Source organism: Haemorhous mexicanus, chromosome 13 (assembly GCF_027477595.1).
Source record: "Haemorhous mexicanus isolate bHaeMex1 chromosome 13, bHaeMex1.pri, whole genome shotgun sequence".
In the NCBI taxonomy this organism is placed as follows: domain Eukaryota; kingdom Metazoa; phylum Chordata; class Aves; order Passeriformes; family Fringillidae; genus Haemorhous; species Haemorhous mexicanus.
The window spans coordinates 5,910,691-6,152,740 of record NC_082353.1 but is presented as its reverse complement, the minus strand read 5'-3'; the positions used below and the strand labels follow the sequence as shown (position 1 = coordinate 6,152,740).

General features: G+C 40.8%; 2 protein-coding genes and 1 long non-coding RNA gene across 9 annotated transcripts; 2 read left to right on the top strand and 1 right to left on the bottom strand.

Annotated features, from left to right (window-relative positions):
• Nucleotides 1-26,206: 26,206 nt before the first annotated feature.
• LOC132333235 (C2 calcium-dependent domain-containing protein 4C-like) lies at nucleotides 26,207-28,048 on the bottom strand. Its single transcript, XM_059858126.1, has 2 exons — nucleotides 27,894-28,048; nucleotides 26,207-27,623 (listed from the first exon to the last, which is right to left on the bottom strand). Exon 2 carries the CDS (start codon nucleotides 27,566-27,568, stop codon nucleotides 26,270-26,272), a length of 1,299 nt encoding a protein of 432 aa, XP_059714109.1. The 5' UTR covers nucleotides 27,569-27,623; nucleotides 27,894-28,048; the 3' UTR covers nucleotides 26,207-26,269.
• Nucleotides 28,049-53,676: 25,628 nt separating this feature from the next.
• On the top strand, nucleotides 53,677-196,195 carry TLN2 (talin 2). 6 transcript variants are annotated; one of them, XM_059858121.1, is made up of 59 exons: nucleotides 53,677-53,811; nucleotides 58,095-58,223; nucleotides 96,657-96,739; nucleotides 107,914-108,084; nucleotides 111,735-111,832; nucleotides 112,483-112,612; nucleotides 113,729-113,881; nucleotides 114,836-114,978; nucleotides 116,580-116,707; nucleotides 121,735-121,798; nucleotides 123,957-124,061; nucleotides 124,797-124,952; nucleotides 125,851-125,952; nucleotides 128,558-128,634; nucleotides 130,235-130,415; nucleotides 132,021-132,134; nucleotides 132,808-132,916; nucleotides 133,578-133,786; nucleotides 133,917-134,015; nucleotides 135,070-135,237; nucleotides 135,370-135,664; nucleotides 136,581-136,747; nucleotides 137,817-137,945; nucleotides 139,332-139,445; nucleotides 141,252-141,365; nucleotides 142,668-142,802; nucleotides 143,734-143,862; nucleotides 144,477-144,579; nucleotides 146,134-146,342; nucleotides 147,115-147,234; nucleotides 148,066-148,263; nucleotides 150,294-150,433; nucleotides 153,082-153,175; nucleotides 154,715-154,804; nucleotides 155,930-156,052; nucleotides 157,297-157,440; nucleotides 157,679-157,840; nucleotides 158,906-159,046; nucleotides 160,152-160,333; nucleotides 160,735-160,867; nucleotides 162,297-162,398; nucleotides 163,167-163,337; nucleotides 163,942-164,088; nucleotides 164,935-165,036; nucleotides 166,366-166,485; nucleotides 168,022-168,168; nucleotides 168,906-169,072; nucleotides 169,762-169,945; nucleotides 170,566-170,691; nucleotides 170,985-171,101; nucleotides 173,097-173,282; nucleotides 177,046-177,153; nucleotides 179,162-179,267; nucleotides 180,902-181,026; nucleotides 187,637-187,762; nucleotides 189,505-189,567; nucleotides 189,667-189,849; nucleotides 192,001-192,126; nucleotides 193,090-196,195. In XM_059858121.1, the coding sequence occupies exons 4-59, from the start codon at nucleotides 107,949-107,951 to the stop codon at nucleotides 193,216-193,218; spliced, it is 7,629 nt and encodes a 2,542-aa protein (XP_059714104.1). In that variant the 5' UTR covers nucleotides 53,677-53,811; nucleotides 58,095-58,223; nucleotides 96,657-96,739; nucleotides 107,914-107,948; the 3' UTR covers nucleotides 193,219-196,195. The 6 variants fall into 6 exon arrangements, with proteins under 6 accessions (XP_059714104.1, XP_059714103.1, XP_059714105.1 ...); XM_059858120.1 differs by lacking the exon at nucleotides 53,677-53,811 and adding an exon at nucleotides 53,983-54,121; XM_059858122.1 differs by lacking the exons at nucleotides 53,677-53,811; nucleotides 96,657-96,739 and adding an exon at nucleotides 53,983-54,121.
• Nucleotides 196,196-201,075: 4,880 nt separating this feature from the next.
• Nucleotides 201,076-207,270, top strand: LOC132333273 (uncharacterized). Of its 2 annotated transcripts, XR_009488113.1 has the most exons (4): nucleotides 201,076-201,461; nucleotides 201,578-201,747; nucleotides 202,435-202,605; nucleotides 204,680-207,270. It is a non-coding gene; the product is annotated as an uncharacterized LOC132333273 (long non-coding RNA). The 2 variants fall into 2 exon arrangements; XR_009488112.1 differs by lacking the exon at nucleotides 201,578-201,747 and having other exon boundaries at nucleotides 201,249-201,461.
• The last annotated feature ends 34,780 nt before the right edge of the window (nucleotides 207,271-242,050 follow it).

Genomic DNA, 242,050 nt, shown 5'->3' with positions numbered 1-242,050 from the left:
CGGGTTGGGCTGGAGGCTGGCGGGGGTGCGGAGAAGGCGGCTGGCCCGGCGGCCCTCAGGCGGGTCCCGCCGAGAGCCGCTCCGGTACCGCCGTTCGCCTGCGTGAGGCCGCGTTTGGAGCCCTGGCGATGCTGGTGCCATCCCAGGGCGAATTGCTCACGGCAGTTCACCCGGGATTGACGGAACCTGGGTGTGCTTACAGTGCCTTTAGAAACTATTTCTGCTTTAAAAACTGCTAATTAAACTGTTTAAACGGTTAATCTGCCACTTAGGAAGGTCACAGAGGAAGTAAACACAAATGAGAAAAAAATCTTAAAGCCCAGATGTTTTAGAGGTAATAGCACTGCGGAGGAAGTAGGGAAGAATATGCTGCTCCATGTGGAGAGCCTGCAGGTAGCAGTATCAAGTCTGGAACAAATTTTTAAATCTCTGGAATGCTAATCTCAAACTGGTTCTGTAAAGTCATTCTGAATTCATAGGAGCTCAATTATTCATGGAAACACAGCACTTCATAGCTCAAAATGGCACATTCAGTCTAAAAATATATTCCAAAGAGCAGAAAACAGTCTTAGCAATAGGATTCACCCTCAAAAGTATGTGAAATACATCAACACCACATAAATATGACTCGGTGAGACAAATGTTGCTTTAAATAGCATTCAGATGTATTGTGGAGCTTAGTGCAAGCAAAATTTATAAAACCACAAAGCTGAAGGAAAGTATTTAAGTTTGACAAAGGAAAGGTCCATCAGCAACTCTTACCACTCTGGTTCTGTTACAGCCTGTGTTTCAGGCTTGCAAGTTCCCTCTTGCTGCAGTGAATGCAGTGAAGGTAAATCCAGAGAGCTTTGCTAGGAGCACTTATATATATATATATATATATATATATATGTATGTATGTATGTATGTATGTATGTATGTATGTATGTATGTATGTATATGTATATACATGCCTACCTGTATGTTCAATTTATTTGTTTAATTGTTTTGTACAGTTTTGGCTTTTCCCGTCACAGGGAAGAGACAGTGGAAGAAAGCATGTCCGGAAATTGTGAATAAACCTTCTGCTGCCATTCTATTAGGTAATGAATTTTCATTTGTGATTTTAAAAAATGAAGTTTTGAAAGATTTTAGCTTCTGTGTACACAAACCACAGCTGAATAACTAAAGCTTAAGCAAAAGTACTGGCTAATCGAGGGCAGTTGTACATCAATTGAAGAACAATTGTGCAAATCTATGGTAGTAAATTTTCTCTGTAACAATTATACAATAGCAGGGATGATTTATCTGTCTTCTGCTTCATTTTTCATAATGGTCATCGTTTCTGCACAGAAAAAAAAAAAAACAAAAGTTAATCACAATTCTAAAGAGTGTTGAAAACCACAAAAAGTAGTTTTTATATGGTTAAAAGATATCCTGATTGATAAAGTGTTGTTCTAAAGAACTTAAAGAACCCCATGAATTTATACTCCTGAAGGAGTGTGATTTTTATCACAAATGTGATACACATTTGTGTCAGATATCCCATTTTAGTAAATCCTACATAGATTTTTAAAAATAAAAGGAAAATTAAATGGAATTAGGAATGGAAAACCTGTGAGCAGTTTTACTAGATATTTTATCAACCATATGTGTGGTTTAAGTACTGCAACATTACTTGAAAATAAAGACACATATTATTGCACCTCTATTACCAACAATCTTTTGTTCATCTGCCTGAGCCTCCCTTGCAGGTAGGGCACCACTCAGAAATGACATTAATGCTGCTCTGTCTGGAGGTAGGTGCCATTCCTGGTGTGTTCTCAGTGAGAAAGGTAAACAGTCCAAAGGGGGTGGGGGAGAGGGAAACAACCCCAAAACCCCCTCATCCACAGTCATATGACATAAGGATTCTGTATCTAGGAGAACAGATCCAGGACAAACAGAAGTATTGGTATTAACCCACCATTCATTGAATACACAAATAATGTTAATTCTTCCTGGGGAAAACCCAGGCACTCTACCTGCCTTTTCCTAGTGATTGGTTTGATAAAGATGAATTAATTAATTAGCTTTACTCAGGTGAAAGTCATCAAAAACATGTTTTAGTTGCTGTAAAAAGGCTTCATTTATATTATTGCAGCACTCTGTTAAATAAGAGGATCTGATGATTCTATCACTGCACTAATTTACTAAAAAAAATATAAATACAAGATCGTGACACTTAACTTCGTCGTGTGCTATTTTATGTGGCAAGGTTTGATCAAACATCTTAGGGAAACCTTTACCAAAAATATGAAGCCTAAAAAAAGACAAGAAATCTGCATTGAAAATAGCATTTAGAGCTTCAGTTTTATGAATAGCTGCAACAACAAGTATCTGTTTAGAGTTGCCTGTTACACAATCTTGCATACATAAATAAATATTAGTCACAGCAGTTCTAATCTGAGGTGGGTACATAGGCTGAAAGCTCAATAGCCAAGCTTTCTTCTCCTGTTTTACTGCATTAATATAAAGTCTCAGGTCCTACCCTCTGACTATTGGCAAGTGAACAGATGGCAAATTTTATCCACTGTACCTCTCTAAACAGAATGTATGCCTATTAGCAGCTGGGAAATCAGCCAGATAATGTTGCATCAACTCTCATCACAAAGTCTGCAGAGGTAAGAGGACTTTGTGGCCAGTTAGATCAGGTTGCCAAAGCCAAAAGTGTTAGGACAACTTTAGAAAATCTCCAAAAACCAATTATGTCACAGCCTCTCTGAGCAGCCAGTCCCTTGTAGACTCTGATTATGAGGGATGTTTCATTCCTTCCAGCTACTGAGGATTTCCCTTGTCACAATTTTGGATTGTTACAGTCTCAGAAGTAACTATATACTTAAAGTGCATAATTCTGGACCTAACAAATGAAAGAGACCAGTATTCATGTTCTTGCCAATTTGTCTTTTCTAAAGAAAAGTTTAGTATGCTGTAAAATAGTAGTATTTGATACTGGGGTTAGTCTTTTATCTTTATCTCTTTATCTTTTTATTTTAAATGTTTATAATAACTTCATTTTGCACTGGTTTTAATCTTTCTTCTAACTAATACACAGGAGATTTCATTAGTGCTGAATGCATTTGTAGACAATAAATGAAAACAAAATGTGCATAAAGAGTTATGTCACCCAAATTACAAGGACTAGAGTAGCAAAATAGTTAAAACAACTGATACCACTTAGAACACTGCTAACAATCAGGACATTTCTTAGGAATTTTTGCAACATTTAATCTTATTAGCAGTAAGTTAACCAAACAGATTAAGTAAAATATATTAAGTTGTCTGATGCACTAAGAAGATGCCAACACACAGCAATCTGCTTTCCCTTTTCCCTTGTAACAGCTGGAGAGTCTCAGTTCTCAGTGGAGAAAAAATGACATCTGCAAAAAGCTGTTATACTGTTTCACTGTATGTCTTTTCTCTCTGTGATCCAACAATAAAATATAATAGACTTGCTGTGCACAAATATGTAAGAACTTGATGATATGCAAATAGAAGTCTGTCTTATTCATAAAAATAACTTCAGTCATCTGCAGAAAGCCCAGTTCTGTTTCTCAGAATAATTTTAAACCAGACATGTCATCTAAATCTGAACACAATCATTATATTTTTTCCTCCTATGAAAAGGCCACATCTGTTTCTAAATAAATAAATAAATAAATAAATGTGTACCCATTATCCTCCAAGACAAACCCTGCATAAAATTATCCTCACTGGCTTCTATAAATACATTTTCAGAGAAATCTAGATTTTAAAAACTGGAATTCCCACTGGCCTTAGTTAAAGGACTAGACCCAAAGATCTTTACAGCTTTTATGTGATTAGAAAAAACAAGGACTGCAAAGTGTAAACAACACATGGTATGAAATAATGCTGTATCCACAGATGATGACAGCTCCATGGCCAGTCTGACTGTGACAGGTGGTTTTCAATAGAGTTTGAAGAATCATTTCCTTTATGTACTACACCTTATCAGCATCTGAAAGATTTATTATAGAATCTGCATTTCTGCATGAAATTTCTAGGCCAAGAGGCTTTGTTTATCTTATCAGTATTGATCACATGCAAGTCATATCAGCTGAAGTTTGGAATCTAAATTACATTGCTGTATTTTATCCTGAGCTAGGGTGTTGTGGTGTGAAGCTCTGCTTTCTCCTTGTTTCCCCCCTGCCCTCTTCCTAATGGCTGTCTGTCCAGTTCCACATTCCAGCTAGGGCATCGTGTGATTGGCAGAAGTTCAAAAGATGCTTTTCAGACCTGGAGTCATTGGCCTGTCCAGGTGTCATTGTCCCCTGAGACCCTCCCCCTCCCACCTGGTTGGTGGCTCACCTATCCTCTCCATCCCACCTCCCGGTGAGCTTAAAAGGTGCTGGAACCATGCAGTCGGGGTCTGTTGGAGCTGTACTGAGATTCAGAACTGTGTCACCTTGGAATAAACTCTGGATTTAACCCTCCAGCAGAACCCGCTCTTTTTCTCTTCACCATGGCCTGAACTTTTTCCACTCGAGGTAAACCGAGTTCCTACTTCGTGTGGGTCTGTTCCGAGTGCCTGCCTGCAGCTGCCTGCGAGCTAAAGGTGTCTCTGAGGAGAAGTATCCCCAGCAGTCATCTCTAGCACAGTGCAATCAATACCAGGAAATCTTCAAAAAACAGCTAAGTTCTACCATAAGAAGAATCTAACTTTATTTTTCATGAGGGCTTTGTCTGACAGAATTTTGAGAGTCATAGCTGTGAAGATGAAAATGCCACTAGTTAGGTAGAAAATTGTTTGAAATAAAAATGTGCTTATTTTAATGAATATGCTGCCTTTAAGTAGGGAACAAAGCAATAGTAGTTTAGTCTGGACAGAACATACTTATTTTAAATTATAAGTGTAAATTCATTCATGGACAAGGACTTGAGTTTATTCATTGTGGAAGCACACATAAACATCTATTTATCCAAAGCCAAGCCATTGCCCTTCCTAGAAATTTCAGGTTTTTGCACATTCACTTGGACATTGGAAGAGTCCTCCAGCAAAACCCAGTAAGTCATAATGAGAGAATTACAGTCTTCTGAGCAGCTTTTTAATGCAACTATGTTCTTTTTCTTCTTTACTCTGTACACTGGCTGGGTGCTTCAAGGGGTGCAAAATCTGTTCAAAGCTGAACTTGTGGAGGCTACTCCCCGGTGGGTCACGCATTCTGCAGACCCTGCAAGGCCACACTCAAGAGAGGGTAAGTTGCTGGGTTTGAGTGTACATCTTTCCACACACCTCAGCAAGATTGCAAAGACTGAAGGCTACTGTCATTTCTCATTACAGAAAAATGTGGTCTTTATATTGCCATTTAATTGTTAAAACTAAATTTCATATGAGGAACTAACTTTAAAATGGCATTTTTAAAGCTTATCTAAATTCAGGGTTTATTGTATTTCAATTGAAGATAAGTACACTTACCATTCCAACTTTATTGTTTTATATGCATAATCTGGGTATTTATTAGACCAGGATTCTCACATAAGAAGTAGGTATGTAGTCAAACATAAGTAGCTAGTTATCAGTTATTCCAGAAATGAGGCACTTGAAGGTCGCAACATACAACATATTTGAATACTGTACTTGAACTCAAACACATAATATCTGCCCTTAAATTCTTTAGTTCTTCTCAACAGATAAGAGAAACTAAGCAGCTCAAGCCTGATTTTAAGACCAAAAGTCTGCCTCAAATGTCACTCTTATATTTGGCTTTCCAATCTTCTCTGGAACTTCAGTATTTTTTGGCTTTTTCTAACTTTTAGGTACTTAAAGCTGTAGCCAAGAGTTGCAACTTTTTTTCCCCACAGGCAATATGACAGTGCAACACTGCCACCACTCAAACAGGAGATTCATGTAAGTACTGATACTGTTCTAGTGAAATCCTGACTTCACTTCCATTGGAAACTTTAATAGTGACATTTCATAACATGGTTGTACGTGTCACTCAGATTGTGCTGAACCCACGTTTTTCAAAGCTGTAATAAAACTGCCAAATCAGAAAGTGGCACTGGAGTGTCATGGTCACCTCAGCAGAAAGGCTCCTTGTTAGGTACAGCTCTCCTACAAATTAGTGCCACTTCCTTTTCCTTGTTCTTCACTTCATATTTTATGAATAAAAGGCTTTCCATAAAAACAGAGAGGAAGAAATGACAAAGAATCTAGTTCTTTGGCAACATCCTACTCAGGTTGATTTTTTTTGACAGTTCTAGCTGTATCCCAGTCTTTGTGACCTCTTAGGTACAAAGTGGATTGTCCCCACAGCCTCTTGTATGCTGCTTAGGAAAGAATAAAGGCAACCTGGCCCAGACTGTATGTTAACTCTTTGTAGAAAATACTGGAAAACACAAACCCTTAATTTTCAAAATATCACACAGCCCTGAATGCCAACATTCAGTAATGAAGCTATTTATAGATTAACCTGATTTCTGAAGTTTGCCTTTCTCATGAAACATTAACCCTCCAAGTCACATTCGGCATACGTGACTTGGAAAGGCTGAAGCCTATGGATACAAATGGTACTTTAAGTTACTGTACATATTGTATGCTGTCACTTATCAGGAGGAAGCTAGTTAATAATACCTAATAAAATAATAGCTTAACAACTACCTTTAACAGGTGAGTGGGTTTTTTAGGTGGAAGGTTGTATTGGCAGATGAGAAAGAAATTAGGAGCCTCTGCTTACTACGTTTCTACATCTTTATTTTTGAAAGCAGGAACCATATGTACTTTTTACCTGCTGTTACTATAACAAAGAAGTACTGTGTTAAATGAACATGTACCTGAACTAGGCACTCAGGTGTTGTGCTGCAGTAGTCTGTGCAAATCAGATTATTGGAATGACAAATCTCTTGGTTTATGTATTAAAGAATGCAAAGTAGTAATCCTGAGCTACAGACGCACATCAAGTTGCCTTACACATTATACCAAATCCTAGTCACATAAAGGGGTTAGCTGCATGGACACAGGGATCTATCTGAATTCCACTGCTAGATCAGAAACCACTCATCTTCAAACCTTTCTTTATTTTTAATCTCAGTTTAAAAATCCTTTAAATACCAAACTAAATATTTTTGATCCAGCTGACACCTCTAAATAGTAGTCTCCAGCACACCTTGTAGCCTGCCTGTCCAAGCTGCACTTACTCAACTTGTTCACCTATATAATACCAGATTCTGTCCTGGGTAGATACCCAAGTATTTTGTCCCAACATGAAGCATTTCTCCTGCAGACAGTCTGTGCCATTTCAATTTTTATTTTCTCTACTCTAAAATGCACAGGATAAGATCTACACAGTTAAAATCAGTAAGAATAGAACAGTCAGTCCTCACTTTAAAAACCAGGGACTGCCAAACATGTAAGATATCTCCTGATCCTCTGGAAGAAGTTGAAGTCAGCATGGGGATGCACAGCCTCCAAGCAAAATTCAGCTTGAAAGCTGGCAAACTCCCTGGTGAGACAGTGTTTTCCTATGAGGATCTGTGCAGCTGAGCACACCTAAGGGTTCAATTGCCACAAAACACACAATCCATGTAGTTTGTGTTCACTTCATGAGAACAGTGAGCACACTTGCCATTACAGCAACCAGCAGACCAGATTCTGTATTCAGCATTTTAGTACAGCAGCACAATAACATGGGAACTATGGCTGTGCTGTTGAAATTGTCTGGTCTGCAATGACAGTTCTTCCCTGTAGAGGCTCTGGGACCTGTGAAACTGATAGCTGCTCTTGGAAAATTCCATGGAATAAAACTGGGAACATGAGATTTTTGTGTACAAAGCACAGAGACAGTCAGTAGAAGTGCCTTTGGTGAGCTGAATTTTGCTGGCATCCTATTTCTGCAACTTGTCACCAGCATGAAAGGGGCCCAGCTCGAGTCTATCAGAGTTTGAAATGATCCTTCCACTGCTCTAAACTCCATAGGAACACTCTGTGTGTACTTCTGCCATTAAAATGGTGAAATCTGAAGATGACACTACTTCTCTTGAGACCAAGAAAAATATTTGGAGTGAGTGGAATAATAATGACTTCCATGACACAACAGTTTGGCCAATAATCACATCAAATTTTATTGACTTTGAGAATGCACAATTTTGAGAAAAGCAACTTTAAATTATAAGAGTCTCCAAGAAGTAAATAAAAATGTTCTTGGACACATAAGCATTTAAGGTGAAGTCACTGAAGTGTCCTGTCACCCACCCCTTGAACTCTAGCTGACATTTGTCAACATAGGGATCGTCTGAGAGAATCACCATTGCCTGACTTCCCATTTCATTTTGACAAGGTGATCTGCAGGAACAGATGTATTTCTTGCCTAATGCTCTCAGTCAGCTGAGGTAAAAGTTATGCAGGAAGGAAAACACTGAGCAGATGGATGTGTTTAACAAGGGAGTTAAACTGTGTGCAGAAGCACCACTGTTTCTAGGAATCAGTGTAGACAAGAAAGGATAAAAGCATCTCACAATTAATTAAGGCATCAGTCAGTTCATTCATGTAGGAGTTTTTCAGGCTGTTATTGGAAAAAATTGTTTTTTCCAATTTTTTCACAGTTCATGCTAATAAACTGTATAGAAATATATTTTTTCACTTAAAAATATTTTGTATAACACTAGCTTTTACTGAATATGTAAGAAGTACTAAGAATATGTAACCATAGAATTTACACTGGGATTTTAATAGAGCTTACTCCAAATTACAACCCATTTACATGCTGTAAAGACTGGACATGGCAACTTAGCTACATTTCCAGCAGTTTAGATTTGTACTTTTTATGAAAGAAAATGTGTGCAGATCACACAGAAACTCCAAAACTTCAATGGACACAGAAGAATAATCTTAAAAAACACAACTGGCACATAAATTATTACATGTTCTCAGATGAACTGAAAATTAAAAAAAAAAAATCCAATTACCTAACCTAAAATAGATAACTGGATTCCTTGTGAGATTTTCATTTGTAGCATAGAGGGATGAGCCCCAGCTCTGAAGAAGACATAAGTTTAAAGATTTCCCACTTGGAGAGGACTGGATTGCACAGATTGTGTCCAAAGTGCACAGTTAACTTGCCCGTCAGCCAGTGCAGAAAATCAGATAGTACTGGTTTGTAGAGACAGTCCATAATTAGCTGAAAAGCAAACCTCAGCTCATAATCCTATTGATTAAATTGAGATTAAAACAGTGATCTGCAAGTTGGCCATATTGATCTACCATTGCTAGTCCTGAGGCTGGTCCAGAGATGAACCTTTATGCAAAACCAATGGCAAGCTTTGTGCTCATGTAGGTAAAGGCAACAAATAATAAAAGGGTAAACAATAGCTCTGCAAGTGCAATGAGATTTTCAGGAGAAAGTGTTGGAGCAGAAAATAGCAAAGGGCCTGCTTAGATCTCTGTAGTTCCTTAACCCTGGCTAAAGAAGCTTTCTCCTCTTTTGCAGTCAATACCCACCATGCAGCAAACCCTGGCCCTGGCAATCCCAGGTTGCTCAAGTCCTCTGTTACAGACAGGCCTTTATCAAAGGGAAACAACTCCTGTTTCAAACACCTGATGCAAAATTAACAAATAGCCATTCTGCTCTTTGGTAGGCACATACTTTGATTACATACTGTACCAGATTTATGACTTCATAAAGTTGTGAACACATGATCTAATCTGAGCTGTCATTTTGGTTGGACTATAATATTGCTCATTTTAGTTTATAGTAGTTGAGCCTCTGTGATGTGCTTCTGTGATGCTCATATTTACCCCTATTTTAAAATAATAAAATACAAGAAAGCACACAGAACTAGATTATGTCTTCATATTTAACAGCCTTTTGCAAATTTTTCAAGAAAAACAAGTTAGGACTTGTAAAAACAAAGGCCTTCATTAGAGTTGTGTGTCAGCTGGGGCTGGACAAAATGAGAAAGAACTTTACAGAGGCAAGATTGTTGAGATGGAGAATGTCACTTCCTGGAAAGGCATAAAGACCTAAATCAAAACCAGGGATTCAAGGATGGCAACTCAGCAGCTCTGAGGGTGAACTGGTACAGGGGAACAAGACAACACTGTTTTCCCCTGTTGCTGTCAGGTCCCTGCCAGCTCTCCTTAGCCTGGGAACTTGTCAGTCTCGACTATGTGCATAAGGCAACAAATAATTGCTTTGTAGCTTAAAGGTGTATGCATCCTGCTTGCACCACCTCTTTCTACACACTCAGTTGCCAAAGGCAAATGACAGAGAAGAATGAGGCCACCTCCACTGTGCCACAGCTGCCAGCATGGCCAGGATGCCTCACAAGATGTCTCCCTGAATGATGGTTCACACTCTGCATACAAGCAAGGGAAGAACCTGTTGTGCTTCGATACATGCAGACAGACAGTCACTAGATGGGAAAAGCAAAATCTGTTCATTGTAGCAAAGGCTGGGGGTGGGGGGGGGACCAACCAAACCACAAAATAAACATCTGATCATTATTCACACCTACTTCTATCTGAGTATCAAGCTTTATGGCCTAGCAGTTTATCAGGGTCGCTGCCATAAAGACCTCCATTCCTCATAGTTGGCAGCACAGAACATGGAAGGACAGACCAGGAACCCTAGTGATGCTCAGCAGACACAAGGTTACAATGAGAGCTGCTGTTTTCAAGTGTATACAACTTTTCAAAAAGGACTACATTAATTTTTCTGCTTTACTTGTAAAGATCCTTATTTACCCATGTGACTGTGGAAAGTTTGTTGCATTTATCCACAAGCCAAAGGGAAGCAGAGATTAGTCTTTAATGTCAGACAGAATCTGAGTGTCTGCCTAAACCAACACAAACACTAACTGCTCTGTAATCTCTCAATAAATTAGTTTTTCTGGGACTGGAGGAAATGCCAATAAGCTTAAAAACAGGAAGCTGAAAATAACACACCAGCAAAATGATATCATTTGTTTAACACAGTAGGGAGGAAAATTCAATGGCCATGAGGTGGCCATTTTTCCTTCAATTTGTTCCATAATTTGGATTTGAGAAATTCTTACGGATGTAACCTGCAGGCATTCGTTGCTAACCAGCAGCATTCATCAGATTCCCTCTCACTCAAAGTGACTACCTTGGCTGCCTTCCCCCATCATCTCCTGCCCTTTGACCAACAATTTCCCACTCCCAGTATCCTTCAGAAATAACGTGGGAAGCTTCTGCTCCAGCAAAGATCTGGCTGCTTCCTATGATGGTAGCAATCATGTTAATGTTATACTTTTGAAATAGGTTGTTTTAAAACACTTTTCAGAAAACACACACTTAAAGATAAATTCTATTAAGCTGGGATATTTTATCCTCAAACCCAAAAAACTGGTTCTGCTGCTTCAGAAACTGCCTCTATTGTTGATTTTCTTACCTTGACCAGTGCAGCTACAGTCCCTCCAAAATCTCCATTGCTTTACCTCTTCTCCTAGTTTGACTCTCTTCCCTCTTTTGTCTTCTCAGAGCCCCAGTTCTCTGAGCTGTTTTCCTGCTGAGTCCTTGGCCAGCTGGGCTGGTCCCCCCCCAGCCACCACTGTCTTCCCAGAGTCATTACCCACTCCTGCAGAGGGCTGCCACGTCCTGCCAGCTCCCTGAGGTAACCCCTCCCTCCTCTTGGTCTTCACTCCTCCTTCTTATCATACATCCATTAGGTTCCATTAGCACAGGATCAATGTAGGCACAAAAAAATACCAGCTCTGTGCTGGGCCCAGAGCAGCTTTGATGGGCAAAGTCTGACTCTGTTTGCATGCATGGGCAAAACAGGCTTAATTACTCTTTGGAGTTCATGTACACTCAGCTTGATCAGAAACAAGAAAAATGAATCATTTTCTCACTAAAATACAGTCTGAGGTTAACATCCAGAGTAGAAAACATGAGACCAAAAACTTGTGATTTGACAAAGTTAGCAATGGCTGAAATCCAGCTCCAATGACAAGAAATATCAAGCAACCTAGATAACCAGCTTTTTGAGCTACAATTTTAATCAGCTTCCTAATGTTTCTGGTACCTCTTCATCACCTGTACTTCTCTGGAGCCATTTTTCAAGAAAAGTTATAAAAAGAATCTGTTTTCACAGGTTATTTTTGCACAGCTGTTCAGAGCATGATAGGTTCACCTGGAAAAAGGATGTTAAGTCAGCTTCACAAATATTTAATCAAGCTCCAGCACAACTTTGCTCCCTTGTATAAAGGCAAATAGCTGTGCCTTGTGATTGCTGTAGTTACATCTTACTGGAGAAGCATCCAGGCTGTTCTCCCTTTGGGTTCAAGACTTCCTTCCTAGAACTGTGGTCAGCTAAAATGCTAACTATAGCTTTCTAGAGAGAAAATCTACTCTTGCCAGGATATTTCACTGGCTTTGTGAGAGAGTGTATATAGGTTTTCAGGAGTTTAAGATGAAGTGTTGTTTGGTGAAGTTAGATTTTTTTATGATCTGAGAGTGCTGAAATAATAACGCTGTACAGTTCATTACTATTATAATATATTTACTGAAATGAAAGGTCAGAACTTATGTAATGAGATATACAGCTGTTGCTCTTCTTCATGAGGTGTAGATTTTGTTAAAGCTAATAAAAAACAAATCAGAAGAGATTTAAGCACTGCATGTTGTTTTTCAGAGCTTTCATATTTTTCCTCAGAAAGTCTTCTTTCCCAGAAACACAGTGGGATTTTTAATTCCAACAGTGAATTCCACTCAAAGAATGGTAATTATTTGTGGTTTTGCTTGCATGTATCAATGTTCAGACTTAATTAGATGGTTGACTATGGCTGCCTGGGTATTTGCAAGAGTGTGACTGCAAATGAGCTCTCTGCTCCAACAGAGGTGGAGTTCCAGCATGGAGGCTGTTTCACTGCTACACTGAACATGTGCCAGACTTGGAAATAGAAGGGACCTTGTTCTGCTTCAACCTCAGCCTTGTCCAGCATCATGCAGTGACACTTGGCAGTCTTTCAAGAATGTGTGTCACAGGCCCTGCTAGAGCAGATAGGAAAAATAGCCTAACTACTGTACAGCTCTGTGCTGTATGAAAGCTGCTCCATGCACATTTACAAAGTTGCTACTGGATAATGAAAGAACTTTGGAAAACATCTCTTTCTAAAGACATGTATGAAATGTATGTTTTCCCACTACTAAATGAAAGTGAACAATATGAAAGTGAACAAAAAGTAGTAAAGGTGGAATTTGCTTTAGGAGAGAACCAAGGAGGGAGGGAAAGGTAAGCAGTAGGTAAGCAGTATCTAATAGACCTGACATGCTTGTTAAACTATTCCTGTCACTCTAATTCACTAAATCTAGCTACACCCATTCCTCTGTGTCACTTCAGAAGTCACAGTCATCAGCTCCTAAATGGATCACTAGGGGCTGGATACCCTCTTTCCTGAGTTGCAGCTATACAAACCCAGCTTCAGGGCCAACACATTACCTGCTGCAGGCAGGTGTTTGGAAATGACTGAGATAGGTAAGTAAATTACTGATGAGTTAATACAGGAAAAAGTGATAAAAATGGCATAGAATCCCTCAGGCTGCAAAACACACAAGTTGATAGAAAGACTTATAAAATCATTGGTGACAAAAGACAGTGAGTAGGGAACAATTGTTCAGTGTTTCTTCCCATGAAAGACCTGCATATTGTCAAATGAAGATAATAGCTAACTCAAAAGACAGGGAGACATTTTTTCAAATAGTGCACAGCTCAAGTATGAAGAACTTTGCTGCAGGAATGAATGCTTATATAAATTCCAAAGACTGTGCAAAAAATTCTTAGAGAAACCTGTCTGGCATTTTTAAACACAGTGAAATGGGCTGCATGTCAGAAAGCCCCAAAGCAACCTCAGCTTTGTAGTCTGGGCAGTGTCACCAGAGCTGCTCTCACACTCCTCTGCCAGTCACTATTGCAATATTCTGCCTCAACACAATGGTGCACTTCAAGAGTTTTGGGTTTCACCAAGTATGTGGCCATTCCTATCTTCTGTCATTTGCCTGCAGGACCACAAGCCTGACAGCAGCCTTTGTGGGCAGTACTGTGGGCAGAGCATGGCACCACCGTGGACTTGGGCTCCTTGTATGGGGAGTTCACTTGCCTGTGGTTTGAGCTCACCACATCTGTCGAGAGATAGACAAGTTTCTTCCTACTGCTGTGTTTATTTCTAACAATTTGCTCAAACATGGACTTTCACCATTGAAATGTAGCAGCATGAAATATGTAAATAATAAATCCCTGTCAAAAAGTAATTTAGGAAGATGCCAGGTACCTTATCTCTGCTCTTCAGTTGCATCGTGACTTATCACAGTTGACATTTCAGTAAGGCTGGAGGAGCAGGTCCAAATTTGAACATTCGTAGGGAGAAGATGCAGTACAGAACCTTTGATGTCAATAGAATGTCAGTCCCTGTCGACTTCGTTCAGATTGAACTTAATTGCAGGAACTGCTTTAATAGTCAACACAAGCCATCTGTTTAAACGTGTGTTTTGAAAAGAACTGCCATGTACAATAAACATCCTCAACTGTTATGACTCACATATCTGTTCATGTGAAATGAGGATTCGGCAATTTCCCTGACAAAAACATTCAATTACAGGTTAAAAGTATTTTTATATCAAGTTAATTTGTTTTCATGGCAGGTCCAGTGATCTGACAGTTTTGAGGCAGTCTGGGAGGTAATGTTCACTGCTGAGCTGATGAACCAAACTGTTTGGCCAACCTTGCCTCAAGAACCTGTTTGGTAAGTCAAAGCTGCACCAAGAAACATTAGCAGCTGGTGGCACGAAGTGGCTGACAGGCACATAGTTACAGTTGCAAAGTGTTCTTCAAAACATTTGTCCAGGTGCACTTGGAGGCTGGGTACTGTGTCCCAGGTGTGAAGCAAGTGTTAATTCCAAAACAAACCAAGTAAGCCTGGTGGCCCTGGCAGACTGGCTGAGTGCTATCTGTACCTCCCTTGGGCTCATGAAAGGGATAAGCATTCACCTTGATTATACATTATACTGAGCCCTGATCATGCATAGGGGGAAACCTACCCTCTTCTTTGCAGGCCAAAGCTGCTTCAAGCACCTGGGCAATTATGTGGGGTCACCTGAGCAATCAGAAATATACAGCTTCCCATTTTATCTGTCAGACTGTCTAGGAAGAACAGACTTTCAGCCCTTTGTTCTTTCTTAAAAGTAACAGCTAATATGCACTTACAGGAGTGAAACAACCTGCCATTAGCTGTTACTTGTGGTGTCATTTCTAAGTGAGCTTTGTTGAATTAATCATTGCAATGCACTGGTACCTGGACTTTTTCAGCAGCAGCATATATTGTGACTCTGCTTTCATACACACTGAGCAGGGACATAGAGTCTGGCTGGGTGCTTCCCCCTCACGTGTACAGAGTAGAATCCTTTTACATTATTGGCACACTTATGGGTGCCTATATACAGAAACTCAGAAACTGGAAGGGGTGGGGGGATAGGAGGGAGGAAAAACTCTATATAGTCAAGGCACATCATGAATTAGCAAATCCAAAATCTTTCCTCACCTGGATAGTGAGCTTGACATCACCATGGCCTTGCTTTTTTGTTTTGTTTTCACCTCTAGAACCATTTTAAACTACTGGGAGGTATAAATAGGTCTCTTATTTCCTCAACTATTCTATTGCACAAATTGCTTATTCCAATGAGGTGCAATGCTTCATTAAATTAGGAGGTCAATAATTGTGTTTTATGATGTACTTTAATATCACCAGTTTCCTCATTCAATGTTTTCATATACCTGAGCAAGTCCTGCTCTGCCAATGGATTTTGTTAATTTTTATATTTCAGTGCATTTAAGTGGACATTGTGTAGAAGAAACCTGTAGAACTAAAGTTCTGTGTGGTGTGCTGTATTTCTTCTTTCCCCTTGCATGCAATTATGTCTCCTTTTGCCATTTCCAGGAAATCTGGCAGCACATCCTGTGTTAATCATGTGAATATGGCTAACAGGTCTCCTCTCACCTACCACTACTCAATGTGTAAAAGCACCACGAGGAAGCCAAGCTGTGGTGTGCTGCCAGCTCTTTCCAAATCAGAGAACTGTTACCCACATTTTCAAAATCAGCCACCAGGGCAGTGTGAGACATGTGTGTGACAATTCAGTAGCTTTGCAGAACCCAAAATGCTCTTGTCATTGAATATGAATTAAAGTGGGGGTGATCCCCAGCTTTTCTTATGATGTATCCACTAGAAAGTTATCTTTTTCTGATTAGCTGATTTATAAAATTGTCAGCACTGTTTTACATGGGCATATTTCATGTTTTGTTTCAGGGTCCAGGCCTCCCTTCAATCCACCCACTTTTCTGTTGTTGCTGTTATTATACCTATGAGACCTATGGCACATAAGTGCTACTTTCACTTTTTCTTATTCCTCATAATCTGTACAACATAATAGGTGAAGACAGCATAATTTTCATGTTACTTACTTAGCTGGATTTATCCTCTGATGTCTAGATGTACACATGCCAGCTTGAGGCTACTCTGGTTTTCTCCAGATAGACACATCTGAGCTGTCCACCCAGCCAGATAATCCTCACACAACAAAATAAACAGGAGGACACAGGGAGGCAGATGGAGAAGGCTGCACAGTGTCAGAGGGACCAATGGAAAGCAGAAAGAGGTAAAGTTCCCCTCCTATCACACACAGAAATATAGTTCTTACTGCCACTGCTGCTACCACCAACTCAGTCCTGCTTTCTTTTTTCCTTGTTTTTTTAATGTTGCATAGGTGGTAGCTATAGGCCTAGTATATTCAAGACTATGGTAAAAAGAATTGATTCTTCTGATGAATTCTGGCAAAAACTTCTCTTCAGACATTGCTGTGTCTCACGTATGATAATACAGTTTATCTAACATATTATTTTGCAATGAGGGTACAGGGTCACTCTTCAGAAAAAATTTTAAACAGCTCCCATCTTCACTTTAAAACTGCAGTCAGTCTGGTCGATGCATTTGGAATTACATACTGCAAATCTTTTCACCCTTTCACTTGACACACTTTGGTCCTGCAGCCTGTGCAGTCAAAAATCTTGTTAATTTAAGGACAATGAGCAGAGAAATGAATCATGGCTGAATCCCAGTGTTGTGCACTGGTAATCTATTGAAGAAGCAAGACTTCAGCCTTGCCAAATTATTTTTGTCAATATACTTTTCAGGTTTTAAGTCTTGCATAATTTTGTAATACATTTTATACTGATGACAGTGCATCTCACATAGGTATTAACAGTCTTTAACTTGGCACTTATGACATTCTGAGATTCCCTTTGCATGTAATGTAAGCAGGGTTAGACCACAGATATTTGTAGTACTTTAAAATAAAGCCAAGATGGGTGAGACATCTTATATTATTACACTCCTGGTATTAGCAAAACATATAAGAAATGCACAGAAAAGTCATCTCCTGTGTTTGGAAAGTGAAACTGAGTAAAAGGAACAATGGCAGTGTGATTTGAGGAAGCAAAGATGGAGCCAAATTCTTCTCAGTGCAAGCAGAACGAACAAAAGGAAATGGGTGCAGATGACACATGGGAAATTCCATTTACACAAAAGATGACACAGGAGAAGGAAGAGGAGAAAAATGGCACTTTTTTACTCTGGGGGTGGGGAAGCACTGGGACAGGTTTCCCAGAGAGGTGTAGTCTCCATTTTTTGCAGATATTCAAAGTCCAACTGAAGGTGGTCCTGGGCAGACTGCTGTAGCTGACCTCACTGGCAGCAGGGGGCTGGACTCAGGGGTCTCTGGCTCCCTGCCAGCATCAACTATGCCAGGATTCTGGAACTGACAAAAAGTCATCGGCCAAAGCCATAACAAGGACTATTTTTCTTTAGGAAAAAAAAAATTCTTATCAAGCAAAAGTGAAATGTGAGTGGTACTCAGTCCTCAAATAATATTTCTTTACAACACAAGCACTGAGTGGAAATATAAATAAATGGAGCAGATTAGTTCCATACTGGCAGACCTGCCCTGCATTTTGGCTTTTGACTTTATCAGGTTTTTTTCCAGTAACTTCCCTGAGTTCTTGCTGCATTTTGACCTTTTAAAAAGTCCCATGGATTAAATCTCCCTTTGTTTTTGTTCATATTTGTGCAATTCTTAAGTATTCTGCTCATCCCCTGTGCCCATGTAGTAACTTCCAAGGGTTGTCAGCTGAACATGTCTGTTGTCCCATAACTTCCACCCTGTCCAGTTCCTGAAGCAACCTTAACTCATTCATTCCTAGCAAGATAGCTTCAAAACAGATGGTGAAAAAAAGTCACGTGCTTTTTTAGAACAATACAGAAATATTCCAGCTGGTTCCCATACCTCTTTGTCTACATTTACTAGCTGTGTCTGCTCCTTTCCAATAGATCTAGTTAAGACAAGTCTTAGGAAGCACACTATTGAATTAGATTTGTGCTTAGGATTTATGGAGACTTGGAAAATGTTCCATGTTCCCAGTGGGTTAAGAGTAGTTCTCAGTTTCACCAGCTTTTTCATACTAATGGTCTTGTTTCAGACTCCTCTGGATTATACCAGAGGAAATAGCCCAGCAAAATATCCTGCTAACAAAAACAGCTGGGTTAATAAGCAACAAAGCTGTGGGATAGGTTTTGTAACTTTTCCAAACTTTCTAGAAATCAGAAGTTTTATCTTAAAAATGCAAAATTATTTCTCTGGTGCACTGCAAACTATAGGGGCACAGGATTAATCACCCATCTGAGGAGAAGGGTGGATATTTTCCTTTGCAGAATTCCACTTGACAATGCCTTCACTCCCAACCCAGCCATCCTCCATCACTGGTGGAGCACACGTGGCAGACAAACACTTAGGGCTCTACACAACTTGTCCTATGCATTAGAAATCATCTGTGGAGGTTTGACTTTCCTTCTTCCTCCACAGACCAGCCCCCAGATTCAACACTGCACTGCTGAATTACTGTCTTGAATCAGCTTTGACAGCAGCTAATTAGGGGTGTGAAAGTCAGCATTTACCACCACAGTCACTTTTTCACCATTTGTGACATTGCTGTTGCCAACATTCAGTGTGAGCTATTTGCCTTTAACAAGCTCTACTGGGTGATCCTTCTTCTCCTCCACTTCAACTCCATCTTTATTGTCAGCCTCAGCACAGCACTCCCTGCAGGCTGGGCTGCAGGTCATGCTGAGCCTGTCTAACACCAAACCTCTGTCATGCTGCTCAAGTGCATGCAGGAGCAGAGCTGGGCCCCCAGCTCAGCTGAGGTTCTGGCATGCAGCACTGCAAAAGCCAGCTGTGCCCTGTGCCCAATGCCTTCTGCAGAGTGTAAGAGCTGGGATTTCAACAGAAAGCAATTCTCTGCTGTGGGCACTGGGCTGTCACAAAGCATCAAGCAACACATGCTTACAGCTAGGGTATCTTCTAGAATCAAAATTACATAAACAAAATAATCTAGTGAAATCACAGAAACCTCAGAGGCAAGCTGAAGTTGGCTCTGGGATTCCAAGGCAATATCTGTTCCTCCTTTTATATTTACTGGTATGGTAAATTCAGGTTTATTGCTCATGGGAAACAGGCAGTGGTTAGCACAGGAAGATCTGACAAAAAAAAGAAAAAAAACAAAACCAAACCACCCCACCAAAACCAGAACAAAGATTTGAGTTAAAGGGTTTCACCTTCTAGAAATGTGCACTTTCATAAGGAGCTTATAGAAATGATCCTGAATATTCATGCAATGCCATTCTGAGCTACTTCATCTCATCCTTCACCTCTGTGCATGAGCAAATGAGCACCTCTGGGATAAGCCTCTTACCTGAGTGACATTTCTCAATGTCTTTCTCACCTCTTAAGGGAGGGAAGAGCTCTCCCTTACAGGCAGCTGAGGAACATGGTGACCCAGCCATGGGGAACCCACAGCACACAGGGATGCAAGCATCAGGAAACAACTTGCATGATCTCCTCTAATTCACAGCAACAGTTTAAACAGGGGGGGACTTGCTTCCCTGTAAGTGCTTCTTCATCATAGCAATGTCATGAAGACCCAAAACTGTCTGGTCCTCCCACTAAAAAGAAGCAACTTAAAGGTTTTTCAGAATATCTTCCTTTACCTTGTGCTCCTTCGGATGTTTCCTGCACAACAACCAGAAGAGGCTGAGAAAGGTAAGTAGAAAAATAATTTTGATTTAACAGAACAGAGGCAAAGCGGAAAATCTCGTTCAGTTCTTTCCTGTCCAGAACATGCAATGCTTGACAAGGTCAGGTTCTCACTGTACCACACAGGATAGCTGATTTTGCAGCATTGGAATATTTATAGTCAGAAAGAGAAAAGTAGCAGGAATGGGAATAACAAAACCAGAAGATATGTCTGGTCACCTGTGGTGGTTATCTAAGCAAAAAGGGCTGTGAATTCTATTCACTCCTGTTTGTTGGAACCTGCCTCTCATCCAATTGACTGTGCTCAGTTCCCAGTAGCTCTCCTCAGTTGCCACCTATTACCAGGAACCTGGGCTGTAGGTATTTCTGTTCCTGACAGGAACAAAGAACTACTGGAAGCTCTTTTCCTTGCAGAAGGATACCCTAAATGCAAAGATGCAGCAGGACAAAACATGACTTGCTTATCAATTCTAGTGGAGGCACCAAATAGCCAAAGAAGGTAGAGCCTTTCCCCACTCTGCAGGCAGCACTGTGCACAGCCAGGCTGAGATGGGCTTTGGGGCATCACTCCTATGTTTTACATCAATCACCTCAATGCAAAGTAGGTTAGTTTGCAGACCCTCCACTACATTAAACTTCATTTTACCTCTGCTACAAGGACAGATTGTTCAGCATATGCCTTTGCTTCTAAGGCACTATTAATAATTTTAGAGTACATCTCAGTGACAGTCACCAGCATTAAGTCTGTACTGAAATGCCATTCATTTAAATATGCAGATAAATCTTACACACATATTTTGTTCAGGGCACACAGAACTCAAAAACAAATAGCCTCTAACTATGCTATTCATTCTGTGAGTGTAAGGCTACTGTTTGTTTTAATCCTGCTGCAAAAAGCTATCAATAGATATTGATCCCTTTCCTACCCTGGCCAGATATCTTGGCCAAGCATTCACACACCCATTCGTTGCACCAGGCCAATTCAGGCACCCATGCAAGCTGGAGCTCCAACCTAGACACAGGACAACAACCAGCAGCAAGCAGCTGGGACAGGCCTGGTGAGCATGGGATGGCCCCATGAGCACACAGCTTATGGCATGACCTCCCTAGAGGTCCTCACACTGAGCAATCCCATTGACAGATTTCTCCAGGACAACTTCCCCAGCTTGGCAACCCACAGATGGGCTTTTCACAGATTTCTACATTTATCCAATTGTTCTTTCATTGCTTCTCTAAGGAAACTAAGAGTTTACCCACAGCAATTACTACCTAGACCAAAAAAAATAGAAGAATTTTTGCCCATTAGGCCCCATCATATGCTCAGTCTTTCACCACAGTCGCTGTGGCTGACCGAAGAGCCAAGCCCCAGGAGCAGAAGTACCACCCTCCCCAAAAAGCCCTCTCAGATGAAGCACTTAGGAGCAGCACAGGTGCTGTATTCAGCAGTGCCTCTCCAAAGGCAGCCTGAGAAATGGGAGCAGCTTAGAAAAGATGATGCAATAAGCAGAATTTGATACTACAAACACTATGCTGCCTAATCCGTGATCTACAGATCTGTCCTGTTAGGCTTTTTAGGTCACATGTAGTTGCTTCCCTTGGTGTTATTTCTGAATTTTACCTGAAAAGGAGCTCAGTTACAGGAATTGCATTTTACTGTACCATATGTCAGTATATTTCAATTCAAATTGTATTTGAGATAACCTGAGTGGATTTCTGGAAAGAAAAACATAAGCCTTGCTTTGCAGTAACATTTCTCCAGAACTGAAGAGGCAGGCTTGAAATAACTGCATTTGAAAAGGCCTGCAAAAGTATTACTTCCAGTGCAGCTGAAACAAATAATATTTGCTTAGTAGAACATGAGTCCAGGATCTTGGTACAATGACCTTCTTTTCCTCAAACAATTGTCTGGGTTTTTTTTTTTTTTTTTTCATTTCAATTGAGATGTGATCTTCCAACCAGTGAGCACTACTGAACACAGCTGAGCAGACTACCCAAAAAAAGGATTTTTGCTTGAAAGAGTCATTTATGCTCCTATATTTTCACGTTGTTTCAGAATATCCAAAAACTCCTGAAGATAATATTTCTTAACTCTGAGTAGCTGTTTGCTAATGCCAGGAGGTTGATTTTCTTCTTGCTGCTGACTCTAACAGAAGCACTGAGGCATCATGAGTTTTTCCAGGCTGAAGTATCCAGTTGCCTCTTTGTTTGCTTATGCAGGTGTTTTACGTAATTGCCCCAATAAGGCTGACGCTGACAGAAAGCAGCTGCAGCACAGGCAGCGTTGGAGGTGTTCACCACTCACAGCTTAGCTGGCCTCTAAGAGCACAGGAAAACAAGTCCTGTGTTTCCTGGGCAGGCTAATTTGTTGTGTTAGGTTGTTCTGTTCCCCTCTCAGTTTGTATGTTGGATTGCCCTGTTTCCCCCCCTTAGTTGCAATGCTTCAAGCCTGGTTCACTCTGCCCTCCTCCCCACTGCCTGTCATCCCTGCTCCCCCCCCCAGCCTTATGAATCTTTCCTTTGATCCCTCCCTGGTGCCCTGTCTGTCACTTGGCACTCCCTCCCTTCCCTCTAGAAACTTCTAGCTGGAGCGTCGAGTGATTGGATCAGGAACCAGGACCCCTCCCTCGATCTATTCCCGTTGGTCTGTCCCTAATGTCAATCCCTGCATCCCGCTCCCCTCTGGTTTCCCATTTGTCCAGAGGTAGTTTCCTCCCCTGTTTCCCCTGCCCCCTTAAAAGCTGCTGCATTTTTGGGGTCGGGGCTCCAACCGGGAAAATTTTTTAGAGCCGTGAAAGCCTGGTTATACCCTCGGCTGGAGTCAGCTCTGTTTCTTTTTGTCGGCTGTTGCTGCGAGCCCCGTGCGATGCAGGGAGCTGCCTTCACCGTAGCGTGGGGCTGTATCCCTGGGCGCTGTCTCGGGTGAGACCCGAGAGTGTCTCTGCTGCAAGCAGTGTGCTGGTTGCTTGCCGGGTGAAAGGGGGAGGACAAACTTCCCCCCGACAGCTTGCTGCTTCACTAATTGAAGTGTTCAAATTATATTATGGCTTTGCATTGTTAATAACACCTGATAAGCAACACCCCAAAACTCAAAATGAATCAAATACTCTAAAATATAGAGAGACACACTAAAATGGAGGGAGCCCACCAAAGCTATTTTCCATCTAGTGTTACAGTCATGTCTAGTCTAGTCTAATGTACCTGAATAAGTACTTAATGCAAAGTTCTTATATTAAAGAAGAAAATTATCAAGAAAAGCCTGAATCTAAATTATTTACCAGAGAAAAGTAGGCAAAGCCCCTCTATTCTTCCCAGGCTTAAACTCTGCCTTTGACTTGGGTCTGCAAGTCTTCTACTGCTTTGTTTTGTCCCCCTCTAAGTTGCAGGCCTATCTTTAAACTTCCATGAGGAGGCTTTCTCAGAAATATATCATTTTTTAAAGAGTCTTAAAAAACAGCTGGGTTTCCTTTCAACCAACCAAAGAGGTGAACTTCACCTGTTTAAATACTTGAACAGATAAGCCCAGCTGGAAACCTATCTTCCTGTGACAGGAAGGGAGAACTTTTTAAAGGACTTAACTCCTTCTCTGCCTAATAAAAGACTTCAGAAGCATATTTCTTTTATGGCAGTAACTGCAGTGTGCCCACTGAGCTGCAGAAGAGAAGGCTCAGGGAAGATCTCATTGATATCTATGAATTTCTGCTGGGAGGGAATGGAGAGGATGGAGCCAGGCTTTACTCAGCAGTACCCAGTGACAGAACAAGAGGCCAAGAGGATAAATTGAAATACAGGAAATTTCATTTACACAAGAAAATAAACCCTTTTCAGCTGGTAAGGTGGTAAAACACTGGACTATGTTTCCCAAGCAGATTTGGGAGTCTCCATCCTTGGAGACACTTTAAGCCCAATATAGGACATGGTCCTGGGCAACCTGCTGGAGGTGACTGTGCTTCCAGCAGGAATCAGGTGATAAATCCCCAAAGGGCCCTGCCCCACCTCAAACCTCCCCATCACTCTGTGTCCCCACAGGACAGCACTGGCATGGCACAGGTCACAGGGCAGAGAGATACACAGCACAGTGTGACTGTGCATGCTCCTCTGAGGCCTGAAACTGCTCTGTATTATCTCAGACAATATCCATGTGAATATACCTGTGAAGAGACCCTAAATCCCAGGAACTAAAAATATGATTGTGGATGAGTCACAAGCCTGAGAGGGAGTCTCTGCCCTCCTTCAGGAGACCCCATGCAATAACTAATTAATTAGGTTTTTTTGGTTTTTTTGTTGTTTTTTTTTTTTTTTTTTTGCAACATTATTGGTTCTTCCTTGAAGTCACATTTTTTAAATTTCACTTCTCCCCACTTCCTTTAAGTTTTTTTTTTATGGTCAATTTGCCCAGATTCAAGGATAAAAGTGACAGTGCATCACCTCCATCTGAGCAGTGTGTCAGTACGTTTAATTCCTTCCCTTAGCACAAAGGGATTATTATGCCATTCTATTTCATTTTATTTGGCTTCTGGGAATACACCCAGCCATTCACCTGTGTGAGCTGTCCTTTGTACAAGGATTTTGTTTTTAGAAGCATCTCACGTGAGTTGGATTGAGGATTAGCAGTAGGCATTTCTGAGCACTTGTGGTCACAGTTAACATCCTTTGGACTATTTCTGCTATCAGAAGGAATTTTCTGCTATTGTTCCTGGAGTATTTCTGTCTGAAACTGAATCAAATTATTCATTGGCTAGGGAATATTACAGTCTCCCTCTGAGCAGTCCCATGATTTGCAACTAGACTCTTGCCAGAATAAGCTAGAGGGAGATCCTGCTAAAATCTTTGTGAAATAGCTTTTAAGGTGTGTATTTGAGCACAAGCAAGGCCCTATTCCTACAGCCTCAAAGGGAACACAAAAGTAAACCTTTGTTTTCTCTGCCCCTTGCTTGCGTGGATTGATCCTCCATTACGGCTTATCTACCTTCATGTAATGAAGCCTGCAACTTAATCAAGGGAGCCAGGAACACACCTGGGCTTTCAGAACACCTTTGCCTCCTCTCACTAATTTATTCATTTTACCCAGCCCCAAGGAATCCTCATAAAAAAAAATAATAAAAGAAAAGAAAAGAAAATTTTTTAAAAAATTAAAAAATAAGGGAAGATGGTCTCAGGCATGCAGGAGTTCTGCACCTTTGTGTTTCCTGTTTCCCCTGGCATTGAAGCAAGTGCTTCAGCCACTCACCACGTGGTGACAGGACAGATTGATTACACTAACTGTATGACAATGACTTGAGCGAGGTATGCATGAAGTCATTAGCTGAAGCAGGAATTCAATGCCGAGATCCCAAACTGTCCTTTGTCCTTGCTGCACTGATATCTTATCTGCCTCACCTCCAGAAAGGATTCAATAGCTGAATTGCTGAGGGCTGTAGCTCTCAGGAACATTCCTGATCAAAACAAAATTACCTGGCAACTTGATTCTGTGGGCTGTGGAACCGACTATGGAAAGGGAAGGTGAAAGACGATGCTGACCGTGCTGCAAGCTCACCAGGCTGTTCAAGTGTTGATACTACAGGTCTGTGTAAAGAGAGACCTGCCCCTCCAGTGGCTTTTAGCTGCTGCTCAGAAGCTGATCTCGTTATCCTCAACAGAAACTTACACCAGCTTTGGGAATCCAAATCCACCTGCTGTAAAAGACCTCATTCTCCCTCTGAACACAGGGCTCAGTAAAACATTTGTTTGTGCAAATCTGAGTGCTGTCAAAATGGTCCATTGAACTAATGTTGTACCAAGGAGCTGCAATAGAGCTCAGGGTGTACTGTGTGCACAGACTGTTACCCACCCAGGGACCAGGTAGAGGAAAAAACACTTCCACCTGAAGTTTATGGCCTGAAAGCCATAAACAACAGCCGTGACTAGGTAATAGCCTAGTCCTTTATCCTAAAGGCAAACTAGCCTTTCTTCCCCTTCCTGTCAATATCTCAGTTTGAAGTGTTAAGCAGCAAAACAAGGCACAAGAAAGAGCATGACACCAAACAAGGCAGTGCTTTTAAGTATTTCTAAACAAAAAACCCAACAACACGAAAGTCAACCTAAAACTTTATTTAGTGGAAAACTTTCAGAAGACAATTTGTTTGACTATTTGAAGCACTACACTGCCAACATACTCATTAAAGACAATTCCTGTTGTCCTAAGGTATAATCCCGTTTCATACTGCATCCTTTATTTGTTGCTTTCATCCTGACAGAGAGGCTGTACAGCTCTTCTTCTGCAATGCCATCAAAAAAGAAGTCCTCATTGAAGATGGGATTTCTGCTTCTCTTTATAACTGTGCTTCTCTGCTTCTGTGTTTTCCCTGGCACCAGGGAGAAGGAGATACAGCAGTTGATGGTTTTGGGCTCTACAGAATCATCATATAAACCCTCTGCACTGATCAGGCGGATCCGCAGCCTCTCGTTCTCTGAGCAGTACTCAGCTGACAGCCTCAACACGCCTCCCTTGTCCATTACCACAGCACTCTCCCCCACCAGTCTCTCCCGACTGCAGCTCAGGTCCACTGGAAACATGGGAGAACAGGAGGTGCTAAAGCTCCGTATGCCAAGCAGCCCCTCGGAGGCCCTCCTGATGGCACTGGGGCTGTTATCAGTGGAGCTGCTCTCCTCTGTAGAGAGAGAATTGTTCCTGGGCATACTGTGTTTGCTCTTGTCTTTCAGTGCTTTGCAGAGCAATCCCTCCTGACTTTGTGCTTTGATCAGGGAGCAGGGTCTGGGAGGTGACCTGGTGAGAAGTGGAGAACTGAAAGGAGAGGAATCACTGGAAGAGGCAGTGTCGCTGTCACAGGCACCTTGCCTGTGCAGAGAGAGATGCTTGGGTGGAAGTCTCACAGAAGCAAAGCTGATAGCAATGGGGTTAGACATGCTCCCTTTGCCACTGAAGGTGTTAGCTCTGGATCGAGACAGCTTCAGGCTGGGCAGAGCCCCGCGTGGATCACCGTGGAAGATGGACTCCTTCCTCCTAGTGTGGGGACTCTCCAGCAAAGTGCAGAAGCCATAGGAAGTGGAGGCTCTGGGAAAGTGGGGCAGGGAGAGCGCTGCTTGAGACTGTGGGTCTGCATTGGTGCTTTCTTCCTCCAGGGCAGAGATCTCCTCTTCAACACTTTCTACCTGAATGAGATGTGGGCAGGAGCTGGGGCTATAATCAGAAGGAAGAGCTGCATCCACTGAACTGTGATCCTGGTGGAAGCCACTGCCTTTAACGGGTCCAGAGCTGGTCAGCCTGGGGGGAATGCAGAATTCAGGGATTCTGTCAGGAGTGATCACATTTGGAAAAGCAGGAGCCCTCAGTTGGGCTTTTTCTGGCAGATTTTGGCCTTGCGGCAGTCCCAGGAAGGAAGAGCTGGGGAGGTTCCCATTTTCATGTGATGCTCTGATCTTTTCCAACAACCACATCTCTGTAGCTGGGCAGGAGGTCCTCAAAGGGGAAAAGCTTGAAGGAGAAATCCACCTGCAGACACACAGAGAGGAAAAGGTACGTGAAGATCCTTTTTGGACACACTACGGCCAAGCAAGACACAAAGGGTGCCGTTCAAGGCAGGACTAGTACAAGCCCGTGTTCAAAACAGCCCCTGCCCAGCACACTACCTTTAACAAAGTCAAATGGTGCAAGAACAGAACCAAACCACGAAAGAGAGAGAAACAGCACCGAGTCACTACCAGAGGAAAACGTCCCTCTCACATAATCCCTACCGTGTTTTTCCCTTAGCAAAGGACGTACCTTGACAAGCGCAAGCCTTGTTTCCAGCAGCCTGAGCTCGGTGTCAGCAGCTCCGAGCGGGACGGCGCAGCCCGCCCCGATCCAGCCCTTTAGTAGCCGCGCCGGGCGCCTCCCAGCCGCGGGAAGGGGCGGGGGCTGCACCCGCACCTCCCATTCTCATGCGGAGGGCAGAGGTGCTGGAGCGGCGCCGCAGCTGCCCTGCAGGGCACTCTGCTGGGCACCGGGGCCATGCCCGGAGCAACGGGGAGGGACTTGCCAAAGGGGCCTCTCACGGGAAAGCGCTTTTTGAGTGTCTCCTGTCGCCCCCGCAGAGCAGAGGATGTTCCCGGCGCTTGGCACTCGGCTGTGAGCGCGGGGGGAAAGGGCTGCCCGCGCCCGGCCCCAGCCCCTACCCCTGCGTTCAGGTTCTTTTTGATTAATATCTACTTACAGAGGCGTACCGAGATAACTAACAAACCCAGGACAAAGGCAACAGTGTCTTGGGGATTCTTTTCTTCTGGAGATCCTGGCAGCTTTCCAGCGTTAGAGCTGTACGAAGTGGGGATTGCGGTTTTCGAGCTCGTTTGTAAAGAACTTTGCTGCCCTTCTACATCTGAATGTTTGTCCACCCCCTCGTTACTCACAAAGAACACGAGACTACGGAACCCTGACACAGCGTTCTTATCGCTGATACTGAGCAGCAACAGAAACGGGAGTGCAGGTGCAGCGAGGAGAACAACAAGGCACGAAATGCTTTGGCAAGTCACCTTGAAAAGCAGCACATCAAAAACCCAGGTCCGCGTGACGCTTTACAAACCCTGTACAAAGCCGGGTGGGATCCACGAATTTCCTCACCAAGGCAGCAGAGCTTGAACGGACCTCTGCAAACTCTGTAATTATTCTGCAAGCAGGAATCTTTAACGCGAAGCCAGGAAGGCCTGCCAAACTTGTTGGCTAAACACTCATCTGAAGCCTATAGCACAGTGATATCAGACGAATATATAAATATTCTTCTTCCCTCTTCGCTGAAGAGCATGTTTACTGAGGGCTTGAAATAGACGAGATGCGCTCAGAGAAAACAAATCCCGTGGGCAACAGGGGCAGGGAACATTTTGAACCTGCTGAAGGATTTAGCTGGGTACACACGTGTTGTGGGTGTAAACCCTGCTTGTCTCCTGTTTTTTTTTTTTTTTAATACCATTTAGGCTCCATTAGCATAACAATCTCCTGGTGATTAAAATCTGAGAAAAGTCTTTCTGCCGTGCTTTTTACAAAGGTTCAGGACACCCCAAACATCCCAGTGATGTGTTCTTTACTTAGATGAACTGACTTGATACGGGTGTTCCTCAAATAATCTCCAATCTAATTTAGAGGCTTCTGGGGAGGGTTAGTGCTTTCTCCAGCCAATGAAACTTTACAGCAGAGTAGTAAGAGGAGTTCCTGGAGACGCTGGGATCCTCTCTTTTAGGAAGCAGTGTGTGCACCTTATAGCTGTTATCCATTCAGACCAGGCAATACCATTCCATGTCTCATGCATTACATACCATGTAGTTTCCAAAAAGTAAGTGGGCTTGTTCTATATGCTATGCACCTCTACCTTTAATACCAAATTAAAAATTAACTCTAAACATGGAGAAAAATTAAGGAAACTGCACTTTTTAGTGGAAACCTTCTTGCCTTCAGTAACAGATCACAGAAGTTGCTCATATACAGTAATCATGGCAATCAGCCTCAGGTGCACTAAGTTCACAGCTGGCATCAGGCAGCGATGAAATAAAACAGCTACACTTAGAGGTACGTGATTTCTCCTGAGTCGCGACCGTCAGGGAAAAGTGTTAGGGCTTCTCCAGAGGTGATCAGAGTCTCATGATCACAGTTGCCTGTCTCCCTCCAGTGACTGTAAAGAGGAAGCAGGTGCTTTACACGGGGTGGTGGATCCTCCCCTCCTATGAAAGCCTGCACTTCATAGACATTTCACAGATTGCCCATGTGGTGGGAGTTCAGCGACACTTAAGCACTTGTACCTGCCCCGTGGAAATAGGCACTCAAATGAGTATATATAGCTTCCTGTGTTCAGAACAGATTCTTTCCTCGATTAGCTTCAGAGCATAATTAAAATATGCTGCCAACAGGACTTCCTGTTGTTATAAAAAATGTGCCTACAATAATCCACTTTTGAACCGGATATAATTAGTGGCAAGTCTTTATTACAACCCCTGCAGCAACAACAGGTGAAACCCTGGGATCTGGGCAGGGGCTGTAAAGAAATGGAATTTCCTACCAACACAGGAGGAAGTCGGTAGTTTTCCTTCGTGTGTTACTGATATGATTTATCTCCTGCCGTTCGGAATTCCCTGGGCAGAGCGGCTCAGGAAAGGTCCGTCCGCGCCTCGCCCACCTCCGGCTGCGGGTCCCGGGCAGCCCCTGCCGGCCGGGAGGCCGGGGAGGCGCGGGCTTGGACTTCAGAGTCCAACGCCTGGTTAAAGCTGACTGCTTCAAGGGCCTGGAGCTGCAAGGAGAGCCCTCTCCGTGGTTTTACACGGGAGAGAGAGGAAGGAGAGCTGCAGCAGCTGACGGCCCTTGGAGAATGTGCATCAGGGGAGGGGAAAAACCACTGGAAAGACAAAAACCAAAAACCCTCTGACTCTGCTGTGAAAGGGGGAGACATGAATGCCAGTCCCGGATGAAACAGCACATAACTCACCATTCTTAAAACAACAGCAATAGCATGCATTATATTACCTAAAATATTCCAAATTTCCACAAGCTTTTGTGAGAATTGAGAACCCAGTTCAGCTTTATTTTCCTAAAGAATGCAGCAGTAACTCAGCTATAGCTTCTTGAAAGAAGACTTCAATCAACTAGAGGCACTTAGATACATTTTTTTGTTAGAGATTGGTATGATGAACAAATACAGCACACAGCATAGTGCATTAATTCCTTCCTGTCACTTTGATTAATGTCAAAGATACCTATTAGCAGACTGCTCATCATTCCTGGCCTAAATCAATGGCCAAATCATTCTGTATTACTTTTGCAGTAATACAAAGTAGTAACTGAGGTTCAGCAAACCTAATCTGACAACTTGACCTTTCTTTTTTTTGTATCACAGAGTAGCTTACATTTTATCTCATCAGCAAATAAAAGTTTCTGCATAGCTTTACAAGAAATGTCCATGCTCCTTTAAATGAACAACTGAATGAACAGGTGCCCAAGTGCTGGCAGCAAGAGCTCAGGAGCTGCAGGGCCCTTCAGGCACTTGGGGACTTTATGCCAAGTATCTCAAGTACCTTGTGTCACAGCAGTGGGAACTGTAAAAATCTAAAAGTATGAACTCAAGAATTCATTCTTGATAGCATATTACATAGCCCTGTTGTGAGAAGCTGAGAACTGCCATGCAAAAATCCAAGAAAGGTATGCTGTTCCTAATTCCACTCAGCCAGTTTCTCAAAAAGGCAAGTTTCTACAGATGGAGAACCAAGATAAAGATTCAACAGCAAAGTAGAGCAGATTTCCCAGCACCAGAGGGTTTACTAGACAGCCTGGGCAGTTTAGGTATGCTGATGGAAAGGATCCTAAAGAAGACTGGAACTAGTTTGAGGGAGGAAGATAAAGTGGGATTATTTAATCTTTTTTTTTTTTAATACAATAGGCAGAAAGACTGCTTGCTTCTGGGAAAAAAAAAAAAAGAGCAGGGATTTCTGAGTTGTGTTACACAGCTCCAGCTTTGAAGGCACATGTGACTCTCAGCCAAGGCCTGGCCAACTGCTGCCTTTCAGTGCAGTGCCTTGCAGTGATTAATCTTAAACTTCAAAGGGGAAAAGGGCTCAGGTACTCAAAGGAGGCTGCTGGTACCCCTGTGTATGGCCACCATTGTGAAGCATCAAAGTGTCTGATCTTCCTCCAGGGAATCAGTTTAACCAATACAGCTAAAGAATGTCCAGTCAGGAAGATAACTTTGTTGTTGGACGTATGCTCACTGAGAGGCCAGCCATAAGGTCACAGCCAAGTCATGCAGATGCAGACACAAAGAATGGAAATTGCATTTCCTCTAAAACATTTACATGCCATAGAATACTCTGCAAGTGCCTTTAATTCAGATTCTTGAAGCCATGGCAGTGGCAGACGTGCACAGTTTGGGCATGATCCAACATTGCAGCAAGACAGAAGGAACACATACCCAAGGCACTGCTGTAAAAACTGCATTGTCAGTGGATGTTTCATTTAAATCTTATAGGGCTAAACATGATGAAAACCTAAAAATTCCCATGACATGTCCCACAGTTGTAGCTCTGGATTACACACTGTGTTTCTTTCAAGAATTCTGCAATCTGGTGAAAGCAGAACTGCCCCTAGACTGTCTTGTTCAAGTCACACTTCTGTTGTGGAAGATGAACTTATTCCAGTGTCAAACAGCTCAGTTTCAGGGCAGGCCTCTCCCACTAGGCCAAGTAAGTGCCTTTTAGGATTCTCAGGAAAAAAAAGGCCACTAAACAGATTAGGTCTTCTGACAGACATGTACTGTGTTAGAGCAGTAATGAGCTCCACTGCTGCCATGGCTTTGTAGAGTTACTGTGCTGTGGCTTACAGCAGGATACATCCCCAGTTATGAAGTGTGAGAATTACCACTAATATTTTCCTCAGAGTAAAAATAAAAATTAAAACAGGCAGTACAACTTTATCATTTCTAGACCTGACCATTTCAGTTGAAAGGTACCTACAACAATCATGTAAGTCAAACTACCAGACCAATCCAGGGCTCCTCAAAAGTTAAAATAGTGTTATTAAGGGCCTTGTCCCAGTGCCTCTTAACTCGTTGACAGGCTTGGAGCATTGATCAGCATTGGAGCCTGATCCAGTGTCTGACCACCCTCTTGGTAAGGAAATGCTTCCTAACATCCAGTCTGAATCCATCCTGACCCAGCTTTGAATCACTGCTACACATCCAGTCACTGGATCCTAGGAGAAGAGTTCTGCACCTCCCTCTGTGCCTCCCCTCATCAGGAAGCTGTAGAGAGCAATCAGGTCACCCCTCAGCCTCCTTTTCTTCAAGCCAGGCAAACACAGTGTCCTCAGCTGCTCCTCAGCCACATTCATTTCAGATTCACTGCTTAGACACAAACACATAAATACACACTTCATGCAACCATCTCTATTCTGGTAGCCTCAATAGAAGGATATTTTCTGCAGTTTGGTCCCATGCCTAATGTAGTCTAATTTGATGGTCATTCTCATGTAACCTAAATTAATTCATTCCATATAAAGTTACATTGACACCTGCAAGGTGAATCACACGTACTGAGAGAAAAACTATTCTCTTCATCTTCTTTGTGCTCAAAGTAAATTTAAATATGAAAGATAAAAACTACAAATAATTTTTGTTTTCAAATAAAAATGAGCATTTGTAAAAAGAAACAAAATAAAAAAGTATCCATAAATCTTAAAACCACTAAGGATCACCTTGTATCAAGGTTAAAGAGAAAAAGAAGAAAACAGTGCCAGGACTAAATCTATGTTAGGAAACTTAAATTTAGTTAGGAAACTAAATCTATGTTCGTTCATACAAAGAATTTATTTTTTACATCCATTTCAAAAAGTCAAATTAGAGAAAAGCAATGGATCTAGGTGTTGATTTTTTTATCATTTTAAACATCATTTTATGCCTCAAAGGAAGACTATATGAGTCAGCAAATGGATAATTATCTCCTGCTAGCACCTTAACCAGGTATTACAATGTCAGTAGTTATTCCTTGGAAGAGTAACTCCTAGGATATCCCTGATTGCCATCTTTGTTCAAGACACAAGGCTCAAGTTGTCAAGTTAGATACCACATGGTGTGCCCCATGATTTGCACAAATAATATTGAGTGTTTTCTCAACAAGTGTGCCATATAATACTCCTGTAGGCATGCAGGAACTTGTAAAAGGTGATAGAGATTTCCAAAAGTATGGCAAGATTCATCTGTGCACTGCAAAACACTTACTGGCAGGTTTTATTAAACAAGCACTTCTTAATAACCTTCCTCCCTGTCCAGTCAGACCCACAGGAGTCCTTCTCCAAAGAGCACAGATCCAAAGCAACCTTAAACTGAAAAACAGAGGAAGGATCTCTCTGTGATGCTCCTGAAATCCATGGCTGGCTGCAGTGTGTCCTGCATGTATAATATGGATGAAGATAAAGGCACCAGATGATGTGCCTGTGTTGGAGCAGCAACCTGCTGGTGCACACAGGGCTCATGAGAAGGAACAAGGCAGCAAGCCAAGGACATTTCAAAAAGGATAATTCACCTCATCAAAACATGCTGGGTCTTGACTGGGAGTGTTTAACACTTGAAAAACAGGTGTGTTGGCAAACATCACTTCCCATCATTTTCCATGCCATGAGCTACAAAGAGTGAGGTGTCACACAGGAGGAGAGTTTCTAAGCTCTGCCCAACAAGTGCAGCTGCCTGCAGGCCATGCAGTCATCCTGTGATGGAGCTGGGTGTGGGGACTCTGTTGTTCCTCCCTTGGCTCCAACCCATCCCCAGTGGGAGGCAGATCAAGAACTAGGTTGGGGAAGTCTGCCTGCTACTCCAGGCAGCCTGACCTAGTCATTGCAAATTAAATAGTAAAAAAGAAAACTCACCAGTAACTGAAGAGTAATTTTTCCCTCTGAAGAGTCAAATTTAGTTGAACATTTCTTCTCCTGAAGGTGGCATAGCACACTGGTGGAATTGACCACCATATCTTGATGGGTAGGACATGCAGTGATGAGAATCATACCTTTAAGTGGAATACATTTCAGAGTAGTCTCACTAACCAGCAGCATCTCATTAAGAAAGAGATGTTGCTTTCAGTACACTGAAGTTCAACCTTCAAAGCAAAGCTCAAAGCTAGACTCTTCAACCTTAGGCTGTCCTCAGCATTTCTGTTTGCTAAAGGACAGTGCTTTCTCTAGAATTTCCACATTTCTAGATTACAGCTTACTGTCCCCTAGGTTGTGTATGTGCAGAAATATTTTCAGAAATGAGATAGCTCCTCTTGTACTATTCCAAAACAGGGCCTGCTATGGCCCTGACCCTGCAAAGCTTCACACAAATGATTTAGGATTACCTCCCTTATCACAGAGCTCCTAATGCCCAAAAAATATTTGGAGAACAACAATCCCTTGGACTATCAGTGGTGGGGGGCAGAAAAACCATTAATTAGCCTGATACTAGTATAGGAGGAATGTGATTCCAGGAATCAATGTGAAGAGCCCTGTAGACTTCAGACAGCTTTGGGAAAATACACAGGATTTTCTGGAGATGCTGGTTTTGGTCTTTGGGAGCAGAAGGGGTGAAAACAGACAGTGACAGTTTTGTTACCATGAGGAAATGGATTGTCTGAAATTTGATTTCAAGGAAAATTAAAAGAAAAGTCACAGGATGCTATAATTATATCCTGGGATAAAGCAGCAGCTCTGGGGCATGTTGTGGACCACACCCCAGAATTTCCATGTTAAAAATCTGCTATTAATGGTTTACAACCAGAGATGTATAGCAAATTAAGTTAAAAGTGCTTGGAGAACAACACTGGCTCACAGCAGCAAGCAAGAAGAGTGGCAGAAATGCAAAGGATTTTCCTTGAAAAAATTCCAACTCAGGAGTCACTAGGCATGAGAAAAACTGTTTAATTACTGCTACTAAACACAGAGTTTAAACATATGGCCAGATATTACTGTACAAAGAAAAATAATTTGCAGTTATTGCTGTCACACACATTCCCATTGGAAAAGCAGAAATCAGCTCATGTGGCTCTAACAGATTCTCTGGCACTTGGTAAAAATTGTTTCATGGTGAGCAGCTTTGCTTAAGTGGGGAGGACAGAATGAAACCCTTTATTGTTTGGCTTCCTCATCCTTTCATTGCGTGAGGTTTGAATCTTGCCCCAACCTCCCTTTCTCATCCCCCAGGGCCAGCAGGCTCCTGCTGGAGCAGGCAATGTGGAACACATGGCACTTGTGTCATTGGGGAACCTCCTCCACCCCAAATGCTTCCAACAGGCTGCAATTTACTTGTAGTGCATGTTTCACTGGAGGCTTCACACACCCAAAACAGAACCCAACACTTCAGTTGCTAAGACTCTTAGGGGGTTTTATGCTACCCAAGCATATAAAGTAGAAGATACTTTCCTGTTTCCTGGCACTTACAAGTACCTTTCAGCACTATTTTGTCTCAATTAAAACAACAAATACAATGAAAGCTCTGGAAAATGCTCCTTCTAGCACCAGTCTTACAAGAGGCTGCATAGGCAGGTCACTGAGAAGAAAGGAGGGGCATGAGGGCAGGACACCTTTTCCAGGCTGTACTTGTGGGAGGCACAGCTCTTCCTTCATGATGGGCAGCACCATCCTCAGAGCTGAGTGTGAAACCATCCAGGTGATCCAGCAGGTTCTCTATTTTCCTCCTACATTAATAAATGACAAACTTCCTGGGCAGCAGTCTTTTTCAGTCCCTGGCATTAATTCATTATGCAGCAGATCAGCTGAGGGCTGGGACCAGCCCCTCTCATGTGTCTCTGGGGCAAAACACACCTGGAAGCTGCTGCTTCACAGAGAAAATCCCATCTCTGGCCCCCAGACTCTGATTGCTCTTCTACCCTGTGCCACAGCAGTGCCTGCCCCATCAGCACTCTCAGACTGTAGGGCCAGGATCACAAAGCCATCAACTTGTCTCTGCTGCTTTTAATGAAGCAGAACTCCTCAGCAAACTGCAGGCCAGCCAGTGGCCCAGGCACTAATAAACCCAGTACTCTGGCTTCCATTATTCCTAATACTGAGCTCCATGGCAGCAGCACTCTCATTCTGTGCTGATTGCTCTTAATTGCTATTTACTGTGATCAGCAGAAATTGGGAAGAACAACTGATCTTAGCTAATTAAACTATTATACTTGCAATTTACTGCTCAGCAACTTCCCTGAAGCAATGAAGATTGTGATTCATTCAGCCCCCCAAATATTTAGCCCACATTGTCCATTCAAAGATCAGCTCTCTTAGGCAGACAAAAGTCATCAACAGCAGCCTAACTTCACCTGTCAACAATTTGCTCTCCTCTAAGAATATAATTCAGATCTCTTCAGCTTGTGCTTAGATCTAAGTCAAAGCCCCTCAGAAGTTGTGAGGAACCTGAGTGTCCCTGGGCTTAAGTTTCTGAAGGAAACTTGAAAATAAGCTATAGGTTTTTAGATTTGTCTTCTCATTTTTCAAGTATTGCCCTGGCAACAGGGAGCTGCTATGACATTTACTTTGATAGAAGCCCTTCAAGGATTGTTTCAGAGGTATGATCTTATTGGTACCATGCAGGAGTACATTTCACCCACTGAAAGGAGTGCCAGACAAGGGAAAAAAGCACTCTTGGGCTTGTGCTATTATACTGAATGCTTTAATTTTAAATATTTTTTTTCAAAATGCTTTCAGTATGCTGCCCAGTGAAATTCTGGAAAAGCATTTCCTAAATCAGTTGAACTTAGTAGCACATGTCCTCAAGGCAAAGAAATCCTTTATGGTTTATCTGTACAATAAGATAGCATGAAAAGAAAGAACTGAGGATTACTATCAGTGACTGGCTGACAATAAGATGGAAGATTGATCTAATCACAGAAAATGCAAACAAATTATGTCTTGTGGGGGGCATCAATGAAAAACAGCATTAAAATAAATCACCATCAGATCTCTGGAGAGAAAGTAGCTGGGAACAGGCTCATGCTTCCTCCACCTCTGTGTGATCCTGCTGACTACAGACTTTCACTGCCCAACTGAGAAGAGAATCACCTGCCAAATACACACCACAGTCCCTCTGACCCAGCCTAGCAATTGTGACTCCAGAGTTACCCACATTAGTCCTTCTATCCATTCTGAGCATTACTTCACTGGAGCACTGGAGACCCACAGCACAAAAGGCAGTGCTTTAAGAAAGCTCCTTTATGAGAAGGGCTGTGCACAATCTGATCCTCCACAGCACAGGTGGGAGCAGACACAGAGTATGTGAGAGGAGGCCCAGGAGCAGACCCACAAGTGCTCTGTGTGATCCTCAGAGCCATGAGCTGCATCTCACCTGACAAAACCATCCGGGTTGCATGTACTGAGCCATGAACCAGACATGCCATCACTTCCCCACTATTTCTGGCATCTATAGCCAGTTTCTCTAGACAGTGATGAGTCAAGAGGACAACATTTCAAAAACAAAAGGATATCACAACTCACTGCTCTTAGTTACACTCCTTTCTCTCCTCTATAAAGATACCAATTTCCTGAGCCAAAACTATTTCTCTTGCTTTCCTATTGTCCTTGCTCCCCTTCTCTGCCCAAATTATGATCTCACCCCTCACTATTTGGTAGCTGGCTTGTAGACTGTTAGATTGCAATTAGATGTACATGCATGGTACCACCTGCTACATGCTTTTATTTTTGGCTCTGAAACAGCTGTTGGTTTCCATTTTTTGCAATTTCAGAGTAAAGGAGAAGAGATTTTTTTTTTTTCCAGATGCTTTCATTTTCTGCAGGATATCAGAGCATGTAATAAACTCAAAAGAAAATTTAAGATCATAGCCAGTCAATGTTTTACATAAGTTCTATCAGTGAAAGAGTGAACATGTAATGAGTTTACCTGGAACTCCCAAAATAATTCAGGCCCATGACCATATCTGTTTGTCTCTATGTGTTTTACTGAACCTCCTGATTTGAACAATATTCACAAAGCAAACCGGAAATTCTATAAACCAATAAATAGAATAAGAAAATAGAAAGCAATCAATGCATCAAAAATCTGCCAAAAGGGGAGACGCTAAGATCTCACTGCTCTGTCTTGAATACCTCTTTTAAAAGTGAGGGAAATAAAGATATACACTACATGATTTTTCAACTCACTGACTCAAAGTCAACCCTTGACTTTATCAATAACAGGGCATAACTTTCTCAAAAGCTCTGATGTCTGTGAGCTTAGTTGTACCACCTTTTGACAAGTCAGCTGTAGAAATGCAGATAAAAATGCCAGCTTTCTACTACTTGATGATGTGAAAAACTCAGTTCTGAGTTATCACAGGGGAAGTAAACCTGCTATTTCAGAAGCACAGAACTGGCCATGCTCCCTGAAATAATGGCTCCTTCCTCTTGGGGAAACACTCCCCAGCACACACCTTTGCTTTAGGTGTTGAACAGGGCTCTAGTAGCACAATATACTTTATATTCCAGCATCAAAGTCCCCACAAATACTTGAGAGCCGTTCACTGTTAACATGATTCCAAACAGGGAGTACAGATAAAGTGCACCTTACCTCATGGATTTTGTTTGGGATTATTTTCCCTCAAACATTCTACATGAAAAACCCCAGAACTGGTGATTAGCACAGCTCCCCTCTTTGCAAGGGCTGTATGTCAATATTGGGCAGGAGGATACTATTCCCTCATTGAATTGCTCAGCAGAAGCAGTGTCTTAGCACCCAAGAAACATCTGCAAAACCTGTCCAAGAGCCAAAAAGGGATTTTAAATTGGGAGATTGGTAGATCCTATTGTCCTGTGGCCAAGTTTTCTGAAGCAGCACAAATTTCCTTGCAAAACTATAAAGTTGTAACTGACTCCTTACACAGTCAAAAATGCATAGAAAATCCAATGTTATGCTCTCCCTTTTCTTCCCCCACTCCCAGTCTCATACATTTGCTGTTTCCAACTGTAACCAATTCCTAGCTGTTTTCCCAGCACTCACTGCCCTTGCACACCACCAGTCTCATGCAACTGGCAAACATCATGTGATGGCTGGACTGTACCTGTGCTAAAACACTGGAGCTCTCCCTTGCAGTGGGACAAGCAGGCTGGCACAGGGGGGGAGGTTTGCACACCTGCTGGGCTCTAAGCTGCTTGGGATTTCTGCTGTCCTTCAATAAGACCTAAGCAAAGCAGCTCAATGAAAAGTGCTTACAGTTGTTGGGAAAGCACAGCAGACCTCTGTGTGCAGTGACAGAGTTGAAAATGTACTTCCACACTCAGTGATGGGAATAAACACTCAGCAGGGTCTCTTGAAATGAGATTTTAAATAGCAGCTGAATTATGTGACTTGCACTTACAATTCAGGTGCTTTTACAGTTCTGCACTCCTTCAGTCTATCTACACAGGCAATTCCATGCCTTCCTGAATTCAGCCCCTTGGCTGTTCAGGTCTCACTAAAATATACAGCAAAACATGGAGTGATTTCAGGCACACACCATTTCTCCAGCTGTATCTAGTCAAACAGCCAGCTCTCTCCAATCCCTTCCCCAACTTTTAGTCACCCAAGCTCCTCCATCTGAGTATTGCAATGTGAACATCAGTACTTAATGAAAAGACACCAAAACATCCCTCACAAGCTACTGTCAATTCCAAGCACTGATCAGGGTGTGCAGAAAGCCACCAAATCTTCAGGCCCTAGGCCTTGCCCTCTTTGCTATCTGAGCAGCACAGCCTTTGAGACTTAAGGGGTCACAGCTCTATGTCTGCATGGATGGGGCTCTGGTAACTGGAGATTCCAGTCCTGCCAAAGCCTTTTCTTTACCCCTAAAATGACAAGTATTACAGGCTTAGTCTTTTCCTTAAATTCAAGTAAGAAAGCCAGTTACTAATGTGGAACATCACAGACCTGAGCTGAAATTAAATTTTGGGGTTTAATTAAGAATTATTTTGTTGACCATAACTAAACTATTTATGTTCATCACCTCAGTTTCCTTTAATTCTGGTGTAACACAACTGGATGCTATCTTGAAATTCAATTTTCCCACTAACATGAGTCCTTCATGTACACAGAAGTACCCTCATTTTTCTTCAAGCACTTCGTCACTATGGCATTTCCATTTCACCCTCATTTTCCCATTTTCACTGGAAGAAGGATTTTTTCCCCATCTGGGTTTAGCTTGAAGTCTGACTTATGGCTTTCTCAGATAAGTGAAAAGTGAGTCCCAGAGGAGGCCTGATAGATCCTGGGTGTGTAGGATGAAGCAATAAGCATTGAAGATGCCTGCATTGAGGACACACTGCCTATCTCACAAACAGGAAAGCAATAGTGAGCCCAGCCACCAGCAGGCTGCATCCTGGACTGACCCCTTGTTGCATGTCATTGTTAATTTTCTGACACCCCTTGAAACACTCACTTAAGAGCTGTGCATATGCCCCCCTGTCTGAGGGTGGCATTACCTCAGCACCTGGTAATCATCTTCCCTGTACCCTGCAGTGCCTCAACACAAAAGCACCATGGTAATGCAAGACCTTGGTTGCTCTTTTTAGCTCACAACACATTGCAAGCCCAGCTTTGGAGACTTCTCAGCTGAGCAAATGGAAATCTGCCTTACCAAAGTGCAAAGCATAAAAAGAGAAGAAAACAAGGGTGAACATCAAGTGTAAGATGATTCTGTATTTTAAATCTTAACACAAAAAGGCTGCTCCTACTTACAGCTTACTTGAAGAGACTGAGTTCTCAAGGAAAGCCCTATCAGCTTGCTTCTGTAGTTACTCTCAAAGTGATAAAGCAGGGACCAACCTCTGTCTTCTGGGGAGTTTCCTTGGCCAATTCTAAATGAGGCCAGTATCTGCCTCACAGGAGGGAGATATAACCACTGCAAGCATGTTCAAGAGATGCAGCCCAAACATGTCCAACTCCCAGGGTGTGAGGGACGTCCCTGTTACTCTCTCCTAGGCAAAGGAGCAGCTGTCCCTTCTGCTGTGTGTTTGGGGCACACACATCTCCTTACCACTGTGGCACAGACGACTCCACACTGCAGCTGCAGCACAGCCTTCCCCTCCTCCTGCCTGGGTTTGAGTAACAGAAGTGCACTAAACTGCATTAACTTAGCAAGATAATGCAAGATAAGAGTATCATAGCATTTACAAAATGGATTCCAGGTTGCTAAACCTGTACATGAAGTGCAGTTACAAACCCTTTTCTCATCTGTTACTCCTGGGTAGTAGTCAACAAGAAAAAAGTTCTGTTTAGGCAGGCAAAAAGCAGAAAAAAAATCTCTCACATTTTTCCTAACTCATTACTCAAGTCTCTTGTCAAACAAGAGACTTAGGAAAAGTGGGTTTTTTTTTCCTTTCAACTTCCTTCCTACCCCCAAACATGCATGATACTCAAGAAGTTCCAGTCCAGTTTGCTAAGGTAAGCTTCAGATATCTGCAAAGTTTGCATGCCAGCTTCTGAGGGCAAAGGCTGGCACAGCTACAGAGCCTGCTCTGTTGCTGCAGGAAAAATACTTCATCCTCCCTAGGTGGTTAAGAAATACTTAAAGCATTCCAATTCTATGAACATAAAGTAATACTACATAAAATTCAACTAGAACTGCTAGAGTAAATTTGTATTAGGATACAATTTAATTAAACACTTAAGGGATACAAAACATTTCTGTGCAAGATGTGTTTCTAATTTGTGTGCTATCTCTAATTGCCACTGTTACATATTGTTGAAGAAATGCCAAAATCATTCCTAAGGCAGGATACTTACACTTAGTAGTAGTGTCTAGTACTGCAACTACCTAACTGTAAGGTTATCCTGGCAACCTCAGGAGCACTGAAAGGAAACAGCCCAGCTCACTGTGTCACAAAGGTTACAGCCCTCAGTTCTCTAAAAAACACCTGATAAAACAGGACAGCCCATCCTGCATGTAGCTGTTGCCTCAGCACCATGCCAGCCATGTTTAAGATTCCCCAAATGCTTGCACAGAGAGAGAACTGATGTCTGGCAGGCCAGGGTTCAGATACTACCTCATCTTATGGCCTTAACTCAGCAACACCCCAAGTGCCTATTGGCTATAGAACAGGGCTCTGCCTCATCACTTCACTGTGTACTTTCTCCCTGTCAGTACAAGAGTGCCAGTGCTCACCAGCAAGCTGTGGGAATGCCTCATCCTGCCCCACAGATCCCAGCAGGATTTGTGCCATCAGCTTCAAGAGGTGCAGGACCAATCAGTTAAAAAATAGCTTTTTCACAGATAGGACACAGACTGGTTTTGAGCTAATTCAAAATTGCAGCAGGGTTCTACTGGCATTTTAATGAGAGGGGCTCCTTCAGAAAACTGATCCCTGCCCACTGGACTATTTTTCCTCCAAGAAAATGGATTCCACCATAGATCTAACCAGTTTTTCATTTTCACTGTTGCCACAGCCACAACTCTGAATATGCTGCTATTGCTGAGACATTCAATCCTGATGCTGGCTGCTGAATCAGGGCCTAGAAAAACAATCTGACACACAGAGCTTTGTCAGAGGGGTAGGAAGAGGCAATGCAAAGAAATCCTGGCAAATACTAAAGGGATCTAAAGGTGCTAATGGTTACTGAAGCTCTGTGAAAAATACATTTAACAAAGCAGGTGGTTTCTGAATATTGTAACATGTAGACCAATTGACATTGAAGGGCATGAATGAGTTATCCCCAGATACTGAATGCTGTTGATCATGGCACTTAAGTATCATTCTTCAAAGAGCAATAGTGAGGGGAAACTAATTTTTGCCCCTGGTGTGGCAGCATTTCTGCTAAATCCATCAGTATTTGTCTCACAGAGGTGGCTGCACCTAATATGGTGTAAGTAAGCCTCTATTGCATTTATTTAGATATGTGGGAGAATCTACAGTCTAGACTCCCACATGGAAATCCAGTTTAGTGGCCACAAAAGAGATGACACTTCTGGGCAAGGCAGAGTATTGCATCTCAAAAAGCTCAGAAGAAAAGAATGGTTGGAAGTATGCCACTGGAGAAAGTTACTCATTGGACTCAGCAACAATTGGAGACATTATTACAATTTCTTCTGGATAGAATTGTGGAAAAGTAAAAGTAACACTTATTAAAGACTGATTATTCATAGACCAATTCTCTATCCCATACTTACACTCTAGCCCTCACTTCCTCCACCAGTTCAGAGCAGGCTGCTTCTACGTCCCTTCACAAAGGCCCACAAAAGGCCAAGAGCATTCTCCACAACTCTGACATCTGGAGCACTCTCCTGCACTTCTCCATCTTGCCACTTGTGTCTGCACACCATCTAAGAGCCCACAACTTGCTGCTCTGCTGGAACAGATGAGTTTCTCCTCACTTGTTCTGCTCATTTTTCCCATTTAATTTCATGTGGGTCTAAGTTTTGTCTGTCTGTAAATATCCATGAGTGTCTGTCACTACTCATCAATAGTTTTCCCTGGCAGTTGTTTTTAAAGCAGTACCTGATTTGATTTGTCAAGTGGCTAATGAGTAATTGAATGGATTCTATTTGAAGACCACCACCAGAGCTGGCCCAAGGCTTCTTATCAGCATGAGCAAACCACCCTGTGCTGCCCTGAGAATGAAGTGCACACATTACACACAAAGCTGGCCCTTTCTGCCACAGAAAAGTGAATACAATCCAGCAAAGGCTCACAGGACCCATTTGCCCTGAAGTAGTTGCTCTTTCATACATTCTCATCCCCTTGGCTGGCAGCAGCCAGGCTGGTTTTCAGGGCTTTGCCAGAGCCCATTCTGCCATCCCTATTGCTGCCACCTTTGCCTGTGCCTGGATCTGGCCCTGCCAAGCACTGAGATTAGCCTCATTCAAAAGTAAAGAAAAATCCCCAAATCAATTCTGTCTAGGAGTTCAATCTCTGCATACACTTTCACCTCACTACAAATTATTTATCTATCAATAACCCTGCCTGCAAAGTTGAAACAAAATTATGAGCAGTATGTGTCAGTTCCCACCTTGAGTTTAACTCTTACTCAAATCTGCTGCATTATGTTAAAAGAAGAAAAAAAACAAACAAAAAACTCCCACCTCTGCCCAAATTGCCAAGGTCACTACTAAATTGCTTCTCTTTGGTAAATGAGGTAGGCAAGTACATGCACACACATGTTCAGAGACACCTACTGCATTCAAAAGGCAAAAAACTTGTTTTGTGCTTTATTGGAATGATCAAATTTCTGCAAGGGTACTTGAAAAAAAACACCAACTTTAAAGCCAGCTATGCACAATGCAGGGTGCAGAATGGCATGTAAAACCTAAGAAAGACACCCAGTTCCCATCAGGATACACACCCCAGTGAAGTCTCAGTTCATGCTTCATAATTAAAAAAGATCTACTACACTTAAGAAATCCCCCAACACTCTTCATGAGCACAAGGCTAGAGTGACATAAGAGAACTTGCACTGCTCCCTTGCTTTGGGATACATATTTTCCTTAGCAATTGACCACAAAATGTGTAATAGTGCATGTTCATATGCAATACATTCCAGCAAGTAAAGCATCAGGGATTTATCCACACAAAAGCTCCAGATCTCTCATTCCCCCTTCCTGCAGCATAAGGAGGAGGAGCATATAGCACAATGATGACTAACCCATTCTGGAAGGAATGCAGGTCTGCACTTAAACAGTGCATTTTGCTCTTGAGTTCATAAACACAATCCAAAAAGAGCAAATAATTTTGTAGAATTCATTATATCTGTAGGAAGAAATCCTTGGGTCCATTTTCCAGAGTTGGGACAAGCTGTCTCAGGCTCAGCCTTGCAAAGCATTCAGCTGTGGGAAGGAAGGGGTGGCTTGGCAGAAACAGTAAAGCTGGTCAGGGAGTAAGGGAAAACTGCCAAATACACAAGCCCTGATTACAATTAGTAGATTTAAAGACTCTTCTGTTATGAGATCTCTAAAATGAAAAAGAAAAGGCTGGGGAATGTCTAGCCCTGTTCTAGTGGTATAGCTGGGTACATCAGCTGCTCCAGGGCACCCCACCTCATTTGCATTACAAGCAGCACAAAAGCAATGGACACGGCCCCTTCCAGGGAATAATGTCCCTAGAAGGGGGTTATGGCATCACAGGGCTGGCAGTGGGGCTTCCCAGAGCTGTGCTTGAAGTAGAGTGTGGGACAAGGAGCAGTACCAGCCATCCTTAACTCCCCACCACCCAGCAGGAGCTGGGACAACTGAACATAAACAGGCCAACCCTGAGAGCTAAAATGTCCCCCAAAACTGGAAAGTTCAAAGGTGTCACAGAGCTGAGCAAAAAAATCTAGAGTCATGGCTGTTGCATTCATGTTCCTCCCAGAGCTCAGGCAGGCCAGAAGTAGTACAGGTCTCATTAGTAACTGCTGTTATCATTTTAAAAAAGCTGTTCAATCATTATTGACTTAATACATCAACAAAAGACATTTATCAATGAAGTCACAGAAAAGGCAGCTTACTTCCAAAACAGTCTAAGATAAGGATTCATAGGACACAAAAGGATGCACTGATCTATTTTTATAGAAATACAAATTACATGGAATATTATATTAATTATGTGCTGTCCGTGCTCTCATACAAAAAGTACAAATTTTTCATTTTAGTGAGGGAAAATTAATTTGCTATTCCCATGGCTAAAAAGACAATTATATACGAACTTGAAAATCATAATCAGAAATTATTAATTACTTGGTTGGGACTGTTATTCTCATAAACCTGGTTTCATATGCATGAACAAAATTATCTGTTCTGATTAGAGCAGGGAGCAGAAATTACAGCACCAGCAAAAATGTCTAGAAAATGCCTCTGCAAACAAGAATGCCACAAGATCTAGACATCACTTCAGTTAAATAAAGGCCATCCTGATGTGCACAAAGAACATGCACACAGGTACAGGTTGCTTGCTCAGCACTGCCAGACAAGGACTCCACTTGCACACTTACTCTTAAGGCACATTAAGCAGAATTATCAATTATGTATAATTATAGCCTCCCACTTAATGGCAGAAGTGGCTCTTCTATTCCCACACAGACCTTGTAAAAGCTGATCTACTTCATCAGGTTTTTATAATGTTGCATTTTTCACCCATTTAGATAGCATTGGATAAACTGACCTAAGACTTTAGTTTAGAAGACAAATTCTCAGAAGTCTACTGCCTTCTTTATGGTAAGTCCTTTTATCCTCCAAGTTACTGACTGTCTGGTTCAATGCAACCACTTTGTTTATGGAGCAAAACTCTACCCACATACTGCAATCCCTTTCAGAGCTCAAGGTTATTCAAAGCATTGCCACCAGCTACAAGGAAGAAGCTTTCTTATCTTTTGCCCTCCCTTTATTTTTTCCCCTCAGATTTTACTATTTGTCAGCAATACAGTAAAATACCATTGAGCAAAAGCACTGGCATATTTCTACCACATGAAACTTAAGCTTTTATGTACATATACTGCTTAACAAAAAGGAAAAAATATTTTTGCTGCTGTTTAAGCAGGTTTGAGGATTTGGTTCACTTAAAAAACAAACAAACCAAAAAGGAATACAAATATCTAGAAAGACACCTAACCTCAGGTGTATACAAAGTTAGTTTAAACTAAGTGTTATAGCAGAGGCCCTTGGGAGGGCTTTGCCCTTGCTGTGGAAATGGCCAGAACCACAAGCCTGTGCAGTACACATGAGCTCACCTGCCCCTAGCTCAGGGCTCACCTTACACCCGAGAGCAGCACCCACCCCAGCTGTTAAGCATCTAGGCACAAGGACAAGGGAAAGCACCAGGAACAGCCAGGAAAAAACAGACTGAGAAATCAATGTAAGCAGCTTCCTGACAGCCCAGATGACAAACGCCTTCCTGTGCTCTGGCCTACCACATGCCTTATCTTAGAAGTAACCATCCCAAAACACAGCTCCATTTTCCTGTGATTTCATTCCTTGGCTCTCCAGAGGAGACCAATAGACACAGCAGTGCTGGCTGCCTACACAAGCCTGGGGCCATGCCATGGAAATCCCAGTGTGGCCATAAAGAGAACAGCAACTGAATGGGAAGCAGATAAAGGAACAAAGCTTATCTAATGCTTCAGCTCCTCAAACCCCACGTGTTACTGACAAGTAAAACTTCACAAAAGCAAGGCCTTGTAAAATCACTCAGGCCTGTTACTTTGGTTAAATAGAAAAGGACTGTGGGAAAGAGACTCAGCTGAATTAGGGGTAGAAAAACAAGTCACATAACCACCATGTGTTCACATCGTGGTGGTTGGCTGAATTATGTTTGTTATGCTTTAAAGCTATGTAACTGATAATGGGCTCACTGCTTAAAAAGACCTGGTTTTTGCAATAAAGCAGCTCTCCTTTGCATCTGCCTGGGGACTCTGCCTCACCATGGACCCTCATCCAAGCAGTGCTAAAGTAGCACTATAGTAGCACACAGCCCCAAAGCAGATACTTCAGGATGGCTTTGCTTGAGTGAAAAGTTTGCAAATAAAAATTGATTTGGAAGAGTTACACTGCTGGTACACATGGAGCCTACCCTATGGGCCCAGATGTTTGTTTCATTAAATACACACAGTAGAGGAGACTTGCAATAAAGAATAGTGAGAATTACACCAATTTTTCTTTGGCAAAACTCCAGCAGGAAATAATCCTGTGTCAGTTACAGTTATGTCCTCTGGTACCACACAGATTCAATACACATGTTGGATTCATTTAAATACTTCCAAGTCTGTGTTTCATTGTTTTTAAAGACTTATTTGCTAAAAATCATAAATAACTAATAATTCCAAACAATAGAACAACTTGATAAAAATGAGACACAGTTCTCACCATGCATTGAAGGAGATTACACAAGGAAAAGGAAACGGAGTTACACATCTGCAAACAGATAATTTAGATAAAATGTAGTATTAGGTAAGGTGCTAACAACATCTCTCATTTTAAAGGTAAAGATTTTTATCTAACACTGAATCACCCTAGTTAAAGAAACACAATAAAAATTACTCTTCATTCCGGAAATGGAGTTAATGTCTTGTAACATCTGGTGAGCCAGGGAAACAGCAATGCATTCCCTAAAATACCTGGCATTGTTCCAGGGCTTTATCAGCATCCTGGAAATACAGGCAATTGAAAAAATACCCATTATTACTGCATGATATGCATTTCAGACAAAGCAAAAAGTTCAGCATCATTCTATACAAGTCGCATCCAATTTGGATCACGCCATGTAATAGCCAAACAACTTAGAAGGCTGAATTCTGTTTTTAAAACTGCAATAAAGTATTTTCATGTAATTTGTACAGCAACCTAATGTTCTGGATATGGTCAAGAAAAGAAGAGAGGGTCAGACTTCTAAAAATCAATACTAATTCAGTAGGTGTTTTTGAAAACAAACCTGGCAAAGCATGTACAGTACTACTCAGGAATCCCTGTATTAAAGACTCTATTACTTACTGTTCATATTGAGAATTATCACCTAGATGGATGTGGGTTTGTGAACAACAGCCCTCATGTTCATTTTCTGATCCTTCTCACAGCACTCTTGAAAACCTGGAAGTGCTCATCAGAGCAGAATGTAGCTCAGCTGCAAACAGAAGTGTTAATGTGTTTATCAGAAGCCACAGACATGTATAACTAAAAGGCAACTTGGGTTGCATTCTGAGGGACAGAAAACACTGCTGGTAAGGAGTCAGAATTTTTCTGATGATTCAAATAACCAGAAAATCTGGCTGCTCAAGGGCAGCCAGACACATTGACTACAGGACCAATTTGTGATCCTGCCATGGCAGGTCATGTGTCAGACACAACTGTGAGGGATCCCACTCTGGTTCTTAGTGTCCTGACCTCCCACACCACCAAACCTGTGTCCCTTTAACTTTGCTAGGACTGATATTTTCTGTGTAACTAGATCTGAATTAAAATCCTAGCCTTAATTCTCTTGTAGCTGTTCCCTTGAAGTTTAGGTACCAAAACACCCTCTTTGTTTTCTGCAGTCTTGGAAGTATAAGAGTGTTCCTTACCAATAGTGTCAGCCCTATACATTTGTTTTCTCATTTAGAAATAACTGGTACATTTTTTGCAGATATAACCCCCACAAAAGAGAAATATAATTTCTTTTCCAATCCAGAATGATGGGAATAATCTGAAGATATGCTCCATTGTCAATAAATTCAGCTAGTAAAGAGGGGCTCAATGAGAAAACAAAAAGCTTAAATACAAATACCAATTAGAAATTAATCAGCTCAGTATCAGAATAGCAGAGATCAGCTAAAGAGCTAAGTGGATTCACAAAGTAAAGCTAAAAAGACATTGGAGAGGACTCCAATGGACTTTGAAAAGCATAAAGTAATAATGATCCAAAGAAAAGTACAAAAACCCTAAAGAAATTAATAGCCTTTCTATGAACACCTAAATAGGTATCAAGAAGAGCAAAGAAAACATTTCAAACTATAAAGTCACAACTTCAAAAATATAAAGTCTAGATTACAATCCACTTGTTTATCGTAAGTAGAAGGGGACAGAACAAAAAGAACCCATCTGAATTAGCACCACAAACCTGGACTGGGTCCCCACAGAAACTTCCCAGTAAGACTGGTAGAATACCAGAACTAGTTATACCAAGAAACTGCAATATTCCCTAGACTAGTCCAAGGATTTTAAGAAAGGAAAAAAAACAACAACCCAGCCAAAACTACTCCCAGTAAAACAAAAAACCCCAGAAGCCACCCTACAGTACAAAAACAAGAGCTACAAGACAGCAACCAGGACAGAAAAAAAATGCAACAAAAACCCCAAATTTCTACAAAAACTCACACCAACAAAGCACAGCCAAAAAGCTCCAGGCCCAGGACTGATTTTATATTGAGCACCAGGGCCACGTGGGCAGGGGTGTGGGTGGAGGCCCCAGGTGAAGTTGGTCAGGGCCATTGAGGGCTGCGAGACCACCCAGAACCATCCCCACCTGCAATGCTAAAGCAATACTGGCAGTGCTGAGCTTTGCTTAGTATTGCTTACCAAGGATAAATCTGACTTATTATAAAGGTCACTTTTATAAATGTCTTCAATACAGCTTTCTAAGCTATCCAGTGTAATTATTAAAATTGTCACACACAGAGAATCTAGTTTACAGGCTTGGGTATGATTTAGGCTTCATTTTAATGGACTTGTTCTGAGACAGTGATTTAAAATGTATTTGACATGACAGATGAGAAAATTGTTTATTATATACTTGACTGCACACAGACTGGTTCACCCAAAACATCAGTACATATGCCAGTGCTGCTCTCATCCACAGGATATTTTGAGGGCCAGAATGCTAAAGTAGTTGCAGTGCCAGGATTACCAGAGGGCTGTGAGCAAGTATGACAAGTATGACAGCATTTAGGGATAGTTTGGGAGGGTGCTTCATGACTCTTTTGGGAGATCATTTAATGTCTGTCTCCTGACCTGTGGGAGAGGAAAACCACTGGAGACATCCCTGATGTGGGTTCACACACCACACCCACTTTGAAGAAGGACATTAGATTGTTGTATTCTTTCTCTGATAAAACACACCTACCCTAAAGTTCTGGAGTTTGGTAATAAGATAGAAAGATAAAATGTTAGAATAGCTGGGATGGCAGGAAAAAAACAACTTTAGAAGTGAAGTCAGGTGTCCAATAGAATGCCTTAATTTCAAAGTATTCTCTGAACACAAATAAGCCTAGAATTGTTACTGAAATGACAAAAGCTGAATCTTCACATGACAGATTGACAGACTACCTCCTTTTTTATTGCATTAGTTTTATCAAGGATTCTTACTGTAGAATGCAGGTATGGGCTCAGACCACCTTGTATTTGACATGATGCACACATAGGGGGGAAAAAAACAGCTGGTTTGCCCCAAAGCAAGTCACGAGCTGGGCACAAAGGGAAACAGTAAATGTGTCCAGACACACAGATGTATTGGGAGGAGCAAGACACAGAAATGACAGAGGGGAGCCTGGTTTTGACATTGCACTCCACATTGTAGTGAAATTTTGTTCTTTGGGACTGGGGGGCACTTTTACTGACATTTTGCTGAAATCTCTTTGCAGACATTTCAAAGAAGTTATTTGGAGGTCAATGCAGCACAGAGATTTAAACAGCCTTCCTGTGAGCTGAGAGGAAACAGAAAAACACAGAAATGACAAGGGCAACTGAGACTGGAATTGTGGCCTTGCATGTTACTATGTAAGAGAACACCTGGGTTAGGAAAAGGTTTAAAAGTGAAGGCAGAAAAAGATAATGCCATCAAGAATACTCATGGTGTACAAGAAGTTTCTCTTGATGCACTATTGCAGCCAGGAGATAGAATAATACTGCATGAAGAGAAGAATGAAATACATCATTATGCATTTTTTTAAAGGGAAGTTAAAGTTGTAGCTTAACCAGGGAAAACCACATTGTTGGAAGCTTATCATCATGGTAGTAAAAGGCCAGGAAAACACCCAAACCAAACAAAAAAGCCAACAAACCAAAACACCCCAAACTGCTCTTTATGTAAATATTATGGCTGCTCACAGGTAACTTACATGTGCAAAAGTGCCTCCAAACCACAAAGAAATACTTTAGCTATCACTTCTTTTAATAACTGGTTGGATAGTAACTCTTTAGTAACAGATGATAACAATAACTCATTTGTAAAACTCATAATATTGTCAAGTATTGGCAAGTTATAAGACAAATCCTGTGTGGCCTCTATTTTAGTTAATAGAGCAGACACCTCTAGTCTGATAAAGCTGGCACAGCTCAGGGTAACTGGGTGGCAGGAAAAGACAACCTGTTGAAATTGTGATGCTTTTAATTCTGTAGGGTGGGTGTATAAAATAATCTGGTTGGGTTTTATACCTCTGGACTGCCCACCAAGTGCATTGATACAAGCTGTTTAACTGCTGGACTGTCACCATGCATTGTGAGTTTCATGTCTTAAAGTTAATTTGTTGGAGCAAGATTACTCTGAAAGGCAAAACCAGCCGTATGTTGATGCAGCTCTTTTAAGCTGGTTACAAGTAAAAAGTATTTACTACTGACTGTACTTCAGCTAAATCAGGTGAAATTATTTTAAGTGCATGATTTTCGACTTTTGCAGTTTTACAGAGGCCCAAGTATACATGGCACTAATTCATGTAAGGGACCTAAGCTGGAGCAGGTATTTATTTTCTCCTATTTGTATCTACATATTGGTGTGAAAAGCATTTACACGACTCTAACAGTGTTAGAACTGTTCAAATGATACAAGCTGTGTGAGTGAAGCCCTGAGTCTCCTTTGCTGCTACAGCAGTTTTTTTGTTGCTGGTGTTGGACCCTGGCTTGTGTCAGAAATGGTGTGGCCAGCAGGAGAAGGGGTGTGATTCTTCCCCTGTGCTGTGCACTGCTGGGGGCACACCTCGAGATGTGTCCTGTTCTGGGCCCCTCCATTCCGAGAGGATGTTGAGGTGCTCGAGTGGGTATAGAGAAGGGGAATACTGCAGGGGAGAGGTCTGGAGCACAGGTGCTGGGAGGAGACTCAGGTGTGACTTTATCACTTCACAATTCCCTAAAAGGAGGCTGCAGCAAGGGCCGTCGGGTTATTTTCCCAGATAACCAGAAGGAGAAGAGGACATAGTCTTAAACTATGTCAGTGGAGGTTTTTGTGGGACTTTAGGAGGAATTTCTCCACATAGAGGGTGATTAGTGATGGGAATGGGCTGCCCAGAGAGATGGTGGAGTCACCATCTCTAGAGATGTTCAAGAAACGTCTGGCACCACTCAGTGCCACGCTCTGTTTGACAAGGTGGTGTTCGGTCTTAAGCTGGAACTCGGTTACCTCAGTGGTCTTTTCCACCCTAATGGATTCCGTGGTTTGTAAGCGCTTGGCAGACACGCTCGGCGGGCGGCGGGGGCTGCTCTCCGCACCTGCGGCCGCGCCCTCGCCTTTCGGCCGCTCCGCTCCCGTCCCTGCCGCGGCTCCGCTCGCACGCGCGGCCCCGCGCGCCGCCTGAGGGGCGCCTCGTGCCCCCACAGCGGCCCCGCAGGCGGTGGGTCCTGCCCTGCCCTTCCTCGCCCTGCGGGGTCTTTCCCTTCTCCGAGGGGCTGCTCCGGGTTTTCTCCTCCTCCTTCTTCTTCCCCCGAGGAGCTGCCGTGCCCTGGCCGCCGTGGTGCCGGGCGGGCAGAGCAAGAACCACGCTACCTCACCGCCTGGGTGAGGGCTGCGGCCGGCGGAGGTGCGTCTCTCTCAGGCCCAGGTAAGGGGGAGCTCCGAGCCCTCAGGTGAGGCGGGCTCTGCTCCCGCCGGTCTCCGGGCGCGGGGCGGGAGCCGCGGGTCCCTCGCGGCGGGCCGGGCCGGGCGGAGGGCGGTGGAGCGGCCCGGAGTGATGACGCGCTTCCTGCCCTCCCCGCCGGGGGTCTGCGCCTGGAGTCCGCAGCGGCGGCGGCTGCGGGCGGCGGCGGCGGTGGAGCCGGCGGGAGCGGGCAAGAGGCGAGCGGGGGGAAAGAAGGAAGCGAGAGAGCGGCGGGGCTTAGGCGCTCCGCAATGCTACAGTAACAGCGTTCCCGGTAGGAGCCCGCGAGGACCCTCGTCCTGCCCCGCCGTTGCACATTGCATAGAGCGTGTGGTCTGTGCGGAGCTGCCGAGAGGGGGAAGACTCGGCGCGGGGCTGAGCGGCGGGAGCGCGGAGCCGCTCGGCTGCCGCGGGGCTCTCGATGCGGGCTGCCTCCGAGCGGCAGCAGCCGCCGCTCGCCGCTCCCTGCTTCGCCCGTGCAGGCTCGCCCGCGGGCAGCGCTGCCTGCCCAACAAGTTGCTAGTTCCAGGGAGGACAGCAACAGCCCGGCCCAGTGCCGTGCGGGCTGAGCCCCGGGAAGGGGAGAGCGGCCTCGGCTCACCTATCGTTCGTCAGGAGCCGGGCCGGGATGAGAGGGGAACAGCGGTCTTTCGGGGTTTCCCTGTGCCGTGGAGGGCTGGAATAGGAGGCAGGTGCTGGGTCGGCCGGCCCCTCGCATCATGCTTGGGGGAGCTGTGTTTGGCCGGGTCGGAGCTGTGTTTGCCCGCGGAACGGAGCTGTTCGCTGTTGGGCGCTATTGCCGACCGTGATGTAGAAAAAACCTTTTCGCAATACGTGGTGAAGTGACGACCTCCCAAGGACGATCCTGCCGCGTCTGCATATGCGTGGATCTGTATCTATCTCTCTGTGTCTCCGTCCGCATCTTCCCCCGGGAGCGGTGGAACGGCTCGCGTTGGAAGCGGGGCGCAGGGCGGTCCCGTAGGGCCATCCCGGAGGGGAGGGAAGGACGCGGCCGCCCCTGCGCAGCGCAGACGGGGATGGGTGGGCGGCTGCTCCGCAGCCTCGCTGTTCTCCGGGCCGGCCTGGGCCGCGCAAGGGTCCAGCGCTCCGGGCTATACCTGTCCCGGTGAGGCTTCGTGTCTAGGGATAAGCCAAGCGCAAAACCTCCCTGAGTGCGAGGCTGTCCGCGCGCGTCCCGGCTGGGCTTCTCCTGTGTGCCCCGGTGCCGCTGTTTCTCCCATGCCTTCCTAGCAGATATCTGTCTCTGCGTGCAGCCTTGCATTCGTATGTCTGGAGAGCCCGGCGCAGTGTCACTGCGTGGGAACACCTTACTGAGAGCTGGGGCCTCTGCTGGCTTTATGCTCACCTTCTATAGTGCTTTTGTTCTGCTGACCAGCCATTTCGTTTTAGGTTTTTTTTCTTTTAGGCTTCACTTTTTGCGTGTTAAAATGCTGCTATGACGTCTAGTTAGGAAGATTATGGGAATGTTCATTGATTGAAAATGCCTCTCGTCAGATTAAACAATTGTCCACTTCCCTCCAAATATTTTTAAAGTTTATCTTGTAGACCTATATTTTGGAGCAAAGTTTGAGCCTTTGAAATATTAAATTTCAAGGCAGTTCTGGTTTTGGAAGTATGTTACTTAGAGGCATTGAGGAGTTCTGTGTTCTCAGAAGAGCCCAATGGCCATGAAACAATGTCCCTATGATTTAAAAACAAAGAAGTAACATATTTGAGATTACTCTTGCTTGAGTAAAACATGACTTATTTGTATGTTTATGGCAGTGTGTTTTAAGTAGGAATGCAAGCTGCCAGTGTTCATTAAAAATACCTTGCGAAATGTAGCAAATGAAAAGCTTTCATATCTCTATGGCATAATGGTCAGCCATGCTTCCAACAGAACAGCTGTTAGACAAGTTAACTGTGAGTTAAGTTGGCTGAACTACCATCCTGCTTTAATTTTCATAATGTGACATTTTCAAGGGAGATTCAAGGTTATCACACAGCTGGGGAGAGAAGGGAAGTGCCTCTTGATTTTGGAAGCATTTCATTTGAGTTTCCTAATGCCTCATTTAACTCACTGGTCACTGCAGAACTAAAGGGTTAAGTGGAATTCTAGCTTCTATATTAGTGACAAAATTATTGAGCTTATGTAAGATAAGAATATTTCTTGTTTCTGGTTGCCATTCTAAGTGGATTAACTATGGCAAACTTAAATAATATTCAAGTTCTGAATCTCAGTATAAAGTTAGATAAAGTCTATAGCCATTTCATATGGGATACCCATTCATTTTACCATTCAGATTACAGGAGTTTATCCTGAATAATTGTCCTTTGTGTTTTTGGAGTAACATCTGTTGCATGATATCATGTAATGGAATGTGGTACAGCCTAATTTAAGTTGGTTTGAAACATTGCCATTGCACTGTAGTAGTGCCTGAGAGGGTGAGAGGTTTTATGGTGTGATGGAGAGATTGGTTACAAGTAGGCAATATTGAGGAAGATGAACTTGCATTTGAACTGCAGAGGATTTAGTAATTTTACTCTGAGCTTGGTTTGTTTTTACAGTTTTGCTTAGACTTCTTTCATCATTTGACAGCTAATGCAATGACTAGATTTTACTTTTATTAGGAAATCCATCTACAGTTGTAAATATAACTATCAGTACAAAGCACCACTACATTAGAATCCCAGTCTTATTTTGGAGTGGGAGAAGTGGGCTTGAAAGAACTGTCTAGCTGTGACATAACTTCCAAGTCTCATGCAGTTTAAGCTTTGCTGTGAAAACTTTCATTTGGTATTGTTTCTACAAAGGTTTGGTTGCACATAGCAGGGATGTTCTGATGCATTAATATTTGGATTGTCACTTTATATGCTTGTATACATGATATGTATCTAGTAAACCTGTGCAAATGCAGTCTAGATGGTTTGCAAAAGTGGCAGTATGTAATTAGTTACCACATCTAGACAGGAGTTCAAACCTCTCACCTCCATTCCTTTTTGTGGCATTGTAGTGTCAGATAACTGTTGGGTTATCAATATTGTATGTTCATGAAATATGAGCAATACCATTTGTTGAAGTATCCCTACAATCCATAATTTTAGCATTAGGGTACTGAAAACACCATTTGAGTTGATTCTCAGCTGCCAGTCCTATCTGACCTTTGGAGATTTTGGTAAGCTGCCAAATATGTAGGCATCTTGATATTATTATTTTTTTTTTAATATGAGAAGTTTCTTGCTAAGCAGTGTTTTCCAGATGCTGCCTTTGCACCAGGCCCTAATTAGGGAAGAAGTGTGAATGTCTTTACAGACCACTGTACCAGCTTTCAGAAATTCTTTTCTCCTCCCTGCTTTTGAATCTTTAAAATTTTTTGGCAAGTCTGCTTATGCATGCTTCTACAGACAATAGATTGCTGATGCAAATTGAGAACAGCAAGCAAAATGTTGGGTGTTGTTGCACATGGAAGGAGGCTGTCTTAATAATGCTGTGTTATGTTTCATTTGTTTACTTTTGGATTTCAGCACTTCAGTTGGGACAATTGGAGGTGGAAGTTGCAGTGTTAGGTAGTCCTGAAGGAGAATGCAGGTTTTTGCTTCTGGGGTTCTGCTTTTGACTACATATGATTAGATAAATAAACAGTAAATTGAACTGGAAAAAAATTGGGGCAAAGAAGATGCAAATGATAAAGCAGAGGGTTTTTTTCAGAGTAGTTTATCTTACAACTTCCAGGGGCTATGTTAAGCAAAATAATCTCGGGTTTTGCAACTCAGTGGATGAGATTATGATTATGGACATCATGCTGCGTCTTAAGCTCCTTTATACTTGATTTTTATTGTTGTGATTAAACAGTCTATTCCTTTTACACAAAGAATGCCTTGAAGGTAGCCTGAGCTCCTTAGATGTGTAAGTGCTGATTCACAGCATGTGGTGCAATCCTGGGTGTGATTGGTGTTCAGTGTTGTGCCTTTTGTCTCTTCCACCTTTGGAGTGAGGCTGAAATGCTTGAGTTTGAGAAGGTGGTGAGGAGCCCTGTGCTTAGTTTTAACACCAGACTTTTAACTGTGTACAATGAGTTTTGTGGCTTTCTGTCCCTGCTAATGCTGCTGAAAACCCATTTCACAGTAGGCAGAGAACCATTTGCCTGGGTGTGCTATGCACACACATGCTTATCTTGGAATTGGGTTTGAATTAGCCTGCATACTTCAAGCAATTGTGATAACATTTTGATGTTTTCCACTTCCAGTTGCAAGCTGGAATTTCATCCCCAGAGATCCACCCCCTCGATTCTCAAAGCTCCAGCACCTTTTTACTCAAGCGTCTTCATAAAGCTAGAAAATGCACTGACTGACTTCACAAGGGTGACTATACAACAGTAAGTCTTGTCTTAAAATATCTTTACAGTATTACTGTGCTGACTTACTTGTAGTGCCTTTACTTGGCAGCAACCAGTTGATTTCCTGCCAAGATGGGCCAGGCTGGCACTTGAAACTGCCTTCCTTTCATTCTCAGTAGGTAGCTCATCTTTCTGTGTTCAGGCAGCAGGAAGAAAGTATGGTCTGAAGCGATTTGTAAGTGGACCTTGTATCTTTGTCTGTGACAACTTTTGTAAGGTTGAGATTTCTTATTTTTGTGGAAAAGTGACATATAACCCAGAACAATCAGCGGACCCTCAGGCTTTTAAATCACAGCAAATAACAATTGAGATGATAAAGACTCAGTGGTACTACATGGACTGATTACTTTTGCGAGTTGAATAACAATTTACATTTGCCAGCTGTGGTAGGTTTGTTGCTCTAATCTGTAGAAGAGTTTAGTTTTTGCTGAAGTATTTGGTGTAGTGGTGTGAGAGCCTCCTAAACAATGGCATTGTCTTCAGTTGTGTAATCCTTTTCTTATTGCATATTGTTTATTTTCATATAATGATCTCTCTTTACATTTCTTGAGAGTTGATATCTGTACTGTGGTAAGTAACTCTGTCTCAGCAGCCTCAAGTCCAGCCTATCCCATGGCTTGGTTTCAGTCATGTTCTGTATTGTCAGGAAAGTTCTGATTTTTCTGGAATATAAGGTTTAAGCTTTGTGTATAGATGACGTAAGTATAAGCATAAAACAGTTCCAAAAATTGCTGGCTTGAATTTGTTCAGCTGGAAACATAAATTAGGCTTAAAGTAATTTACAGGGAGTACCTTTTACCTTAGTTCAATTTATATGTGCCAAGTGCTGTGTAGCAGGAAATGGTGAATTGGTGCTTTGCAGACAGAACAGCAGCAGGAAAGACAGATTGTCAATGTCTGATAGAAGTGATGGTGCCTGTTTAAGAGAAGACCTCTGATAGTAGGGGGGATGGTCTCAGGAATGTGATGGTGGTGTAGGACTGATGGGCATCATCCTTAGACCCAATGAATATGTTTAGATAACATGACAATCAAAATTTAGCAATGGGTCTATGAATGAATATATGAATAAGTGAAATCAGGAGGTCTGACTTGAATATTTCAGTTTACTGTTGCTTGCAATTTCAGTAATTCTTGTAATTCTTTGTCATTTGTGACTGCAAGATTTCCTTCGATGGTTTTTTGTTGTGGTATAAGGACATACCTGTTGGCAAGGGCATGTCTGAACTCCCTGGGGAAAGGGTTGAGTGGGAGTCATTGCTGCACAGCCAGCATGCAGGGTCAAACAGAAGGAACCAGTGGTGTCTCCTGGGTCAGGGTATCACTAAAGGCACTGGTACGGGGGGGAAGAGATCAGTATCCGGCTTCAGTTGAAAAAAGCAAAGGCTGTGGGAAATGAGATCACTCTGTGATGTTTAAAGTACTCTTTGGACATTTATTTGCAATAGTTAAGGATGTACAGACCTCAGGCAAGAACTCAAGATGTAGTATGTACCAACTCTGAGGAGTATTTGGGGTTTTTTAGTTAAAAAACAATTGGTGGCTGTGTTTGCAGTTTTGAGTAAGGTCCAGATAAGCCTGGTTGTTTGCTGAGTTGTCTGTTCAGCTGCCCTGTGATACTAACGAGACTTAAAAGCAGCTGATCAGTGTAGGTGTGTGTACAGAAGAGCAGAAGCTGTGAAGAAAGTAGTTAACTTTGCCTTGTGAGCTTGGGCAGACCAGACTATGGATTAAGTACAGAACAAATCCAGACATGGGGGGGGGGGGGGGAATATAATAAGTTTTGAATGAGGGCTTTGTATGTAGTGGACCTGGACATCTAAGGGGGCAGTTCCAATGGATCACAGGTGGTGTATAAATGAGTGAAAATATATTCTTTCTGTCCTAGGCAGAGAATGTATTTTTGGAGTTTTCATGTCAGAGCTTTAGCTGACTCTGTAATACCTCTCCCAAGGGAATGGCAGGGCTATGGTGATGAAGAGGTGAGGCAGAAAAACACTTTGATTGTGGTACAAATGTGAGGTTAAGGTGAGCTGCTTATGCAGCAGTTATGCACCTGGGGGTTGTTCAACACAGATCAAGGAAGCCTGCAAGCAGGAGGAAGGGTGGATGTGGCCTGAGAAATCAAGCACACCAGTACAGGAGCCACTGTAAGGCCAGGCTATGAAAGTGGCTCAGTAATGAGTGTGAATATCTGTGTGGGAACAATGTCTTCTTGCATCAACGCTATTATAATTCCTTTTCTGGGGTAAATTGCAGTTTGAAGTGTTACAAATGCCATCTGTGTGTGAGGGTAGAAATCCTCTAGCATTTTAGGTTGAAAACTAAACACAAAGCTCTGTTTTTCTATGTGGATCTTAGTATCATCAGCCATTGCCTTAACTTCTCTGGGGTAATATTGCCAGCCTACCAGGTCATTTAAGGCAATGGTTTAGAAAGATTTGGTTTTTTTTTTGATCTCACACCCTTATCAGTAAAAGGTTTGTGAGCACACACACTAACTAGAAATATATACATTTTTCATAATTTGCACACAAATGACTCAACTATTATTATACACATTACAGAACATACACAAAAATTAGAAATTAATAAAAGAGAACACAAATAGAATGTTTTATTTTTTAACAAAACCCATTTGTTACTTTCATTAAAGCATCACTTAGTGAAAGCTATGTGATTGAATGTGCCTCTCAAAACTTTTTTAAAATGTTGGTTCATCACTTGTATACAGCCATTTTAAGGGCTGGTTCTTGGTTCAGTTGATTTCAGTACTTGGTTTTAATGACTTTCCAAGCCAAATAAGATGCCTCACAAAGGCAGATCCAAGTGGAGGAAGTGCATTGTTGGTGCTTACTAAATAATGATACTAATTTTCCATTCCCATACACTAACTATGCAGAGATTCTTTGTGGGATTCATCTATTAAATTTCCACCTTCCCTGATGTCAATCAGTTTTTCTTCCAGGCTAATAGGAAGATGTTGCATTCTTCTCTTTTCCTCAAGCACTTCTTTTGGAAGATTTTTAAATAGTGTTGGGGTTTTTAAAAAGGTTTTCAAGTTTGGGAAATTATGTACAGTTTCAGAGGTTTTTATAGAAGTTCTTTCAGTGGAAACATTTGCAAACATCTGTTTTCAAAACAATTTCTGTGAAGTGAGTTTCTTTAGGAAAGCAGTTACCCTCTTGCTCCCTATTAAAACAGGCTGTCAGCTTCACCTTCAAGGGACACCTTAGGGGTGTGTATTTATTTGAAAATATCTAGCAGGTAGGATAGTGCAGACAGCCCCTTGTCAGCACAGAAAAGAACAGGCAGTTTTGAACAGTTGCCTTTGAAGGAAAGAACACATGGTGTGTCATTAAGTGTGACAGCTCTTTTAGGCCCTTTGCCACAAGATAACTAGCAAAACTTACTGTGGGAGTTAGAATTTTGTGGTCACTTCCCATCTTGTTACAAGGTATTCTACTGCTTGAAGCTCTTATTTTTATAAAATTATGTAATCAATTACAGCCTGAGCACTTGGTGCACTCCTTGGTACACTCCAGCATTGCTGTGTTAATCTGTGAATGATGCAGTGAAAGAATTGTGTGTGGTTATGGAGTGACTGCTTTAACTGAAATAAAAAAGAAAAGGATTCCAGTGTAAAGGTTACAGATAACATCACATAAGTGTACACTTGCACAGTTTTCTCATAAAATATTGCTTCTATTAAAGAAATAATTTGCTGTTGAGTTTACTCCAATAAATCATTCCTGGAGAGCCTCACAAAAGAGAAGTTCCCAGTGTTTTTCACTGGTGGAACAATCCAGCATATGCCCTAACATGAGGCATGTAAGAAACATCTGTAAGGTCAGCCAACAGTGTTGCACACCTCCTACACTGCATAATTTGTTCTAATTCTTGTTTCCTCCAGTCTTCCAGCAGTATTTGCTGACAAAGGAATGCCATATTGTCTTCCATGCATTATTTCAGCCATTTTTTACTGAAGTAGGAAGACCAAATGGTCTCCCATGCTACATGCCTTTGTCTCTTCTGCTATAAAGTGAGAAACCTTAAAAAAGGCTTTTGAAGATTTGCCATTGAGTTCAGGGTTTTTTTAAGTGAAGTACTATATTAAGTATCACATGACTTGAAGAAATTGTAAGGATTTGTCCTCACCTCACTGGGTACTTAATTTTTAAATGTCTTGCTAATCATGATGGCTTCATATTATCATTATCTAATATCTCAAAGCAAAATGTTTAGCGTGAGTTTCATAATTGATGATGAAAATCCGTATTTCAAATAGTTATAATAATAATTCCAATTTTTTTTGGCCAACTTTTTGTCAGATCTGATTAGATTGTTGATTTTACCTCATAATTTGTGTGACAAGTAGCTTTTACTGGGAATAGGAAGTCAGCTGTTGCTGACTATGGATTTTGAAACAAAAAGGAGATCAGTCTTGGCATCTGTGTATTTGACATAGTAGCACTTCAGAGTCTTCAGGATCAGAGGTGATTTTAGCAAGATGTCCAGCTGTAGAGGGCCCTAAAGGCCCAAAACCATTTGTGTATTTCCCTGGTTAGAGTTCCTTGCCTTCACTTGTCTCATGTTACCATACCTGAGAAGAGGCTATTTAGTTACCTAGTCCACATGTGTTGTGACAGCATGCAAATTTCTATTAGCATGCCTTTATTAATTGTGGTCTTAGGTTGCGCCAGTTAAACTTTTAGAAATAAGCATTCCTAAATAATGGAAGGGTTTTTTTTGATGAGTTTTGTTCCTTCTGGTTCTCTTTGCTCCTGGGACTTGTAAGGAGGGGGCAGCAATTCTTCTGGCAACCAACATAGTGTAGTTCCCATCCTGCCTGAGGCTACAGCAGATAAATTCCAAGTACCTGCAAAACATCTGCTATCAAGCACCAGTACTGTCTTGGTACCCACCCAAAAAGTGTATCTTTTCTTGTACAGCTCATCTTTCTGTAGCTGCCAAGGAGTGAAATACAATTTTTGCCCTGAGGAAGATGCAAAAGCAAGGTGGGATTGCAGATAATTGTGTTTTGGGTAGAAAGAGAAGATAAAGCAGGGAGTTGCTTTTAGAAGTTGTTTACAAGACACTGAAAAGCAAGGGAAGAAAGGTAGAACGAGGACAGAAAATTATAGAATAGAGAGAAAAATGAGAAAAAGTATTTTAAAATGCTTTTCTGCAAGCTGCAGTTACAGCTTTGTAAAGACTGAAGGTTTCTAGTGGTGTGTATTGACTAATTGGTTTTGTCTTTTTTTTTCTGGACTAATTTGACTCATGCCAAATTTCTTGCTTCATGTTTACCTCTCATTATTTTAACCAGAACTATATTACTGCTTGTCAAATACTCTTTATGTTATTATGACCAGATACAGAAAGCAACCATGTCATCACAGAAACAGACCTTACAGAATAGCTGTGTTTTGTATCAACACTTGTTCTGATATCTTCAGTAGTTTTGCTGTTTCCTTCTGAATTTGAGTTGTTCTGTAAGATCTCATTAATTTAACTTTCTTTTATTTGGCATGTTTTTCTTTCCATGTATTCTGTGAGATCTAACTCTTTCATGATATGTGATGAGTGAATCAGGGTGCTGGAGACTTTTACAAGTGGAATTTGTCTTCCTTCTGGGTCTCTAGTGTTTAGTAGAGGTTTTGCTTCTTCCTGGTCAGTCTACAGATGCTTCAGATACTTGTGCTTGTTAGGAGTTGCCATTTGCATCTATGCAGTTCATACTTTAGATATCTCCAAGTAGCTTAGAATTAGAAAAGCTTTCTTCTGGCAACGTTCACGGGACATTCAACAAAGCAATAGGAAAATGCTTCTTTATAAGTAATAGGCTAATGAAAGACTAGTATTTGTATAATCAGGCTTGCTTGAGGAGTGTGGCTGTCTTGTCAGTAGCTGTTGGAATGCTGCCTTTTGACTGGGCCAGAGACAATCTTGTGTTTAGGTTGGTGTGAGTGACCATTGGGTGATGAAACAGCTGCACGTGGGGTGGAGGAGTTGGGGCAAGTAAGGCCAGCCAGTCTAGGCATCTCTTCTAGGTTCTTGTTGTTAGAGCTGCTTTCATGGCAGCACCCCCTTTCTTTACCATGCATCTGTTGGAAAATGGGGTTAAACTGAGCTATGTGCATGAAAAAAACATTATCATGCTTGGTGAAGAATGTAAACAGGTGGATCTGGGTCATTGTTAGGCATACTCTAGTTTATAGTGTATGTCTTGGAAACAGCAGACATGAAAGTGGGATGCAGATCTTGGTGCAAGTCCCACAGTTTAGGGGTGCACGGGGTTGTTAACATAGAACCTGTGTTCAGCGAAAAAGCTCTAGTGATGTGTGGAAGGCAGAAATCCTGACTAAGAGTTCTCTAAATCCCCTCTTTAGTTAAGACCTCTTGCAGTTCCAGCATCCTTTTGTTACCTGCTTTGTCAAAGTACTGTAAAGCTTTGCATGATAGAGAAGTACTATCATGCATTCTCTATCATGGGAAGCTTTAAATGACCTGTTCAGCACGAAGTGGCCAGTGGCTGATAGCTCACTGAAGGGGAATGAAGACTGAGTGTGCTTAAGGCTCTCTAACATAGGTGTTATAGTGCAAATAATGGATCTGCCTAGCAGAATGAATAAGGAACTAAAGCCCTCAGAGCAAGTATTTATTGTAGAAGAGTTTGGTTCCTTGAGCTGGAAGAAATAACTTGATATGTTTAACTGTTCTGAGATTCTGTGGCAAAGTCTGCAGGGTGCTGCAACTTAATTTGTTTATACTGCTGGTTTCTAAATGTCTGTTCTTGGCTTGTTTGATAAGTCTTGCAGTAGTTGTTTCCTGCAACTGAACAAAGGAACAGTGTTGAGTATTTGAGAGAGTGCTTAGCAGGTAGTCGAGAAAAGGTACTTCCCAGTACTCAGCTTTGAAATCCTTGAATTGAAAAAAAGTTGTTTTCTCACACATGTTCTGCTTTTCCCATGCATGCTCCGATGTCTTGCTTTAACGTCTGCCGTTTAATGATTCCAAATACATAGGAACTTAAGCTTAGTCCTACATAAAGCAATGTGTAGGCTGGAGAAGGTTTGCCCGCTTCCAGATCTCTGAGGTATGTGTTAATGTGGAAGAAGTTCTCACATTGAACCAGCTGGTTGCATTTTCTGAGCCGTTGTTTCAAATTTTGTCCTGCTGAGATACCGATGTGACTGCTTTGTTTTTTAAGGTGTCCTTAACAGACATACAAGATGGAAATGCAAAATTGAGCTTAGGTCTCCATGGTGACCATGGGATCTTGAAAACTAAGGAAATGATATTTGGCTTCCTAGGGCTCTAGGTTACTCCTAGGCCCTATGGATTCAGGCTTACAGTGGCAAAAAGTGTTTCTTCAGGCAGAATAGAAAACTATATACAATAGAGAACATAAACCCCAGGTTTGTAATCACAAGAGAGACACTGTGGTAGTGTTCAAGTGAAAAAACAATAGGAAGCCTTTGAGGAGGTCTACAGAGATGAATTACACTTTGCAAACTACTTGAAAAGAATCTTATAAATAGTACTCTGGGCTGCCTCCATAAAGTGTCACAAGAATGAGCTTGCTGTATGACAGTTACTATACTTGAAGGCAATGTAAGTTATTCATGAGATAGGGACACTGTGCTTTCTGGTGCATGTACTTGATATTTTCTAATTTACTGAGATCAGATTTTCAGTTATTCACGGAGGCAAAGTCATTGAAGCACTATTGAAATCTGAGGATGAGGAGGAAAAGCTCTGAGGGCCTGTGTCTGCAAAATAAGCACATATGATGTGTCACATCTGTCTAAATGAGTACCAATACAGCCTGTGGCTTTGGCAGTTGATTACTTACTATAATTCAACCCTCACATCAAAATAAATTCACTTATTTAGTGCTGATGGTCAGAAAGAATAAATATACATTCATTTTGAAAGGTGCAAATCATTTAACTTCGAGATGGTTTGTTTGACTTTGCAAGGATAAATAGACCCAGGAGTATGTGCTGTTGATTTTGAGTGCTTTAGCATACTTATTGTGAGTCAGAAACAAGGACCAGTCTTTATGCTTCAGTGACAAAGTGTCTGGACATTGAATTGAAATCTGAGCTATTTCTGTAGCGTTCTCTTAGGGAAGAATGAAGTGACATACCCAGCATCAATAAATTACTGGCATCCTTTTTTTTTTTTTTTCTGCATTTTCTTTTGGAGAAAAAAGGGTTTGATAGTTGAAAGCCAAGTTCTCCTGTCATTTCATGCTTTCCCTCAGCATGGAGCCCCTCTGTGGGCTCTGTGGCTTTTGGCTGTCAGAGCTGGGTAGTCATATGGGCTGTGGGTATGCAGTTACATACTGAAGGCCTCAGCAGCCACAAACAGTGCAATTTACAGAGAGCCTGGGGGAATGGTTTTTTCCTTGCATTGCATATGCAGACATGGCTAAGCAATCAGGATTTGACCCTTCTCAGAAGCATTATAGGCACGTTAATTGCTCTGACAAAGGGCAAGGCAGAAACCTGGATGGGCAAGGGGAAAGTAACTTTGTCTCAGCAAATTCAGTTCCTGAAATGTCAAGTTTGGTTTGAAAATGTAATTTGAAATACTGACTTGGAAGGCATATTCTGACCTACAGCTTGAGTCTGTAGCTTTATTAAACTTGCATCCTTCTACCCTTTCTTTCTCATGCCATTCTCCAATAATGTTTCATATACTCACTAAGCATGATAGAAATAACAAATCTGAATTGGTGTATTCCGATGATACTTGAGGAACTGAGGGAATGGATGTTGCACACCAGTATTAGTAGCAGTGTGAAAAGTCGTTTCCTCATTTGCAAAAGTATATATTTTTTCGGAGAAAAAGGACTAATATATTCCAATTGTTGCATTATTAAAAATAAAAGCCAAAAAGTTGGCAGCAATTCAAGAAAAATTGGAAATGTTCCAGTTCCCCAGGGATATATTTATCTTTTTGTACTCAGTGTTGTAACTGACCCCAACTTGCAGTGACATGTAACTTAAGTTTATTCCAGCTTCCTAAGCATTAGTGACACTTGGGCTTGAAGAAGTAAATAGGTTGTAAATAGGTTTTTAGATTGTGGCTTGCTCTCTGCTTGTACCTTGTTTAGGGTTTGACAATTTAGAAGTTTGGTTAAAATTAAAACAAAGATGAACTGTTAAGTGCATGGTTTTAAGTTACTTGTTTGTTTCTAATGGCTAAATAGAGAAAGTGGAAAGATCTTGCTCAGCAGCTTGCACCTGCAATGTGAGCAGTCCATTTGGGTGTGCTGCATTATGCATTCTTGAAGTTAAAATAGATCCAATATCGGTTATGTTCTGTTACTCTTTATCCTAAAACTCAAAACTGAGCTCCTTCAGTCTTGGTTATTGGATTTGGTTCTTCAGTTTGTGCTGCCTCACTCCTCCCCATACCCCAGATTTTTGGGTATTTTTTTCCCCCCAAACTGCTGCTGTGAAGCATTACTGAAACACTTGCCAGCTGCCTGTACAGCCTGGGGGAGTAAAGAGGTCATTGCTTGGAAGGTGTCTGCCTGCATAGCAAACCCTCATTGTTCTAAACATTGCTAGAGTTTGAATTCCATCTTTCTATTCTGAGAAGAGATAATCCTATTTTATTAAAATTAAGACTTTGAGGGGAAAAGAGTGTCCCTCTAGCAAGGTCTGGGTTTCAGCACTTGGGATGAATACCATAAAAATAATTTCCTGTGTCCAGCTACCACTTGCCCTCTGTAAGAAGCAGTTCTTTGTTTTAAGACTGTCAGGTTACAGGACAGACACTAGCTGTTCTTTGGTTCCTCCTCAGCTGCTTGTAATAGGGAACATCTTTTCCAGTTGCCTGCTGCTAACACTAAAGAGAACCCTTGTTTTTAAGTGTGGGATATGTTTGGCAACAAATATCTAATTCCAAATCTTGCAAGAAATGTTTGTTACCAAGTAACAAACTTTATTCCAGCCTCAAAAAGCACATCATCCATATTGAGCAATTGTCATTAAAGCTGTTTTCTTCTCAGATTGTCTATTCTCTGTGAAAATAGGGGTCTTATTCATGTACTGATGTTTATTGAATCTTGCATAAATGCTGCCATCACAGCCCATGAAGGGCTGGGATTTAGACGTGCAGCAGTTGTTTGCACAGCAGTGAGGAATCTGCCCTTGCTGTGGGTGTGACAGGCAGTGTGTGGTGGTGCACACAGAAAATACTGGGAGGCTGGAGGTGCTGATCTTGGTGACTTGTCTTTTTTTTTTTCTTAAACGCAGTTTTTAAAAGACTTGGGGCGTGTTAACTCTACACAGGAGGATGCTGATTCAACTAGTGTCAAACTTCTGGTCCCTAATCTGGATTCTACTTTTGAGCCATGTTTGAAAGAGAATCTCATCAACAGTTAGTATCATTTCATGTGCTGGAAACCCTTTTGTTTCATTTCATGTTACAGTGGTATGCTGTTAGTTTATGACAGCCTTTCATCAGGAGTGAGACTTTTAATGCCAACTTTCAAGAACAGAATTCTCATCAGTTTTCTGTATCAGGTACTCTGGTAAATGTGGTTCCAAAGAGTGTTTTCTGCTTCAAGTGATCAAAGAGAATGCAGAGCTCCCCACTGATTGTTGTGGCTGTGATGAATCCCTGGCTCATCCAACAGTGCAAAAAACTCTTTTACAGTCTCTTATGTGCAGAAACATCTACAACAAGCTTCTTGATGGGGTTAACAAGCTTCTTGATGGGGTTCACTGCTTTGCTGACCACCCTTCAGTTTTTCCTGAAATCAGTAGCTGAAGTGGACTCTAGTACAATATCTATCTGCTTGATGGAGATGGGGCTGAAAACTCTTTGGACAGTGTATTAACAGAACATTTGGTTGACTTCCAGTGTTCTTCTCCTGAACTTTCAAAGTTTGAAAGCATTCTTATGTTCATTATTTTAAGTTTAAATGACAGTGTTAGGAGAGATTCTGCCTAACAGTGAAACAGAAGTTTTAATCAACTGTGTGTTTTGATACTTTAGTTGTGTGAAAGCAAATAATGTTGTATATCAGTTTGAGCATGTTTTTTTGGTTGTGCTAGAAACTGGAAATTGCTTTTGAAAGAAATTCTTTCTGAGGAGTGAAGTCTGCTTGATGGAGCAGACTTGCAGCCAAACCAAATTGTCAAATGAGCCCAACCAATGCAAAATGTAGTCTTTCTTTCAGCTGAAAAGCTGTGGGAAAGCTAGTATTAGTTTTCCTTGTTTACTCCTTGTTTCAGTGCCAGGTGCTTCCAAGTTCACTGCATTTGGCATTCAAATAAATGTTCTCCACAGAACACTAAATGTTGACTGTTACTAATTTGTGTTGTAGAAATGGTCAGTGTGTTGCTGGCAGATGAAGCCTAAGGATGTTGTGTTTGGAATACTTGTACCTTTCATTTTTTTTTCCCCTTCCCTGCAGAAGAAGTTGCTTTAAGAACTGTCTGTTAAATTGGAAATGACCTTACTTGCCTTCAGTTATAAATAGCAGTGAAAAGGAAGGGGATTCCCCTGCTGTCAAGCCCCATTCATGGCTTTCTATTTTGGTTAAAGCCATGTCTTAAAATGCGTGCACTGTGACTTCCAGCCCTCTGCAACAAATGTAGTTGCATCCAAAAACTGTGTGCTTGAGGTCACAAGCAGGTAACATTGCTCTGGTACAAGTCCTTTTGGTTTCTTTTTTAGTTAGTGGAGTTAGAGATGCCGCAATATGTATTGAAACAGAGCCCATGTGCTAATTTGTGTGTCACATGTTTTCCTTAGGGCTCTATTGAATCAGGAGAAGCTGTTAATGGTAAAACACTACTGTGCCTGAAACTTGAAGAAAGAAAATCTTGTGGATTTGATAGCTTGAAGGGCATCCCCTTTTCTTTGGCTTTCTTTTAGAGGGCTGTGGTTCTTGTACTGTTGTGAAAGGAAAGCCCTTGAAGTAACCAGCAAAATATCTTAGTCATGTTTTGATGTGTGTTCTTTCTTTAAGACCAGATTTAAAAATAGTTTTAAAAATCAGTTCTATAGAGTGTTAGTGAAGATATACCCTAATTTGATACTACAGTTGCCACCTGTTCTCAACCATTTAATTATATATGTTGTGTATCTCACCAGCTGATCAGTTAGCTTATTAAAATACATTTTTGGCCAAATGCAGGTTAGTATTGGTGTCCAGTTTACACCCCACCTTCAAGTCACACTATTTATATCTTCAACTCTGCAATTATGTGAATGTCTTGGCAGGAAGCATTTGATCATTTAAAATAGGATTAAATGGTTTATACTTGATCTTGCAAGTAGTGCCACTGGACAAGAGGATTCCTATTCAAAGGTTTCTGGTGGATTGTGTGGAAGAACAGCTCCTGTAAAGCAGTGTAAAAAGCTCTGTATCTGTTAAGTGCATGGCAGGCCATAATTAGTGATATTCCATTATTTTGTACATCACTATAACCTAGTGTTGAAGGGAGAATGAAAGCAGGCTTGGCCTCTGACTTCAAGTGCTAGTTAAATTGATTTGACATAAGTAGTAGTTTTATGTCATTTCTCAAAACAAGACAACAAAACTGTGGGTGAAGGTAGAATTGGTTTGAAAAACATCATCTGTTATGGGCTCATGTCAATCCTTTTCCATCCTTTTGCTCATGTCAGACAAACTAAAACCAGATTTGTCTGGTTCAGCTTCTCTATGATTGACACAAGTAGGTTATGAGTGGTGATTGTACTTTCAGTTGTTGAGATTAAGAAACAGCTACAGTTGTGGGGTTTTCTGTGCTCTTCAATACATGAAGAAAGGTGCTCAGCTTCATCTGCTTCTCTTTGCAAAGCTATTCTGTTGCAACCAAGGCCATTGTTTACATGTTCCATGCATAAATTGAGTATTTTGTCCTGTGTGAAAGTGAAGAAGATTGTGGGATGTGTGCCTGTTAGTAAGGTATAGCTGTCTTGACAGGACTTTAACAATCTTCTGAGACAAGGATAGTTTTGGGCTAATTTAGATCATCAGATTTAGAAGTATTAACTGCCATCAGCTTTTTCTTACATTTTTGTTTTTGAAGGACCAGAATATTTGTGTAGGTATCAGTCTGGGAGGATGTGTGAAATGTAATTAACAGGCTGAAGTGCATGGAAATGGAATCAGTTTTGTGTGCTCCATCTGAGAGGGCTCTGATGGTTTTTTTGAGTGACAGCTTACTTCTATCCAGTGCCTTGGCAATGTATTCTTTCCCTGACTATGTAACCATTTGAAAGCTGGGTCTGAGCAGTAGTTTTTACTCACAACTGCAGGGACTTGGACATGCACAGACAGAAGCATCTTTTCATTCAACCCAGATGTCATAGAAAAAGAGTGAATTCTGCTCTGCTTACAGTGTGCTGCTGGTATTGAAGTGCAGATTGACTACAAGTCGTTGCTGATTCCTGATCTGCAACAGGCACTACATACACAGGAGAAGGCATCTCTGAGTATTCATTGTGGAATTTTGTAGCATAATAGTACATTCTGTATCTCAAACATACAGGGATTGTAATTTCCTAGTTTGGGAACAGCTAGTCTTGTAAAAACTCCCCAAGAGTGCAGCAAGTTCACCCAGTGCTACAGCAGTGCTGGCTGTGTTGTGTTCTCCCAAGTTCCCATCCAGTGGATTGCTGAAGTCTTACAGTTGCAGTGCTGAGACATCAGAATTCACCCTGGCATTTGATGTTTGAGGTGCTTTCTCACTAATATCCCTGACAGCTCAGCAATTCTTAAATAAAGTGAAGTTGCTGGTGGCAACAGGCAGAGGATCATTCCAGTAAGGACTTGGGTAAGATAGATACCTAACTATAGATTATAGTGTAGGTTTGTTTTGAATCCCTAGTTATTTCTGGCATGGCTTCAGTTTTCTTAAGTAAGATTAGCATTGCCCTTATCTGTAAACTCTTTAGATGAAATGATTTAAAATAAATTGTACATGTTTATGAAGTACTTTCTACTGAGCCTTAAAACTGGAGGAAAGCTATTGATGCACTTGATTTTCTTTTAATCAAAGGGCCACATGCTAGTATTTTCTATTAAGTTTTGGACATTGCCCTCAGTAGGTGTAGAGTAGTGAATTGAAGGGCAGGAGGGCAGGTGCTCATGCTGGGAGTATCTGATGTCTTTTGGAACGTCTGGCTGTACTGCCTGGATGAGCAACAGCACTGCAGTGAGTGGCAGTGACAGCTGCTGGAGTTTCAAGACCAACAAATGACTTCATTTCCTAGATAATTTTTTTTTTTTTGGTGAGAAGTTAAGCACTTTTAAATGAATGCTTGCAGCCTCTAACAACATATTGTGATGGCATGTTCATTACTGAGGTTGGGAGTAGTGAAACCAGTCAGGACTAAAGGGTAGGCAGTGTATCTGCATGCCTGTGTAGGGTTGCTTTTGTGTTTGCATCACTGGATAACACCACCAGCAGCTTCTAAGTCCTGTTTAAAACATTGCAATTCTTTTAACTTTGTGAACATGTTGAAAGTCTCAAGGGCAAGTATTAAAGTAAGAAGCATTTGTTAGACTTTCGTAATGTGAATTTTAGTGATTTGAAAGGGAGATGAGGTGCATGTAAAAGCACTTTAGTTGTATAAGATAGATTTATTCTCAAATTAACATTTTAGAATCAATGTTTTAACACTCAGAAAGACTAAAAAACCCTTTTTGAATTGCAATATTTACTCTACTGGCTCTAGTGTAATTTCTTTGCTTAGTTTGCTGTGTGAGGTTTAGCCTAAATATGTCAATGCTGAATTGATGAGTTGCATGAGAATGAAATATGGGATTTTTAGAAATATGTAAAACTTGGCATTTCATAAAGGTACTCTGTTATGATTTGGCAAAAATATTGTAGTTTTTGACAGCCTCAGACTTTGGCCTTCAGGTTCATGCGTGTCAGTGAGGACAAATGACATTTAAAGAGAAGCTGGGTTCAGAAACTGTCACTGCTTGAAGCGTTGCTGATTTGCTGTAGAATTTTATCACAGATATCTTGAAAATTAAGATAGCTTGTCTACAAGTAAGTGTTGGGTGATAATTTAAATATTTGCAGTGCCATGATTTCTATCAAGAGGTTCTTTCTTCTCCACACATCTCTAATATGGACTTTCTTGGAAGCATTGATCAAACGCTGTAGGTTTGCTATAGCTCATGTGTGTTTGGACAGCAGTTGCTGCTGTCAGGTCATTCCAGCTCAGTTCTGCAATTTGAGCTGCCCCAGTTTGTTATTAACTTTACTCTGAAGGACTGAAACGTGGTTGCTTTGCTGCCACAAGTCAAGTTATTCAAGTTTTTCTGTTATTTGGCTTGGTGTGTCTGTCATTTTGAAAAGCAGTGTCATAACGTGCTGTTTCTTTCACGAACCTCTTAGCTTGGGTAAAGTATTTGAAATGTTTTTCTCCCCACAACAGTGCTCTGATGTGAGTTAACATCTGTTGCTTGCTGTTAGACTGTCCTGTAGAGCTGTTCCATTATTCAGAGATCCCAGATTGGCAGGAAGGAACCAATAAGTACAATGGTGTGGGGGAATATTTTACTGGCATTTAGTGCTTTACATACCTCAAAGCCAGATAGCACTAGTCAGAGTGATGCTGTGTGTGCTTTAAGAAACCTGGCAAAACAAGTGGATAGTGCCAGCATTTATTTTATTCTTAGCTTTTATTCTTAGCCTTAGCTGATCAGTAATCAAAGTTTAGGCACTGCTATCTTAGAACTGTATCTTACATCTGCATCCCTTCAAATATTAAATGAAAAAAAGAGTGGAAGTAGTATCTGAATGTATCTATCTTCTCTACAGTCTTACCATCTTAGGGAAAGTATTTGACTGCATAACCTATAAAATTGTATCAAGAGGAGGAGGAACACTATAAAGTATTCAAAATAGCAGTGTGATCAGATTCAATTTGACAGTCTGGAGTTTGCCATGAGGAACTTTTGTCTTTGACAGGACACCATGTCTATGTGTTGTTCCACCTCATCTCAATGTTCTTGGCATGTGAGTTATTCACAGGAGTTATTTGTACACTGGTACATGGTAAATACATAGGAAGATTTGTGTTGTAGTACATTTTGTTACAGTTGCTTAGTTTGGAAACAAGTCGTGTCATCCGAGCAGCATTCCTTCTAAATGCCCAGGGAGTGTCTTGATAGGTGGCATTTCTGGCAGAGTCTGGTATTTCTGCCTGGATGTCTGAGCTGGCTTCAGGAACTGAAGCACTGTAGCTGTAGCAGCTGACTTCATTTCCCCACTGTTCTCATGGTTAGTGAGTTCTTTTGCCTTGTCCTTTTCTGGTTCCCCTCTTGGCCACCTCTGTAGCTGGAGCTTTAGCAGGTATGCTGAAAGGCCTTTCTGGTTTAGGCACATGCAAACTGTGTCATCATCAGTGTGTGTTTTCTCTGATGAACAGCTGAATGTATCACTCCATCTCTTACTTCAGACCCCTGAGGCTGGGTCCCTCATCAGCAGCTTCAGGGGACTACTTGGGTGCCTTTGCTGATTTGTGCTTTTTGTTGTTGTAAAGTTGTGGATAAAACTAGGAATATTGTATTTTGAACAACTACTCTGGAAGAGGTGGTGTTATCTGTAGAGGAATGGAAAATTAAGAGAATGGTTACTGAAATAATTGTTCTAGCAAAAACAATGAAAACATTTGGGGCTTTCTGAGCAATTCATTAGGTTCTCCTTGCTGGGAGTGCCATAATAAACACTGCATAGTATTCCAAACATCTGTCATGCTGCAATAATTGGGTTCTGGAGAAATACCTGAACTGAAAAACCCTGGTTTTTGTTGCTGGGATTTTATACTGTCATTGTTCAGGTAAGGGAAATGCTGGATTATTTTTTATCATTGCCTCAATTTACTATGAGAAGAGGCAGAAACATAAAAATCCTTCAGTCAAAATGTGATGAGAAGCTGCACTTCTCCCTTTGAAGACATCAATAGATTCTCTCATCAGTTATCTTGCTCTGGAAATGAAGGTTTCTTCATCATCTGACATGTATTTCAACTTTTTAATTTCTGTTCTTCTTTTTCTCTCTTAATGTAGATTGGCATGGTGATTTACCTTCCCCAGTACTTTGAGGCCATTTTTAGGCACAAGAACATCCAAGTGTAAATAAAATTAATTTTGTTCTCCCACTGCCATTCCTGTCTCCACTTGCATGGCTTTCTTATGTCAGTACAGTTGATTCTCAATATTAGTTATATTTAATTGTCTGAATACTGACTTGATTTTGAAGTGCAAACACTTGGACTTACTGGAGCTTTCACCCCTGAAGGTGGTTTCAGCTGCTTACTGCCCTGCTGATATTCCTTTCTGGTACTCGGGGCTGCTACTATGTATTCATCAATGGTCACAACTATTGCCAGGAGGTTTTGCCTCTGCTGTTCCAGATTTGAAAACAACTAAGGGAAAAAAAGTATCATATACTTTCTTTCCTTATCTGACTATGTATTTATGTAGAGTAACTCTTAAAAGCTTCAAGATTAATTTTTTTAAAGGCTTAATTATATGCTAGCTTTTAAGGAGGACGACAGAGTATAATAAAATGGCCTGTCCTACAGAGGGGGAAACCCAAATGAAGCCAATCTCCACTGCATTGTCAATCCAACAATAAAGTTACTGTTCATGCAGAGCTTCCCAACTTGGTTTTTTGGCTTGTGAGGGCTGATCTTAGGGCAGCACTGAAGTTGCAGCCCAAGCATTCTTTGTTGTAGTCAGGGCTCGTGCTGTGTCACCAACCCCGCAGTGTTGCCCAAGTGTCCTTGACTTCTGTTCAGATTGAGTTCCAGGAAATTTGTCAGTATGTTGTTGTTCAGCTTCTTCAAAAACCTACTACAGCCTCAGGTTATGTATTTGTGTCCTGCTGCCAAGCATGGTTTGTTGCAGATAGGGTTGGTGGCTGGATGTTAACAACTACAAAATGTGCAACTTTTGGTTTAATGGTTTTGTGCTGACAGGACCCCTAGTTCAAAGGTTATTCTAAAGATTCTTTCTGTAAGAAAGAACTGCTCACAAAATAATCTAATCAAAGATGCAGAGCCAGTTTAAGCAGCCTAATAAAGAAAACTCCAATATCATGAGTTTTAGAACGTTGTGTCAGTTCATATTTGAACAATTGTAAAGCTTGTAAGAAATTAGTGCTGACTGTAAAGCTAAAGGAGTGTTCCAGGGGTATTTCCCTACTGCCTTTTCTAGCAGTAGAGAAACACCCCTTGGAAAAAGCCTTGAAATATCTTAAAACTAAGGCATTATTCTTGTTTTAGTATTTAAAAAGTCAGAATTAAATCAGGTATAGAGTGGTGTGCATTTTAACTAAACCCTGTGCACACTGCTTCACTTTCTCTGAACCTTCTAGATAGTAGGAGGGCCTTTTGTACCTGTCCACATTTTAGCAGAATTCTTCTTCCTGTTCCTCTGTTATTCCAGAGTTGTCTACCTCTCTGCTTCTTTCCCCTTAGATTATTTATGAGTTGTTCTCAAAGAAAAACAGTCCCATTTATATGACTTTAAAGATGATACTGAACTTAAGTGATACTTGGTAATCAGGCATATCTTATCAGTTAACTCTTATACCTGGAGAGTTTTCTCATGTTTTCTGAGATCTGGCTTCTAGAGAAAGCCTGTTTCCTGAGAGGTAGGAAAGAGTAAAGAAGAATTCCAGTTTAAATATTCTGTTCTACCAAATATTTTTTCTTTGTATATGCTTTCCATACTTCAAAAGAATAGATAAGCAGTTCTAGCCAAGTAATTTCAGGATGTGTCAGAAGCTGTAAATGATGAGAAGTTAAATATTTTTTGAAAATGTGTAAAGAAATATTGAGCTTAAAATATCTGCTTTGACCAAGTTAACTAAATGGGTGAGATAGATTTAATAAGTGAGGGGAGACAGAAGGAAAGGTTAAATATTTTAGGAGCAGTAACGTAATAAAACTCAAAAGTCTGAGGGGCTACCAAGTGTGCTGGGACTGTACCAAATAATGATACATAGAGTAAAGTGAAAAATCTGGTTTTGTATTGTCAGTAGTTTTATTATTATTACAACATAGTTTTTTTCCTGGAATTTGAGGAATATAGGAATTAGAAATGCAGCTAAGAGAAGGAAGCTTTGAACAGCTTCCAGTATTTGGGTGGTCATTGACTGATATTTGAAATAGTTGAAGAGAATTACTTTCACAGATCTGTGATTTGTAGTGTCCTTTCATCAAGGGTCCTTTAAAGAAAGATCTTGTTTAGATAAGAGGTGGGAACAGAGTTAAAGTTGTACTTTCTTGAGTTGAAGTGCTCAGCATTACAGAAAAAAAGCTTCTGCCTGAAATTATGTAAGAGAACATATTAGTAGAGTTTAGTACTTGAGATTTCAAAGATTTTCAAGAAATGGGAGTGCCTTATGCATATTCCCTTTTAGCTTACAGAACAAACTTTGCCATGTGTAAAAGAGCTCTGGAGCAGGAGCTGTTTTGTCCCCTTTGTCAGCAGCTTTGATTGCTGTCCCAGAACTGGGTTCTCAGCCTTCTGCAAGGTCAGTGTTGCTTTGTGTGTGAGGCAGCAGCTCAAGAGGGCAAAAGCTGTGAGAACTTGCTCTGCAGCTTAGGATTTTTTCATGTTTCTGCAACTCTTCTTTGATGGGTGGGAACTTTATAAACAGCTGCCATGATCGGATCCATAAAAAGTCTTGGGAAACTTTTAGAAAACTCTAAACTTAGAACAGACTCTGCAGCATAACCATGGATATGTTTGGTCACGAAAAAATACTTTCCCTGCCTAGGTAAACAAGTTAATATATACTTTTATAAGGTTCTTGCAAGAAAGCTCAGTATAAATTGAAGAATAGGTTGCTTTTGTTTACTTGTAAACTTAATTTAATTTTGTAGTTGGGATTTACAAATGCTACTATCTCAAAAATCCAGTGTGCAGTTTATTAAAGTATTATGCAAAACAAAGCAAGCTTTCTGTTTAGCAATTATGTGTGCAGATGTTGTGTGATGAGTTTTTATTTGAATTCTTTTGCTTTCACTAAATGATTAGCTATTTCTCATTTTGAAGTGGATTTTAATTGCGAATCTAGACTGAATTTTAATTGCATATCAAGACCTGAGAGGGGCTAGTTCCAGAAGGTGCTTTCATCACTGGGATGTACACTGGCATCCTGTTTGTCTTTCTTCTGTAAGACTCTTGCCAGAAGAGCTGAAACTAAATTCCTTCCACCCTGCTGTTGCTTGGACTCTGAGGAGATCTATTCTAGGTGACAAGAACAGTAAAAGAGAAGAGTTTGTTTACTAGGGAAGATTAAATAGGTGACACAGTGATGGTGCTTGGAGTGTGGGACCAAAAAATCTGTGCAGGAATAGGCCACAAAGCCTGTGGAATTACAGGGTGGAGAGAAGTGAACTGAGTTCCTCTGGAAAATATCCTTCAATCCACAGTACAGTGAAGAGCTTGCTTTGACTTCCTTATGGGCACATTTCCTTGCTCCATGTGCCAGATCCCTGCTTTCAGTGTTTCTGTTGCATGGCTGTTAGCACACATATCCTTTATGCATGGATAAAGGCATCTTTGGACTTGAGCAAGAGACCAGAGTGAGTGAAATTGTATAAGGATTCCAAGGGAAATGGCAGTACAGGCTGGGGTACTCCTTGGGCATTTGGGTGTTTTTACTGTGAAGTAAAGTACTTCAAATTATGCTGCTGTCTTCAAGTGGGTCAAGTGATTTGGAGTTTGTGTGAGTGGTGTCAGGAGGGTAACGTGCTCATTTAGAAGGTGGTCAGGGTAGTAAATAGAAAAAAAATCAAATATACATTAGTACTGTGGAAAACCAATATATTCCACTTCTTACTAATGAATTTTGCATTTGTTGCTGACTGTAGCACTTCTCCTAGTGTTTCTATGACTTGAGCTTTGATACACTTGGGTTACTTTCAGGATAGCTCATGTGGTGATGTACAGTCTGTGAAGTTAAAACTGTAAAGATCTGTTGATCTAAAGGTCCAACACTGGTGCTTGGCTGTCAGTGGTTGAGCTGAATGAGGAGAGTAGGAAGAATAAGTGTCTGCAGCTTTTCTTCCTTACTAAAAGCACTGAGGGATCAAATTCAGTCTTCACCAGGTAGAAAACTCAGTAGGATTTACCTTCACTCTGTTTACATTCAGTGAGAGGCAGCCCCTTGGTTTTTAACTGTTCACTTTGACTCTTTCAAACCATCTGGGGATTTTACTCAGCCTCTCTCTTCCTCCAGGGAATGTGGTTAAAAGAAAGGTGTCTGCAAACTTGTCAGTACAGATTTGTCACTGTCAAGTTATATCTGAATCTTGATCTCATTATTGTGAGCTTCTGTTTAGTTTAACAGCAGTTCAGCCATCCTTCCGTTTATGCAGGAGAAAAAGAATGAAAACAAACCCTGTGGTTTCATTGCAGTTGTTGCTCTAATGTAAAATTTTTAAACTGCTGAAGTACATACTTGGATCATCTTTAAACAACAGTTTTGTCTGAGATAAGTTGAGGAGAGATGCAAGGGTGTATCAGCCTTAATTTGATGCTTTGATTCTCCTAATGCTGCAGCTGCCTCTGCATCCTCTTTTTCTACAAACCACTGCAACTGTTGTGGTCCTGGCTGTTGTCTTCAGTGTGCACTAATGCTTCCATTTAGCACACTTGTTCATCACCTGCATGCTGTCAGCTTTCTCTTTTTTACAGCCTGAATTTCCTGACTTGGCTTTTTGCCTGCTGCTATAGAAGGCTCCTAAGGGAGCACGTCAGAAAGGTCAAGCTTCTTTAATATGACAACACTGTCATTTTTTGTTACTTTAAGGAATTTTTTTTCTTTCTCATTTTCAAATATTGTAAATTATTTTCTAAAATTACCTAGTATAGTTTTTCGGTTGTTACTTAGAGTTGGTAGTAATTAAAGGTGCCATGCATGTGGTTGAGGTCAGTTTTTTAATTAGGAATTAAATACAGTTAGGATCTGCTTAACACTCCTAACGTTCATTTAGATACAAGTGAGGGGCTGTATTTCTTCCCATTGCATCCAAGGGAAGTTGCTTCAGCTGAAAATCTGAGCTCTGAGCATGGGTCAGCAAATGAGTGACTTCTCCCTAATACTAAAGGACAGGGACTCTGGTGATAGGGCAGCAAAAGCTGTAGTTCTGCAGTGGATTGACTTGCATAAGGCTGTTGTTTTGGAGAGCCACAAAAGGTTTAAAAGGTGCTTTCCCAGGTGCTCAGCCTCCTGCACTTGTATGTCTCAAGCTTCTTATCAGCAAATGTGAATGCCACAGACAGTTTTTTTTATAAGCACTACAAGGAAGGCTTGTTTCTGCCAAGTCCTTCTCTTTATCTGCCCCTTCAGCCTGCTGTTTTCTACCCTCTGGTCTTCAGGTTGCACAGTCATTACTGGTCCTTTTAAAGGCTGTATATTTGCTTTGGAAAGAGCACTGTTACTCATCTCCATAGCCAGAGAACCAGGGCAGCTGAAGCAATCTCAAGCTATCAAGCACCTGTGCAAGGCTGTGAAAGATTTCATAGCTTCATATACAAAAGAAATAGTCAGTTCTGGTCCTCTTCCTTTTGTGGTTGGTGTGTTTGGTTGCCCTTTCAAGGGTAAAGGGCTTGGAAACCACAGGACTTAGCTTTTATCTGGGCCTTATTGAGGATGTGGTGGCCCTTTTTATGTCTCAGCCTGGTGGAGAAAGGGTCTTCTCCACTAAGGGAGAGAATTAATCTCTTCCCATCCTTAATTGAGGAATTAGTACAGGGACCTTTGAAGGCTAAAAAGTGTGACAAACAAGGTGTCCAAGTTCTCCTTTGGAATGCCTGATTTTATATCTCTAGAAGGCTTAACTTAGTCCACAGGAACTTTTCATCAGGACTTTGATGTTTACTCTGACAGTTCTCTTGAGCACGTGCATTGCCTTTTAGATTTAAATAGTGTAATCTGAGAGGAGAGCAGTATATCAGCACTAAATATATCCTTACAGCAGAGCCCAGAAGTCCAGCATTTGGAATCCAGTTTTTGAAAATAAGGACTTTGATATTTTTTATAACAATACTATGTAAACAGTTATTTTTCATGTGGTGGTATAATTTAATTTTGATTTATTATGTACGTTTTCCTGCGGCACTGTTAGGGGTTTAGGAGCTGGTATGATGAAACTAATGTGAAGCAAATCAATTTAGGCTAAATAGTAGTGTTTAGTTTGTGGGGACTATGCATTTGCTGAAGTAACAAGGTGTCACACTGCAAGTTGTGGGCTGTCATGATTGTCATGTAATGCCATAATCTATTCCACTTGATGGCAGAAATGGTTGAAATGGTACTGAAGTGTCCATAATGGAATATGTTAATTGAATGTTAATGGGAAAACACATGGTTGGTGAAAATTTCTGTGTAATTATTACATGAAATTTTGCTGAGTTAAATTTTGTCTTGTCCTACGAAATGTGGCATAAAGTAGAAATAATGACCTAAGAAAGCCTGACTGGCTGCAATTGAATTTCATTGCATTTTATAGTGTGTAAGTGCTGAAATGAAAGACACTGGTGTTTGGCCTCTATTCTTTGTTCAAGTTTTAACTATTAACTTTCTCTAGCAGAACTGCTGTTGTATTCCAGAGGTAAGAAAATTACCTAACCTGGCTGGATTTTGCTTGGTTTTTAAACCATGGCAGTTTTCATGTAGGATTCTCTTGACTGAGCACGTCACACGAAGTGAGGAGAGACACAGCCAGAAAGGCCAGAAAGAGGCAGCTTTGCAAACTGCATTTTACAGATGAAACCTGTGGGAGCACATCAGGAGCATAAATGACCTTCAGTGGTGGGACAGCAAGCTCTGCCCTTGATTGGATTTTTCTGCATTGCAGATGCTCTCAGATATGTTGGTTGCAAGCTAATGTTCCAAAAATGGACTCGGCTGTCAGGTGTTTCTCTACATAACTCTAGTCAAGATAGGGACGTTTATAAGAAATTGTGGGCAGACATGAGAAATGATGTCAGCTCTGGGAGGCACCAAACAGCAAGGGAATAGGATGCCAGCTTCCTCTTATGATGCGTGTAAGTTAGTTTTGGGCTTCCACTCAATAGAGAAATAATTTTGAATGAAGCTATTTGTAGTCAAGGTTGTTTATCAGGTAAGCCAGAAATTATGAAGATAAACAGTTAAATGTTGCTAAGAAAATTTTAAAACTTAGATTTCCCTGACTGAGGATAATTACAAGTAGTCAGCAGGTTTCAGATTTGAAAATCTCCCCATCTGGAGAGCCTGATGTAAATTGCTTGCTTCTTTTGCTTACTGGTCGTTCATATTGTTTGGAAAGATTGTGTTTTTTCTTTGAGAATGCTAGGAAAGAATCAATGAGCTTTCGTTCATTGACTGTAAGCTCCTCCACTTTTGTCTTTCCAGAAACTCTGCATGTAAATGAGGTGGTATTTCATGGCCTAGATTTTAGTGTTTGCCTGCCTCTTCATCATGCTCACAACTCTTTGTGGAACTCCAGGATTAGAATCTGTTTTAACTTTCCTTCCTGTTGTCTAGGCTGTCATTTAGCATGCCTAAAGTGCTCTCTTGGATAATATATCTAAAAAATGTACATATTCACCTTTCTCTGGTTCATTTTGTAAATTCTTTTCCTGTAGGCTCATCTTAGACTGGATCAAGCAAGACAGTGGAAAGCCTTGTATGATAGAAACCATGTCAGAGTCAGAAGTGATTAAACTATGGCTTTAAACAGCATAGCTGTCAAATTACCTGAAATTATCTAAAAACACTCTAACAAAGCATGCATGGCATATTAAAAAGTACAAAAGGTATTGATCTTGGCTAGAGCATGCCAGTGGCTTTTTTTCCCCATCTCTAGATGAAAACATTAGCAGTCAAGTAGAAAAGGCAGCAGCAGTGCAGGGCTGTGTTGTAGAGTTGGGCTGGAGTTCTGATGCCCTTTCCTTGCACAGTGTGGGCCAAGCTAAATCAGCTGGTTTACCAGTTAACTCTCTGAGCAGGCACATGGTCTGCCACACCTGGCATTGAGCATCCAGAATTAGCTGCTAAGTGAAGAACACTGTGCATACTGGTCAAAAATACCCAATTTTTTCAGAACTCTTTTTATAAGAAAGAATTAACTTTCATCACAGTTTTATTTAAGAAAAAGAAATGCCCCCCCAAGCTTGTACTAACAGCAAAACAACCTTTGCTAGCAGTTTTCCAACTGCTCAACTCAGTTGAACTCCTCAAGTCAGTCTTTATTCTAACACTAGATATTCCTTAGAAATAAATTTAAGAGCAGTACCAGGATGTCTGGTTGTCTAGAAAAAGAACTCAGATTTCCAGTTATCTTTAGCAAGTATCAAATAGCACAGTAACTAATTGTCTTGGAATCACTATTTCTGGTTTTTAAATTTAGTTTTGTTTGGAAAGTTGGCTGCTTGTTGATGGACATTCTGACAGTAGTGTCCACAAATCTTAGTTACAGAAAAGATAGAAAAACAACTCTTCTGGGTATCATTCAGATTTACAGCCTGTGTAGGAAGGCGAAGAAACACACACAATAGGCAGAGGAGCAAAGTTTTAGCAATGTAAAATACTCAATTCTACAATATCCAGTTCTTCTGAAATATTTCTGAATTGCTGGAGGGGGAGCTGAATCAACTAGTCCCCTGAACTTTTCTGGAAACTGTCTGATTATTGGAACTTTCTTTTTGTGTGAATATTTAATTTTGAGCAGGGCCCTTTGAAAATTTAGCTTTTATAGCACATAACCACAGAAACATGGATTATTTTTCCTCTGGGCTAAATTCAAGTATTGTTAAATCCTATCAGCCCACTGCAGTGTATTGGAATAAGGTCACAACTGGAATTTGACCATGTGGCTGAAACGTGCTCTGCTTGTTGACAGTGTCTTCTCATTCTCCAGCTCATACTGCTGTGCACAATGCCTTCTGTGCAATAAAGCCCTGGAATTACAGTGGAAGTTTGTTCTGGATGACTGGATTAAAGCAGGGCCTTTGCAGCCACAAAGGAAGAAATGGAGGTACAGTGTAACTTCAGGAAGTTTTTACTGGCCTCACTTTGAGCATTCAGCTGATTGTGCAGTAGGGTTGCACATATGGTGTCTTCTTCTAAGGGTAGTTTAGGGCCTTGGAATCTCTGCTGGAATTGTCCATTTAGAGGCTGACTGCTTACTCCAGTCCTCAGAGGAGTGACTGCATTCATTAAAATAGTGAAAATGGCCCACATGACAGAAACAACTGCTTGTGTTTTGGACCAGTGGGAAAGCTGGGGGTGCTTCTAAATCCTCTGTGGAGAATGAGAGATGCCTTGGAACATGTCCTAAAACTTGGTTGTTTCAAAGGAGTGCCTGGTAGGGGGAACTGGAAAGCTTTTGTGGAGCATTTGCTGCCAGAAATTCAAGTTAAAGGGAAAGAAAACCTCTGTTGCAACTTGAAGATGAAAACTTCAGAAAAACTGGGCTTCAAGTAGAGAGCACAGAAGTTTCTGGGAGAATTATCAACCACCCCATGACCTTGAAGAAAGGTACTGTGTTTTTTTGAGGGTATCTTTGGCTCCCTTGTGGTGGAAATCCCCCAAGTTGCCAAGGGCCTGGTTCTTTTTGCACTGGTCCTCTTTGCAGCTACATCCATCTCTGAAATTCTTAAGAATATCTTTGATTGCCTTAGTGTTGCAACCATGGGGCAGGTGAGTGTGGCCAGGTGTCCCTTTTTTCCCCAAAGCCTGATTTCTCTGAAGGTTTTGTGCAGCAATGACCTGTCAGTTCAACTGAAGCACAGATGTCAAAGAAGAAGCCTCTGCAGATACAGCTGTTAATTTATGCTTTTACTGTTATCTTGATTTTTCTTGTAAATTGTGATTTTGTTGTTTTAATAGTCTACTCTGTGATAGTTGTACAGCACCCTTATACACACTTCCTTTGTACAAAGGCATTTCCTCTCAACTTCTATTTCATGTGTTGGTATTACTTTTCAGATTACTTTTTTTGTCTTACCATTTTGTGAATCTTCTCTCTGCTGCCTGTGTTACAAACAGGTTAGGATTGTTAACATTATACATACCCTAATGTCTAGGGAAAATCATGGAGAAAAGAAATGATAAAACTTTCCCTTCTGTCTTTTGCCCATTTTTTTTTTCACCTGCTTTCCTTGTGACTAGAATTTCAGTATTATAATTTAATTGAAGTAATTTTGTCACCTCAGGCATATATGTCCTTGGGACAAGAAGGCATAAAAGCTCAGAGACACAGACTGTCCATCATGAGGCTTTTTTACTTCCCCAACCATCTGGTGGTTGTGAAAAAGTCTTTTCTGTCACCTGAATTTTTTTAAGCCTTCATTTCTGGTTCTGTGCAATCAGAGGCTGATACTCTCCACCTTCACAGGTTTCTGTACAGCTGCAAAGATACAAGGAGGTAGAAACAGTGCCAGAATAGATGAGCTTTTCTCAAATGCCCTGGCTAAGTTCAAGGCAATTATGGGGATTTCTTCAGATTTAAGATACTGATCCTTGGTCTCTTCCCTGAGGGGGAACCTCTCCCCTCCAGCAATTCAGAAATATTTCAGAAGAATTGGGTGTTGTAGAATTGAGTATTTTACGTTGCTAAAACTTTGCTTCTCTGCCTATGGTGTGTGTTTCTTGAAGCTACACTAATGTGGTGCAGGACTTAGTCTTTGTTTGATCCTACAGTGGTGCTTCTAAACACAAGACTCGATCTGTCATTTTCCATGCTCTGACTGATGTGTCCCCTGTCACTTTCTAACCATGAGAAAAGTTTTCTCTGTAAATATTTGCCAGTTGCCAGTTCAGGGCAGCATTCCAAGTGGCAAACATGTCAACCAGAAGTGTGTTTTTTCCCCACATTCTTCTCCCCATGCCAGTCCAAAAAGAGCATTTGGCTTGGACATTCTTGGCAGAATTGCTTCCAAAAGCTTGTTGTCCATCTGCTCCTACAGCTAAGTGCTGTCCAAGGAGCCAGTAACACATAGTTGTAGAAGACTTGAGTGTTAATCATTCATGAGAACAGCTGGAGTGAAAGTAAATCCAGAACACAGCTCTGAGTTGGGCTGCTCTGAATTTTCAGACAAGTCAGAAGCTTTACTTCCAGAGTGCATTATGACAGAAGAGGAATCTATCACTTAAAGAATAGTGAGGAGTACTTGAAAGTTGGTGTGATTAAGGCCATTTAATATTTAAATCACCGATTTACAATCAGGGCAATAAAAATGCAAGTTGAATTCAGATATTGCCACTTGGCCTGTTGACCTGTTAAATGTTACCTATCAAGGTACAGTTGCATTATTTCTCCAGTTTTCATGAACATGCTCACTTGCTCTGTTCATCCCAAATGGCTTATGTATAATGTTGTGCTAATCATTTATGTGGTTCATACATTTCTGTGATCTGTGACCAAAGTGAGTGTTACTGAGCAGGTATTTTAGTTGTTGCATTCAACAGTCCCTTGCATTCTTGATAGACTCTTTTATTTTAATTTTAAAATCTGTGCCTTTTCCCAGCAAAAGCTCTCTGGGCAGGAGTTTCAGACCTTTTTTACATCTCTGATTAGTGCTTGTTCTCTAGTTGCTGGGTTCAGTCTGTAGCTGAGCTGTTGCATTACTGGACCTCCCGATCTGAGTGTTACACATCAGCTTCATTTGTCATTGACTGCAGACTGCCTGGTTTGGCTTCTGCTCTTCTCATGTGCCATAGCTGGCGTGTCTGCAGCACTGAGGTCAGTTGTCACCTATGTGCTAACTCCATCCAATAAAACCATTAAATGCAGAATTGGACACAGGTCATGATTATCAAATTTTGCTTTTAGTGTGAATTCTGAATGTAGTGTTTTGGCTTTTTGGCAGAGAATGGGAGAAAGGTTAGGGAGTGCTATATGCAGTAACTCAAGGTCCCAAAAGTTTGCTATGTGTTTCAAGTAGCCTGCACTCTAAGTTTTGGGTTGCATTCATCTTCCTTGTTAAATCTATTTTTTTTGCCAAAACATTGAATATGGGCTCTATATGCTTGGAGAATGAATACACAGGAAGCATGTCTTCACTGAAGTGAGACTTGGGGATGAAAACCAGAGATTTTAGCAGAGCTGTTAAGATGACTCAGCTGAGTTATAACAGTAATTTCTCCTTTCAAAATCTGGAAGCAATAAACACTTCAGATGTGCTTTTCTAATGCAGTGGGATCAGTCCCTTGGGCAGACGTTGCAGGAAAAAACTTTTGGAATTAACTTTGGATATCAACTGTATGTTATTGTGAAAATACTGAAATGCAGTGTGCTGAATGGAGCTCAGAATGCAGTGTGTTACCTCTCCCTTTGTAAAGCCTTCATTCTGTGCACACCTATGTTAGTGTTTCAAAAAGACCAGATAGGAAAATTCCTTGATTTAGTTGTCTTTTTGCTTTCAACTCCAGGACAGTGAATGGAAAAATCAGTGAAAATACATCTTTCTGGGATCTCTGTTATTCCAAGTATTACAAGTCAGTCCTTCCATACAAACAGTTTGGTATGTTGCTGACATGTTGAAAATGCTGAGTGGTTCTGTTCTATTTTTTTGTGTTTGGTGGCTTAGTTTTAGGGGGAGAGTTTTGGTTGAGATTTTTTTGGGTTTTTTTAGCATGAAATCCTGCAGCTGTACAGGGAAACCATGGTAGCCTCACTTCTCAGTGGCAGGTAAAGGGCATTGTGTCCTTCTGCTGCTGCAGTGTTGCAGGTCTGCAGTCACCTTAAACAACTGAAGGCAGCTCTGAGTGACTGAGATTGTTGAGTGCTTGAATTTTTTTTGCAGTATTTAAGTAGCTTAGCTGACCTGAAGGCAAACAATGCTTTCTCTTTAGCAAATTGCCTCGGGGTGACCTGATTTAAATTTCTTCACAGCAAGGTTATGAGAGTCTGGGCTGGTGTGTGGAGGAAGCTTACAGGAGGTGACTTCAAGGTGAGCCACAGTGAGGCAGGAGGTTAGAAATGGAAGCAGCTCCCACGTGGGGGTGATTGTAAAGGACATTACTTGGGATTTGAGAGTCTGTGTATGCATCTGGGGGTCTGGCTTGGTTCAAGACCATGTCAGTACACAAGTGTGATGGAGATTTGCTTGCTTTTTACCCTATGGAATAAATATAAAGTATTTCTAAAAAAAACCCTTGATCTAAGACCACCACATACCTAGAAGTAGAGGAAGCAACTTGAAAAGGATTATTTTGTGTTCTCCAATGTAACTCAGGTGCTGTTTCATTCCAGAAACATGTGCTTGGAAAGCTCAGTGTCAAGAGAAGGGATCTCTCCTCCATTTACTGGAAGGGGGGAGTGAGAAGGAGGTTGAGCTTCTCATACTTTCAATTTCAATTGAGTATTAACTGTATGCATTTCTTAGGTATTTGTTTTCCAGCATTGCCTCTCCTCCTTCCCCCACTTAAATAGCCCTTCCTGACAGTGTTCTCCCCTAGGACACAGTAAGTGCTGTTCATCCTGTCTGTGAACACTGCAGAGCATAATTTTTGTTCTTTAGGGGACTTGAAGGGAAGTAATTAAAATGACAGGAAGTGCTTGGGACTGAAAGATTTATGTCTGTGGAAAGATCTTATGAAATTCAAAGCATATTTGAATCAGAATTGATTTGGCAGCTGCATAGTTAAAGAACTGCTGTTTCTTTCTGAAGTGTGAACTTAATGTCCTCCAAGGCAAATCAGGCAGAAAGGGAACTGCTCTATGCATTTTTGGTATAGTGAACAGCAGTAATGGGTGCAGTCTGTACACATACTAAATTCTCCCTTGCTGAGGAACACAAATAAGTAGTAGTGATGAAAGCTGCCTTTTAAATTCCCCTTCCCACAGCCACATCAAAAGACATGTAACCCCTTCCAGAAGTAAATGCAGGAGGTAGACACTGAGCTTCATCTGTTTGTGTCTTCACTCACTTGTATAAATGGCTGTTATTTGGAGAGGGAAGTGTACTGAAGGTAGTTTAGAAATCATGGCTAATGTGGAAATTTTGTATAGGAGGCTTGATACCAAGTCGTGGTGCTGGGAGAACATGAGCTGCAAGCATACAAGAAAATCAACAAGTTGTGCTTTGGTCTTTACTTCCCCCCAGAAATGGTTTCTAGGATGTTCTCACGTTTCCTAGTGTTTTAAAGTTGTGTCTGTTCCCGAGTGCTGATGGGGTGTTCACCTTGGGCTGTATGTATACAATAGACTTCCTCCTGTTGGGAGCTTCTCACCTTGACTGTGTTGAAAATGCAGTGTGCTGATGAGATGGAGTGTGGAGGGCACCTAACTAAGGTCATGATGAGCTCTGGAAGAAGGCCCTGTGTGCTTGCATGTCTGAGGTAACACCATATATGTACATGTGTGTATGTATTTAGAGTTGGGCCAGGATCACTTCCCCCTACACCTCAGTGAAGTTGCATTTTGTTTGGTAACCAGGTTTCATTCTCAGGAGGTGTCGGACTGGTGCTGTCTGTTTGTTTGGAAATTCTCTGTAGTGCAGACTGGCCTGGCCTATCAAAGGTTTCTTGGTATGCTAACAGAAAGGAATTTAAATTTGTTTTGTATCATTCAAAATACGTTCTCACTCCATACATCATAAATTTATATGCTGACATGAACTTTGAATTTTTAGTATAGTTGTGATTCAGGGTGTTTCCTTGCGGGATAGTTAATGTGTTGCCTAAATTAAGTGTTTAACAACTTGGTGTGAAGATATGGACATTTTACAAACCACTGCTCTTTAAAAGGAAGCTCTCCAGTCTACTGAAGTAATGAGGATAGCATAAAAATGGAAGATCCAAATTTGCTATCTGTTGAAGCTGGGTTTCCAACACTTTGCATCTGGGCTCTCTGAGCTATTACTATACTGACCCTATGGATGCAAACAGAGCAGCCCAGCTTTCTAGGAGTGTGTTTGGAAATTGGCAAACTTGCTGTTAGTCATGCCAAAGAGGTAAACTGTATGTTTTGTCTGCTACAGTGTGAGTGACTCCTAGTTCTGTTGTGAACAGATTTAGCTGGCAAACTTGAACTGCAGTCAGCTTGAGCATTACACCATCAGAATGGCAGGTGCCCTGTCTTGGTAACATGCACTGAAGAAATTGTACCAGCAGCAAAAACCTGGTGCTGTTCTGTTGTGGGATTGGTTATTTTTTCTCTCTCACCTGCCCACTGAAAGATTACTTTTGTTATTTTATTGCATCTTCAGCTCATGCACCAGCCCTGGACATGAAATCTCAGCTTCTAACAGCCTTATTGCCAATGACTTCATTTGCAGATATTTAGGCAGAAGTGGATGATGAGTTGCATGTCATCATTCAAGGTGGAAGTGTTCACATTACAGACAATCTCAGTGGGGTTTGGGCACATATCCTGGAATGATATGCCTTTTGGGATAAGCAGTTTAAAGGGAAATGTGAACCCACTGTAGAATATTGAGGAGAAAGGTTTGAGACCTGAGTGATTAATGACTTAAAAATAAAGGAAAAGTGCAGGTTCCCATATTGTTGTTTTTATGGTAGTTGTTTATGACAGCTGAATTCACACCTTTTCATAAAGGTCATGCAAAATGTACTATTTTTTTTTGTATTGCCATAGGAGGGCAGGAACTCAGCAGGTGCCACCGAACCAGTGGATCTTTGCCTTAGACTGGTGAATTACTGATTCTGTCATGTTTAGCACCATAAATGGATGAAAAACCTGTTTAATTTTGACCTGAGAGCAAGTACATCTGTGGATATTCAGAGTGTACAGCACCACAGCATGAGAAGAAAATAATCCCTTTGCTGAGGGATTTCTGATATTTGGGGTTGTGTTCACTGCTCAGCTCCTGGTATCCAGCAGGGCACTTGTAACTGTTCTAAGGCAAGCTGCACTTGCTGTTCTTATGAAAGCTAGGCTTAGCATCTTGTTTAGACTTGTTAAACTGCTTGCAGACTGTCCTTTTTGAAACAAAGGATAACATTTACAATTTGGAATCTACGTTAAAGGAACTACAGGTAGTGTGAATGGTACCTTGGTGAGGAAAGTGCCATGCACTCATTTTGAGGACTTGTTGTTTGTCATCTTTACCTGTCATTTTAAATGACTATACATTGTATTTTACATTTGTAAATTATGTGTCTAGCTTTGCTTTTAAAAGACTATATTCTAAGCTCAAATCTACATGTGCTATTTTCTGGGGTCCCCATGGCAGGAAGGAAATGATGAATCTGACTCCAAGTTCTTAGAAGGCTAATTTATTGTTTTATGATATTAAAGAATGCTATACTAAAACTCTACTAAAGAATAGAGGAAGAATGCAGACAGAAGGCTTAACAAGATACTAATGAAAATCTCATTACTCTCTCTAGAGCCTTGACACAGCTGGACTGCGATTGGTCATTAATTAAAACAATTCATGTGTTGGATGAACAACCTCCAACCACATTCCAAAGCAGCAAAACACAGGAGAAGCAAATGAGATAATACTGTTTTCATTTTTCTTTGAAGTCTTTCAGCTTCCCTGGAGACAATCCTGGGCAAAGAGGATTTTTCAGAAAATGTGAGTGACATCTACAGCCAGAGATTTTAGAATAAAGGAAGAGCCATTGAGGCTGGCTGTAGTAGTGAACTCTTTGCAGATATTCCATAATAGTGGTTGATAGTTGTCATTGTGTAGCCACTCCTGTGGTGGTGCTGGGATGTGAGGGTCACTCACTCATGTCACGACAGGAGAGTGGCTGGGTTTGACATGTGGCACCTCCCAGTGCCATGAGGAGGACAGGAAGGCCTGGCTGCCTTATACTTCACACCATCCCTGTGCAGTCAGGTCAAACTTACTGCCTCTCATCAGAGGAGAGGCTTTGCCATTTAATGCCAACAAGACAACTGTTCTGGGTAAACATGTTTCAAAGAACTTACCAAGGGTGACTGAATGTGAATATTTGCTGCAGCTTTTTCTGTAGTAGTAGCCACAATAAGAATCACAGTAATAAAAAGATTGAAAGTTATCATTTAACTTTAACCATAATTAGGAGCACAACTTACTTTTAACAAGGTTTAAAGTCTTTCTCCTAAACAACAAAATTGGAAACTTTAAAAAAAAATTTACCTAGAGGGGAAGCTGGAGTTCAGAATAAAGTTTGGATAATAACTGCTCCTTTATGAAAAACTGCTCCTTTATGATTGCTCTTGAAGAGCCCTGAACAGGAGGCAAATAATATTTGCTTGACAAAAAGTTGATGATCATGAAAACAGAACATTAATCACAGAAAGTTGGGTCAGCAGCATAATGTAAGAGATGAAATTTACGTAATTGTGAAAATTAATCAGAGTATAGCTGACTTTAATGATCACAGCAGATACTTTTTCTCTGCTATATAGAAACATGAAGCCTTGAGAAGAAATTCGTGCCATACTTTGCTCTTGTGTTGCAGAATTTACTTGTTCTACCTTGTCAGACTTCCTCAAAACTATTATCCCAGATACGCAGGTGGTTGTAAGGATTGATAGCTGAAATACAGTAGTTAAGATTTGATAAGAGTGAAGCAATAATAGGTCCTGAGGGGCTGAAAGCTGAGTTTTGGCAGACCAGTGCAGGGATCAGCTACCACCATCTGTCAGGTTCCCAGATAGTCTGGCTTGAACCAGCACTTTAAAAAAACTTCACCATTTTTAAGGAATAACATTTTGTTCCAAGTAGGGAAGAATTGCATTGAAGAGTATAGTTTCATATGGGGCATAGTCAAATTTGCCTAGATACTGAAAAAACACCTAGTAGGTGAATTGTCATCATTTCTGAAGTAGTCTTGAAGCAGGTAACAGAGACAGGTAAGAAGGAACTAGAATTGAAAGAAGTCACACACTACAGGACATCTGAATTAGTACCAGCCTGAAAGAGCCATTCAAAATGTTTATTATGTGCAAGGAACATAGTTTGGAACTTTATCATAGAATTAAGCTCCCCAATGTTGCAGATGTCCTAAACTAAACTTGCCCATGTCCCAAAGTAACTATTCCCTGACTATAGCTTTAAAATATTAAGGTATTAGCAGATTCAATTAGCAGAGGTCATACAGTGAAGGGGTGGTGAATGCCAAGAGGATTAAAACATACCCTGTGTAATGGAGCATAGATTTGGATTTAGTGATGGTGAAAAAAACCCCAAACCCACACAATCAAAGAAGCATAAACAAAAAGAACAGCCCACAAAACACAGCATAGGAAAAACACACATCTTAAACCCAGAGGAAGTACGTGGGCAGAAAGATCTTCCACATTCAGAAAATGTAGTATGAGATGATGCTCGAATTGATGTTTGAGCTCAGTGAGCCTGAAATCCAAATGCTACTGAGTGAAGCTGTTACCACCAAGAATTTATACAATACCTAGGAAATATCTATAAAGACAAAACTGTAATTTACTTCTAATTCACAGTGTAGGAATCTGCAGTAGAATTGAGAAAGTACATTCTGTTTCAGTGCTTTTCTTTATTCAGTTTTCTTGTTCCATAAATAACATAACTAGCATTTGAACCAAAAGCATTTCCTAGAAATGTAGCTATAGCTAAGGAAAGAGAAGAGGAGGGGGGGAGCCAAGGGGCTACTGCTAAGAAATACCCCAAATATTCAGAAAGCCCTGTGTAGACTTCTGCAATTAGGTGCTTCATGCATTCATTGCTCCCACCCTCCAATAATTGTAAACAAATCCTGGGTTCAGGGCAGCTGCTTTGCTGACTGGGCTTCTAGGCAGTCTAGTTCCATCTCTGACTACATTCCAGGAAGTGAGGACAATAGAATAAAAAAACTGTGATTAATAGGTTTTTTTAGGGACTCTCTATCTCCCTGTTGATAAGTAAAAAAATATATGGCTGCTTCAGCAGTAAATTAACCCACTTGAAAAGTGAATGTTGTTTCCATGGTCATATTTGTTCCAGCTGGTCTTACAATTTATCATAGTACAAGCAAACTTTTGTTTTCCTCAGACTCCACAAGATATATTCCTATTTCTACTCTTAAGTATTCTGATGACTTAAAATCTGTGATTTAAAATAAAGTTGTCATATTGAAACATGGTATTCTATTCATTGAGTTACTCTGGTAGTACATGCAAATGAATTGTGTTGTCTCATCCCTTGATGTAAAATGTGAAGACAGCAGTTGCCTTACCTCCTTCCTTCCCAGTCTCATTAACACTTGAGTAAGTAGATAGAGCCTCATGATAAACCACAGAAAAATAACTTTCTAGTTACCCATGTTTGGTGTACAGCTTGAACAAAACAAACCATTGAGGTTTTTTTTCTGTGTTGGCTTGATTTTTTTTTTTTTCTTTTGATTTTAAGTGATGATTCTGTTTTGGAACTGCCTTTGAAAAGGGCAATTTCAAAGCAATTTCACAACTTTCTAATCATCGTGATGGTAACAACATATAGTGAATTGGGAAATTTATCTGGGGGCCTTTGTGCAGTGCTGCTAGAAAGAAGCAATATTGAGATGGTCACTTCCTTCTCTGCTATGACTGGTTTTGCTCTTTGCTAGATGTGCTATTTTCTACAGGCATTCAGTTTTTGTTACAAGTCCAGAAAGTGTCAGCCTTCATTGGTGGTGGCTCTGAGTAGAGGTGAAGATGCTTCAGCTGGTGTTTTGTGCTTACAGAGCATGGGGACTCGAAAGGTGGTGGTGTCTTTGTTAACAGGCTGAGAGCAAAGACAGGTGGCAGTTGCAAGTGACTGAACTACTTCACACCTGCACTTGATATAAATTTTAGAACTTTCCAATATATGCAAGTATGGAGAAGGACATAGTGATGTCCAGGATGTGAGTGAGGTGAGTTTATGGGCTGTACTGAACAGGAATTTGGTGTGTTACTGTAATGCAGATCAATCCTTATGCACTGATACAGCCACCTCAGGGAATGCTCAGATGTGCTGTGAGTTGAGCTTGCTTTTATGCTCGCCTTATGTTTGAGTGGGAAGCCCATGAGGTGCAGGCTGCTGGCAGACCTTTAATTAGATGTAATTGTACATTACTTGCTCATTACTGGGAACTTGGCAGGCATTGAGAAGTTGGATGAGTGTGATCAAGGATCTGAATTTCCAAGTAGAAAACGACTGCGTTGCCTATTTTAATACAGGTGCAGGTGATCAGTTGGGTGCTGAAATAATTGAGGTATGTATCCTGCATTTATTCTGGCCTGCATTAAATCTGTTCACCTGTAGTTAATAGTTGAGTTGGTATAGAGCTGATGTTACTTAAAAGTGCACTGAAAGCAAAAAATCACTTTTCTAACCAACCAAGACCAGATAAACATTAAGCGATGAATTTGTTTTATCAGAAATGTTTTTGCCAGCTTTGGTTGGTTAAAATTTGCAAGAACTCTTTTGTTGCTGTGGGCTTTGCTCAGGTAAGAGGCATTCACTGCTATGAAGCTATATGAAAGTGTAACTTTATTCTTTGTTCTTTAATATCCTGGTATTTCTAAATTGATGCATAAACTGGTTTCAAATTTGGGTAGTTGCTGTGGATCAGAACTTCATTTGAATTGTTAGGTTGTCCAGGAGATATAAAAATGGGATGAGAGCCTTCCATAATTGCACAATTGGAACACAAGCCTTTGCCAGCAGCCAGACCTAGGCCTGGATAATACTGTGCCTGGAGGTGTTTGGAGACACTGGGTGAGGTGCTGGTGTTTATTTCAGAGCACTCTGGGGATCCAGAAGTACTCAATGGCTTGTGTGCAAACTGATTTGCCCATCCTCATGGTTCTTAAACCACTGTGATGTATTAGCTTTTGTTTAGAGTGAAAACTGACCAAGCATCCTAAGAAACCTGGGGGGGAAAAAAGAAAACAAACTCTAATAAACAAAGCCTGAAAATACCCAAAGGAGAAAACCCACCTCCTCAAAACAGTCAAAGCCTTTGAAACAGAGTTTGTCATCTTTTAAAAACAAAACTCTGTTTTTACCTTTTTTTTGCAATCATACTTTCAGAAAGGAGATTGCCCAGAGAGGCCTGAGTTGTGGTGCTTTAGACTGTTATTCCACACAGGGACAGTAAACCATGGAAAAGTACAGTTAATGCAAAATAAATGGTTTTGAGAGGTAAGTGTGATAGTTTAATTTATGTTAATACCCAGACCTGTGCTACAAGTGTTTTCGTAATTGACACTTTTTAGCAATTTCCAAGTGTTTACCTGTAAAAACTAATGAATTCATTTATTATGAGCTCTTCTGGGTGAGAAATTTATTTTCTTGAGCACAAAGGCATTTTGGCAATGCAGATTCTGACTCCTGAAGGGAAAAGGAAACTTGCAACTTCCTGAGCTGTTTTCTTTCCAGTGTGTTGACAGAGGAGGTACTTGAAAAATAGAAATTATTGAACTGGGGATAAGAAAGTAAATTCTTTGTGTTTTGTGTTACAGACTTGGTTGCTGGAAGCCTCCCATGTGATCAAACAGTACTTTCAGACAAACTAATTTTCTATTAAATGAATTTTAATTTTGAGGTAAGGTCCTGTTTAATTTTCTTTGTTATGCATATAATGACACAAAATTTACAGTAAATTAAAAGCTTGTACATATTAGTACAGAATTTTCTTTAGAGAGTATGTGAAATATATACTTCTGTGACTGTGTTTATGAAGAGAGAATCTGAGCTGAAAAATAAATGTGATGTATGAATATTGAAGTGCCAAATAAATATTGTAATTAACAGCCTGGAGATTAACATGACTATGACAGACATTGACTGTTTTGAAACAGTTGCCAGGGAGACTGGAGAATATGATCATATAATAAATGATTTCTCTAAGCATTAAGAAAAAGGGCCATGCCTTTCATTGGTATGAAACAAATAGCTGAGAAGATGACTTAACTCTTTTATCTGAATACATGTCAGAGGTGGCAAAAAGAACAAGGAAAAATCATTACTAGAATAACTTCACACTGTAATGCTCTTAGAAGAGAATGTCACTAAATGGTAAAATTGGCTTTGGGCAAGATGTTGATAAATCTCACCCCATGTTCTTCATCTGTTGGAGTTACTTTGACCTTGTCCACATTACTGTTCTAAATGTGGCTCTGGCTTTGACTGCTCATCTGGAAATGGAGCTTGAAATACTGAAAGGTCGCTAATGGAATTTTGTCCTGCAATTCTCCAGGTTTGAAAAATGTCTTCAGTGAACTTTCAAAGCAGCCTGTAATTAAAGCGACATGTCAGTTTGTATCAAATATGTCCAAGGACAAGGTTAAATGGAGGTGGTTTAGGTACATTTTGAAGTAGGCTTTGCTAAGAAAAATAACAAAATATGTGAATTTAGCTTCAACCATTTTAAGTCTGCCGAGCTGACTTTGAGCTGATTGGTGAGATGTGCTCTTGGTGAGCACATTTGGTGTAGGAGGAGGTTTGACTTCACATTAGCACACAGTTGGCAGTGTACTAGACTCAGTATAATCTAATTGACATGTAGTGTTTGCACACACAGTTACCCCCTGTTAGAAGTTCAGCTGTGTTTCATGATTTCTTTGTTCCTCTGTCTCTGCTGTAGAAGCAGTGGATGTTTTGGGGTTCAATCTTGTTCCCTTCTGAAATCTAGGTTTTTCCCAAACCCTGCCCATAAATCTTTATAAGGACTACTCCACCTTCTGATTTCTGTCCCTCCCTATCCAGTGGTTGTGAGCTTTTTTTTACCTTGGGGGTATGGAGTGCTCTTAAAGCTGGAGCTCAGTCTGTGTTCCTCCTGTGTTGTCTGTGTTTCGTGGCTGTGACAGACATGTTAATTGGATGGGTGCAAGCACACTGTTCTTGCTGAGCTTTTCTGTTTTCATTAGTGTTGCTGATTCTGGTAGTAACTGAGCTTTCTGCAGGCTCTAGCAATAGGTCTTTTTTCTTTCCTCAGCTACTCTTTTTTTTTCCTTTTTATCCCTTTATTAGTTGTTCACAGCTCTTTTGACTGGCCATTCCCTGTTTGTTTCTGCTTTCGGAAGAAGTGTTCTTTTCTAATAAAAAATAATTTAGTAATCAAAAAGCAGAGTCTGACATCTCTGCCCAAACCTGAGGTTCAGAAAAAATGTTTAGAGCTGGCACTCAGCCTTTGAGATGGTGAGAAATGGTGAAGTTTTGGAACATCTTGTTGTTCCTTCCCTTCTCTCTCTGTTCAGGGGCTGGCATCAGACAATGAAGGGAGCATGCACTAAGGTCATTCAACCTTGCTGCAGTAGCATCAGCCAAAGCATTAGTGTTCTAACAATTGTGAACTGTGGCTGGTAATGTGTTTGTGGTAAATCTCGAGGGGTGATGGAGGTTGGAAGAGCAAGAAAAGTTTTTTTTCAGTAGCTATTTAAACCCATTGGAAAGAGATTACATGATCTCCTGTTTTTCTCTTTGGCATGGCACCATCTGAGTTGTAGACTGTGTGTAAACTGTTGCCTGTAGTTTCCCAGCACTACCAGGATATGACAGCTCCATGTGACCACCTTTCTCATGAGGGATATGTGTTGGATTACAATTGCTGTCTTCACTGACATGAAGATTTTTTATTTTTAATATTTTTTGTAAACTGTTTTCTATCCCCATGACATGAAAATTGATAAAGAATGGTAATTTATTTGAAAATTTGTGTTAATCTCATGTTGATATCAAATTGTGATGGCTTCTGAGAAAAAATTGTCTAGGTAGTACAACAGTAGATGGAATAGAGACCTGAGTGTTTAAAGGGTAGAAACATAACTGAATTAATTATAATTTAGATCCAAGTAGTGCTTGGCTTTGTTTTGAGTTCTCCAATAGGTATTATCTGGCAAAAAATGTGCTAAAGTAGTGAACTTACGTGATGCTGAACTATCTGATTTTAAAGTGCACTTCATTGTTCTGTGTATGGCTGTTTGAACATAGAAGGGAATTTAGTGCATTCTGTGTTCTTGAACAGAGAAAAAATGGATTCTCTTGCTTAAAGAGTACCTGTAGCTCTGCCTGGGACCCACTTTGCCATGCTTTCCCTCATATAAATGACAGTCAGTCTCTAAGCTGTCTACCTGAATTTTCACTAAACGAGTGAGCTCTTTACCAAGCCTCCTGCTTTTGAAATGGGCCTGCAAGAAATAACAGTTTTCAAAGTCAGAAATCTCTTTGCCTTCATCTTGAATTTGTGAAGATGATAGGTGAAGAGTTGAGGCTTATTGTGGAGATCATAGTTTGGTTGCCAGCATGACTACCAGTTGTGTGAGTCCTCCACATTTTCTGGGCTTACTTAAATAAGTGGAATGCTGACTTGCTAAGAGTACTCTTACATTCATTCAAATAACATTTTATAAATGTTTAATTTTTCCTGCCTCACTTCCTGTTTAAGTGATCTATTTTAAATAATTGAATTAATTGATTTTTGGGACAAATGGATCAAAACCTACTGAGAGCAATTTCAGTGCCCATTGAGGCTACCATTTCAGATGGAATCAATGAGAGCAGAGAACCATTCCATAGAAACCCCATTACAGGACTGGCATAAAATTACTGTATTTGAGCCTCACTGATTTTCTTTTGTGTAGCAAAGCTGTTTTTGAAGACTTCTCATCCCCATCTAATTCTGAATGGTGATGCTGAGCAGAATTATCCATGTGGATTTACTTCAGTGATTGCAGTAGCTGAGTGGATTTCATATTCTCAAATAGTTCAGATTCTGGAACAAATAAGGAAGCTTGGTTATAAAGCCTGTAAGAAACTTGAGCAGCCAATTAGTTGCCTTCATGTTCCTTAAGGTAGATAATGAAGTAGATGTGTGTGAGGTAACTGTTGACTGCTGTTCTCCTTAAAGAAAATGACAAAGTTCCTGGGCAGCATCAGATGATGTTCAGGAGGGTGAAAGGAAAGCAAAAGAAGAATCCATATATGATTTACCATGACAGTTTATCTGGGACTTGGCAATACTGTTTCTCTGCCAAAACATGTCACTTAAAGAAATAAAGTAGAAAATGCAGAGTAATAATTAGACCACAGCAGGTGAACCCAAGAAGTTTTATCCTAGCTGTGTCATTAAGTGACTCAGGTAAGAACTCTAAGTGGTTTATTACATCTGACTTTGTGGTGCCTCCCAAGAATGGCAGGTGGAGCTCAGAAGTTTGAGTGATGGCTTCAATTAATTCAATGGGGGGGGAAAAAGCATTGAATTGAGTGTGCTTAGAGATTGTAGACCTAGGCATAAAAGCTTTAAAATTGTCCTTCAAATTATTACTGTTTAAGCAGTTGAAAATAGTGTGAACATGCAGAACTGTTCTAGCCTGGATTTAACAGCCTATTTCTTAGTTCAACCTATTTTTAGTGTGATTTAGAATCTAGGTGAAATGTTTCAAGTAGTCACATCTGCTGCTTTGGAAAATCAGTTTTCTATCAGCCAAACTATTCCACAGAATAGGAACTATTATTAATCATAATTTATTTTTCTTGTCCTATAATTTACATAGGTACTAGACATCAGAAAATATATTTGAAGCTGTATAAACATATAAGAGTATATCCCACTGTAAGCAAGTTGCAGTGTTTGAAATGGACCTAGATTTACCTTATAAGAGTTGAGTTGAAAGAAATAAAGCACTCCTCTAAAACCCAACAATAAGCCCTTTAGAAAGAGGGAAAACCAAACCCACACCAAATGAAAATGTCTTCTATGCATCAGATACCATTAAGTAATAGTCTGTGCATATATTTACTCCTGTCCTCCCAAGGACTCGGGGGGGGAACCTGGCCAAGGGATGTGATTCTCTTCTGGTTTCTACAGAAACTCATGGTTTTGCTTTTCTCTTGCAGTCTTCTTGCAAAATAGGAAAAAAGTCTGCAAGGCCGCTTCAAAGACATGTCATTGACTGCCATAGTGAAGGCTCTTGCTGCTGAGGCTTGTGATTTCTCTGTTACTACTAGCTCCAGTCAAGCTCTTTGCTTATCTTATCTAAAAGCTGTTTCAGCTCTGTCTGGGACAGTGACATTCCTTCTGTAGTTCTTGTAATTCATACTTCCTTTTGAAGATGTATACAAGCAAGTTAATTTGCAAATATGCCTTTTGACTTAAAAAGCAAGCTGAAGTTCAATTGCTAATAAGCTGACTGTCCTGTAAACAACTCTTAATTAGACCCAAATATTTTGGTCTCTTAGATAATTCTGCTTAAGGGAACTTCCTTGCTGGGCTCTTAGCAAAAGAGATGCTGTTGCTGTATGACTATAAAGCATGAACTGAGAATGGTGTCTGTCAATGCTTACTAATAATTACAGCCTGCTCTCATAGTATCCTTTCAAAACTTGTCCTGGTTCATCTTTGTTTTGTTGTGGGGATTTTTTTTCCAAGTAGTTTGTTTGTAAAATTTAGTACTGCATGCTACAGTTAAATGCAGTGAATTTTTCCTGAGATTCTTGAAGTTTTTTAAGGTAAAAAACTTACCAGCACATGTGGTATGTATGTACAGCCATAGTGGTTGAGCAGGGATTTTCTTGAGGCGGGAGTGGGGGGATGTGAGATTTTTTGCATTTTAATTGTCTGTGCATACTTGCAAACAGAACAAACCATGTTTAGTGCTGCACAGTGTTAAGTTCCTTGTAGTCTAACCAGTGGAAAGAAGGGTTATGCTTTTTTGGTTGCTTGTTCAAACTTCAAGAGTTCTGATCAGCCACCCCAGACAGTGTGTGGTGTCTGAGGTTGTCAGGCTGCTTCTGGACCCTCCAAGTTGATCCGTTTGTACTTGCTGCCCATTTAGAACATCAACTTTTCCTCTCTTGGTTTACTGCTCTTACCTCCACTTTAAGCTGATTAGAGGGGAACTAAGAGATATTGTTTTGTTTCCTTTCTGACCAGAAGAGATTCTAACTCTAATGACAAGACAGGTTCCAGTCCAGTGCTTACAAATGTGATATTTGTGCATGAGTGATAGTTGCCCCTGAAAGCACCTCACTACACAGTTCCCAGTGGAATGGCAACAACCACCGATGAAACTTCTCAGTGTCTTGTCCAGCAATGAGTTGATGATGGCCTTGCTGTGACATGTGGGCATACATTTCAGGCATACAACCCTGATAGTTTGGTTCCTGTACTGTGCTCTGATGGAGAATCAGCTTAGTCTCAGAAAGTCTGTCAGTGGCAGCCCTTAAGAGATTGTGGTATAAATGAGTTACAAATTGACAGCAATGGAGCACTGAAGAGAGGGCTCCTTGAAATGTGCAGTGCCACCTCTTTTATGATAGGATGCCAACACAGGTGCCATTGCGAGTTTAGAGTAAAATGGATGATGTTACTCTCTATGCCTGTCTGGCTGCCTTATGGTTCCATTATGGTTAATTTGTGAAGGATGATGCTTTCATTTGCATTCATCATTTTGGAAGTACACAAAGCTATCAGTTCAGCTGGGTTTATACTTCTGAGTGCATTTTGCTCACAGAGGTCTTAGCAGGGACCAGTCCACTAAACAGGTATTTTATATGTACAATACAATTAGATGTTCAACCTCTGTGAACAACAGAAAATGTCATCTGTCCTGTATTGCTGATGCCCAGTGCCAGCAGGTAGTTGGTGGGAGTACTGAAAAGAGTAGAGGACTTGTGTTCCACTGGATTTTGTTACAAAGTTACTCTAGTATAAAAATACATAGCTTTGCCTCTACTAGCGTGTACACATACAGGCTTTTCGGCTGTGACAGTCTCATGACCTAGATTTGTGTTTGCTCAAGCTTGAATGAACCAGTTAAGAAATATCTCCAGGGAGACAGACCTTTACTAAATCATGGCAGAGCTTTGCTTTTAACCATAGCACTGGCAGTGACAGCTTTGCTTTAACTGGATGGGCGAGGTCCGTGTCTGGCAGTGTCAGTGGTGGCTGTTCCACCTTTGCTTGGTTGTGAAATGCAGGTGGTTTTGGGCTATGTGTTACCTCAGCTCACTTGGCAAGGATGTGAAATGCACATGCCCTCATAGCATTGAGCTGACATTTTGCATTCTCTGTTTGTTTGGCATTGCAGTTCAGAATATACAGATAAAATCATGGCGTCATCAGCTCAGACACTGTAGATATGTGGTAGGAATGGTAGAAATTAAACCAGGTGAGTAGGTTGATGATCAGGGAGGTCAGTGTGCACTATCTGGTCTCCCCTCTAAACCCCCCTTCTCCCTGCATCTTTATTTTTCTATTTTATTTTATTTTATGCTTTTGGCTTGAGGGTAGTTGATTCCTGTTGAAATTTTGTGATGCCAACTTCTGTCCTTGTCAATATTAGGAGAAACAGCTGTTTACCTTGTGTTACATGTCTCTTGAGAGGCCTTGTAAAATGCTTGTTGAGATAACTTTGCTGCCCCTTGCCTTGGTCTGTCTCTGTGTACAGCTGTGAATGAGGTCAGTGCCACCTTCCCAGTCTTGCAGAGCTGGACTCTAAGGTACAATTTAGTTTCTTGGGAAATCTTTTCTGGAATTTCTGTAATTTTGATTTTATCATGTTAATTATCTCAACAAGGTCTTGTGGAATGGAGATCTGTTCTGTGCGTTACCTGAGGCTTACATTCAGAGCATTGATTTGACTTGTGAAATTTGCACTAGTGTAGAGTTGGATCCTATACTGATTTAGTACTCTCTTAATGAGCCTGACAAAAAATCATGGAATCTCTCTAATTAGGGCAAGTCTGAACCATTTTAACATAGGTGCATTCACAAACAGCAGACAAAACTCATTTTTGCATATTGCTACAGAAGACTTTTTAAAGAGCTGCTTGGGAAAGCCATTTGTTGGTGAAGCAGGAGTGGAGCAAGGAAGTTTGAGAGTAAATCCATGCAAAAACTGTTCATTTATTGTGGTAGCACAGACAGTGTGTAGAAATTACTGTTTAGTTAGAAAATACCTTTCTAGAAATTACTGTTGGAGCTGAGGGAGGAGGAGGTGCAGTAGGATACGAATAAATTCATTTGTTACTGAGCTTTGGCAGTCTTACTAGATGTTGCTTAGTTCTGTTTTGCTCCTCTTGAATGACACCAGGAGTACAAGTAATTTTAAATTAATTTCCAGTGGAAATTAAGGGTGGGGATGTTTTGGCATCAACTTTCTTCCTGTTAATTTGGGAACATTTCTCAAGCAAATATGTTGGAGCTTTTGTTCAAATTATTTGCTTGTGACTTGCAATAGGCAATTTACAGATTTGATTCATTTCAGGTGAAATAGACTTAATATCTTTTTATATATATAGGTATTTCATCAAATAACTTTTTTTTGTATTTAATGTTCAGTTTGTTTCACTGAAAACACCTACTTAACAAGATATGAAGAGATGTTTAGTTTTGTAAATATTGGTCCTTAAAGTTTCAGAATTTTCAGATTTTTCTCTTCATTTTTTTAATGAAGAGAATGTATTAAAGAGAAATATTTTTACTGCTCATGGAGTATCTATCTGCTTCTAAGCCCACACCTTTGTCATTTATATAACAGCATCCCAGCTCTAGTGAGAATCTAGGCAGGCAGAGAGCTTTGAGGAAGGATACAGTAACTCGGGTGAGACTTGCAAGAGGGCTGTGCAAATAGATGGAAGCGTCCTTTGTCCTTCCAAGGGACAGGGACCAGAGCCCAGGGGGACCCAGCTGGGGCAGTGTTTGTCTTCTGCTGCCATGCTGGAGGGTGCTCCTGCCGTGGGTGTTCTGGCTAATGGTGTATAATCACTCCTTAAGTCAGAGGCACACATTCCTCCAGCTTTAAGTTACTTTTAAAAACCTTATTGCGGCCTCTTTGTTGCTTTACTTTTCAGTCCTTGATAACACCTTGGGATAATATCTTATTACTTTACCTTATATCTTCTTATCTTGGATAATATGTGATTGAAATACTTGTGCTTGTTTGCTTTGTTGGTGAGGTATCTGTGAGGAGAGAGGCCTGCTCATCTTAATTCAAGCACTGCTTAGAATTCTGTTTTGTTCAGATTTTCCAGAACATGAGCCCTGTGATGGTTCAGCTCAAGGCTTTGACATACACATTCTGATATATATCTGCAGGCTCTGGGTTTTCTGAGTTGTGCTCTGTGGCTTTTTTAAGAGCTCAAAGCTGCTGCTATTCCTCCCAAAGCTGTCAGATTCATAATTTATTATTCCAGTCTCCCACCTTGCAAGCACAGATTAGTCACAGTCTGATTTAGAAATTTCCTACTTTATTATTCACAGAGAATTAGTACCAAGCAAACTGTTCCATGTAAAATTTTCTGAATTTCCAGGATCCTTTTAAGTTTTGGTCAGGCATTCCATAGACTGAGTGATTGTGGGGGCACAGAGGGTCCATTACTTGCCCAGAGAAATATTTAAATGTGGTGTGGATCAATGTATAGAAGATAAAGGGAATGTGGAAGATATTTTCCCCTTGTTTTTCTCTGTGATCTCAGCCCTTTTTCTTGACCAAGTTCTTAGATCTTTTGAGAAAAAACAGCTGTTCTGTTCTGGCTGTTACCCAGGAGATGGAAACTGCCTATCCCATTTATTACTGAAAGCCAAATGGAGAGATTTAGAGCCTGAGGATAATCTGGAAGAGGCAAATCAAAACCTTTCTCTTGAGTTTGAGAACATACTATTGGAGGAAGCTGATAAGTCATGAGCTCTTTTTCAGATGAAGCATCCTTTGGTGTCTCTGAAACCAGGAACACTGAACTGAAGGAAACCAGACCACTGATATATTTAGGTCCTTCCTTCTTTGAGTTGAATTTGAGCCTGGAAAAAAAAATAGGAGTGGTGGTAGGAGGACACAGTAACAGGTTCCCAACTTGTAAAAGTGCATTAAAGATATCAGGGATAGATTTGCATATTTGTTTATACAGGAAAGGGAAAAAACATTCTTTTGCAGAGTGGAGAACCTTAGTTGAAAACTTGTATGAGGGAGAAGTGTCCAAAATGTAGAAATAGTAAAAAAAAAAAAAAAAAAAAGCAGCTTAGCTGTGGATGTTGTGGACTCCCATTTTGATGGAGCTTTGTCAGGATGGATTAAATGAGCATCTGGCAGGGACAGCATAGGGATGCATCATTTTGCAATGCAAGGCACTATGCTAGGCTGCCTTTTGATGTTCTTTCTGACATGCGTGTTTATGGTTTGTGTTGCACGATCACAAAGTGAAAATACCAAAAAGCTGAAAACCTAAACAATGTACTTTTAAAAGAACATTCTCTAAGACACAAGACCCCTGCTTGTTTTTAAATTAGCCAGAAGAGCATTGTGTCACACTTTACAAGACTACAGCTTGCTGCTGGAAAGCCATGGCCCTGTTGCTTTACTGAAACCTGGTGAGATCAATGCCATGGCTGGGGTGTCACTCTCAATGGCTTCTGGCACTTCAGAAGGGACAGGAGTGAAGGGAGGGGGGAGGTGTTACCCCCTACATCAGGAGAGGGAGAGGGTGCCACGAGTTGTATCTGAGGAATAGCTGTGAGCAGGTTGAAAGCCTTTGGATAAGAATCAGAGTGTGAGGAAACAAAGGAAAACCTCGTGGTGGGTGCCTGCTGCAGGCTCCAGGGGAGCTACGGACCAAGTGCTGGTCCTGGGGGGGGACTCCAGCCACTCCTGCAACTGCTGGAGAAGAAGCAGCACTGTGAGCCTGGGCAGTGCAGGAGCCTCAGGGAGTGCAGAGAGGGTAGCTTGTACAGCAGGTGATAAACATCCCTTCAGGGTGGATGCAGTCCTGATGACCAGCAGGGCTCATCAGGGATGCTGAGTTTGGAGGCACTCTGGACTGCCAGGCACTCTGGAATTGGCAATGGTGAGAGATATGGCTTAGATGAAGAGTGAAGTCAGGCTCCTGACCTTGAGGAAAACAAGCTTCCAGCTCTTCAGGTTAGTCACTAGGATCCCCTGGGAAACTCCTATTTAAAAACACACACATCAATTTATGCAGAAATTTTTTGGGGATTCTAGTGCATTCTGTATTTATGGAGAATGGATTTAAGTTCTGATGAGTTCTTGGAGATCGTTGTGGAAAGTCTAGTGATGGAAGAGTGGTTTGGACGGGTAAAACAGCAAGGGAAGACACTGGAGACAAAACCCAGACTATCTACAAAATGAAACAATGCAAAAAGCATCTGTAGCTTCCTGTTTCTGTAAAAAATGCTGTCAGATTTGGTGTAGATTTTAAATATAGCTGAAATGAAAAATAACTCATTCTTGAAGCTCTCTGTAGCTGTGCAACAGACTAAAAACATCTAGCAGGTCTATGTGGAGACTTGAGAAAAACCATAACACTGTATTGCACCCTTCAGAATCTTCAGGAAGGAGCAGTTATATGCTAAGAAAATCCTGCTTTTGATGAAGTAGTTATTTTAAGCTGTTGGTTACAAGCTAGTCTAGATGATCTAATAAAAATGTGTGGTGAGAGAAAAAGAATTTTCTGACAGCAGTAAATATGTTGCCAATATATCCAATAAGTGCATTGCCTTTTAATGCACCATTTTAACCTACCTCAGAGAAACTGTGAACATTTAGTATGTGTACACAAGTTTGTGAGAAATCAATTTCCATTACACCAAGAAAAAATACATGTTTTGGCTAGTTTCTATCTTAATGATACTAGTTGGACTTTATACAGAAGTACATTTGAATAAATGTAATTTTACTGAACTAGTTGCATTTGTTTAATGAAAAGCTCACTACGTCAAAGCATTAAATGAACAATTTAGCAACAATGCCACTACTGCTTTTTCAGGTACTTTAGCAGGAACTTCCAAGTGACTTGGCACCATGGTGGCTCTTTCCTTGAAGATCTGTGTCCGTCAGTGCAATGTGGTGAAGACGATGCAGTTTGAGCCATCCACGGCCGTGTACGATGCCTGCCGAGTTATCCGTGAGCGGGTGCCGGAGGCTCAGACAGGGCAAGGTGAGTTCCTCAACTTGTCCTGCCTCATTCCATTGGCTGAATTGAAAATGGACGTGAACCTAGAGGGGTTTTTGACATTATCCTGTTTCTTCATTTATTTTTTTATGTTGGAGAGTGTTCAGTTTGCAGGCAACCATGACATGGGAAGAGATGAGAATCTTGACTCCATGTTTCAGAAGACTGATTTATTATTTTATGATATATATTATATTAAAAGATAAATGCTATGGTAAAACAGTACTAAAAGAACAGAAGAAAGGATTTCATCAGAAGGCTAGAAAGAAATAGAAAAGAATAGAATGATCATAAAATCTTGTGACTGACCAGAGAGTCCAAGACAGCTGGGCTGTGATTGGCCATTAATTAAAAAGAACCACATGAGACCAATCCAAGATGCACCTGTTGCATTCCACAGCAGCAGATAATTATTGTTTACATTTAGTTTCTGAGGCCTCTCAGCTTCTCAGGAGAAAAAGATCCTAGCAAAACGATTTTTCATAAAATTTGTCCGTGACAGCAGAGTTTGGTTTGTGGTTTGTTTTTTTTTTTTTTTTTTTTTTTTAATTTAAATTATAGGGCTCTGGAGTGAAAGGAAACAAGTGCAAACAGATTTTTAAGGGACAGATGTAGCTGAGGTGTTGTCAAAACTGAAAACATTCCCCTGACTGCCCTAGAAGGCTCAAAACTCTAGCAAAGAGCTCAAAGACCTTAGCACGAAGTCAAAGACGCCTGTACCTTTGATTTTAACCCATAGAAACAATTACCAACTTTGTGTGAAGATTTACAAGCCATGAAAGTTTAAGTAAAATGATAGCTAACTTGTCACAAAGTGAAAAAGTAAAAATTAAGTTTTTAAAATAGAAGTTCAAAAAGCAAAATAAAAAAATCTAAATGTATCTTTTCTTCTTCTTGTCCTCCATCTTCTGCTGTAATAGTGGCACTTCTAAATTAGTTTAAAGTAAAGACAAACTGTCTGACATAAATAGGTATTAAAAATTATTATAAGTAAAGTACACATAGTTTCTAGTATAAGAAACTAACACCACCCCAAAAGCAGTCAGTGTGCCTCAACCCAACCTGCTAAACAAACCTCAACTAGTCAAAAAATTAATGTATTAAATTAAAAAAAAAAAAAATCCTTAAAAACCAAAGTTAAAAAATCTCAACTTCTGTAGTTGCAAAACTAAAAAAAAACAGCTCTTTAATACCTCAAAAGCCTTTTCAGCAATGCAAAACCCAAGCTTGGCATCCCTGGGTGGGCATGACTCTTTGAGCTCTTTGCTAGGGTTTTGAGTCTTCTAGGGCAGTCAGAGGAATGGTTTGGGTTTTGACAGTCGTTTTTCTTCCTTTTGTCCTGATAAAGGTTTTCCTACAATGGATGTTTTTAGGCTTTTTAAATATCGTGTTTGCCTAAAAGATGAGAAATTGCTCTCCTGCTTGGAGAGCATTTATTTTTTTTTTTGGTATTGCCTACTTAAAGCAGTGTTCTGGCAATGTGTTCTAAGAAAATCTGCTCAGACTTATTTTGTGCCACAGCATAGTGACAACACAATTTGCAAAAATGTAACTCTCTGTACCTATTGAGCAAATTAGGTGAATACAGACTGGGAAACACCACGGTTGAAAGATCTTTTTAACACAGACAGAGTTGTCAGAAAATTCAGATACTTCAAAGCCCTTTGGTGCTGCATTTTATATAGTGCTATGAGAATGTAATTCTTAAAGCAGGTTGTTTATTGAGGTTTAAGCTCTCAAACTTTACAGCCATTTCAAAAATCCTGTTAGAAAAACTTACAAGTAATGGACTTCATTACTGTTACTGAGAATTGCTTCTTCTTTGCAGGAGTCCTTTGGAAATCTAGTCAGAGCTTCAATTTTCTGATAAAAGTTGTGCATTTATACCATGCTGGTCTCTCAAGGCAGTGATTGTGGACAGTGATTGAATTTGGAGAAGTTGAGTGATAAATATCCCTGAACATCATGAACCTCAAAGAAAAGCCAAGGAGATCTCAGATTTTATAGTGAGGCTTTTCCTTTGCTTATGACTGCAGTGCACTTGGAGTCTTCAAAAAAATGAGATTGAGTGATGAACAGAAATGTTTCCAACACATCCTTTCCCTTTCTTGGTGGCTGTTAAAATGTGTGTGTTTGCCTGTTCAGAAGACTCACAGTGGTGCAATACAATTGATAAAATAGTTCTGCACAACAGAAAATGTACTTATGGCTGTCAGCTGTGCACATTTCACTGCTCCCACAAGCCTGGTCCTAGCACAAAGGTGGCCATGATTTTCATGTGCAGCTGCACAGCTCCTGCTGTTCCATTACCAGCTGCATGCACCACAAATGAGTATCAGAGCACTCTGTGCTTCCTTGGTACTTCTGTGCTCTGGGCAAGGCACTTTGTCTGCTTCTAAGGGTCACAACCTATTTATAGGCACAAATTCTAAAATCCTACAGAAGTGATTCTATATTGAATCTGTATCATCAATATCCCTATATGTACAGATCACTTGACCTTTCAGGGGAGTTTTTAATTAAGGTCAGCAGGGAAAGTTTTTCATCTTAGTTGTTTTTGGAAAGGTTCTTCCTTTTAAATTGGGTATCTGTAAGTCAGTTGCACATTTATCAGTTATGTTTAAGGTCTTTTGTATAATTGCATAAGTAATAACGTGTTTAAGGTAAATTATTGCTGTGCATGGCATTTAAGGATGAAATATTATCAAAAATTTATAGGTATTTTTACCTGGCTTTCTGGCCAAAGGGTCCACACATGACTGACAGTAACAAGGTTCGGGCCCGGAGCTGCTGTAGCAAACTCTGCACTGCTGGCCATGAGAAGGGGCATTAGCTTAACCTGCAGAACTGCAAATGGAGCAGGCTCAGCTGCTGAATGGTTGTTTGTTTTTTGTGAAGTATAATCTGTATTGATTCTTCATGCATATGGATAGACCTTAAATTAACAGTCATGATGCTTCATTTTGTGTCTGGAATTTAGTCTTTGAAACCTAAGCCTGGGTTTGGTTTCATGTGGCAATAAAAATTTTACCATTTACTTCTGAAAGAATCAATTGACATTGTTTAGCCTTCAAAAGATACAAGTTTTTGCTGGTTTTGCCATGGGTATAATTCTAGAAGCCTTGTATATTTTTAAATACCTAAACCTGAATCACCTACCCAAAAGATTCCCAAGTTTATTATAAACTTATGTTGTGGAGGGTTGAAAGCAAACTGTGTTTTGAAAATAGAACTGCTGCTTGAAATAGTACACTGTGGTTAAGGCCAAACTTGCTTGTATTTTTGGTTAGTCAATTCCAAAGCAGGACCTGTGAGCATTTAAAAAAGGTTGTCTCAAAAAAAAAGGAGTTATATTTATAATACACAGTAAATGTGACATGTGAAGATGTGATGGCATAGTGAAGCTTTTTTCCAAGTCTTCTGTAAAGCCTAATGTACCCTGCTGTCTGCTGCTAAACTAAATTTTTCATAAGGCACAGAAAAATATTCTATCCAAGTTCATTAAGAATGGAAGGTAAGTGTAATGTAGGCTTAACCCTGAATCTGAATAGATTAATAAAACCATGAATAAAACCATGTTGGCTTTATTGGGTTTGGTGTTTTTCAATGTGTCTCTGTCTGTTCTGCCCCCACAGCCTCTGACTATGGATTGTTCTTGTCAGATGATGACCCTCGAAAAGGTATTTGGCTGGAGGCTGGGAGGACACTGGATTACTACATGCTGAGAAATGGGGTATGGTGCAAGTCTCTTGCTTCCTTCATCACCATGTTCTTAGAAAACTTGCTTCCTAAATAGCAAGAAGAATGTTCAGCATTTGGAGGGCTGGGAGGGTCTTGAGTCTGTTCCTGAACTTGACCTAGTCCTGTTCCTTGCTGTGCCTCAGAGATGAGTTTTTTCCTGCACTCAGGTTGTGACCGTGAGCTACTGTGGTCAGTAGTGTCTTCAGAGAATGATTGATTAACAAAGTTGAAAAATAACTTTGGTTATATACTTTATATTTGATGTGACCTTGTGTTAGGGGTGGTTTCTTGTATGCTGGAGGTGGTGAGGTCACACTGGCTCGTGTTCTGGCCAGCTTGCTGCAGCCACAGCGTTGCAGTCCTTTTGAAATGCTGGACTAGATTTCACAGCACAAAGATGTTTTGGTCTATCCTGCCCTGACTAGGTCCTGCCACTTAGAACAATCCTTGAAAAATGGCATTGGCAGATCTAAAAGCAGTCACTGCTCAAGTTGATTAAATGAGTACCTTTGCCTATGCTGTGACAAAGGAAAAATCCAGCTTGGAGGGTGGGGAGGGAATCCTGTTTTAGGCATCTGAGGTAGTGCTTTGGCTTGTGGTGGCTTCCAGAAGCATTTAGAAACAGTTGTGTTTATTTCCTAGGATATATTGGAGTACAAAAAGAAACAGAGACCTCAGAAAATACGCATGTTGGATGGTTCAGTGAAAACAGTCATGGTGGATGATTCTAAAACAGTGGGTGAATTACTGGTTACCATTTGCAGCAGGATAGGTAAGGTTTTGGGACCCACATGCTTAAGAATTTCTTCTGTTATATTTAAATTTTGATCATTAGGATGTTTGTGGCTAGAAATTGGCATACATGTGACAAATTTAAATTTGTTTTAAGTTACTGTACATTACATTTATGTACTCTTTTCTGCTGTGAGATAAAGGTTTAGAACTGAATTTATACTCACTCTTAATGGGATAAAAGAGGAACATTGCTGACCTTGAAATGTACCCAAGCTTAGGACTTTGTGTTGTTATGATTAAGAGTTGATCACAGAATTGTATCATTTGTAAAAATACATACAGAAGCCATCTAGAGCAGCTGGTCAAAAATGTGTGATATTGCTTACAGTCTGTCTCAATACTTAGCTAAATAGACACTTTTTAAAGCAAATTTGTATTTAATACATGCACTACAAGTATGCATCCAACATGGACTGATTTAAGTCTTAAAACTGCTTAAATCTCCTTTAGAGTGGAAGCGGCCCTAATTTGATTTATACTACTTTAATTGGAAAGGGAATAATCTATTTCAGTTTTGAGGTTTTGTATGTTGGATTCTAATGTGCTGTAACTAATTTACCTCAAAAATTAATTTGATTTATTTTCATGAATGTGGTGAGCATTTAATTTGCTGTCTGGTGTAACATAAACATACTTTCCCAAACAGTACAGAAAAACCAAACAGAACAAAGAAATGGGAACAACTTAGCATAAATGCTAAATATTTTGAACTGATTTTTGATTCAGTTTCATGTAAAATTCACAGGAAGAGTTGAATCATAATACTTTAAGCAAAAAAATCATGAATTTCACATGGTTTCTGTTCCTCAGTTGGATCTGCCATATTTCTTTTACATCATGGGCAAGCTGAAATTGCTCAGTCCTCAGGAAGCAATTGTAGGCATCCATGAATGGGAATTTACCATAGCCTGTCTCCATTTTGAATTAACACTTATTTTACATTCCATCATGTTTTTAAACTGGCAGCTTCTCTTGGGTAGGCAGCAGAAAAAAATATCTTAATACCTTTCTGCAAGTGGCAAATGCACCATATGACAAAGAAATAATGTACTGAAAAAATGAGGTCAGATGTTGGATTTATTTATAATTCCAGGAATAACAAATTATGAGGAGTATTCATTAATCCAGGAGAGCATTGAAGAGAAGAAAGAGGAGAGTACAGGAACCCTTAAGAAAGACAGGACCCTGTTACGTGATGAAAGAAAAATGGAAAAACTGAAGGCAAAGCTTCATACAGATGATGATTGTGAGTAAAGTATTCCAGGGTAATTCTTAGATTAATATCTTTCCACAGTCTAATGCAAAGAAACCATGCAGAGGCCATTCAGTGTGTTTCACTTGGTTCCTGGCTGTATTTTGCATCCCTTTTATATGTAGTGCTGTCTGCAATTGAGTATTTTTTAAATTAAGTGAATGGGTAGGTTTGAGAGTTAGCATGTGTTCTGAAGTACATTTGCTATGTGTTTGGTAGGGGTATTCCAACTTCAGTTGGAATTCAGAAGGGTTGTTTTTGTCCCTTCATTAAAGCTGGATATTTAATAATTGATGCCTACTGAAAGCCATCAGAAGGTAGTTTTGTGTTTGAGAGTTTAAGTTTTAACTGTAGGTGAAGTTTGCCAAAGAACTAAGACAGTATTTGATTTGGTTTGTGTGCTAAGTCATTGTAATTGGTTTTTCTGTTTTACTGTAAGACACTAAGGTTAACTGTAAGTGGCAGGAAGATGTTTTAAAGTTGTGTTCTGGGATAAGAAAGGTAAACAGAATCATTAGTTTTAGAGGTAAAATGTGATACATGTGTTTTGTTGTGAAGCTTTAAAGATACAAATTTACTAGTAAAACATCACTGTAGTTGTGTCTTCAATATTAACAATGTTTTTGCTGCAGTATATCCTTGTTTCTCAGCAGTGCTGTTTTACAGTTCTCATTTGTAGCAAACCTTCAGCACTGATGACTAGCACCAGAAATGAAAGTAACATTTCCTGTGGAGTTTCCCCCCACAATGGAAATGCCACTTATCCCCGAGTGTGACAAGGGCTGTGAGCGCTGCAGCAGTGTGGGTTTAACTGGGGGCATGGCTGTGCCTCTGTTGCAGTGAACTGGCTGGATCACAGTTCTCCCACAGTGGAAATGCCCATTATCCCATGGGTTTGACACGGGCTGTGAGGATTTTACAGTGGGCATGGCTGTGCCTCTGTTGCAGTGAACTGGCTGGATCACAGCCGCACCTTCCGGGAGCAAGGAGTGGATGAGAATGAAACGCTGCTCTTGAGACGAAAGTTCTTCTATTCAGACCAGAATGTGGATTCAAGAGATCCTGTTCAGCTTAATTTGCTCTATGTTCAGGTACAGTACTTTCTGCCTTGTCTGAGGAAACCCATGAGGTTAATTAGAAAAAAATACACTGCTCAGATACTCCATCCTCTAGAATTGCAGTTCTGGATGTGATTTAGTTTTGCTCTTCTGTCTAGCTCTCCAAAAACACCTGAATGATAGTAGAGAGGCTTTGCTGATTTTTTTTTTTAATCCAATGCTTTGAACCCAGTCATGGACACTGAGCCAAAAATCCACTGGCTTTCACATCCTGCTTCCTTAAAATTGGCACATGTCTTTAGTCCCAGGTTGCTCTTTTTAATTCCCCTCTCCTCCCTCTCCTCCCTCTCCTCCCTCTCCTCCCTCTCCTCCCTCTCCTCCCTCTCCTCCCTCTCCTCCCTCTCCTCCCTCTCCTCCCTCTCCTCCCTCTCCTCCCTCTCCTCCCTCTCCTCCCTCTCCTCCCTCTCCTCCCTCTCCTCCCTCTCCTCCCTCTCCTCCCTCTCCTCCCTCTCCTCCCTCTCCTCCCTCTCCTCCCTCTCCTCCCTCTCCTCCCTCTCCTCCCTCTCCTCCCTCTCCTCCCTCTCCTCCCTGCTTCTCATGTCTTTTTCTCTTCTGCCTGATCAGTGAGACTCCTTTCTAATCTTCAACCCAGACAGCACACAAGGCAGGCAGGCTTTCCAGCAGAAGGGACCATGTCATGTAACACAGTAGGAGTCCATCTAGACAGGTTTCCTAAGCTGTCAGAGGGACTGTGCATACCTTAGCAAAGCCAGGAGCTTTATGCAGGAGATAGTATTTAACTGAAGATGCCATTGCAGTTGCCTGCAATTCAGTCTGAAAAAAAAAAAAAAAAAGTAGGCTTTAAATTCTTTAAGTTTTGGGTTTTTTTTTTCAAAGAAAAAAAAAAAAGTTTGATGAAATGTGCTGTTATACTTGATTTGCTATAAATTACGTTTTAAAAATCTGAGGCAAAAGGTAAGGCTGTTCTATTGCTTGTAGAACAGCTGTAGCTCTTTGAAGTATTTTAGAGGACTGAGCTGTTCTCCTGCCACTGAAATATTTCATCCAGGCTGCTATGACAGTATGTGTTGCTAATGCTTTGTCTATGGGTAGGTGAGCCTTCTACTGCCAGAGCTATAAAATCTGTCATCTTCAATGACCACCAAATTTACACAGAAAGAAGAAAAATGCTGTGGGCCTGTCCCTGTTGTCATATCTGTAACAGTAATTTTGTTTTTACCCTCTAATTACGGAGATCTTTTTCCCTCCTACATGAGGCAGTGGGATGAAAGCTTTTCAATGTGTGTATTTGCACACACGTGCATCTGTACATATGTGTGTACATACACAAGTCCATGTGCAGGTTGTTTTATTTACTCATGCATCAGGAAATGGCTGTCAAATTCTCTTTTTGATCAAAGCTGATGCAACCATAGCTTCAGTAAGTCTCCATAGATACTCACCATGAACTAATCTAGCCCTTTGTTTTATTAGTCACATACACATCCAGAATGGAATAATAAAGGCATTCAGAAGGAAAAGGGTGTGTTGCTGGCTGTATTCAAGCTTTTAGGGAATTGGAGATGGGTTAGCTGTTTGGGTGTCTCTGACACATCTTTGTTTGTCTCCTCTAGGCTCGTGATGACATTCTGAATGGCTCCCATCCTGTCTCCTTTGAGAAGGCTTGTGAATTCGGAGGCTTTCAAGCACAGATCCAGTTTGGACCTCATGTAGAACACAAACATAAACCTGGATTTTTAGAGTAAACACTTCTAACTTCTAAATTTGGGTGACCTCAAGTGTAACTAATGTTGAGTTGTCACAGATTAAGCACATTTTATTACTCCAAGCAGAGGTAATCAGATTCAGTGTATTTTCAATAGCAAATCTCCCAGTGAAAGGAGCTTTATTGCACAAATCAGCAACCTCAGCTGCTGAGGGGACCTTTGGCAGTGGCTTATTAGGCAGCACTAATAAGGACACTGGCTCCTCCCAGAGTGTCAGTTAAGTACCCACTTAGTACCAGGAAAGTACAAGAGTGGAAAGAAGTTTTGTCATTTGAATAAAGTGAATACTCCTGTGTGTAGAAATTAAATTTTCAAAACTTTTTAGTGGCATGAATCACTTGGTCAGATTCAGCCTCTCATGGCATTGTATGAATGGAATTCTAGACCTGTGCTCTTTGTTTCAGGCATGGACAGAAGTCCTGCTCCCAAGTGGCTCATCCTTTCATCTTTGTTGTGACACTTAACTTACTGCTATCAGGAGGCCAAGTTGAGTTTGACTGAAATTTAGATGTCCCGTTTTTCTACTGATTTCAGTTTTCTGATTGGCTTACCTGCAGTAGAATTAACCAAGGGCTGAAGTCTGAGGAAGGCAATGTAGGAAGGTAAAACAGAGCTATTTACTGCCCAGTCCATCAAGCCTTGCCTGCATAGGGGGCTCATTAATCCTTAATTGGAGGCACACAACAATGGCTGCGTGTTTGGTTTCTGTCCTGTTCCACTGGCAGAGTGCTCAGTGCTGCTTCAGGCTTCCTTTGTGAGCCACTTTGGGGTTTATGGTATCTCAGGGAACCCCTCTGAGGTGGTGTCTGGCTGTACAATGGGCAGTGCTGCAGCTCTGCTTGTCTCAAACACTTCACTTCTGAAGCCTGTTCCTGAAGCAGCAGTTCAGTTATGCAAATAAACATCTTTCAGTTCCAATTAATATTCAGCTTTTCTTTTTACTGTCTGTCTGCTCCTGACTGGCCCATGAATGTTTCCTATTGGAATTACTGATGTCTAAGAATTACAGGGGCCCAGTGTAACAGCTTCAGTGTACTCCTGCTTTTTATTTCCTAGAACTGTGACCACTTAGACAACAGTCTTTCTCTGGGATTTGCCCATTGTCTGCTTATTCTTCCCATCTCACTCCACTCACTGAAGAGTATTCCTGCAGCAAACCTTTGGGCATTATGTCATGATAAGCTCATGTTGTGTCATGGTCATGATTTCAAGAGTTAGGTGTTCCCAGAAATAGTTGCTTTTCATTTTTAAAGCAGTGATTTCCCACAAACTTAACCAGTGGCTTTTGCAAACTGCTGAACAGCGTTCAGTTGCTTAAAGTTTTTAGGATTTTCTAATGCACTGCTTGTTTTTTTTCAGTGGAAAGTTTCTTTCTCTTTTCTTTAAGCTCCCATATAGTGAGTGTGTTTTATGGTGCACTGAAGCTGCTTTGTATGCATGTACTACTTGTACTTTGTATGCAGTGCTGGACAGTTTGGAGCCCATCATGAAACAGTCATCACTCATATAATGTGCATTATGCTTTTCTAATCCTAATAGAGATGGAAGGTATTAATAACTGAACAATCTGTTAGAAAAGTAATGTTACTCCAGTGGAAATCATTTTGAACCAGAATTCCAAAATTCAGAACCTTCTTATATACAGTAGGGCATTTTTCTCTGCTCTTGTTTTATTTTCATTTAGGGCTTTGATTGTATTTGAACCAAACTTGGCAGGTAACCAAGTGTAATTGCTCTGTCCTGGTGTTTAATCAGTTTCATAAAATTAAGCATTTCTTATTTGGAGGTAATTGAGTTTTTTCCTCTGTAGATGAACCTGCTCCAGAACTGTAAGTCCCTGGTCATTGTCTCTTAATTTGAAGTGTACATGTTTATTTAGTGGTGATATCTTTATTTTGCATAGCCATCATGGCAGCCTTGTTGTGAAACTTTATGCTTTTGTTTTGCGAGTCTAAGTGAGCCAAATGTTCCTGGCTCACTATGAACAGTAGAGAGAGGTGTAGGTAAATGCTCATTGTTTTTTTCTGAAGATTCATGTCTTAGCCTTTCAGAAAAAAAGGTCATTTTTTTTATTCCCTTGAAAAAGAACAGGCTTTTTAAAAATTTTCATTCAACTATTTTCTACTGTTTGATGCATAAACAGTGATAATTTTCAAGTAAGAAAGTAGTTTTGTTTTATTTAAACTGTATGCTGTAGCTCAATATGTGAAATACATTTGAGAGGTATCCAGTCACTCACTACTGAAACCTTAAGATGCTACAGGTTCCTTTAAGGAGAATCTGTCAGCTCATAAAAAAACCAGCACAGAACAGCACTAGAATTTAATGCTATTGTTTGGAAACAGCTTAGTTTAGTTGCCTGTCTACAATATGTTTGTGTAGAGACACCTTTTGTATCCTTTTCTGTCATTGCTAAAATATTCTTGGCACAAATCAAGATTTTTGCCTGCATCTTGCTAAGACATTGGTATTGGTTGTTGGAATTCAACATGAAGCTCATGCCAAAGTAAATTGTGAAAGCATTAAACTGTCAGTTTAAAAGTAGTCCTTCTTTGTGGTACAGCTCTAGTTTTGCATGGCACCTGCAGAGGCTACCCCGAGGCTGAATTTGCTGAGAATATCTAATCAAGAGCTCAAAGTGTTCCTCTGCAGATGGGAAAGGAGCTCCTCAAACTGCAGACCTGCACGTCCGTGCAAGCACACTGGCAAACAGGCTGCAAGGGATGAGTGAGCTGGATGCTGAGCTCAGTTCTTGACTCTAACCTGGTTTGCTGAATTAAGCTGTGTTTTTTAAGAACGTATTTATGCTAATGAGAAACAATCCAAGTGTTGGCACTCAAGTAACTTTTGAAGGAACTGCAAGATGAAATTCAGTGTAAGCCAAGTGAAATCAACACTGCTTGCTATTAGCTGGGGTTTTTTTGACTGAGTTCAATGTACACATTCTAATATGTGTAATTTAAGGGATTAAAGAAGGCTAAATTATATTTCCATTGTTTTTGCTAGCTCCATTAAAAAGCTGCAAAATAAAGTGAAGCTGTCTATAAAGAAGATATCTGGATTATAGGTAGAATTAATATGATTTCAGTTGACAACTGGCATTTCACCCTTGTCTCTTGATTTAATAGTGGAAGGTGCTAGAAGGAAAAAACTTCCAAGCCAATTGGCACCCACATGTGCAGGGGTATTACAGTTGCTGCTTAGTGGACAAAGCACAAAGTTGTTTTCTTAGCCCTTGCTGCTCCAAGTAATGCTTGCTTAGAAATGTTTTTAAAGTGTTATATTAATTAAAAATTAATTAGGCAAGCTTAAGAAGGTAATGGTTTTGATAGTTTATCTGTATACAGGTAGCTGAGAAAAATTAGCTAATAAAAGATGATTATTTCAAGTGTCTTGATAGCTATAATCTATTTGTTTATATAAATCGATTTCCAGAATGAAACTTTGTTTAATTCAGGTTTGGTTTTGTTGTTTTCTTAGTTTGCCTTGGAATTGAATTTAACTAAACTGGTTTGAACCTGTGAAATTCTGTATAAAACCACCAGTTGTTTCACAGTAGATACACCAGCTTTTTAAGATAATAAGCTGTATTCAGTCCTTATCTACAGTTTGAATTTGGCTCTTTAGCCTTCCCTACCCTATGATGTGTCTTTGTAAATAAGTCCCCAAGAAGAGATTTCTTTATCATGGATAAGTGAGATGTAGCTCTGAGAACATCAGAAGAAAGATTAGCAAGGAAAGTTGTTCTTGCTTTGTTTTATGATATGGAAAAGACCAAATGTGTGATCTCAGTACTGAGTAATATTTTTGAAGCACAAAATCCTAATTTAGTATTTTGATCTATTTTTTGATTGTCTGCAATGGCAGTCTTTTGTGTTTAAAAACACAAACAAAAAAATGCACAGTAATATAAAGAAAAAATCCAACAAAACCACCCTCAGGATATAAAACCAAAGCAACTCCCACAGAACAGTTGAGCAATATTTTTGCCACTCTTGTTTAAAACAATCCATCCTTCTCAAAATGTCTAACTTTGTATCCCAGTAGGTCGTCTAGCCTTCAGTGTTAAGTGTTGCTTGTTTACTGAATAAATCAGAATAAGGAGGACTTTCTCCAGTCATACTTTTTCTATGTTTCTTAATAGTCCAAAGTAGGGGGAATCCTTAGAGACTAATTATTTAAACTGTGCAAGTTTCAGGTGGAAAATGACCTGCTGAATATATGACATGGTTTTATCAGAGTAGAATATTCCAGGTGGGAAGGTACAATCCAGAACAGTTATTTGTTAAGCATGATGCTGATATGCCCTCAGGTTAGGGTGAAATCTGGCTGAGATCAAGGGCTGTAATAGAGCAAGGAGGGGCAGATGAGGTGTTGAAGGATTCCTTCTGACTGAATTTGTTTAATTTAATCCCTGTTCTGAGAGCCTTAGAACCTGAGTGCTGCAGAAATTAAAACTGCTTCTTTTTTACTTTGAGACAACACAGTGGTATTAAGTGTCCACTTAAATGAGTGTCTACTTTTTCAGTACAGTATTTGTGTTCTAACACTTCTTGGATGGCACAGAGAAGGAACTTGGTCCCACACATCAGTAAATCCAAGTGCTGCTGTAAAGTAACAGCAGTGTCTGAACCCAGAGCTGGCTCAAGCCTCCATGTCCCCTTCTCCCAGATCTCACTAAGTGTACTTACAGTTACATTTAGATATGAAACCCTCTGAGCTGCTGAGAGACATCCTATAATTCAAAATTGGAAAGTGTCCCAGCTGTTGTTTATTTTTGATGAATTTTCAAAACATGAAAAGGTCCTACATGGGGCAGCAACTCAAGTGGTGAGACAACCACTTGCTGTTGCTCTGTTTAGTTTTGTTTTGTTGTGCAAGTGTTTGGCACCCACATCAGGAAGCCTGGGGGACCTAGTGCCAGTAAAGATGGATGGAAAGCATCTCTCCTCAAGGAGGAACCATTAACTTGGGAATGTCTTTTTTTTTTTTTTTTCCCTAGCCTGAAAGAATTCCTGCCTAAAGAATATACCAAACAAAGAGGGGCTGAAAAGAGAATATTTCAGGTAATTGTGAGGCTAAAAAACTACTGTAGTTTCACTACCTTTGTAAGAAAAATATGGGATTCCCAGGTGTATACTTTGTATGTATACGAAGAACTTTGAACTATATAGCTATCAGAAAATGAAGTATCAAGTATTTGACAGCTTTTAGTTTATTTCTTCAGCAGATTTATTGTCTTGATAATTTTTTCTTTACTGATGGTTATCCAATGTGCTTCATTAACTGGCGAGAGTGAAAATTAAGTATTTTTAAGATCTTTTTGTCAGTTGCATTAAAATATAAAAATGCATATTTATATTAAAAGAGACAAATGTTTAGGAAAGCCAGTTTTAATTTTATGCCTCATACAAACATGAGCCTCAGTTCTGCTTGTTAATGCTTGAGTTCAGTGCTGTGTGTGGCAATCACCCCATTGTGAAAGACTGGAGCAGTTAAATATAAATGGCAAAATGTACTGGCATTGTTAGAAGTGGTCTCAGAGTCTGAGTTTTGTGGATGCACCAGGTGACTCTGCCCACTGAAATACAAGTTTGGCAATGCCATGGAAGCTGGAAAATTCTGAGGTCAACAGGTGAGATAAAGTCTCATGGCTTCTGGAAGGACACACCAGAGATCTGTGATCCCAGCTAGGGAGGCAAGTTCAAGAGCAGGAACAGGTCACATTCTTTCTTTTGTCTGCTACACTCCCAGCTGAAGAATCCTTTAACTTAGTGAGTCTGTTCTAGCTTGAGTCTTCAGTACTTCCTGTAGATGTGTGTCTCACACTTTCCTGTGCACCCTTAGGTGGTGCAGTGACATTGCAATTGAAGCAAAAACCAGATTCATTCACTTCTGAGTATTGCAGCCATGCTTTATAGCTTGGGATTTTTGCCCATGTCAGGTATGACCTATGAGTAGTTCCTATCATCATGTGCTATAGTGCATGGACCAGAGGCTCATAAGTGAGGGCACTCATCTGGGCAAAGAATCAACAAGGTAGAGTATGTGAGCTGTCTTTTTGAAAAAAACTCAGCTTTCCCAAGCCATGGAGTTCTGGAGCTTGGCAGGTGCTACATTTGTGCTCCTCTCTTTTTTTGGGATCCTGGCTGTGTTCTCTGTTGAAGTTGACAGATGGGAGCAGCCTGTGTTCTTGGGATGCAAGAGGTTTTTGGAGTTGCAGTTCCCCTCCCAGTGCTCTCCCTTGGAAGCTCCCACGCTGCTGAGGTGGGCGCGAGTGGAGTAAGAAGGCGTTTCCCGTGTTCCTGGTGCTCCCCCTGCTGCCATCAGTCAGCACCAAAGCGGTGGCAACCGGCACTTGAGAAGCACGTGAGGGGAAGATGGGGTGGGACAGGGAATCCCACAAACAGGATTTAAGCAGGAAGACATTAGGATGTGGTTTTCAGCACGGTAGTCTGGATAGGAGAACAGATGTTATTTATCTTTAATAAATTTAAATTTAATAAATTTAAATACATTACATGGGTATCTGTCATTACTTACACATAATGATCAATCTGCTGATGATCAAATTGTTTAAATAGTAAATAAAGACTGAGTTACAAGACACACTTAGTTCAGTATTTCAGGATGCACTATTCAGAAAAATCATTGTTTGTTCCTCAGCTGTAGAGATTTTCTTGTGATGGAAAAAAAGTTTGGATAATGCTGCACCTGGCAAAAAGGCCCATTGGAAGTACCTACAAGACATGAGAAATGATCTCAAGTACAAGGTGTGAGGCTGTCATGAGTCAGAAGTTTTGGGTACAAAGCAGGAATAAATAATCTGTTTCTGGGAGGAAAAAAAAGGGTGTAGGTACACTTAAATTACATTTAAAAACTAAGTGAAGAGGCATTAATTGTATGAAACCTAAAGGGGTCAAATAGCAGGAATACCTAGGATTTTAAACTGTGTCACAAGGGGTTTAATGTGCATGGTCTGAGGCACAGATGGAATGGTTGATGGTCAAAGAGGAGTGTTCTGTTTGCCCAGGTTAGTTATTTTCTCTGGTGTGAGGCATTATGTGATAGTTTTGCTAACATTTCTACCCAGTATTTTTCCAAATATTCTAATTGTAATGATTATGAACAAAGCATCCTGAAATAGATACAAAACTGTGCCTTTTTTTCTGTTCGTTTCTCGAAAGCTTTAGTTCTGCCAGTTGATACTGAACTCTCTTACAGGAGCACAAAAACTGTGGTGAGATGACAGAAATAGAGGCCAAAGTCAAGTATGTGAAGCTGGCGCGTTCCCTGCGCACCTACGGGGTGTCCTTTTTTCTTGTGAAGGTAACAAAGCTCTTGCTGGGACAATCCTGTGTCCTTGGTTATGGATTATCTCAGGTGCCTCTCTAAGCTAAGGTTTGCTACCTCTACCACTAAGATATTTCAGTTTCCTGGAGGAGTGAGAAGAGAGGCTGTATGGGATTCACATTCTCTGAACCTGAGAGAAGCAGAGAAAAGAATGATCAAAACAATTCTTATCTCATTTGCTGCTCTTGTGTTTGTGCACAAGTGGAATGCATTATGGAGGATTGTTTGCCTGAAGGGATTTGGTAATTGGATTCTGGTGTGAGTGTTGTGTGTGTGTTTTGTTTTCTTGACCAATCTCTGCGAACTGTGTCGCCATGGTTGGTGAGGAGACAGTCACAAGATTTTGTTCAGTTGAGTTCTTGTTCAGGTTCAGTTTAGTAATATAGTATAGAATAATATAGTATAATAAAGTAATTAATTAGCTTTCTGATAACATGGAGTCCTGCTCATCATTCTTCCTGCCCATCAGGCAAAATTTCACTGATAGGGCTGTCTTTTGAACTGAGTAGTAAAGATGCACTAAAGACCAGAGCCTCTTAATGCATTGCTTCAAAATCATTGTCTGTAAACAGACAAACTAAGCCTGGAGTTTTCAGTTGTCACTGTCTGCATGCCAGTTGCTTCCCTTTGCAGTATATTCCATCTTGCTTTTCCTTTGTCCCGTGGAAAGCTGCGTTTGTATAGAAAACAATCTTCCACACGTTGTTATAGGAAAAAATGAAAGGCAAAAACAAGCTGGTTCCTCGTTTGCTGGGGGTCACCAAGGACTCCGTGATGCGTGTGGATGAGAAGACCAAGGAGGTGTTGCAGGAATGGCCACTGACAACTGTCAAACGCTGGGCTGCCTCACCTAAAAGCTTCACTCTGGTAATCCTTCTGTGTGTATTCAGAGGACAAGGGATTTGTGTGGCAGGGAGGCTTAGAACAGTCTCTGTATTGTAACTTGTTCCATCTCTCATTTTCTAGCCTGACAGAGTCACTGAGTCCTCAAGTAATAAACTGGCACATGCTGTAGTCCAGGTTCAGTCTGTAGTTTGGTGTTTCTGGACAGGCCAGTTCCTCAGAAGTACTGTTTAAATCTTTCAGCAAACCACTGTTTAAATCTGGTTTGTGCCTAACTGATGAACCACTTAAGAAAGTATTAATATTCACCCTTGTGTAAATAGTTATGCTTGTCATTCATAATGTCATAATGTACTCTGTGACTTGCAAGATATGAACATAAACAAAGTCAGCTGGCTCATTCATGTTTTTGATAATTACAAATTTAGAGAAGCTTTATGAATGTGATATTTTGCTAATTATTTGGTCAATAGGAGACCATTGCAACATACATTTTGTATATGAAAAGGTTCTTAGAAGTGATGGAGCAAGAGGCAGGAGCTAGAAAATTGCATTCACTTGATTCATTTGCATCTAATTTCCAGTTGCATGGATGATTATGCTCTAGGATAAAATTCTAAAAAAACTTTTCTTCATCCTCAAGTGACTGAATCTGATAAAGTTAGATGAAGTATCTCTTGGGTATTTCAATTTAGGAAACATCTGTGAGTAAACTGAAATAAAAAGCTTTCTTCTCTCTTCCTTCAGTCTCGCATATAAGACTGGTTTAGAATCTTGGGGAAGTTTAACTTTCTGTTGGATGTAATAAAATGTCTATACAATTTCAGCATTTGAATTTTCTCCCTCATATTTGATACTGTTTCTTCATTTAGTTACTTCACACTTTCAAATGAGTTTTGGGATTTTTCCCCTTTTTCTTCAGGATTTTGGTGAATATCAGGAAAGCTATTACTCAGTACAGACCACTGAAGGAGAACAGATCTCTCAATTAATTGCAGGTTACATTGATATCATCCTAAAGAAGGTACAGTATTCATTTCTTGGCATGAAGCGAAAAAAACCAATACAAAAATCCAGATATGTGCAAACTGCAGTATTTCTCTTGTGGAGTCAGTGTTGTATCTTGTGTTTTGATGTTATATATTTTCACCTGCAAGTAAGGCACTGCTTCAGGAAAAATCAAGGCTATTTATTACATCTCTAGCATGTGTCAGGCTCAGTACAGCACTCCTGGGCTTTGTTTTTCTGTCTGGAAGGTGACCTGGTGGCCGTGGCTGTATATCCAGGGAAGAGTCCAAAGCTTCAGCCCTGGATTTTTAAGCTATAGTGATGAATCAGGTGGGAAGAAATTACCATAGAAGCACTATTTAAAACTACAGCCAGGACCACACAATAGATCTCCAGGTGCTCTTGTATATAATGTACCAAAGCTGAGAAGGTTTTTTAGCCAGAAAACCAAACCAAAATGCCCCAACAGTACATTGCTTTAAAAACACTGTGATTAGTCAGGCAAAGAATTAGAGCTCAGTTGTGCAGAGGGGGCTAAAATCAGTGTTTGTGAAGAGGTCAGACTGCCTTGAAACTTGTGTTTATAGAATCTGCTTGGCAGCAGAGAGGAAGGGCTGATACAAATTTCCAGTATTCAAAATATTCCCAAGCCAGCAAGTGCAACAGCAAAAAATGGCAAGTTTGCCAACAAACATGGAGCTGAATGGTCCCATTCTAAGCATGTTATATGGAAAAGTGAGGTGTTCCAAACAGCACTGAGTCATTCTTGTCAAAATTTCACTTCATTGACATTCAAACTACATCATTCTTTACTGTAATAGGTTTTAGTAGTAAGAAATCACAAAGTTAAGTAGCCCAGAAGAATTTATTGCCTTTGTTAGTGTGAGCAGTGTAGGATGTGACATTAAGGGTTCTGTAATGAGGGGTTGAGGAGGATTGCCAGAATTCATCACACAGAATTCATCACATGCCTTTTTCTCTGAGGCTGTCAGGCTCAGGTTTAATAAACATCAAATAAATTGCAGGTTTCTGTATATGTTTTAAAACTTGATTCAAAAGTAGCATTGTTGTCTAGTGCCAAATGAAAACAGCCTTCTGTCTTGATAGAATACAAATGTGCAAATTTCCACTCCCCGCTCTTTGATTTTTTTTTTCTCTACCATCTGCTGACACAGCCAGTTCAAAATTAATGAATTAGAAACAGGTTAAATCATAAACACCCCTGATTCATATGAGAAGCTGCAGTTTGTAGTTGTTGAGCCCATGTAATCTCTGGGATGGATGCATTAAAGTGGGGTTTGTTGCTTTCAGTTGCATATTGTTAATTCTTGCTGTGGTTTGGGCTGGTCCAACTCCTTTTCTCCTGTGTGCATTGATAGGTACATCTTTTTCTGCTCGAGTGTTATTAGTACAGTATTCTCCCCCCCTCCACCCAACCCCTCATGTCCTGTAATTTTAGTGATAGGGCATTAATCAGCTGACAAAGAACCCAGAACTTGAGTAGCATATATCTAAAGTAAAAACAGCAGATTTTTTTTTTTAATTTCACATTATAACAGAAGTAAAGCACAATCATGACTAGAAATAGGGAGTTTCAGTTCCTGCATAAAATCAAACTCTAATAGTAAGAACTTCTTTCTCCTAAGTTGTGTGTTCATATGCATGTGCATGAGGAGTTCCTCTTGGATGGAAGGTCATAGTGGATACTTCTCTATTTCTGTTCATCCATATGGACTTAGACTACAAATCATGTGGCAAGAGGGAGAGCAGTTTCTCTGTACTCAGCAACAAGTAGAAATGCACTCTTTATAAGGCACTATTTCTATGATTTGTAGTTTCCTGTTGTTTCTAGTAGTTTAGACTTACTACCCTTAAGTATAGTTACAAATCTCTCTTAGCACTAAAAACCCCTGCCTTAGTCTGCAGCCTGAAGTCAGACTGTCCTGAACTTTCCAGTACCTATATGACAAAATGACTTGGAGACATGGGTATGTATTTTCTACTGGCAATGATGCCTTTTTTGGGCTTACCTAGAAACAGAGGCCAGACAAAGTTAAGAAAATGAAAGTGGATATATTTAATGAAGGGTCTTCAGGTGTATTAAGGGCAGACAAAGCCTCCCCAAGGGGCTGCACCCAAAGTGGACAAAGGCCATGAGTTTTTCAGACAGATTTAAGTTTGGTCCATTTACATATCAGGGGTTCATCCTCCAATTACAGCTTCAGGTGATGAAGTCACATTCCCCCAGTTTTCTCCCCCCCAATTCACTTTAGTTTATACTTTCTGGGGCCTGAGGCTGTAGGGTGTCCTTGGATCACAGGCATCAAGGGATAGCACCACACAGGAACACTTCAGCACTTTCCTTATGCCATTGTTCAAAAAGGCATCAGCAGGTTTTTTTTCCTTTACCTACTTCATCTGCCTGGGTTTAGAGCCTGGGCTGTTAAATGCTGGAGTATTTCTTCTCTGGGGGAGCTTGTATTGTCACTCACTGCCCAACAGTGTGGTGTTCACACCAGACAAGGCTCTGCAGGTCATTTGTTTAGGTTTGTGGTAAATGGTGGAGAAAAAGCAAGAAACAACACACATTGTTTAACTTCTTTTTTTTTTTCCCCCTTCAGAAACAAAGTAAAGATAGATTTGGGCTTGAAGGTGATGAGGAATCAACCATGTTGGAAGAATCTGTTTCACCTAAGAAGTGAGTGCATGCAAAGGAGGAAATGGTCTGGTTTTAAGAGTGCCACATTTACCTGTGGCAGCTTCTTCAAGTGAAGTACTGTTCTTACTGTGAAAGGAAAGTTTTCTACGGAGTATTTCAACAGAAGGAAGTATTGTCCCCAGGCAGTTCAGCAGGCTCCTAAATTCATGGAAGGATTGAAGAGCAGATATTTGTCACAAAATTGTTGGTTAGAGCAACCAGCAGTGGCACCATCAACTTGACTCTTGAACAAAGGCACTCAACTCAGGCTGTAATTCAGTAAAATGCTGAGGCAGAGAGGGGGATAATGAAGCAGAGCTGAAAAGTTGTAGTATTTTTTTTTTTCATCTTCATATGTGATTTACAAGGTTTTGATTGCTTGTGTCTGCTAGTTCCGTGGTTTCCAGTAGATCTGACACCTGTCAGCTTAGCTGTACACAGTGTTGTGAGCAGAGCTGGCTTATTCCAGCAGCCAAACCCATCAGATGTGTGCTGTGGGTAGGGAAAGGGTTTGGTACAAGTAGGTCAGGTTATGCTTTTGATGGGAGAGTAACTGAATATGGGGAAACACAGAACTGTAGAGCTGGCCACACTCTTGAAAAAGAATGTCAAATCTTTCTGTGCAGTGAAACCATAAAAACAGATTTGTGACATTATAAGCTGTAATGAGCCACTCAAGTCTTTTCTTGGAGCTCTTGAGGGTGGCAGTGTCAGTAGTGTGTATGTGAAAAGTCCATTTGATTTATGGTTAAGCCTACAGTTTATATGAGATAGATTTGTTAGGTATTTCATGTGGCCTTATGGGAAATTTCATCTTTTGATGGATCACACATGTTCAGATGTGCTTTATTTTGACACGGCCCTTTCCAAATCACTTCCAGAATATACTGTTAGTTAAGTGCTGTGTAGAGAAGCCCAAAACTTGTAGTAGATGAATACAAGATTTTTTCATAGCTGAAATCACTTTTTTTTTTCCTCAGCAGTGTGTTGTTGTTACAGCCTGAATTTCTGTCAACACTTCTAGCTATTAAAGGTTGAATCATATTTAAATATGAGCAGTATATCTGGTGAGGCAGTTCAGGACTGTGGATGGCAGTAACTTTATTTATTATTCTCCAGTCCAGTATCTGGGGGGCTGCCAGATAATTTGCAAGTACTGTGTGTGCTTGTTTGTATAAAGGGGGAAGGATTAAGTTTTTATCCCAGTTCTAGGGAGTACTTGCAAAAGATCTCCACAAGATTCATGCTTCTATTTTGTATTGATCAGCCTGTGATACAACTGAAACAAAGCAATTGTTATGCCTTGTTCTGGTTCTGTCTGCCCTGTGTCTACAAGGGCTAAAGCTATTGTACCATGTTTAACAAAACTGCACATTGCCATCTTTCCTGGGTGCCTGCTCATTAGTGCTATTAATAATTGGTCTTCCAGAAGCCCCAGATTATCTTTTTTTCCAATGCATTAGAAAATGGTTAGAAAGAAAAACCATCAAGTTCTCCAGCTTCTCCAAACGTTGTGAAATGCAGCTGATCCCTAGAGGAAGCAGAGCTGACAGAGCTCAGTTTGCAGGAGCTGACTGATTGTGTGCTGGCTGTTTTCCAGACCCACCATCCTGCAGCAGCAGTTCAACCGGACCGGGAAGGTGGAGCACGGCTCCGTGGCGCTGCCGGCCGTGATGCGCTCCGGCTCCAGCGGCCCCGAGACCTTCAACGTGGGCATCATGCCCTCTCCTCAGCAGCAAGTCACAACTGGCCAGATGCACAGAGGACACATGCCCCCTCTTGTGAGAAAGTTCTTACTGTCAAAGAATGGTTTGCTACAGAGCATTTCAGTAGAAGGAAGTATTGTCCCCAGGCAGTTCAGCAGGCTCCTAAATTCATAGAAGGATTGAAGAGCAGATATTTGTCACAAAATTGTTGGTTAGAGCAACCAGCAATGGCACCATCACCTTGACTCTTGAACAAAGGCACTCAACTCCGGCTGTAATTCAGTAAAATGCTGAGGCAGAGAGGGGGATAATGAAGCAGAGCTGAAAAGTTGTAGTATTTTTTTTTTTCATCTTCATATGTGATTTACAAGGTTTTGATTGCTTGTGTCTGCTAGTTCCGTGGTTTCCAGTAGATCTGACACCTGTCAGCTTAGCTGTACACAGTGTTGTGAGCAGAGCTGGCTTATTCCAGCAGCCAAACCCATCAGATGTGTGCTGTGGGTAGGGGAAGGGTTTGGTACAAGTAGGTCAGGTTATGCTTTTGATGGGAGAGTAACTGAATATGGGGAAACACAGAACTGTAGAGCTGGCCACACTCTTGAAAAGGAATGTCAAATCTTTCTGTGCAGTGAAACCATAAAAACAGATGTTTTGTGTGTGAAACCTGTCTGTGCAGCAAGTAGTCAGAAACAGAATGTTATATAAGTTTTTAAGACCGGGGGTCCTGGCTGTAATGTCCTGACTGTTCTACCAAACATAATTATGAGTGTCTCTTAAATGTTTAGGGTGTCACTTTTTGATTTATTTCCTCATTTTCTTTAAAGCAGGCTCTTCCAGCCTTTTCTTTACTTCTAAGTAGTTAAAGCTAATATTCAAAGGGGAAAAAAAAAAGGTTTAAATACCTGCTGCACTTGGCTCTCTCCCACAGGCTAAGGAAACTCAGCTCTGCTGTCTTGAGCATGCCCTCCACATCCCTGCCAGGCACTGGCATTTGCAAGGCTGTTTCTGGAACTCCTTGTTCTCCTCACTGCCCTTTCTTATCAATGTTGTCCCAGAGGTGCCATCAGTTTGGCTGCTGCACTCAGCTGTGTCCTGTGCTGGGTTTGTTGGAGCTGTCTAGGATCAGCTGTGTGTGCCCAGTATGGGGCAGCCTGTGGCTAATTCTCCCAGAGGGCACCCCTGCAGCTAGAACTTCTGCTACAGACCCCCAGTATAGACAGCATCCTGCTCTGCCTAAGCCCCTTCAGTTTTCTGTTAGCTTGTGCATATTGATGACAATTTAGTTTTAGAATCATCCTTGATTGCATTGGGAGGCTGTCCCAGGAAATCAGTAATGATCTCCTAGAAGCATATTGGTTTTTCCTGTTGCTCCAATGCAGGTCAGTAAGACAGCTCAGTGGGTTTGTGAGTGTCTGTTGGCCACTGTTTGAGCTGAGAAAGCTGAGCACTTTTTATGTGTGTGAAATTAGCGCCGAGTGTAAAATGGCATGAGCAGGATCAGGACTGGGAGAAGAGTTGGAGGGCTTTGCTTTCTCCACTGTGCCAGGAAAAGGCAGCTCTCTGCAATGGCCTGGTGTGCTTGCTGGACTGCTGTCACTCAGGGTCTCTTCATGCACGTGTGGCTTGTGCCTGAAGTGCCCTGTGGAGCACAGCCCAGCCATTGCCTTCTCTGCCTTGCAGACCTCAGCCCAGCAGGCCCTGATGGGGACCATCAACACCAGCATGCACGCGGTCCAGCAGGCACAGGCTGACCTCAGTGAGGTGGACAACCTGCCACCCCTGGGACAGGACATGGTGAGTTCTGATCCACACAGGAACGAGCCTTGGGCCTTTGGGTTGTTTACAGAGCAGTTCAGTCATTGTACCCAGATCTAAAGTGGTACTGCTAAAGCTTTTAAGATGGAGTAAAAATGTTGTGCTCTCTTTAAGGAATTCATGAACAGTCCACCACAGTGGTCCACCTCACTGTTCCACCAGGAGACTGATTAGAGACTCAGTCTCCTGAGACCAGATGTGGCAGACTTCCTTGCATAATCCTGCCTGGAATGCTCTTGTTTTGTGGGCGTATGTACAGTTAAACACAAACTATGGGCAGTATTAGTGGTGGGACTTAGTGCCTAGCAGAGACATGGAAAATGACAGCAAAATATGATTCTGTTGTTCATGATCCACGTTAGGGCAGGAGGACAGAGCCAGAGGGTCTTTGCTTATGGGGACTGTCAGTCAAGAGTGTTTAGCCTTTCTTATGGTATTTACCTTAAAAGGGCAGCTGTTGAAATGTGAGAGCAAATCTGTAATGAATGAATCAGCAGAAGAAAATGCTTGCATTCATATTTCACTTGAAGGGCCTGCTGCTTGTCTTGTTTCACTTTTAGAAATTCACAAAGGAATGGGGTATGTATCTGCTATCTTGCCTTACAGAACCTCAGTGCAGTCCTTAATTCTTCTTTTCATTATTGCCCTTCAGGCATCAAGAGTATGGGTTCAGAACAAGGTTGATGAATCGAAACATGAAATACACTCTCAGGTTGATGCAATCACTGCAGGAACTGCATCTGTTGTTAACCTTACAGCAGGTAAATTTCAATGGGAAGGATTTCCTTGCAGTCTCCTCACTATTTGTCAATCTAAGTCAAGAAACATGAACTGAGTATGGGGCAGCTGCAGAAAATTTTCTTTAAAATACACCAATAGCTAAGTGTATTGATGTATGGAACAATCTTGGTGTCCCTCCCAGCACAATTTTTTCTATATCTTCAGTTTCTCTAAAGGTGTAACAGTCAGTGAAGATAAAATGTAGCTGAGTTATCCAACAGAGTAGAGAGTGTTTGCAAGGTTACTGCAAGAAAGCATCATTGATCTGGCAGTTGTTAAGGAGAGATTCTGTCTTTATTGACAGTGTGTTTTTCTTCAGCAAATTACGAGTTACTTAAAGGAGACAAGACTGTATTGCCTTAGGTCCTTCTGGTGTTGAAGGAGGCTGAAACTGTGGACTTCTCAGCAAATTGCATTGAATGGAGAAACATTCTATTAGAGGATAGATTATTGAAGAAGAAAAGTAGAGATCAGAAAGTTTATAGCAATCTAATATTTTAAGTGACACATTACTTAGTAGGCATTGCTTGGCTGTCTTGAAATGTCTCTTATCTCTCACCAGAGTGTAGCTTGTTGTAGCTGCTGCTGTTTCCCTTTTAGCCCCTGAAGCATTCTGATCATTGAAAAACATTTGCTCTGCAGGGGACCCAGTTGACACTGATTACACTGCTGTGGGATGTGCAATTACAACCATCTCCTCCAACCTCACTGAGATGTCCAAAGGTGTGAAACTGCTTGCTGCTCTCATGGATGATGAAGTTGGAAGTGGAGAAGACCTCCTGAAAGCTGCCCGAACCTTGGCCAGTGCTGTCTCAGACCTGCTGAAAGCTGTGCAACCTACATCAGGAGAGGTGAGCAAAGAAAAACTTCTCAGGTTCCCTCTTTTTGGCCATATCGTTGCACACTAATGCACAAGTTCCTTGAGGAAATATAAAATGCAGTTTCTGTGCATTAATGCATTTCACTGTTGCCTCTTCCCAGCCTCGCCAGACAGTTCTGACTGCAGCTGGAAGCATTGGACAGGCCAGTGGGGAGCTACTGAGGCAAATTGGGGAGAATGAAACAGATGAAAGGTTCCAGGTAATGAGGGGGTTGCTTGTCACTGTCAGAACTGTGCAGTTTTGTGCTGAGGAGGTCCCTGCACAAAACCAGGCTGCTCAGTGTGGTTAGAAAATGCTGACGTTTCTCTATGCTAATTTAATCCATTTTGAAGTTGATTTTAATTACACAATCACAGAATGCTGATTTCATAGGAACCCCTACTTCATTCTGTGCATCATACAGATGCTTCATGGAGAGCTTTTTGCACTGTATTTCTTCTAATTTAATCTAATGGGGTTTATGGAAGTGTTTGCTGTGTCTGTGTGTATACATGTAAACATATAGAAGTTAATAAAATCTTTTGGCAAACTAAGTAGGACAAAAAGCTGTATTGCAAACAAAATTTCTTTAAGATGAAAAGTAGCTTCAATTATAAAATCATAATGCTTTATGATTTAGCAGTGTTTGCTGTTACCAGTGCTCTTAAATCCTCTGTAAAAAATGTGTGTGGATTTTTTGACTGAATGCCAAGGATGTGTTTGCACCAGAAGCAAGGGAAAGCACTTTTCAGCAGCCTAGAGACCTCTGGAGTGTACTGTGTGCAAGGTGTCTGCTAATACAACTTACAGACCATTTTCACCCTTCATCCAGCAGTGAATCTCTGAAGTTCATCAGAGTTCTCATTAGTATTCCTAGCTGAATATATGTATTACAACTCTTGGCTAAGAGAAAGAATTTAAGCATTCTTATCAGTGTTATGGCGTGTTGGAGGAAGTGGGTAAGGAAAGGGATGGTTTATCCTATCTAAAAGCAAAAGAAAAAGTAGCAGGTCTGATTTTTAAAATGCACGGTTTTCTTCCTACTGTGAAGTTGAAATTATAAATAAGTGTATTGGAAGTATTTTCTTTACTGGAAAACCAGCTCATTTTAACAGTAGAGGTAATAGGAAGACTCCATCCTACTAAAAAACTGAAGTATATGGGTAGGATTTAAAGTAGGGAAATGGGAAGAAATTATTTTCACTAGTGACTGCGGGAATTGAACACCTGAGTGTGTTTTCATGTCAGACTGACTTTTCCTTTTACTCTACCAGGATGTTCTGATGAGTTTGGCCAAAGCTGTTGCCAATGCTGCTGCCATGTTGGTGCTGAAGGCCAAGAATGTAGCGCAGGTGGCTGAGGACACAGTCCTGCAGAACAGGGTCATTGCTGCTGCCACCCAGTGTGCACTCTCCACTTCCCAGCTTGTGGCTTGTGCCAAGGTGAGGCAGGGGTGTTTGTCCAGGGGCAGAGCCTGGTGTCCAGTGAGTGCTGCTGTGTGTCCCCAGTGCCTTGAGAATGGACTGTTTAATAATAAACCTTTTATGAGTGCTCTGGGTGCTCTCCCCATGCAGGTGGTGAGTCCCACCATCAGCTCCCCGGTGTGCCAGGAGCAGCTGATCGAGGCAGGGAAGCTGGTGGACCGCTCTGTGGAGAACTGTGTGCGGGCCTGCCAGGCTGCCACGGATGACAGCGAGCTGCTGAAGCAGGTCAGCGCTGCCGCCAGCATCGTCAGCCAGGCCCTGCACGACCTCCTGCAGCATGTGCGGCAGTTCGCCAGCAGGGGGGAGCCCATCGGCCGCTACGACCAGGCCACCGACACCATCATGTGTGTCACCGAGAGCATCTTCAGCTCCATGGGGGACGCTGGTGAGTTCCTCCGAGGAGCAGTAGCTTGCCACGGTTCACGTGTCAAGAAAATAAAAATCCTTCTTCTCTGTTTTCTGCTTCTAAGCTAGTGCTGTTGTCATGGGGAGTGATCCAGCCCATAGTAGGAATCAGCAGTGTGCACATAGCTGTGTGCTAGATGGAGTAAATATTCAGTGAAAACAATCAATATCATGCTAAAGGAACACGCATTATCTTGTGTTTTCTGCCACTGCTTCACTTCATAGTATTGTATAGCAGTTTCTCATCTCCAAATAAGACAGGCACCTGGGCAAATACTTCACAGTGATTGGTGTTACTATGCATAGATTTTGTTGTAGGTTTTTAAACTTACATCTGCTTGTTTTTCTGAGATGTTTCTAAAAAGTGCAGCTTCTTAAAAAAGAAACAAGATGGTTTTGGCTAAAACCATCTTAATGGTGCTAAGTATTTTCTGACAAAGTTCTCCGTTTATATTAGACAAAAGATAATTCCCCAGAAACACAGGAAGAAGATGGGTGATTTTTATTGAAGGAGTGAAGTCTTGGCTGTGGTTTGAAAGCAAAGTTGTTAGTCTTTGCTGGGACAGGAGTTTGCTTGAACTGTACATTCAAAATTACCTAAAACTACTGATTGTGTGTTTTTGTTTTATGATCTAGATTGCAAATACTACACTTTTTTCTTCATCTCCACTGTAGTCATTTCTGTCATTTATATTGGGATCCAAGATTTGTTTATAAAACTTTCAAGTTATATGTGTATATACATGTGTATCATTTTCAAGTGAAAAAATACTTTAGCAAATGTAACGTCATGTTTACCTTGTGAAACGATGCTGAGTTCTGAAAGCAAGCTTGCAATGCAGAGAGGAGAGGGTGAAGATGGGGCTGTGCATTTCTCAGTTCCCTGTGCTCCGCAGGTGAGATGGTGCGGCAGGCCAGAGTGCTGGCTCAGGCCACCTCGGATCTCGTCAATGCCATGAGGTCTGATGCAGAGGCTGAGATTGACATGGAGAACTCCAAGAAGCTTCTGGCTGCTGCAAAGCTCCTGGCAGACTCCACAGCCCGCATGGTTGAAGCTGCAAAGGTACCAGGGAAATGAACTGTCAGCTTAAAATTGTAATGCTGTCCACAAGGAAGAGAGGGTGTGTGGGATTTCCAAACTGCATCTGGCTGGTAGTAAAGATGGTTTCTCTTGTCTTGTAAAAGTTCAGCATTTAATGACTTCCTACATTCCAAAAACCAATTCATTAGCTGCCTGGATTTTTCTGGTTTAAAAGATCATCTTGCACTGCTTTTGCTTTCCTGTGTGCATAATGGTCATGGCTCAATCCATGTAGGGCAGTTACCACCAGCCCTGGGCCCTGCTATGGTGCAGGGTCTTGTAGCAGTGCAAATGAACAAGAGAACCATAGCAATCTCTTACTGGAGTCATGACAAAGCAGTTCCTCTCTGTGTAAGAAAGTTTCCTTCACCTGGGGAATCTTGCCTGTGTTGTTCCCTTCCACATCCTTCCCTCCTTGTTTTCACAAGAGACACAAATACCACAATTTTTTTTTCCCTTTCTGTGCTGGAAACCTGTTTCAGTCTGCTAGGGAGAAATTGAATTTTTGAATTCCTTTGAATTGTTTCCCAGATCCTGCACTGAAATGATTTTTACAGCAGCAGGGCCAGCCATTCTTGCTGGAACTCCAGAAGGCCTCTGTGCCTGGCTGCCTATCCTTGACTTTCTGGTATTTTCTGACTTCAAGTGGAGAAGAATCTACTGTGTTAAACTTCAAGTTTTGGACATATTGAATTGGGAATTTTAAAAACTGGCATTTTTTCAAAATCCTATACTCATACAAGTACATTATTTCAGATCAAAGGAGAAGCAGTTAAAAAAAGCCTTTTTCCCAAGCACCTGAAGGGGTATATGAAGCAAATGTTCACCTTTCTTCCCCTAAGTACCAGACACAGACAGTAACAGCCTTCCCCTAGAAACAGACTTTCTGAAGTTTTGGAATACTTCAGTGTTCTTCTAACTTCCTTATGAAAACTTAAGGAAAACGAATGCTGATGTAGCAGATGCTGTCTGAACTTAAGTCTTGATGCTCATCCACATTTTCTCCAGTCATTTTCACTCAGACTCAGTTTTGCTTGGAAATTTTGTGCAGGGAGCTGCAGCCAATCCTGAAAATGAAGATCAGCAGCAGCGTCTGAGAGAAGCAGCAGAGGGACTGCGAGTTGCCACAAATGCTGCTGCACAGAATGCCATCAAGAAGAAAATTGTCAACAGATTGGAGGTTGGAAACCATGTAATGAAAGTGCTAAGCAGAGAATGACAGTGCTGTAAGCTCAGTTCCAGAGTACAAAACTTAGAATTAGACATGCCAGTATGTCATAACATTGTCCTCAGAAAATTGAGTAACTTCTATCACAGATCTGGTAAAGTGGTGTGAGGATTTGACTCAGAAGGCATGAATGGTGGCTTAGTCCTAAAATTAAACAACTGAGCTGAAATGGCTTCATTGCTGTGATAATCCATCTCTATGGTGTGCCATTTACACACAGTACCTCTTGGTGCCTTTACTAGGATGAATTTCTGTACCAAGTTAGTTGGGTCACAGCATGTCCAATTAAACTGGGAAATTACTCAGAGTCAAGAAACAGAAATGGAAGTAAAAAGATAGATCCTATCTAGTGGCCCAGCCAAGAAGGAGAAAAGCAGTTTAGTAAGGATAAAATACCATGGAAATTTGTTTTGTGGGCAAAGTTTGATCTTCACATTCTCAACTAAAATGAAGACAGATTGAAAAAAGAAACTTTCCATCATTCCTAGTTTGCAACTGTGATTTCTGCGTTAGTCTGATTCAAATGCAGTAAGGTGACCATGTTCCAGAAATACATTAAGTTCCTATGTCTGTCTAGAAGTAAAAATCAGGAGTACTTTAGGAAATAGAGGCTGATGTCTGTAATTTTTTAATTCCATTCAAGAAAGTTTTATAAAAAGAGTATTTGATATGTTTTGCTGTTATATACTGCCTTACAGAGGAGTACAATGTGTAATTAACTTCATGCTTGCTTCTATTTAGTGGGCCAGTTAGTGTTGTACAACATGTTGAAGTACCTTGCATAAGTTGATGAATTTTTATTTTTGTAATCGGGAGGTGTTGATAATAACATTTGAAGGAGGTCTTCAGAATGCTTTTAGACTCAGAAATAGCAGTATTTTGTACCTCCTGTGTCCTTTTAGGGTCTTTGCTTTTGCCATAGAGCAGTCTGAGCAGAAATTGGCTCCCTTGAGCCCTGATTCAGAGGTAGCAGTGTGCAGCACTGTGTGGGCTTTGCTGCTTCCTCTGGCCTTCATAGGAGCTCATTGTTTAGACCATTTCTGCTGTTTGTAATTCACTTACCTTCCTCCTGATGAAACCTAAGCTGAAAGAGTCAAGGCATAGAATGCTTCTAAGTCTGCCTTTTTCTTTATTGGCAAATTAGAGATGGATAACAGTATTCAAATCATTTTCACCTTGAGAAAAGAGCAATAGTGGTCACCTTAAGGCAAATCAAATTAAGGGATAAAATTATTAATTTGTCAATGTTGTTACTATCAAATTTACCTATAGTAATGTGTGTTCCATCCTCTGAATTACTCACTTGTAGCACTGATTTAACTTTCTTTTTCTCCAAAGATTGCAGCTAAACAAGCTGCAGCTGCTGCTACTCAGACTATTGCAGCCTCTCAGAATGCAGCTGTTTCCAATAAGAACACAGCAGCCCACCAGCAACTTGTGCAGAGCTGCAAGGTAAACACAGCACAGCCCATGACAACTCTTGAACTCTGCTTTTTGGGGAACTGATGAGGATCACCTCCTATAGTAATGTTGCAATAAAGTTTCAAAAGAAACCTTAAAAAAAGGAAAACAGAACAACACTACATGTGTTCATGTCTGTGGATTCTGGAGAACTCTCATTTACTGCATTACCTGTGCATTGCTGAGCTACTGTTAGTGCCAGGTAGCACTTGGATCTTACACACAGCTTAGAAAAGGCTGCACAGGTGTGTAACTGCTCACTAACAACCAATTCACCTGCAGTAACTACTTTTACTACAAGCTTTGGTACAGATCAGCCAGTGATGGAAGATATGTGGAACTGTGCTGGAAGCACTGTACAGGGAGGCCCAGTTGCCCAGGAATTTGTGATTCCCTGACTGTGATTCTAAGTCTTGGCCCTGCATTCAGTGAATGAGTGTGACCTTCAGCAGGGGAGTAGCATCATGATCATCAGAACAGGCTGTTGAATCATACATGCAGAGAAATGGGACTGAGGTCTGGTGTGGGATAAAGGTGACCTTTGGATTTTCTGCAATGAAGGATGGAGTAGCAATAATGGTTTATACTATAATGGAGTGAAATTCTTATTTAACATATCAGTTATGGAATTGGTCATGTAACTGACAACTGCTCCTGCTATTCTGATGTTCCACCTCGAAGCAACTGGGACCTTAAATGTCACCATAAAAACATAAGTGACAGACCTTACAGTGGGGTTTCCATGATTCCTAGCTCAAAGTTTAAGCTGTAGGATCACAGATTTCAAGGTATGCCCGAGGTCAAGCACATTCTTATACTTCCAAGCTAGAATTCAGAGAAGCTGTTATCCTCTTGTGTTTAAGCCATATTCGCCAAAGACAGTAGAATGCAGAAGGATTTTCTTCTGCATCCAAGGGCATTTATGAGGGGAACAAGAACAAAGCCATTAAAGATGGTATTGTTAAAAACCACATCAACATTTTGCAATTACTTCTTGTTATGGTGCAATCCTCAGAAAAGTTTTAATTAAATAAGATAGTTCAAGTGTACTTCAGAATTGTGTTGTAGAGAGCTGCTATTTCGATATGAATTTTTAAAAGAGCAACCTGATAACTGTTGTTTACTGTTCATTCTAATTTTGTCTTGATGCTCATTTATCAGATGACAGAGAAGATTCAGTATCTACTTTTTTATATTTTTGTGGTGGTGGTAATTTAGTATTGCACTGCTCAAGTGTTATTGTGAAATGGGAGGACAAGGCCCATGAATGTGGACAGTCCAGGAATCAAATTTTAGCAATATATGCTTGCAAATGCTCCAGCCCTGTGTGAAGCTTGTGTTGCTGAAAGCCAAGAAAAGTAGGCTGAGGTGCTTGTGTGTAAAAGAGAAAGATTTTTTTCTTTTTTTTTTTTTTCCCAAGAGTACGTCCTGCTTTCAGAAAAACAATCACCTTCACTACTGACATTTGAACATGCAAAGGAAATAATTAATATTTAATAAAGGAAATAATTAAATGTACACAATTCTGCATAAAAATCTTGGATTGTCTTCTAGGAGCCTTTAACTAATAAGTAGATTGAATAATGATTTCTTAAGTGGAACATCTCTAAAAAAGTCCTATTGTGTATTAATTTGCTTCCATGCATCCTAAATTAATTCTAGGACAGCACAGAAGTGATTTACTCAGGGATACCTCAGTTGTCTTTAAGGGAAGTGGGAAGGCTGCTTGTTTTATTTTCAGAGGATTTTGAGTTTTTATTTTTTTTACTGAAAATCTTTTCCCTTTGTCCATTTTAGAATGTTGCAGACCACATTCCTCAGCTGGTGCAGGGTGTAAGAGGAAGCCAAGCTCAGGCAGAAGACCTCAGTGCCCAGCTTGCTTTAATCAATTCCAGCCAGAATTTCCTTCAGGTGAAGTGAACCAATCCTTGCAGTAGATGTAAAAAGCATTTTTTTAGTGCTGTATATTTTCATTTGTGATAAATAACCAGTAAACTGTTAAGAAACATCTAAGAAGTTCACTGCTGTGAGCCATAGACAAGCAGAATTTTGTTCCTCAGGTTAGGTTGCCAAAATCCACTGTAGCTATAGAGAGTGAGAACTGCTGACATTGAGGTTAAAAGTAACAAGAAAAAAGTATGTTTATGGAGAGGAACCACTCATTGCTCTACACTTGTCTTCTGGGTTAGAGTTAAGAGAACAAAATGGAGATAATTTAGCATCTTTCCAGGTAGAGGTCTGAGTCTGAGTATGTGACAGGCTGTTGTAACCTTTTAGGCAAGGTAAACTTCGTGTTGGAGCAAGAAATTTCAGAATTCCTCAGAAATAAAAGGGAATACTAGCATGGTTTTTTCGATATTAGCCTGCATAGTAGATCTAGATTGCTGGTTTGGGGAAAACACAGAATTTGACTGTGTGCTTTTCTATAACATCTTAAAATAGAAAGATAGAATACTCAGTTTTGATAACAAAATTATTGGCTTATTGAACATTACAAGAAACAACACCAGAAACCAATTGTCTGTGTAATGGCATGATCATTACTTGGCATCAGCTAGTCTTACCTTAAATGTGAGGGTTGTATGCAGGTTTTTATGGTCCTGTGTAGGCAGAGGGATCACAAACCATCTTCTCACTCTCTTTAAGTATTTGCTTTATGATTCCCTCTGGAGTCATTCACATGATTGATCCACCTCCCCTGTGGCTGTATGTGTGTACAGTGGTGATGATGAGAATCAGCAAAGATTTTTAGTTGTATCAGCAGTAATCCCTGTGTAGAGGCATTGCTTGAATTACAATTTTAATTTCATAGAATTTTGGCAGAGGTTAATATTTAGAAACTTAGAGAAATTTGCCATCTCTGCCACCTTGAGCTAATTGTACCACATGAATGCTGAGTGGCAAAATTTCACATTTCAGTGTTTTTAAGTAGTCTACATGAGTATTCAAAGGCCCCAGGCAGACACTGGAACCAATGGAATAGTCATTGTCCCAGTACAGCACAGATGAGTCCTGCTGCAGAGGGCTTGGAAATGTGACAGAATTCTGACAGGATGTCCCAGCTTAAGGAGCAGGAATGTGCTGGTCATTAAAGAAAAATCTAGAAACCTCATGAGTGTGTGAATGGAGGAAGCAGTTTTATTGAATCCCAAACCTTCTTTAAAGAAAATGAGCTGGTAAAACCATTTGTGTTCACTCTTGTTCTTTGAACAGCCTGGAAGTAAAATGGTGGCATCTGCTAAAGCTGCTGTCCCCACAGTGACTGATCAAGCAGCAGCAATGCAGCTCAGTCAGTGTGCAAAGAATCTTGCTACCAGCTTAGCTGAGCTGAGAACTGCCTCCCAGAAGGTAGGTAAATACTGCTTTTAATCTGCTAAAACAAGAGGACTTCTTGTCCCCCTGAGGGAATGCCTCATGCTCAGGCAGTGCTCACCTCACACTGCTGTATTTTGTGCACAATTTGCTCAGACTCCCAGGTGGCCTCTGTGTCATGAGAGAAAGGAGAGGGAGAAGTGACAAGAAAACTGAAAAAGCTTCTGCTGCCCTTTCCATACCAGCCAAATGGGAGCAGAGTAGACAGAGCAGCACATCAAGACTCTGAGCTGCTGTTACATTCAAGGGAGAGCAGGGAAGATGGAACACATCTCATGCCCCACCAAGCCAGTGAGAACCCAGCTACAGCTCTGTTGTGCTGTAATTGTGAACTGGAATCATCATCTGTAACGTTCAGGGAAGCAGAGGCTCTGAGTTTAGAAATCTGTGTGAAACAATGTGGGGCTTAAAAAAATGCAGGTGGAAAGTCTGATCTTTTTTGTGTGTGTGTGTACACTGAGGCCTGAGACCAGGACTGTAGCATTGAGGGGGCTACAGCTGAGCTAATGCTAGAATTTCCATCTCATACTGGTGAGTGTGGGCTGCCACATCAGGGAGTCACTGGGATTTTGGTCATGATGCACAGAGAGGCCACTGGTCCAAGGGGAGGTCCAGAGTGCCACAGTTACGTTCTCAGTCCTGGGGCTGCCTGCTGTGAAGGAGCATGCACATAAGGCAAGTGCACCTCATTCCCCTGGTGCCTCTTAGCAGGGTGTTATTCTCTTCACAGACTGAAAATATTGTTCAGAAGTTTGGAATCTATGATGTAAAACACTTAGAGGGCTCACAATGGCCTCTAAAGTAGGAAGAGAAATAATATGGGAGGGAAGATTAGATCTGAAGCATTTACTGTTTCTGAAAGTTGTGTACAGCTGCTAACAGTGGTGCTGATCTGATTTCTGAACAGGCTCATGAAGCTTGTGGCCCAATGGAAATTGATTCTGCTTTGAATACAGTCCAGACACTCAAAAATGAACTGCAGGATGCGAAGATGGCAGCTGTGGATGGACAGTTAAAACCTCTCCCAGGAGAAACTGTAATTGAGGAAGGATGTTCTTCATTTAAAAACAAACCAAGTTAGCTGTTAAAAACTTAAATATTAGAGGCAAAACAAGTCATGAAGCTTTGGAAAATGATCATGCTGACAGGATTTTGCACTGATTCTCTTAAAAATTGTTTATGTTACTACTACAGCAACAGTATGTTCTGTAGTAGAGTTATAGGACTGTAGGGCTTCCTCCTCTGTTGTACAAATTACAATTTGTTAGCAGTAATATTTTGGTCCTATCAAAAAGGACTTCTTTTCACTAGTGACAATGATGAGAACTCAGGTCAGCCAGTTCTACTAGGCTTAGAAACTGAAATAGTTTATTTGGGAGAAAAGAAAAAGCCCTTCCTGGATGAAGGTATTTACTTCCATTGGTAATTGTAAAATAGTTTTATTGTTCACACTACCTAATATGTTAATTTAGTTCATCCTGAACAGGGAAAGCATGTTAGTCAGATTTCAGAGAACCTGTGTGTGTATTCAGTAGTTGAGGTGAAAGTTTAGGTTTTTGTGGAGTGAGTAATTTTTCAGTACTACTTAAAACAAAGTGTATTTTTGTTGAGCTTAAACTAAGTAATTTGTCCTTTGCAATTTTTTTACAGCTTGAGAAATGCACTCAGGACCTGGGGAGCACATCCAAAGCAGTGGGTTCTTCCATGGCCCAGTTGTTAACTTGTGCTGCTCAGGGCAACGAGCACTACACAGGTACTGCTTTATTCATAATGGCTCTGTGAAACCTCTTTCCATCACCTTGAGGAAAGGTTTCTTGTCACAGACTACTTAAATCAAGAAATTACTTCATTTTGTTGTAGTGCTGACAGTGAATTGTGGTAAGTTTTGAAGAATTGAGTGTGACTCACACTTCATAAAAGAACAGTGATGCAATCTGCTCTGTCTTTAATCAGAATAGATGGGGACATCTGTTGTTTTTGTAAATATGTGCCACTGAAACTCTCTGAAAGGCTGAAATAAAATGTATTGCATTTTAAAGGTCAGTGCCACTGGAAATGTTGCCATGTCCTTGCAGAAGGTTTAAAGGGTGCCTCAGATATGTTTTGAAGCTACAGAGTACAAACATAGTGGGGACAGCTTGGTGACATTCAGAACTGCATCTCTTCCTAGGTGTTACCAGTTCAGATGTTCAATGCAGCTGCTCTGGCTGATTCATTGAGCACATTTGCATAGTTTGAGGTAAAGCCAACAGGAAACCTGGGCACACAGATTCTACAGTTTATTTTTGTACCTGTACTTTTAGTTTAGAAACAAAAATGCCTTAAGAAAAATGCTGTACAGGAGGGACAAAAATATACTCATAGATGTTAAAATGTTCTATGTCCTTATTTCTGTTAGAAATGAAAACTGTTGTTGCAGATGCTCCCATAAGATTTTTTGTCTGGTATTACTGATAAAATGTGTTATGGCAATTACCACTTCATTGGTTATAATAGCATCTGGGCTCTAGAACTTACAGTAGCTTTCATTTGAAGCAAATGGAATTTCATCAAGATAGCTCATGTTTCTGTCACATAGTTGTGCAGAAGTAGGCACCAGGTATCAGGCAAGGGAGTACAGATTCTTGCAGCTGTTAATGAATAGCTAAATCTAGTAGCTCTCTTACATCAGATTGTAGGAAACCCTACAAAACAATGAGTTCCTTTCCAATAATTTCATAAATAGGAGAAGGAGACCATTATTCACATAGTCCTATGCCTTAGCACTGGAGTTGATAGATGTCCTTTAACAGAAGGTAATTTTATTACATCCTTTCTGTGACTTCATTCAGTTATTTTTACATGTTTTTACTCACAGTGATGTTAGATGATATTAAGTTGTATCATTAGTAATGTCTTTTTTGATTGCTTGAAGTTAAACTGTTGTTGTGCTGTGGCTCTGAACTCCTGTACATCATTCTTGCAGACAATCACTTGCTCCATAGCTTGGAGTATGAGTTTTTCCTCATCTACAGGTTTTAGCTTTTCTTCTTTTTCAGTGCTTCACTAGGATGTTGTCACTGGTATAGAGAGCTGTGCCCAGAATGTGGTCTTTGGGCTAGAACATTTACTTTATGGCTTCACTACAAGCATTTCAATAAGCAAATGATACTGTGTATTTCAAATGTGTTCCTGTGTGAAGATTTTCTTTTAAGTTGCATTTGCAGTGTTATTTTGCAATAGGATCATTACCTGCAAGATCCTGTCATGAAATACAAAGATTGTCTTTAAAGGTACTAATAAAATTCTTGGTGCAATGTGACCACAGGAGTTGCTGCCAGAGAAACTGCTCAGGCCTTGAAGACTTTGGCTCAGGCAGCACGAGGGGTTGCAGCATCTACCAGTGACCCTGTGGCAGCCCATGCCATGCTGGATTCAGCCAGGGATGTCATGGAAGGCTCTGCTATGCTGATCCAGGAGGCCAAGCAGGCCCTGGCTGCCCCAGGGGATGCAGACAGTCAGCAGAGGTTAGCCCAGGTAAGCTGGGACGTGAGCAGCTGCATGAGTTGTCAAACACCCAGTGAATTTACTCCAAATCAGCATTGAATGAGGAGAGAGAATGACAGAAAGTAAGGCTGATAGATATTTCAGACAATAACATCATGCCTAGGTTAAACAATGCAGATGGTATCAAGTATGGTATTTTAGTAATCTCTTAGAAAGATATACAAGGATGCAGCTCTGTGCTTTTACCACAATATATGGGAGGAGACTGCTTGACTGCAAAAGTGAGACAGCCATTAAACTGATAATTTTCAAATAAAAGATCTATATCCATGTTGCATTCAAAAAGTGAATGTGTTTTCTTCATGTGTGGCACCACTGTTTGAATTCTTTAGGAGTGACAGGTTCTTTTTTTACTGATTTGAAAAGTTCTAGAATTGGCCTGCATCGTAAATAATTTCTTATAAAGATATCTTTGTTTTAATCAGATATTTGTAAAAAGTGGCATGCAACAAATTTCTGTGATTAGTATATAGATAACTTCAGGGGATTCCCTTATCTGCAGTGCTGCAGCCTTTATCCCAGGTGCCAGGAGCAGTTGTGGGGCTGCCCTGCCAGCACCATCCTATCCCATGGATGAGCCTAAATCGAGACTGCAGGGCAGCAAATGGAAAAAGTGGCAGCCCTCAAAAACATTTCTGCAAGGGTCAGAATGTAGGAACTGCTGGCTATGGAGCAGAGGCTGTGCCTCCTATTAATGAGCACTTAAACCTCTCAGTGTAATGTGTTCACCTGTGTGTTGCAGGTGGCAAAAGCAGTGTCTCACTCCTTGAATAACTGTGTGAATTGTCTGCCTGGACAAAAGGATGTGGATGTGGCCTTAAAGAGTATTGGGGAATCCAGCAAGAAACTCCTGGTTGATTCGGTAAGATGGCTTTTCATGTGCAAATATATGTTAGAAAACTGAACAGCAAATCTGAGTTCCTCATGTGTCAAATCATTCTTTAAATGAGCACTAAGTATACTTCATGTAAGCTGTGTTTAAGTTTATGCATCTTTAGGCAGCTGCTATTTAGACTGAAATATTTTTACAGTTTTATGGGCAAGGTGAAATGTGTCTGTGACTTCGGAAGGCAGTGTTAAAATGGTATAGATTGGTATTAACTTTTCAGTTTTGAAAATGGCAACTTAGACTTAACATTCTGAAGAATATGAAAATTAGAAAATTGTAGTTCATCTCCCACCTAGAAGTGATCAGTTTACTTGAAGGAGCATTGTGATCTGTCAAAAAATGCTTGCTCAATTTGTGTAAAGAGTAGAATTGTTACTTTGTTCAACAAACCTTTTTGCATTGGTAATTTGCCAGAAGATGATAATATTTGAACAGCTTTTTTTTCCTGCATTTATCACTGACCTTGTTATCCTGTGAATGAAGGAGGAATTGTATTTTGATATGTTTGTGCAATGCCTTTTGATAAAACCAGGGGGGTTTTTACCAAACTGGTTTACTAGAGAGAGTTTAGAGTAATTTTGAAGAGCTGCCAAGAGTTGTGTCCCTTGAAAAGCTTACAGGCTTGTCTGTCCCTTGAAAGAAACAGCAGGACACAAGTTGCTGGACAGATTTCTGGTTGACAGCTGTCCCATAGCTCCAGCTCACTGCTTGGTTGCATTTGGGGTTCTCAGCACATGTTGAACTCTCCGTGAAAGGCTGGTGTGATGTGAAAGACAGTAAAATAGTGAACTTTGTCTCTTACAGCTGCCTCCAAGTTCTAAGTCATTTCAAGAAGCTCAGAGTGAACTGAACCAGGCAGCAGCAGACCTGAATCAGTCAGCTGGAGAAGTTGTCCATGCTACACGGGGCCAAAGTGGGGAGCTGGCTGCAGCCTCTGGAAAATTCAGTGATGACTTTGATGAATTTCTTGATGCTGGTATTGAAATGGCTGGCCAAGCACAAGTAAGTCCTTGATCGTGTCAGTTGAGGGATAATCTTGCCATAATCTCTGGCAGTGCAGCACATTGTTTATGTAGCACTTCAGTGCAGCACAGCATGCTGCTGTGTGAGATGTTTGTTGGGTGGGAGTCATCTGGAGCTGTTATCTGGAAAGAAGAGAACTCAGCATTTGCATCTTCCACAGGATGTTGGTATTTGTTTCTGTGTCCAGTCAGAAATACAGCTTCATACCCTCTGTAGTTTGAGCTGCAAAGGTACAAAGGTGTGCTGAACCTCTGAGCTTGTGGAAAGGGTTGCTTCTTTTTTGGAGTATAATTTAGGTGAATGCTGTTGAAAATGTAGCACCTTTCTTTGCTGCTTTAGAAATGCTTTAAGTAGATGAAGGAAATGATGCTGTGGTATTGCTCCATGGTGCTGTGGACCTGCTACAGAGTGGAGCAAGCCCTTGAAGAGGGCTGCCTAAAATACCATCCTTGGATCTGACAGCAAGCACTTGGGCTTGTGTTCAGTGATTTAAAATCTGGCAGAGTTCTACTCTGATGAGCTCTAACAATCAGAAATGTCACACATTACTGAGCTCATTCCTGGTAGTTGGAGATACCACCTTTAGTTTATCTTACTGGATAGAGTTGTGCTGAGTTACAGTAATTGGTCATTTGGCAATGATTAAGCATAACACATGTCAGCATATAAAAAGGAATTGTGCATCAGAAGAGATGGGAGGACTTGCAGAAAAAAGAATCTGCAAATGGTTTTACCTTGGTTAGTAGGAGGACCTTGCAAATCTAAGAAATGATTGCCACTGGAAAATGGTCAGAAGGTCCTGAGTGTATCAGTCCTTACAAGTCATTTATGAAAGGTCTCTCTAGAGCAGCTACTTTGTAGATAGAACTGAGTAGAGACATCTGACAGGGGTTGGTGGTTCTTCTCCATCAGGACTCCCTCATAGATGTTCCAGATGTGTGAAGTGAGTTAGGCTCCATATACAGCTGACTCTGAAAGTGAGCAGTAGTGAGGTACCTGAGTGTCTCTTTAGCTGTGGACCACACTGACTTTTAGAATGTTTTGTTTGAGGCAGTTCAGTGAAGGCAGAGGTAGAAATGATGCTGCAAATGGCTGCTTGAAATGAGAATCCAGCTGCTAATGACCTTGTTGCCCTTGTGAATTTGCTGATCCTGCTGACACAGGGGGTGGTTATTATTCTTAGTTATTAATGGCTGATCTTTCAAATGAGAAGGCCTTCTGTGTGTAGTTATTTGGCCTGAACAGAAGCAATACCAGATATAATGGGTGACTAGCAAAATGTAGGGGTAGGGAGGAAGTAGAATGTAGTAAATACAGAGTAAAAGCTATTCTATCAGCTGAATATTATACAACCCCTTTACCTAAAACTGTGAACTGACTGTTAAAAAAATGGGCTCACTTCTACTGATCACTGGCAGGAGAATCTAGTCACATATGTTTACTGTGAAGATGCAGTACTTTTCTGTAACTGCATTTAAATACAGGTGTCCCTTTTCAAGCAATGTCTTAAAATAAGTAATAGAACATCCAAATCAGAATGTTGACCAAAGTAAGCTTATAGAAAGTTATTTTATGGGGAAGATGACTTCCTGGAGGATATTTTTGTGTGAGCAATCCCAGTTAGATGCTAGAGAAGCCTGTGGGCTGCACAAAGGGTGCCAGAGAGCCTACACTGACTGAATAATGTAAAGCAGTTGTGCCAGGCAGAGACACATAAGAGTCTTGTCAACAAAAGCATTGTTCAACAAGTAGCGAAGTTTCTTCATTGCTCATTTGTGAATACTACCACTGTTAGAAGCCAAGCTATTTGTTGTAAGGGTCTTTTTCTGTTATGTAAGTGAAGCTAGAGGCACCTGTGTGGGCGAAGGATGGTTTAAGCCATCCTTCTCTGAGCTCACCTATGTCAGTGGTTTCAGGTGGATAAATAAACTGGGTTTCCATGTGTGGTTTTAGCACACTCTCTTGATTGCTCATTTTGTACTTAATGTTATGCTGCTCTGGCTTTCCAGACTAAAGAGGACCAGATTCAAGTCATAGGTAACCTCAAGAGCATCTCTATGGCTTCCAGCAAGCTGTTACTGGCTGCCAAGTCTCTGTCTGTTGATCCTGGAGCTCCTAATGCCAAGAACCTCTTAGCAGCAGCAGCAAGGTAAGGATGTGTTGCTTGCTTTGTTTTCCTGGGCTATTTGCTTTTCTCTGAGGTATTTATATTGTGCTTATATATTCTTCTGCTATTGACAGTTAAGTGAGTGGCTGGAACCTGTAGTTATGTTTAAATGGAAGTAGGCCAGAGGAGAGTCGCTGATGTTGGAGTAGTTCATCAACTGGTGTAACTTGTTACCCTTGGTGGAAATAGGAACAGCGTTTGAGGACTTGGCCTGGTTTTTTAAAGGAACCAGTGTATTTTACTTACTGTTTTCTCACCATCTGTGTTCTGACAAGGCAATAGCTAACATTTAGCTTCCCAATCCCTGAAAGAAAAGAAATGGAATAATATTCTTAGATAAAATGTGCTTAAAAATAGTAGTTACCTATCACTAACAGTGTGCATGTGTGTATGATCAGGAATGCTTGAAAGGGTTAGATACTACATTTCTGCAGTGGAGCATACAGTTTAAGGATCATAAATCCACTCCCTGAGTAAAGGGCTCCTTAAGAACTCACACTGCTTGACTTTGTTGATTTTGTTTAAAAAAAAATACATCTGTCTTGCCTCCCTGGAAATAAATAACATCTGTGAAAATTACAGATAACCAAAGGCAGGCTGCTTAAAAGCGAAGGACTCGCATGAGGTTTTGTTACTGCTGCAGCATCAAACTGCTCCAGATTTCTGCTTTAGGCTTGGAGCGTTCCTGATTGGAATGTAGAGGAATTTGACCCTAGTGAAATCCAGGTAGTTGCAAGTTCCTGCCAGGTTGGTATTCCCTCTGTGGAAGCATGTAATAGACAAAGGGAGGTGAGCCAGATCAAGCCTTTAGCTGTTCTGAGTGTGTGCGTGTGTGAGACCTTACACAGACACCCCGTAGCTGTGGGAAGTTAACACAGCACCAGTTCTGTTTGTGTTTAAGGTGCTAAGGTGACACTCTTCTTCTCAGACCCTCTGTTCTGGCTTGTGACAATCTTGCCAGGGCTCTCTTCTCTTTCCCTGCTATGACATGGTAGGGGTCAAATATCTGTACTTTGTTTTTCATGAAAATGAAAGAAGAGGCACAGCTTCTTTATTTTAAGGTAGTTTTTCTTCTAATTTTTCTCTCATCATCTATGGTACTGTGATTAGTCTGGGGGTTTTGCTGGGTTTGTTTTGCTTTCTTCCCCATTTGTACCAGCTGTAAGACACACCAGCTTTTTCAGTAGTCTTGTCTTCCTTGTGGGGGCATTTTTCTTGACCACCTGTGACAGGGCAGCAGCACTGGCTGAGTTCCCTGCAGGGTCCAAGTATTTGTGTGTTCTATTTGATGAAAACAGATGTGGCCCCTTTAGAGTCCTAGCAGTCCTCTGCCACTCTGGGATTGGTGTTTGATGGGTCACCTTCCTGCTTCTATTGTGTCCAAATGGTTTTCAGAGTAATGTTTGTACACTGGATGGATTCCTGGGAGAGGTACTTGGTGTGTAGTAATCATATTTGTGAGACTATGTGACCTCTTCTACAAAGCTGATAATTCTCTCTCTTCAATTGCTGATATTCTCTGAGTCAATATGAATTGTGTCTCAAATTAAAATCAACAGCAGACAAGATACTTTTGTGTGAAACTTCTCTGGGAGTGAACAGAACTTTCAATTTTTGTCATATATTCATTCCTATGTCTGTATGCAATGATTATTTTCTGATGCATAGAAATCACTGATGTTCAGCAGGTGAACACCAGGTCCTCCACAAGGACACCAAAGCTGCTGAAAAGGGTAGGAGTCTCAGTTAAACGTGTCTATTAGTTTCCATTTTTTTTTGCCTTGGAATTTAACATAAACATGATAAATGTAATAAGCATATCCTGTTTTCTATTGTAACAGTAGGATCCCATCCAGCCAGGTAATCGTGTTATTGATCAGTTATCAAGTGCCTGTTTTCCGAAAGGGAAAATAAAGCAAATGCCATTCAGTTTCCAAGGCCAGAGAAAAGCATATTCTCAATGCACTTCAATTTCACTGATTTTTCTCTTCTTTTAGATGCCACTTTCCTGGGTTGTTAGTCATGAGTCTGAAATGAATGTAGTTATAACGAATTTTGCCTGGTATCAGAGCATTCATCAGAAAGATTGTTGTATGTCAGGTTCAGCCTATGTGCAGGAGCTGTGAACTCCCACAGGAACAAAATGCCTTTGCATAACTTGTTCTCTGGGGATATAAACCTATGGGAGAATAGCAGTTATTAGTTAAAGAGAAAAAAGACTGATTCACTAAGATACTACAGAGATACATAGCAGGATTGTGTGTATTACAGTATGTCAGACAAGACACAAGACTTTGCTAGAGAAAGGTAAATAACATTTACTTTACCTTCTACCATTGTTTTCATACCAGACACTTGTTTCTGGATCCTTTAGGGCTTCTGGGGTGGAAGTTGAGAAATTATTCGGTTAATGTCAGACCTGGAAAAGTGATGAAATACCTTTTAGCAGCTACACTATGTCACTGTGCCAGTCTAAGAAGCTGGCCTTGGCCTGCTGCCAGGTGGTGTTCTGTCCTTTAGTAGATGATCCAAGTTTTAGATCTTTATGCAGTATACATGTAATGACAAAAGTTTTACTAAGAGGAATAGTTCAATTTTTAAATCCACCTTTTTTCCTCCTACTCCCCCAGAGCTGTGACTGAGAGTATAAACCAGCTCATCACCCTGTGCACCCAACAAGCTCCCGGGCAGAAGGAATGTGATAATGCACTCAGAGAACTGGAGGTATTTTACTATATTTCGAAAGTTCTTATAAATAAAAGTGGGCCCCACATGTTTGTTTCCCTTGTATTCTGTGTCTGAATAGCTCCTGTCCTCCCACTTTATCTATGGCAGGGGTTTTAACTGTGTACAAGGTGAGCATGGAACCCATAAAAACATCTGGTAGGTTTGGCCAGAATGAAATTTGCTAGCCTGTCCCCATCTCCTGTGTCCTGCCCTCCAAAGATACACTTTAGTCCGTACTATTCATACTGACTGTTACTTAAGGAAGAATCATGACAAGACAGACCTTTCTACTACCACCAGTGCACTGGAGGGAGCTGCAATATCTTGGTTTTTCCACTTGCAAGAAGTTGTTACTGACAACCCACTTTAGGATGATGTTTGCTATCTTCTACCTTGACCTTTCTCAGTGTAGATTTTTAATGCCTTGTTTCTGCCTTCCCTGTCAAACTGATGCCATGTGTGTGTCAGTACAGGCTCTTGCAAGATGTGTTCTTGAACCTGAGTGAAAGGTTTGGCTGGCTAAATAATGGGTCAGTTGAAAGACCTCCACTGATCACAGACAGGGCCACTTCAGTAGGAGGAAATAATCTTTTAATTTAAACTAGATATTTTTTGTTTACTCTTAAGGTCAAAACATCAAGGAGTGACTGGCCTGTGTGGAGAGCATAAAATGCCATTAAGCTTTTTCTTTCTAGCCCTTAGTATCACAAGGATACAAAAGTCATTCCAGGATATTGTGATTTTTCTTAGTATGCAAGTCCATATTGATTTCACTTTCATCAGAAGGAGTAAAAGTCTTTTCTGCATATTTGGCAGTAAAATAGTGTTCCTTAACACTTGAAAAAAGGTGTGCTACAGATATTTTTATGTATAAAAGAATTAGCCTCCTGCATTTTGCAGCTTTTACAGGTTTTTTTATCTAACTGCATTCATTCTTCTCAATGAATACGTGACTGATTGTTACATTGTTGTATTCAGGACTCAGAATCACCTCAAAAAAAGAAATTAAACCCAAGTCTATGTAGTTTCCTGACAGAAAATTTTCCTGTGTTGGGGGAATCTGTTGGCACTGTAAGAGACAGGCAGGTGTTGGATGTGTATTCAGTTCCGTGCCCCTTTGTGTTTCCAGAAAATGCTCAACAAATGGCAGCTGTTTTTCTTATCACTTATTTAAATCTGTTTATGAAATTTAAAGTAGTACTGAAAACATGTGTTACACTGTTGACACCTGACAGAAAACCAGATTGCCTCATGTCAAGCTGAGCACTTCTGACCATATATTACTCATCACAAACAGGAGGTAACCTGAACTTCCAAGAGATTGGAGGTACACAAACATGGAGTTCCCACAGCTCAGCTCCCGTGGGTGTGGTTTCCTGCATGGCACACCCTCGGGGAGTGTGTAGCTTTGGTTGCTTGCTGGAGACAAACATATAAGATTAGCTTAGGGATAAGCAGAATAGGCATGATGGTCTGTGTTCTTCCCAGCTCAGTATTTCAGACTTTGTCAATAATCAGTTGCTTTCATTATTTCAGACTGTTAAGGGAATGCTGGATAACCCAAATGAGCCTGTGAGCGATCTCTCATATTTTGATTGTATTGAGGGAGTCATGGAAAACTCCAAGGTAATTTCTTTTTCCCATCTCTGTGTCAGTTATAAAGTGTGTTTAGATTTTCAAAAGTTTCCACATGCATATTGAATGTTAAAGGTGCAGTCAGTGTTTATAGCTAAAATATCTGCTACACTCCTTGAAAAACTCTGCCTGAGATAGATCTCTTACAGGTAATTTCAGGTTTTGGTCACTCAGAAGGTGTATTGCCTCAGTAAGAAATTTTAAATTAAGTGACTGGTACACAGTGCTCTGAAAGCTTCTCCTCTGTCCCTTCCTCTCCTGTGCACTAGACAGCATTTCATACTTTGGGTGCTGTATTTTGACTGCAGCTATGTTAGAACAGCCCAAGGCACAAATGGGAGGGCTTGCCAATGAAATCCCATTGTGTTGTGCTGTGCAGAACAGCTTTGCCAAATGTCTGAGCAGTCCAGACACCCCACTACATCAGAAAACCTGTGGGGAAACCTCTCAGTTACTTTTAATCAAACTCTGCTGTACATCTTCCTTTGAAGCTGGCTTTTGTGTCTGTATTATTTGATTTGTTGGAATTGTCTCATATTCCTTCTTCTGTAAAAGAAAAAGGAAGTACCTAATGGATGTGTGTCATCTTGCATCTAATGCTCTACTGCAGTCAGAGCTCATTTTGAATTTTAAATCCAAGAGAACTGGGACATAATGTGGGAATTCATGTGCATTCTGACACTGAGATGGTTCCAGAAGTCTAGGTGCAGTTTCATTCCCACTGAGCTTCCGTGACTTTGGTTACAAAGATGATCCTGTAGGTGTCAACAGCATATGCAGGCTGTCATGCACTGTTCTGCAGTCTGTGAAATGCACCTAGTGCCAGGTTAGCTGTTATGACTAATGGATGGCAGCAAAATTAATGAGGGGTTATTCTGTACCCTCTTGGTCATCTGAGCTGCAGCAGTGCTTCTGCTCCCTGCCAGTCCAGTGTTGGTGTCCATGCCTGATCCCTCACACCATACAGAGCAATGTGCCCAGTTCTGTGGAGTCTAAAAATTCTGAAGCGAAGTCCACGGGGTTTGTGGGCCAAAATTGGTTTCAGGCCAGCAATTGCTTGCCTCTAAGTGGTAGGGATGCATATTTGGAAGATAACTTTGTTTTTTAATTTCTGAGGTTCTTGGAGAATCAATGGCAGGCATTTCCCAGAATGCAAAAACTGGGGATCTTCTAGTCTTTGGAGAATGTGTTGGAGTTGCTTCCAAGGCTCTTTGTGGCCTCACAGAGGCAGCAGCTCAGGTAAGAGACTAAAAGCTGTAAAGCAATTAAGTTTTTTATTTTTTAGCAAGCTCATGTTCTGGATTTGTAATCTTAAATTCACTTCCTTGTGGGCAAGCAAGTGATGACTTTGTATTACACAGCGCCTTCTGTGTAGATCCCAGAAATTTCACAAACTGCAGGAGGAGCAGAGTTCAATAAAATGAGTATTTTCCAAGGAAGGGAAATGCCATCTAGAAGGAAGCTTTGCTGAGGATAAAGCAAAGCTGCAACATATGGAATTCATGTTTGCAGCTCAAGCTCAGAACTATTATATCATAGAGAAATGCACAAAAAAGCCACAGTTAAAAGTAATGAATCAAGTTCTGGTTTGTAGAAGTTCTTAAGGAGCATTACAAATTTCAGACATTGGAACTGAGAAGAAACTTGTTTCAACTGTTCAGATACTTTTGGAATAACCAAAATTCTGAATTAGGGTCTGATCTCTGTGGTTTCACTGATCTGATAACTGAGTGAACTATAAAGAGCTGATAGTCACCTTGGTGAAGGATTTGGCTGTGGGGGATCGTGCTCTGCATCTGAAAACCTCTTCTTGATTTCCCCAAATGTGTAATGTCTTGGTATGGACTAAATCTCCTCCATATCTAACTCTGAGTTGCCTTACTGGCATATTAAGGTGACAGATGATTCTATCTGTATTAGATATGAGGAATTTTCATGTCTGATTGTGACAGTTCAGATCAGTTGTGGTTGTTGAGAGGCATGAAACTTATAACTGAGAGAGGAGGTAAGGTTGGCCATCAGACACCTTGAGCTGCAGTGAGACCAGCAGCTGCAGGCCTGAGAGGACCTGCACTCAGCAGAAGTGTCTTTGCTGGATTGCTTCTGTAGTCTTGACAAAAACCTCCACTGCCTCCAACCGTGGCTAACACAGTAAATCATTTGCCAGTACCTGCAATCTTTAAAGCTCTCTCCATTGGCTGTGCAAGCGACAGGCAATATTTTTAGGGACAGCAGTTGTCTAAACAGTGGACTATTAGTTTTGTTTCAACTGATTAAATTTCTCAAGTGTAAGGGTTTGTTTTCTTGGTTTCAGTGGGTTCTGGAGATGTACTGCTAAAAACAAATGGTAATTGTATTTCACAGTATGATTTCTGAATAATCTCTGACCACCATGTGCTATGACATATGGCCAGCTTACCAGAGATCCTAGGCACAATTACCATGATTTATTAGGATTGTTTTCTTCTTTTTGCCATTTGTAGGCTGCTTACCTGGTCGGTATCTCAGATCCAAACAGCCAGGCTGGTCAGCAGGGCCTCGTTGACCCAATTCAGTTTGCCCGTGCCAACCAAGCGATCCAGATGGCTTGCCAGAACCTGGTGGATCCAGCGAGCAGCCCATCCCAGGTGACTTCAGGGGACTGCAGGGAGACACCCCTGTTGGGACATGGGACTTTGCTTTGGTTCCTGTCCAATCCAAGGAGTTTTGGTTTGATTGTTGCCTGGCTTTGGACACTGACATTGCAGAGCTGCAGTGTGGTTACTGTCCCACAGTAACCTCATTGTGCCTGCTCCGTGCTGGTTTTTACAGGTCCTAAACACTGTGGTTTAAGACATTGTGCCTGTTCTGTGCTGGTTTTTACAGGTCTTATCAGCTGCCACCATCGTGGCCAAACACACGTCTGCTCTGTGCAACGCCTGTCGCATTGCTTCATCAAAAACAGCAAATCCCGTTGCCAAGAGACACTTTGTGCAATCTGCCAAGGAAGTTGCAAACAGCACTGCTAACCTGGTTAAAACTATCAAGGTACAAATGCTGCTCAGTCGTGCTGTCTTCTTCCTTTGTCATTTAGAGGGTTTTCTCGTTTAGTTTTTTCCCCCCGTTGAGAAAAAATCAGAACAGTTATAAATATCTTCTTATATTCTTGGGTATGCATGCTTTAAAAAATTACTAATTAAATTTTTGAAGATCTGAATTGGAAAACATGTTCAATGGTGTAACTGCTGAATTCAAGTTGAAAAAAACTGGGCAGTTTTAGTATTAGGGGAGGCAGCTGGCCCATCCAGTGTGATGGGATTGATGTATTTGATGAGCTTGCACCATAAGAATAATCTGCAAACAACTGAATGGGAAGGTTTTTAATGGTGTTAAGTTCTCCAGTATATGGAGGGTTTTGGAGCTGTTTCTAGCAACTTTAACTTATCAGTAGAGGAAAAAAAAGGAAGTAAATAATAGTGAGAACCAAACAGAAGCCATTTATGTTGCTGGTAGTCTCCTGTTAATAGTAAACTTTTATTTTCCGGATTCCTTCCAGCAGTTTGGTAGGGGGTGGGTTTTTTTCATGCAAGCAGAAGTAATACTTGTGAAGCTGTGGAGAATTCACAATTCTGAACCTTTCTGGAAGCCATTAACCAATCTAATCTGATTTCATTAGCTGAAATGCTTATTCTGAGATTGTGAGAGAGATCAGTTGACTTGGGTGAAAATGAGAGCAATATATTACTCATTTGCTTAAAATAGAAATAACAAAAAATTTTCAAAATCAGCCCATAGGAAACAGCCACCTTCACAAACCACAAGGTGGGCATTACCCCCTTCCACCTTTGGAGTGTGAGATCCTGGGACACTTGGGAGACTCATCAGAGTGCAATGACAGAAAACCTGCAGCAGTTTAAAGTTTAGGGTCAGTAACCAGCTGAGGCAGGAAACACTCCTAGAAGATCACATTCTTTGCATCAATCTTGTTTGTGAAGAGGCTTTCAAATACCCTCAACATGCAGTGGTTTAAAACTAGGAAGACTTGAGCCATCTTCCTTCCATTTTGCTAAAGAAACCTGTTCAGACAGAGCTCAATCCTGATTTCATTTCCAGGCACTGGATGGAGATTTCTCGGAGGAGAACCGCAACAAGTGCAGAATTGCCACTGCACCTTTAATAGAGGCTGTGGAAAATTTGACAGCATTTGCTTCAAACCCAGAATTTGTCAGCATCCCAGCACAGATCAGCACTGAGGTAAGGCAGGGTACTGCATTTCCATCCTCCAAAAGCTGAAAATGCTGAATTAATCACATGTTGGGAGACAGTGAGTGTAAAGACCCCAAAATATTTCCTTGGGTTTCTGGGTTGTTCACAGGGCATTCTGCTGTCTTGTGTTTAACCTCTGACCTCGACTTTTCTACCAGTAGGATACACAGTTTGGCTACAGTAAGTGCTGCAAGTCTGCTGTTAGCAAAGCCATACAGCACAGGGAATTTGCATGTTTTAGTATCTGGGTCCTTCCATGCAATACAATAGTAAATATCCCTTTCATTTTCCCTCAAGAGCAATTTTAAGAAATGGAACCTAGTTAGTTCTGGCAAGAATCAAAGGGGTATTGCTGGGTTTATTCCTTTTTGCCCACAAGTTCTCCATCCTCAAACTGTGTAACTATAGCAGAGTAGAATGTGAAGAGACTAATAAAGGATTTGCTGGGTTTGGGGTTTTTTCACAGGGAAAAGAAAAAAGCAAACCCCTCAAGCTCTGCAAAAGCTTTGGAGTAGAGGTCATGTGTTGTTACTGGCCCTCCTGCTTTTTGTCAGGCTCTGATCCAGATGGCAGTATCAGATGATGCAGCAGCTGTTGCAGTCTTACAGCTGTGGGGCTGTAACTGAAATCTAAATGTGTCTTCCAGGTCTGTGGTACCTGGGTTTATCAGATTATAAAATAAAACAGATACACAGATGATAACCCAGTCAAGAGTCATCAGTCATCACTTGGAGTTAGTAATCTGACTGGGGAAAGGACACATCTGTTGATGACAACAATTTTTGTGACAAAGCTTATTTTCAGTGATATTTCTGTAGTCTGCAACTAGACAAGTGTCATTGTTTCTCTTGTTTCTCAGCTGGAAAATGCATTTCTCAACTTGAGATATGCTTCTTAAGTATGTCTCAGAGAAAGCTGTTGGACTGATTATTTTTGTTCTATTTCTGTGTTGACTATCTGTCAATATAATAGGAGGAGATTATGATTCCATTTTAATGCTGTTAATTAAATGGACTTTTAGGAGCAGAAAGTGTGGATGAATTCGAATAATAATTCAAATGTTCTTCCTGTTGTTATACCTTCCTGACCACAGGGATCACAAGCTCAGGAGCCAATTCTGGTTTCTGCTAGGACAATGTTGGAGAGTTCATCTTTATTGATCAAAACTGCCCGTTCTCTGGCTATCAATCCCAAAGACCCTCCTACCTGGTCTGTACTAGCAGGACATTCCCATACAGTCTCAGATTCTATCAAGAGTCTTATTACCTCTATCAGGTATGTCTTTTGTAGCAATTGAGCAACTGTTCATAAAGAAAAAATGCCATATGGCCATTAGCACTGTGTTATTTTTCACTGATGGAAATTACTCTGTGATGCACACTATCTCCCTAGTTACACTGGGTGTTTGATGACTGCAGCACCCTGCAGCACAGGGCTGCTGTGTGTTTGTGTTCTGTTCTCCTTCTCTGGTTCCACCCACAATTCACTCTAAGGTAAATGTAATAAAGAATGCTGTGAAACATGAACACCAGCTAATACTACCTCTGTGTAGATCGTGTGTCAACATGCAATATGTGAGAAATAGCTTTTTTCTTTTTTTTTAAGTGGTTCTGTGTGCATTCAGCAAAGGCCCTGCTCCTTGCCATTGTGCTCAGTTGAGTGTCTGTGTCTTGCAGGGACAAGGCTCCAGGACAGCGTGAATGTGATTTCTCCATTGATGGCATCAACAGGTGCATCAGGGACATTGAGCAGGCCTCGCTGGCTGCTGTGAGCCAGAGCCTGGCCACCAGGGATGACATCTCTGTGGAGGTGAGGCAGAGAGCAGGCACAAACACTGGAGTGCTGGACACCCTGCTGCTCAATCTCAGCACAATCCACTGCCAGTGACGGGAGAAGTGTCCTTACTGGGGTCTTTCTAGGCAAAGTCATACACAGACAAAAGTGTATCACTTCTTCAAAGATCCTAAAATCACCAGGGAATAGTAGGGGTGAAAGCAGTTATTTTTTACTGCCACCCACGTATTACTCTTACTTCCTATGCTGCTATGACAGACTGATAGAGTTTTTGTGGTGCCTTGCCATGTGGAAGCCAGGATTAGTTTCTGAAGATTCTTAATAAATTTGTTTCTGAAGCTGCTCTATTACTAGAAGTCCATTGACATAAATGTCAATGTTCTTTTTTCTTAATGCCCACTTTGTCCTTTAGTAAGTGAAATTTGAAGTTGATATTGATATGTTCCCTTTAAGAAAGCTTCCTTCTCTGCTCTCTTCAGTGTCTCAACTCATGTTGAGATTCTCATCTTGCTATTTATGTCTTTTCACACTGTTGCTTCTTGAAATGACATGTTTATTAGAGTGGTTCCTTTGGGCTGTAACACTGCATACTAGAAACATGTCAGACCAAATGAAGCTGTGCAAAAGAAGTCATTGCAGGAAATATGTTATCATTCATTTTAATTGAAATGAAGTTATTGTGTTCACCATGTCAAACTGAAGTTAATGTTACCAAAAATGGCATTTATAAAGCGGAAAAGGAATGTAACAAAGGGCAAAAATTTTTTTTTTTCTCTTGCCTCTCATGAGAGTGACCTTAATCCTGATGGCTGCCAAGATGTCAAGTGCCTCTGAATTAAAAGCCATTATTTGTCTTGACCAGGCCACTAATATGCTTTTAATATGTTTACTCCTGTCTTGCAGATTGTATTCAGGAGGTCACTCCTCACCTCTGTCCTTCAGAGATGTGACATTTTTCCTTTGCCTTTGTCCCACTTGCTTCAAAATCTGTGGCAGAATTTTTGTTCTTGCATTGTATTTTTTGCTTTGAAAAATGTTTCTTCACACTTAAATCAGTGCTCCTGACAGTTTTCTGATTGGTGCAGTGATACTAAATCTTTGTCAGTGCAAAAATAGCTTGGGAGGTGTCAGGGGAGCCCTTAATCACAGTGAGAAGGAACACCTAGCCCTGAGTTTGCTGGTGTCAGCACTCTCTCCCCAGATCTGTCATATAAACCTAAGAGGAGCAGGCTCATCTCAGGGTTGCTGTTGTTGAAAGAGGATAAGGGAGAAGAAATGAGCCAGTGTGTGAGGAAAACTAGCAGTGTGGATTCCTGCATTCTGCCATAGCAGGTCACTTGAACAGCTTTGAGCTTGTTGACTGGTCCAAGGATGATTGTCTAGTGTGGTACAACTGGATGAGAGAACAGCTGTGATAGCAACTGACAATTTCCCTTTCTTTTAGGCTCTACAGGAGCAGCTGACATCAGTTGTACAGGAAATTGGCCACCTCATCGATCCCATAGCCACTGCAGCTCGGGGAGAGGCAGCTCAGCTGGGGCACAAGGTACTGTCCTGCCATGACAAAGGCTTTTGAAATCTTGGACAGCTGAATGTTAGGGAAGACCCCAATTTGATGGCAGTTTCCCTTCCTATGGGAGAGCAGAAGAACACATTTGTAATAAGAAAAAAAAAAAAAAAAGGAGTTTTTAAATACTCAGAGCCAAGACCAAAAAAACCTTTTTACAATTTTGGCCAGAGGGAAGAAATTCTTATTGAGGTTTTTGGTTAGGGGCTTTGTGTAAATGTCTCTCTCTCTCCTCTGTTATATGGAGTATAAGTAGAGTCAAACTCATGCTTGTAGGATGTCTGTCCAAAAACACAAATGTTAGAACACACATACCAAAACTATATTTACCATGGTTATTGCAAGATTCAGAAGTTTCTCACATAGCAAGTTCTCATCCTGTATATTCTTCAGAGTAAAAACTGCAGAAGCAACAAAGATTGAGAGGCTCCTCCCTTGCCCAGAGGAGATGCTTTTCAGGGGTGCTCTTGAATAGCATGTGGCTCCTGTGGCAGTCTTGAACAGTTTCATGTAACCTCAAGGGACCATGTGCTTCTGGAGGAGGAGACCTGTGGCTTTGCCAAGGAGTTGGGCAGTGAGGGGAGACCCAATCCCTGGGCATGTGATCCAAGCCTAGTGCTGTACAGTGCAGAAGCATTGTGCTCCTTGAGCTAACCCACATCCCAGTGGTAAGCAGGGAATGTGTTTTCTCTGTTTCACCTGAGCAGTGTGGTTAATGGCTTTCTGGGGCTGTTCTGGCTTTCTTAGGTAACACAGCTGGCAAGTTACTTCGAACCCCTTGTTTCAGCTGCAGTTGGTTTGGCATCCAAGACACTGAATCATCAACAACAGATGACCGTGTTGGACCAGAGCAAGACTCTAGCAGAATCTGCCTTACAGATACTGTATGCTGCCAAAGAAGGGGGAGGAAACCCCAAGGTAAGGTGGTTGTGTGGCATTAAGGGTGAGAGAAGAAAACAAGTATGGCAGAACACCCAGCACATACCTGTTGTACAGTCAAGGGATTTGTTCGCAGCCAGTGACAGCTCTCATGGTGTCTCCTGAGAGTGGAAACATTTCTCCAAGACAGGACTGCAGTCTTCTCACAGCATCGTCTCAGGGGACACAAAGTCAGGGTATGACAGCAGCAATCTAGGCTCTCATAGAGAAAGCAAGTGGTTAAAAAGCAGGGCTTGTCTGGTGCATGGCCCAATGGTTTGGGGACCCTTGGCAGCAAAGAGCAGCATTACACAGCATTACGTAACTCAGGTGTAATTTGTGCCTTATAGAGAGCTGCCATTTTTAGAGGACATTTAAAAGACTGTGGCACCTGAGGCTGAAAGTGTTGTGTGCCACAGCTCCTTGTAGGAGTTACCAAGTTTTGTTCTGTCTGCTTTGCTGCAGTGTTTTACTTGTCATCTTTGCCCAGAAGTGTTAATTTCAGTGCCTTTACTGTTTTAATTTCTTACGCTTCTGATTCACACGTTGTTTTGCAGAGAAAACATCTCTGACTATCTCAGTTCTCTCGTTCTGTGTCCTCCAGGCATCTCACACTCACGATGCCATCACTGAGGCTGCACAGCTGATGAAGGAGGCTGTGGATGACATCATGGTCACTTTAAATGAAGCTGCAAGTGAGGTTGGCATGGTTGGAGGTATGGTAGACTCAATTGCAGAGGCAATGACCAAGGTGAGCATAGAAATAAACCCATTTCTCACTTTGTGTTTGAAAGCTGATCCACAGTGCAGAGCTTTGGACAAACTGGTGCTGATTTAATGGTCAGTCGTGAACTGTTGTCACAGGAAACCTGAAAATTATTTGATTTTGCATACTGTAAAATAAAACTGATGTGGGCCATGGTGCTCACGTTTCCAATGTACATGGTACCTGTCAGTAGAATTACTACAAAAGTTTGTTCAGTAATATTCTGGCATTTAACTATCGTCTTAGATCAAGTGACCTCTTACTTTTGCTTCCTTTTTTTCCCCTTATCTTTCATGTTAGTCTCTTAAATGAACAGCAGGCCAACCTTGAAGCAAGTTACTTTCAGAGAAGATGATGTCAAAGCCTGAAATGCTCTGCTGTGCTTTGTAATGCATTCTACTGAAGATGTATAGTTGCAAAGTGTACATAAGTTCAATCCAAATATTTTGCTCTTCCTATCCTGACATAAAGATTGAAGACTATAGCACTTAAAGAAATCTTACATTATCTTCTGTCATGAACATTTTGGTTTGTAACTGTTGCACCTTCCTTTCTCGATTAGCTGAGGAGATTGTTTGACCTTTGATGAGAAGTAAACCTCATGCTCAAAAACTGTACTTTGCACTGTACATTCTCTGCATCTTCCATGCTCAGAACCTGGGCTCAAGTATTTGCTGAGCTTCTTTGGTGCATCCTGGTGCACTATTTTCACTTGTGTGTCTTGAGAGAGGAGATGACAGAATTGAATATATAATACAATGTTACCGTTGCCAGTAAAGTATGCTGTTTATTGTGACTTTTTAATGCTGTGGTTTTCCCTCTGTCTTGCAGCTGGATGAAGGTACACCTCCAGATCCAAAAGGAACTTTTGTTGATTATCAGACCACGGTGGTGAAATATTCTAAAGCCATTGCTGTTACAGCACAGGAAATGGTAAGAAGCTACCTTAGCAGGGTCCAAACTCGGTGTACATAAGGAACATGGAATTACCTGTGCAGTGTTGAGACACTCTTGATCATCAAATTTTCAATAATCTCTTCTGGGGTAATGGAGCAAAAGGAGTGATGGTCTTGTTGACTTGACTCTTGCATCTTAGAGGTATTATCATACCACTCTACAGGAGGAGCCCTGGATTATATTGTGGCCTTTCTGCACAAAAGTTCTTTATTTGGCTCATTTTTGAGGAGATGTAAAAGGAAAACCACATGTTTTTTCATCAGCCCATTTAACTGGGCTGGAATGCCACCTTTTGTTTATCAATGACTTTGGGATACTTTTTCACACTTACTGTTTCATGTAGCCAGTCAAATAACATCAGTGTTTTCAGAGCTCTATATAATGCTTCATGAATGAATACAGATCAACATCCCACACTGTCCTTTTCTTTCATTTCTATGACTCACCTGGGTTTAAAAAAAGAAAAAAGTGAAACCTGTTGAATTGAGATTTTTCTTGACTTGTTTCACAGTAATGCAATAATGTGTCTTCCCTTGGAACAGTACAGTGGTTTCTAGCTTGTTGTTGAGAGAGTGGAGGTGACTGTTCATGCGTGCTACACACAGGATTTTTCACAAAGTTGATTGCTCTTGCAGTCAAGACAGGTCCATGATTCTGCTATCTATGACAGTAGAAATTCGTCTAAAGACTAGTTTTATCCCAGGAATGGACCTCCATTGCTTTTACTTATATTATTTTAGACAGAAGAATTATCTCTTAAAAGATAGGCATTTTCTAAAGAGACATTCAGTTACTTGTACTGACATTTTACTGAGACACATTCTGTGTCATCCTGCCTATATCTTCTCCATCCTGTTCCCTCATCTGAGATGTGTTTTGCATTGGTCCTCAGATTTTTTCCATTTCTGTGCTTCCACGTCTCAGCTGAGGCTGATGGGGATTAGCTCACCTCTGACAAAGTAAGGTGGCTGTGACACACAAACCCTGCTTTCCTTCCCAGTCTGAATAACTGTGCCTGGCCAATGGCCCTTCTGTGTCAAAGAGTGAAGTATTGGCTCTAACTGCTGCTCTTGGATTCCTCAGTATCTGCAGCAACTGCCCAGTTGCCATGACTCTAATAAAGCATGTTTGCTTGAGTTTCCTCTGGAGTTCTTGCTGGAGGACACGTCCCTTCCATGGCAAGCAGATTACCCCATTTTATCAGCGTGGCCAAACAGATGAGTGTGCTTCTAATCTGGGGTGTATTAACAAATTATTCTCATGCCTGTCAATTTTCTGTTTCTCTTGCCTGTGTTCTTTTTTCAGATGACTAAGTCGGTTACTAACCCGGAGGAGCTGGGAGGACTTGCGTCGCAAATGACCAATGACTATGGGCATTTGGCTCTCCAGGGCCGAATGGCTGCAGCTACGGCAGAACCAGAGGAGGTCTGCAGCTTTTAGACCTCTTTATTCTCTGTACACGGTGGTGCTAACAAGGCTCTGCTTTTACTGTGAAGAGCACAGTAAAGGTGACAAGCCTTGTTATAAGAATTGCCCAGTCAAAGAACAGAAACCCTTTGTCAAAACTTCTGTCTGGCTTTAGAAAGAAAAACCTTGGGGTAAAAGTGGATAATTCCATAGACCACAACAGAATCTCCTAAATTACTTGGGGCTTTCACTTACAGGCAACTTGCAAATACAATGAAAACTCTTAAAACTCTTACCTTGTTACTATGTGGCTTTCCTTCAATCTTGCATGTTTTGACAAGTTAGAAATATTTATATGCTTTTTTTATCTTGCCTGTAAGTGGTTTTAAGTATAACTTGCTATTTTGAAAGTGAGATTCATGCAAGCAGTTGGGGCACAAGTGTCTTTTGCTGAAGGACATCCTCCATAGCTCAGAGTTGGAATGTCATGGGAGAAGTATCTTACTTGCCTCGTGCTAAGTGAGGAGGACAGGCTGCTCACCTCAGTTGCATTAACCTGTTGTGGGAGTTGCTGCACCTTCTCTGAGCACAACTGCATAGCCCTTTCACCCCTCTCTTCTTACTGGAGCACAGACAAATGTTGTCAAGATGGGGTAGAGGGTATCTCGCCTTCTCCAGATCTATCAGATTATCTGCTTAAAAGTCCTTTAAAGAGTTTTTGACTCTGTGCTTACACATCCTGCTGATAGACTTAAGTGTTTTGTGCTCAGCAGCTACATGAAAAGCTATGCCTTGCACTTGGCTCAATATTGTTAAATTGAATTACAATTTCTGCATGTTACTTTGTGCCTGAGGTTAAAATAATTCCGTTTGTGATACTAATGGCTGTGATTCCTGTTCATGTATTAATCCCAAATACACTGGAATGAGGGCATACATGCAAGGACTACAGCTACCATGTTTCAAAACAGGGACCACACATCTTAGGATGTGGGATTACTAATAAATTGAAAGCAGTAATAGCAGGATTTTCCCCATTTCAGTGCTCCACACCGATATGATTGATTCTGGAGAGCGAAGACTGTGCAAGGTTCAAAACCAAGCAAAGAGAATCACATACTTATGTATTTTTTGACCCAGTTTTCAGCAGTGAACAGTACCATATGCTTTTACCTGCTGAACACACCTTGAGTACAGCTCATGCTGACAGGGCAGTTCTGGACAATGGAGTAGCATTGTTTAAATGTGAACTTGCAAATGCTTGAATTACGTCCTTTTGACTCGGTTACCTGCCTTACCCCTTCTCTTTCCCGGGCTCTGGGTCATTCCTGCCCTGTTTCATCAGGGAGCCTCTTATAGGGTTGTGCTCATGTGTAGATGGAATTACATCTGTGCTTTTTCCTGATCTTTGGAGAAGTTATAGTGGTGGGCAGAATATTGATATTCACCAGAGAGACAGCATTTCCATTTCTGTCGACACAATATACCAGCATGACATTTATTTATTTGCTTTCTTCTTTCTTCCTTTTTCCCTGTGCCTTCTTTGCCATCTAGATTGGGTTCCAGATCAGGACTCGGGTGCAGGAACTTGGCCATGGGTGTATCTTTCTTGTACAAAAAGCTGGAGCTCTCCAGATTTGCCCTACAGACAGCTACACCAAAAGGGAGTTGATAGAATGTGCTCGTGCTGTCACAGAAAAGGTAAGATGGCTTTCCTTGTTGCCCCACGGTGTTTGTCTATCCAGATTCCACTGGAAGTAAACCAGTCAAACTGGATTCAGGAAACTTTCTTTTAACTTTGCATTGTAGTACAACAGTGTCTGAATTACCCAAAGGTCTTGCTTCTTTTTCATGCATTCAGTGTTCCTGGGCTGGATTAGCCCATGGTTAGTCCTTCCTCAGGCCTTGCAATAAAACTTCAACCTCCTATCAGAGGGAGATTGGTCCAAAACAATATCCTAAGATGTGAGATGGCTCCTGTGCCTCATGAGACACTCCCTGGCCACAGTTACTGTGAGGTTGGTCAGTGACTTGTGGTTTCATGCAGCAATGTCCTCCCCTTTTAGGACAGAAGTAACTGCCTAGAACTGCATCTTCAAACTGTGGGGCTTCTTGTTCCTTGGAAACATCCCCTTCAAATAAATGGCCTGGGTAGTTTTGTTGAACCTTTTTGATGGTATATCTCTCCTTTTATTAGACATGACCATTGAGAGTTGGTGCCAGCAGTTTTCAGATCTCACCAAATGCCATTGGTTCAGCCTGTGTTAATGTGCTCTCAGCTGTACAGTTTCATTATGTATCCCAGAAGTAGTTACAATTCCAAATTTAGACAGGGATAGACAGTACCTTGTAAAGTTAAAGCTGATAAAGAGAGTAGTAAAGATTCACAGGACCAACTTTCTTTCAATGACCACCTTGTTGCTTTTTGCTGTTTCTAGGTCTCCTTGGTTTTATCTGCCCTCCAGGCAGGGAACAAAGGCACACAAGCCTGTATTACTGCAGCCAGTGCTGTCTCTGGGATAATTGCGGATCTGGACACCACTATCATGTTTGCTACTGCTGGAACCCTTAATGCTGAGAACAATGAATCATTTGCAGATCACAGGTCAGTGTTGCTGAAAAAATGGAAGAGTGCATGCTCAGGGAAACAGTGGAACTGGGACACGGAGATAAACTTTTATCTTTTTGGATTCTTGTGAATGAAACTGAACGAGGCAGGGGAGTGAGAAGAGGTATAGGAAACGTGGGATTTAACTTGTTTGTGAACTGCATACTCATCTCTTCTTTTACCCCTTTGGATTTGTTGTTCTGACATGTCAAAACACGGATACAGAGGCGACGGGGCGGGGAACCCTGACCAGGACACACTCTCTGTTCCTGTTGCCATTCTTCCTTCTACCTTCCTTGCCTGTGATTCCTTTAGTTTTTCTTACAATATGCTAATTAATATGAATGTTCAGCAGCTGGTACTTCTCCCGCAGCATGGCCAGATTTTCTTTTAGTATTCAAATACAATGCTCTCAGATGCTACTGCCCAATCTCTTTCTTTTCAAGATGGGCTCATTTTATTACACTGCTCTGCATTTGCCCCAAATGCTCTGCTGCTGTTTTAATAGTTGCTTTTTTGGTTTTGTGTTTTTTTTAAACTTACACCCTTGACCTGTGTCAAGTTATGAAGGGACATTGGTGTGTTAGCTCTTTCATATAGCTGTTAGTCACCATAATTCTGGAAAACACATTTTTCCCCTCTTCTCATTTTCTACTCCTTCCCTGCTTCCTCTTCTTTTGCTACAGGGAAAATATCCTGAAAACAGCAAAAGCTTTAGTTGAAGACACAAAATTGTTGGTTTCTGGAGCTGCCTCAAGTCAGGACAAACTGGCCCAAGCAGCTCAGTCATCAGCTAACACCATCACTCAGCTTGCTGAGGTAGTAAAATTGGGAGCAGCTAGCTTGGGATCTGATGATCCTGAAACACAGGTGAGATGTTTTAAGATTTTCTGATACTCTTACAGAGAACAGTTTTCATTTGGTAGAACTTTGTGTGATTTAATGTTTTTAAGAAACACAATATGGTTCATCCCCTCTGGGAGTTTTCTGGGTTTACTCAGATATCACTTGTTTAGAATACAGTCAAAAGGCTCAAGCACTGATTGGAACTAGTCAGGCCTTTGTGTAATCCTTCTGCTTTTACTTCACTTTGTGTTCCAGCTGGGATGCTTCTGGCTAAGTATATGGCTCATTTTTACTAACTTGTGATTGGAACTCTGGCTCATCTCATTTTTGTTCTGAAGAGCTTGCAGGTCTTTAAAGTTGCTTATCCAGCTTATGTCTGGACTGTGCTCTCTCTTATTTGTGTAGGCTGACAAACTCTTGCCATTCTCCAGCTACATGTGTCTTGTTTTCCAATTAACTCTACAACTTTTTCATGTAGATTATCCCTAATATTTCTTCAGTTTCTTCTTTGGATCTCAGTAAAATGGAGGCAGGCAAGCATATTGCAGATGTCTGAAAAAGACATAGATTTTCTTAGCCATGCTCTAAAAATCACACCCTCACACTTTATTGCCTGAGCCTTATGGCTGTTTCTCATTCCACAGGTTGTTCTGATCAATGCTATCAAGGATGTTGCCAAGGCCCTTTCAGATCTCATTGGTGCTACCAAAGGAGCTGCCAGCAAACCAGCAGATGATCCATCCATGTACCAGCTGAAAGGTGCTGCCAAGGTAAAACCTTATCTTAAATTTTATTTGCGAGTGTCTGTGCAATCACATTTGATAAACGTGGAACTTTGACTTCAGCAATTTCTAATTGCCTGAAAACTCCTTTATTTGTTTAACTGTCATGGTACCATGGCCAACACAAGAGTTGGTATTTAGTCCTGTAACAAGCAGAATTCATGAAGTCTCTTAGGTCCTGTTAGAAGTAACCATGCTTCCCAGCTTACCCTGCTTCATACCCTGAAACAGGAGGAAGGATTCACACGTTATTTTTTTTGCTTTGCTTCTCTCTTCTTCAGGTGATGGTAACAAATGTCACATCCCTCTTGAAGACTGTTAAAGCAGTAGAAGATGAAGCTACGCGAGGGACAAGAGCCCTTGAGGCCACAATTGAGTACATCAAACAGGAGCTCATGGTACAGAACTAAATTGTTGTAGTGGCTTCTGCAAGTGTGTCCTTACATGAAGCTGGGAGCAACTGTTTCCTTTTTCATTAGAATTCAGCTTTCAGTAGAGATGTTGTTTTCTGATCTGATGCTGTTCACTTTTTTTTCATCCTGGCTTTGGTAGTGTCTCCTCAACATCACTCTCATACTGTGTCTGCAGTTCAAACTTGTTTGTATTTTTCCCTTCTTATGGAATGATCATACCTGTGATACATGGCCTGCTATGGATATCATTTGTAAGCAGGAATCAATGGTAGTGTGGAATTCTCTCTCACATTAGGTGTTATAAAATGACAATTGTTTTCCTTCCTCTTTAAGACATATAAGTATAGTTAGGGTTTTTTCTTTTATTAGCATAGTGGTGAATGACATAAACTAATACCTGCATGATTGTGAAGAAGCCTGATTTTTTTCCTTCCTTTACTTTTGGTTAAAAAAACCCTGCAGACACAGGCTTCAGCAGGAAATGCTTTGTTATATAGGCTGTGGATTAGCAGTTCTTACACCATAACTGCACTGTGGCACCGTTTTGTCTCGTCAAATGCTCTCCATCATACATCCAGTTTTCACTGTGTGAGCAAAGCTGTTGTAATGAGGAAATTTATTTTAAAATATTTTCTTTTAAATATCTGTTTATAGTCATTGGGAGTTCATATGGCATTCGTAAAACCTCCTGATCTGGTGGTACCTGATCAGGCATGTTCTGTACAATATCTCACAAATTACTGCAGTGTATCCTCATGAAGGCCTGCCTGTTATATCCCATCCTGTAACTCTGAGCTAAAGCCCGTTCAGATCTGTCATTGGATTATCATGTCTTTCTCAGTGTGGTTGGTATCTGTTTGAGGTGTTCCTCTTGCTTTTGTCAGCATTGCTGAGGGATGGGCCTCTGGTTGTGGTGGTATCATCTCATTCATGGGGAGAACAGAGGGTGGCACATAGGTACTCAAGAAAATGTGTCAGGCTTCATCTGGAATTCCAGGGGCTGGCTCTGAGCAACATCAAGGGATGTCTTCACATGTATGACTAAAATTCATTTTTTAACATTGCTTCTGCTTCTGGAGAGAGAGGAAGTGAAAAACTGATTAACCAGGAGCACAGGATAGACCAGGCTCATTTTTGTCCAGACATTTGCATTCTGAAACCACTGGCCTGCTTAGGTTGCACTGTGTGTGGTCAAGAAACCTCCTGATTGATTGTGCACTCCATATTGTACCTGCACAGTAAAAGAATGGCAAGCAAATACAAGGGTGTACATTAAAAGAATGGCAAGCAAATACAGACTAAAGCTTGAGAAAAGAAAATGTGATCAAAGTAAGGTTGTGCAGCTCTTGTTACCTGCATCTTCCCACAGTTCCTGTATTCCAGAATTTATGTATTGTCAGGTAATTTGAACTATTTTCACATTATTCACCCTGCAAAATTCTATCTTCAGGTTTCTAAGGGAGACTAAATATAGCCCCAGAGACAACGCTCCACCTCTGCTTTTTTAAGACACATTTGAATATTTTAGTGGTGATGTTCTCAGTCTCTGCTGCTCTGCTATCAACAAGCACTGGGTAGGGTCCAGCCTTTGCAGGGGAAGGATCTCCTCATATGAGCAGACCAGCCTAAACAGCAGTCAGGAGGAGAAAAGAATATAATGAAAGGAACAGTAATTCTTTTCATCTGGTAAGGCTCTGAACAGTTGCCTGTAACTATCTTGTGGGTAGTTAAATGCAGATGAGATGAATGGGTTAACCTTTTTTATTGTCTCCTTCCCTCAGCTTATTGTTCCTCTCTGGTGTCTGTAGGCGAGCAGGCTTATCAGATCCAGGCCCATGACAAGCAGGAATGATATCCAAGTACTCCAAATATGTTTCTAGTTTCCTGCTGTTCAAAGGCTGCTTCCTTCTGCTGTCTCTCTCATGGTTGTCCTGCTTTGACTTGGCTGCTATCAGACTTTCCTTCTGATTTCACTTTTAGGTGTTTCAGTCGAGCGAGGTTCCAGAGAAGACATCATCACCTGAGGAATCAATCCGGATGACGAAAGGGATCACCATGGCAACTGCCAAAGCTGTTGCAGCTGGGAACTCGTGCAGGCAGGAGGATGTGATTGCCACAGCAAATCTGAGCCGCAAAGCAGTAGCTGACATGCTAACAGCTTGTAAGGTAAACATTCCCTTCCCCTAACATTGATCTTCTTGTGTTTGTGTGCTTCCCAATCCACAGAACGTCATACATTTTCAGTTTTCTGCTTTTCATATGAGAAAGTCAAGATAACTTTGTGCCATGCACAAAAAAAAAAAAAAAAAAACCACCAAACAGCACTAATATTTGCTGTTTTCTTTTTGTGAAATTGAGGAATTTTATTTGAGCTGAAATTTCCTGGTTTCCAGTCAGAAGACAAACAATTTGTGCAAGTAGTAGAATATACAGATATTCCTGTGGTCACAAATATAATTTCAATATTCCTAGAACAGTGAAAGAATTGGTGAAAGAAATCACTCTCATCTATCTTTACTAATTCTTTTCCTCCTGACTAAATCTGTTGGTTTGCTCAATTTCTTTTGTGCTTTTCAAAAATGTGTGCAATTTTTATTGCAAATTTTTAATAAAAATAGCTGTAGCCCTATAAAGATAGTGTAGCTCTATTTTCTTCACTGTATGCTACATAAATGACTGTTAAACCATTTGGCCTTGTTCTGATGATAAAAAAAATCTAGGCACAAATGACTAAAAAATGGGATTATGAAGATCTCATTCCATTTGATTTTCAGTAGTGACTGTAGTAGTAAACTGCCTTTGCTTGTAAATCACAGTTATTTACTTTTGCCTTTCCATGTATGGAAGGTGACAGTAAAATAATGGTGCTCTCTGTGTGGTGCCTGATTTTCAGTATCTGGTCAAATCCTAATTGCCTACATCAGTCCCAGAGTGATTTTTAGCCTGATACTGCTCAAACAGAAGGGTTATGTTTGTTTTAAAAATGATTCTCAAGTGCAAGTTCTAATTTAGAACTGCCTTTATGCAAAACCATCGAATGAAACTTTTTATATTGACTTAGTTTTGTAGCAGGTTTTTAGTATCTAACAATTCTTGACCACTTTGCAGGCTTCAGATTTGGTTTTCTCTTTCCAAACAGGCAGAAAATTATCAGAAACATAATCCTCTGGTTTTAGTAATGTTATAAAACACTTCCATGCATGCACTGCCCAGTACATACTTTTGAACATCTATTTACCAACATTCCTTTTTTTAATGTTTTTATGTTTACATTTGCTCCCAGTTAATTTTATGGCTTTGAGTGGTTTGTGCATTTTAAGTGGCTGGCAGGATGAAGCTTCCTGCAGATGGAACAGTGGAGGTCTGGGATGCTTGAAAAGCCTTTGTGATCTCCCAGGGAATTGCTTTCCACAAAGAAAGGAGCCTACAGAAGGAAAAGGGCTGAGAAACGTTTTACTTTCTGTAATGACACAGTGCCAAGGCCTGAGATCTAGTCCACTTTCTTAAGACCAAGAACAATTATTGGACAAACAAGAATTAAAGTCTCCAAGAATACTAATTTTATGCATTATCTAAAATGTATGAGAAAATAGCTGTATCATTTAACAAAGATTTTTAAATGCACAGTTTTAACCAGACTTGATTTAGAAAATCTTGTTTCTACAAATTTTGCTCAGAGTCTTAGAAATCTTATGCCATTAATTCTACAAATTGATTACTGGCTGTGGCATTTCCATGATAAGCCACATTCCTTGAATTTTTGGGATAGGAACCAGCAGTTTTAACCCTACTATGTAAAAGCTGTGTGATGCAATGGGACTTGGGTTTTGTGATATTTGACAAACACTGGAGGGGTTTTACAGTGATTTTAAGGTACTCTGTAGAAATAGCACTGATAGATTATCAGATTTTTATGTTCTTTGGTCCAAGACTAAAGTGCATATATATAATGTGTGGTAGAATTGCACAGAACATAGCTCTGACTTCCCCAGGGTCAGGAATTTGAATGCAAGTTCTATTTAATTGCCTCTTGCCTAAGGCAAGTAGTATAAGGAGTCTGAATTAACAGTTATGTAGATGCCTGTGCTTGGTCTGCTGTAGATGAATTTACAGTGCTCATTACTAATTCAGTTGTTACAAGCAGATGCTATTTCAGAAGACAATGAGGATGCTTATTGTGGGATGTACTGAGACAACTCATTAAAGTCAGTGGAAATGCTGTAATTACATTTATTGAATGTTAGAGCAGGCCCTAAGCTAACAATTTCTTTTTTTTATTATTACATGTTTGTGTAAAATAATGCCATAATTCACCTGTGCACTGTATCACTATTTGGAGTGATTGCTGTTGGAAAGGAAGCAGATCTGAAAGGCCTGTCAAACCCACAGGAAGCAATGGAAGTGAGCAATCACTTAGATCATTCCATAGGCAGTAGATTGAGGGAAACAACTTCTCACCTTTCCTCAGCACTGGTGGCGCTGGAGGCAGCTGAGCAAAGGCCCTGGGAGGAGACACAGCCCAGCTGTGGTTCAGCCAGGGAAGAGAAGCTCAGGGGGAGCTCCCAGCAGCCCCTCACACACATCTTCTTCCCCAAGGCACCAGTGGTGCTGATGGGGTGGGAGCTGGACCAGAGGCAGGTAGTGCTGGCATGTGGAGAGAAAAGGAGGGCTGATAGTGAAGGAAGCCTCAGCATGAGGAAACAAATGTGTGTTCTGGTTCTTCAGACACGTCTCAGTTTGAGATGTTTGGGCAGACCTTCTGCCCAGGGCTGGAGAAGACATTTCTGTTGTGACTCCCCACTGGTGTAGTGAGATGTGTGTTTGGATGGTTCTGGGTTAGGAAAATGATTTCCTAAAACAACTTCTGTCACCTCTTTAGCCTGCTGTGAAGTACACAGAATTTATACTGAACCTTAAAAATGCTCCCAAAATATTCTGATACCAGCCTTCACTATGTATGCAAAACACAGAAGGAACTTTTTATTTCCCTCCTACAGAAGCTTGCTCTAATTCCCTGTGTTACAGTAATATTTAAGCGCAGAAGAGACATTTTAGGATGCTTTACCATGTATGCACAAGAAACCCTCAGGGGCCCTTTGCCCTGTTTGAAAATTAAAAAAAAAAAAAAACAAAACTGTTCTGAACTTTCTTGGCTTCAGCAGCTCGTTTGAAGTCTGCTGAAGATGAGGAAATTCAGTGCTCTTCCTCCCATCTCCATCCCCTCAGCAGGGGCGTTGGCAGGATGAGAAGGGGGAGGTGGCTCCTGGGGGCCGTTTCCGTGCTCTGCTCATCCCGAGCTTCCCTGCAGAGGGAGCCCAGAGACCAGCGCCCGCCCTGGCTCGGGATGTTGCGGGTTGCAGGAAGGGCCGAAAATAAGTGAGCTGTGAGATAATCCCCATCTCAACGGAGATAAGAGGCGCAGGAATGGAAGGAACTGGTCTGTGAGAGGACATGCTGTGCGTTTTGGGAACTTCCATTTGGCAACAAGTGGTACTTCTGCTCAATAAAAAAGTTCCCTAGAAGTTTATTATAAAAAGTACATGGCTTAAAGAGGCTGCAGGTTTCACTTTTTATTAAAGATAAAATGGTTGAATTAGTCGGGTTTATGTCAGATGCCAGCCATTACACTTAGTGGAAATCCTTACAAAGACCTGACGCTGCTGCAGCTTCTCTCTGTATTTAAACAGATGGTTCCAGCACTGCTACTGCTGTGTTAAATCTCTGTCAAGCTACCAGCATTAATGAGCCTTTACAGAACTGGAGCTCTGCTGCTCTTCCAGCACCATTTGCTTACAACAGAAATGGCCGGCCCTTGAGCTCCATTTGCACACTCTAAAAAAATCTCCTCCCTTCTCTTTCCCCCATATCTCTGTGCTGATCTTCTCTTGTGGGAGCCATTCTGGATACTGATGTTGTTTTGCCTCCTCAGCAAGCATCATACCACCCAGATGTGAGTGAAGAAGTTCGGGAGAGAGCCCTGCGCTTCGGAACAGAATGTACCCTGGGATACCTGGAACTCCTGGAGCATGTTCTCCTGGTAAGGAGTCATCTGCATGCATACACTAGGCTGCTTCCAAGGAGAGTAATCTCCCTGCCCTCTTTCTGTAGTGACTGCTAGTGCCACGTTTTTATCAGTTTGTCACAAGGTTATGAAGTTTTGTTGTCAGAGAAAGCTAAAGGAAACTCAGTACTTCAGCTCCAACTGTGAGACAGAAGGAATACTGGAGTACTTAAATGGAGCTGCATTCTGGATCACACTGGAGGCAATATGGATCTGAACCTAAAAAGGTCCCTGACAAAGGAACTAAAATAAGACATTTCAGCATTCTTTTAAGCCCACAATAAACACTAGACATATTAGGCACAGGCCTGTCCCCCAGACTGAAGAGGTTACACAATCTTTATGAAGGCACTGTTGCATGCCTCTCACAGCCACACCTACTCCAAGCCATCCCGAAATCCCCAGCCAGCACTGCCTCACAAAGAGCTCTCCAACACATCAGACATGGCATCCCCAAAGCTCTGCATAAAACTTCTACACTCATATCCAAACTCATGAATCCTGCTGTCAGTGGGCTTTGCTTGACCATACATAATTATCCCATAATATATTAGTTATCCCATAATACTTCTTCTTCTGTTACTATTACTTTGTAGGAAGCAATAAAATATGTTTGAACTAATATTTATGAGATATTGAAGTTTATGGAGAAGACTTAAATCAGCAATCAGCTTCATGGATGACCAGAAGTTTCTTTCAAGAGGCTTTCAGCTGGCATATTGAAGTCTCTGAAACTGAAATTTGCAGCCATAACTGCAGATTGGCAAACCCAAATCAGTTTTTCTGCGGAGAACCGAGCATGTGTAATTATTTGCATCACCTCGCTGAAATTTATTTATAAAGTGAAAGTCCAGTCACAGTTGTGCTTGCCACTAGCAGGTAAAATAGTTCCAAAAAATTGGTACTTGCTAGTGGAATTCTTAGAGCTGTATTGCAGTAAGTGATTTAGCATTAGATGTCTGATCCATTTTTAGTTTAGAGGACTGTGGGGAATTTTTCAGATTTGACCCTTAGAAGGCTAGCACTATGTGTTTCAAACTAAGTGCCAGAAGAGACCAAACACTTGAATCAAGTTTTTGCTCATTTTATTTCTGTGTCTCTGCAAAGTCAAGAAGCTTAAGGTAAGAAAGGCACGTTCCATTTTATTGAAATAACAGGCCTTTTCCACCTTAAACCTTTTAACATTCAGTGCTCTGAAGCCACGAGCAAGTTTTGCCCCCTCGCACCACCTCTGCCCCTACCCCAGTGTTGGCTGCCTCTGGTGGTTTAGAACCCCTAGATCTGCAATCTCATTAATTTATAACCTCCAGAAATGCAGATCACGTGGGATTAGGAATTTCATTGGTGCATCTGGCACCCTGTGATACAGTTGTCAGTAAGTTCAGTTATACCCTCAGTGGTCAGGCTAGGCATGCTTGCATGGGTGCCTCAACACAGGGGTGCCAAGGGGGATTCAGCAGCATTATTTCTTTGAAAATTATACATGTTAGGTGCAAGAGTTGTCAGATGAAGCATCTAAAATTTCTCAAACCAGTGTATTAACTTGTGTAAAGATTGCATTGGGCAAGTGGCACAAAGTGACTTGTTTGCTCAAAGGACTATTCCACTAATCACCTAGCTAGGGTGTAGGGCCAGGAACACACTAATTCCATCTGTATGGCCTGCACATCTTAGTAAAACTCCTTGTAAGCTCTACTAGTGAGAATCAAGACTGACCTGACCTCCTGCAGATCCATATGCTCCATCCTGGTCAGTGTTGATCCATGCTGAGTTGAGAAGTCTGGAGCTGTGCAAGGCAGTGCCACTTTCCTGGGGTGCATCCAACACTGCAGTGTAAGCCTCTGCTCCTAGTGCCTCACTGGCAGTTACAGTTCTCTCACTGGGCTCTCAGACAATTGCTATACAAGATAAATCTTTCACTAGAGTGCCTTGGGAATTGTCCAGCATCCTGGAATCCTTAATAATGTGCAATCTCTTTCTCTAGATTCTTCAAAAAGCAACTCCAGAGCTAAAGCATCAGCTGGCCTCTTTCTCCAAGCGGGTTGCAGGTGCTGTCACAGAGCTTATCCAATCAGCAGAAGCAATGAAGGGTGAGTTGGGAACCTGGGCTACCAGTGTGGTGAGCTCATTACTCCAGAAATAGTGATCTGATATTCTGTGTCATAAACACTGCTGGGTCTCCTCAGTTATTTCCTGCTGTTATCACTCATCCTTGGAAATGAATCTCAACTATAAGCAATTTTCATCTATGGGAATACATTTTTTCTTTCCTCCTTCCCTCCTTATCTCTTAATAGAGTTACTCTTTTTCACAGAACAGTGATCTACATAATGCTATTTCCCTGTTCAAGTAGCTTTATTGAATTCTTCAGCTTTTCCTACGTTCTCTTATATTTCAAAATTTATGTTTTCATTTGCCAGCAAGGCAACCCAATATCAGACTTCTTCTATTCCCTAAGTGCTTTTTAAAAATCTTTATATCATTCTCATCTTTGGACACATTTATTAATTTCTGGCAATTTTTCCATTTTAATTTATATTCACTAAAAAAAAAAAAAAACTTTTCTTATTTCTTTTTTCACTTGTTGCCTGTAGAGGATTTCTTTATTCACTTTAGAAGCTATTTTTGGGCAAAGTAAAATGTGTTTTAGCCATTCACAATTTTCTTTCCTCATTTTCATTTATAGGCACACAATAAAGTTGTCTCCTAACAAATACAACATGTAAATGTTTTAACCTTTGTGAAATGCCTTTTTTTTAAGAAGAACTACTGCATTTTACAAATTTGGGGTTGACTGCATTTATACTTGCTGCCTTCTTTTTTTTTTTTTTTTTTTTTTACCCTGTTTATCTACCAGTATTAGGGTTAATATAGAACATCTTCATCCTGTACAGCATTTGAGCTGAGAAATGGTTTTTAGACTATGCCCTTAGAGGTTATGAACTTCTGGCTGTTTCATTGTTTCCCTCAATCCAGAATATGGATGCTTTCTGAATCTTGTAATTCAGAGAATGGTGTTAGGAAATCAAAAATAGTAATGCACTGACAACTTCCAAAAATTTGAAACCACTTCCAGCCAAGTATTCATTTTGTGGATCTACAAAAATTCTTTGAGAAAAGAGAAATGCCAAAAAGTCAACAGCAAAAAAGAAGTTACCCTTCAGATGTGGTACAGAAACTGCTTTGGCCTTTTCTACATCACTGTTAGACACACACTGCCAGAAGTGTGCTTCCTTCAGCCAGTGCTAACTTCATCCCCAGCCAGTGCCAGGTCAGTGCAGGGGTGACTGCAAAGTGTGCTAGGGGTGACTGTGCTGGCTGTAGCCTGTTCTCTCTACCACTGTGTCAGACTTCTCAGTGTACCCTATGGCTTGGTCAAATTAGGAGCCCTCAGAGTAAGACCTCTGATAAACACAAGCTGAGTGACAGCTGGTTTTGTTCCAGTATGGACAGTATCCCTTTTTGAAGCTTATTTGCTTACACAATTATTAAGTAAGTTGCTTTCATGAAAGAATAATCCTACTAAATATTTCTTACCCCTCTGCTTTATAGTTTTCTCTGTGACATAAACCACTGGTTTCATGCCATTATGGCACTAAAATCAGCTATCTGCAGTGTACATTCTGTACTGGACACTTGAGGTGTGATTGCAATTCCCCCTGTTTGAGTGGCAGCTCACTCACAGTGACACTGAAGTTATTGTCTCCATCTCCATTAATTTCAGGGACAGAGTGGGTGGATCCAGAAGACCCAACAGTCATTGCAGAGACAGAGCTATTAGGGGCTGCAGCATCAATTGAGGCTGCAGCAAAGAAGTTAGAGCAGCTGAAACCAAGAGCCAAGCCCAAGGTGAGTGTCCATCCCCATTGTTTGTTTGAGGTTAACAAGGCAGAGGATGCACACTGCCCGTAGTTTGGTGTGTACTTTGCTACTGGCCACAATAATGGTGTAAACAATCAAACCCTGCATGAGTCTCAGTGCCACAAAACCCTGCTCTGGATGGCACTTACCCCTGAGGGTAGAGGGTAAGAAGGTGCTTTTCAGGGAGTGAGTCAAGCACCAGCCATAAGCAAGCAAAGGAAGAGGAGCCAAATATTAGAAATGCTTGTAAGAGTTATGGTATCATTACTGTTGAATATTTACCTTTCCATTTCCAAACATATTTTACTGCTGTGTAGCCATTCTTACTTGCTTTCTTTTGAACACCCTTTGTTCACATCTGAATTTGTGTGGTATAGCAGGAGAAAGCAGCAGTAACACAGCTGGGATAAAGAGAGAATGCAAAGGACCTGCAGGATTTTCTAAGACTAAAACCAGCATTTTATGCCATGCTTAGAGAGGGGCTGTTTCAGTACAGAATCAGATATGTTGTATGATTATTTCTATGTCATTTTCCTGAAGGAAATTAAATTACAGTTCATTATGATATCAAGTAGTGTTGCATGTTGCCAGGTCATTTCAAACATGTCTCTGAAGATATTATAAAATTAAGCCAACTATTTTCACATGCAGTACAGAGGGAATATATGAAACTGGTGGATCCCAGAGAATTGCTACCTTTTGCCTGGTGTTAACAGGCAGGTTTTAGTAAAAATGACTGTGTTGCATCTCTTTAAAATGAAAACCATGTTTGGGCTGTGTAATTGATGTCAGGAAAGGACTATGTATCTATTTTCCTCTTTATGCTGCTTTGTAGGTGCAAATCAGTTTTCAAAGTTAAGCTAATGAGAAGTCTTTCTAAAAAGCAGAGCCTCAAGACCATTGATTCAGTGTGGATGATTGTATTGGTCCAGGGTAGTATTTTGTTATTTAGGGGCATCAGATGAAATAGTTCTTGGAAGCTTCAGCCTTTGAGGACCTCCCACCCCCCAGTCCCTGTTTAGTGATAGGAATAAATTAGCTCATGAAAAAAAAATGCTTTTTGTCTGCATTTTTTAACAAGTACATCCATTTTGTTTATAAAGAAAAATGGTCCTTTGTAATGAGATTCCACAGGCTGAGTCTGAGGAGTGGAAAAGTCCTCCATCACCTTTTCTATACAGTCACTGCACAATGGCACATGTGTGTTGCCTGGTAACCATGGAGCAGTTTCCTTCCAACCTCTCGAGGGTCATTGTAATCTCCCAGTGAATACAGTTCTCACACCTGCTCATCATTTAACATGTTAATTTGGGTATCCAGTCTGCTTCTGACTTACTGGTTTGTTTGTCATTTTCTGAAACTAAAATTCATCTCCAGCTGTTTGATTTGGGATTTCAGCAGCCTTTGCATCCTTTTCAGATGTTTAATCTCTTCCACAATAGGGATTATAATCCACATCAAAAGCTACTAGGAAGATCACAGAGTGTCTCAAATAGCATTTTTTCTCCTGCAGACTTGTAGCCTGTATCCTCCCAGAGTAGGATTTCCTGTGGTGAACAGGCTCTGTCTTCCTAATGCCCATCTTTGACAACACACAGAGGGTTGCAGTAGGAATACTTAGACTAGGTAAGGGTTGCTTTGTCTTGTGCTCAGTCTGTGAAATGCAGGAATAGGAGTTATTTTCTGTAATGGAACAGACTATCTAGACAATATCCTGCTTTGGTTAACAGCAATCATCCTCAAGTGAACTTGCAGATGAGTCCTCAGTTGGTAATTTTACAATGTCTACCTGAAGGAAATCCATCCTCTTCATCACTACTGCTTGGTGGCTGAGTCTCGGTTTTTTGGTTAAGTATTTTTATTAGTGCAGGGAATGGGAGTAATTTGATTTCACGTTGAAATTTTGATCTTTGTGTTCCAGTTTGTCTTTTACCTCTAAAAAACCCCCAAATAGCTGAAGGTAGGGTTTCTTCTCATTTGTTCTACCATTTTATTTTTTTTAACTTTTGGATTTTTTTTTTTTTAATTTCTTCTTTTCCTTGTTTCCTCTTCATATTTTTGCACCTATCATACCCCCCCTTGATGTCTTAAACTGACACAAATAGCATGAGACATCTTAATTTTCTGCTACTGGGAATCATTTTATCCCAGAGGACAATTTCTAATGAGACACAGTCCTGCTAAGTGCTGCCCATGCTTTATTGTACAATGCTTATTTTGTTTGCTTTAAATCCTGGTTGTTTGGCTGCAGGTGAATGTGCTCCCAAAATGCTTAGTCCACTAGTCCACAGCCCCACTGACACCCTGTAAATGTCTGTAAGTCTTCTGAACTCATATCTTGGAAGAACTTTGAGGACTTTCCTGAGCAGCCGGTGTTACTACTGTCTGTAACACAAAACCTGTTCAGTATTCTCCTCGCAGTGTTCAAGGTGGGAAATGATCTGAGAAGCAATGAGATCTTTATGGTTTATTAAGCAGGAGTTGGCTGTCACATTTTCTTTAAGTACAATTATTTTTCCTGAATGTGGACTCTTATTTTTTCCATTTGGAGAGTCACTTGTATTGCAGTGCAGACACACGTTCCTTCTGTTATGCACATATGCTACTTCCTGTAAAATAACAGCCCCCAAAACTAGTAATTTTCTGAAGAAGAAAACTATTTTGTCTAGTAAAATCTTCATGCTAATTCTGGGCAAAACTCACTTTTAAGTAAAAAGTTATGATAGATGAGATACAACAGGAGAGAGCATTGTTGTCCCTACCCTGTTTTGTCTGCTCTTCATGCTTCTGTGCAGGCCTCTGCCTCCAGACACGGGTGTCTTGTAGTCAGGAAGCATTCCCTGCTGGTAGCTTTCAGCAGTTGGTCCTTTGTTTTTTTAACCCAAGATGAATCAAACCTGGATGCCCTTTTCTGCAGGACTCTGTGTGATATGTTTGATATATTAGGTTGTTATTTAATCCAACTATATATCAAACATATTCCTACAGTGTCCTGCCCTGTCTCCGGGGGTCTAACATAGTAGAAGGCTATGAAGGAGTAGAGTCACTCCCAAGCAGGTTTAGAAGACTTCGTGTAGACTCCTAATCTAATCTGGTATGAAATACATACATGGAGTGCTTCTTTATCAGTAGATTTGCTCTTGGAGAGACTTCTAAGTTGTGTAGGGCTCTTTGTGACACTGAGCAGCAGCTGTGCCAAGAACTGACTTTCACTGAAATGCTTATTGTGCTTTCCATGGCTCTGTGCAGTAACTTACTCATATTGGTTTGCTCATTGTAAAGTAGAAGATTAGAAGTGCTTGAAAATAATATGGTTTTTCTTCTGTAGTTTTTGCAATGAGATTGGGGGCTCATTTGTTTTCCTAGTAACCCTGACTTTATTTATGCTACCCCTAATAATGAAGATGCTATAGAAAAATGGTTAAAATATACTACAAAACCATATCTTTTCTTTTCAATGGCATAATCAACGTTTTAAGGTTATTCCACTCTAAAGACTTTGTAGTGAGCCTAATGTTTCTGTTCTGGTGACTTAATTTTCCAATCCATTTATAGCTGTACATGGTTAATAACAGCATATTAGTTCAGGCTTGAGGAAATGAGATGCTGATGTTCATGGGGGCTGCTTGAGGAAGGAGAAGCTAATCACTTTTGTCAATAGATCTGGTTTTCTAAAGAAACTTGCTCTAAAATCTCACAATGTGATTTTTTTCTGCCATCACTGCTCTCAGCTTTATTCATGAAGGCTGTGAACTGACATGTTGTGAGGGTACTGTTTAGGAGTGTGAACCTAAGACATTCCAGCAGACACACTCTTTAAGCAATGGGAATGGTGAAATATTTACTTTCCTTGTAGGGCATTTTGCTGTGCTCAGTCTTGTGCTGCTTCCTGTCCTTATTGCTAAGGAATGCTCTTGGTAGAGCTCTGGCAGTAACACACCCAGAGTGCTGGCTGAGCATTGTGCCTCCCACACTGAGTATCCAGCCCTGAGATGTGTGGCACACCTGAAAATAGTGAAGGGAAAACCACACAGAAGGGCTAGAAAAGGAGGATTTGTTAGAAAAGATGAAAAGCCAACAAGTATTCAGCAGTTTGAGTGCTGTGTAAGGCTGCTACAAAAATAAATTGTTCACAGAAGGGATCAACTGTCAAGAGTTTTTTTTCCAGAAGTAAAAGAAGTTGTGAGATGTCAGAGAATGCAAGATTTGGAAGTCTGAGAAACTTGATGTATGGCTTGATCTCCCAAGCCCTGGATTCCAGTATAGTTGGAAAGTGATTTGGTAAACAGGGGAGGAAAAATCTGTTACCAGATGAGATATTAAGGTTTAGCTGTCTGTTCTCCTGTTGAGCTTCACCTGCTGCTCCACAGTGGGAGTTAATCCAGCCATTGTACAATGGCACTCTTGATAGTGCAAGCTTTGATTTCTTGGCATTCTCTTTGAAAATAAATAATTTCTGCTTAGGAATTGTGTGCAATATTTAGTCCACTCACTACCCTGAACTGAGTTTAAGCAACTCTTTGTTCAGTATCTTTTTGGTGGCTGTTTTTTCACAGATTGAATTCCATGTGAGCACATTCATAGCTGTCCAGTAGATCACACTATGGCCATGAGCATTTTATTAAACGTCGACAAAGACTGACACTTCCTTTCTAATAAATAAAGAGATATTGAAGTTCTCACTCATTTAAGTCTGAATGCCTGACACTGCTGGCATATAAAGAGTAATGCACATAATATATTTTATGTTGGAAATAAGAATTTAAAATCTTGATAGTAAGAAGTCTTGGACAAAAGCAGAAGTGTGCAATAACAGTCTTTTAAAAGTGCACGAACAGTCTCCTCAATTTACTGTTCAGTCAGTGGCATTTTTGTTGATATTTCTGTTTGTGTTTAGTCAAATCCAAGTCAACAATGCCTCTGTTTTAATAAGGACAGTAATTCTGACAGACTCTACTGGATTCTGTTTAATCATTTTGGCAATGTCATGATTGAAATAAGAGTTGCACAGATAAGACTTGAGGCCTGCAGAGGGCCAGTGTGATTGTGCTTTGCTATAACAATGGTCATGACATGGCATTGCAAGCACTGCCAAACTTGTATGTAGAACATCACCTGCTCACTTTCCAAAGCAATCTCCTTTAGACATATACTTTAGTTAATGGGAATAGCCCAATAGCAAGGCAAGATAAATATTTTTCTGTGGATTAGGTGGCTTTTCTTATAAAAAAATAAAAACTTTCAAGTGCCAAACTTCTTTATCTACACATCAGTTTTGATTTTCAGATGATTCAGTTTTTCTGGTGTCTGTGGATGCTCTTGTTTCATCTCCTGGACTTTGTCATGTGACAGTAATGTGAAGTGCTGTAGGACTGAGTGCTGCTTGATGGGTCATTTTGTAATTACTTATCATTAGCCTTTATTATTTTATTAATTTCCTATTTCATCAAATTGCAGTAACAGGAGAACAAAACCTGACTTAAATTTAGATGGGTGTGCTTAGACTTACAAATGAGTGCCCAATTTTTTAACTCATGGCCCACCTGGCTCCTGTTTCTAAAGTTAGTTGTGTGACACAAGAACATTGTGGTTGTATTTCAAAAGCCTTTTCTCTCACAAAATAGGATTCCTGATACTGTAGCCACTAGCCCTACTTGTCCTACAGCCTTGGATTCCAGTAGGCTTGTGATTGGATCACAAACAAAATGCATTCTGTTGGAATGTTTTATATAAAAAATGCCCAGAATACAAGGCCCAGGCCTGGTTCTGTTTAAACTAACAATAACTGTTCATATCTATCTATTTTGTTAACTGTTTAAAAGCTAGTAAGCATGCTTAGATGGACAAATGTTTTCAATATTTCTTTAAAATATCTGAAAATCAGGAAAGTTTTTCTAGAACAATAAATTTGCATTTTAAATAGTAAGAAACCTCATTAGGAGGTTTTTGCACATACTTGTTCAAAGACATACTTGGATGACTGAAATGTTCCAGATAGACCTTTGGAACTCCCTGTCTCCAAGATCACTGAACTGGACTGCTGCACAGAGCTGCTTTCTGTGCAATAACAGCTCTTACCAAAACCTGTGAAATCTATGCTCTTACTTGGGATCTACTTTACATTCCTTACTACAGGTGAACGAGACAATACATATTTATCATTGTTCTTTTTCAATGCCTTAAGTCTATAAGTATTTAGAAAATGCTTTCCCTAGTTTAGCAATCTTGGAAGCCACTATTGTGGCACTAGAGAGATAATGTTGATAGGAAAAACCAGAATTTCTTTTCAGACCTGCACTTTTCTGAGTGTAGTTTAGAGCAGCTCTAGTGGAGGTAGTGCATTATAAAGTTGATGGTGTTGTTTAAGTATCTTGTGTGATGCTGTTTCAGTGTGAGCAGGCACAAGGGCAAACTCTTAATACTTTATGTTGACTCCCAGCTTTAGTCCACACAAAACTCCTTCGCAGAAAATGATGTTATAGATCTTACTGGCTTTACTGATGTGTTCCAGAATCTTCTTGTCTTTGTATATGTCCTCAGTCTGGAAAGTATAATTGCTTTCAGGTGAATGTGTAACATTGTTTTTTCTTGGTTATAGCAAGCAGATGAGACTCTGGATTTTGAAGAACAGATCCTGGAAGCAGCTAAATCCATTGCAGCTGCTACCAGTGCCCTTGTGAAGTCAGCTTCAGCAGCCCAGAGGGAACTGGTGGCTCAGGGAAAGGTGGGTAAACAGGACATGTAGCAACAGTAGTGGGGGAAAGCATCAGAAATGAATATAGTCTCCAAAAGGTTCTGTTAAAAACAGTAGGAAAGGAGCTTTGGAATGACTAATGAAAATGTAAATTGTTCACTGCTCAGCACAATACATGGCCCAGACCTGTTTAAAAATCCCACAGTTAGATTTATTTAAACCTCCCAAATGCAATCAAGTGCTTGGCTCTTCAAGTTATTCAGTTGTGGGGAGTTTTGCTGTGGGAGTTTTTCACTTCATGAAGATCTGTGATTCAAGCTGGCAATGTATAGTCCCACATAATAGTCTGGGGATACAAACCCAAATGTCACCATGTCCAATACTGCTCTGGACCAGAACAGCAGGTCTCAGTAACTGTGCCCTCAGTGTCTTGCCCTCAATGGGAACACAGGCCTACATGTCAGCTCAGGACATTTGGGTGGCTGTGCTTGTAGTTATTGTTGCAATCAATGGAAGGAGTCTTTACAACACATGGCTTCCTTTTGGTGTGATCAGAACTGAGATTTTGTAAATCACTTCACATCCATCACTATTTTTCACAGTTGGTATACTCTCAAAGATCTAAACATCAACCAGGTGTGTTGCCTGTGAGAACAATTTATTATAGGACCATTGTTGTTGTATAGCTGTGGTTTCCATTTTCACCTGATTGTTAACTCAGAGCAGGCTCTACCATGGATCCCACAATCAGGCTATGCTGTCTGCTTCAGCCTGGGTTCTGGAAAGCTTGTGCTTTTGTTTCTAACAGAATCAACAAGCACTTCATCTATGGTCTGCTTAAAAATATCTGTTCAGGGATGATGAGGCAAGAAAAACTTAAAACCTAAATACTTCATGGACCTAGTGGGGTTTTTTTTGGTTTTTTTTTTTTTTTTTTTAATTACATAAGTGTCACCACAGCTATGAGAACATATCTTCTGTTTATGTTGATGCTGCACTTAATGATTTGATTTAATTCCCTGGAATTCTCATTATGCTCAAATGCCTGTTTCCATTTCTTTTAAAACACAAGTTTCTGGACCATGTTTACATTTCACATTTTTCAGCTTCTCTCCAAAAACCACCCAGACCCATGCAGCTGGGGATGTGGGTCTGGCAACCAACTACAGAGTTTGGCTTCATTGCTTTCATCCAATATGGGAAGAAAACTGTCTCCAAATTGTTGCTGGTACTGCTGATGCCATGAACACTTCAGTGGAAAAGCCATGCAGAAAAGTGGGCTGCTCTCCTCAAATGCCATTATTAGGCATGAAGGCACTTTGGGGGCTTCCCTGTGAAGCTTTCTGATCTGTACCTTCCCACAGTGCTCAAATCAGAAGAGATGAAAGAATAATGTAAATTCAAATGTGTTATGGAGAGAGAAGTAAGTTATTTTAAAGCCTGAGACTTAAGGAACTGCTGCTTCAGCTGTTGCTTCAGCTGTGGTTTCAACCACCAGTAGTCAGCTAAGTACTGGTTATTCTGGTAATTACTTCTGTGTGTTCCAAGAATGGGTCAGCTGAAGCAGTATAGTAAGCTTCCTGAGCAGGCAAATGTGTGCTGGAAGCACAGTTACTCTGACAACTGACTTCCACTTGAATTTTCTGCTCTTGAATGTGCTGGGCAGAGTCACAGGTACAGGTGTTTCCTTTTTTCATGGATTACTGCTTGTCTGAGACAGAGCAATTGTGTTTTCTGTTTTCTTGTAAGCCATCTCTGAACTGTTTTTTCAGGTTGGAGCAATCCCTGCAAATGCAGCTGATGATGGACAGTGGTCTCAGGGACTTATTTCTGCTGTGAGTAACTACTTCTCTTGAGAAAACTGGCACATTTTCTGAAGAAATAATATCCTGTGAGAATACACAGTGCCTTTTTTTTTTTTAACTGCCTTCTAGGCCCGAATGGTGGCAGCTGCAACCAGCAATCTCTGTGAAGCAGCAAATGCCTCAGTCCAAGGCCATGCCAGTGAAGAGAAACTCATCTCATCTGCCAAACAAGTTGCAGCTTCTACAGCACAGTTGCTTGTGGCTTGCAAAGTGAAGGCTGATCATGACTCTGAAGCCATGAGGAGGCTACAGGTACTTGTGTTTGTTAATTACTGAAACCCCATGGTAGTGCTGTGTAAAGGCTGTTTCAGCACTCCAGGATTATGCATGTGTTCAACAAAGGATTTCTCTGAGTGCTTGCCTGGATTGTGGTCAGACTTCCTTTGTTTCTAGGAGTCAAGAGACAGCAGTTGTAGATACAGCATTTCTAAAATGGACAATCATTGTTAGAAAAAAATAAGAAGAGAATCTAATGCAACATCTCAATGGAAGTCTGAGTGAGCTTCTTTACATAAAACTGGTTCCCTTTTATGTTCCACATCTATTTAATATTGAGCTTCTCTGAACTGCTGCTGAATTAACATTGTGTTTTGATGGGTAAAATCTAAAGTCTCTAGAAGTTTTAATTTTTAAAATGACTACAGCCTTCTCTGACATCATGCCCTGCAGGCTCAGCCAGGAACATACAACTATTTCAGCTGCTTTTTTTTATATCACCTTTGGTGAACAGTGAAAATTCCCCTTTCTCTTGTACTTGCACATCTGCTACTAATGGACACTCAGAGCAACAGTTCATGCATTGCTAGGAAGAATCCAATTCAACAGAAATACAAATGACTGAGTATCTGTCTGAGCATGAGGAACTGATGTCATCATTTTTTTCAAACTAGAAAAATGGTTAAAGTATTTAGAAGGAAAAAAAAATATGAATGTGTGGAAAATCTATTTCTGCAGAAAACACTGCTATGTCATAGGGCAGGTATAGGGCTGAGATGGTTTTAGTGCTTGATAGTGAATCCATGTAGATTGACATTGCCAAAGGGGTGTGGGGCAGGTGGCAGTAACTGGAATACAGCAATTTGCTCTGTAATATCTAGGTGCCAAGATGGGTCCATAGGAATTTTAAATGCAGAACTAACAATGGAAATTGGAAAAAATCAACTACTAGAGGCTTTTCTCAGCTCTGACAGGAAATTTGGGCTTCTCGGTCATTGTGGGCAAATCTTACTAAACAGACATCAAATATGAGAAACTGGAAGGGAATGTGAAAAGGAAACAAGCCCGAGCATGGACTGAAATTGAACTTTGCCATTTTACCAAGTTTCATTTTAGTCCCAGAATGAATAATGAAAGGAAGAGCAGTTTGCACTTGGAAATCATGTCCTTTATCATAGCAAAAACAATGAGTTGATGTCTACTAAATATTTTTACTGGTGGACATGCCAAAACTACTACTACTGAGGCTTTTCAGCTGGCTTTGCCCCCAGCAGAAATGTTTTACATAGCTTTAATCAATAGGCTGGATTCAGGACTTTGAGTGTCTTGGTTTTTTCCTTCATACCCCAATTTGAACTGCATTTCCCATGAATGTAAATTTGGACTGCACTGTTACAGAATCTTCCAAAACTTAATTAAGCAATTGGAAATGTTTCCATTCTTTCTGGATGAGCTCCAGACTTAGAGCAAATTTCAAATAATTTATCTTTGGGACATCTCAGTGAGGAAGACTTGAAAGTGAGATGCAGCTGAAAAAATGGAGTAGGACTGGGGAAAGGCAGGGGGACAGGCTCAGACCTGGTCCTTCCTAGGAAGGATGGAAGGTTGGAAGCTGTGGCTTCCCTTCCCAGTGCCAGTGTGTCTCTACCATGTGGGAGCAGGCTGTTTTGGGCTGCTGGCAGTATCCAGCTCAGACAACAAAAGATGTATTACACATGTTTGACTGTTTCTCTTTAGAAATCCGAGAATTTTTAGGAAATAAAAGTTGAAATGTGAGATAACTCTGGCTGTGTAAGTTGCTAACTTACCCTGAATAAAGTCCATTAATTTAAAAACTTAATTGTTTTATAATATATTTATGCACTAGCTTTTGGTTTCTGTTCTTCTCCCAAAAAAAAGTCTGATCAGCATAATATAACCTGTAATTTCATCCACTGCTTTATTTCCAATTGTAAGGAAAAAAAAATCATCTCATTTGTGACTTCTCCAACTTTCAGCTTCTTCAAGAAAGGAATTTTGTTCCCTCTGTACCACTGATTTTCAAAGATTAATTTGCTTTCCCTGGGGGGAAAAAAACCCCATACCTTTCCTGTGCAGTCAAGCAAAGATGTTTGTGTTTTGATGTTCAGACAAATCCATGTCAGTTATGTGTTTTCCTTATTACTAAATTTCTTCTCTTTCTCAAAGGCTGCAGGAAATGCTGTCAAGCGTGCATCAGACAATCTTGTCAGGGCAGCCCAAAAAGCAGCATTTGGAAAAGCAGAGGATGACGACGTTGTGGTCAAAACCAAGTTTGTGGGTGGCATTGCTCAGGTTGGTACAATCACTCCAGAAATAAAGCAGGGAAAAAAACAGCACAGAAATGAGGGGTGTTACAATGTCCACCTGCTGCATTGCAGGCTGGACAAATCTATTGAGAAATTCATGATCAATTACTTGATGCCTCATTATCTTGGAGCCCCTGATACAAGAGCACACTGATGTCCTATGTGGTAGCTGCACCTCTCCACTGAGCATTTGCTGTAGTAGCAAGTTACCATTGTGAAACAGCTTTTAATTTTGTTCTGATTAAATGAATGGATCTTTTCAGAATCCTCTCATGTACTTTAAATGTTCCCAAATCTTAATGAAACAATGAATTTGCATGTATTTAAGATAAGAAATAGAGAATGAGAGATAAAAACCAACAGTTTTGTTACTGTGACCGTAATAATTACTGGGAAATAATAGCAATATTTAAAAGTAAATTTCAAGGCTCTGAGGTACCAACTTTTAGATTCCTTATAATGGATGTGGTACATGATATACTGTACTTGCTACTTAAAAGATACTGGACTTTATTATTTTTGCATGTGTCTACTGCTGTCATTTTTTCTTTGGCATTCTGAGATGCAGGAAAAACTGTGGATACCTGCAGTGAGGAATGTTCAATTTTACTGTCACTCAGACATTATGTTAAGACATGGTGCTTATTCTACACGTTCTAAAACCTCACCCAGCTGAATGTTGGGAGAATGCAGAACTGTAAAATTCATCATGGATGCATGGTAAAACTATGGTGTTAGATTCTTTTTTTTCTTTTTTTCAAGAGGAAATACAATACTTTTCTTGATGGCCTAGTCCTGGTATCTGGAAAAATTTGAGCAATTCCTGATGAAGTCACTGAAATTAGGTGCTTCTCTGGAGAATGCTCACATGGGCCAGCTGTGACTGTGGTGTCATAGGGAAAGAAATATTATTTTACAGACAGTATTCCTTGCTGCTTCTGTTTTCTAGATTATTGCAGCCCAAGAAGAAATGCTGAAGAAGGAGAGAGAGCTGGAAGAGGCAAGGAAAAAACTGGCTCAGATCCGCCAACAGCAATACAAATTTCTACCCACAGAGCTGAGAGAAGATGAGGGTTAACTGTTAACCTGCTGAGATTTTTCTTCCTTTTTATTCTTTTGTTTTCTTTTTTTTTCTCTTTTTTTCTTTTAAAGAAATAAGCTAAAGGGGGACAGCACATTGAGAACTGCTCTGACAGCATACTGATATGCCAAGCACTTAGCTAAATAAACTGCCTGTCATAGCTTTGGATGAGCAGAGGGCAAGAAACACTTGTTCTTTCCCACCTGCTCAGCTGAGGTGCATGATGATCAAATAATGGTCAAGTGTTAGGTTCATCATTCCTGTTCCTCCCTTGATTTATATCTCAGGAGAGAATGTTTCACTTTTTACTAAAGATACTAAGTCAGTATTATTGTCATTTTCCTGATGCTTGAGGTATTTATCATTCCTTGACTTGTTCTAAAACATTGATAATATTAAGTAGGAAAAGAGTCAAGAAGTCTTTCATATGATAAATATCACATTAGCTGGTGGTTGTCCCCCAAGTCCCCTTGTAAAAAGAAGACCAAGATGGAGAAGGATGTATAGCAGAGTGGAGAAACACACATGAGTGTGGGTTTGAAGAAGAAGCCTATCCTCTTTCAGTGTTATATAGCTGGTTCACCCCAAAACTGGAGGAATTGTCTCTGCAGCTGTTTGCACTACTAGTATTATTCCTTACCTGATACCAACAAACTTCTGCTTGTACAGTATTTAGGTTTACATAATGTGGCAATAGCCATTCTTTAAAGAGCTCAAAAAACAAAGAAATGGAAACCTTGTCACTGCCTCAATAATAGCAGGTTCATGAAAGAAAATGCTGTTTCGATTATATACCTCTAATGTGTGACTACTTTTACAGTATTATACACACATACACATGCTCTAACATTGGACTGAATAGTTTGCATTTTGTTTTTTAATTGAAATTATCTGGTTCGTACTGTGGTATTTCTGTTAGAATGTATCTCAGTTAAAAAAGGGAAATGCCCAGTACAACAAAAGACTATCACAACTCTTGTAATTATTTTAATAATTACATTTATAATTATTATGTTTTGAAACCTGTGGGAATTGTAGGAGAAAAGAATAAGTAATTTACAAGTAGATTTACAACTTTTCCTGTAATATATTTTTTAAAAATTTGGATTCTAGAGAGTTTGTTTTCATAGTTGCTATTGATGAAAAAGTATTCACCAAGGAATTGCAGAGAAGGAATAGCAGCAGTCTATCAGCAATCTTTGTGCAGAAAGGTACAGTATGCTCTCAGTATCTCTGTTGTGACCTAAAGAATAGCAATTTGGGTAGAGCAACATATTTTACTATGTCAAAAAGAGAACACAAATCACAGCAACTTTAAGTAGCAAAAGCTAAAATATTTGAGTAACTACAGAAACACCATCTTTTCTAACAGTAGTTTCCAACATGTCTCCAACTCCACTCAAGCCCTCCTAACAATAATGGCAAGTCTGTTTAGGTCAAAGGATGTTGCCCCCCCGGTCCTTCTGAAGGCTGTGCTGTCCTTAGATCCAGCCAGGTACGTTCAGCTGAGCCTGACTCGTGTTCTGTGCATATCCACCTTGTTGTCATTGCTGCAGAAAATACCTGTCTTGTAGACTCCCCAGTAACCCCCTAATGGTAGGTTCATCAGTTTAGGTAGTGCTAACTCCTCATTTAAGTTACCTGCATGAGACAGAATTATCAGGAATTTTGTTACACTAGTACTAAATATATAGCAAAAATCTGCTAAAGAATTAATAAATATTGAAGTGTAAAAAGGTTTTTGTCTTTTCTCTGATACTGACATATTTCAGATTCAGTAGAGTTGCTGGAAAATCCACAGTCATGAGGAAAAAAACCTGGTGTATCCCAAATGGAATCACTGGCATTGACAGATGTGCTGTGATGTGTAAGCTTGTGTGCAAATGCAAACCCTGTCCTATCAGAGATGTGCAATTCTGAGTTCTTTCATTTGCCACTTCAACACAATTTGGGTTTTTGTTCAGCTCACTGTGAACAGTGTCACAGTCTGGAATCCACATCAAGAAAAGAGCTTTCTGTAAATCTTTGGGCAGAAGGCTAAACTGGTATTTACTGCTGTAAGACCTAAATAAAGACTGCTCTAGTGATGGGGATTTTCTGCTGCTGTTGGTAAATTCAACTCCTTTGCAGCTTATGCCTTTTCCTTTTCTTACCTGGATAGCTTCACTTTCTGATCTCTTTCAGAAAGATCTGCAAGACAGATTTGCCACTACTTCCCTTTCAACCTACCTTTAACTGTTATTTGATCTCCTTAAAGCATGAAGAAAGATGATGCTGTCTTTAACACCATGCCACTGTTTTATTGTAGGGATAATACTGATGTAATATACTTCAGTCAGGATGTTGTTTGCCAGTTTGATATAAGCCAAAAAAACCTTGTCAAATGCAGCTATGTATGGAAATTATATAGCTAGAGAACTTTATCAGTATGTAGAAGGTAAGAGCATGTTCAAATTGTGCTCCAGAGAAAAGTGTTTGGGAAGTCCATTCTAGCACAGCTATTTTGAGACTTCTCTGTTTCTGATTTAGTGCCCCCTCTTACATGACAGAAAGTATTTTTTCCTTAGCTGGGTGCTCCATAGAGGAACCACAGTCAGGTGAATAGCTGAGCTGGACAACCGAAGTATTTTTTTACTCAGAATTTTGGGTTTTCATTTGTGAACCATTAAGAGAATAGAAGGTCATCCAAAGTCTTTCAACTTTTTTCTTGCTGTTATAATTTGCAGTATTGCTGAAGTTCACATGTGAACATCTGTGAAGTTTGGAATTTGTCCATCCATTTCTTTGGCATGGGAACTTGCAGCAGGAAGTGACAAGTTGGAGTAAGGGGTAGATGCTAATTAATAAGGAGGACAGATGTTTACTTTGTTCTGTTAACTTGTGAAATGATGAATGAGCTCTGTTGTATCTCACCCTTCTTCATGTGGAATTCACTCTGAGAATTGTATGCAAATTAAAAACAAAATGCCTCAAAGTTCTTTGTGTACAAATAGTGTAATGTCATTTCCCCAACTGTTCAAAAAATTGAGTATTTCATTATTTGTCTAAACTTTTATACTTCAGAAGCCTCAAAAGTTAGAAAAGTTCTGAAACAGAAATTTAATTCCAGGCTTTTTTTGTACGTCCTTTTCCCTTTGATTTTCTGCATGCTCATTACTGAATTGCTAATGAAGGGAGGAGTACATCAATCTACAAACCTCCTCAACCTAAATATGCTGAGATCATGAATGCATTTCTGTTTTTCATCAGTTCTTATCAAACCAGTAAGATATTCAGCCCAGGAGTACAGCATTTATCATCCCTACATATTTTGTAACCTCTTGGGTTTTGCTTTTTTTCCTCCTTTAGGAGTGGGCTTGGTTTAGGGGCAGGTAATTTCACTGAAAGTTTTCTCCTTATGTAATTGCATCATGGTTAACAGAGACAATTATCTGCCCATAATTGTCATGATTTCTGAAACCTGCTTTTCCATATTCATGTTCCTTACATTAAACACATTGTGCTTGGCCATGTTAATGGAAGAACACGTTTCTGTGGCACAGTTAATGATGCCAAATGCAAAAGCTGTTTAGTCACACGAGTCTCAACTCTATTACAAATTGCCCTCATTTACTGAGCTATAAATAAGTGCCATTTAGTCACTTTTTAAAAAAACATTTTAAAAAATGAAAAAGCAGTACAAACCCCTGTTCTTTCTCAAATTAGCACTTGGTTGCAGTGGAAGAACCTTCTTGAAGGTAGTTTTGAAATTTTATGCTGAAGTTTCTAGGGGTTTGAGCTCCCACTTTAATGTCTTGTCTTGCTGCCACACCATTATGTATAGTATTTATCTGGCCATAAAAATAAATAAGTAATATATTTTAGTTTGGTCTTCACCAACAATAAGCGCCTTGAAAGATTTTTTCCCTCTTTTTTTTCTTTCATTTTTTTCGGTTTTTTTCCCCCCTTTCAGGCATTTGTGACTTGCAAAGGGTTATTTTGCTCCTTAAGCAAAATAAGGCTGAAGTTGCCTGTAAGAGGTTAAAATTCCCAGGTGACAGAGAAGAATGTTCCATTTCAAGTTCTGCTGCACAGACAGAACTAGGAGTGCTTACTTTATGATATGTCAGTATCCTTGTATCAGGTATTCTTTGTGACTATTCAATATCCTTCAAGTAAAGTACATGTTAACCACACAAATATATGGAAAAATCAAACACCAGTTATTCAAGGGTGCTGGATACTTGGTATTGTTCAGGTTTTTTGGGGGGAAGGCATGTTTTGCTTTTATATTTTTATGATTTACATTTCATCCAATGTTTTTTCCAACTCTGTGTGTGTAGGTACTCCAGTTCTTACCACTGCTCAGCTGCATTACAAGTACTTTGATGTTGTTACCAGAGGAGGTTGTTTCTGGCATGATTACACTGATGTCCACGTAGGATCTTTTGGGCATTCTGTGTGCTCATCAAGTGGTTCACCAGATGTGGATGTTACATCTCTGATGATGTGATAGCTTTTTCCACTCATTCTTCATGACAGAAACAAGACTGGAAAAGCTCCTTTTTTACTGATGGCTAGCTGAATAATGAATTGAGGAGCTATAGAGGCCCTAGGCATATTTTAGGCTAAAATACTTTCAAATATTTGTAAAAATAGATGCTTTAAACTACTAAAAAAAAAAAAAAAAGAAATTTAGCAGGTTTGTTGCCTGTTTGTATTTTTGGTGTAGCAAAATTTTAATTTGTGTTCAGAACACTCTAGGCACTACTTTAGTGGCTCTAGGAAAATTAATCCTTTTTGCTTGCACAGTATTGCCTAACCACAATGTCTGACATGATTGGATCCCTTTTGACCTTACCTTTCTTTATAAGTCTGCTTGCCTTTGCCTTTCTCTTATGAAAGTTGGATTCTTTCCTCCTGGAACATCTTTCATCAGTATATACACTTCAGTTTTTTACATGTGCAAGTCAGTTGTGTTTCGTGTGGCAGGGAAAATACTACTGTGTGGGGTTTACCCACCTACTGCCTCATTTGGATGATGTAAAGCTTATCTAACAAACATGATTTTATTTCCATCCTGGTTATTTTATTGAAGTGTATATATATATTTTTTTTTTTAATGGCTAACAAGCCCCAAGCAAAGGCTGCTGATTTTGTACCATTCTAAAATGTTAACTGTGAGGGTTTATCCAGGTGAAGGAGGTTTCTTTTGGCATGGTTATATGTCACAAGTTTTGCAATGAAATTAAATATTTTTTAAATAAAAAATTACATGGAGCATTAAGTTTTGAAGGCCAGGACTTATGATGGTGAAAACTCACTCATGGTACTGAATCAAATGTTCATTTAACAGTCAGAGGCATTTTCAAGTTGTGGAAAAGAGGCTGCATTAGGACAGTGAGAAAATGTCACTGGCTGTTTTCTAAATATGTTTCTTGCTCTTAAAGTGCTGAATTTAATAAAACTAATTGGAATTTTCAATGCCAGACAGATCACTATTCAGCACTGCCCAGGCTGTTAGTATAGCCCTTTTGTTATATAATAATTGCTTGTACTGTGCTCCATCTTCTCTGAATGTGGCTCAAAATCAGGTCCTTGTGGCTGTTTGTATTTTGTAAGTGGCAACTGACCAAGTAAAAAGGTTGACAGGGAGGCTTCTTCCAGCATTATAGTTGATGATCTTTGCATTCAAATTGCATTGCATATTCTAAGTTATTGATTAAAATATTAATTTGAATATAAGTCACCAAACTGCTGACCTGATTAAGTCTTGGAAATAATGGTCAGCTCCTGGGGCAGTGGGTATGTTATAAATGTGTTTGCACAGTATTGTACATTTTCCAGTTCACCCATAAGTACATTATGTGTGTTAAGGATGTACTGCCAGAGAGTAGTTCATCAGCCTTGGTTCCAAACCAGAAAAAGTGTTCATGTCTCAGTTCACCAGATGCAGTAGCATATATTTACATTATTAAAAAATAAATCCTTCATATTCTGTCTGCAATACAGTTGCCTCAATTTGGGATTAAGACCATGCTTAAGAGATTTCCAAATGAGAGTGTTTCAGACCTCAGAGAGACAATGCTTGGCCTATGGGCTTTACTGCTCTGCTGCTAGAAGCACCTTCTCCTCATACCCATTCCAAGATCACCAGAGCAGATTTCAGGCATTACTAAAAATTTCTACTCTTAGAAACCATTTCTTACTTGTCCTTTGTAGGGCACTACAAATGGACACTCCTATATGGGCACTCATACAAATGAGTCACTCCTGTTGTACACATGGCAAAATTATTTTGCAGGAAGGGAGATAATTTGTTCAGATCCATAGAGCAGCTTGCCCTGAGTGCAGTAACCAGTCCAGTTTGTGTGATTTACATAGAACTAGACAGACCAGTAGAAGCAAAGAATTAATACTTATATTCCCATCTAGTTCCTATATACATTATTTTGTGCATTCATGTTTCTGCACTCTGTCACTTCCAGAGAAATCAAATGCATTCTTTATTGGTAACTGTATAGCAGAGGGACTTAAACAGTGATTGTGATTAGAGCCAAGAATAACCATCTTTCACTGCCAAGATTTTAGACAAACATCCTTTCTTCCTGAGTTGAATTTAATCTGCAAGAATCTTTGCTCAGTTCCTTGGCTTTGCCTTATGTTGTAACCACTTCTGTTAAGGCACCAGCCTCAGTTTGCTTCCATTTAGGACTTACTGCACTCTTTTTTTTGAAGTTTTCTACAAAAGAAGTGACAGCTTTAATAATTTGGACAAGAGCTATGCAGCTTATTCAAATCAACCTCCTGCTTCCCCAAAGCTTCCTGGAAAATGCAGTGAAAATCCTGAGGCACTGAAGCCTTCAGTGTGACACTTTTAGCCACAGAACCTGTTTTGAAGTTTACTCAGAGATGCCTTTAGTCAGCTGCAGTGATTCTGGTCTGTCTGCAATTACTTACTTTTTGCCTTCAGCTATATAAGCATGAGTATTTTCTCTCCTCTAAATATTCATCTTTTGTTTGCATTTTTTAATGGTAAATGAGTTGAAATGACACTATGTTTCTAAAAGGCTAGCACAGTTTCTCAAGATTCAGTCTGATAATTGTTTAGAGACATAATTTTTCTTAAGACTGAACTTTTGCTTTATGAAGTCAGCAGTGATTTTAGCTAAATGTTTGTGTGTGAGTGTAACTTCAAGAATGTTTCTTTTTGCCTTAGAAAAATGAAAGTGAGTGAGAACTTTAATGACCTGTTGCTGATCTTATATATATTGCTGATCTTTTCTGATCTGGGACTTGTGTTACTGAGATTTCACATGTGAAAACTGTGGGGAAAATGTAAGAGTTCAACAAGATGACCTCAGAAAAAGAGCTTCATCGGTCATTCCACTGTGTTTGGCTTGCATTCCAGTTGCCATACTCTATCATTTAGTGGTGATAATAAGGCTATTTAGGGTAATTCTCAAACTAAACCACTGCTGTGACATGCCTATGGTGCCTCCAGATGCTGTAGCTCAGCAATTCAGGCCACAGAGAAAATTTTCTGGTTTTTTTCTTGACTGTTCAGGAGTCATCTCAGATCTCTTCCAAATCACAGGAGTGGCTTCTTACTACATGACCAGATCCCTCCTATTTTGGTTTGTTCAAGTTTTTTTTATTTAAAAATAGGCTAGATGCAAAAATTTATCTTCAAAGGATATCCTACTTCTCTCCTGGAACTGGAAAAACTGAATATGCTGAGTATTTTGTAGACTAAATGTTTTGTAAAATAAAACAGGCTGCCATTGAATCCATCTCAGAAGAGGTCAAAGCCTATTCAGATTTTCTTCCCTATCTGAATAACACCCATAGATTCATAATGAGTAGATTCATGATGTCAGTTGCTGAAGACAGCAGGTACTCCCCTTTATTCTGTTGTTTCATACCCTTTCTCCTCCTGCCAAACATGCTGTGGGGTTCCTGGTATCCTGGTTACCTCTGAGTGGAGGGAGAGCTGCTGGATAGAATAGAAAGTTGCCTGTAGTTTCCTTCTGGGACTGTAAGGCAGGCACAGGTTAGGGAGTGGCTTTGTGATTTGCAGAGGTCTCTCTCTGCTGGGTCACATTATTGTAGTGGAGCTGAGAAGCCAGCACAGCTTTGGATATGTGGCAATGTGTCCTAGAAATTGGGCTGGCCAAACACTGCAGCACAGGCAAGTCCAAATCCTGTGCTGGAGACTAAAAATTATCCCTGTGACCAAAGGCAGAGGGTCAAAACATGAGGTAAGAGCTTTCCATCCTTTAATAGACATAATGAAAGACATTGCTGCATCTTTACTGTATTGAAAAAGGGAAACAAACTAAGGACTGGGGGAACTTAACTTGGATTTTCCTAGCAGGTAAATGCTGTGTTACTTTCAAGTTCATAGAATGGTTTAGCAAAACTGCAAAAATACATCAACTGAGACAGCAAGCAGACCATTTGAGGCTTGTTTCAGATATTTGCTTCCAGACAAGGATTATACCATCTCCAGTTCTCCCTGCCAGTAAAAATGGCAGTGTCCAAAGGGTAAGTCAAACTTGCAGTGACCCTACTTATGGTGAATCACAGAATTATATTTAAAATCAGGTGAACTCAAATGTTGGTTTAGTCCCTTTTGATCTTGCAGAAAAGCAAATAGTGGCTTTTGGGACATCTGTGCATTTCTGAGAGTCCAAGCCACCTTAGAGTTCAAACAAAAATATATGCAATAACTGGGGCATGTTAAAAGCCATGACTTCATTTCTTAGAACTTTAACAGCTGTATAGCTCAAAGACAAATAATTCATCCCTGGCTGTTCCCTGTAATAACACAGACATCCAGAAAATGCCTGGCATTTTTTTGTTCACTACTTGGGATCAAATTCATCTGATTTTGTTTCCTTCTGGACTAAGAACAGACTATTCTTTATGCTGCACCCCAAGGAGAAATTTTGCATCTCACTGCAGCTTTGTTCCTACACATTATATGGTCCCTGGAAAATTCTCTTGTGTTAGCAGTACTTGTCCAATCTCATGTCCAGCCCCTTCCATCAGCAGTGAGTTCCTGTTGCTTTGTTTGGATTTTCAAAGAAAAATGCGTCTCTTTGCTCAAAAACCACTTGGCAGCTCTTCTGCTTCCCCAGAGCCCCTCGAGCTCTGTTAAGAGCTGCTCCTGCAGGACTCATTCTAGGGACCAGTTTTGAATGCTCTGACAACTTTTTTTCCCCCCTACAGAAACTTCCATGGTCAGAAATCCTGAGCTGCTAAGCACAGCATTTCAAAGGGCAGAACTTCTGAAATCAAAAGGAAATGAGAGTCTGTTCTGAGAGCCAAAGGGAGAAATGTTTTGTTTAAGCATAAGAGACTGAGCCAGATATGACTCCTCTGCATATAAACAGCAAGAAGGTGAGTGCAGATTTGGGAGACAGGCTGCTATTTAAATTCACAGTAGTGTTGGTATAAGAGGAATTGATATGCATTGGTCCTAAATTAGATTAGGCAGGAAGAAAATTCTGGACTAGTCTTTAAGAGGTCAAATTGCTTTGACTTCAAGAATGAGAAACAGGCTTTAACAGTCACAGTAAGGGCTTGGCCTCAGGGCCTTTGTGTCTCTGCCCTTTACAGAGTGTTTACTTTGTGATGGGAACCCAATGTTAGGGTTCCAGGGTAATCATCCTGAATGACTGAATCTAAACAGCTGCCTAGATTACTTGCAGTTCCTGCAGTCAAGCCAATGCATCCACAATTGTGTTGGTGCATCCAGTTTACTTCTCTGCTATTGCAAGTAGTACTGTAGAGAATGTTTTCTGGTGATTGCACCCAATCTACCAGTCTTAATATACTTTTTAATGCTTTTCTGGAGATTCCTGCTCTTAAAATTTTATCTTGCCAAGAATCCTGGGTGTTTATAACCTACCCTTCACTAGTCAGGTTTATGTTGAAATCCTTATACTTCTCTCTCAGCCTGGCCACCTCTTCAGAGCTTTGTTCTTCATTCATGGTTTTCACTGCCCCAAATCAAATATAGTCTTGAAGCTGAGACTGAGTATAAATGAGAAATTTGAGTAACAGAGTCTGCTGCTGCTAAATGGCTTTGATGCTTCTGCAGCCCACTGCTTCTTGCAGGGGCCACTTTCCAACAGAGCCTGAACTGCTGTTGAAAACTGCGTTTCCTGCTACACAGAGCTCTCAAGCAAAGCAGAAATCAAAATAAGAGCAAACCCAGTGCAGACTCTGGCAAAAATCACCCTCTCTTCATATATAAAAGGGAAGCATTTAGCCTGACCTCATAAAAGACAGAACTTGAAGGACCATTCTACACTTTGAAATTCTACCCTCAATGGCATGGGAACAAAATGCTGACTTGGGAATTTCAGCAGCTCATTTCATTCTGCTCAGCCCGCTCTACTTACTGAGCATGAAGCAGCTATTGCATCATCCCAAGAAAATGAAGGTTATTGGGTCACTGCCTGTCCTTATAATCTGCTCAGTAAGGAATTTCACAAGGGTATAGACCAGTGCCCAGAATAACATTTAATAAGATCTGGGAAATTATGCCTGCTACAAGCAGAGGCCTCTTAAAAGTTTGCAGGAGGCCTACCGTTTGGATGAGTTAGCAGCACACCCTGCCCTATAAATATCACTTAAAACCAGCTGCTTCCAGGAGCCAAGGAGAGAAATAGCCAAGGGAGAGAGTCCACATGAGTTAGCTAGAAGCTTAGTACCTTTCTTAACATACAGGCCTGTGTTAAATGGGGGAAGTCACCACCAAGATCCTACTTGCCTCCAGAATGGGTCAGGTAAACTCCACCCTGGAGTGCAGGTATGGCTGAAACTTCATGTAAAACAATACCATGGCTTCCCTTGCAAGTGTTGTATATTCTCTGTATCTGAATTTTCAATTATTTTCATTTGAGGGAAAGAACAGTATCTGGATTTGTGTACCAAACCAAAAAGGACAATTCCATGGCTCTGTTCTTCGATTGGATTGTACTTTTTCACTAGGGAATAAATCCTGGGACTTAAGGAAACCTCCCACCTACTGGACAAATGCCACAACAGACAAGATTAAACTTATTAATAGCAGAAAAGTGCTGTCACTGTAGAAACTCAATGTGCCTTGCAATCTCAGACTCTCTCTCTCTTTCTTGCTCTGGTAATGACTTGACTGTGAGCTTGGAGCTTTCCCCTAGCTCTTCACTCAGCCTGCTGGTGCTGACAGTTCCTGTGTGAATGACCCATTTCTGCTGTCTTTGCACTTCATCAGTGGGAGGGTTTGACTGGAAAGCATTTCCTGCTCACATTCGTCTGCTCGCTCTCTTTTTGCCCACCAAAGAAAGGTGAGCTGATGACAAAGTGATTGTTTCAGGAAGTGATTTTGGGTGAAGTTTCACTTTTTCATCTTCTATTTCTTCCTTGCCCGTGGACTGAATATAAGAGAAAAGCTCTGTCAAACTTAACTGGTATTTCTGGCATACAGCTGCTTGGGACCTCTTAACTTGGCTTTGCTTGAGAGGAGCAGAGAGACTGAAGGGAAGAAGAAAGGAAGTAGGAAAACTTCATCATCCTGCAATGGACTTTCTGGAGGATCTTTCTTTCAGCAGCAATTCACAGTGGACCTCATCCTACCAAGCAAAATTAGCTTTGTTAATGCTGCTCCAAACTTGTCTCCTCTCGAAGTTGCTTTGTCTGTAAGCACCTCTCTGGCACAAAGGTGGTCTGGAACCTGCAGTCTTCAAGGCAGGGTTTGAGCTACAGCAGAGCATGAGATCAAGCCACATCCAGCAGGGATGGTAGAGATGAGCAGTGCTCCTGCACTGCTCACAGCCACTGATGCTGTTTGCACTGCCCAGCTGCAGGGATGTGCAGTGACAGCAGGAAGAGTGCCACTCCTAGGAAGAGTTTCTGCTTTCTCCCATTTGTGTCAGCTGGTTCTGTGCCTAGAAAAGCTGCTGCTTGTGCTCCACCACCTCATCCCAAACCACAACTACAGTTCAACCTCCAGCAAGCAATGCTGTACTGCATCACAGTTTTTCTTCAGGTAAAGTGTGAAACTGCAAATATACTAATGAGCACAATTCCACACAGCATTCTTGCACCACAGAGATAGATGAAATTTTTACCAACAGACAGAACAGTCAAAGCTTGAAAATACTAGAGCAATAATTTCTAGTTAGTAAGTCCATTTTTATATTGAGTAACGTGAGAACAAAAGGCACAGGGGAACAGACGTTTTGGAAAATTTAGCTTAATACTAAATTATGTATTTCATATTGTTTTAAAAAAACCCAACATAAGCAGTGCCTAAGTGTGATTAGATGAAATCTAAAACATCTGCAAGAACTCCTAAAAAAACTATGGAAAGTGGGAAGAATTCAACAAATGCTGGGAAACAAAGGAACAAGGAGCTGGGTTGAATTTGTGTGCCTGCTTTAATATGCCAAGCTCTCCCCCGTATTGCTTCCACTATTGCTACACAGAAATTGTACTTTCACCCTTTCACTGTGTAAAGCTTCCACTAACATTGAGAGTTTACAGTCCTCAAGCCTGACAGCAGAATTTCTTCTACCACTGAGCTATATGGTTCTTGGCAATTTTCCTATTTTCTCTCAGTGAATATAGATAATGGAATTAATTTTTCTCTTCAGAGAGAGGTAATTAAGGTTTGACTTGAGCAAAGAGTTAATTTGGCATAACCTCTGAACTATTTTAAGCAAAAAGGATAACATAACAGTTTGAAAAATGGGATAACCTTCAATGCTAATTTTGCCTCTTGTTAGATTATCTTTTAACCTATTTTGCTTCCTCTTTATTTCTATCTCTAAAGACATTTGGATGAGCCAGACCAAGCAGTGAACATTACGCTCTTTAAACATACCTTGTGTCGTAGTTTGAAGAGAAATAGTTTTTTTGAAATAGTGTAGTCACGCCAATCAGTGTCCAGATTTTAATATTAGCACCTGGTTTGTCCATTGAAGGCACAGATACGCCTCAGAGAACACAGGGAGTTCAAAGCTGTGAACTCCCACTAGAAGTCCCTTTTGAGTTCCGGTCCTAGACCAGAGGAGACCTCTCCTGTCCAGCTCCGAGCTGGGAGGGGGGGGGGGGAGGGGAGCCATGTGGCCGGAGGGAGGTAGGCCAGGCCTGGGCCGAAAAGTAGAAGAAGAGCACTGCACTGCAAGGGCTTTGGGCAGCCATCTCCCCATTCCCCCCCACCCCCTCCCCGAGGAAGAGAGAGAAAGCAGACTGTGCTTGTGATAGCGCGGCTGGAGTGAAGGAGAAGGGGGGGTGCCCAGCAGGGCAGCCAGCCGTGAGAGTTTGTGAACCAAACCGGCAGAGCCTGAGACTTTTAACCCTTCTTAAGACAATAAAAACCTTGCAAATGCTGATTCCTCCTAGAGTTAGTGAAATTGAGAAAAGTTGAAAAAAATTCTAAGTAAGAAGAAATGATAGAGTAGCTTTTAGCTAGACTTTTCTTAGATAGCTATAGACAGAACCCTTGAGTTCCTGTGACACAGAGACTGCATTCTAAGGGGAGGCAAGGGCTCAGAGCCAAGAAAGTGCAGTGATGTGAAGGTGTGTGAACAGAGACGAAGAGTAGAAGAAGGTGGTGGTAGCACCCTCCATCTTCAAAGAAAAAAAGATAATCTCTGTTCAAAAAACCCCTCAGCCCCAGGGGGTGAAACATAGAGCAAAGAAGTGTCCCAAAAAGAAAAAGACTGTGCTCTTTTTTAGAACTAAACAAAGCATCCTTAAAGAGAAAAAACCCTAGAAGCAACTCTAGTCCATGTGCAGTGGTGAGAGCACTGGACATAGAAAGAAGTCACAATAACAAAACGTTCTCCAGGCGGTGCCACACGTGACACAGAAACACGAAGTTTCGACTGTTTCCTGAGTGAAATCTGTAGTGCAAGAAGAACTCCACTCTTCTCAAAAAATTAAAAATTGATTATCCAAAAAGTAGTAACAGAATTTAAAAAATTGATGGGGGGAGGAGGAGGAAATTTAGAAAGTTTTCATCCTGTGTTCTGATTTTTTTTTTCCCCTGTAGTTTTATGTTAATAAAGTTTTTTTCCTTTCAATCGTAAGTTAGAGCCTGCTCTGCTCTGTCTCTGATCACATCTCACAGTAGATACCAAGACAAGAAGTTTTCTCATAAAAGCACTAGCATTTTGCCAAGCTCAAACCATGACACCTTGGAATAGCCCACAGGTCAGATCCAGCACAACACTTACCCCAAGCTACCAGCAGCACAGCCAGGTCCTATTCCTGTCCCCTTCTCATGAAAAGAGTTCTACCACACCTCTAACATCCACAGAAGCACAAGAAGTGGAACTAGTGCTCATCAGGCATGGGGGACATAGGAAAATAAGTTATTTCACATACCTGTGGAGAACTCTTCCTATAATCTGGGAAAAGGTTTGTATGGTGAGGGGTCTTGAAAAATTAGAGGTTAGTGAAGCATCCTTCTTAAGGTGTCTTAACAGATACAGGATTTGGAGGGGAAACCACTTGGTGTAAGGACTTTTGTTATAAAACACTGAACTGCATTGCAGGAATGGTCAACAAGATATTTTCTCTTCATTAAGTTCTCAAATTGTTGCAGCTCTAGTTGAACTATTTAATCAGAACAGTATTGCACACAGGCATGAGACCTAGGAAGCTTCCTCCTTTTTTTCCTCCTCAAACTAAACTGTTACAGTTTTTCTAATCCTTATGATGTTTGGCTCAGAATCAACTTCTCTGGACAGGAAAAAGAAACAATATCTCAGTATTAGCATTAAGGAGAAGGGAAGGACTTCCTCAGAAGTATTTTTTTTTCCATATTACTACTTCTGGTGTCTAATCTCTCATTTAGGACTAGTTTGAGTACCTCTCTGCTACATTTCTGTGAGAAATCCAATTCTATAAATAGAAGAAGCTAACACCAAGTCTATGTATTCCTTCTTGTCAGGATAATTCTTCTTTGAGGTACAAATCATTGTTGTGATAAGGCAGACAAAGATCCATTTTGTACACAAAAATGCAATTATTAACCACTTCCTCAACTGTCAGCATGATCAAGACTGCAGTTCCACACAATCCACCTCCTCTGTCCTTACTTAACTTCACTGCTTCACTATGGGCACAGCAGCTACCACACCAAAATGCCTTCAGGGTTAATTTGGGTGCCAGCAATTGTCCCCAGGGAGCTCTGAAACCCTTACCAAAGCAGGGCTGTGTAGATTGGCTCCTTAATATTTGCTAACAGAGACAGCCTCTGGCAAGGGCTCAGTTGCACTGGTGTGGGAGGAGCCTCCTATAGCCATCACCCTGGCACTCTCCAAGGCACTACTTTATGTATAAAAAAAAAGGGGGGGAGGGGGGAGAGGTTGTGTGTGACTGCTTGTAGGGTTTTTTGCAGTAAAAATGCAACAATGCAAATACACTGTTGTAGTCCACTTATCGAGTGTGGTGATGGAAACTTGTGCTGCTCAGACTCATGCATCTGCAAAGGCATTTTGGAATGCTGAAGCAGGACCATATTTGGCCACTTCTCTTCACAGTCCCTGTCTGGCTGTAGAGAATGCTTTTGCATCCTGTTAACATTCTCTGACTGCTGCTAAACATGCATTAGAAAGCTCTACTTTCCATTTTCAGAGTTGTCAACAGCCTTAAAGAGATGCTGACCATTTTGAAAAAGAAAATCAGACTTTCAGAACAACTGAGGTCAGTCTCCATGCACTGAGTAATTTCACCACATCCCTAAGGAAATTAGGGTGTATGCTAGGAAACAGGGCATTATATTATGGTGCTTGATAAAACAAGGGGAAAATTTAGATTTTAACCACAGCAGTCTTGAAGCTTTTCATGCTGAAAAGGCTAAGTGATGGAGACAGAGACAGACAGAGAAGAGTAAGTAGCAAGTGTACATAAAAATTTTCATCTGCCCCTAAAATCTAAGAAAAAAAAAGGTGGAGACCAATGAATCTCCACAGACTCGTTATGCTTAACAGACCAAGTAATTTCCCTCAGTAATTTCATGAGATGTCTTTTTACAAATCATGTTGAGCTTCAGAAATTAATGTGTATTTGCCAGTACTCATACCAGCCACACTTCTAGTAGTTGTCTGTTACATATTGTTGCTGTAGTTCTCCAGGGTCCCAGCTGGCTTTTTCTAACTGTTTTCCTGAAAGAATGGGAGAGGCTTTGACTGTGAAGTTATGTCTCAATTCACTTGCTTCAGGGTTCAGCAAAGGGAAAGAAGTCCCTGCCTGTGACTGCTCTCCCATTAGGATGCAAACCCTTCTCAGTCCTGTGGAACTGCACACCTCAGTCCAACCTGGAGTCTCCTCAGTGTCATACCTCAGCTAGCAGCCAATTCCATGTGTTTAAGAGGAAGGACAAAGAAATTCTTTGGTGATTTCAACATGAGCTAAACATGATGAAACATCTTTAGCACATTTGAAATATGGTCTAGCATGCCTGACTCCCTTCTTCTGGGTGGATTCTGTGCTGTCATCTGATTCACAAGGAAGGAGTGTTCTCATCTGCACTGCTAATCTTAAGCAAATTTAGTTCCTTTGGCTCAGTTAAAGCTACAGGGCAGCACTGGTAGCTTCAGTGTTACACCTGGATAGTTTTGATCCTCATTAGAATCAAAAAGTTGAAAAGGCTAATGGCTGTCTGCCTTTCTACCCCAGAGCAGGTCTGAAAGCCACCTGTTTCTATGAGTAAATGTTGTAGTCTGATGTTACAGTGCTAGATTCTGCACACTTAAAGACCACACTGGGCCTATAAAGCAGTGTTTGAAAATCTAGGGTTCATCATTTGGTTGGTTTGGTTTCCTTTAAATTAAACAAAAACTACACAGAGTGATCTAGTGATCTCCTCAGGCACAGGAAAGGCTGGCTGTAGAAACAGGAACTGTTATTTTACAGTAGGAAAGAAGGTGCATGTTCTCCTGTCAGTTCAAAGCAACGTTCAGTTCTGTGGCCATCTGCAAGTTTTAACCTGACACACCAATGAAACAGACATTGCTAAGATTGCCTTATTATTCAGATGGATACATGGGTAGATCTGCAAGCAGCTTATGCTTCCTTACATAGACACGCCCACAGAACTGGGAGATTTCCAGTAACATGGTGCAGGAGTCTTCAATTTGCAACACTCAGCTGAAGACAGAGCTGAGAGCTGTCTGGTCTGGCCCTGCACTACCCAGGGTGATACAGACACTCCAGGATGTGGTCTGCAGCTCCAAGTAGGTCTGCCAAGAGACTGACATGCCTGCAGGCCTTGAAGGAAAATAGAAGCAGAGTCTGTCACATATAACACTTGGCTGTTCATTTGCCTTTGCAAGAAACAAAGGGATCCTGCCTCTGAGGGAGATGCTGCCTCTTGGCCTAGAGATGTCATAGGGTAGCAGTTCTGAAAGTACAATGATAAACTGGAATGAGTCTTGATAATGGCATTCTGAAAAAATTCCCAGTCCTTGACTTGAAGCCAGAGAAAACCTTATCGTCCTAGGGTTTTTTAATCTTTCCATATTTTGTTACTTGAACATCTAATTATATCTTTTTTAAAAAAGCTGTGTGTTTCTGGCTAAATTCCAAGCTGAATCTTTGCATTCTTAATTCTTGCCACATTTCCTTCCCTCAGCATTGGTGGTGTGGGACCCAAATAACATTTGTCTCTTCATGGAGCTCTTCAAGTGTCAGTAATACCACATCCAGCACAGCAAGTCTAGTGTGCAGAGTGTGTTACAATCAAAGGCATTGAAAAATCATCAGCTATTCTTTTACATTAATAAATATCCTACAGCTTTAACCAAGATTCTCATTCCAAGTGGTTTCAGAGGCTACCATGGCAGGGAGAGGAGCTACATTCTTTCTAGGTTTCCCAAGGAGACTTGCTTTTCTCTGCTAACATCACAGTACCGTAAACAAATGGATCAAAGCTGTAAACCCTCACACAGAATTCCCTTCATTCCTTCCCTTTATGTGTTCACATGGATGCATTCACTGTCAGCAGGGACGCCCCTTGTTTTCTTTCAGACTCTGCTGCAGTGATAAAAGCAAACCTCCAGTGCCCCACTGGAGATGGCGTGTCACCCAAATAGTCAGCTCAATACCTCATCCTCCCACAGACTTCCTGTATGACCTCACTCGTGTCTTTTAGCCTCTACCTCATCTGTAAAGTCAGATAATTGCACATAAACCTCACAGAGATATTTGGCAAGATTAAATGCTGAGAGGTGAGAGGTGCTTTGATCTTCCACTGCTCTAGTTCCTAGAGAGCTTTGCAGGGATGTGAACATCATCTAACTTGGAATGACATTAACCAATTTTCCTGGAGAAGAGGAATTCTCATGGAGTGTGCTGGACAGTTGACCTGCCTTCTTGTTTAATATTTGTCTGTATTTTCTGAAGCAGTTCAAAGCAATCTCTAATTTGTACTCATGTTTTTATCACCATAGATAATTGCAGGTAAACAGGATTAAAGAGGACATCCCAACCCAGTTCCATCCTACTTAGGCAACTCTCCTGGAAGCATTTCTGTAGCACACCAGATGTCTACCAGGTCAGTGTGAGGGAACAGACTGCTGTGCAGTATTATTCAGGAGTGTTCCTACTTCAGTTTGCCAAGATTTAAAAACTTAACCTGAAGGACAGTAACAAGCTGAGGCTTGCTGCTTACCAGACAATTCCATTAAGCATATCATTGTGGAGAGAAGATACAATGCTGGTAGGATGGTGATAATGCTAAGTTATCTGAACTAATCCCTTGTCAAATTCCCTAGATCCTTTAGGCAGTGTGTGTGCAGTTAAAATGTCAATTGGTATGGGAATGAGTTGGATAAGTTACAGTAGTTGTTGCTGTAGGAGATAGGCTTATCACACATAGCTCAGAACACACTTTGTCTGGCACTCACTGCTGTCAAGCATGTCAGTCTGCTGCTGGAAATCTTACAGCCAGGGTTCCTCTGCTGAGGTAGAGTCTGCCAGCCCTAGTGAACGAACAGATCCCAGGACCAACATGCAAGAAACTATGACATCCCTGCTTTTTCCTTTTTGGTTGATATGTTCTGGACCACAAAGGTAATAATTCAAAGCAAGGAAAATTCCCTGCCCTTGCAAGTTCCCTGGGGTTTGGGAATACAAATAAGTTAGTAACATCTAGTTTTGAATGCAAATATCCACATGGTTTTCTTTGCCCCGTTTTCTCACACCAATACCAATCATTTGATGAAACACAGGACTGTAAATATGCCAAAATGAAATAATGGCCATCTTGGGTAAGATTTTTCGTGAGACTTTCAACCAGTGTAAACTGAAATGGCTTCATTAGAGTACCTTAACACAGGCTGTGATAGTTTATGCAACCCTGGAGAGCTGATCCACTGAATTAATGCTTTAGTACCTGTTCTTGAAAGACAAAAGGAAAATGTAAACCAGATTTTAGAAAGCATAAAGACCAAATATGCTCAAGCTCCCATTTCATTCATTACTGTGGTTCAGAGGAGAAGTGCTGGGCCACTGGCCAAATTTGGTAACTCCTGCTTCTTTGACAGGCAGAAGAAGCAATTTCAAAATCAGAGAAAATATGTCCATGTAAATTTGTGCTACAGCATGACATTCAAGGTTTGGGCCCTCCTGCACTATCCAAATACTTAAGGAAGTCGCCCTCACTTAGCACAGCTAATGCCTTCAGAAATGCATTGAAAGCTACAGAGTTGCCTTCCAAGCACCTGTTTTGCTCTGATGCTTTAATAACAGTTATACTTATCACCATCTTCTTCCAGTTTCCCTGCTCCTTCTCAGATGCCAGGTTGGGATACTTTCTTTGTTGTCAGCAATTGCTTTTGACATTGCAAGGTTACAATTTAATGGTGCAGTCAACAGCACTACATTTGGTTCAGATGTGGGAGACATTTCAAATTCCTGACTAATTGCAATGGTGCAGGGACTTAAGTCTGAATTTCCAATGTCAGAGGTCAGCGGGTAGTCCTGGGTAAGTAGGCATGTCTGATGTCAGGAAAAGAAATGTAACTATAAACCATGAGCTCAACAACACAACGTTATCTTGCAAGAAATGTCAAACAAACTGCAAAACCATCTTCTTCCTTGCTCACGCGTGTAAGCCAGACAGAGCATGGGGCTACTTAATTACCCAATATACACCACCAACCAGCCCTTGCTGTACAAGTTCCTGTAACATTTGGATTTTATCCTGCATGGCACTCCAATATACTTAAACTCTACTGCTGACAGGTGACCTGCAAAGACATTTAAACTAGGCATTTAAACTAGCTCCAGTCGAGAAGATTTTGATTAAAGCTCCATTCTCTAACTCATTCCAGTGGCCAGAAAGAAGCACTTCAAAATTTACATCATCTTGTTGTCTGCCAGATCCTGCTTACTGTTGCCACTTGCCTCTCGAACAGCCAAACCCCACTCTCAAGTAACTGGTGGTAGGCACCAAATGAAAAAAAATGGGGAGCTGGGAAGGAGGCATTTGAAAACACAGGTACTTGGATGGCACAGAAATTCTCTGCCTGACCTCGGTGAAGGTTTTGTCAATGCCTGTGTTGTGCCTGAGAAGCTTGGAAGGTTCAGTTTAAAACACAGCCTCTGTTTATCTGCACTGAAGCAGAGTGGTGATAGAAGGAAAGAAAAGTGTTTGGCAAATGGAACAAAACCCCCTTAATTCTGAGTGGCTATGTACAGCAGGACTAATCCATCCTTGAATGCATATCTTTAGCCACAAGGTAATTTAATCAGTTATTTTTTTCTCTAAGTATTCTGAGGAACTATTACAATAACAAGCAAGGCTTTGTGGCATTTAGGCATATCCCAAATATCCTGGTGTGTGAAGTTTCCCTAAGTGCCTGTCATTAGGATGCTCAGTAGTAATGCTGACATGATGAAGCTGTTGCATTTGTAGTGTCCTGAGTTTACAGGGAGGGTAAGGAACTTTCTTGATCCCTCTTATCCCACTTCTGACTGCTGTGGATTCTGTTGCAACATTCAGGCAGTTTTGAGATTTGGGATTTCACTGATCTTTGCTAAATAATCAGACAAGACCTGGGTGTCAGAATTTGTCTCCCTGTGCTTGGCATTGATGGAGCAAAGCATGTGCTGTGATGGATCAGAAATGTCTACAAGCATGTGCTGTCTCTTCAAAGGATGCAGAGCATCTCCAGTCACAGGTAATAGGTCATTTTTCACTTGATTCCTTCATGAAAGCCTGCCTGTGATGAAAAAAATCTTATGGGGAGATATTTAAACACAGATTTATTTTTAATGAAAATTAACTGAGGTTGTGATTCCAAAAGTCCACAAACGCTGTGTGTAATTAAACTTTGGCAAAGGCAGATTATACAACTTTGGCAAAGAGAAGCTTGCATCTATAAAAGGCAAGATCTGCCCTTTGTTTATTCCCTGCTAAATCAGTGAGGTATGTCATGGTATTTTAGCATCAATTTAGCATATTTTACTTTCCCTTCCAGTTTATAGGCCAGTGGAAAATAGAGCTTGACCAAGCTGACTAATGATTTAGAGACTGCTCATAAAAAACACTGGAAAGCAAACAGTTTCTCAGCTCTACAGACAATGGGCAGCATAGTGCATTTATGGTGAGGCATTACAAGCTTCAGGTGCCACAAGAAAGCTAAATATAATTTAAAACTCTGCTAGCCAGCAATGAATTTGAAATGGCATTTAAACACAGAGAGAGGTCAGGCTGCATGTATGTAACAAAAATTACCAGTACAGTCATACTATTATTAACATCTAAAGGTACTGAGGGTATCTCTGCAAATGGTTATCAGAAGAATAGTACAGCACTGACCACATCACCCATTTGCACTGCCAGTGGGACATAACATCCATCTTCATTAGCATTTTAATTTAGATTCAGGACTGTAGTTTTGATGTGAATCTCTTTGTTAACCTTACTTCCTGTGCTGTTGTTTGCATTGCTGGGTGGCTTTGAGGTACACACACTAGGTACCTTTCAGCTGAGACCAGAAGATGCGGTCAGACCCCAAAGCAGCATTTAGTCCAGACAAGACTGGACTGAGTCTGAAAAAACCACTCATGCATGTAGGGCCAACTCAGGTCCTTAGAACCAAATTATTTGCCCCAAAACTGTTACTTTTCCACCACTCTACTCACTAATGCAGATACTATTGAACTGGGCTATCATTACACACACACACACGTATGTTTAAGCATGTAGATTGCTTCCCTTGATCATGCTTTTGGATGTATTGGATTGGATATTTAGCTAGCACAAGTCACTGCCATTTAACTAAAACCTGCCAATATCAGCAAGTAACATTTCCTAAATATTACAATATCTTTATAGACAGCTAAGTTAGCCAGCTCATCCACCATGTTCTTTACAGTATGAGTTGCAGCATGAAAGAGCTGGAGCTGTTCTAAGTAGGGGGATTCACAAGACCAAGGCTGAGGAAACCTAAATTCAAATAATGTACTTGCCAGAGAAATATGTGCTCTGATTGCTTCCTTGAACTCCAGTTTGACATGACCAGCAGACTGTGTAGATGTCCACCTCTCTGTGTGGACTGAAGTGGGTAGTTCACTATAATGTTTCTTCAGTCTCTCTTAAAAATAATCATTAAGTGGATTAATTGCATACAAAAATGGATGCCAGAATTAAACCCTGTCACAGGAATACCAGATAAACATTCAGAAAGAGTAGAAGTATTTCCATATTAAGAAATATGTTAAGAATCAAGCTCACAAAATGGGATGTGAGAAATAGTTGAGTTAATATTTGACATTAGTAACAATGAACAAGAGAACTTTCACTGTCCTTTAATAGGCAAGTTAACATTGGATAAGGAAATATGGGAGGGCGTGAGACTCGATTTGTAAATGGGGTTAATGACGAAAGATCAGTCTTGCTTTCCCTGAAGTTTTCTATGACAGCAGGTTCTGAGGGTAGTTAGTTTCAAACGTAATCTAAATTTCTCTGTAATTTACAGTTTTTCCATTCTGACTGGTATCTAGAAATACCTTCTAAAAGGAATTTTTTTAAAGCTACAGAGTATTTTAGTATCAAAAATTTCTGACAGGAAGAGAAAGAAAGTGCCTTAATGAAAATTGCTGTCACAGTATTTTGCTAGCTTTGACTTGCTCTGTCATTGTCTAAGATGAGATTTCAAATAATCCCAATATGAGAAGGCCAACGTGAGGCAGTGTTCACTCACACTTCCTTATTCAGCGTAGAAAGCAGCCAGGAGCTCAACTAGTGAGAAATCCCAAGTATGGCTATGAAATTGCATCTGCCAGGGCTGACTGCAGCTGTGAGCTCCCTCTGATGCTTTTGCCTCTCTTCAGAAGCTGTCTGCCAAGACCTCACATTCTCACTGGTATCCTAAAGCAGAAGGAGGGCTATGCAGCTCTTGGCTCTCTCCTAAAGGCTGAATTCCATCAGAGGACTCTCGGCCATACACGCGCGTTTGCCATTCCTTCACTTTGATGATCGTGTGCACTGCCATTTGTGGTAGCTCTTTCACTTGTGGTAAAATAAACACTGAGTTTTGTATGCAGCCAGCAGCACTTCAATATAAGCAGGCAGCTTTTTAGCATTCACAGTGGGGAGAACACACAGGTGCAATGAACCATGGCTGTTTGTAAACTCGTCTTTTACCACAGCGATGGTTTTGAAGCATGAGTGATCTACAGAAATGCTCCAGCTTCTGCACAGGCATGTGTCAGTTATAAAAACATGCATCTTCAGGATCCTGGAGAAGTGGGAAGTCATGGACACCCTGGGCCTAATTCTCAAGTCCCAAGCATAAGTCATGCTGGTATGAAATGGCTTGAGATCAAAATCAGGACTTTCACATTGTTATTAAGGCATTTTAACTGGAGCTACTTCTCATCAGAAGTGGAGTAAAATAAAAAACAAAGGCAAAATGCTGCCTCAAGCAAACATCCTCAAAGAATTAGGTTTCTTTTTCTACCTTAGGAAAGAATGAGCTTATTTCAAATGTAGACAATGGAGAGTCAGCTTCTGATTCAAGTGTTGGACCCTCCAAGATGAGTTCCAGTCAAACTACCATTTGACTTAAGTGGCACTTTGGCTAAAAGTCTGAAGATCAATCTATAGACTAGTGATTATTGAAGTGCAAGGAATTTGCTTTTGGGAAAACATGCATCCTGTTCTCTTGCAGGTTTCCTTTCCTGCCTGTGCAGAACTTGCATCCAATTTCTATGTATCATTCCTTTTCTACAAAATACAATATGATTTATAAAACCTTCTGTTTTTTTTTTCAGCAAGCTTTTGCTGAACTTCTGTATCCTTTCTCAGAATGGTACTTTTATTCCTTTAGCAGCCACATCCACAGCTGTTACACATTCTGAGAGATGGTCAGAATGCCTCTCAGGTGCAGTATCCAGTCCCCTCTGCTTGCTTTCTGTTGCTGCAGCTTTATTCTCCATACCTCTTAACTGGTCTCTCTAGTTGTGCTGGTTGTATCTCACACCATCCCCTCTTTTGTCTGGTCCTTTATCAGACTCCATGACAGACTTGAAGTGTTTATCTTCAACCCTAACCTGAAATGCTTCTGATTGTTCAGAACAGATCAACCAGAACCGGTGTTAGCATTGCAGCAGTCCACGAGGCTCCACAGAGGTCAGCTCTTCAGGACAGAGGATGTTTTAATCTGACTGTAAGGCCCTTGGAGCCACACATCATGGTCCATAATGCACAATGCAAACATGTATTCTGCACAAACCAATGCAAGAGCTTAAAAGCTTTTTGAATACCCCTAGTAAATCTGTTTGATTTAACCAGAATTACCAGCCAAAACTGAAGATGGGCAAAAGAAAGCTCAGAACACCAGGACTTGCTAGAAGTCACAAGGTAAGCAGAAAGTTCTATTTAGAGTTGAATCTCAGTGCACATGTTTCCAGGCCACTCTTATCTATTAGCTTAAGTATAATCAAAGGTGTGTCATTCTCAACTGTGTATTTTTATTTTCTGTTAACTAGTTAAGTCCCTTTTATTGACCAACTGTTCCCTCAGTCAGGACAGCTGCATAGTTTGGACGAAATCCAGCCACAAGTGTATCCCAAACAGAACTGTGGTAATGAAATCCAAATAATTAAGACATTCATGAGTGGCATGTGAATGGCAATAAATTTCTTTGCGTGGGCTCACGTCACAGTGGGCTGGACATGAGAGCTGCTGTGTTTCCATGCGTGTGGAGAGCTGACTTCTGTGATCTTGTTATGGAGGAACGGATCAGTATGCAAATGTCAGATTCCTAATTAAGCCCTATACTCATGGGTTATTAAACAAATAACCCCCTTCCCCCAAAATAAACCTCAAAAATATTTTGAAATGGTTTTACCAATTTCAACCATTTTTTTGACACCAAAAGAAAAACACTCTCATGTTAACTTGTATACAAATCTTTCAGCAGACACAATTTAAATGCCAAGTTACTACACCATACTAAAGTATTTCTACTGGAAATTGTACTTGACCCTTTTAAAGAGCTTCAGACACGTGCCACACTCAGCCCATGGTGCTACGGATACACTTGAAACTGCAGAAATGCTTAATTCTTCAATTTAGCTTATGAAACTTCTGTAGATTCAGTGTGCTGGACTTTAGCCCAGTCTTCAATATTCAGTCTGAAGCCTTACAGGGAGCGTTCTGGAAAACGCTTTTGGCATTGACAGACTTTTTTCTTACCTGCCCATATTAGACCACAGAAACACTGGCAAAAAGCATGACTCAGTCCCTCTGAAAACTCCAGAGTATAAGGATGTTGGACACAAACAACCCAGCTGTGCTGTAAAAAGGAAGGGGAAAAGCAAATCCTCAAGTCTCTGCAGTCCAGGTATAAATCATGGAAGTTCTTGTCAGCAAACAGAGAGGCTGACTTCAGGAATTACAGAGTAACAAGACTCACTTGAAGTCTCTGTTCTAAGGCATAACAACATCCTCCTCATCAGTGAGGGTTGGGTGGTAGATGAGGAGGATTAATCTCAGCCATACAAAGAGGCAGAGCCTGATTTTTCCCTCCAAGCACTTCCTAGATTCCAATACTAATATTCTAGTGGACAGAGCCTATTTAGTGTTCTTAATTAAAATCAAGCTATAGAAGATGTTTGACTTATTTCCTAAAACCAGCAGGATTAACCTACTGCAGTGATCTTAGTGAAGAGTAGTGAGCTAGAGACCAAATCTTTCATTCAAAAAGAGCTATTAGCGCATAAACATTCCAGTTTCATTTCCTTAATCCAACTGCCAGGGCCCAAGAAGAGGCAAATAAAAAAAAGGAAGACAAGATACAGTTCTGCTTATCAGTAATACAGCAAAAAAACTCAGCCCTAAGAGGCTATTTTATGTAGTGCTTTGATTACACACCGCACATGTAGAAATATTTTCAAAACTGGAGACAGGAACTGGATCCCTGATCAAAGATGCAAAATACTGAAAGCATTTATTTTTCATTTTGTTTGAGTTCAGACAGGAAACACAGAGGTCTTGGAGGCCCCGCTGAGCCCGGGATGCTGCTCCCATTCCACTGCCTCCTGTGCTGTCACTGCCGCCCGGGACATCCCTGGGAGCCTCCCAGCAGCTCTGTGAACCTGCCCCTGTGCTTCTCTGAGACAGAAGATGTCCAAGGCTTTTAAAAATGGAGCCCACCTGTCTCCCCAGGCAAACTCTGGACCAGAGGCTCTGAGAAGCAATGCTGTGGTGAGGGAAAGTCCTACCCATAGCACTCGAGTAGCGTTTCCAGAGCAACATAGAACACATTCTGTGGTGCTGCTTTTGAGGATGCATAAAGAGAACATGGAAGGCTGATAGGCCCTTATCTAGTTAGAGGTGTCTGCTTGCCTCACAACATGAGTGTATTGCTATTTTTGCATAATACTCGAACAAAAAAAGTTTTGGTTTTTTTTTTTAATACACTGTAAGTCACCACTGCCTTACTTCAGTCAGTAAATTCTATGTGGGCATGTTTGGGCACAGCTGTAAAAGTATACTTAATAATGAAATGGTGCCAAAAACTCTAGCCTACCTTGCATTTGCAGTTTTTGTCTTCTGTAATTCTGCAGAAACCATAAACTGATTATTTTCTGCAAAAACCCAGGTTTTTAGCAACCCTAATATACTATAGAAAAGCTTTATTTTTTGTTAGTGCTGACATTAGACAAGTCTTTCCTCAGATTTGCAAAATGGGCAGCAGATAAATTGTTGATATTGTTTCAATGCCTATTCTACCAGTTCTAAGGAGCTGTTGCTGTACTTCCCATAGCAGTTAATTTATAAACTTGTGGGTTGTCATACTGCTCCAATATGAGCAGGTGATTTAAGAACAATGTTTAGAGCTGCCAGATTTGATCAAAAGTCCCTAAAAGCTCAGGACCCTTAAAGTGAGGTTTATCCTACCTCACAGGAAACAGACAAAATCAAGTAAGTTACTACAAAGCAGAGAAACATAGGAAATACAGGCTGATAGCCACTTTCTCAAGTTTACGCAAGACAAATAATTTCTATGGCTGGTATTCAACATCTTACCTCAGCTGTTGTTCCCCTGCAGGTAAGTGTCACAGAGATGACTTCAGGTGAGTGGTATTCTGGGTTCTGCTCTTTGCAAGGCCTGGCATGTTTTACTTGACTGGAGGCTTGGACAGGCAAGCATTGATTCATTTCACTAAATCAAGCTAATGACACACCTCACTAAAGCTTCATAAGCCATGACTGTCCTGCTGTCCACTCTGACCATCTGCCAAAGCTTGCTGCCCTCATGGCAGACACCAGAAAAGGAAGAGGCTGCCCCTGAGCCCTTTATTTGCACAGGCTCGTATCTTTGCTCCCTCAACTTTTTTTTTCTTGTAAATTATACTGGATTACATTCTGGAGCTGCTCAAGGGCAAGGATGTCTTTCCTGCTCTCTGTGCTGTGGGGAATGCCATCATGGAGGCAGGCCCTTGGATGAGGCTGATAATATTGCAGCTGCTGTGGTGAGGATCTCTGGAGTGCAGTCAAAGTTTGGGAGCAATTTCATAACGTCCCTTTGCCACTGAGCTCTGATCTTTACATCAGCACAATAGTCTGCTCTATCTCTACACGGTGCAAAGGTTGTGTGGCTGATACTGAATAGTTCAACTCACATGTCTCTGAGCAAAATGGTGCTTTCACTGCCCTTTCCTCTGTGGGTTTTGGCACGTTGGTCTTTCTGTATAGATGTCCTGGCATCCTCCACTGTCAGACAGGCATGTGGAAGCCTTGGTCGTTACCCATGGAGCCCGGGAGTGCCCAGCGCTGTCTCTGGCAGGCTCTGGCAGGGCGGCCTGGCTTCCCTCAGCCCCCGGGCACCTCAGGCAAAGGGCGGCTATTTCTGCCGGAGCGAGGGCGGGATTTGGCAGCAGCCTTACCTTCCCATGACGTCTTTTCAAGCCGTAGTCAAAACAAGTTTGACACCTTTTCTCCTCACAGACCTTTTCACCCTTCTTTGAGGTGCAAAATAGTAATTTCTGGGCCGTGATTTCCGCCCTCCTTTTGCAGCCCCGCCTGAGGGGGATCGGGGCTCTTCTCTCGCTTTTGGGAGAGGCGGGGCAAAAGCCACGGGAGAAAATGGCGGGAGCGTCGTGAGGGGAGGCCGCCGCAGGGCGGGAACCCGGCCTGGCTGCCAGGAATGGGCGGTGAGGATGCTTTTCTGCTCCTGAGGGGGTCTTTTGAGCGGACACGCCTGTCTCCTTCCTCTCCATCCCAAATATCTGTGAAAATATGGGATAAAGTCCTAGCAGCCTGCTTCAAGGAGGTTGTGCACCTACCACGGCTGCCATTGAGCAGGGCTGGGTTTGGCCCAGCAGCTCACATACCTCAGACAGGGTCAGGGGAGGCTTCTGGCTTATGAAATGCTGTACAGGGATTTTTGTACCTGGTGGTAGGTGTTGTTAATACTGTCCTGAGCTAAGGAGCTTTAAATTGCTTACCCCACATCTTGCTTCTAATCAAGCTGAAGGGGAAGAAGTTGTTTTATATGAGGGTAGGATTACTTAGATATTGATGAATCCAGCTCCTAAAGATCACTTTGTTGCAAAAGCTCTCGCTGATATAGGGGAGGAAAAAAAAAAAAAGAAAAAGAAAGTTGTTTGCTTAAGCTTTTGTAGTCAAAACTCTTCTTTTAATGTCTGGGTAGAAGTTGGCTGTCCCTAAGTATTTTTCAGGGTGTGCTCATACAGCTGAACTGTCAGGGGTCTTATTGCATAGACCTGTGAAATTGGATCCACTTTCTTGGCAGCAGATGATGTGTGCCTCTGCCAAGTCCTATTGCAGGGTTCAACCAGCCTGCAGCCAGCTCTTGCACGTTGCTTGCTTTCTGGACAGCCCTCACCATTGCCAAAGGTAAACTCTAAAATCTAGTCTGCTGATGACACTGGTTTTTAGCAGCAATTTGTCCCATGGTCAGGGATTTCCTGGGGAAGTCTCTGGAGTGAGCAGTCCCGTGATCTTGATGCTGTGAGCCTACAATCTGTTTCCCAGAAGCAGACTTAGCCAGTGATGTTACAGATCATCTTTGTACTGCTGAAACTTAGACTGTGAAATTTCGTTTTACTGGACTCTTGATTAAAATTATCATGTCCATTTATTATTTCAAAGGAAGTTTTATTTCCAATTGGAAAAATTACACTTTTGGAAAAATTCCTAGACAGTAGAATTGAATTTTCCATTCTCAGTTATACATGTGGGTGTAGCTTAAGCCTAAAATTCCTGCATTTTTTAAAAGATATTTAGCATCATTCTGCTGAGCAATTAAAGAACTATTCCCTCAAACAGAGAAGGGGCAAGAGATTTACTGCATTCTTTGTGAGCTGTTTAAATTCCTTGCAATGCTGAAGTTAGCTTGTTAAAGGCAAGTGGGAGATTTTATTACTGATTGAAGGTGTGTGGAGTCATAGTAGAAAATAGCTTTTTTAACAAATAGCTAATTAAAAAAACCCAAATGTCTGATGACCTGAAGAGAAAGCTGTCCCATCCCACTCATCCCCTTCCACTATGCCATTCTCACAGATACTTGCTTTGTATTCAGAGAGACTGTGCCTATGAGTTAATTAAAAACAAACCTGAACAAAACAAAACCCCCAGAGCTGTGACATTTGGGAATTGAATCCTCACTGCTGTTGCATACTTTATACTACTCTCCTTAGTGAGTGGCAGTTTGACAAGGCACTTTTCTCTTGTCCTGGGAGATGAAGATCTGGGTGATGTGCTGCAGTGTGTGTTCCTGATAACAGCAGCATGTTGGCTCTGTGTTGGCTCAGCCCCATAATATCTTACTGATGTTGTGGCCCAAGCTAGACAGGAATGAGCTGTCAGAGTGGGCTGCATGCAACAGTATCCAGTGTGTTGTGAATTTGGGAGTGTATTTGTCGGAGGGAGGTAGCATGGGGTCGAGATCTGCTGTCAGGGAATCCACTTTTTTTCCTCCCCTTTTTGCGTTCTGACATCAAATTCAAAGAAAATGATGACAAGATATCCTGTTTTCTCCATTGTCAATAGTTGAGATTTGGTGCTGTGCACAGCACACTGGTGCATATTTTTCCATGATAGGCAGCATCTTCAAAAATCACCAGCAGAGAGTAGTGATTCCGAATCTGCTTTCCTCAGCCTGTGGGGAGTGTGGTTTATTTCTCCAAGCAATGACAGATGATAAGCATCACAAGGAAAGGGGAGTGGATAGTATTGGCATAAGGTTGCCAGCTGGAGGCAGAAAAATTACCAAGCTAAACAGCATTGTTGTCTGATCAGGAATTGAAGCACCCTTATAGAAGCAAGGGGGCTTGTTAAAAAGGCACAGCTCTGCAGTGAGGTGTGAGTGGTGGTGGTGTCCTTTCTCTGTGGGGTGACCTGGCTGCTGTGCATGCACATCACCAGCCTCAGAGGTCCCTCACCAAGGAAAGAAGGGAACCTAGAAGGTCGTAGCTAACATCTGTTGTGAGACATCTCAAAAGTAAGACATGGACAGAGATGGACCTGAAATGGATCCATATTTCCCAAATATTTCTTTTCAGAGTCTTGATTTAGGCCTATAGGTAGAAGACCAATCATTAACAGTTTATTAAAATGCTAAGCAGGTGAAGAAAAACTAGGGAAATTTGCTGAATACAGTGGTGTTTTTAAATCAGGACAGTCATGTGCTTTTGTTTGCTCTGTTCACTTGTCCAATTACCCCTTTCATAGATCAAAATCCAATAAACAAATGGAGGAATAAAAAATGTGATAATTTGGCTATGGGAAATTAGAAGATTTCTTTCAGGGATAATCAGCAAGATATTCTCTGCATCAAAGAGAATTTTAAATGCTATCAGGAAAATCTACTTCATACCACATCAATTCTGTATTGAGGAGTTTGAGAATGATAAACAGGCAAGCTTTTGGAAATCATGTAAGCAACTTGAATTGCTGGTACTTACAGAGGAGGTATGGTGTGTGTATTCAGATTTCCTGGAAAAAGAATCTGAAGTGAAAACTGTTGGGTGAAACTGCACAGCAAAAAATTATCAGCCCCCTTGCTTCCAGTTCTTCATGCTTGGTCAGCCTCCTCTGGGTCTTCATTGGACTGATATTTTTCCTGTCCTTCAGATCCTAGAATAAGATATTTGAGTTATTTAAATGTCTGTGCAGGGTACTACTCTTTTCCTGTGTCTATTCCAATTGAATTCCTCAAATAAGCAAGGCAGAATTGTTGTAAATCCTAGAAAGCCTGTCATAGGGAGAGCATCATTTGTAAGAGCCTGTTCTTGGGCCCTCAGGCTGTTCCAAAACTACCATTATAAACCATGGTGAATCAAAAAAATAACAGTGGAACAATAGAAGAGATTTTCTTTTTGTGTAGGGTACATGAGACTCTCATTATCAATTGGGAGCAGAGAATTGGAGGTTGCATCACAGCTCGTCTGTGAATCACAGAGAAGATTTTTCTGAAGATGTGTCAGTGTTGGATAAGCTGCTTCTGTTTGTTCATAGCTCATGACAAGTCTCTATTTGAATGATTACTAATCTGCTGTCCTAAATCCTCTCATTTGGGGTGTAACAGGTCTCTCCTCTTTTCAGGAGGCATATGCAACAATTCTTAGCATGGCAATAGACTCATAAATTAAACCTCAAATTCCAGAAACACCTCTGTACTTTTGCTGTAAGAAGTTCAGTTGTTTTCCAGGTCTTCTGCTTGTAATACATTTTGTTTGTGTATTTGTGGTTTGTTTTGGATCCTATATTGAGATTATATGCAAATTAAGCTAGTAATAATACTTCACAGCCATGTAAAAAAAGAAATACACTCTTTCATCCTTTCTTTTCACTGAGCAGTTCTCTCACTTCTTCCTTTTTTTTCATCAGGCGCAGTTTCATTTTCTTCTCAAATGCGTTATTGTATATGAAATGTCAATAAAGCAGGTGGTGTGCTAGTGGAGCCAACAGAGCAGGTCTCCCAAGTTCTCTTCCAGGGATATCTTATTTAGTTTGTACATAATGAATCAAATTGAGCTGCTTCTTCTGGCTTGGAGGATCTCTCTTTCGATCCAGCCTTTGCTTTGAAAGATGTTCTTAGATTATATTTCACATTTTTCCTAGCTTTATATGGATTAGGTTTCCTTTCAAAACTATAGCTTGACCACACAAATTCATTCAAAAAAGAATGATTAGTATATTAAATTCCAGTTTGAGACAAGAACTTTGATTTTTCTGGAGGAAACATCTCTAATTGTAGTTTTAGAAAAGAGTATTAAGTATCCTCTTTCTTACCTATCCGGAGTGGTTTGCTTGTAAGGATCCTGTGTCTGCATAGCTGAGTGATTAAGCAAAAACTCCTTAGGTGGTGTTCATGTGTTCCTTTTGATGCTCAGGACGTGAGCCAGGGCCTGTACAGTGAATAGCTGGTGTGCTCTGGGTCACATTACAGCCAAGTCAAAGGTGTTGGGCAAACCAGCAGCCTCTGGGGCCGAGGTTATCAGAAGAAGGGTGTTCCCCTTTCCTTCCTGCTCCTTGGACAGGAAGGGCAGATGAGGGAATTTGGTGCTTTGCTCTCTGAATTGGTGTGTCTTATATTTGAATTTGGGGTTTGGAAATAGACCCTGAGGAAAATGTTGGGAAATGGATTGTTAGGAGTTTTCTTTTTCCTGCCATGGGTGGGGAATGTTTTGATTGGCCTCCTCAGTATATCTTTCAAGGTTATAACTCAATGTGCAAGTAAGAGAGGGTTCCCTGAGCTCAGCTGTGAGGGAACAGAGCTGAGCTTTCTCTACCACAAAATATGGTAGAGAATAGAGTATTCTGTGCTGAGTACTAGAATAGACTAGAATAATGCTCCTGATTTCTGTTGCTAAACTGTAAATTCAGCCAGATTATGATAAGTGCTATTCTGCTTTCTCTTTGCTTCTGTGATGGGATCCCTTGGTACAGCAAAACACGTTAGGATAGCATGTAAGACAAAAACAGGTTAGGATAGCATGTAAGCCACAGGATAATGTGGATCAATTTCTAGCCTCACAGCCAGTTTTGACTCTTACAGGTTTTTTTTTACCTTTCTTACTTACAGAGTCTCTTACAGTGACTGTATATTTCCGAAGGGTGGCATAACATTGTTACTGTGTTCACTATGGGTCATCAAAGAGGAACCTCCTGTAATTTATTTATCAGCATAAACAGCATCAAGACATTGACCTCTGTAATATGTAGGCAGCAAACAGCAATAGGGAAGGAAACATGGGAAAGCAGGACATGTTACTTAAATAAGACAACATCCTGTAACACTGTCTGTAACTAGTATCAGAATAAAAATTTTTTGTGTCTTACATTATTTTTTCTTTTTCTCCACTCTGGGTACATACTGAGCCATTTTCTCTGGACCATTACAGATATTCTCAGTTCACACCTGTTTTCTGGCCATTCTTGGTGTGTGCAAGTTGCTTTTGGTTTTGGGCATTTGAGTACAGAATAGCATGAGAGTGCTAGTGTTTGCATGCTACCATCATAAAACCTCTGCTTGATTCTTTAGTTTCAAACTAAACCAGTATGTGGAGCAGAAACTCACTTGCATATGCTGAGACAGTACCAACCATAGTGCAGGATTTTGATTTCTGAACCGCTGTGCAACAAGCAGTGGAGTATAATTATGACATGAAAACTCTTCAGAAACCATAACAGCCTCAAGTCATCCACATTCACTTTAACTTTCATCTTTCAGGACTTTTTGCTTCTGTGTGCTCTCAGCTGACTGGAAGGTACAGAGCCATTAGCAGGATAAAGGAAAACAGGAAATGTGAGGAAGGAGCTCAAGGCCTCCCCTTGAAGTTTCAGCCTTTATATTAACTTTATACTAACTTTCTACTCTTGCACCTCTGCTTGGGAGTTTGTTTCAGTAGGAAATCAAGCAGGGGTAACTATATATGCCAGCTCTCAAGGGAGAAAACAAAAATCTAGAACATGAATAGGAAGGTATCTTCTTTTAAAAGGATGTGAACCCTCTATATCCTCTAAGGAAGGTAAGTCACAAGAGAAGTCCTGCTCAGTGATATTATCAAATAGCCAGAATTTTCAGTTCTCTCACCTCACTGTGACTTCAGAAGCTGGTGATGTCAGAGGGCTGGGATTCCAGAAAGAATTGTTGACCTTACCTCACTTTGAGAAATTGCATGGGTTAGCTTTTCCTTACAAGCCATTGTCCAGTCTTTCCTACATGAAGGATTTCTCATGTTTCATTTAAGCTGACTGCGCTGCCTCGCTCCTGCTCTCATGAATTAATACCACTGGGCCTGACTCTATCCCCTCTGAAAATAGCTATTGATACAGATCACAGCTATTTATATCTGCTGCTGTCAAAATGACGCAGGCACATGTTCCCAGAAGAAATCTGCCTTTTTACAGCTTCTTCATCATGCAGTTAAAAAGGCTTCAAACACTGAGCTAAATTGAACAAAACTTGTTCTCCATTCTTGCCTTTCACCTGAAGAAGATGCAGAAAATTACATGTTATGATAGATTTTAAAGTATTACTTTTAACCTACCAGAATTTGCCCCTGCATTTTTTTCAGCTTTAAAACTAGACTTTTCCAAGTCATGTTGTGTTTAATGTATCCCCAGTGTTCAGCAGCAGATTAGCTTCATGTCCAGGAATGCAACCAGAAATGTTTACCATTCTGATCTAGTAACTTCCTTCCACTGAAGTAAGTCTTCCATATGCTTTGACATTTTGGTTCCTGAACTGCTGTTGTTATTGTGCTAGAAAACCTGGTCAGGATTGAGTAAGTCAGAGGCATTTTGTGCTCCAGATTAGTTCAAGATTTAGATGTCAGAGCAATCTAATGAAGCAAAGAAACATACTTTGGAACAGTTGAAAAACAAGTCTGGTGTTTGAAGGAGGATGTCTGAAACACTGATGAATGGAAAATTGACATTGTATGCCTGCATCTGCTGACAGGTAGTTGAAGTGGCAGTACATTTTTTTCCATATATTTGTGATCCTCTTATAATTTGGAGTATAAAGATGCACTTCTATGTGTCTGGGACAGAGGCAGACGAAGAATATTTGTAAATATATTTATACACTTTGTTAGATTCAATTTTTTTAGATTGTGTATTTCAGTAAACTGTGGTGCAAAATGCTCGTTCTGAAATAAGAAATATCAAAACAATTCATTTCAATAGTTCAATATTAATAATATTTCATCCAAAATATTTCAGTGCTTTTTATTTTGCTGTGTGCTTTGAATTTTGACAGAATTTTTCATTCTCGTGAAACATGACTCACATGATTGCATTGGAGTGTCATGCAGAAGCAGCTCATCAGTTTGTATATGTCTGCAAAAGAGTCATTTCCAGGGCTGATGGAACAAGGTAAAGAGTGAGAGAATCAGTTTTTCTATCTGCCATCTCCAGAAAAGCATGAAAGTCAGTGGGAACAGAATCCTCCACAGGATCCTCCAGCAGCCAAATGTAAGAGGCCATGTGGAGTAGGGGCATCAGAGCAGTGCCATGTGAGCAAGCTCTCTGAGCTGGGAAACCTGAGAAGGGATAAATTAGACTCTCCCTGGGCTTAAGTGAATTTATGGGAAAGTCCCTCTCCAAAAGTTTCAGGAGCAAATTTCAATGCCTAGGGGCAAGCTAGAGGCAAGAGCAACTTCAGTAGGCATTTATGAATTGCAGAGTGACAATCCTTAAATAAACAATTTTTAAACCTCACAGTGGTGTCAAATGAAAGCAGCACATTTACAGATTAAGAGTGATGACCAGCGTGTTAAAGACTAAATAGCTGTAGCATGACTTGTACTTTTTTTTTTTTTAGTTTTGTGAACATGCTGACAGCTCTCTGACTAACCAGAAAGAAGAGAGAGTTGCATTCTGTGCTGTTCTGAATAGGAAACCAAGTTGTATGCATGCAGGAAAATGACAGAAAGTGGCCAGACAGGAATTTCTGAGTATCTAAGGGGAGCCAGTATCAAGGGTGGGAGCCAGTTATGGTAAATTTGATGATCCTACAATATCAGAGATAGTTTTGAGATTCCTTTTTCTAACAGAAGATGAGCTGTGGCTATGAAATTTCTGTCACTTTGGTCTGTTGTGGTACAAACACTGCTGAAAGAGCTTTAAAAAACCAGCAAAATAACACCATATGAAATGTTCTTTTCAGGCTGGAAGCCAGATCTAGAAAGAATTTAAGGAGCTTAGTGTGAGTTTCCCTCCCACCTCATAGCATCTTCTAGTAAAAAAGAAAACCACAACAAACCAAACAAAATAATTGAATAAGAAATTAAAACAATAAATGTAACTGAAACATCCCTATCAGATCTCTGTCCAAGAAATTTTAAAAGCTTTAGTGTTTCAACTGCAATATTCACAGATAACCTTTTGCTAGAAAATCAGAACTGACTTAGTTTTTTTCCATTCTTCAGAATGCCTTAGAATGGATGTCCATCACTGGATCTGGCTGTCAGGTATGTGAAGTCATTCAAAGCAGATGAGAAGAAGACTCACACCCTCCAAGTCTTGGCTTGTTTTGTTTCACCAAGATCTCCATGTTACTTTTGTTGCAGTTATCTGCAGAGTTACAAAGGAGAGAACCCTTCAGGTCAGTAGAAGCACCGAGTAGAGAGGGTTTGCTTCAAGAAACTTTTGCAAACACCAATGCACCTAACTCAAAAGAGCTGATGTGAGAATGCAGTCAGGTAAGGAAAGGAGTCCAGGTCTTCAGCAGCCAGATAACAATAGATGCTGTATGATAAACTGTCTTCCTCCATGTACAGAAAGGCTCAGGAGTTAACTATGCTTTCTGACATCATCACAAATAACCATTTCTTAAAAAACATGTCACAGTGAGTGATAAACCTTTTAGTTATTGAGGATCATTAAACTATAAGGCACTTGTTAATGGGGACAGAATTATAATGATGCAGACTGCATTCATAACTCACAAATTAGCTGTCTAGCACCTGGATTTTCATTAATTGCTTGCATTGAAATAAGTACTTTCTTTTACAGATATTCTTGTTATTTCATAAGCTTTTTATGGGAAACAGGTGATTTTGGATGAAGGTGACATAACCCTAACAGTAGGTTTTGGCAGAGGACTTTTAGGTTTTGTGGAAGCAAGCTGAGAAATTGAGTTGGCAAGTAAAATGAATGCCCACCTTCTATTTCACAGGCCTGTGTGAATGGTGTTTGCTGTTGCTTAATTGTAGTGGTTTCATGTTGCACATCCCCTTTTTCCTATCTCCACTCAGGCTGGCTCTGGGTGTTGAGGTTTAAAAAAGTACAGGTGCTTTGCAAAGCAAAATTTATTGCTCTCAACAGAGGAGTGCTCTGGGATCCTCCTCGATCTCTAACAGCTGCATTCTTTCAAGCTTGGTAATGTATTTAGTGATAATGAAAGTAAGTACCTCATTGTGTTGGTATGAGCCAGGTGTAACACAAATAGGTATTGTGCAAACATATCCAGACTACCAAGGCAAATTATTTCAGTTGATCCTGCCCTCCTGTAAACACAGATGGATAACTGAGGGAAAAGTCTTTGTCTGAAAACTTACCACTGTTACCTGTAGCTCTGGCACCTGGAGGTCTTCCCAAGGAGTGAAATGCATGACTGCTTCCAGAGCAGGATCCCTGCTATGCTGCCTTGAAAGGGTAAATACTAATCAGCTGATTAAACCCTTGAAAACAATTGTGTTTCGAACTAAGCTGAAGATCCAGTAAACCATTAGAAGAGAGCAGCTTCCAAGTGATGCACCTATAGTGTCCCCTTCCTAGACCTGGAGTTCTCTAGTTACATGGGAAAAGAGCATCAGAAGGGATCAAAATGCTGCCTGTCATTTCATGTATTTGTGACCAGCAGGCAGATGATAGAAGAGCTTTCTGGAGGGGAATCACCAGCATGCTGGTACCTTTGTGTCAGTTAGCTAAATGCAATACTGTTTAAAACCATGGCTGAGACCAAGCCTTTAGAATTAACATGAGCCTCAGGCAGGGAAGCATGTTGGAACATTGGCCTCCGCTTCCCGTTGGTCTCATCTCTAACCCACCCTTTTACTATCAGGGCCTGGATGTGAGGAATACCTAAAGCTGTAATAATAAAGACCTGATGAGCATGTAAAACTGGGTGAAGAGGAATTACTGGAAATCTGAGACCCCTCCCTGCATTCACACAGCAAACACCTTTATAATTGATGTGTGTATTTATGTAGTTTTACTAGTTACAAATATGTAATAAATAATGCCTTGGCAGGTCAAACATTTAAGGTGCAATGAGTCATTCTCAATATTGAATGAGAAACCTTGATCCCAGAATTTTTTATTGAGGCAAATCAGTGTTTTAAATGCATATCTCAAACTGCTTGTTAAAGTAAATGCCTGCAGTATGACTGGGCTGGAAGGATGAAGGAGAAAATTCACTGTGCTTTCAAACTGGAGCATATGTTGCCTGCTCTAACTTCAAGTTTTATTGTAAGTGCTTTGTTTTTGCCCAGGTGGACAGCTTGGCAGAATTTTTCCACAGCACCTTCTTTTTATGCATATTTACCAGCAGTAATCTTGAAAACTACTGAAATTAAACCTATCAGTGAGACTGTGGTGTAAATCTCTCTCTGTGCCCAACTCACAAAATGTTATTAGTCAGCTGTTGCCCCAGCCAGAAAGTGTTAGCTCCTGAGTCTGGGTTGTGGTAGCTCACATGTTCAGCTTGGGAGACACCAAGTTCAATACATGGAGTGCCAGCCAACCAGACTGTTCTGTTGGCTGTGCACATTAACTCCCTGCCTCTGAAGAAAAGGTCAGTGTGTCCGGGGAAAGAAGAATGCAACACTTACACCTTTTAGCCATTGTGTCTTCCCTCCAGCTTTTATCAAGATAAAGTGGATACCACCACAGCAAAGAACTTGTCAAGTACTTCCTTTAATTCCTTATATGTCTGCTGCCACATTTTCAGCTCCATGTTTTCAGCATGGAGTCATTGAATAGTTTGGTTTTCAAGAAACCTTTAAAGGTCATCCAGTCCAACCCTCCTGCAATGAGCAGGGACATACTCAACTAGATCTAGTTGTTCAGAGCCCTGTCCAACCTGACCTCGAATGTTTCCAGGGATGGAGCACCTGCAACCTCTTTGGGCAACTCATTCCAGTGTTTCATCACCCTCATTGTAAACATTTCTACCTTACATCTTGTCTTAATCTACCTTCTTTCAGTTTAAAACTGTTTCCCATTGTTCTGTCACAGAAGGCCCTGCTCAAAATAACCCCCCTTTACTGCTAGACTAAAGGCAGCAGTAAGGTCTTCCTGGACCCTTTTCTTCTCTAGGCTGAACAACCTCAGCTTTCCTCACAGGAAAGGTGTTCCAGTCCTTTGGTCATTTTTGTCACCCTCCTTTGGACTGGCTTCAACAAGTCCACGTCCTTCCTCTGCTGGCATGTCCACAAGAAATTAACTCTACTTTCTGGAATGATCAATATGAGAAATTTAGAAGGTTGTTTTACACTAAAGACTTCTTTACAGGCATTAGCTTACACTTCTGCAGAGACTGGAAAGATGGTAGTATTATATCCAGTCAGAGAAGCAGAAGCAGCAGAATGTCACTACATGTAAGGGATCTTTTCTCTTTTGTAGGTATTGTACTTTAGATCTACAATAACCAGAAGTGCTTGGAATGATTATGAAGTGATGGAAGAGCTTTCATCAGCATCACCTGTATTGCTGCTGTGTCCATAAATTCTAAAATTTATTGACATATACTATCAAATCCTGTATTTCCCTTTGCCATTTGCTGGTATTTGTGTTTATTGCTCTCTAACCAGAATGATGTGCAGCCAAAAACCTATCAGTTATTTCATCTGTGAACAGGATAACCGTACACATGTGACTAAGTTGCTTGTGTCCTTTCCTTTCAAATGGATTAGTGTGGAATTTACAGCTCGATTTCCAGATGCTTAACTTTTATTCTTGTGGCCTATATCAGAGAGCCTAAAGTAGGCTGAATTTAGATAGTGCAAATAAATATAAACAGTTCTATTCTCTCTTTGACTTTGACATTGACACCTCCAAGTACCATGTGCTAGTTTGTTTTGGGAAAATTGAGTCGGATATGTTGGTGAAAAAGCAGCAAATTTCATCTAGAAAGAGAAATGTGATAATGTTGGAAGAGGTATAGACCAACCACCAGCAAACGTTATGGCCCTGATCCCAAAGCACCAAGGTAAGTTTGCAGAGCTCAGTACAACAGCTGTCAAAAGACATTAGAAGTCACAATGTATTTCTACAGTTGTTTCTTTGAGATCCAAAATATCTTTTGAGCTATGTTGCTCTGCAGAGAACTGCTTTGTTCTTGTAGAGCAGATTCAGGAATGAGTTGGATGTGACAGAATTTTCAGCTGGGTTCTTCTTTCATTATTACTAACTGGGCAGCCATACAAATATTTGTATTGTTGTTGATCAAATGTTAGAGTTTGGGGAACAAGCATCAATTTTGGTTGATCATTAGCTCAACATGACTCTTTCTTTCTTGGGTTTATGAAGAGAACTACAAGTAAATGGCGTAGGAAGTAGCCCTGTGTAAAAGGGGTTGGGTGGGAGATAAAGGGATGGTTGATTATAAACAAGTGGTGGTTTGGGGCTTTTCTTTTTTTTTTTTTTTTTTTGTGCTTTTTTTAATCAACAAGATTAAAAAAAAAACAACCACAGTGAAAATATTTCATAACTTTAACAAAAGAAAGTCAATATGTTGCAAGAAACATTGCCTGAACACAAGAGTGTGTGGCAATTGAGAGTAGAAGTGCCCTGGGCCACAGAAGTCTGCTTTCTTGTTTCAGCTGCAGGAAATAAAAAAAAGCAAGCACAGTTGCCAGTGCAAGAACTAACTCCAGATTTGAAAGCCTTCCTGTTGAGAAATACTCCTTTCATAAGTGTGCTCTTCATAATTACAATCAATCTCCCACCTAATTATTTCTTATTAAAGTTTAGAAAATCTAGAAACCTTCTACAGAAATGAAAATATCAGATACTGTTATGTATGCTATGGAAGTGTAACATGAGCTGGTTTTTCCATTTTTTCAAAATCAGTCTTCAGAAACTTCTGTACAATTCCCACAGATTCTCTCAAGCTGGAGAATATATACAGATATATCATGTATCCAGTCCTTCTGCTCTGCAAGCTGTGCAGTTTTAATGCATCCATTAGTATAGAATCCAGTAATAATATTTTGCTAAGCCAACTCCTGTTCTTTTATTTTTTAATATTTTTATCTTTCTGTTCTTTTTTTCTTCCTCCCCTTCTCTCTCCACGGTGTGCCATTCAGCATGGAATTTCCTGCAGGCAGAGCAGCAGTGTAGCCCATTGCAAGTCTTCCACGTGTTCCATAGCACATGGAAAAGTTGTGCTGTCAAAACCAGGTTCCCACCTGTTGCCTTTGGAAATGCTGTTTTGTTTTTATCTGGGAGGAGAGGCAGGGGCCCTGCTTGATGCTTCTTAGGGAACAGCAATTTGCACAGAGTGTACAGCTCATGCCTCTGAATTCCTGTGTTTGTGGACTCCTGAGTTTCACGTTGTAACTGTTGGCACTCAGCTTTAAAGTGATGAAAGACTGAGGAAGCCCACAGGTGTGTGAAAGGAATGGGAACAGAGAGCTTGCCCAGTCCTGAAGCGTTTTGCACAGTTGAAGAGCCAGTAGTGTCCTTTTGCTCTTGGCTCCTGTACTTAGCTTCAGCTGCCCAATAGATGTAAGAATAAGCTTGCTTTCATTGAAAACATATTTGAATTGAGCTAAGAGTCTTCTCTGCTCTTACTGTTGTAACAGTCCTTGCAATATCTATTGCAGGGATCACAGCATATCCTCAGCATGAACTCCAAGAGAAATTTGAGTATAAGACACACATGTAGAGTAAGATGGACATACTTGTACTGCTTCTAGACCTGGTTTTCAGGAGAGTCAGGCTAAAATTTCCTTTGATCCCTTGAAGAATGAATATTTAGAATGTGTCTCTTTTTCTCCTATTTGAATGTAAGCAATGTGCTTGCTTTAATGTGAAGATGAGCAGGTAACACATTTCCTGCCATGTGTCCATCCTCCTGCACTGTCTAAACAATGAATCATGTCCATCATCTATGCATTCCCCTTGTGCTGTTATTTGTGATCACAGTGTGCTTTTGACTATGCTAGTCAGGTCCTGAGATTCGGACTTCAGAGGCTGAGGTGTTGGAGTGGTGTGATGTCACCCTGAGTTGTACAGGGCACCTGTCACTAGGTGTAGTAGCAGTGCCCTTCTGTGGTAGGTGTTACATGCATTCTGAAAATCAGCGTCTGGAGAAGAGCTGAAAAAGTTAAACATGAGGACCCACTCAGTGTTTAAGTGGCTAGGATCACTCAGTACTCCTGATACCATATATATCATTTTTGTTCTTATTGATCATAAGTACTTTTCAGTGTGTTGGGAAGCAGTTTTTTGCATGTGCTTGATCATATGTACAATATCATGAAGTCCTCTGTAGTGGATATTTTTGCCCCCGAGGAGAGGGAGAGAATCATGCATCTGACTCCATCTTATCAGAAGGCTAATTAATTACTTCATTATACTATATTATTCTGTATTATATTACATTTAAATTGAATCTGCTAAGCACTCAACTCTGCACACCACTGCACAGAATCTCATGGCTGTCAGCCCACAGCCCCAACACACACACGTGGTTGGCCCTGATAGGACAAGGAAACAAAACACCATCACTTTGGGTAAACAATCTCCATATTGCATTCTACTTTGGCACAAACACAGGCACAGCATATGAGATAAGAATTGCTTTTTCTTTCTCTGAGGTTCAGAGAATGTGAAACCCAGAAATGCTCTTGGGAAGAATTGTGCCTTGCTTTTCTCTGTGAAGAGAAATGTGGCTACAGTCCTTTTTTTCAGACCAGTAGTAAGGTTACATCTGTGTTTCACCGTTGATTACAGGGTTGGGAATATTGCAACAGTCCCACTAAAGACCAGAGCAAGCACATTTTTCCTGAGGGAGTAGACTTCTGAAAGCAGCAGTTAGATTCTTCAGGACATAGCTTCTACCTCAGAAGAGGTATAGACTCCTTTCCTGCCTCTAATTCTGGAGCTAATTATGCACTGCTGTACTTAATGATGCATTACTGTATTGGGTAGGGAAGGTATTACATTCCCTGTCGTGGAGCATGACAAGGTTTATGTTGACTAGTATTGCTATTGTTTTCAGCCAAGTAAGGGAGTACTTATTTCCAGACTGATGCAGTGGTATCTGAAATCAGATTCTGAATCTCCAGTCTTAACCACATCATGTTCTAATTTCTTTTTGTTTGTTGATACAGCTTTAAGTGAGTGGTTTGATTTTTAGAGAAAGCCCAGGTAGTGCTTGATGCAATATAGGACTGATTTCCCGTTCCACCTTCTTTTCTTGAAACAAAGATTAATCTATGTCTAAAGCATTAGTTTGAGGGGAAGACAAAATGTAACACTGGATTGTTTGTGCTATGGAGTGCATATTGTTGCCAGCTATGTGTTAGGTAGGGCAGAACAAACATGTGAAGATGGAATTCAGGTCTCAATTAGAGCCTGTGTGAGCCAGTGGGTGATGTTTAAGGTTCTTTGCTGTGCACAGGTGCACATCTATCAGTGCAGATGGAGGAGCTCAGCACAGGGAAGGGACAGGTTGGAGAGAGTCCTGCAGGCTGCCAGCTGGATTCAGCACCTTACCTGTGGGAAACTCTACAATGCTTCTTCTCTTTTACATTTTCCTGGCTATAGTCAGGCTCAAAATGCCAAAGACTCATTGTCCAAAATTTCTACCAATAACATCACAGTAACAAAAAAAACCTGCAGAACACAATTGCTGTTTCTCTGGTGCCTCTCACTGTGAGTCTCTGAGTTGTGTCCAAGGTGTAGGTGTCTTTTACTGAGAATTGAAGGACCAATTTTAGGATCATCACTGTGTCCAAGAGGCTCCAGCAATATCTGAAGGTGCAGGAGTGAATGACAGAGCTAACTAAACACTTCACTTACTAATGCTGCCTGTTGACTGTTATGCCCTACAAGTCTCCACTGCACAGTGACAAAGAGCTTTTCCTCTGCCATCTTTTAGCAGTCAGCAGTCTTCAGCCACATGATCTTTAGTTCTCTTCAAAACCAGACTTAACAGTAGCAAGATGGTCCTCATTCCTTTCCACCATGAAAGGAATCCTGTGTCTCTAGAGCTCTGTAGAGCCTTTGCTATTGTAGTAGTGGTTCTTAACTTCCTGAAGTTGCCTGCTTTCAGCTAAGGAGGCCTCTTGTGAAAATATCTCTGTTCTGAAACCATATCCATAGGCAAAGCATCATATGTGTCAGGAACTACAGATTTATTTAAAATATATTAATATTTTGGAATCTGTTACTTCTGCAATAACTATGACAAAATACAGACTGAAATGTAATTTTTGCTTGCTTTGCAATCTACGACTTTCTCAGTCTTGGTTTTTTGATGCTACACAAACCAGAAATCTCCCAGTACCTAATTACAAATGTTCGAGGAGAGGTTCATGTTATTTTACTGACAGTAGATAGTGACAGGCCATAGTGATGTCTGTTATCCTCCTGCACCAACTGTGGGTCTGACCCACAGTCAAGCAGTTTTCTTACTCAGTATAAAAAGATGACACTTTAGTCTCATGTTCCACATGCTCACTTGAAGTTGTCATATTTATCTTATCCTGTCATCTATCCAATGAAGTGTGACAACATAGCTTGAAAGTGTCAAAGGTTGCAGCTTTTTTTAAGAGTATCTGTTTTCATCTCTCAAGAAGTTATTAAAAAAACTACCAACAAGCTTGAGAGTAGATAGAAAGGGAGCAAAAGCAATCTCTTTAAAAACAATAACAAAACCCCCCAACATTTGAGTGATCCAGGACAGGGTGGAAGTGAAAATATGCAAATTCTCCTTCTTGGGTGTTTTCTTCCTATCTTTTTCTAAGTGAGAGGTTTCTGTATCTGCAGCCGTGGCCCCAAAAGGAAAAAATGGATGAGGGTGAGATATCACATTGCAGAAAATTAGTGTTGCAGTTGTCCCTGTACACAGACAGAACCTTGGGCCTGAGTCATGCCAAGCCTGGCTTCTCACCCAGTGGATTGTATGTCACTGCACATGTCCATGCCAGTCTTTAATACACTTGGCAGTGAAATCTAGGGCCTGGATTCTCACACATTACTGAGAAGCTTAAACCCATGTCATTCATGACTACAAATATATTTGGGAGCTTTCTGCAGTCAGGAATACGTGAGAAGTATCTGTCTGGCCGACTGTTGGGCTTTACAATGATTCTGCTAATACTGGGTACTCCTGTTGCTTGGCTTCAAGCAGTGAACTGAAAGCATGCCCTATAATGAATAAAACTGAGCTGGAAAGAATTCTTTTGTTCTTACATGGGTTTGCTGTCATCTCCTGAAATTTTGTTCATTTCCTTTTGGAAATGTCTACAACAATCAAAGCTTGATATGGTTGTTTAAATAAACAGCTGTATTGATTTACAGAGATGCTGGGCCCTGTGCCAGCTTTTTCTTTGCATTACTAGAGAGCCCAGAAGGTCCCTGACACAGTGTGCCCTTGGCTAAGCTCTGTCTTGTCTGCTACATCCTACTGGATTCAGTTTCCTTCTACATGTGAAAGAGGACTGGACATTAAGAATGTAACAATTTATGGTGTGGAAACTGGAAGTAGCCAGCTAGCTCTTGGCTTGGTTCTTTTCATCCCAAACCCACATGTTTCTCAGCCCCTCTGGGAATCCCAGCATTTCCTTTTAAGCTGCTTTAAACATGATTCTCTTTCTCCATCTCTGCTTTTTATATTTGAGAAAGAAAATCCTTGGAAAATTACTTTCTTGGAGACATTTCCTTTCAGAGACTATACTAGAGCAGAAAATATAATTAGAATGGAAGGCATTGACTAAAGGTTTTACACATTTGTCCTTTAACAGGCTATTTTAACACTGGGAGTAGTATAGCTAAGGCAAAATAGGCTGTAAAATCCATTTTAAAAGCTGGCTAAATACCTACACTGTGGTTTTTGAGTTAACCTTGTACCACCATGGCAACAGTGCTGCCAAGCTAGCTCAGATGTGTTTGTGGGAATGATGGCAGCATAGCCCAGAGAGGCAGTGTCCTTTCTGTGCATCAAACAAGGCACCCCAGAAATGGCCTGATAATCTCTGAGGCCCCTGAGCTCTTTAAAGCATGCTCAGTGGGGAATAAGCCATCTGGTTTTAAACTTAGATGGCCATCAAAAAGGTCTGGCATGTGAGCACTGCTATAGAAGATCAAGATTTTAATTTCCTGGGTTTGTTGAGAGTCAGAGTGACTAAAGGCAGCAAGTACCAGCTGTTCAACCTAGTGGCCACTGCCTCTTTAGGAAACCAGTAATGTGACTTGTGAAAAATGCTGGGATACAAATCTGATCATAATTTAGAACTTCGAGTAAATTCAGACTAACATATAACCAGTAGGAAAAAGAAACATAAGAATCTTTATTCCAGTTGTTCATGATCAGCAGACAGAATTCATCTGAGATTGCTGAGTTTTGTGATTAGTTGATGTGGCACTTAGAACTTTTTTCACCTTATTCTTCTGGACTTTGATCTTATCAAACTCTTTAGGTCTGCAGAATCTTGCAGCATCTCCAGAATCAACAGTGGTTAAAACAGCAGCTCCCTTTGGGGCTCTGTCAGCTCATCCAGAAGCTGATTTTTGGAGGTAGACTTTGCTATTTGCTACTCTGCCAATGGAAACCCTAAGTCCAGCTGTAGGCACCCAGTTTGTGGTGATTGGGAGTGGGGCTGTGGCCCAGCCTCATCCCCAGTGGGTACAGCTGTGAGCAGCAGGTGAGCAGCACTGCCAGCAATGAGCCATGGAGTGCCCAGGGGTACTGAGCAACCACCAAAGGGAGCAGAGGGCACACAGGTGCAATGCAGCAACATGAGGGGTGTAAAAGGTTTGGCTAAAGAACAAGAGGAGCAGATGCTTGCAGCCTCCTGAAGTGATGTGGTTTTATTCTGTATGGGCAGATACAACACCTGAAGCCTTCTGAAGTGGTGTGGTGTTACTCTGTATGGAGTGAAGCCTTCTGAAATTGCATGAAGATACCCTGTGTATCGTGGCCATCTCAGCTGTGACATGTGCAGTGGCATATGCTGCAACATCCAGTAGACATGGTAACCTGTTTTCAAATTTTTTTTCTGACACCAAACCATGATTATTAAAAAAAAAAAAAAAGGGAGTTGCCCTGCTAGCCCTTAAAGTTTTCCGGGGTCTAGGTTAGCATCCCCTGGCTTCTTGTTCTTGAGTCCCTGCAAATTTATCTGTACTTGGAAGAGAGCAGGATGTGTCAGGGTCGTGGTCTTGTGCTTTGCAGTTGTGTTCTAGGCCTTACTTCATGTCTCTACCACTTAAAAATGTGGAATAATACATTGAATCAGTCTGTTGATGCTGCAACCTTGAGGTGTTTTGTTTTTCCAGCTCTGGATTTGTACAGATTTTGTTTCAGCGGCTTGGTTGTGTACATGTAAATTTTGCCTTCTGCTTTGCACGTTGATCTCATGAGGAAGATGGCCAGTAGGCCTCATGTATATTTTACTTATTTCTAAAGGATAAAGGAGCTTTCTGGTTGATCTGATAAACAGCACATTCCTTAGAGAAGAGCAAGGGCCTGCAGGGAACTTTTTGACATCCCTGACCGTTGGTGAGGTGTTACAGAGCAAGCTGAGGTCGTTGCAGAGGTTATGTTTTGATCTTCTCTTTCTTTAGGTCAGCATTAAGTGGAGGGGATTAAGGGATTTTCAATAGTCTGTGTGAGGGGTCCACTGCTGGCAATAGCCTCGAAAAGAATGTTTGTCATTCCTGCTGCCTGCTGTGGGAAACTCATAGGATCACTGCATCAAGTGCTGGGATTTCTAGAGAGTCTTAAGCAAGAAAGAGCCTGAGGCAAGATAGAGCTTTCTTACCTAGAAGTGACATTTCTACAGCAGATACTGTTTTACAGCTTTTTAAGGGATTTCTCCTACAATCTTAGCTCTAGATTTAGGCAGAAGGAGGAGGGCAAGAAAAAAAGTAAGCATTTTGTCCAAAGTCTTTCTCTTGGTTTTGCTCATGTTAAATTTAATTTATAGCTGTTTAGATCACAATACTTAGAGGAAAATTGCTTGCCTTATAATTTGCTATTTGTCCCAAACCCTGTGTTAATTAACTAGCTCATGCATTCATATGCTTAAGTCATTTTTCTCAACCTAAATGTTTAAAAGTGACATTCAAGTTTAGGTTTGGCTTGAGAGAAATCAGGGGCAAGCTGTGAGTCCC

Coding starts and splice junctions, on each gene's coding strand:
- LOC132333235 (XM_059858126.1), bottom strand. CDS start 27,568: ATGTGGTTGTTGGAAAAGATCAGAGCATCACATGAAAATGGGAACCTC.
- TLN2 (XM_059858121.1), top strand. CDS start 107,949: ATGGTGGCTCTTTCCTTGAAGATCTGTGTCCGTCAGTGCAATGTGGTG. Junction 169,073..169,761: donor GAATCATTTGCAGATCACAG/GTCAGTGTTGCT, acceptor CTTTTGCTACAG/GGAAAATATCCTGAAAACAG. Junction 187,763..189,504: donor AACTGGTGGCTCAGGGAAAG/GTGGGTAAACAG, acceptor CTGTTTTTTCAG/GTTGGAGCAATCCCTGCAAA.